At 41.2% G+C, this 288,358-nt stretch overlaps 1 protein-coding gene across 1 annotated transcript; it reads left to right on the forward strand.

Annotated features, from left to right (window-relative positions):
* Positions 1-29,530: 29,530 nt before the first annotated feature.
* GLRA3 (glycine receptor alpha 3) lies at positions 29,531-210,390 on the forward strand. Its single transcript, XM_075849654.1, has 9 exons — positions 29,531-29,854; positions 66,486-66,613; positions 92,815-92,882; positions 168,709-168,932; positions 179,088-179,170; positions 180,351-180,488; positions 187,587-187,801; positions 195,175-195,321; positions 209,834-210,390. The coding sequence occupies exons 1-9, from the start codon at positions 29,784-29,786 to the stop codon at positions 210,107-210,109; spliced, it is 1,350 nt and encodes a 449-aa protein (XP_075705769.1). The 5' UTR covers positions 29,531-29,783; the 3' UTR covers positions 210,110-210,390.
* The last annotated feature ends 77,968 nt before the right edge of the window (positions 210,391-288,358 follow it).

Here is a 288,358-nt window from a genome sequence, read left to right on the forward strand (position 1 = left end):
TCCAAAACCACTCAGATGCGGTGCTCGCTATTGAGCACCGCATCTGAGGGGTTAAACGTGTAAGATCGATACTAATATCGATCTCACACGGCAGAGCAGGGACGCTCCCAGCCCTCAGCTGCCTCTAGCAGCTGAGAACAGGGAGATCTGACAGTTCCCTGCTCTGTTTACTTATTCCGATGCCGCGACGTAAAAAGTCTATGGCATCGAAATAAGGCCCGTTAGTGACCGACGTAGAAACACGATGGGCCGGTCACTAACGGGTTAATATATGTTTTGCAAGCAGATACATTCAAATTTAGAAAAACTCAATTTTTTGCACATTTTCTCTAAATATTGATGTGTTTTCCACAAATAAATACTGAATTTATCGACCAAGTTTTTTCACAGACGTAAAGTACAATATGTCACGAGAAAACAATCTCAGAATCGCTTGGATAGGTAAAAGCATTCCCAAGCTATTACCACATAAAGTGACACATGTCAGATTTGAAAAAATCGCCTGCGTCCACAAGGCCAAAACAGGCTGTGTCCTGAAGGGGTTAAAAAAGATATTCTATCGCCGCCTCGTCATGGTTTAGTGATATGATCTATTATTCTAAACCGTAAATCCTTTTCTGTATGGTTTGCTTCCACAAAATGTTTTGATACTGGTAAATCCAGTCTTTTGGAGCGTATGGAAAACCTATGATTGTTTATGCGCGTTTTACAGTCCAATGTTGTCTGTCCTATATATAGGAGATTACATGGGCATAGCAACATATAGATAACATATTCTGATGTACAGGTAAGAAATTGTTTTATTTTAAACTCAGTACCGGTTATAGGGTGAATAAAAGATTCACCTTTGATCATATATCTACAGTTCACGCAGCTGAGACAAGGGAAACATCCCAATTTTTGTCTGCCCAAAAAAGTCTGTCATTTTCTTATTAGAGCCTACATCCGCTCTTACCAATCTATCCTTCAGATTTTCTTGGCGTTTATAAGACATCAGAGGGGGTGCTGTAAATTCAGGGACATATCTTAGGTTACTACCAAGTATCGACCAATATTTGTATATTATCTTAGCTACATCCTTACTGGTTTCATTATATGTAGACACGAATGGTATCCGCTTATTAATGTTCTTTTTAATTGATTGTGAGGGCGTTTGTGTGGACAGAAGTACCTCTCTGTCAGATTTTGATACTTGGTCCCTATGCTGTTGAACTAGTTTTTTCGGGTACCCACGTGAGATAAATTTTTCACCCATTTCATCCAACCTCTTGTTGCTTCTCTCTTCCGTATCCACAATTCGTTTCACCCTCAGTAGCTGGCTGTATGGAAGCGCCCTAATCAAGCCCCTAGGATGATAACTTTCGAATCTTAAAAGATTATTCCTATCAGTGGTTTTAGTAAAAATATCAGATGTTAATTTTAGTTCTAATTTAGTTATCGTGATGTCCAAAAATGTTATAGAATTACTTGACCGTACCAGCGTAAATTTTATGTCCGCATCAATATGATTGATGTACTCATGGAACAGATCCAACTCTTCAACTGTCCCTAGCCAGATAAAAAAGATATCATCTATGTATGTCCACCACTTCAGTACATGTCTGAAGTGGTGGGACACATAGATAGACTCCCTCTCCAATGTTGCCATGAATATGTTGGCATAGGTGGGTGCCACATTGGCACCCATAGCTGTCCCCCATAGTTGTATGAAAAACAGAACCAGGAAGAAAAAATAATTATATCTCAGGATAATATCCAGTAGGGCAAGTATGAACTCTATACATGCAGGTGTATATTCGCTATCTCGCAGAGCTTTGTAAACTGAGGAAGTGCCCCTACCATGATCAATCGACGTGTACAAGCTCACTACGTCGCATGAACATAGCAGGGCTGTGGTGGGAACCTGGACATCCCTGATTTTAGTTAAAAAAACAGAGGTGTCACGTATATATGAAGGTACCTCGATTGCATATTTTCGTAATACTTTGTCCAAGAAAATGTAGATATTTCCAAGGATAGATCCCATGCTAGATACAATGGGTCTACCAGGGGGTTTTTCAAGAGATTTATGTATTTTTGGGATGTTTAATACCATGCATATGTTATGAAAAATTGATTCCTTTTTGACATCCCAAAAATGTCAAGAATAAATGGAATGTGTTTTTATTGCAATCTGTACAATGTGATTATACCCTAACTTAAAAATAAAGCTTAACCCCTTTATTATCCCTATTTATCTCTACTGTTCCCCTAAATGTGGTTATAATGGTTCATAGGGATGAAATGTGCATGATCTGTGGATAACGGATCCAGCATTATTGTATACCCTACTAAGGGTTAGGTGCACCCATATGTATGGGACCTCCCTTAAACAATGGGACTTGTATCAATCCTGGGGACAGAGTTTTTCTATATTTTCTCAGAGGAAAAATAAAAAAAGATAACTTACGATTTCCAATTATAGCTCCCGTGCGGGACACATAGAGTTAATTCTTCAGTACAACCAAAGCGAGATTAAGTTAATGGAGCATGCGCGAGATGCGTGTCGCTGAATTAAATGCGTTCCATGACTCACTTTCAAGTTAGGGGCACGAATAGCCCTATGTGTGACGTTTTGTCCAACGCATGCGCATTCATTCCCGGAAGACGCCGAGGAATCTAACCAGCATGGAGGATATGAGGGGATCCATGGAACGGTGAGCCGAATTTAAAAATGATTAAAAGCTTTTAATGTTTATAATGTTTTACACCTGCACCTTATCTATTGGCACTTAGCCAATTAGATTGTATTTTAAATTTTATATAGTATGGGCGATATGCCCTCATAATCATTTGCACGTAATACACATAAAAAGAGTACACTCAACACGGTGGTGTTTTCACTACACTGTTCATATTTGAAATTACAGAATTATGCAATATCGAAGTTTTATTGCCTCATTATGGAGTTTTTGTAAACCATGTATTTATATGTGTACTGTTCACTGAAATGTATTGCTTGAGAAAGGCCCCATGGAGTAGGGCTGAAACGTCACAAGTGGTGATTAAAGTGATCCGATTCTTGACTGAATTTGGAGTGCTGTCTTGTGTATTGGATTTTGTTATATATATATATATATATATATATATATATATATATATATATACATATATATATATATATATATATATATATATATACATATATATATACTACTGTGCAAAAGTTTGGGGTCACCCAGACAATTTTGTGTTTTCCATGAAAACTCACACTTATATTTATTAACTGAGTTGCAAAATGACTAGAAAATATAGTCAAGACATTGACAAGGTTAGAAATAATGATTTTTATTTGAAATAATAATTTTCTCCTTCAAACTTTGCTTTCGTCAAAGAATGCTCCATTTGCAGCAATTACAGCATTGCAGACCTTTGGCATTCTAGCTGTTAATTTGCTGAGGTAATCGAGAAAAATTTCACCCCATGCTTCCAGAAGCCCCTCCCACAAGTTGGATTGGCTTGATGGGCACTTCTTGCGTACCATACGGTCAAGCTGCTCCCACAACAGCTCTATGGGGTTGAGATCTGGTGACTGCGCTTGCCACTCCATTACAAATAGAATACCAGCTGCCTGCTTCTTCCCTAAATAGTTCTTGCATAATTTGGAGGTGTGCTTTGGGTCATTGTCCTGTTGTAGGATGAAATTGGCTCCAATCATGCGCTGTCCACAGGGTATGGCATGGCGTTGCAAAATGGAGTGATAGCCTTCCTTATTCAAAATCCATTTTACCTTGTACAAATCTCCCACTTTACCAGCACCAAAGCAACCCCAGACTATCACATTACCTCTACCATGCTTGACAGATGGCGTCAGGACCTCTTCCAGCATCTTTTCAGTTGTTCTGCGTCTCACAAATGTTCTTCTGTGTGATCCAAACACCTCAAACTTCGATTCGTCTGTCCAGAACACTTTTTTACAATCTTCCTCTGTCCAATGTCTGTGTGCTTTTGCCCATATTAATCTTTTCCTTTCATTAGCCAGTCTCAGATATGGCTTTTTCTTTGCCACTCTGCCCTGAAGGCCAGCATCCAGGGGTCGCCTCTTCACTGTAGACGTTGACACTGGTGTTTTGCGGGTACTATTTAATGAAGCTGCCAGTTGAGGACCTGTGAGGCGTCTATTTCTCAAACTATAGACTCTAATGTACTTGTCTTGTTGCTCAGTTGTGCAGCGGGGCCTCCCACTTCTCTTTCTACTCTGGTTAGAGCCTGTTTGTGCTGTCATTTGAAGGGAGTAGTACACACCGTCGTAGGAAATCTTCAGTTTCTTGGCAATTTCTCGCATGGAATAGCCTTCATTTCTAAGAACAAGAATAGACTGTCGAGTTTCACATGAAAGCTCTCTTTTTCTAGCCATTTTGAGAGTTTAATCAAACCCACAAATGTAATGCTCCAGATTCTCAACTAGCTCAAAGGAAGGTCAGTTTTATAGCTCCTCTAAACAGCAAAACTGTTTACAGCGGTGCTAACATAATTGCACAAGGGTTTTCAAGTGTTTTCTAATCATCCATTAGCCTTCTAACACAGTTAGCAAACACAATGTACCATTAGTTCTGGAGTGATGGTTGCTGGAAATGGGCCTCTATACACGTATGTAGATATTGCATTAAAAACCAGACGTTTGCAGCTAGAATAGTTATTTAGCACATTAACAATGTATAGAGTGTATTTCTGATTCATTTAATGTTATCTTCATTGAAAAAAACTGTGCTTTTCTTCCAAAAATAAGGAAATTTCTAAGTGACCCTAAACTTTTGAACGGTAGTGTGTGTATATATATATATATATATATATATATAGACCCCCCTATAGCTCCACCACTAAGATTAAATACAGCAGCTCAGCAGACAGTATCAGACATGGTAGGCTTAGATATAGAGCCTAGCAGAAAGTATCATATATGATAGGATTAGATACGGGGCCCAGCAGACAGTATTATATATAATAGGATTAAATACAGGGGCTCAGGAGACAGTATCACATATGATAAGATTAGATACAGTGCCCAGCAGACAGTATTCTTATACTTACCTTTCTCACTCCTGAATCGGGTCCTCTTCATCTCCAGGTGCAGCACTGGTCCTGAGATCATTCAGCATCACAACATTGTGTGTGGCACACATAACGTTGTAATGCTGAAAGGCATTAGTACTCAGCGCTGCGCACGGACCCGACTCAGGAGCGTTGTGTCTACGAAAGTGTATCTGTGGCTACTTTATACAGATTATGATATTTTATTACAGAATAACTGTGTTTTCTATTGAACCGAGATCTTGACTTAAACTTCTCACATGTAAATCTGTAAATACTTGATTTATTTGGTCCATGTTAAATTTGTGCTGCCGCCGCTGGATCAGCCGTGTGTTCCTTCTGTTTCTTGGCTTTAATGTCGTTGCATTCCCTGTTTCTTGGCTGTTTTCTCCCTCTCTGCCTCATGTTCAGTGACACTCACCAACACAGTTCCTGATCTTTCTTTTGCTCTGTACCTTCTCCAACAATTGCAAACCCCAATTTCTTGTGGTTTCCTTCAGCCACTAGGAAATAATGTAATGCAATAAAAAACTATATTTAGTCAATAATATATTACTCATCTAGACAGCATAATGCTACACTTTTCTACATCTGCTCTCCCATACCTATCTACTATTCTTCCCATTTTTTCTCTTTAGTAAATGATCTACAAATCATCCTTCCTCTTTAAAACCTTTCCCTCCTATATAACAGGCTTTATTTAGGCTGCATCAATACGTTGGAAGTCTTTACCTCAGACCAGTGGATTATTTCATAAAATTCCCAGATTTAAGTATGCATGGACAATTCATCTTTCCAGGGACATTTCTGTTACATTATTGTATTGCGGCTACAATCAGTTAATGGCCCTTATACAGACTGACCTATTTAATCATACTTCTTCCCTGCTGTCCTTTTTCCTCTGCTATAATATATTCATCACAGTGTACTTTATATTTGTGTTGGTACAGATACTAGCTGCGTGTCTGGTTCATGCAGAATTATTTACAATGCTATGTAGTGAGTAGAATGGATTGTCCGCTGAATAAAATCACTACGTGGCACTGCTTGTGTCTTTCTCTTCATCCCAGACATGGCAACCATTTGTTTATTCACACTGAATAACTTTTTCGGGGACAATTTATTGATACATTTTAGAACTGTGGATTTCCTATCAAATGACGCTCCAGGGTTTTTGTTACTATAGAACAAACTGCAGCAGAATAATAGAATTTTAACTTCTTCTTGGTTTATAATTTACAAATATTAGTATACAATGGCCCATATACTGAAATCACTTAGACAACCAAATGGAAAAGCCATTGTACTTCATTATAGAGGTAGGGGATCCTATACACCCAGGACCGGTCTTAGGGGTGTGCAACATGTGCGAGTGCACAGGGCGCTGCAGCCTCCCACCATGTAGGGGGCGCCACTGTGCAGGCCATTTGAACTCAATATTCTCTGCTCCTCGTTACACACACTGAGGAAGCAGAGGCAGAGAAGAGGAGGAAGCTCCGCCCACAGCCCATCCTGCAAGAAACCTGTGCAGCAAGGAGAGATGGTAAGTTAATTTTTGTGTAAATAGATGTCTGTGTGTGTAATGTTCCAGCATGTGTGTGCCTATATATGTCTTTGCATAATGTGTATATTTCACATTATCTGTACTCAGAGAGTTATCTCTGTGTTATCTGTAGTATTACATAGGACTGCAGGTAACATCTACTACCATATCTGTACTCAGAGAGTTATCACTGTGTTATCTGTGATGTTACATAGGACTGAAGGTAACGCTATAACATTATATCTACTCAGAGAGTTATCACTGTGTTATCTGTGGTGTGACATAGGACTGCAGGTAACAATACTACATTATCTGTACTCAGAGATATCACTGTGTTATCTGTGGTTTTACATAGCACTGCAGGTAACATCTACTACATTATCTGTACTCAGATTTATCACTGTTATATGTGGTGTTACATAGGACTGCAGGTAACATCTACTACATTTTCTAATACTGTGTGTGTGTGTGTGTGTGTGTGTGTGTGTGTGTGTGTGTGCGCGTGCGTGTGTCTGTATGTCTATATACTTACCTATATGTGTGTGTGTGTGTGTGTGTGTGTGTGTGTGTGTGTGTATGTTTCAGTATGTGTGTGTGTGTCTATATATGTCTGTGTATGTGTATATTTCTCATTATCTGTACTCAGATTGTTATCACTGTGTTATCTGTGGTATCACATAGGACTGCAGGTAACACTATTTTATTATCTGTACTCAGAGAGTTATCACTGTGTGTTATCTGTGGTGTTACATATGACTGCAGGTAACATCTACTACATTATCTGTACTCAGAGAGTTATCACTTTGTTATCTGTGGTATTACACAGGACTGCAGGTAACATCTACTACATTATCTGTACTCAGAGAGTTAGCACTGTATGCTATGTGGTGTTACATAGGACTGCAGGTAACACTACTACATTATATGTACTCAGAGATTTATCAATGTGTGTTATCTGTGGTGTTACATAGGACTGCAGGTAAGATCCACTACATTATCTGTACTCAGAGATGTATCACTGTGTTATCTGTGGTGTTACATAGGACTGCAGGTAACATCCACTACATTATCTGTACTGAGAGAGTTATCACTGTGTGTTATCTGTAGTGTTACATAGGACTGCAGGTAACATCCACTACATTATCTGTACTCAGAGAGTTATCAAGGTCTGTTATCTGTAGTGTTACATAGGACTGTGGGTAACATCTACTACATTATCTGTAATCAGAGAGTTATCACTGTGTTATCTGTAGTTTTACATGGGACTGCAGGTAACATCTACTACATTATCTGTACTCAGAGAGATATCACTATTTGTTATCTGTGGTGTTACATAGGACTGCAGGTAACATCTACTACATTATCTGTACTCAGAGATGTATCACTGTGTTATCTGTGGTGTTACAAAGGACTGCAGGTAACATCTACTACATTATATGTACTCAGAGATTTATCAATGTGTGTTATCTGTGGTGTTACATAGGACTGCAGGTAACATCCACTACATTATCTGTACTCAGAGAGTTATCAAGGTCTGTTATCTGTAGTGCTACATAGGACTGTGGGTAACATCTACTACATTATCTGTAATCAGAGAGTTATCACTGTGTTATCTGTAGTTTTACATGGGACTGCAGGTAACATCTACTACATTATCTGTACTCAGAGAGATATCACTATGTGTTATATGTGGTGTTACATAGGACTGCAGGTAACATGTACTACATTATGTGTACTCAGAGATGTATCACTGTGTTATCTGTGGTGTTACATAGGACTGCAGATAACATCTACTACATTACCTGCACTGTGTGTATATGTGTGTGTGTGTGTGTGTGTGTGTGTGTGTGTGTCTATATATTTACCGATATGTGTGTGTATATATATTTGCCTGTATGTCTAGATATGTCTTTATGTACAGTAAATTTATGGTTAATTTTTTATTTGTGGAGGCCAGCAATAAAGAGTCTAGCACAGGGCACCTTCCAACCAAAGGCCAGCCCTGCATACACCGCTGATACATAGATCACAGAATGGATCACCATTTTCTCTACAGAAAGTCTAGTGTAGTATATTTCATTTGCATGAGAAGTTATTCTATCCTCCAAAATTTGTGAATATCAATTTGTTATGCTAAATTATTTTGAGTCTACAGTTTGTTAACATTTTATGTGAATAACACAGAATAAATCATTATTAATCGGGATTGTTAAAGCACACTTATTAATATATATATTTTTTTTGCACAAATCTGTAGAAACCTTTGTAACATATCTTACTAAGGGAACTTGGCATCTACGTCCCTTTGAAGCAGCCTGTAGTATAACCTCTCTGCCTGCCGTCTGCCTATAAATGTTCAGAAGTCTCTTCCATACTGAAAAAGTCTACCAGCAGTAACATAGTAAATTGAAAACAGGGAGGAGGGGAAGGAGGTAGATGCAGCTGCAACATTGCTCCATCAGCCAGTGTGTGAGACTGTTTGCAGTGAGAATGGAGGGGAAGTAGCAGAGAGAGACACATTTGATTGGCTCCGAGCAACAGCACAGCTCTGACATCACAACAGGAAGACCCCGCCCACTTGGCAGTTATGGAGAGAGAAATTGTGTCATTACAGAAAATGACACAATAGCAGGGAAAATTAACACACATTCATGTTCTCACCACATCTAATGTACTGTACATCTACAGCTGCCTAAGGAGAGATTAAGAATTTTTTTTGTACAATACATACTCTTTAAATAAAAAAAAACTTAATAAATATCTTAGTAAATACACTTTCAATCCTAATGAGGCAGACTAAAAGAAATAACTTTGTATTAAAAATGTATAGAAAAGGGTATGCAACAGAAAAGTGATTAAAAAAACAAAAGTGAATCAAAAAGGAAGGAAAGTACAGACAGATGCACTCCTGTGTTTGGCTAAAAACTGCATCAAAACTGCGTGTGATCTTGGCTTAACCCCTTAAGGACACGGCCAATTTTGGCCTTGAGGACAGAGCAATTTTTTTTACATTGCCCTCTTTGCATCCCGACGCTCATAACTCTTTTATTTTTTGTACGACGTAGTTGTATGAGACTTTGTTTTTTGCGGGACGAGTTGTACTTTATGTAGGTACCATTTTTTGGTACAAATACATTATCGTTTAATCGTTAATATTTTTTTTTACACCATACACTGATCATCATAAATAATGTTATACATTTGTTGTACAGGTTGATATGGTAGTGGCGATACTAAATATGTCTATATTATTTCATGTTTCATGACTTATATTTTAAAAAGTTTATTTATTATAAAAAATGTGTGTTTCTGTGTATTTTTTTTTACTTTTTATTTATTTATTTATCATGATTTTTTTTTTACATTCATTTGACTTTTTTTTTAAATCCCATAAAGGGATTTATCATTTTGATTTTGTAACTGTAATGTACTGGCATAGATCTATATGCCAGTACATTAGTCTGTGTACTGATTGTACACAGGCAGTTGTTAGGGCATATCTCAGTATGCCCTAACAACAGGAAATATGTTCAATGGACCCTGGGCTGTCTGCCCATACGAGTTGTGGGCAGTTATTTTCTGTGACGCGATCAATGTGCAGTCCCCCCTCTTTGAACGCCGCGATCAGCATTCATCACGGCGTTCAAAGGGTTAATGGCGGAGAGAAGATGTTTCTCTCCTCTCCGCTGTCAGAGCGGGGCCGTGGCTGTGTATTACAGCCGTTTCCCCGCTCTCGATCGCGCGCACAGACGGCTGTCATACAGGACGAGTATGCTCGTCCTAATGCGTGAAGTGCTCGCCGCTCAGGACGAGCATACTCGTCCTGTGTCGGCAACCAGTTAAGGAGGGCTTTTGCTTGTGTATTTGGGCGTTTAATAGAGTTGCTGTGCTTTGTCTATTTCTTCATTTTACTTTGAAGATTTTCATGTTAGTTATTTGCTATAAAAGAGCTCTTCTGTATATCCATAATGTTGATCTGACTGTATGTAATGAAAATAATTATTCACTGAGGAAGATAGTTCCTGAAAAAATGTTGGTAATCTTAAACTTTCTAATGAGAAGATCCTTCAGCATAGAAGCTGCAGTATTATTCCAATGTTCCATCCCAAATATTGCATTTTTCAGAATATTCACAGTCTCCTAACAAAATGTATATAATTGTACCATTGTGAAACATCTGCACAAACTAAACATAAATGCTGTCTCTGGAAGGTCTCCTATGCTGCACTATTTGAACCTGAGCTTTGGGATATATCGTTTTCTAGTATTTACTATTTTACATTATTGTTATGTAAAAAGCTCTTGGACTCTGCTTCTCCCCGCCCACCCAGAGTGATTGACAGCTTTTCCTGTATGAGTTTGCATACAATGAGAGCTATCAATCACTTTTTTGTGGGCGGGGATAGCAGGACTCACAGGTTCACTTTATTAGTCCTGGCAGAATTTAGACAGCTTTTTACACAAACATACGGAATCAGATCATAGAGAGCTACATATACATATATATCTGACAACTGCTTTAATCAGAAGCATGTTTGATTTTTTAATATTTGGGCACCAGAAGGTGTTGTGCCAATATAAAGTGGGACAATCTGGTTGTACATTGCCTACTCAGTGTACATTTACCTAAAATACTACGGCACACGGGTTTGATTTAAACACTTAAAGAGTTACTTCACTTTCAGCACTTCACTTTGAAAAATGTCATAGAGAAATATCAAAAGATTGGATCGGCGGGGGTTTGAGTGTAGAGACCCTCACCGTCGGTGAAAAGGAGGTGCAGTGCTGTGCACCTTCGGCCATGATCGGTGCTGAGACATTCTATGATAAACCATCGAAGGTGAAGGTTGTTCAGCTGAGTGCGACTGCATCTTAGTTTCAGCAATGGTGGGGGTCTCAGCCCCTAGACCACCACCGATCCAACAACCACAAAAAACACACCGTCTTAATTCTTGATAAAGGTGGCCAATGTGTCCCCTTTCATTCTGGAGGAGATTAATGGGGTGCTCCCAATACCTCAGTCGCCTTTCATGCTCCTGTGAAACATCAAGTGTGACCAAATGTCCATTATAATGTTAATTTAAAAAAAATTAAAAAAACATTGGCAACATAATCCACAAATTTAGAAACATACCTCATGAATTCTTCTCCGTCTTATAACATTCAGGACTATTTGATCAATGCCAATGTGGCGGCGGCGAACTTTAATGCGCCTTTCCGCCACATGTTCTCCCTGCTGGTCCTGTTGGGATGGCCCTGCTAAGCTCTGGGAACTCATTTTGCAAACAAAATTCCCTCACTAACCACTGCTAAGCCAAACAAGAGAAGTTAATGATTTTGGGCTGAGTTTTTGTATGCCTGGGCCAGAAGTACAGCCCCTAGTGTGCTGGTTTTTTAAACGCCTGGAATGCGCCTCAAAAAACATCTAAAAAAACGTCTCGAAAAAGTCTTGGAAAACGGCTTCTTTACGTGTGCAAAAACGCCCCAAAATACGCCTCGACAAGAAAAACGCTCGCAAATACGCTTCCAAAATGCCTCAAATTCAGATGCTGTTTTTCTCAAAACAGCTCGGTAATTTACGGACGTTTTTTTGCTAAGCGTGTGAACATACCCTTAGGCCCTGTTCACACGGAGTTTTTTGAAGAGTTTTTTGACGGGGAAACCGCGCCAAAAAACTCCTCAAAAACAGCCCGAAAATGCCTCCCATTGATTTCAATGGGAGTTGGACGAATTTTTTACCGCGAGTAAAAAAAAACGTGTCGCGGTAAAAAGAAGCGTCATGACCCATCTTGAGGCGGTTTCCGCCTGCAAAACCCCATTTAAATCAGTCAGAAAGAGGAAAAAAAAACCTCGACGAGTGTTTTCACGAGTTTTTGTCAAAACACTCTGCAAAGACCTACTGGAGCAGTTTTTGCAGGAGGAATTTTCCTCCTGCAAAAAACTCAGTGTAAACACAGCCTTAGGGGGGATTCACACGAGCGTGTATTGGGTCCGTGCGGGCCGCGTGGTTTTCACGCGCCACGCACAGACCAATACAAGTCTATGGGGCAGTACAGACAGTCCGTGCTTTTTGCGCAGCGTTTGTCAGCTGCGCAAAAAGCGCGACATGCTCAATATCTCCGCGTATTTCGCGCATCACGCACCCATTGAAGTCAATGGGTGCGTGAAAACCACGCAGGTCGCACGGAAGCACTTCTGTGCGAACCGACTGAAACAGCGCACCAGCTGTCAAAAGGATGAATGTAAACAGAAAAGCACCACGTGCTTTTCTGTTTCAAAACATCCAAACAAAGTGTCTTTGAGATAAGTTAACCCGGACAACCGAACCGAACTTCACCGGGTTCGGCCGAACTCGTTTTGGCCGAACCCGGCAAAAAAATTTACGCTACGTGACGTCAGGAGATAGTCACTGTCCAGGGTGCTGAAAGAGTTAAACTGTTTCAGCACCATGGACAGTGACTTCCGATCCCAATATACATGAACCTGTAAAAAAATAACGAAGTTCTGACTTACCGATAACTCCCGGCTTCTTCCTCCAGTCTGACCTCCCGGGATGACAATTCAGTCCAAGTGACAGCTCCAGCCAATCACAGGCCAAGCACAGGCTGCAGCGGTCACATGGACTGCCGCGTCATCCAGGGAGGTGGGGCCCGATGTCAAGAGAGGCGCGTCACCAAGGACGCGTCACCAAGGCAACGGCTGGGAGGGAAGTTCTCGGTAAGTACGAACTTTGTCTTTTTTTTTAACAGGTTTCTCGATATTGTGTTCGGCATTCACTGTCGAGGGTGCTGAAAGAGTTACTGCCGATCAGTTAGCTCTTTCAGCACCTTGGACAGTGACGGGCGTCGACTAGCCTCATCTCTATGATGGCGGCTGCGCGAAAATCACGCAGCCGCGCATCATACACGGATGACACATGCAGCTGTCAAGTGGTTTTTGCGCGCGCAAAACGCCGCGTTTTTTGCGCGCGCAAAAAGGCAACGTTTGTCTGAATCTGCCCTTAGGGTTAGATAATCTGTCAGAGTCACGCAGGAGCTGCTCTCAGCTGAGCCGTCAGTCCAGCAGACTGACAGAATCGTCTTGAAGCTGTTATATGCAGCTTCTATGTAAAATGGATACATAGAAGCTGCATCTCTAAAACTAAGCAACATTTTTTTAATAAAAAAAATATATAGAAATATGATTAATATGCCAGAATGCATACATTAAATAAAGAAAAATGACATCAAAGGTTTACATAGACTTTAAGAACATGGCCTAATTTGGACCGGAGGATTAGCATTTTTTTTCGTTTATTTAACTCCGCGTTTTGAAAGCCATAACACCTTAATTTTTCCGGCAAAGTGTCATATAAGAGCTTGTTTTTTGCAGGACAAGATGTATTTTTAATAGCAGCATTTTGGGGTGCATATATTGTATTGTATAAGGCCTCATGCCCACTTCAGTTATTTTTGTCATGGTGCTATCCATTCATTTCAATGGACACTTCTGTTGTTTTAACGGAACCGTGTGGCCGTTCTGTCAAAAATAGGACAGGTACTACTCCTGTCCATTTTTGATGGAACAGTCTCGGCCTTTTCATTGGTTTGGTCCGTGAAACAACGTACTGCACACGGTAGCCATCCATGTGCGGTCCGTGTTTCACGGATCCATCATTAACGGCCATACGACGGCCAACGTAAGTGTGCATGAGTCCTAACTTTTATAAACCTTTTTCTGTCATTGTTTTTTCAGTTTTGCTTTAACCGGTTAAGGACTAGGCTGTTTTACAGCTAAATGACCAGAGCAAATTTCAAAATTTTGCTATGCGCTTCTTTATATGACTATAACTCAGCAGGTGAATAAAGTTCATCTTTGAATTTTACACTCTTTTTAAAGGACAGATAGGGCTTTGTTTTAGTGGCATTTGTCAGTATATATTATTTTTATTTTTTTCTCTAAAGTGGGCAAAATTGGAAAAAAATGCAAGAATTTAGCAATTGCGCCAGTTTATGCTAGCATTTTTCACACACGGTATGGACCACGAACAAAATTAATCTCCTTTCACATTCTTCCACTTCTCCCGTGCATGGGGATACCAAATATGTGTGCCTTATTCACTGTGCGGGCATGTGCCAGGGCTTGGCATAAAAGGAGGCTTTTTGGCCTTTTCGGTCCAGGAATTCTGCATTTGATTTTATAGCAGCGTACTGTTTTCTTGGGGGTGTAATGCTGCTGAAACATTAGAAACACCCCATAAATGACTTCATTCACACAAGTAGACCCCACAAGGTTTCCTTCAAGGGGTTTATCATATTTTTAGCAAGTCCAGTTTTCTTCTGAAAGTTTCTTGAATAAGATGGAACAAAAAAAAATCAGCTATTTTTTAGCAAATGCGTCAGTTTAGGCTAGTATTTTTCACACACGTATAGACCACGGCCAAAATTCATCTCCTTTCACATTCTTCCACTTCTCCCGTGCATGGGGATACCAAATATGTGTGCCTTATTCACTGTGCGGGCATGTGCCAGGGCTTGGCATAAAAGGAGGCTTTTCGGCCTTTTCGGTCCATGAATTTTGCATTTGATTTTATAGCCGCATACTGTTTTCTGGGGGGCGTAATGCTGCTGAAACATTAGAATCACCCCATAAATGACTTCATTCACACAAGTAGACCCCACAAGGTTTCCTTCAAGGGGTTTATCATATTTTTAGCAAGTCCAGTTTTCTTCTGAAAGTTTCTTGAATAAGATAGCAGCGTACTGTTTTCTGGGGGCGTAATGCTGCTGAAACATTAGAATCACCCCATAAATGACTTCATTCACACAAGTAGACCCCACAAGGTTTCCTTCAAGGGGTTTATCATATTTTTAGCAAGTCCAGTTTTCTTCTGAAAGTTTCTTGAATAAGATAGCAGCGTACTGTTTTCTGGGGGCGTAATGCTGCTGAAACATTAGAATCACCCCATAAATGACTTCATTCACACAAGTAGACCCCACAAGGTTTCCTTCAAGGGGTTTATCATATTTTTAGACAGTCCAGTTTTCTTCTGAAAGTTTCTTGAATAAGATGGAACAAAATAAAATTACCTTTTTTTTTAACAAATGCGTCAGTTTATGATAGCTTTTTCACACACAAAATGGACCACAAACAAAATTCATTGCATTTCACATTCTTCCACTTCTCCTGTGCATGGGGATACCAAATATGTGTGCTTTATTCACGGGCATGTGCCAGGGCTTGGCATAAAAGGAGGCTTTTTGGCCTTTTCGGTCCAGGAATTCTGCACTTGATTTTATAGCCGCATACTGTTTTCTGGGGGGCGTAATGCTGCTGAAACATTAGAATCACCCCATAAATTACTTCATTCACGCAAGTAGACCCCACAAGGTTTTCTTCAAGGGGTTTATCATATTTTTAGACAGTCCAGTTTTCTTCTGAAAGTTTCTTGAATAAGATGGATCAAAATAAAATTAGCAATTTTTTAGCAAATGCGTCAGTTTATACCAGCATTTTTCACACACGGCATAGACCACGGCCAAAATTAATCTCCTTTCACATTCTGCCACTTCTCCTGTGCATGGGGATACCAAATATGTGTGCCTTATTTATCACATAGAGATGTAGGAGGGCGGACGATAGAAGAAGCTTATTTCACAAATCGCTTTTTTTCAAAGCTGGTTTTACAAAACTCAACAGAGTTTCTATAACACTTCCAAAATATCTGCTCTTGAAGCAGAAATCCCAAAATATTCATCTAGGGGTATAATGGGAATTTATTTTTTTGGGTTTTCTAAAATAAGAAATTGCAGGTTTATGCAAATGGAGCCCTCCAGCAGATGAACTTTAGAGAATATGCAAACATGACATCCACCCCCCACCCATTCCCTCCCTCACCCTTGGAGTAAAATCAGGGGAAAAATAAAAACGTAATCTAGGGCAAATATATTTTCAACGAATTAACTAAAATCTAATAATTCAGAACAGTGTGGTATTTTTTAAAACATGGCTCAATGCACAGGCCTGGTTGCGAGGGACATGAGGGACAGAAATATCGGGAATCTTTGCGGTGCCCGTCTTTTCTGCAGACGCGGCACTTTTTCTGAGGGTTGCTTCTGGTTGGTGTTGGGGGAATCCGACTGATGAAGTGTCTTTCAGTCAGTCGCGTGACATCCTCAGACTGGGGGCATTCTCGGGTGTCCTGAACATCAAAAATGAGGCCTTCAATAATTTTTTTCCTGGAAATCCAGGTATGTGTCTCTGCCTCTGTTTTTTTTGTAGAGCACGAATGAATTGTGGATTGCCACCTGTAACAAATAAATGGCCACTTTTTTGTACCAGGTTTTAGTTTTGCGTTTTACTAAATAGGGCTGTAAAACCTGGTCGCTTAAATCCACCCCCCCCCATGTACTTGTTATATTCGGACACGCTCACTGGTTTGTGCTTGTCCGATGTTGCCCCTCTTTCCCTCACTGCCACTGTTCCTGCGGTATGAATCGTGTTTAGCACATACACATCTTTGCGATCCCTGAACTTGACCGCCAGCAATTCTTCAGATGCATAAGCACAGGAGTCCCCCTTTACCATGCGCTTCCCCACTAATTGCTGTGAAAACCAATTCTGTTTTTGCGCATGGTACCACATGCCCCAGTCCTTGCAGCAAGCAAATGCCTAAACAGGGGCACACTCGAATAAAAATTATCACAGTACAGGTGGTACCCCTTGTGAAGCAGAGGCTGCATTATCTCCCACACAATCTTACTGCTGGTGGAAAGATCAGGGGGGCATCCAGGAACATTTATTGAGCGGTCCCGCCCTTCATAAATCCTGAAGGCGGTGGTATATCCTGACCCGCTTTCACACAATTTGTAGAGCTTAACGCCATATCTTGCCCTTTTTGAAGGTAGATATTGGCGAAAGCTAAGTCTGCCATGAAAGTTGAGGAGGGATTCGTCCACACTTACATTCTGCTCAGGGGTGTAGAGTTGCAGAAATAAATTATTCAGGGAATTTATTAGCGGTCTTATTTTGAACAACCGATCCCGGTTTGCATCGGTACTTGGGGGGGCCTGTGCGTTGTCATTGAAGTGGAGGCACCTCATTATTGTCTCATAACGAGACCTGGGCATTACTGCAGAATATACTGGGGTGGCTTGGGCGGGTCTTGTTGACCAGTAAGAATTAATGGAGGGCTTTTTGACAATACCCATATTTAGGGTGAGCCCCAAATTTTTTTTTAATTCCAGCAAATTGGTGGGCGTCCAATCTCTGGCATGGGTGGATGAAGGTTTCTGCCTTATATATTGAGTGGCATATAAATTTGTTTCGTGGACAATCTGATTTAGGATGTCGTCCGTTATAAATAAATGGAAGTAATCCATTTGGACAAAATTTGTATTGTCCACGGTTATGCCAGGAGTGGCAGTAAATCCATGGATTCTAGGCCCATAAGGTGGGGCAGGTGCCCATACAAGAGCCTGGACTGAAGGGACCAGGCTGTCCCGTGCTGCAGCGCTACTTGGCCCTGCGCTTTCAAGTTCTGCAGTTTCAACTGCATCAGGGACAACGTCCCCTGAAGATGAACCTGAAGTGACGCTGTCATCGTCACTACCTAAAACAGGTTCCATCTCGGACGCCATCTCTGATGCGGTCTCCGACTCAGACCACAGCATGGCGTATGCCTCCTCGGCGCTAAACAACTTTCTCGCCATAACGTAACTAACACTAACACTAACTAAACAAATTTTATTTTTATTTTTTATAAAACACACAAACTAACTGCTATATATATCTACACTACCGCTAACAAAAAAATAAACCGCTATTGCTATATATATTATATATATGTGGATATATATATAATTATATACTCCCTACCTGCCTATTCTAATAGAATAAAAGATAGAAAGGTAGATATATAGAAAAAAAGATAGATGGATAGATAGATTGTATAGATAGATAGAAATCTATCTATACAGAGAATGTTTTAGAGTGTAACTGTATTCTTTGTGTAACTGTAACTGTAATCTTCTGGCAGCAATTCTCCCGAGTCTCTTCTTCTCCTCAAACTGAAACAATGTTTGAGGAGAAGAAAAGAGGCAGGAGATTTACTGCCAGAAAAGTCAAAATAAAACAAATGTGGTCGCTGTGATAGGTTTTCACAGCGACCACATGTTCAGGGACCATCAGATTGGTCCCTGATACTCTGCCCAATGCCAAGAACTGTTGGTAACAGCGTGGGCACAGGGCTGTGTGCACGCGATCGCGTGCACACTGTTTTCTATGCAGAAATGCATGTGATCGCTGTGATTGGTTGTCACAGCGATCACATGTTCAGGTGCCAAAAGATTGACCCCTGACATTCTGCCCAGTGCCCATGGCTGTTAGCAACAGCCAGGGCACAGAGCTGTGTGCACGCGATATCGCGTGCACAGTCTCTGAAGTGCCGCCGTAAATAGTCTATACGGCGGACTTCAGAGACCCTGACCGCTGGCCGTATGAATACGGCCAGCGGTCGGGAACCTGTTAATGGAGTTCACTATGTGGTATAAATGACATGATTACTTTATTCTTTAGGTAGCTATGATTACGGCGATACCAAATGTGATTTTTTTTTTTAATGTTCTTCTACTTTTGTCCCCAAAAAGACTCTTTTTTTTACAAAACTTTTTTATTCTGCATTTAACCCCTTCCCTCTTTAGCCACTTTTGACCTTCAATTCTGACATGTTTCACTTTATGTGGTAATAACTTCGGAATGCTTTAACCTAACCAAGCAATTCTGAGATTGTTTACTCGTGACACATTGGACTTTATGTTACTGGCAAAATTTGCTCAATACATTCAGTATTTAAATGTGAAAAACAGAAAATGTAGCGAAAAATTGCAAAAATTTGCATTTTCTAAATTTAAATGTATCTGCTTGTAAGACAGGCACTTATACCACACACAAAATAGTTGCTAATTAACATCCCCCATATGTCTACATTAGATTGACATTGTTTTTGAACATCCTTTTATTTTTCTATGACGTTTACAAGGCTTAGAACTTTAGCAGCAATTTCTCACTTTTTCAAGAAAATTTCAAAAGGCTATTTTTGCATGGGCTAGTTCAGTTGTGAAGTGGCTTTGAGGGCCTTATATATTAGAAACCTCCAAATGGTCACCCCATTTTAAAAACTTCACCCCTCAAAGTATTCAAAACAGCATTTAGAGAGTTTCTTAACTCTTTAGACGTTTCACAGGAATTAAACCAACGTAGAGGTGAAACTTACAAATAAATTTTTTTGTTGTTGCAGAAATTCATTTTTAATCCATTTTTTTTGTAACACAAAGTTTTACCAGAGAAACACAACTCAATATTTATTGCACGGGTTCTGCAGTTTTAGGAAATATCCCACATGTGGCTCTAGTGTGCTACTGGACTTAAGCACAGAAGCAAAGGAGCACGTAGTGGATTTTGGACACTCCTTTCTATTAGAATATATTTTAGGCACCATGTCAGCTTTGAAGAGCTCTTGTGGTACCAAAACAGTGGAAACCCCCCAAAAAGTGACCCCATTTGGGAATCTGCACCCCTAAAGGAATTTAATTAGGGGTATAGTAAGCATTTTGACCAGACAGTTTTTTTGCAGAAATTTTTGGAAGTAGGCCATGAAAATGAAAATCGACATTATTTTAAATAAAATGTAGGTTTAGCTAATTTTTTTTAATTTCCAAAAGGACTAAAGGAGAAAAAGCACCACAACAGATTTACAGATTTGGCTGGATTGGTTTCTGGTCGCTATGTAGCATTTGTAAAACCCCTGTGGGACCAAAACAGTGGAAACCCCCCAAAAGTGACCCCCATTTTGGAAACTACACCCCTCAAGGTATTCACCTAGGGGTGTAGTGAGCATGTTAACCCTACAGGTGGTTTGCATAAATTAGTGTGCACTTGATATTGCAGAGTGAAAATGGGATTTTTCAATAGATATGCCAATATGTGGTGCCCAGCTTGTGCCACCATAACAAGACAGCTCTCTAATTATTATGCTGTGTTTCCTGGTTTTAGAATCACCCTACATGGGGCACTAATCTTTTGGCTAGACATTTGATAGGGCTCAGGAGTGAGTGAGTACCATTCGAAATTGAGGCCTAATTTGGCGATTTACAAAAAATTGGTTCACAATTGCAGAGGCTCAGATGGGAAATAATAAAAGAAACCCCCCAGAAGTGACCCCATTTTAGAAACTACACCCCTCAAGGCATTTATTAAGGGGTGTAGTGAGCATTCTCACCCCACAGGTCTTTTCCATAAATAAATGCACTGCGTATGGTGCAAAGTAAAAATTTTAAATTTTCCCCAGATATGCCAATTCAGTGGCAATTATGTCGTTCCCAGCTTATGTCACTGTAGACACACACCCCAAAAATTGTAAAAAGGGTTCTCCCGGGTATGGCAGTGCCATATATGTGGAAGTAAACTGCTGTTTGGGCACGCTGTAGGGCTCAGATGGGTGGGAGCACCATTTGGCTTTTGAAGCGTAGATTTTGCTTGGTAGTAGTTTTGTTTGAGTATTCCTGGTGTTTCAGTTTATAATGTGGGGGTACATGTAAGCTGGGAAGAGTACATCAGGGGCATAGTCAGGGGGTATAATAATAGGGTAAACAATGAAATAATCCATAGATGTGTGTTACGCTGTGAAGCAATCATTTCTGCACAGGCAGGTGTCGCACTGATAAACGGTGTCTTTACTTATTCCCTATTTGGTCCACACTCTGCACCTTTGCAGTTTGGGGATTTTTGCTAGGAAGTGTTGTCCTGGTATAATACGGGCACCCTCACTTCTAGCAGATATGTTTGCCCCCCACCCTTCCTGGTTCCCTAATTTTAGGGCCCCGGTAAATCGCCTCTTGAAGCAGACAAAATGTTCCCTTCTGATCAGCACAACCGCATATTTTTTATTTCCTGACTTATGGAAACCTTAACTAATTTTATTTTTTCATAGACGTAGTGGTATGAGGGCAGTTTTTTTTGCGGTACGAGCTGTAGCTATTATTGGTACCATTTTGGGGTACATGCAACTTTTTGATCACTTTTTATACTATATTTTGAGAGGCAAGGTGACCAAAAAACTGCAATTCTGCCATAGTTTTTAGGGATTTTTTATACAGCGTTTACCATGCGTTATAAATTACATGTTCACTTTATTCTGCGTTTCAGTACGATTCCGGCGATACCTAATTTATAGCACTTTTTTATGTTTTACAACTTTTTGCACAATAAAATTACATTTGTAAAAAGAATGTATTTTTTCTGTCACCATGTTGTGAGAACCAGAACTTTTTAAACTTTTCGTCGACGGAGCTGTATGAGGGCATTTTTTATGCGAAACGAGCTATAGTTTTTATAGGCACCATTTTTGGATATATGCGACTTTTTGATCACTTTTTATTTAAATTTTTGTAGTGCAAAGTGACCAAAAAACAGAAATTCTGGCATTATTTTTTACTGTTTTTTTTTTACGCCGTTCACCGTGTGGAATAAATAACATACTATTTTTATAGTTTAGGCCGTTATGGTTGCGGCGATACCAAATATGTATGGTTTATTTATTTTTTTCAATAATAAAGGACTTGATAAGGGAAAAAGGGCGATTGTGTTTTATTTTATTACTTAAAACTTTTATTATATTTACAACTTTTTTTTCACATTTTCTTTCACTTTTTTTTTACACTTTACTTTAGTCCCAATAGATGACTTGAAGGTCCAATTGTCAGATTTTTTTTTTCTAATACATTGCACTACCTACGTAGTGCAATGTATAGATCTGTCAGTCATTCACTGACAGCAAGCCGATTAGGCTTCGCCACCAGGCGAGGCCTAATTGGCTTCCGTAATGGCAAACAGAAGGCCATTGTTAGGTCTCCTGTTGTCATAATTGCAGTCGGCAGCCGTGCGATTGCAGGGCACAGCTGGCGATCTGCTAGCAACCACAAAGATACAGCGATCGCATCTGATTGATGCATCTGAGGGGTTAATGAAAGGGATAGGAGCTTGCCATTACAGGTGAATGTCAGCTGTGACATCCACCGCTGATGACGACGGCTCATCTCCTGAGCCGGCGCCATCTTGTCGGCGGCTACGGAAGCTAAGCACACCGGGAGGCCACTATTAGGCCTCCGGTTGCCATTGCAGCCACCAACAACCCGGCGATTTCATTGCTGGGGTGTCGATGAGCTGCAAACACCTTAAATGTAGTGATCGCATTTGACAGCTGCATTTAAGGGGTTAATGGCGGGGATCGAAGCTAACTTCGGTCCCCGCCGTTACAGCAGGATGTCAGCTGTCAGATACAGTTGACATGCGAGGATGATGGCACCGACTCAGCTTCTGAGCCGGTGCCAAGCATTTGGCGTAAGTATACGACATTTTGCGGGAAGCATTGGCTTTCCATATCGTATACTTACGACAAATGTCGGGAAGGGGTTAAGGAACCCTAACATTTATTTACGTCAAAGGAGCTCTATAAGTTGTAGTTTTCCTTTGTACCATTTTGGTGTACATACTTTTTTAATCACCATTCATTCCATTTTTTAGGAGGCAGGATGTTCAAAAAACTGCAATTTTGGCATAGTCTTTTAATTTTTACAGTGTTCACTGTGTGAGATACATATTTTGTTCATTTTATCGTATAGGTCTCTATGAATTTGGCTATACCAAATATGTCCGGTTTTTTTACACTATTTTTACACAATAACGGGCTTTGTACGGGAAAAAAATAGCCATTTTTGGTGTAATCTCTTTTTTTACACTTTTTCAGACAGAGCCCCATCCCACTGTCTAACCACTTAGATGTTAAGTCAAAATTGATCACAACATCTAAAGGATTAAATAGCTGTGAGCCACGACGTGCTATTACGGAATAGGGCATAAAGGGATTAAAAATTCTCAACAATGAGCCGATCATACAAATTTCTAAAAATGATTGTGTCTCTGGCATTATTTTCCCTTTTTATTATCCAATTTTAACTAATATAGAGCACAGTGTAAACATTGATAAATATGCTGGGAAAAAAAAATGCTACTGCCAGGACAAAAAAACATGACAGGAATAGAAAATCTGAATATACTGTAGTATCTAATCTATCTGATCTAATCTCTGATAAATTTGGAAAAAAGAACAATACACAATTTGCAAAAAAAAGTGACGATCTTTTTAGTACAAAGCAAATTAACTAGCATAGTAGATGGTCTCCATAGATATTTGAACTGGATGCTCTGCACATGGTTTACTTGACATGGCTATGTGCGCAGTTCACTATCCTGGCGCATCTGTATCCTTAGAAAATGGAAATGATGCTTTATATGGTGCTGCAGCTCGAGGACATAATAACCTCAAATATTAATTGCACATCATCTGATTCTTGCTAGGAAAAACAAGGAAACATTGAGTACTTAAAATACAGTGTTGTGAAAAAGTATTTGCCCCTCTCCCTCTTATTGTGCATTCGTGACACTGATTCCGATTGTTAAAGGGAACCCGTCACTACATTTTAGAGCACTAAACTACCAGCATGTCTTTATACTTTGTGGTGTAGCATCGCAAACATGACCCTCTCAATGTCTATTTTAGCATTTTGTCTAAAAAAAAAAGTTATAGCACAGCGGTAAATTACCAGAGGTGAGTCCAGTGGCATCCTGCACGCAATCTCTATTCAGATAAAAGCCGAGGCTGATACACTTGGACTCATCTCAGGACTTTTCTCTGGTAAGGCAATTGTCAATTTATTCATAAGACTCTAGGAGGAATCACAAGGGGCGCAGAATGCAGAGTTCTAAGAAAAGATGTTCCAGAATTTTTATTTTATGGGGAACATAAGTGTTTACTAAAACACACATGTCAGGAGTGCTGATGGATCCTCTTTAACGATGGTATTATTTATTAAATATTTTCTGGCATAGTTCAAATGCTTTTAAAATGCCCTTCAAGGGGCAAAAGTTTAAGTTTAGCAACTGAAGGCCCGTCAAGTGGGGGGTCCCATGAGGTGGGTTTATCCCTAGTTAGATGATTTTGCATTTGTGTTTTTAGGAGGCCTGGACAGCTGGTGAAAAGGGGTGACACCGCAGGGGAGAGGAGGATGAAGCACATCACTTTGCTGTTTAGAGTCTGTTTGCTTTCCCTCATGTGGCTTTGTGTTTGTTGGTCACACCAATTCTTATTCGAGGGTTTATGCATACAGCCGTATTATGGCTCGAAGAAAGAAGATATCCCCATTAGCCATAGAATAGTTTCTTACCTGAACAATGAGACTGTAAAACTCTAGGCCACATAATTTTTTTAAATGTATTTCTAGATATCATTATCATATCACACATGGCAATATACTGTATACTCTGTGCTGTAGATCCCTTTCTTGAAATAAATAATAGTATATATAAGTTTTAATCACAGTGCGGGCAACAAGTAATTCATTTTCTCTGTTTGGGTGACCATGTGGGAGTGGCCAGGGTAAACATTTTTCACAGTTTTTTGAACATTCCCAAAAGATAGTTCATCCTCCAGCTATTCTTGTACCAGGGCCTTTCTCATACTGATTGATAAATCTGTATAAAATAGATATTTGAAACATATTACACAACGTTTTAAGCGTTTGCTCATCTTTAATAATATCTTTCCATAAGTGTTCTAAAGGTCATCTCCAGCCCTTTCAAATAATTCCTATTCTTTTTCTTAGATCCACTACGTTTTACTTCCAATTTTTATAGTCATTCACAACACAGTAGGACATTTCTTTGTATACATTTAATGTACTATGATGGGTGGTTCAAACTGAGGCCAATGAGCTTCATCTTCTTAATGCCATTTATGAAATATTACAACCTCCAGTAGATCAACATTTCAATTTTATTTGTGCTAGTTGCTGACAGCCAAACTATCAAATAAAATGTTTTTCTTTTATTATATTGTACTTTTGCTGTAGCTTGACAGAAGGTTTACAAAGCAGGATTAATCCACGAATGATGGGGGGGAAATTCTCTAGAACTCCATCTATTGTGGCTTAGGCATCTGAAATAATTGTCTCTGCTTTTAGCAATCAGCAGAAGAATGTCACTGTAGGAGTCTGTGAGAATATGTTTTATTTATCCTCAGACAAAAAGTTCCATGGATTAAAATTAACTTATGTAATTGACAAAACAACAAAATCCTGTAATGGTCTATAAAATGAAACATACATAAAAACAGTAACAAATATGCAAGTTTGTGGGGATACAATGTATTTCTATGGTATTATTGACAGCTTATTCATGTTGTCCTGGCCAGATTTTAACATTCCTGCAAGCAGCAGTAATAAGGTGCGTTAGCACCTCTTTTTTCTTCTTTTTGAGGCTGGGGCTACAAAGCAAGCCTCAGTCGCATGGGTATCACAATTGACCTTACAACTATTGACAAGTTTCTGATGTGGCTGGAAATTTTGCTATAGTTAGATGGTCGCATTAAACATTTTTCTCATAGTAACCAAATAGAGTTGCGATAACTATTTTACTATAAATTTCTAGGTAACCTTAAAATGTAAAAAAAAATTCAAGTATACTCTCCTTTAAATTTGTGCCATATTTGTGTTGCCCATCATCGTAATCACACTTATTTTGCTATTGCAGCGCAATGACAATTTGTACATGACTTCAGCCAATAGCGGGACAAAATGATGTAATTGATATCATTATGTTCACTATGGTCATATAGTGCTACATGACATATTGCACTGCAATGACAAGGTAAGTGTATTAGATTTTTTTTAAATCAATTTAAGTCCCCTGAAACTACCTATTGTTAAGATTTGAAAAATCCTTTAACAACACAGGCAGTTTACAGCAAAGGACCATTTTAAACCTGCAACTAAAGAATAGTTTGATGCTGGTAACAGTTACACTATAAAGTGATAAAAGATATACAGTTAGTTTTAGGACAAGTAAAGAAGACTGCAAAATCTATTCATATCATATTACAAATGCGTGATGGAAATTATACATGGTAAGGCCTCATGCACACAAACTTATTTTTTTCCTCCCGTAAATACTGGGGTAAATACGGGTCCTTTGTCACACGTATTCGACCCGCATTTCACTGGTATTTACGGACCCGTGCCCGTAAATACGGGTTCGGTGTCACCAGAATTCCACCTGTATTTACTGACCCGTTTTCTCTGCACTAATCGGCAGCCCCTTCTCTCTATCAGTGCTGGACGGAGAGAAGGGGCAGCCCTTTTGGGCAGTGTTTACGATTGAAAGTAAAAGAAGTTCATACATACCGTTGTCTTGGTGACGCGTCCCTCTTTTGACATCCAGTCCGACCTCCTTGGATAACGCGGCAGTCCATGTGACCGCTGCAGCCTGTGATTGGCCAGTGATTGGCTGCAGCGGTCACATGGGATGAAACATCATCCCGGGAGGCCGGACTGGAGGAAGAAGCAGGTAAGTTATCTTTTAATACTATTAACTCCAGCGGTAGTGACTGTCCCGGGTGCTGAAAGAGTTACTGCCGATCAGTTAACTCTTTGAGCACCCTGGACAGTGACTATCCGCTGACGTCTATCCCCTAGCAACGCTCCTGTAATTACGGGTGCACACACGTAGCCACCCGTAATTACAGGAGCCCCATAAACTTCTATAAGCCTGCCCGAGCCATATTTTTCAACGGCACGGGCACCTTCCCATAAGCATACGGTAAGGTACCCGTGGCCAATAGAAGTCTATGGGCCCGTAATTACGGGCGTTTATACATTCGTGTGCATGAGGCCTAACTGGAAATTCCTCTGCTTTAACGGCTATGTATACCTTGGCAACCATTTTTTTTTATTATTGCTCAAATGCATCTAAGATGAAAAATTAAACAACTTTGTAAATAGTTTTGATAAAAAAATGTCCTCTCATTTGTGTCTACAGCTCCTATGCAAATCTCCCTGTATGTAGCATTGTGGCTTGTCTGCATCATGCTGGGAACTGGAATTTGTACCTGCCCTTGTATCGGTAAGTATGGCCTTTTTCAGTGATTTTAAAATAAATATAGTTCTTTTTTATGTGATTTATAGCTCCTATGCAGATCTATAGATTTGCATGGTAACAGACTACAAACGCTGTTTAGAATGATCCTGCAGCCAAAAACTGTACATTTTGTTATCCAGCCATGTGTTAGCAATAAGTAGAGGACGGATTAAAAGGATCATGACACACGGTTTGTTTGTAGCCTGTTACCACGGAGACTCAAAGGTCTGCATAAAAGCTGTATGCACTAAATGGAAGGACATTTTACATTAAAGGGGTTTTCCAGCTTCTGACAACTGATGACCTATCCGCCGGATAGGTCATCAGTACATGATCTGTCGGGGTCCGACACCTGGGCCCCGCACAGATCAGCTGGTCTGGTTAGCTCCGGCCACGGAATAGCGGCCGAGCTGCAGTACTGCAGCTCTGCTCCTATTCAAGTGAATAGGAGTAGAACTGCAGTATTGCAGCACGGCTACTATGCTATGTATTGAGCCAACACTTCTGGGTTCCGTACATAGCATTATGTGCCACAACATCCGATGCCCGCAGGCCACCGGAGCGGCTTATATGTGCATGGTCCGGGTGTCGGACATGCGCCGATTACATACTGATGACCTATCCGGTGGATAGGTCATCAGTTGTCAGAAGGTGGAGAACCCCTTTAAGGCCATTTGCAAAGTTTTTTCATTTATCATTTAAGATGTAATAAAAAATGCTGTATTCATGACCTTATTCCTGGAGATGTATCACATGTTTCTTGTGGCATAGACACTCTTTTCCTAAGGGCCCACTGGCGTATCGATGAATTGCTATAATTAATGTGTTACAAATACAGTAAAGGAACCTTTTTAAATAGACGGCTGCAGAATATGCTCATGTTATATAAAGATGATGATGATAATTATTCCTATTGATAATACTAATTTGCTTCTAATAACTCTCCATTTACTTAGTCTTCAGTTGCTAGGGAGGTCATTTCTTCTGCCTATGCAAAGCCGGAATTTTATTCTATCATTTTTTTGTTTTAAATGAATGATTTACTGACATTTGCTTTTTGAAATTGCTCTAGAATATCTTCTAAAATAAAGAAATGACACCTATACTACAGTCTGAAGAGGGATTATTGTAGCAGAGCATTGCAAGCATACAACATACAGTCCTCTTATTGCAATCAAGCTGGGTGGGCGAGCAGATTATGTGGCTGCATGCTAATCAGATGGAGCCTGTGTAAGGAGTAAGCTTTGTGTTTCAGTCCTGCGGCCACTGCTAAACCTGTCATTGTGACAGACTACAGTGTACAAAAACAAAATCACCATGTTGTCAGATGACATTCCCTTCCCTACATTGTATCCTTATTCTCCTTTGTGACGTCTGTGAGAATTAGAGAGGGCAAACCTGTTTCACATAGTACTTTGAAAATGCAAGAATAAACTATATTGATATAAAAGCCGTTAAATCTTTACCAGGCCTAGACGCACAGGTAAACAGAAAAATCTCCTTGGTAAAATGTGTAGAAATTTATTAATACATTCCTTTTCTTGTATAGTAGTATCTGTGGGAGAATACCCAGAGAAAGGAATGATCATTCAATATATATATCATCTATTATTTGCATTCAGTCTCCAGACAGAAAAGATCTCAGGCATCTTTACGGTATTATGTCAGTGTGCAAAGGATGATCTGTGTAAGAGAACTTTAACGATTACATTGCATTTGATGAATCCACGTGTACCATCAGCATACAAGGGGTTACTCCTGCTCCTTATTTCTCCATCAGAAGAGCTCTCCTGTTCATTGGCTGCTAACAAGCACGCCTGTATCCAACCCCCATACCATCCAGCCTTCTAGCAGGGTTTGAGCACATTTCAGTGTATAGGAATGCAGCAGCCTGGAGTGGAGTCCGCACTTCTACCTGCTCTAAATATCAATCTTCCTGCACCGGATCTGATATTTGTTATCATGCACACAATACATGATCATCGTTCTCATTATCTTGTCTAGCAGGACAACTAGGGGGAAGCTTGGCTTTTCATCTGGGATTATAGAAGCCTCATTGTGGAGCTGTTCTTGGTGCTGAATTAAGTGACCTGCTGTTTCTACTGCCAGCTACAGTCATCTATCACTTTGATGATTTTAATTTCACAGCCCAGCATAAGAAAAAATGGCCCGGATCAGGTGCATATTAACGGTTGTGTCTGGGTTTTACTTCTGGGAGGCTGCCCTCTTATTAAGGTATGGTAGGTTCAACTTATTGGCATATAAGTAATGCTGCTGACAACCTGTGCATTGTGCAGCAATGATCCAATGCCGTGTAACCACAGTAACAGATAACATATATACGTTCTATTCAAATGTATATAGTTGTGTTGAGAAATATATATCTGTTAAGAATTTGATGTAATTGTCCTATCAATGCACTATAAATGAACTATTGTTAATTATGATTACCAACTATTATAATCATACCTGTTACTATAATTAATTTTACAATGCATGATAACTGTTTTTTTTTGTTGTTTTTTTTAAACAATGTAAAAGTTAGTTGCAGCTACTGTGAACTGTAAAATACCCTCAATAAAATTGTAATAATTCTATGATGTAAAAATCGGAGTCACTATAACAAAATATTAAAATTAATAATTAATTTAGCAACAGAGGGAAAGCGTAACAATATATAGGGCGATATATACATATGTATGTATGTATATATATATATATATATATATATATATATATATACATATATATAAATTTATATAAGAAATATTACATTTGAATTAATGTAATATATATATGTATATATATGTATATATATATATATATATATATATATAATATATATATACACAGATTTTGCATGTACTGTATATGGTAATTGTTGGAAAAAAAAATAATATATATAATATATATAAAACCATGATGTTTATGTAAAATTGTTAGTGATATTGATATTTCCTCGCTTTACGTGTGGCAGAGTATGGTCCATTCTCTATGGTATTAAATGAATATTCTGACCTTGATTAAAGGAGCACTCAGCTGAATATTTTTTAAACATAGCTATTCACTTCATTTTAATTAGATAAGATCACTTACCCATGATTGACGAGCTGTAAACCTCCTGTATACTCAGAGGTTACAAATCCCAGTGTACATGAACAAAATTCTGTTTCATCTAGTTACATGTCTACACTATATTGTCGCTTTGTCTACATAGTAAAATCTTTTTAAATGAACATTGTGGGTAAACTATTGCAACTTCTTACAAGTTTGCACGTGTTTTGCTTTGAATCACTGTCCTATCTCACAATATGTTTTGTGTATAGAATTTATATTACAAATAATTACATTTCAAATAATGTAATTTATTTTTACATTTCATAATGTTATCTAACAGCGCTCATGAATAATGAATGTACAATGAATAAATGCCCTAATGGCTTTATAATCTAATTTGTGCCAAAGAGCTCTCAGTCTAAATCCAGACTTTTAAATCCATAATTCCAAAATATAACTGCAATGTGCATTACAGTTGGTTTTTATTATTATTTGTGTCAATGACTAAAATTAATTGAATTAATATTTCTATAATTTTCAATTTTGAATTGCTAATAATTGTACTAAGCATACTGATGAGTTGATATAATAATTATAAAGTTTACTGTCGTGAAGGCTTCACATTGTTCGAGCCTGCTGTGCCTTTTGGGAGCATAGTATAGCACAGTCTTTGTATGATATACAGATATAGTGTAAAGTAATATTATAATGAGTAAAATGTTCTGTTCAAATGTCTACAGTCTTAAACTACCATGAACCTAAGAACTAGTGATGAAATGGACATTCTGAGGGACCACTGTCTGCTAATCTACAGGCCTATATACATAGGTGTATTTTATGTTAAAAGCATATGGACCTGTAGTGCGAGAGTTTGATGATCAAGTGAAGAGTTTCTTATCACTACTGTGGATGTGCTGAGAAATTCCTTGCACATAGCAATAAAAAATGGCTGACTTATTATTGTATGATAAATCAATACCCTAAGGGTATGTGCACACACACTAATTACGTCCGTAATTGACGGACGTATTTCGGCCGCAAGTACCGGACCGAACACAGTGCAGGGAGCGGGGCTCCTAGCATCATAGTTATGTACGACGCTAGGAGTCCCTGCCTCGCTGCAGGACAACTGTCACGTACTGAAAACATGATTACAGTATGGGACAGTTGTCCTGCAGCGAGGCAGGGACTTCTAGCATTGTACATAAGTATGATGCTAGGAGCCCGGCTCCCTGCACTGAGTTCGGTCCGGAACTTGCGGCCGAAATACGTCCGTAAATTACGGACGTAATTAGTGTGTGTGCACATACCCTAACAGTTAATTTCCCAGAACTCTTGGAATCCCCTGTGGGACTTTTTAGTAAAAAGGATAGTGGGTTAAATCTGCACATTGATTGTATCCTAATGATTTGGTGTGACATGTCACATGCCAACATTATTATACTGCAATCTATACCTTGGAATACTAATGTTAAAAGATACCTATATGTACACAAAATATTATCTAGATCGCAAAAAGATTATGAGTTTACAGAGGATTTAGCATAATGGAAACAGTAAATGCATCAACCACTTTGCGACTCTACTTTTTTAAATTTGAACCTTTTAGGTAACATTTACATTATTAAAGAGATAATTGTGTATAAGAACTATATTTATTTTGATATTTTACTCAGTTGCATAACTAAATGCAGAGTAAATCAAATCTGGTATTGCTAAAGTATGCCATATACATTAGACTAAAGTCTGACAATTTTGGTAAAATTGGCCAAGATTCTGAAGTGTATGAGGGCATCTCAATTGTCCTCTGTTGCCTTCCATAAGAAGAAAGTAGAATTAGACATGTTGGATTTCAATATGGCCAATCATGTGTTCCCACTTTAGATAATCTGCCTCCAGAGGTGTCTGGTAGTGACCTATTCCAACTCTTCAGAGTTATTCAGAAGAAGAACTAAATTGGACTTTTTTTCATCTAAAAATCCCCTTTTCCCATGACTTTGTTTAGAGTCTTCACACTCTGGTGTCCTTAGGACTGGTTGTCCAGTAGTTAAGGAGCAGGTAGTCTTGTAGACTACAAGCAGGGCCACAAACCACGCAGATAATAAATACAGCACTAATGGAAGAAACAGACTTACATGTAGGCATGAAAACTTGCCAAGGCTGAGTAAAGTAGTAGGGTTCAGTCCAGAGAGGTTAGGAAGAAAGAATAGTAAAACAAATCTGGGTCACAGAAACATCTAGGGAATCAAGCTACATAGATGGTATACACCCTTATAACTGACAGGAAAACGTCACTGGAACACTGCAAGGAAAGTTTATAACACTAGTCGTGTTTGAATTATAATCTGATAATTCATCTCTTGTTTACAGCGTAGAAATACATAATAACGAACAGAAGACTGAGCAGACATCGCCAATTACAAGACTTCTTTGATTAAAAAGCAAAATTATGATAGCAGATTTTATGCAAGAGAGAGTTGTAAGATTAGAAAAAGGGTCATCTTTTTTTTGTCTATCAATAATACCATTACTCTCGTGGATTAATGGGGTTGAGCTAGAATAGTAGATATAGTCCATAGACAAGAGTGGTTCTTTTTTTGGAAGAAAAAAAACTGACCTTTTTCTTATCTCAGACAACCCCTTTAGTCATCTCCTGAATATCTAATAATCTGGCATGTGTCAGATCCTATTGATGTCTAAAAAGAGGAATTTTCCTGTACATATTAACATAGTACACTTTTACCCATCTGATGCAATTTAATTTCATGAACAAGTGCTTATACCTAATTTGTACTAGAATCAAATTAGATATATTAAGTGAATATCATTGCAGTATTTTATATATGGTTGATTTATGTCATTTAGATTAACAAATGAATTTGTGGCTATGAGCTAAATGTCTGTAATATATGTAATGAGGGGGCTGTGCTGGCTGCCACTACATGTCCAGAAATATAAAATGTTTGCAGGTGTATAGATGAGTGGTATTATGTACTATCCATTATCACATAATCACTCCCAGCCAGTCAGCAGCTCTATAAAGGATCATGTGACAAACTGTACACTTCATCACTCCTCACAGCAGCCACAGACTACCCTAAATAATCCTTTTTATGGCTGAAAAAATCAACTGATCCAGTAAGAAAACGTTCACCATAATTGTATTCTTTTATTAAGATGTAAAACCATTATTTTATGAAAGACAGAATAGTAGTTATGCAATGTATTATTAAGTATGTAAGGATCGTGGTTACTTTGTGTTAAATATAAAAAATTTTGTTTGGATTGGAAAAATAGTTAGTATAATTTGAAGAACTGTGATATCAGTTGTTTTAATGTAATCTTTGTCTAGTAATTTACAGACTGGACAAATGCTAACATCTTAAACAATATATAACTGTAAACCTATATTGATGGATTATAAAGTTATATCTTATCTGATTTTGTTTTATAACAACCCAATGAACATAGCTAGAGATGAGTGAACCGGGACAACCGAACCCGGTTTCGGTCCGAACATCGGGAAAAGTTCGGTTCACAGCGAATCCGAACTTCACCGGGTTCGGCCGAACCCATTTTGACCGAACCCGACTACATTTTGGCGCCTGCCACATGTTAGATCTAAAATGGAGGATTTCAAAATATCACCTGACATCAGGCTACCCCATAATTCCTTGCAAACGGCTCTCCCAGCCAATCGGGAGGCAGCATAGGGGCGGGCTCAAGCCTGCAATAAAAGTCTATGCACGGAGCTCAGCGGCCATTTTAGAGACAGGAGCTGTAGGGATAGCACCTCTGTGCAGTAAGGGAAAGCTTTAGGAATCTAAAAGCCAGGAATCCAGCAATCGAAGGGGCTCATCCACTACAGCGGGAGTCTACTCTACTCTCAACAATCAACATCCAAATTGCAATACAAATTCTCCATTTGCCAAGCCAGTGTGTGAATAAGCTTTTATAAGGGGCTCATCCCCGTTGCATGGGTTAACATCCAACTTGGAATCCAGGCAGGCAGCTGTAGTACTACAACGCCCAGCATTCCCTGAGTGCACAGTGGCTGATAGAATTTCTCATTCATTGCCATTTGCCAAGCCAGTGTGTGAATAAGCTTTTAGAAGAGCTCATCCCCGTTGCATGGGTTAACATCCAACTTGCAATCCAGGCAGGCAGCTGTAGTACTATAACACCCAGCATTCCCTCAGTGCACAGTGGCTGATAGAAATTCTCATTCATTGCCATTTGCCAAGCCAGTGTGTGAATAAGCTTTTAGAAAGGGCTCATCCCCGTTGCATAGGTTAACATCCAACTTGCAATCCAGGCAGGCAGCTGTAATACTACAACGCCCAGCATTCCCTGAGTGCACAGTGGCTGATAGAAATTCTCATTCATTGCCATTTGCCAAGCCAGTGTGTGAATAAGCTTTTAGAAGGGGCTTATCCCTGTTGCATGGGTTAACATCCAACTTGCAATCCAGGCAGGCAGCTGTAGTACTACAACGCCCAGCATTCCCTGAGTGCACAGTGGCTGATAGAAATTCTCATTAATTGCCATTTGCCAAGCCAGTGTGTGAATAAGCTTTTAGAAAGGGCTCATCCCCGTTGCATGGGTTAACATCCAACTTGCAATCCAGGCAGGCAGCTGTAGTACTACAACGCCCAGCATTCCCAGAGTGCACAGTGGCTGATAGAAATTCTCATTCATTGCCATTTGCCAAGCCAGTGTGTGAATAAGCTTTTAGAAGGGGCTCATCCCCGTTGCATGGGTTAACATCCAACCTGCCATCCAGGCAGGCAGCTGTAGTACTACAACGCCCAGCATTCCCTGAGTGCACAGTGGCTGATAGAAATTCTCATTCATTGCCATTTGCCAAGCCAGTGTGTGAATAAGCTTTTAGAAGGGGCTCATCCCCGTTGCATGGATTAACATCCAACTTGCCATCCAGGCAGGCAGTTGTAGTACTACAACCGCCAGCATTCCCTGAGTGCACAGTGGCTGATAGAAATTATCTTTCATTGCCTTTGCCAAGCCAGTGTGTGAATAAGCTTTTAGAAGGGGCTCATCCCCGTTGCATGGGTTAACATCCAACTTGCAATACAGGCAGCCTTTGTAGTACTATAACGCCCAGCATTCCCCGACTGACTGGCGCCTTATGAGTCACTGATTTTCCGCCAGTCCGAATAACAATTTAAATGGGCCTCATTTCTGTCTAAGGGTTTAATTCAACGTGCTAATTAAGTACAGCCGGTGCCTTTGGTGCTATTATACAAGTCACAGCATACACTGACTGCCACCTATTCACAGTCACTCATTTTAAGCCAGTCCAAATAATATTTTATAAGGGCGTCATTCCTCTAGTAGGGAAAGGGGTTTTGATTCAACTTGCTGCACTCCAGCAGTGAAATGTCTGGTAAAGAAAAGGTTGTGAAAGAACGGGGTAGAGGAAAAAACACCCATGCCATGTCCTCTTCTAGTCCAAATGTTGGAACTGTTGGTGCCAGATCCAGTACCAGCATTTGTGGCACAAGACATGTGCCCAGTTCTACTAGTAGCAGCAGCCATGTGCCTGCTGGTAGTAGTAGCAGTATCAGCAAGCCAGACTTGTCCATCTCCTCCGGTGGGCAGGTTACTTTAGACAATACGGCCATTGTGGACTGGTTGGCTGGCTCGCGGTCATCTCAGCAGGAAGACTCTGACGACCTGGCTTCAAGACAGGTTTTGTTGGATTCCAGATCCTCTACAGTTCCTTGGCACAGTGACAGTAGTAATATGGGTATTTCTAGCGTTTCCATTCCATCATCTATGTCTTCACTCCCCTTCCTAGTGGGAAGCCATCTTTCCTGAGAGTCCTAAGAGACATCTCCTCGGGTGCGAAGGAAGATACTGAACAACATAGTGATGATGATTTGTTTTCCGCGAGTCAGCCAACGGAGTGTGTTGCGGCGGTGGTGGAGGTGGAAGCGGTGTCCGAGACGCATAGCTGTGGTAGTGGGGGTGGCAGACACAGTAATGAGGGGCATGGAGCCCGCCATGATGTCACATCACATTCACAACACAGTGACAGAAGTGGCGGGGATGATGAGGTGGGCTATGATGATGTTGTGTTAGATTGGACATGGGAACCAAGTGACGAGGTGATGACGGCGTCAGAGGAGGAGGGTAGTAGTGGTGGCACTGGCAGTGATAAACATCCAAGCCGAGGAAGGGGCAGAAGTCAATCTGCAAAACGTTGCAGCGGTAGGGTCAGCTCAGGAGCCGGTGACGGCGACACTGCTGCTTCTGGTGTAGGCTCCCAAAAAAAGCCTGCCAGACAAGGGGCAAGCTCGGGTGGTGGTGGGCAGGACAAGAAAGTAAGGCGTGGGCAGGACAGCAATGTAGGAACTACCGCTCTACGTAAACACATGGAGCGGCATCACAAGGCCATGTGGGACAATCGACATGCCCCACCATCATGTACATCTAATGAAGACCCCTCTGTTGCTGCTGCTGCTGCTGCTCCGAGTCCCTGTCATCTAAGTAGTAGCCAGGCCTTATCCACCATCTCGTTGTCATCATCATTACTGTCATCTAGTGCTCCTCCTACGTCCCGTCAGTTATCCATTACGGAATCATTGTCCAATAAGCAACAATATATACCCAGTCATCCACTTGTCGTGCGGCTTAATTCACACCTGGCTAAGTTGTTGGTGGTGCAGTCGCTGCCGTACCACCTGGTCGACTCCGCCGGCTTCAAGCAATTGATGGCGTGCGCTCAGCCTAGGTGGCGAATACCTAGCCGCCATTACTTCTCCAAGACTGCTGTCCCTGCCTTGCACAAGCACGTGGAGGAAAAGGTGTGCCAGTCCTTGCAATTATCTGTGTGCAGCAGGGTACATGCCACCGTCGACACGTGGAGCAGCAACTATGGGCAGGGACAGTACATGTATTTCAAGACTCACTGGGTCAATATTTTGCAGTCCGATGCACCACCGCAGCAATGCGAGGCATTACCACCTCCACGCTTGTATCTTTCTGGTTCAACTCCGGACACCAGGCGCCTACCATCCTCCTCCTCCTACTCCTCCTCCTTGCCCTCCTCAATGGAGGTCTTCCCGTCCCCGACAGGACACAGCATATCTTCCACTCCTCCTCCCTCCTCTTTTCATAGGTGCAAGGTGAAGCGCCACAACGCTGTCTTACACCTGCTAAGCCTGGGCGAGAAAAGCCACACAGGGCAGGAGCTGCTGCTGTGCATCAAGGAGGAAATCGCACGCTGGCTGTCTCCTCTGAAACTCACACTGGGCAACGTTGTCTCTGATAATGGGAAGAACGTTGTGGCTGCACTGCGTCTAGGTCACCTGACACACGCTCCTTGCATGGCACATGTGATTAATCTGGTCATAACACGCTTCTTAAAGTCATATGTTGGTTTGAAGGGTGTGCTGGCCATGTCCAGGAGGGTTTGCGTTCGCTTTAGACGTTCGTATGCATTTAAGCACACCCTCCTGGACTTGCAGCATCAAAACAATCTCCCAGAACACAGCCTGATTTGCACATGTTGGACCGTCTGTACGAACAGCGGAAAGCCGTGAAAGATTTCCTGATGCAGCAGACGGGCAGCGTTTGGAGCCAGTGTAATTTCGAGCTCAGGCACTGGCAGCTGGTTAGAGACGCATGTCGCATTTTGAGGCCCTTTGAAGAGGCCACACAATTTGTGAGCCGTGACGCTAGCGGAATGAACGATGTTATGCCGCTGATATTCATTATGGAGCAAACGCTCACAGCGATGATTCAGCAAAGGATGGAAGAAGGATCACATCTGGCTATGGATGTTGAGGAGGAGGATGAGGAAACAGGACCTGAAGAGGAGCTGGATTTGGAGATGGAATCACAGGAAGGGATAGGGGACGAGGCAGCCGCACAACATAACAGTGATGATGATGACGAGTCTGACGACGACCTTGATGATGGACAACCATGGCAGTATGGGGCGGAGATGGAACCAACCGGGCCCTCTGAAACGCTGGCCACTATGGCGAGCTGTATGCTTCGCTACTTGCGCGCTGACTGACGTATTATTAGCATGAAGCAAAGAGATGAGTACTGGATAGCCAAACTTTTAGACCCTCGGTATAAAGCCAGAATGGGGGAGTTTTTTGCGCCTTCCGAGAGGGAGGCAAAATTGGCTTATTATCGAGAGAAGCTATGCAGCCAGCTTGTCACGGCTTTCAAACGGCAAACACCTGCTGCAAGCATGTCTGACCGGGGGGCCACTCTCCGCTCCCCACTGTCTCATCGTTCCACCGCCTCTGGCAGAGCTACCTCTGCAACAGGCGGCAGCAGCGGCAGCAGCAGCAGCAGCCAATTCAGTTTGGAAAATATGATGACAACATTTTTACATCCAATACCCCGACCTGACACACATCGTAGTCACCAAAGGGATGTTCACCATCACCAGCACCTAAACAACCAGGTTCACTCGTACCTGGACTGTGCCCTTTCTCCGTTAGAAATCCTGATCCCAGACCCCATGGACTTCTGGGTCAGCAGATTGGATCATTGGCAAGAACTGGCCCAGTTTGCCATGGGTGTACTGTCTTGTCCACCCTCCAGTGTAGCGTTAGAGAGGGTATTCAGCGCGGTAGGGGGCTTCGTCACCCCTAAGCGAACAAGATTGTCCGCCAACAGCTTGGAAAATCTCACGTTTCTGAAAATGAATCAAGCGTGGATCGGTGAGGATTTTAAAACCCCTGTGCCTGATGCCACTGATTAGATATGACATTGCTGCTGCTGCTGCCGCCTGCTACTGCTGCCTGCTACTACGGGATTCTGTCCTGTCCACTCTTTTTTTAATGTGCCGCTGTTGGTGCTGCTACTACTTCTACCACCAATCCACCCCCAGTGCCGTCTGCTACAAGCAGGCCTGCCCCACCACAGGGCTTTGTCCTGTGACTGTTCAGTCTCTTTTAATGTGCTGCTACTACTACTACCTCCACCCTTGCTGTCCGTTGGCTACCTCTACTACCACCAATACACCTCCACTGCCGTCTGCTACAAGCAGGCCTGCCCCACCACAGGGCTTTGTCCTGTGACTGTCCAGTCTCTTTTAATGTGCTGCTACTACTACTACTACCACCACCCTTGCTGTCCGTTGGCTACCTCTACTACCACCAATACACCTCCACTGCCGTCTGCTACAAGCAGGCTTGCCCCACCACAGGGCTTTGTCCTGTGACTGTCCAGTCTCTTTTAATGTGCTGCTACTACTACTACTACCACCACCCTTGCTGTCCGTTGGCTACCTCTACTACCACCAATACACCTCCACTGCCGTCTGCTACAAGCAGGCTTGCCCCACCACAGGGCTTTGTCCTGTGACTGTCCAGTCTCTTTTAATGTGCTGCTACTACTACTACTACCACCACCCGTGCTGCCCGTTGGCTACCTCTACTACCACCAATACACCTCCACTGCCGTCTGCTACAAGCAGGCCTGGAGGGCTTGTGAAAAGCCATTGCTTGTTGCTTTTACATCCATGTATGGATGAACCCCGGCAGGCATATGCCAATAAAAAGGGTACATTTTTGGAGGGCTTGTGAAAAGCCATTGCTTGTTGCTTTTACATCCATGTATGGATGAACCCCGGCAGGCATCTGCCAATAAAAAGAGTAAATTTTTGGAGGGCTTTTGAAAAGTCATTGCTTGTTGCTTTTACATCAAATATGGATTAACCCCGGCAGACATCTGCCAATAAAAAGGGTACATTTTTGGAGGGCTTGTGAAAAGCCATTGCTTGTTGCTTTTACATCCATGTATGGATGAACCCCGGCAGGCATCTGCCAATAAAAAGGGTAACTTTTTGGAGGGCTTGTGAAAAGCCATTGCTTGTTGCTTTTACATCCATGTATGGATGAACCCCGGCAGGCATCTGCCAATAAAAAGGGTACATTTTTGGAGGGCTTGTGAAAAGCCATTGCTTGTTGTTTTTACATCTATGTATGGATGAACCCCGGCAGGCATCTGCCAATAAAAAGAGTACATTTTTGGAGGGCTTGTCAAAAGCCATTGCTTCTTCTTTTACCACCTTATATGTATGAACCCTGGCAGGCATCTGCCGCCAAAAATGGTTAATTTTTGTACCTTTTTTAAAAATGCATTAAGCATACAACATATACAAGTGCAGTGGTTTCTGTTAGTTATCGCCGTGTCCCATCCGCATGTTGGCGTAACTTTGACACTAACTTTGCCTTAAAGACAGCTCAAAAGTACTTGGATACACTCATGGGTGTCCTAAGAGTGTTATACAGGGCTTCTAGGGCTTTTAAACAGTGTTATACACGATTTTTATGGGCTTTCTTGAATTACAGGTTCGGTCCGAATCGAACTTTTTCATGAAATTCGGCGAACCAGCCAAACCAAACTTTTCATAAGTTCGCTCATCTCTAAACCTAGCTAACAATAATTAACATTAATGTATTTATAACTTTTTTCGAATTCAAGACTCGTTTCCTAAACCCCAAAAATTCATACACAGCCCAACTAATGTATGCATTTGCATCCACTAAGTTCCCTCACCTACATCCAAAGTCTTAATCAGGACACCAGATAAAGTGAGAAGAAATGAGCATTGATATATTTATATGATTTTTTTTTTTGTGTCTTCTAGAAGTGTGGGATGGGTATATAGAACAATTTTGGTTTTATGGATTTTAAATGTTTTTTATTGAGACAGTTGTCCGTATTTTCTATTTTGATTCAATAAAGATACATTGCATTAATTGCGTTGCTATTGGGATTGCTGTAATCATTGATTTGTGTATATAAAATGTTCTCTATCCAAATAGTAAAAAAAAAACGAAACATCTTTGAGGTTGTTAGAATTGAGATTTGCCGTAAATAAGGCTTATTTGCATTTTGGAGAATAAATGGAGAAATTATTTTAAATAAACAAGATAACCAGAATGGATGTAAATTGCCATTATTTCGTTTAAATAAGTGACTCCCAATCTTATGACCATGGTGGAAGAGTGTCCACCACCCCTAGGTACTCCTACTCCCATTCTCCCGTTAAAGTAGTATGGTGTAGGGGTTAGTAAAGCATTGCATAATTGCCCAGCCCTATATTGAGATGTATTCCTTGCTTTGCCTGCCATTCCGTATATCTTTGAGTAGGCTTAAATTAGTTAGCCATCTTTTCTGTTAAAGTTACAGATTTTGCTGCTGCTGACTTCTGGTGAACCCCCAACCAAACCTCCAACCAAATTTCAAGTTTCCCGGGGGTATCAGGGGACCCTCATTGGCAAATACTTGTCTAAATGGTGACTTGATTGCTATACCTTTCTAATGATTCAGAAAGACTTAACAAATGTTATTTGGGGTAAGATTTCTTTGTCTGTTTGGTCAACTTGGTGTGAGATTAAATTTATATAATACTGCAGACTGTTACGTTTAAAAATACAGAATGGATTGGGTAGAAATCCCTTTATCTTGACAATTTTGGAATTTTTAAAGTAAATTATGTTGAACCAGGAAAAGTCATACATTTTGGAAATTGGAATCACATCTTAAAAGTCAATGACTTTTTATTGTCATCCTGTGGATGACAAAGTTCTACTTTTTGAATTATGTGAGGTATCAATGTGAAGGCTTTGAAATAAGTTTTAGTGTATACATATATACTTTGACCAAAATAACGTGTGATAAATAGCTAATAACCCTTCCTTCCAAGCACTTGTAACATATCAGAAACACTACACCATCTATATATATATATATATATATATATATATATATATTATTTTTTTTATTCACCGTGGGCATAACATAGAGGCAGCTAGGTGGCCAATAAGATGGTTGGCAGCTCAGGTCAGCCCTGTCTTGCTTTCTACATGAGGTGGGAAATGGCCAGAAGGTAATGCTCCCAATATTTCCTACAGTAATAGGGAAGGGTGTGGTGTCAGCAAGGGCCAGGCTGTCTTGAGATGGTTAGGTGTGATGTTATGAATCAGCAACAGTGGAGAGCCCCACTTTGATTTTTGTTATTGGGCTCCTCTGCCATATACACATCATTGGTTGCATTATGCACATATATCTTTAAAGATAAAAAAAATGTAAACTTCTGTGATGAATCCTAATGCAGGACACTTTAATTCAAATGGAATGGAAAGACACTATTACCCAATAAACAGCATTTATAGGCTACTATATTACAGCATATTACAACTCTGTACAAAGGTTTCTTTTGGGAACACAGATGTTTCTATATCAATGCCATTATTAATTGTCTCACATTTATGAACATACCAATGCATAGCCCTTTTATTGTAAAAAAGATAAACAAAAACAATTGGATTTCTCAAAGCAGTGGTAAAACGACCCTGATTAACATTTCTACTTTGCAAACAAGGCCATGAAAGACCAGGCGTGTGGAGTCACTGAAGTGTAATAACAATTATCCTTTATGACTATCCAAGTGAATGATAATGATTATTGATCCATAGAGTGTACATCTGTCCTTAGCGCTACACAATGTGAAATTAGATCAGTATGTGACCAAGATATTTGTTCAGTTTGAAGAGTTAAAAGGTGTTAAACATAGAAAAAAATCCCTAGGTTACCTGTCCTTATATAACTATTGCTTTAAATTGTGGTGTTATCTTGCACAAAATTGCAAAGTACATTATAAATATATTTTACCATCTGAAAATGTAAACACAATGTACGCTACATAACATTATACGTTAGGAGAGAGAGGTTTGCCCATGAAGCTTGCAATCTATAAGGAATCAGAAATGGATACCAGAGGTAGGGCGTAACATAACATTATATGCAAACTTTAAAATAGTGTTTAAATTTGACCCTGTGCACAATATCAAACTATTAGAAATAGAAGAATAATGCTGAGAAGAAATGTATAAAATAAAGTTGTAGAAATCAGTTATATGATCTCTGTGTTCATTGTTTGCAAGTCATAGGCAGGCACATGGACAGGTAAAATAGCTTTGATTTCATACAATTTTAGAATTACTTCCTTGGACCGAATGAATTCAAGCCTTCTTAAATGATTTTTTTTATTAGCCCTCATTCATTAAGAATAAGAGGTATTTTACATTTAATGTGTTTAAACTGAGTGCCACTACTGTGTTCCTAAATAAGTGGGCTACCAAAAAAACATATCTATATAATAGAAAATAATAATATAATATAAAAAAGTGCAAATTGATCTAGTGAAACTATTTAAATCAGCTGTGCAGTAATAATTCAATCCTTAATGCATGACCTGTTGTAATTTTTTGAGGACTGAATTGTGGAACATTGGGGCAGATTTACTACTGTGCTTCGGTCTCGAATGTGTAGAAAAATAAGCCAAACGTTAGTACAAATTGGTGCAATTTTGATGTCACTAAAAATGTTTCAAAAGAAGGGCATGGCAGTGTGGTTTTCCTGGAAAGAGGCTTACACAAAGTGTGTCAAAATGCAAAAAAAAAAAACGGCCACAAAATACATAAGGAAGAAAAGTGTCTAGCTGGTAATGCGAGACGCACCAAAATTATCATGCAGCATGCACCACTGTGATAAATTTGGCGCATTTCGTGACTGCCTGGTCTGTTTGCACTGTCTAACGATTAGACAGCATTAGTAAATATTGGCCATTGTACTAACCTCCCTGCCCTAAGGACTAAGCTGCCTACATAGCAATGAATTAAAATAGCTCCGGACTGGGAGTTTTAGCAGTAACTGTATCAGAAGTTGTGTCGACCGAGCTAAAGACAATCAACATTGTGCAAATCCCTTTTAGTATATCCATCAGACCAATTTATAGAGCAATATATTCAATGCAATGAAAATGAGGCCAAGCTAGCTGGAAGTACAGTACAAATATGTCTTTAAGCCAGTTTGGGAAAAATCAGCTAATCTACTCTAACAGTATTTACCCAAAAATAAATATTTATATAAATTTTTATAAGTCAGGGCTTCTTTTTTACGAAGAACCAATTTACAATCCAATTATTAGGATGATTGTGAACAATGGTACGAAGGGCATTTTTGCAATTCCTTTATAACATTGATTTCAGTATGACAGTGGGAGGATATTATGATGAATGACTTGCTGCTTACATGCAACAATCACCACAATTTAAAGAGACTCTGGCACCACATTATAAGTGCCCTATCTCCTACATAAGGAGATGGGCGCTATAATGTATGTGACAGCAGTGCTGTTTTTATTTAGAAAAACAATCTATTTTTACCAGGCTATGAGCGATTTTAGGATTATGCTAATTACTTTCTTAATGCCCAACTGGGCGTGTTTTTACTTTAGACCAAGTGGGCGTTGTACAGAGGAGTGTACGACGCTGACCAATCAGTGACCAATCAGTGTCATACACTTCTCTCCATTAATTTAGTCCGCACATAGTGACACTCAGTTGTTCACTATGTGCTGTCTTATACTGACACATTAACGTTACTGAAGTGTTTAGACAGTGAATAGACATTCCTTCCAGCCAGGTCAGGATGTCTATTCACAATCCCGACACTTCGTTAACGTTTCTGTGGTACTTACAGCAGAGCAAGCGTAATCTCGCGAGATCACGCTGTAAATGACAGGTTACAACGAGATTACGCTTTGCTTTGCTGTAAGTCCCACACAAATGTTAGCAAAGTGTCGGGATTGTGAATAGACATCCCGTCCTGTCTGGAAGAAATGTCTATTCACTGTCTAAACACTTCAGTAACGTTAATGTGTCAGTATAAGACAGCACATAGTGAACAATGATTGGTCACTGATTGGTCAGTGTCATACACTCCTCTGTACAACGCCCACTTGGTCTAAAGTAAAACACGCCCAGTTGGGCATTAAGAAAGTCATTAGCATAAAGCTAAAATTGCTAACAACGTGATAAAAATAGATTTCTAAATAAAAATCATTACTGTCACCTACATTATAGCGCCCATCTCCTTATGTAGGAGATAGGGCACTTATAATGTGGTGACAGAGCCTCTTTAACTTGTCTGGTAACAAAAATAAACAGCAGTAATTGTCACTAATTCTAAATGATCACTTCAGGTCACTTCCAAGTATCAAATCGTTAAATGCAACCAGAATTTTTATCATATGATAAGCAAACCTGTGGTAGGTAAGCCAAGACTTTTTGAATCTAACATACATAGTCTGGGTATTATCCTTCCCTCTGCTGGTTCCTGTAAATGCACATTTTCTCTCAATATTCTTGCTGAATGGGCATGCTCTTTCTTATGTAAGACTCGAGCTGAGTTGCCCTTGCCAAATAGATCTCTCTCCACCACTGCTACCCCTCCCCTCTCATAGTAGGCAGTTTTAGACACACTGAGTGATAGGTATTGCAGATGCATCTCCCTCCTCCTCCCTGAATACTATTAACTATTGGATTTTTAGAGAGTTATCATTAAGGGAAACAATATATATATATATATATATATATATATATATATATATACAGTGAAGGAAATAAGTATTTGATCCCTTGCTGATTTTGTAAGTTTGCCCACTGTCAAAGATATGAACAGCCTAGAATTTTTAGGCTAGGTTAATTTTACCAGTGAGAGATAGATTATATAAAAATAAAAAAAAAAACAGAAAATCACATAGTCAAAATTATATATATTTATTTGCATTGTGCACAGAGAAATAAGTATTTGATCCCTTTGGCAAACAAGACTTAATACTTGGTGGCAAAACCCTTGTTGGCAAGCACAGCAGTCAGACGTTTTTTGTAGTTGATGATGAGGTTTGCACACATGTTAGATGGAATTTTGGCCCACTCCTCTTTGCAGATCATCTGTAAATCATTAAGATTTCGAGGCTGTCGCATGGCAACTCGGATCTTCAGCTCCCTCCATAAGTTTTCGATGGGATTAAGGTCTGGAGACTGGCTAGGCCACTCCATGACCTTAATGTGCTTCTTTTTGAGCCACTCATTTGTTCCCTTGGCTGTATGTTTCGTGTCATTGTCGTGCTGGAAGACCCAGCCACGAGCCATTTTTAATGTCCTGGTGGAGGGAAGGAGGTTGTCACTCAGGATTTGACGGTACATGGCTCCATCCATTCTCTCATTGATGCGGTGAAGTAGTCCTGTGCCCTTAGCAGAGAAACACCCCCAAAACATAATGTTTCCACCTCCATGCTTGACAGTGGGGACGGTGTTCTTTTGGTCATAGGCAGCATTTCTCTTCCTCCAAACACGGCGAGTTGGGTTAATGCGAAAGAGCTCAATTTTAGTCTCATCTGACCACAGCACCTTCTCCTAATCACTCTCAGAATCATCCAGATGTTCATTTGCAAACTTCAGACGGGCCTGTACATGTGCCTTCTTGAGCAGGGGGACCTTGCGGGCACTGCAGGATTTTAATCCATTACGGAGTAATGTGTTACCAATGGTTTTCTTGGTGACTGTGGTCCCAGCTGCCTTGAGATCATTAACAAGTTCCCCCCGTGTAGTTTTCGGCTGAGCTCTCACCTTCCTCAGGATCAAGAATACCCCACGAGGTGAGATTTTGCATGGAGCCCCAGATCGATGTCGATTGACAGTCATTTTGTATGTCTTCCATTTTCTTACTATTGCACCAACAGTTGTCTCCTTCTCACCCAGCGTCTTACTTATGGTTTTGTAGCCCATTCCAGCCATGTGCAGGTCTATGATCTTGTCCCTGACATCCTTAGAAAGCTCTTTGGTCTTGCCCATGTTGTAGAGGTTAGAGTCAGACTGATTAATTGAGTCTGTGGACAGGAGTCTTTTATACAGGTGACCATTTAAGACAGCTGTCTTTAATGCAGGCACCAAGTTGATTTGGAGCGTGTAACTGGTATGGAGGAGGCTGAACTCTTAATGGTTGGTAGGGGATCAAATACTTATTTCTGTGTGCACAATGCAAATAAATATATATAATTTTGACTATGTGATTTTCAGGTTTTTTTTTTTAAATATAATCTATCTCTCACTGGTAAAATTAACCTAGCCTAAAAATTCTAGACTGTTCATGTCTTTGACAGTGGGCAAACTTACAAAATCAGCAAGGGATCAAATACTTATTTCCTTCACTGTGTATATATATATATATATATATACAGTATACAGTATGTAATCCCAGACAATCCTTTTAATGTGCCTTTAACATCTGAAACTATGTTTTTAAAAGCCTAAAAATGAGGATTTAAAACCCCATCCTTACTTTGACGAATGGTTTGTTGTTGTCGTTTTCTTTGGGGGGGGGGCGGCGGGGAAATCCTTTGTTCTTCTCATTTGTACATCAATGCAGTCTTTGACAGTAAATTTATTTTTAGACTTTGGGAAAGACAACACAACTTTCCTAGTCTATATCACTAGTTCTACACTCTAGCTAGGTTTAAATTAGATATAGTTAAGTATAGCCATACAATGCATTTGGAAAGTCTTCAGACCCTTTACATTTTTTCACATTTTGTTATGTTGAGGACTTGTGCTGAAATAAAAAAAATTCTAGTTTTTCTCCATCATTCTGCCCGTAATACTCCATAATGACAAAGTGAAACACAATGTTTAAAGAGGCTCTGTCACCAGATTTTGCAACCCCTATCTGCTATTGCAGCAGATAGGCGCTGCAATGTAGATTACAGTAACGTTTTTATTTTTAAAAAACGAGCATTTTTGGCCAAGTTATGACCATTTTCGTATTTATGCAAATGAGGCTTGCAAAAGTACAACTGGGCGTGTTGAAAAGTAAAAGTACAACTGGGCGTGTATTATGTGCGTACATCGGGGCGTGTTTACTACTTTTACTAGCTGGGCGTTGTGTATAGAAGTGTCATCCACTTCTCTTCACAACGCCCAGCTTCTGGCAGTGCAGCACTGTGACGTCACTCACAGGTCCTGCATCGTGTCGGCACCAGAGGCTACAGATGATTCTGCAGCAGCATCGGCGTTTGCAGGTAAGTCGATGTAGCTACTTACCTGCAAATGCTGATGCTGCTGCAGAATCAAGTGTAGCCTCTGGTGCCGACACGATGCAGGACCTGTGAGTGACGTCACAGTGCTGCACTGCCAGAAGCTGGGCGTTGTGAAGAGAAGTGGATGACACTTCTATACACAACGCCCAGCTAGTAATAGTAGTAAACACGCCCCGATGTACGCACATAATACACGCCCAGTTGTACTTTTACTTTTCAACACGCCCAGTTGTACTTTTGCAAGCCTCATTTGCATAAATACGAAAATGGTCATAACTTGGCCAAAAATGCTCGTTTTTTAAAAATAAAAACGTTACTGTAATCTACATTGCAGCGCCTATCTGCTGCAATAGCAGATAGGGGCTGCAAAATCTGGTGACAGAGCCTCTTTAATAATCTTTGCTAATTTATTTAAAAAAATAAAATGAAATATTGCATTGATCTAAGTATTCAGACCCTTTACTCAGTACTTAGTTACTTTGGCAGCGATAACAGCCTCCTGTCTTCTTGGGTATGATGCCACAAGTTTTGCACACCTGGATTTGGGGATTTTCTGGCATTCTTCTCTGCAGATCATCTCAAGCTCTGTCATGTTGGATCGAGACTGTCAGTGGAGAGATATGTTCAGGTCTCTCCAGAGATGTTCAATAGGGTTCAAGCCAGGGCTCTGGCTGGGCCGCTCAAGGACTTCACAGAGTTGTCCCTAAGCTACTCCTGTTTTGTCTTGGCTGTGTGCTTAGGGTCGTTGTCTTGTTGGAAGGTGAGCCCAGTCTGAGGTCCAGAGCACTCTTGATAAGGTTTTTGTAATGCTGGGAGTAGGGAAACAGACAAGTGAGCTCTAATCTACCCGCCACTCAGTCCCTGCCTACTTGCAACGACCCGCCCTAGGCGACGGGGTACAACTTGGCGACGGTCCCTACGCTCAATAAGTGCACGACAGACAAACAGACAAGGGTACACAGAAGCAAGGGAAAAGGGGCAGTTGCCCACGGCAACACCGTGAGCAACAAGAGTGGTGAACGAGCCCAGTCAAACCAGGAGTGTACGAGGTACCAAACGCAGAGCAGGAGAGTAGTGAACCAGCCGAGTCAAACCAGGAGTGTACGAGGTACCAAACGCAGAGCAGGAGAGTAGTCAGCAAGCCCGGGTCAATATGAAGCAAGGTCAAATAGTTCAAGAAGCTGCAGCAGGGCCAGGAAACCAAACGAGAAGAATCACAAGCAAGGAGGAACAGGAAAGGCAGGTATAAATAGACAGAGGGCGGGAGCTAGCTCCGTCTGGCCAGGCTGTGATAGGCTCTCCCACTCCTAAGCCTGCCATCCTGAGTGGTGGAAGATGGAGTCAGTCTCACAGACATAGAAGCAGGTGCAGACTGATTACCTATGGGTGTTGACACAGAAGCTGTGTCTGGCAGATCCTTTACAGTTTTCATTAAGAATATCTCTGTACTTTGCTCCATTCATCTTCCCCTCAACCCTGACCAGTCTCCCTGTCCAAGCCACTGAAAAACACCCCCACAGTATGATGCTGCCCCCACCATGCTTTACTTTAGGTATGGTATTGGGCAGGTGATGAGCAGTGATGGTTGACCTTCTGGAAATTTCTCCCATCTGCACACAGGATCTTTGGAGCTCAGTTCTTGGGTTCTTGGTCACCTCTTACTCCAAGGCCCTTCTCCCCCAATTACTTAGTTTGGTGGGGCGACCAGCTCAAGGAAGAGTCCTGTTTTTTCCAAACGTCTTTAATTTAAGAATTATGGAGGCCACTGTGCCCTTGGGAACTTTCAGTGGAGCAGATATTTTTTTGTAGCCTTCTCCAGATCTGTGCCTCCACACAATCCTATCTCTGAACTCTACATGCAGTTCTTGCTACGTTATGGCGTGGTTTTTGCCCTGCTATGAATTTTCATCTGTGAGACCTTATATAGACAGGGCTGTGTCTTTCCAAATCATGTCCAATCAAATTAATTTACCACAGGTGGACTCCAATCAAGGTGTAGAAACATTTCAAAGATGATCTAGAGAAATGGGAGCCCCCAGACCTAAATTTCAAGTATCTTAGCAAAGAGTCTGAATAATTATGTCCATGAAAAAATGTAAGTTTTTCATTTTTAATAAATTTGCAAAAATTTCTAAAATTCTGTTATCACTTTGTCATTATGGTGTATTGAGCGCAGAATAATGAAGAAAAACTTGATTTTTTTAATTTTAGCACAAGGCCTCAACATAACAAAATGTAACAAACAGTGAAAGGGTCTGAAAACTTTGTGAATGCACTGTATAATAGAACTATGAGATAGAAACTTTTTCTAGAAAGAGTGGGCAGCTAGAAAAGTATTTGCTAAATTAGCCAAGTGTGTCCTTTGGATGAACGTACGAAATATAACCTTTATGGCTATAGGTGTTAATCTGTAGGTAACCTTAACATTTGATATGTGCAACAGTTTAATACATTTATCAACAGTTGAATCAAATGGAATAGTTACTATACTTTTACATTTTTCCAAAGGAGCTTTCCAGCAACATTCACATTTATTTTCCTATCGCTATATCTAGTGAAACTGGGAATCCCATTTCATACACTTTTAAGTGACAACATTCAATTTTTTTTTCCTATTGCCATATCTACTGTAACCGGGAATCTAGTTTTATACTCTTCTCAGTGACAACGTTCACATTTGTGCAGCATAGTATGAGCATAGCATCTGTATGAGCTAATCATATACATCTAAAAACAGGCATGATTGTTGGAGAATTTCTCATTGTAGTCACTGTACTCACTATTAATCACTGAGGGATGACACCGATGAGCCTGATACAAATACTGTCATTTCATATGTATGTTTATGTATTACTAATTGATTTTCAAGCATGCTCACTACTGTCAGCAATGTGTTTTAGCAAGCTGTACTAAAATTAAAATGATACAGTATAGTTACCTATATTAAGTCTGTTCATTGCCTATAGAAATATCGATTATGTCATTTCTATGGGCTCCATATAGTTAATCAATACATTCCTTGGATCTCCTTTCACCCCAGAAAACACATTTTTGTGAAGTCGCATGCTTATAATAACCATATGTCAATCTTTTAGGCATTATTGTTGCGGTTGATCAAACAAGTCACTTGAAAAAAATATACTTTCATCTTTAGAACATAAGGGTCTAATGTCTTCCAAGGTCATGAAAATGCAAGATTCAATTACTTGCTCTAACCAAGCGCAAAGTCTCCATGATGCAATGCTTACAACAGCTGTAGATGTAGTAGTAAAATATATATAAAAAAAGAGGAATGCAGAGATGTAGAGTTCAAAAGATGGTGAGATCCATGATACCTGGGTTCTATCATTTACAAATAGAGCATTTGGTGCACAATAGCCAAAATTGATTAATAATGGCGTATTTTGCCTCAATGAAATTGGAGACTTTAGTTGGCAAGAATTGTGCCTAATTTAGTAAAAGGTGCACACCTCCTAATAAGTCTGTTGCATTTGGAATTGCTTGATTGCTGTTATTAGCAGCTGTACACTTGATGTTGCCTATGAAAAATATGGATAAATTAGTCTAAAAATTCATATACAGCTTCATCACGCCCCCTTATATCATCTGACTGTTTTTGGTGTGAAAAGACAGATGTACCAATTTGTTGCGCAGATATGGCACAATTTTAGATGTAACTTTTTGACCTGGGCATTTTTTGCAAAAATCAGGCGTAAACTGAATAATACATGTGGGTGAATATATGCAATAGGAGAATAGGTCCATAGGTTTATTGAAAATCCATAAATGGGAATTTCACCTGTAATAATGTGTCAAAAGATGATTTTAGGGGGTTCACGATCTCTGGAAATCTGTGACACAATATTAGAGATTGCTTTTGAAATTAATGTACTGTTTTGTGAGCATTGTATTAGAAAAGGTGAAGCATTGTGTAGAAAAGGTGATCTCAATGTTAAAGTTATTAAGTTAACTTTAGGACAGCTATTTATAAATTTTTTTCTTCACTGTCTTTCGAGAGCCATTGTTTTTCATCGACTTAGCCGTAAAAGGGGTTGTTTTTGTTGGGCAAGTTGTATTTTTAAAGGCACCATTTTGTGGTATGTATTATGTATTGAAATATTGTAATAAAGTTTTTTGGGTGGGCCAAGGAAAAAAAAAAAGCAATTTTGCCACAGTCTTTTGGGGTTTTGTTTAAATTTACCAAATTCATAGCGTTTTTTTTTATGTTTTACTACTTTTGCTCAATAAAAGCAATTTGAAGAAAAATATTTGTTTTTGTGTCACCGCATCCTGAGAGCCATAACTTTTTTCCATATTTAAGATTTTTTTTTCCATAATGAAACATTGTTATATATACTGCAAAGTGAACTTTTTTCTACCCCCCCCAGGATATGCATAAAAGTTACACAATACATTATATATATACCCCAAAATTGTAACATTAAAATAGACATCTTGTCCAGCAAAAAAACAAACTATATATGGTAACTCTGAAATAGACAAAATAAATAAAAAAATCTCTGCGTCCTTTGGTCCAAAATAGGCTAACCTGCCTTTTTACGCTTTACATGCCGTGATGCAGCAAACTTTAACTTGACATTTTAAATGGTACGTGATGTGTTACATCCCTACCCAGAGTGGACATTTTTTATAAAATAAGCTAAGAAAATTAAATCATTACAATTGACAAGCCTGCAATACTATTGGTGTCCTAAAAGAATTCCCTTAATCTAAAATTATGTTTATTGAGTAAAAAAAAGTTGTTATATACTTGAGAAACTAAATTTAATTATGAATATAAATCCTAAAGACTGTAAGACTATTAAAAAAATATGTAAATAACCAATCTGATAGTGGTACGGCATGTACTATGGGTATAGGGATATTATAGAGGGAGGGTCCCCCGCTTGGGACCCCCTTCTGTGGATCACATCACAATGCTAAGTAAGAGCAGCTCCCGCTATAGCGGACCCGGCCACTGCAAGTGTTACCTGATCACCCATTTATTTCAATGAATGGCAAGCAGCTGAGTACCATGGAGGCTGTCTTTAGACAAGGGATTGTCTTAATGAGTAAACTCCTTTAATATTTTATTTGCCATTATATCATAATGACTTAATTTTTGTAAATACAGGGCACTCCATTATTAATATTGTGTTCTTCTTCCTATGATATTTTTGCCTCATTTCAATGCAGTTTAGCAATGCATATGTATTTTATACATACAGTAACCCCCAGTGTTACAGTCCGTCTATTGATATGAAATGTCTGTATGTGGCAGGTACAGACAGGGTTTTGATTAACCGTCAGCTCTTAAATGTGTTCTTCTTTTATATTTTGTGATCTCTGTCTGTTCTGCAGCCAGTATTACTACCAGTGATAGCCGATAACCTTCACTTTTTAAAGTTTACAGAATTAAAACTTTGTTGGCTTTACTTTTTGTCTTATAGTTAATAAAAGCAAATAAGTACAAAAAAATTACTATTATCCAAATTAAATTACACGACTTTGTAGAGTTTATTAATTAAACTTGGAGTGGAGTTAATTAATGTGATCATTCATTCATTGAAAACTATGTAATTGTACAACAGACTGATTTCAGTGATATGCTAAATATAAATGTGATAAGAATATACAGTTTACGTGAATCTGTCTAAAATTAATTCTTGTATTAGTTTTCAAGAATTAATTTTTTATATCATTAATGTTTTATGTAATGTATCTTAAATGCATTGTGTGTATTTTAAATAACGATGTTCTACAACTTGGGTGCAAATGATTGGAAGACATTCAAGAATTAATGTTGCAATGATAATCACTTTGCAGTGTTACACAGATTTAGACACAATTTTTCTTAATTAATTGTATCTCTTTAATATACATTAGATAAGTGATCCATTCTGTGCATCATTAAGCCAGTACACTGAATTATGCCTTTTATTCCTGGTCTTATAAAAAATATATGAATCTCTGAGTCCTAAAATGTCCAAACCGGTCAAGTAATTTAACTTCTATTGCTACTCTATTTATTCCAGCCCTAACCCATATTTTCAACCTATCACTAATTATCAACGTATTCTCTTTTTCATTTTAACATGTTATCATCACTCCCATCCTTAAGAAGCCTTACCTCAACTCGTCCTCTTTGTCAATCTATGAAAGATAATGTGCCTAGGCACAAAAGGTCCCAATTTCCCAACCACCATCGAATATAATGTCAGTTAAAATATAACTTTTATTAATGTATCAAAATAGAAACAAACAACAAGTAAGGGTTAGAATTGTTTTCAAAGGACGGCTAGTGTGTGTCATAGAGGATTTTGCAAGTGTATCCAGCACGTCGCTGAACACAGTGAGAGAGGCTGACTCGGCAGCTGCAGACTGCCGTAGGCTAGTACAGTCCCACACGAGTGAAGAGAGATACCAGGCCGTCGATGAATATTAAAATGGCGATAGCCCCCCCGACATGTTTCGCTGCACAAGCAGCGTCCTCAGGGGATAATTCGGCGCTAATAAGCGCGCGTTTGGTTTCCTGCTCCTTATATAGACTTGTGTTTGTCACGTGTGGTAGCGTCATCTCTCCTTCCTGCCAATCAACTGGTCCCATTTGACAAGCCTCCACGCCAATTGAATGACATAGCCGGCGGCCAATGAGACACTTTGACCAGGTATCCAATCATCGCGTGCGTCATGCGCACGCGTGTATCAGTCAAAGTGAGTGATAGTCATATAGCGGGCATCTTTAACGCCAGATGAACGACACTGTCGGCGGCCAATAAGATGCCAGAAGTAAGTGTCCAATTGCCACATGCATGCGTATAATAGTCCGAGCGGGTAGCTATGATAATGACGGGGTCCTCCATTCACGTCATAAATATACATGATGGAACAAGTAAGAGTGAAAGTAATGGACTATGCATGACATAGCGAGGTAACCAATAGGATTGGACATCAATGGGGGTATTTTTTGAGGACGGCATAAAATAAATGAGAGGAGAGCACAAGTACAAAAATTTGCTACTATATAGGATAGTTATCCATAGATATAAATAGGATATATGTATTCATAAGTTTAATGGACAAATACTGAGTGGTAGGGGAGAGCAGGAATCAAAATTGAGTTGTCTGTCATGACAGTGACATCAAATCAGTGATACTATAAGTGCTTGATAAGCAATGTATAATATGGATAGATATACATCAGGACTTTATATGAAGTTCGTAGTTGGTGTGTCTTATAGACTGTCAGTCTGACAGTAATATCGTGCAGCAAAAGTATATGTCTGCAATAAAGGTATATATTTCTACAAAAAGGCCATGAAGGTAAAGCCTTCATTAAGGCCATTAGGGCTGAGGGAATTCATCCTGTGTATCCACCTGGCTTCTTCCTGTAACAGCCTCTTGTCCAGATTGCCGGCCCTAGGGCCCAGTTTTAACTGGGTGATGCCCCAAAATTGTAGGACCTTGGAGGACCTCATTGCTTATCAAGCACTTATAGTATCACTGATTTGATGTCACTGTCATGACAGACAACTCAATTTTGATTCCTGCTCTCCCCTACCACTCAGTATTTGTCCATTAAACTTATGAATACATATATCCTATTTATATCTATGGATAACTATCTTATATAGTAGCAAATTTTTGTACTTGTGCTCTCCTCTCATTGATTTTATGCCGTCCTCAAAAAATACCCCCATTGATGTCCAATCCTATTGGTTACCTCGCTATGTCATGCATAGTCCATTACTTTCACTCTTACTTGTTCCATCATGTATATTTATGACGTGAATGGAGGACCCCGTCATTATCATAGCTACCCGCTCGGACTATTATACGCATGCATGTGGCGATTGGACACTTACTTCTGGCATCTTATTGGCCGCCGACAGTGTCGTTCATCTGGCGTTAAAGATGCCCGCTATATGACTATCACTCACTTTGACTGATACACGCGTGCGCATGACGCACGCGATGATTGGATACCTGGTCACAGTGTCTCATTGGCCGCCGGCTATGTCATTCAATTGGCGTGGAGGCTTGTCAAATGGGACCAGTTGATTGGCAGGAAGGAAAGATGACGCTACCACACGTGACAAACACAAGTCTATATAAGGAGCAGGAAACCAAACGCGCGCTTATTAGCCCCGAATTATCCCCTGAGGACGCTGCTTGTGCAGCGAAACATGTCGGGGGGGCTATCGCCATTTTAATATTGATCGACGGCCTGGTATCTCTCTTCACTCGTGTGGGACTGTACTAGCCTACGGCAGTCTGCAGCTGCCGAGTCAGCCTCTCTCACTGTGTTCAGCGACGTGCTGGATACACTTGCAAAATCCTCTATGACACACACTAGCCGTCCTTTGAAAACAATTTTAACCCTTACTTGTTGTTTGTCTCTATTTTGATACATTAATAAAAGTTATATTTTAACTGACATTATATTCGATGGTGGTTGGGAAATTGGGACCTTTTGTGCCTAGGCACATTATCTTTCATTGTTAATATATCCCTGCCAACCACTAGGGGTCTCCTCTTTATCTTTCTCTTTGTCAATCTATCACCCCATCTTGCTACTCCCATTTGCCTCAAAACTTCCTGAATAACATGTCCATCTTGGATTGTTCTCCCACCACTTATCCAACTCTCTATTCGACCATCTAAAATCTGGCTTCCGACCCCACCACTCTACTGAAAGGCCCTAACCAAGATACTAATGATCTGTTAACTGTCAAAGCTTATGACATTACTCTATGCTCCCCTTTTTAGACCTGTCCTCTGCCTTTGACATTATTTATCACTCCCTCCTACTGCAAATTCTCTCATACCTTGATATGACAGAGTTGGTCTTCTCTTAGATATCCTCATACCTCACCAACCGAAAATTTAGTGTCTCATATTTACACGCCACCCCCCTCCACATCTCACCCTCTCTCTGTTAGTTTCCCTCAAGGCTCTGTCCTGGCACCCCTACACTTCTCCCTCTATACCTTTGACCTGGGACAGCTCATCGAATCTATGGCTTTCAGTACCACTTTTATGCTAATTACACTCAAAATTTTTCTTCTCTGGCCCAGATGTTGACTCTCTTCTATACAGAGTCTCAGAGCACCTCTCAGCCATCTACTCCTTCTTCTCTTCCCAGCTTCTTAAACTCAAGACTGTACTGAATCCATCATCTTTCCTCCATTTGACTCAAATGCTTTATCAGAGCTATCAATCACAGTTAATGGCTCTCACAAGTCCGCTGCCTCAGGATAACCTTTGATCATGCCGTGTATTTCAAAGCACGCATCCAAGCCCTTACCATCCCCTGATACATCCACCTCAAAAACATTTCTCAAATCCGCTCTTTCCTCAACCTGGAACCAACAAAATTGCTAATACATGCCCTCATCATCTCCCACCTAGGCTACTGCAACATCTTTCTCTGTAGCCTCCCATCTAACACTCTTGCACCTCTCTAATCCACCATCAACTCTGAAGCCTGGTTAATCTACCTCGTTCTACTTCCTTCTCTCCCATATGCCAGTTCTTTCACTGGCTACTCATAGCCAAGCAAATTAATTAAAAAATATTAACAATTAAATAAAGAGATGTCCACAACCTGTGCCCTGCATTTATCTCTAACCAAATATTTAGATAACTACCCCACAAGTAATCTCCGCTCCTCAAAAGACCTTCTTCTTTGCACTTATTTTTTGCCTTCTCCTTAATTATTGTCTCCAAAATTTCTCCCGTGCATCCCCCATGCTATGGAGCATCCTACCCCAACACATTAGACTCTCTCAAACCATCGAAACCTTAAAAACTACAGCTTCTATCCTCACCTACTGTCTTCTTCCCCCTTCCCTTGCAGATTCGAAATACTTGCGAGCAGAGTCCTCTCTCCTGTCACAATTTGTAATTCACTAAGCTCATTTTTTTTGTACTTTTTTTTATTGTCATGTTATGTACTTAAACCTTTTTTAATATGTACATTACACTGAAATTAATGGCTCTTTAAAATAAATAATAAGAATAATAGCATCTATGATGCAACATCTTTCTCCAATGTTCAGAGCATTTTTATTGCTCTTTTCATATTAAAGAGCAACTCTAGTCTTAAAGCGGTAATGTAGACTGTGTAGTTCCTTAAGAGCAGTGCAGATCCACCTGATAAATAATGACGGGAAAAGACTTAAAGGTAATATGAATGAAAATGAATAGAGATATCCGAGCCTAGGAAGAAGATCTTCTAAGATTAGGAGATATTTAAACCGGACTGCTCATTCAGGTCACACATTTATTGTGAGATTACTCTTTAAATGTGGAAAATACCTTAAATCTTAGTTAAAGTCTACGGTATTACACATTTTTCTATGTCATAGCCTTATTTTAAAATTGATAAAATCAGTTTTTTTTAAAAGCTTTTACATAGTTGTTAAAAAAAACCTCTCAAATATCTAATTGACATAATTATTCACTGCTTTTTCTTAGTTCTTTTGTTGAGGCACCTTTAGCACGAATTACAGTCTTATATCTTGGGTATGATGCTACATGCTTGGCACACTTGCATTTGGGGATTTTCAACTCTTCTTTTCTGCAAAACCTTTAACCCCTTCCCTCTTTGGCCGCTTTTGACCTTCCTGACAGAGCCTCATTTTTCAAATCTGACATGTTTCACTTTATATGGTAATAACTCCGGAATGCTTTTACCTATCCAAGTGATTCTGAGATTGTTTTCTCGTGACACATTGGACTTTATGTTACTGGCAAAATTTGCCCGATATATTCAGTATTTAATTGTGAAAAACACCAAAATTTAGCGAAAAATTGCAAAAATTTGCATTTTTCTCAATTTAAATGTATCTGCTTGTAAGACAGGCAGTTATACCACACAAAAATGTTGCTAACTAACATCCCCCATATGTCTACTTTAGATTGGCATCGTTTTTTGAACATCATTTTATTTTTCTAGGACGTTACAAGGCTTAGAACTTTAGCAGCAATTTCTCACATTTTCAAGAAAATGTCAAAATGCTATTTTTACAGGGGCCAGTTCAGTTGTGAAGTGGCTTTGAGGTCCTTAGATATTAGAAACCCCCAATAAGTCACCCCATTTTAAAAACTGCACCCCTCAAAGTATTCAAAACAGCATTTAGAAAGTTTCTTAACCCTTTAGACATTGCACAGGAATTAAGGCAATGTAGAGGTGAAATTTACAAAGTTCATTATTTTTTTCCAGAAATTCATTTTGAATCCATTTTTTTTGTACCACAGAAGGTTTTACCCAAGAAATGCAACTCAATATTTATTGCCCAGGTTCTGCAGTTTTAGGAAATATCCCACATATGGCCCTAGTGTGCTACTGGACTGAAGCACCGGCCTCAGAAGCAAAGGAGCACCTGGTGGATTTTGGGTCTCCTTTTTATTAGAATATATTTTAGGCACCATGTCAGCTTTGAACAGGTCTTGTGGAACTAAAACAGTGGAAACCCCCCAAAAGTGACCCCATTTGGGAAACTACACCCCTCGAGGAATTTATCTAGGGGTGTAGCAAGCATTTTGACAGGCCAGTTTTTTTGCAAAAATTTTTGGAACTAGGCCATGAAAATGAAAATCTAAATTTTTTCAAATAAAATGTAGGTTTAGCTAATTTTTTTTCATTTCCACAAGGACTGAAGGAGAAAAAGCACTATAAAATTTGTAAAGAAATTTCTCCCGAGTAAAACAATACCCCACATGTAGTAATAAACGGCTGTTTGGAGACACGGCGAGGCTGAGAAGGGAAAGAGCGCCATTTGGCTTTTGGAACTCAAATTTAGCAGGAATGGTTTGCGGAGGCCATGTCGCATTTGCAAAGCTCCTGAGGGGATAAAACAGTGGAAACCCCCAACAAGTGACCCCATTTTGGAAACTACACCCATTGAGGAAATTATCTAGGAGTATAGTGAGCAGTTTGACCGCACAGGTGTTTTACAGAACTTATTGGAAGTAGGCCGTAAAAATGAAAATCTACATTTTTTTCAAATAAAATGTAGGTTTAGGTATTTTTTTTTCATTTCCACAAGGACTGAAGGAGAAAAATCACCGTAAAATTAGTAAAGCAACTTCTCCCGAGTAAAACAATACCCCACATGTGGTCATAAACGGCTGTTTGGACACACGGTAGGGCTCAGAATGGAACTAGCACCATTTGGATTTTGGATAGTGTCTGGGCGCCATGTCACATTTGCTGAGCCCCTGTAGTACTAGTACAGTGGAAACACCCCAAAAGTGACTCCATTTGGGAAACTGCACCCCCTGAGGAATCATCTAGGGATATAGTCAAAATTTTGATCCCAAAGGTTTTTTGCTGAATTAATTAGAATTAAGCTATGAAAATGAAAAATATTTTTTTTTTCCAACAAGATGTAGTTTTAGATCAACATTTTTCATTTTTACAAGGAATAGAGAAGAAAAAGCACCCCAACATTTGTAAAGTAATTTCTCCCGAGTACGGTAACACCCCATATGTGGTTATAATAGGCTGTTTACGTATATGGGAGCATTCAGAAGAAAAGGAGCGGTATTTATCTTTTGGAGCGTAGATTTTGCTGGAATGGTTTGCGGACGCCATGTTGCATTTGCAAAACCCCTGATGTACCAAACAAAAGTGACCCCGTTTTAGAAACTACACCCCTAAAGGCATTTATCAAGGGGTGTAGTGAGAATTTAGACATCACAGGTGTTTTTCAGAAATGAATACGCAGTGGATGGTGCAAAGTGAAAATTGCAATTTTTCCACTGATCTGCCCATTCACCGCACAAGATGTTGTGCCCCTAGAGAATCTTACCCCATAAATTGTTAAGCGGGTTCTCCCGGGTATGGTAATGCCTTACTTGTGAACATAAATTGCCGTTTGGGCACACTGTAGGGCTAAGAAGGAATAGACCGCCATTTTGAGCATGGATTTTGCTTGGTAATAGTTCTGTTTGGGGTTTTGCTGGTATTTCAGTTTATAATGTGGTGGCATATGTAATCTGTGCGGAGTACATCAGGGTATATGTAATCTGTGCGGGGTACATCAGGGCATATGTAATGGGGGCGGAGTACATCAGGGTATATGTAAGCTGGGCGGAGTACATCAGGGTATATGTAAGCTGGGCGGAGTTCATCAGGGTATATGTTTGCTGGGCGGAGTGTATCAGGGTATATGTAAACTGTGAGGAGTACATCAGGGTATATGTAATCTGTGCGGGGTACATCAGGGTATATGTAATCTGTGCGGAGTACATCAGGGTATATGTAAGCTGTGCGGAGTACATCAGGGCATATGTAATCTGTGCGGAGTACATCAGGGTATATGTAAGCTGTGAGGAGTACATCAGGGTATATGTAAACTGGGCAGAGTACATCAGGGTATATGTAAGCTGGGCAGAGTACATCAGGGTATATGTAAGCTGTGCGGAGTACATCAGGGTATATGTAATCTGTGCGGAGTACATCAGGGTATATGTAAGCTGTGCGGAGTAGATCAGGGTATATGTAATCTGTGCGGAGTACATCAGGGTATATGTAATCTGTGCGGAGTACATCAGGGTATATGTAATCTGTGCGGAGTACATCAGGGCATAATAAGAGGGTATAATAATGGGGTAAATAATACAATTATCCATAGATGTGGGTTACGATGTGAAGCGATCCGTTATGCACAGGCCGGTGTCACACTGATAAACGGTTTTCTTTCTTATCCCCCTTTTGTAACGCTCTGCACCTTTTGGGGACTTTTTCTCCTTCGTAGTTTGGGAAATAATGCTGGGAAAGTTTTGCGCTGGTATAATACGGGCGCCCTCGCTTCCAGCGGATGTGCTATGTCCCTTCCCTTTCCTAGTTCCTCAATACTCGGGCCCTGAAACTGAAGGAATGTTCCCCTCCGGCCTGCGCATTGAGTTGTTTTTTCATCACCGCATTACTAGTGCCGTAACTTTTTTGTTTTTCAGTTGATTGAGCGGTGTGCGGGCTTGCTTTTTGCGAGACGGGCTGTAGATTTTATTGGTATCATTTTAGAACACATACGACTTTTTGATCACTTTTTATTTCATTTTTTGGTAAAGGAAATTACCAAAAACAATCAATTCTGGAATAGTTTTTTATTGTTTTTTTTATCGGCATCCACAGTGTGCCCTAAATTACATGTTAGCTTTATTCTGCGGGTCGATACGATTACGGCGATACCAAATTTATATAGTTTTTTTAATGTATTGCGGCTTTTGCACAATAAAATCACTTTTTATAAAATCATTTGTTTTCTGTGTCGCCATGTTCTAAAACCCATAACTTTTTTTATTTTTGCGTGCACTAAACGGTGTCAGGGATTATTTTTTGCGGGACGGATTGCCGTTTTTATTAGTACTATTTTGGAGTAAATGTGACTTTTTGATCACTTTTTATAGCATTTTTTGGAAGGAGATGTGACCTAAAAACAAAGATTCTGGCGTTGTTTTTCATGTTTTTTTTTTACGCCGTTCACCGTGCGGGATAAATTACATAATAGTTTTGTAGTTTGGGTCGTTACGGACGCGGCGATACCAATTATGTATAGTTTTTTTAATTTTTACGGTTTTTCCCATAATAAAAGACTAACTATGGGAAAAAAGTCAGTTTAGCTTTATTTTTATTTGAAATGTGTGTGTTTTTATTGTTTTACCACATTTTTATTAACTTTTTTTTACTTTTCTTACTTGTCCCACTAGGGGACATGAGGGCCTGATGCCCCGATCGCTACTCTAATACACTGCACTACATACGTAGTGCAGTGTATTAGCGCTGTCAGTTATTCACTGACAGCAAGCCTATGAGGACACGCCGAAGGCGGGTCCTCATGGGCTCCCGTACAAGGCAGACTCGGACGCCATTTTCTGGCGTCCGATTGCCAGAGCAACCCAGCGATTGCATCACTGGGTTGCCGATCGGGTGAAAACCTATCAGATGCTGCGCTCTATTGAGCGCAGCATCTGAGGGGTTAATCTGCCGGATCGGAGAATAGCTCCGGTCCTGGCAGTTACAGGAGGGTGCCAGCTGTATAATACAGCTGTCACCCCGCGGTGATGGTGCCGGCTCTGCTTCTGAGCCCGCACAATCACTGCGCCGTACATGTACGGCGCTTTGCGGGAAGCACCTCCCGACAGCGCCGTACATGTACGGCGCATGTCGGGAAGGGGTTAAAGCTCTGTCAAGTTGGATGGGTTGATGCAAAGCTACTTTCAAGGACATTCACAGAATTGTCCTAAATTCACTGTAGCCACTTCTGTGTAGTCTTGGCTTAGGGTCTTTGTTCTGTTTTAAGGTAAACCTTTACACCAGTCTGGGTTCAATAGAGCTCTAGAGCACGTTTTCATTAACCCCTTCCCCCCGCAGCCATTTTTCGGATTTTCATTTTCGTTTTTGCCTCCCCTCCTTCCAAAAGCTGTAACATTTTAATTTTTTTATCAATATTGCCGTATGAGGGCTTGTTTTTTGCAGGACGAGTTGTGTATTTTCACAGCACCATTTATTGTACCATATAATGTAGTGGGAAACTAGAAATAAATTATTTGTGGGGGGGACAAAAGCAATTCCTCAATCTTTTGGGTGGTTTTGTTTTTACGGCGTTCACCATGTGGTAAAAACGTCAGGTTAACTTTATTCTGCGAGTCAACACGATTACAGCGATACCAAATGTATATAGTTTTTTTTTAACTGATTGTTAAAAATACAATTTAGGTTTTGTGGCCACATTCTGAGAGCCATAACTTATTTTATTTTTCTGTTGATTTAGCAGTATGAGGGCTTATTTTTTGCAGGTCGAGCTGTAGTTTCTATTGGTACCGTTTTGAGGTACATGAGGCTTTTTGATCATTTTTTATTTAATTTTTTGTGGGAAATGATGTGACCAAAAAACAGAAATTGTGACATTTTTTATGTCTTATTTTTTACGGCATTCAACATGCAGACTAAATAATGATATAGTGTAATAGTTCAGACTTTTACAGATACATCGATACCAGTTATGTTACTTATTATTATTTTTTACATTGTGTTTGAGGGAATATGGGAAAAGTTGTTTTTTTAAACTTTTAATTATTATTTTTTTTAATTATTTATTTTACTGATTTTTACTTCTTTTACTTGTACCCCTAGGGGACTTGAACCAGCGATTGTTGGATCACTTGCACGATATACTGCAATACTAATGTATTGCAGTATATCGTTATTCCGACAGTCTCCTATGAAGCCCTGCCGGAGGTAGTTACAAAGATGACGAAACTGGGGCCTTCATCAGGTCCCCAGGCTGCCATGCTAACCCATGGCAACCCCGTGTCGTGCCGCGGGGGGCCGTTGGAACATTACAGGGTGTTGCCCCTATGTTTTTAGTCATTTAAATGCCGTGGTCGCTATTGACTGCTTCATTTAACGGGTTAAACTAGCAGGAACACGCTCGAGTGGGATCCCGCTCATTACCCAGAAGTGTAACACACAGCCGACACACTCGCTCTATGGACCCGGCTCTGCCCGTGAGCCTGCTCCATATTCCCCCACCTGACGTGTGCCATATATATACGTCGGATGTCGTGAAGGGGTTAAGTATCTCACTACATCTATCTCATAAGCCTGAAGATTAGCTTAGTACCTGCCGTTAAAAAACATTCCCACAACATGATGCTTCCATCACCATGCTTCACCATAGGGATGGTGTTTGGCTAGATTATCAGTTGTGTTTTCCTCCAGACTTTGGGCATTCAGACCACAGAGTTCAATCTTGGATTCAACAGTCCAAAGAATCTTATTTCTCATGGTCTGAGAGTCTCCTTTTGGCAAACTCGTGCCTTTTACTGAGAAGTGGCTTTCTTCTTGCCATTCCACCATAAAGGTCTGACTGGTGGAGTGCTGCTGAGATCCTATATAAATATGATATTTAAGTTTTTTATTTTTAAAAATTAGCACATGGTTTCAAGCCTGATTTTGCATTCTTAGGGTATGTGCGCACACACTAATTACGTCCGTAATTGACGGACGTATTTCGGCCGCAAGTACCGGACCGAACACAGTGCAGGGAGCCGGGCTCCTAGCGTCATAGTTATGTACGATGCTAGGAGTCCCTGCCTCTCTGCAGGACAACTGTCCCATACTGTAATCATGTTTTCAGTATGGGACAGTAGTTCCACGGAGAGGCAGGGACTCCTAGCATCGTACATAAGTATGATGCTAGGAGCCCGGCTCCCTGCACTGTGTTCGGTCCACTACTTGCGGCCGAAATACGTCCGTCAATTACGGACGTAATTAGTGTGTGTGCACATACCCTTAAAGGGGTATTCCCATCTCAGACAGGATCTGTGAAGAAGTGGCCGGCCTTACGAAAACAGTGTAGCTTAATGTGCCACGCTGTTTCCGTAAATCCCATAGAAGTGAATGGGCGGTATGGAAATATCATAGCACGGCAAGCTACGCTGTTTCCGGAACTGCTATGCTGTTTCCTTAACACTGCTTTAACAAGTTTTCTCCAGATGCCCTTTTTTCCCCTAAAAACATCTCTTTCAAAAATATTCTGATACATTAATTTCCTTCCCGTGATTTTGAGCCTAGTTTTTATGCGTCTGTAGGCATAACAGACTGTGATCAGCATTGGGGTCTGACCCTGATAGGAGTAAATTATTTCTGTGTACAGCACTGCAGAATATGCTGGTGTTACATAAAAAACGTGCATTAATCATCTCTTTCCTAACTAGTTTATAGAATGGTCAGTTATTATCCTATGTGATTTTAATTCATTTCAGGTTCAATTGTATAGAGACTATATATAAAGAGACTATGGATTGAGGGTATATTTACAATGCAATAGTTAATACATTTTCTGTTTTATCTTCTAGTTTGGTTGCCACCAAAGAAACAGACAGTGCCCGATCCCGTAGTTCACCAATGTCACCATCTGATTTTCTGGATAAACTGATGGGTAGAACTTCTGGTTATGATGCAAGAATAAGACCTAACTTTAAAGGTAACATGACTTTTTATTTATTTCCATTTTGTAGGATGTTTAAAAGCAATCAAACCCAACAATGAGCAGATACATCAAAACTGAAAGTTCAGTTTTACACTCAAAAATGTTATTCTTGGATAAGTTATAGATAGAAACGAGCGAATTTTCCCAAATGTGTTTTGGGTCGAATCAGTCCTCCGATTCAATCCGGTCTGAGTAAATTCGCCAGAATTCGTAGGATAGCCTGAAAACTCATGTCTGACTCTCTGATGTCTAATAGGACTGTATCCAAACCCTTTAAAGCCCTTTAAAGGGGTTGGCCACTTAATGTTTATTTTCACTAATGTTTGGGAAACCGCATTATATGCCATTTACTAATACATAGTTACAGGGGCGTAACTAGGAAAGACTGGGCCCCATAGCAAACTTTTAACTGGGGCCCCCCATCCCCTGGGTGTCACACAACCCCCCCCCCTTGTAGATAGTGCCTTTTTTACAAACCCCCCCTTTTGATAACGCCATACAGCCCCCTGTAGATAACGCCATACAGCCCCCTTTGTAGATATCTACAGAGGGGGCTGTATGGCGTTATCTACAGAGGGGGCTGTATGGCGTTATCTACGGGGCGGCTGTATGGCGTTATCTATGGGGGGGCTGTATGGCGTTATCTACGGGGGGACTGTATGGCGTTATCTACGGGGGGACTGTATGGCGTTCCCTACAGGGGGGGACTGTATGGTTTTCCCTACAGGGGGGACTGTATGGTTTTCCCTACAGGGGGGGCTGTATGGCGCTATCTACAGGGAGGGCTGTATGGCGCTATTTACAGAGGGGGGACTGTATGGCGTTATCTACGGGGGGGCTGTATGGCGTTATCTATGGGGGGGCTGTATGGCGTTATCTACGGGGGGGCTGTATGGCGTTACCTACAGGGAGTCTGTATGGCGTTCCCTACAGGGGGGGTCTGTAGGGAACGCCATACAGCCCCCCCCCTGTAGGGAACCCCCATACAGCCCCCCCCCTGTAGGGAACGCCATACAGCGTCGTCCCCCCTGTAGGGAACGCCATACAGCATCGTCCCCCCTGTGGGGAACGCCATACAGCCCCCCCCTGTAGGGAACGCCATACAGCGTCCCCCCTCCCAAAAAAATGCGACCTACAGTGTGTCCTAATAAAAGACATGTATCCCCTGTCCACAGGATAGGGGATACATGTGTGATCGCTGGCAGCGATAGGGAGAACGGGGGAGTTCTCCATGACTAACCTCTGACTTCCGGCGTCTGTGCAGCTCACTAAAAATGAAAGGAGCGCTGGTCACGCATGCGCACAAGCGGGACCGGCGCTCCATTCATTTCTCCGGAGCTGCCGAAACACACCACGGAAGTCCGAGGTTTGTGATGGAGAACTTCAGGGGACTTTCAGTCCCCCGTTCTCCCTATCGCTGCCGGCGATCACACATGTAACCCCTATCCTGTGGATATCCTGTGGATAGGGGATACATGTCTTTTGTTTAATGGCAGAGCGGGGAGATACCTCCCTGCTCTGCCGTACTGTTCAGTGGCGTCCCGCTGTAGCAGCCATAGCGGCTGCTAGCGGAGCCTCCGGCCATGGTGGGGGCCCGTGCCAGCGGGCGACACGGGCCCCCTCATGCCGCGGGCCCCGTAGCAGCCGCTACTGCTGCTACGGTGGTAGTTACGCCACTGCATAGTTATTAGAAGATCAGCACCAATGTCTTCCTCTGTGAAGCACCACCCCCTTGTAAGTACAGCCTTCTCCACGGACTGTAGGCGCTCCCATTCCGAACATGGCTGCTGATGGAGGGGCAAGTGACCAGGCACGTCTATTAGCGGCCTCCATTGAATAACAGTGCGCACGGCAGGGTAACTAGCTCATGCACAGTTCTGGCAGCTGACATTTTGCCATGATTTATGCGCCGAATGCGAAACCTTTGGGAAATTTAGACCAAATTTGATTAGTGTAAAATTGATTCTCTCATCTCTAGTTATAGAGTACCTGGAGCATTAAAAGACACATTTGTTTTGCTATGAATTTCACTTTTCCATGATCACTCCTCCCACCCGCTATGTGGTCACTGTCTCATGAAAACTAACTGCAAACTGCACATACACGCTCCCCACTCCCTTCCTGCTGTGTGAAATCATTGTCTACACTGGGGAAGCCCCCGTCCTCCTACCCCCTCTCACTTCTCACCCACCCAGCCTCTCATACTGTAATGTATTCTCAGTCCTCCCATTTTTCCTTTTACTGCTGCTGCTGCTGGGATGGATCTTTACAGTTACTGCAGTTTGCTGTGTGACATCTGAGAGATGATGCAGCTGCAGGATCAATTATTAAATAGAATACTATGTATACTGAAGAACATTACAAAAGCTTTTACTCATAGAAACTGACTACAGAGGAGAATGTTTGTTTTCAGAATCCACTAGTTAACCACAGAATCCTGAACAGCAATAGCTGCACAGCAATAGCAATAACAAAGGCTCCTTGTTCCTCCGGCTGTTCTCTGGGCAGCCCAGCCTCCTGGGATGACGTTTCATCCCATGTTACTGCTGCAGCCAATCACAGGCTGTATTGGTCACATGGGCTGCAGTGTCATCACAGGAGGCCGGGCTGCACGAAGACCTGAGGGATGCATCGCTGTGGCAATGCCAGCTTCTTTCCGCAGCGGCGACTCTGGATGTAACTCTGCACCACAATTTAATGTGGTCTTTTGAACGGAATTCCCTGTGGATTCTAGATTGGATACGCTGTGTACCCAGAGTATCTGACCTGTGTGAACAAACCCTTAGACTCGGGGCGGAGAGAGAAAGCAAGGGGCCCTGTGCAAGAGCATTATGCAGGCCCCTTACTCTTTAAAAGCTCATGAAACCTACCCTTATCATTAGCTCAGTCCCTTACATGGAATCCAATAGAAATTACGAAGCTGCTTTTAAAGTGGCAGTCTGCCCTTCTGCATTCTGGGCCCCTGTAGTTGCACCATTGGTATGTCCGCCCCTGCTTAGACTCATTTTATCAAAGGAAAAGATTAAAAAAGGAGCAAATTAGTGGTGCAACTGTACGACTGCTCATAGCAGGTATAAAAGGGAATACATACAGCCAGATAATTCCAAATGCAGCAGCTTTATTATTAGGCGTGCACCTGTTATTAAATAAGGCACAATTCTTGCCAACTACCCTCTTCAATTTCATTGGGGCAAAATTGTGTCTGAGTTAAACAGCAATAACATGTTGCTTCTATGCAGACACAGACAAAATGCAACTATTAATGGAGGACTACACGTTTCGTGGATTGCTTGTTCCATTCAATATTTGTTAGCAAACATTCCTAGCATAAAATAATAAAAACTGCCTTGTACGAAGCTAGAATCCTTTCCTCTAGTTAATTGTTGTCTAGCCTGCAAGGTTCTAGATGGCTAATATGAGATGCTTAATGAAATATAGCAGCCTCATTTCCTTTATAGCCTTTTATGAGGTCAGTTAAGTAAGCTGTCCTATCCTCAACCACAGAGGAATATTATGCACCTGGGCAAATGACCACGGAAGAAAGCCAATTGACTTTGAGTTTTCATAATGAAGCTCTGAAAATAATGTTGCTATCGTCACCGCTGCTAATATCTTCTATAATCTCTGAGCACCACATTATTACAGCAGTCACTTCTATTATTACTTTGTCCTCATGCATATTAAATAGCTCAGCAATGGAATTCATTTTCCTCAATTGCTTGAAACAGGGCAAGCGGAAAGACTAGAATATATGGCATTTCATTGTAATAGGGCTTTGTCATTTTTTGACACCCACTGCCAAACAAATGTAATCTATTTAATAGTAAGTAAACCAGTTTTATCTGGACCATAAAAAAATATTTACTAGATTTGAAAGAATATGTTGTATTTGCTTAAATCCTCCAGTTTAATCTCCTGTCTAATACATTGATGGTCAGATCAAGTCCACATAAATGGGGTTTTTCTACCAAAAACATTTATGGCATATCCATAGGATATGTCATCAATGTTTTCTGTGGGAAGCCCCCTTAAAGGGGTTTTCCCATGAGGGACATTAATGACATATTCACAGGATATGTCATAAATGTCAGAAAGATGCGGGCCCCACCTCTCACCTATCCCTAGAACGGGGCCCCCTAAACCCTCGTTCTAGCTTTTTGTGCTCATGCAGACTCCCGGCCACTTCCAGATTACATGGTCGGACGTGGTCGGGAGCTACAGAAACAGCATAACTCGCTGAGCCTCGCTGTTTTCGTAACTCCCATAGTAGTGAATGACAGTTATGGAAGCAATGTAACATGCGAGCTACGCTGTTTCCATAACTACTATTCAGTTCTATGGGAGTTACAGAAACAGCATAGCTTAGCGAGTTACATTATTTCCGTAACTCCCGACCATGTTATCAGTAAGTAACCACAAAAAGCTAGAACAGGGTTTAAGGGACCCCGTTCTAGAGATAGGTGCAGATCCCAGAGCTGGAACCCGTATCTATGTGACATTTATGATATATCCTGTGGATATGTCATAAATATCCCTGATGGGACAAACCCTTTAAGGCTGGATTTGCACACAGCATTTTGCTATGTACTCCGTGGTGCTTTTAAAGGCATTTTTTCTGATTTTTAGTGCGGTCAGATGTTACATTCAAGTCTACAGTAAAATATTAAATACACTACACACAACTTGCTTTTTGGTTTGTGCCAATTTTGAGGCAATTTTGTGGTTAGTGGTGTTTTTTTCCCAAATGCAGTATGATCTGGTTATGCAAACAGAAAAAATGGGACATAAAGATCATCAAAACCACAAAAAAGGCCATACTCACTAGGTAGGTGGGTGGGTGAAAACCCGTTCCCATCAGGACGCAGACGGGTCAAAGAATGCTGCAGAAGGAGTGTGCATTAAGTAGTGATAGCCCCTCCCACTAGTCTTGAGGGGAGTGGCGGACTAAGTGCTCAAAGGTGTGCGATAAATGAGTGTCAGTGTAGTGCTAGGGTGTGAATGGATGGTAAAAAATAAATATGTATGTATGAAAGTGTGTAATAATGTAATAAAAATAAATAAATAAATAAATGTGATAAATAGGGGTCAGTGCTGTGAATAGTACATGGGGTGTCAGTACTATGTGTAATACGTGGAGGGATAATGTGCTGGTCGTCAGGCATGGCGTATCTTGCCGAATAACAGCCTATTTGTAACGCCGCTAGTGTTAGCTAAAGCGGGCTGCTCTGCATTCCAAACCAAACGCCAGCACATCATGCCCTCCCAGCATATAAGACCCGATGATCTGGTTATGGCGTTTTTCTCATAGACTTCTCTATTGGACTTAATAAATGCCAGAAAAAAAACAACATGTACAAAATAATACCAAATGAAAACTCCACCAAAGACACAAGTTAAAATGCCTTAAAAAACGCATGTATGCAAGCGATCGCTGCATCTTTGTGGTCAGCAGATTCGCAGCTCTGCCCTATGCTACTATGGCAACAGCAGACCTAACAATGGCCTCCTGCTCTGCCAGTACAGAAGCCGATTAGGCTTAATCGGCTTGCTGTCAGTGAATGGCTGACAGATCTAATACATTGCACTACGTAGGTAGTGCAATGTATTAGAAAAAAAATCTGACAGTTGGTCCTTCAAGTCCCGTAGTAGTACTAAAGAAAAGTATAAAAAAAAGTGTAAAAAAGTGAAAAAAATTTATAATAAGAGTTTCAAGTAATAAAATAAAACACAATCGCCATTTTTCCCTTATCAAGTCCGTAACGGCCTAAACCATAAAAATATTATGTTATTTATTCCATGCAGTGAACGGCGTAAAAAAAAACGTAAAAAACAATGCCAGAATTTCTGTTTTTTGGTCACTTTGCCCCACAAAAATTGAAATAAAAAGTGATCAAAAAGTCGCATGTATCCAAAAATGGTACCTATAAAAACTATAGCTCGTCTCGCAAAAAACAAGCCCTCATACAGCTCCGTCAACGAAAAAACGTAAAAAGTTATGATTCTAACAACATGGCGACAATTACAAAAGTAATTTTATTGTGCAAAATGTTGTAAAACATAAAAAAGTGCTATAAATTAGGTATCGCCGGAATCGGCATCGGGAAAAAAAATTAACATGTAATTTATAACGCTTGGTGAACACTGTATAAAAAACAACTAAAAACACTATGCCAGAATTGCTGGTTTTTGGTCACCTTGCCTCTCAAAAAATAGGATAAAAGTGATCAAAAAGTCGCATGTACCCCAAAATGGTACCAATAATAACTACAGCTCGTCCCCAAAAAAACAGCCCTCATGCCACTACGTATATGAAAAAATAAAATTAGTTATGGCTCCAATAAGTCAGGAAATGCTGTTGTGCAGGCCCGAAAATTATGGAACCAGGAAGAGTAGGGCCCAAACATATCTACTGGATGCGAGGCTGCCCGTATTATACCAGGACAACACTTCCCAGCAATATTCCCAAAACTGCAAAGGTGCTGAGAAAGGACATTTATCAGTGCGACACTGGCCTGTTCATAAAAGATTGCTTCACAGTGTAACACACATTTTTTGCCCCTGATGTAATCTGCCCAGCTTATATGTACTCCCACATTATTAAACTGAAATACCAGTAAAACTCCAAACAAAACTACTACTAAGCAAAATCTATGCTTCAAAAGCAAAATGGTGCTCCCTCCCTTCTGAGCCCTACAGCGTGCCCAAAACAGCAGTTTACTTCACATATATGGCACCGCCATACCCGGGAGAACCCTTTTAACAATTTTTGGGGTGTGTATCTCCAGTGGCATAAGCTGGGCTAACATATTTGCCAGTGAAATGGCATATCTCGGGAAAAATGTACATTTTTACTTTGAACCATCCGCAGCGCAATCATTTATGGAAAAGACCTGTGGGGTGAAAATGCTCTACACCCCTTAATAAATGTATTAAGGGGTGTAGTTTCCAAAAAGGAGTTCACTTCTCAGGGTTTTCTTTTATTATTTTACATCAGAGCCCTGCAATTGTGAGCCATTACTTTGTAAGTCGACAAATTAGGCCTCAATTTTGCGTGGTACTCTTTCAATCTTGAGCCCTGTCGAATGTCCAGGCAAAAGATTAGGGCCCCATGTTGGGGGATTCTAAAACACAGAATAATAATTAGGGAGCTTTCTTGTTATGGTGGCACAAGCTGGGCACCACATATTGGCATATCTATGGAAAAAAATCCCATTTTCACTCTGCAACATCGAGTGCACACTAATTTCTGCAAAACACCTGCGGGGTTAACATGCTCACTACACCCCTAGGTGAATACATCGAGGGCTGTAGTTTGCACAATGGGGTCACTTCTGGGGGGTTTCCACTATTTTGGTCCCACAAGGGCTTTGAAAATGCTACATAGCGACCAGAAACGAATCCAGCAATATCTGCACTCCAAAAGCGAAATGACGCTCTTTTCCTTCTGAGCCCTGGCATGTGACCAAAAAGCCGTTTATGACCACATATGGGTAATTGCCGTACTCGGGAGAAATTGCTTTACAAATGTTGGGGTGCTTTTTTTCCTTTATTTTTTGAGAAAATTAACAATTTGAAGCTAAATTTACGTCTTATTGGAAAAAAAAAAATTTTTTATTTTCACTGCCCAATTCAAATAAAATCTATGAAACACCTGTGGGGTCAAAATGCTCACTACATCCCTAGATTAATTCCTCAAGGGGTGTAGTATCCCAAATGGAGTCACTTTTGGGTAGTTTCCACTGTACTGGTACCTTAGGGGAATTGAAAATGTAACATGGTGTCAAGAAACCAATCCAGCAAAATCTGTGCTCCAAAAGCCAAATGGCGCTCCTTCTATTCTGATCCTTGCCGTGTGCCCAAACAGCAGTTTATGACCACATATGGGGTATTTCAGTACTCTAGAGAAGTTGCTTTACAAAAGTTGCAGTTCTTTTTTTCCATTATTTGTTGAGAAAATGAAATTTTTTGAGCTAAAGCTACGTCTTATTGAAGAAAAAGGGCTGTTTTTATTTTCACTGCCAAATTCTAATAAAATCTATGAAACACCTGTGGGGTCAAAATGCTCACTACACACCTAGATGAATTCCTCAAGGGGTGTAGTTTACAAAATTTAGCCTTTTGTGGGGGGTTTCCACTGATTTTGTCCCTCTGGGGCTTTGCAAATCCAACATGGCCTCCGCAAACCATTCCCACTAAATTTGAGCTCCAAAAGCCAAATGGTGCTCTTTAATTTCTAAGCCCTGCCGTGTGTTCAAATAGTCGTTTATGACCACATGGGGGGTACTGTTTTACTCGGGAGAAATTCCTTTACAAATGTTGCAGTGCATTTCTCCTTTAGTCCTTGTGGAAATGAGAAAAAATGAGCTAAACCTACATTTTCTTTGAAAGAATGTAGATTTTAATTTTCATGGCCTATTTCCAATAATTTCTGCAATAAACCTGTAGGGTCAAAATGCTCACTATACCCCTAGATAATTTCCTTAAAGGGTTTAGTTTCCAAAATGGGGTCACTTATGGGGGATTTCTACTGTTCTGGCACCGCAAGAGCCCCTCAAACCTGACATGGTGCCTAAAATATATTCTAATAAAAAGGAGGCCCAAAATCCACTAGGTGCTCCTTTGCTTCTGAGGCCTGTGCTTCAGTCCAGTAGCACACTAGAGCCACATGTGGGATATTTCCTAAAACTGCAGAACCTGGGCAAAAAATATTGAGTTGCATTTCACTGGTAAAACTTTGTGTAACAAAAAAAATTGATTAAAAATGAATTTTTGCAAAAAAAAAAAGAATGAAATTTGTAAATTTCACCTCTACTTTGCTTTAATTCCTGTGAAACGTCTAAAGGGTTAAGAAACTTTCTAAATTCTGTTTTGTATACTTTGAGGGGTGACGTTTTTAAAATGGGGTTTCTAATACATAAGGCCCTAAAAGTTACTTCACAACTGAACTGGTCCCTGAAAAAATAGCCTTTTGAAATTGTCTTGAAAATATGAGAAATTGCTGCTAAAGTTCTAAGCCTTGTAACGTCCTAGAAAAGTAAAATGATGTACAATGGCAATCTAAAGTAGACATATGGGGGATGTTAATTAGCAACAATTGTGTGTGTAATAACTGCCTAATTTACAAGCAGATACATAGAAAAATGCTAATTAATTGCAATTTTTCAAAAAAATTGGTGTTTTTCACAATTAAATACTAAATGTACCAAGCAAATTGTAACAGTAACATAAAGTCCAATGAGTCACGAGAAAACAATCTCAGAATCGCTTGGATAGGTAAAATCATTCCAAAGTTATCACCACATAAATTGAAACATGTCAGATTTGAAAAATGAGGCTCTGTCAGGAAGGTCAAAAGTGGTCAAAGCGGGAAGGGGTTAAATGCAGTTTTTGGCGCAGTTTTAGCTTAGTTGTTTTTTTGTCCAAAGCTAAAAGTGGATCCAAAATGAAGGAAAGGCGTAATGAAAAGATTGTGTTCACTCCTGTGTTTGGCAAAAAAAAAAAAACTGAGCAAAAAACTGTCACAATTATGGGATCCTGGCATAAAGGAAACTCTGGAGTTTTCCTTTGGGACTATTATATCAATATTCATTGTGTGACTATTTCGTATGCAACAACCTTTCTATATATGAGCTGTTGCTTAGCAACAGATGATGCTTTCAGTGAAGACAATACTATCTTCATATTTATGTGGAGACTGGTGGTGGCACTTAAGGCCCTATGACACGGGCCAATGATCGGGCAAACGAGCATTCATATGAGCGCTTGTTCCCGATCATTGCCCTATGTAAACAACACACTTGACAACTGTCCCGAGTTTGCCGGGTCTGTCCCGAATTTACAGAGACAGTCCCGGCAAATTATTGTCCCGGGACTTTTCCAGGCAACTGCTATATTCAATTGTATCTGCGGCCTCAAGACACAGATACAATTGAATACTATGTCAGAGCAGAAAACGTTCCGCTTCCTGCTCTGCCATGAACTCCTTCTGGAGTAAAATCCCCGGCCAATGCATTGCCAATGTCCTGGCCGGGATTCCAGGAGGTGCCACTGACGTCACTGACCTAATTTGGACAGTGAATTCAGGGCTATCTCTATGAGCAGAATTCCTGCCCATGGCATCAGCAACGCTTTGGACTGGGATGCCGGGGCTCCAGGAGTAGTCCATGACCTCACTGTCCATATAATGGCAGTGACGTCAGAGGCACTTCCTGCAGCGGCATCACCGGCCAGAGCATTACCGACGCCTGACCGGGGATTCCGCTGCAGGAGGTGCCACTGACGTCACTGACCTTATATGGACAGTGAAGTCAGGGCTTTCTCTGGGAGCGGAATTGCTGGCCAGGGTGTCAGCAATGCTTTGGCCGGGGATTCCGGCGCTCCAAGAGTAGCCCATGACTTCACTGTGCATATAAGGACAGTGATGTCAGGGGCACCTCCTGCAGCCAAATCCCCGGCCAGAGCATTGCCGATGCCTGGCCGGGGATTCCGCTCATAGAGCGAGCCACAATGACTCTATCTATGCGGGGGTGAGTATATACAGGGGGTGTATGTGGCACTATCTACAGGGGAAGTATGTGGCTCTATCTACAGGGGGAGTAAGTGGCACTATCTACAGGTGCAGTATGTGGCACTATCTACAGGGGGAGTATGTGGCACTATCTACAGGGGGAGTATGTGGCACTATCTACAGGGGGAGTATGTGGCACTATCTACAGGGAGGTGTGTGGCACTATCTACAGGGGGGCTGTGTGTGGTGTCATCTACAGGGGGCTGTGTGTGGCGTCATCTATAGGGGGCTCTGTTTGGCACTATCTACAGGGGGGCTGTGTGGGATTATCTAAGGGGGGCTGTGTGGCATCATTTACAGGGATATGTGGCATCATCTACCCGGGGTCTGTGTGGCATCATCTACAGGGGGTCTGTGTTACATCATCTACAGGGGGTCTGTGTGGCATCATCTTCCTTTAGTTTTAGTTTTTATTCATATCAATTTCTTGTATTGGATGCGGATATCTAATTTGACCCCCAGTCAAGAGACCGAACGAAATACAATCCGTGAGTTTCGGAGATCAGAGCTTCGTCATTATAGTCCAGCCTATATATGTGCATATATTTGCATATATGTACCTATTTTACTTATATCATTCTAATTATATATTGAGTTTTTGACAGAATATGATATATATGTCTAAGTAATAAATGAGTGATATTTTGTCTTTTTTTCACTTACATGTCCCTAAATGTATACTGGATTATGATAAAGTATGGTATATATGTTTCAATATAATATGATAGCACTTAAGCACTTTATTCTAAGGTTTAAAAATAGATCGGTCGATCTGTGATATAGTTCTTCTTCACATTAATAATAATTTTTTGTAGTAAAAAGAGAAAGGTTCTTGTACAATATACTATCTGCTGCACTAATGTTCCTTAGAAGACTCCACTTCCTGATGCATATGCAAATTCTTTTCAGCATCAGCCTAATTTGTGTTTATCACTATTTTTAAATTCTTTTGTAATTATTTTTTTCACTATGTTTGACTTATATTTGTCTAATTTTATATTGTTTCATATTTCTTTTCACATATATATTTTATAAATATAATTTTTCTACACTTTTTATCTAATCCATATTCACTTATAAAATTCTATATACATTGTTCGTTTCACTTATTACTTACCCTCTGCTAGTGCGCTCGTCTCCTTGGTGGGTTCCGGATCCCGGGATGCTCCCGCAGCTTTGTGGGTGTGTGTGTGTGTGTGTGTGTGTGTGTGTAAGAAGCTCCCTTCATCACAGACTGGTCCGGACAGGTCTGTGGGTGGCTATTCTTACAAATAAACACTGAATATATAGACCAAATTTTACCATTAGCATAAAGCCCAATGTCTCGAGAAAACAATCTCAGAATCGCTTGGATAGGTTTAAGCATTCCAAAGTTATTACCACATAAAGTGAAATATGTCAGATTTAAAAAATGGGCTCTGAGCCTTAAGGCCAAAACAAGACTGCGTCCTTAAGGGGTTAATGACATTGGCTGTATGCTTGGAGTCATTGTCCTGTTGAAGAATACATTTGGAGCTAATAAGACCCCTCCCTGATGGTATTGCATGATGGATAAGTATCTGCCTGTATTTCTCAACAGTGAGGACACCATTAATCCTGACCAAATCCCCAAATCCATTTGCTGAAATGCAGCCCTGAACTTGCAATGAACCTCCACCATGCTTCACTGTTGCCTGCAGACACTCATTATTGTACTGCTCTCCAGCCTTTCGGCGAACAAACTGCCTTCTGTTACAGCCAAATATAAAAAATTTTCACTCAGCCCCTGCTGCAATTTCTCTGCACCTCGGTTCCTATGTTTTAGTGCAAAGTTAAGTCGCTTGATAAAGTTATGTTTTTTTGGCCGCAATTCTTTCATGAAGACCACTCCTGGTCAGACTTCTCTTAACAGTATATAAGTGTACCGGTGTCCCACTGGTTTTTGCCAGTTCTAAGCAGTTGGCACTGCTGAACATCTTCTGATTTTCAAAGGGAAGTAAGCATTATGTGTCTCTGCCCTGCTAAACTAAGTGTACCTGGCCGACCACTGCATCTACGGTCCTTAACGTTGCCTGCTTGTTTGTGCTTTTTCAAAAGAGCTTGAACAGCCCATCTTGAAACCCCAGTATACTTTGTAATCTTTGCCTGGGAGAGACGTTGCTGATGCAGTATAACTCCCTTGTGTCTTGTTGCAGTGCTCAGTCTTGCCATGGCGGACCTGTAACTGTCTTTCAGAACCTCGCCTTTCTAGCAGAGTTTAACTGTTTCTCACCCAGTTTTAAGCCTCCTACACAACTGTTTATGTTACCGTTAATGACTGTGTTTCAACCTACATATGAAAATGATCATCATTACCTGTTTGATATAATTGGTTAATCATACACCTATATATAATCCTCCAATATCCATGATGTGTGCAGGTGTACCTAGAATATTTGATGCTGTTTTTAGGGCAAAAGGTGGTCACACTAAATATTGATTTAATTTATATTTCTCCTCTGTTTATTAACTATGTATTTTGGTAATTGATAGAAAACAAAACTTTTAACACTTCTATTTTTGTAGGAAGGCTTTCTTTGAAGCATTTTTCTAAAACTGCCTAAAACTTTTGCCCAGTACTGTATATGTATACATTTTTTCTTTTAATGTTGATGATTATGGCTAGCAGTTAATGAAAACCAAAAATGTTGTGTCTCAGAAAATTTGCATATTATATAAGCCCAATTTCAAAAATGATTATAATACCGAAATGTTGGCCTACTGAAAAGTATGTACAGTATATGCCCTCAATACTTGGTCGAGGCTCCTTTTTCATGAATTACCGCATCAATGCGGCATGGCATAGAGGCGATCAGCCTGTGGCACTGCTGAGGTTTTATGGAAGCCCAGGTCACTTTGATAGTGGCCTTCAGCTCATCTGCATTGTTGGGTCTGGTGTCTCTCATCTTCCTCTTGACAATACCCCATACAGTGGTGTAACTACCGCCGTAGCGGCTGCTACGGGGCCCGCGGCATGAGGGGGTCCGTGTCGCCCGCCGGCACGGGCCCCCACCATGGCCGGAGGCTCCGCTAGCAGCCGCTACGGCTGCTACAGCGCGACGCTACTGGACACTACGGCAGAGCAGGGAGGTATCTCCCCGCTCTGCCATTAAACAAAAGACATGTATCCCCTCTCCACAGGATAGGGGATACATGTGTGATTGCTGGCATTGATAGGGAGAACGGGGAACTGAAAGTCCCCTGAGGTTCTCCATCACAAACCTCAGACTTCCGGGGTCTGTGTCGGCAGCTCCGTAGAAATGAATGGAGCGCATGCACATTTTTATTGAGCTGCGCAGACGCCGGAAGTCAAAGGTTAGTCATGGAGAACTTGGGGGACTTTCAGTCCCCCGTTCTCCCTATCGCTGCCAGCGATTACACATGTATCCCCTATCCTGTGGATAGGGGATGCATGGCGTTACCTACAGGGGGGGGACTCTGTATGGCGTTACCTACAGGGAGGGGACACTCTGCATGCCGTTACCTACGGGGGGGGGGGACTCTGCATGGCGTTACCTACAGGTAGGGGGGACTCTGCATGCCGTTACCTACAGGAGGGGAATCTGCATGGCCTTGCCTACAGGAAGGGGACTCTGCATGGCCTTGTATACAGGGGCGGGACTCTGCATGGCCTTACCTACAGGGGGGGGACTCTGCATGGCCTTACCTACAGGGGGGGACTCTGCATGACCTTACCTACAGGGGGGGACTCTGTATGGCGTTACCTACAGGGGGGGACTCTGTATGGCATTACCTACAGGGGGGGACTCTGCATGGCGTTACCTACAGGGGGGGACTCTGTATGGTGTTACCTACAGGGGGACTCTGTATGGCGTTACCTACAGGGGGGTACTCTGCATGGCGTTACCTACGGGGGGACTCTGCATGGCGTTACCTACAGGGGGGGACTCTACATGGCGTTACCTACAGGGGGGGACTCTGTATAGCGTTACCTACAGGGGGGACTCTGTATGGCGTTACCTACAGGGGGGACTCTGTATGGCGTTACCTACAGGGGGGACTCTGTATGGCGTTATCTTCAGGGGGGGCTGTAAAAAAGGCACTATCTACAAGGAGGGGGGGTTGTGTGACACCCAGGGGAGGGGGGGCCCAGTCAAAAGTTTGCTATGGGGCCCAGTCTTTCCTGACCCCATAGATTCTTTATGGGGTTTAGGTCAGGCGAGTTTGCTGGCCAATCAAGCACAGTGATACGGTGGTTATTAAACCAGGTATTGGTACTTTTGGCAGTGAGGGCAGGTGCCAAGTCCTGCTGGAAAATTAAATCAACATTTCCATAAAACTTGTCAGCAGAGGGAAGCATGAAGTGCTCTAAAATTTACTGGTAGATGGCTGCATTAACTCTGGACTTGATATAACACAGTGGACCAACACTGTTGCTAAGTGGTCCAAAGTCCTGTTTTCAGATGAAAGTAAATTTTGCATTTCATTTGGAAAACAAGGTCCCAGAGTCTGGAGGAAGAGTGGAGAGGCATCAATCCAAGTTGCTTGCGGTCCAGTGTGAAGTTTCCACAGTGAGTGATGGTTTGGGGAGCCATGTCATCTGCTGGTGTTGGTCCACTGTGTTATATCAAATCCAGAGTCAATATGGAGCAAGGGGCACATTATTTCATCTATGGTGGACATGTAAATCAGTCTACCCATTCTGGAAGCGAATCTTCCGCTACATATCAGAATTAATGGGAGCAGAACTTTTACCTTCCCCTGCATTGGCTTTATTGGATATGCAGATGGATGAGATCCCTTTAGAATATAGGTGGCCAATAAGCCATATTCTTATCGCTTCCAGATTCCATATAGCCAAGAGATGGAAAACAGCTGAGGCTCTGAATCTCTCGGAGGTGCTAAACAGGGATTATCTTCACTTCTATTACGAATTGCACTTTGCTACATCTAAAGGTTATAGGCAGAAGTGTTTGTCTCAATAGGCCCCTTGGACGGAGTTACCCCATGTTCAACTTCTGCTCCGTAAGAACTCTGTCACTCTGTAAATGTATCTGTGCTAACTTATACATGGTTTTCGTAACCTGTATCATCCTGTTCCTTTTTGACATCTCATATGTATAATTGCTTGTATTTATCAGCACCACTCTTTGTGTGTCTGTTTTTATGTTTGTTCGTCTGTTAATATGTCAGTATGTCAACGTCCGAGGCACGTTTCTGATATCTAAAGGTGCAAGCTTTTTCTGTGTTCTGTATACAATACTGTGAGACTGTATCATTGGGATGTTGTATACTTTTGTATTGTACTTTGGAAAAATAAAAACCTAGTGAATTTCAAGTCCAGAGTCAACGCAGCCTCCCCCAAGGCCTGTGTTAAAAAAAATCCTTTACTTCACAGATCATGACACCATTTTACAGAAGGCACGTACACGTGAGGATCTCACCATTGATGGCGGCCATATATCTACTTTCTTGGACTTTTCCGTAAAGGTTAAAAAACGACGGGCGCAATTCATGTATTTGAAGAAGAGACTACGAGCCTTACAAACTCCCTACTCGATGCTTTATCCTGCTAAACTCCAAGTTGTAGCATTGGGGGAGACACACGTTTGAGACCCTGGTGGCTGTTGTGCAGTGACTGGATAGTAATGATCATCAATTGTGCAATCAAGGCTTAAAACAGGGGGTAAGATCACAATTATCAGAACCTTCACCAATGATCCATACAGTTGCTATTTTGGACATACCAGGTTATTGCTCTAATCATTATGCTGCACAGTTTTTAGCATGCTTCTGCTGCACAAGTTGATATTTTCTCTTAGCAGGTGTGGAATCGTGACCAGCTATAATTTCCACTTCGTTTTGGTTTCAGGAACTATGTTTTCCCTTTGTCTTCTCTTTCAGGGAGAAAAGTGATGTATGTGTTAATGTGTATGTTTCAGGTTGGGAGTTTTTGGGGAACCTGGTAGAGACTTTTCATGCTATGTTTTTGTGGTCATACATTATGGGCCCTTGGGATGGCTGATACAGCTTCAATTTTGATGTCTTGCATAGTACTATGGCTAGGAACATTAATGTCATTCCCACCACTCTACTTATTCCATCCACGCTCGTGGGGTTAGAGTAAAATAGTAAAATAATGGCCAGCTCTATTCACATGGCAGGTAGATATATATTTCTGGATATTATAATTAACCCCTTAAGGATGCAGCCTAGTTTGGGCCTTAAGGCTCAGAGCACATTTTTCAAATCTGACATATTTCAATTTATGTGGTAATAACTTCGGAATGCTTAAACCTATCCAAGCGATTCTGAGATTGTTTTCTCGTGACACATTGGGCTTTATGTCAGTGGTAAAATTTGGTCGATATAATCAGTGTTTATTTGTGAAAAATAGAAAAATTTTGAGAAAATGTGAAAAAATTGCATTTTTCTGAATTTAAATGCATCTGCTTGTAAGACAGAGGGTTATACCACCAAAAAATGTCTACTTTATGTTGGCATCATTTTTTGAACATTCTTTTTTTTCCTACGACGTTACAAGGCTTAGAACATCAGCAGCAATTTCTCATATTTTGAATAAAATTTCAAAAGCCTCTTTTTTTTAGGTACCAGTTCAGTTCTGAAGTGGCTTTGAGGGGCCTATATATTAGAAACCCCTATTAAACACCCCATTTTAAAAACTAGACCCCTCAAAGTATTCAATACAGTATTTAGACATTTTATTAACCTTTTAGGTGTTTCACAGGAATTTAAAGCAAAGTAGAGGGGAAATTTACAAATATAATTTTTTTGTCAGAAAATCCTTTTTATTCCATTTTCTTCTGTAAAACAGAAGGTTTTACTAGAGAAACGCAACTCAATACTTATTGCCCAGATTCTTACGTTTTGAGAAATATCCCACATGTGGCCCTAGTGCGCTAATAGACTGAAGCACCCTGTATCAAAGGAGCAGGTAGTGGATTATGGGGCCTCCTTTTTATTAGGCACCATGTCCGGTTTGAAGAGGTCTTGTGGTGCCAAAACAGTAGAAACCCCCCAAAAGTGACCCTATTTGGCAAACTACACCCCTCAAGAAACTTACCGAGGGGTATAGTGGGCATTTAGATCCCACAGGTTTTTTGCTGCATTTTGTAGAATTAGGCTGTGCAATTGAAAATCAAATTTTTCCAATAAAAGGTACAAATTTTTAATTTTGACAAGGAACAAAGGAGAAAACGCCCCCAACATTTGTAAAGCAATTTCTCACAATTACGGCAATACCCCACATCTGGTCATAAACTGCTGGTTGGACCCACGGCAGTGCTCGGAACGGCAAGAGTGGTATTTGACATGTAGATGTTGCTGGATTGGTTTCTGAGCACCATGTCGCATTTGCAGAGCTTCTGAGGTAACAGTACAGTGGAAACCCCTTAAGTGACCCTATTTTGGAAACTAGACCCCTTGAGGAATTTATTGTAGTTTTCATGGTGTGCATGCAACATTTTTATCAGTTTTTATTCTATGTTTAAGAGGCGTAGTGACTAAAAAACAGCAATTCTTATAGTTTTTTTATTAAATTTTTTTTACAGCGTTCACCGTGTGCTATAAATGACATATTCACTTTATTTTACAGGGTGATATGATTATGGCGATACCATATGTTTATAGTTTTTTTTTAATGTCTTATGGCATTTGCACAATAAAATACTTTTTATAAAAAAATCATTTACTTTTTGTATTACCTTATTCTAACAGCCATAAGTTTTTTATTTTTCCATAAATAAAGCAGTGTGAGGACTTGTTTTTTGCGTAACGAACTGTAGTTTCGATCAGGACTATTTTTAGGTACAAGCGACTTTTTGATCTCTTTTTATTCTATTTTTTTAGGAGGTGAAATGACCAAAAAATTTTGATTTTTGTATGGTTTATTATTTTCTTTTGTGGCGTTCACCGCGCGGGATAGATAATGAAAAACTTTTGTAGAGCAGGCCGTTACAGATACGGCAATACCAATTATGTATAGTTTATTTGTTTATTTATTTATTTTTATTAATAATAAAGGACTAATTAGGGAAAAGGGGTGATTTTTACTTCTATTAATTTTAAAAATTTTATTTTTTTATTTTTACACAACTTTTTTTACTTTTTTTTACTTTATTATTTTGTCCCACTAGGGGACTTGAGGGCAGGAGGCCCTGATCGCTATTCTAATACACTGCACTACATGCGTAGTGCAGTATATTAGACCTGTCAGCTACTCGCTGACAGCAAGCACAGTGGGTCCTGACTTTGTGCCCACTAGGCTTCCATAGATGGCATAGCCGGAAGCCATTATTAGGCCTGCGGTTGCCATAGCAACCATCACCGCCCGCTATCATGTAGCGGGCCGTCGGACGTTGTTTCAACCCCTAAGAAGCCACGATCGCTATTGAACGTAGTATCTAATTCTGTGTCTCATTTAGCTAGACTAATGGAGGATTTGGGTTGAGCAGATCTATGGAGAATGAAATATCCTAATAAAGTGGCTTTTTCAAGTTTCTCAAAGTCTCATGGTACGTTATCCAGAAGCGATTTGGCTTTGGGTAACGATTTATTTAGATGAATATAATATACGTGTAAGATCAAATATGAAGTTAGAGGAATCTCTGACCACTACCCCTTATCGGTTCTTATAAGATCAGAAGAGACAAAAATACCAAGAAATAGAATAAATGTAGATTTATTGGACCTATGTAATAAGGATGACCTAATAGAGACTGAATTGAAATCCTTTCTCCAGATTAATGTAAATAGCACAAGTAACCTTTGTGTATGGGATACAATTAAAGCTTTCTTGAGGGGGTTAGTGATAAAATAAATTAATACCTACAGGAAATGAACACCTACAAAAAACTTCAGAATAAGGAGGAAAACCAGTTAAAAGAGTTAGTGTTGGAGATGGAAAAACCATGGCTTGACAACCCCAGTGACGTTTTTAAAACTGCTTGGGAAAATGCGACAACCAAATATAGGAGTCACGTAGAAAAAAAAGCTCTGCATTTTCTCTCCAGTAGAAAAAATAAATACTTCCAAGGGGGTAAACCTAAGTCTACTCTCTAGAATTATTGATAATAAAAACTTGAAATCTAGTATTGATATTATCATGCAGCACATCAGCACAAGTATAGGTTTGTCCGGGACCAAAAATCCATAAGAGATGTTTTCAAAAATTACTTTGCACAACTGTATAGTAGCAAGGGAGGTGTAGATATTGAGGCTGCATGATTATACTTAGAAAATGTATCCCCACCAAAAATTACTGGAAGCAAGGGATGTACTAGATGCCCCACTAACTTTGGATGAAATAAAACTGGAAATTCAGCTACTGTCGAGCCATAAAGCACCTGGAGCTGAAGGTATTCCACCCAGAGATCTATCTAAGGTACCAAGAAACCCTACTTCCATTTATGCTACAGGTTTTTAATGATTCACAGAAATGGGGTATTCTACCTAAATCCCAGAATTAAGATATTATTAGTTTAATCTCAAAACAAGAAAGGAATCCATCGTTAGTTGATAGTCCTATTTCCTTACTAAATGCTGATTGTAAAATTCTGGCAAAAATTCTTGCTATAAGACTTGAGAGATTTCTAAGACAAATAGGGTTTGACTATGTATAACCTAAAGAATGCCTTTACTTCTATCCAGATTCGCCTAATGGATAAGAAGGGAAAAGCCCTTGTGGCCTTAGATGCTACAAAGGCTTTTGACTGCATGAACTGGTCATTCCTTTGGTTGGAGATGAAGGCCTTTGGTTTTGGGGATACTTTTATAGACTGGGTTAAACTATTATACTCCAAGCCAAACGCCCAAGTCCTGGTGAATAACCACACTACAGTTTTGGTGTTGAGCAGGGTAAGAGACGGGGTGCCGTCTATCGCCGCTACTTTTTGCTATTTTTATCGAGCGTCTGGCTATTGCAGTCAGAGGTGATGATAGAATTACTGGATTTGGTCTGGGTGGTAGAATAATAAAATATCTTTTGTATGTGGACGATATTATGCTTTTTCTGGATAACATACAGTACCTTATTCATACCCAGTTATCATGGAGATAATAAACAAATTTGGTGGGTTCTCTGGTTTGACAATAAATTGGGGCAAGTCTTATCTGCTATCACTGAATAACACAATCAATGAGGTTGGCAGTGGTGCTGGAAGTATTACCCACTCTAATTCTTTTAAATATCTCGGTATTGTTATTTCTGGTAGGGTAGAAGAATTTTTGGAACTTAACCTCTCCCAAACATTGGCTATGTTGAGGAACTGGAGGAGATTCCATTTTTCCCTGTTGGATCGGATTGCGTTAAGTAAAATTATTATTTTACCTCAAATCCTTTATAGTCTTATTAACCGTCCTGTAATGATCCCAAAAGCATGGTTTGGGTTACTTGATTCCATGATATCAAATTTCTTTTGGGATGGTAAAAGACCCAGAATTAACTGCTCGACTTTACAGCTACCTCGGTAACAGGGAGGAATGGAATCACCTCATTTTTTTTTTCATATTTTCTCTCCTCTCAAACCCATTATTTGGTTGACTGGAGAAATATCACTTTCAATGTATATTTGATTGATGTATGGTCGAAAGGGAGATATGCCAATATTTATGAACTGCTTGACTCTGGATCACTGCATTGTGAGTTCTCAAGTGGTAGAATGTTGCACAAATTTTGGGTAACACTTATGAAGAAGTATAAGGTGAAATTAACAAAATTTTCTCCACAGTGGCACAATAAGTATCTTAAAGACGTCAGGAAACTGACGACACCTGCCTTTTGGGTTAAAACAGTCATTACTAAATTATCACTATTATTGGATAACGGTAAAATCATCAGTTTTAATCACTTAAAGAACTTTTATGCACTACATGATAATATGGATACATTTAAATATCTCCAACTTCATCATGCATTACGTGCAGAGGCGTTGGAGTCACTCAATGTGGATAATTGGACATTTTCTTTTTTTTGGAAACACGAAAACTAGAAAGGGGTGTTTAGAGAAAATTTATAAAAACGTAGGACTGTCACCTTAAACAGTGACTTCCTAAGGATAAAAGATTAAAATGGTCTAGGGATTTTGGCACTATCTCTAAAACACAACGGAATGAAATTTGGACTACTTTAGCTAGTTCTAGGCTAAGCTCTTCATATAATTTCGTACAATAAAAAATATTACACAGGATATATTATATGCCTAACTTTCTGTATAAAATCGGTAAACGTGATTCCTCAAACTATCCTAAATGTGGAGAACAAGATGCAGGTCTAGTTCACCTCTTGTGGCGCTGTCCAAAACTGTTCAGTTTTTGACAAAAAGTTATAGAACATATTGATTCGATTTACGATCTTCCTGTGCAATTGTCCGTTAACAATTGTGCGTTGGGCCTGTGGGAATTTTTCCCAGGTACATGGAAAACCACTGTGTTTATCAACTCTTTATCATATATCACAAAAAACTGCACTGCCAAGAATTGGTTTGCCAAAAATTCTCCAAAAGTGGCAATATGGAAGAAATTAGTTGATGGGATGATCTCTTTTGAAACATGTGGCTTCAGGAAGAATCTTAGTTGGGAAATGATGTATCTCTATCAGTGTTGGTTAAACTAAAATGTTAACCTTCTCATTTTCTTTTTCTTTTTTCCTCTTTCGTCTCTCGATATTTTCCGTCTCATCACCCTCTTATGGGGGTGGGTTTGGGGGTTAAAGGATATATAACTAGAATTTTATATTTTATTGTTTGCTCAAATACCAAAATTAGTTTGGTATTAGCAATTTTTCACATATATTAGATATTATGTATCTTTTCGATCTTTCTGCGCTTATAGCAGACATTGTTTGAAACATATTGTAAGATGCGGTTTTGTATCTATGAAAAAAATAAATAAAAATGGAGGGTTAGGCACTACACAGCTAGGCAGTACTTTTGCTATTCTAGGTCTAACCACTCCTTATCTAGAATAGACCTCCCAATCTGCTTGAGGTCTATGCTATCTTACTTACCTTCTGTGGAGTATTTGACTAGAGGTATATCCAATTATTCCTTGATACATGTCGTATTAAAGGTAGGAGAGTGAGGTCGTCCTTGTGATGGGGTTTAAAGGATAAATTCATTCTGGATGCAATTAGTGGATATTAGTGGCAGTGTTTGCTGCATCTCTGCCGGAATTTTTTGAGTTTTAGGGTATGTGCACACGCTAGCTGTCATTTACGGCTGAAATGACAGCCTGTTTTCAGAAGAAAACAGCTGCGTCGTTTCAGCCGTAAATGCTCCTCCTCGTAATATACGAGGCGTCTGTGGCACTCGTATATCTTGAGCAGCTCTTCATTGAGTTCAATGAAGAACGGCTCAAATTACGTGGCAAAGAAGTGCCCTGCACTTCTTTGCCGAGGCAGTCAATTTACGCGTCGTCGTTTGACAGCTGTCAAACGACGACGCGTAAATTACAGGTCGTCTGCACAATACGTCAGCAAACCCATTCAAATGAATGGGCAGATGTTTGCCGACGTATTGTAGCCCTATTTTCAGACGTAAAACGAGGCATAATACGCCTCGTTTACGTCTGAAAATAGGTCGTGTGAACCCAGCCTCAAAGTAGGATCCATGCAAATAGATGATTGTCTGATAATTTTGAACTGAATTTTGGAAGTGGTTTAATTACAGAGCTGTATTATATCAGATATACTGTACTATTGGATCGGTGTGATTTGTTTGAGAGGAAGACAAAAGAGCCTTTGTATTTTTCCTGAACAGCGTCACAAAGAGTCTCAGAGTAACTACTAATTTTTAAACCTTTTTATTCCCATTTTGAGTTGGGGAGAGGCACCAGGCAGGTGTGTCCCCTGTCACCCCTTCTCCTTGCTATAGCCATTGAGCCATTGGCCTGCTTGCTTAGGGCCTCTTCTGAAGTAGTTGGCCTACCTGGGTTACAGGCAGGAAATGGTTTACCTCTACGCTGAGGACATGTTGTATATTGGGGATCTTTAGCTTTCCAATGACCCAATTATGTCTATTATAACTAATTTTGGTGAAAGATCTTGATTAACCATCAAGTGCAGTAAGTCAGTCCTCCTCCCTCTGGACCCTTTGCCTCCTCATCTATGGCTTGACTACACACACCTGCAAATTGTTGAGAGCTTTATATCTGGGCATTATGGTCTCACCCAGTCCGCAAGACAGATAACTTGTTCCCTTTGCTAGGCAAATTTATCACTAAAGTTCATGCGTAATGCAAATTTCTGTTGTCACTAATAGATTGTGGCAATCTTATTTAAATGTTATTAATCCCCCAGTTGTTCTATGTTCTGCATATTTCCCCAGTTTGGGTACTGCTGCCTTCTATAAGATACAGGGCACTACTGTAGAAAAAAAATGCTAGAATTCGGTTAGACTCTGCATAAAGATGAGGAATCGGGAGGGTTTGCTATACCCATTTTTTTGGGTCTATTTTATGGCTGCTCAACTTTAGCAGATCAAGGGGTGGGGTTAGAGGGATGGGCTGGGAGCGTCTGGGAGGTATATAGCCCATGTGGCTGGACATTCTGCGGGTGAACGGGGGGGCTCTCTTCCTACTCTAGCCTTGATGATAAAAGTATAGCACAACTTCAAGGATTTGATGCAAATATGGGGCCACACATCATTTACACCATTATACCAAATTTGTATGGATTTTTGTTATGTTTTCCTACTTTTACACAGTAAAAACGAATTTTTTTCAAAATTATTTGCTTTTGTGTCGCCGTATTTAAGAGCGATAACTTTTTTATTTTTGACCGATGCAGCTGTGTGAAGGCTTTTTTTTTGCGAAACGACTTGTAGTTTTTATTGGTACCATTTTGGAGTAGATGCGACGGTTTGATCACTTTTTATCAAATTCTTTTGAAGGCAGGATAAACAGAAAACAGCAATTCTGGCGTTGTTTTTTTATTATATTTTTTACGGCATTCACCATGCGGGTTAAATAATGTAATCGTTTTATAGTTGGGTTTGTTACGGACGCGGCAATACCAAATATGAGTAACTTTTTTTCATAATAAAGTATTTTGTAAGGGGAAAAAGTGTTTTTTTTTAATTTATTTTTTACTTGGGACACTTATTTATTTCAAACTTTATTTTACTATAGTTTTAGTCCCACTGGGGGACTTTATTGTGCAAACTTTTGATCGCTATTATAATACACTTCAATGCTTCTGTATTGCAGTGTATTATTGCCTATCAGTGTAAAGCTGGCCTCTGGCATGACCTAACAGGCAATTACTAAAGGCAGACCTGGGGGCCTTTGTTAGGCCGCCAGGCTGCCATAGAACCCATCGGCACCCCGCGATGCACGCGGGGATGCCAGTGGGATGAGAGAGGGAGCCTCCTCCCTCTAAAATCACTCAGATGCAGCGCTAGCTATTGAGCGCCGCATCTGAACGTTTAAATATGATCGGAGACCACAGCTAGTGGTCTCCGATCGTTGCCCTGAAGCCCGAGGCTGTTATTAACAGCCCGGACTTCAGAAGCACCCCGCACGATGCTGGAAATGTCCTTCTGAAGTGCCGACGTGAAAAGGCGGCGCTTCAGAAGAACTACCCTGGAAGGCCGATGTAAAAACCGTATACGCCGGTCGTTAAGGGGTTAAATTTGCATATCTTCTGATTGAGTGAACCGATTGCGATTAAATAAAAACTAAATGTTACTTCAAGTTGACCCCTATGTTTTTCTAAATACTCCATCCGAATTGGGTCAGTAGTTTCTACGTGATGCGTGCACAAACAGACAAAAATTATAAAAATGATCTTCATGAATTCTATCACTTATCCTTCACCCCCCCAATTATTTTTCTTCGCAAATATTTTCAATGTACGGACACGCAAAGTTTACAGTTTTATTATATGTAGAGATTCTCTTGTATGAGACCTTGTTCTTTGCGGGACGAGTTGTAGGTGTTATTTTTTGGAACAAATACCATTATCATTTTATTCTTTTACATTTTTATTTTGGCAAAAATGCAGAAATTAAAGCAGTTTTGCTGCAGTTTCCATAAATAATTTTTTACAGCATACACCGATCATCATAAATGACACTATAATTTATTGTGCAGGTTGTTTTGGTCGTGACAATACCAAATGTGTATATATTATTTTAGGTTTTGGGACTTATATCTAATAACGTTTATTTATTGTAAAAAAAAATATTTGCATTTGTGTGCATTTTCTTTTTTTCTTTTGTTAACTTTTTTCCATAGGGTGAATTTTAATTTACATTTTTATTATTTCATTTTAATGTACTGGTATATATCTATATGCCAGTACATTAGCCTTAGTACTGATAGTACACAGGCAATTCTTAGGGCATGAATCACATGATTTGCAACGTGAAAAACACTACCGAAAAAAACGCAAGTAGTAAAACACACTATTAGCAAAAAAAAAGCCACCAAAACGCCACCAAAAACACATGTACAAATTTACAAAACTTTTAGATTAAAGCCGACATAGCTACCTAAATTAACAAACAATATGGTGTATGATATATTTGATACACAAGGTTAGTTGTCACATACTTGGTAAAAGGCTTTGCGCCTTACATAAAATTTGGCAAGAAAAATAAATGGTTAATGGTTAATTTTTGTTGTTTTGCAGGGCCTCCAGTAAATGTCACCTGCAACATATTTGTTAACAGCTTTGGATCAATTGCTGAAACCACAATGGTATGTACATTACAATAATATTAAAGCATTCATTCTTAGGGCACGGCCAGACATCGCATAGTTTTTACGCAACAAATCTGCACCAACGTTTACATATTTGAAAGGTAAGGGCAAAGCCCCACGTGGCGCAATTGCCCTTGAATTCCGCTGCGGATACTCCGCAGCGTTAATCCGCAGCGGACCCGTTTCTCCATTGCCTTCCACTTCTTTTTAGTAGGCTTCGTTTAGACGAGGCTGAAAATTCCGCAGCGGAGCATAGGCTGCAGTGCAGAATTTGTTGTCCGCAGCATACAATGGATGTTGCGGACTGGTTGCGGACTCATTGCGGAAGTTCTCCATTGACTTCAATGGAGATTCTAAATTCCGCAATGTAGTCCGCAGATGTCATGCACATGTTATGTGCTGCGGATGCGTATTGCTTTTTTAACATGACATTTCTTCATTCTGGCTGGACCTATGTATTTCGAGGTCTACAGCCAGACTGAGGAAGTCAATGGGGCTCCCGTAATTATGGGTGACTATGTGTGTGCACCCGTAATTACGGGAGCGTTGCTAGGCGACGTCAGTAAATAGTCACTGTCCAGGGTGCTGAAAGAGTTAAGCGATCGGCAGTAACTGTTTCAGCACCCTGGACAGTGACTACCGATCCCAATATACAGCAACCTGTAAAAAAAATAGAAGTTCATACTTACCGAGAACTCCCTGCTTCTTTCTCCAGTCCGGCTTCCCAGGATGACGTTTCAGTCTAAGTGACGGCTGCAGCGGTCACATGGACTGCCGCGTCATCCAGGGAGGTCGGGCTGGATGCCGAAGGAGGGACGCGTCACCAAGACAACGGCCGGTAAGTATGAAATTCTTTTACTTTCACTAGGGAAAGTGCTGTCCCTTCTCTCTATCCTGCACTGATAAAGAGAAGGGAAGCACTTTTACCGCAGAACGCACAAGCAGCTAGTCCGCATCAATTTACTGCACATTTTGGGCAGATCCGCCACAGAACCTGCAACACAGATTCTGTGCGGCATTGATGCGGACAGTTGCGGAGGAAAACCGCCACGTGGGGGCATGCCCTAATTCAGACGTTGCAGATATCACAGCGGACTTGCCACAGATTTCAGTTTTTGCATTGCAAAGGCTGAAATCCGCAGTGAAATTCCGCTTCTTCTCCGCAATGTAATGAGCATGCTGCGGAGTGAAAAATCTGCACCGCAGCCTAATTTCAGCACAGTGATTTTCTGCAACGTCTGAACTAACTTTCCTAAAAATGTATAGAAAGAAATGTAAAAAACGGCTGCTGCAGAATTACACTGCGGACTGTCCGCAGCGGAATTCAACAGCAATTCCACCACGTCTGGCCGTGCCCTTACAGTACTCCGACCATTACTGCCTGCTTTCTAACATCAGTCTTCTACATCTGCGTGTTGAAATCAAAATAATCAGGACTGATTTAAAAATGTTAAGGCCAGGATCACAAACACACAGTTTTAATGCAGTTTTTATTTAAGTTTCTTTATACAAAGCCAGAAGTGAATCCAAAAGAAAAGAAAAGTATAAAGAAAATACTGATGCATCTCCTTTCTTTTGTGTCCACTCCTGTGTTTCGCTCAGAAAACTGAGTCAAAAACTACACTAAAAACTGCATCAAAACTGTGTGTGTGATCCTGGCCTAAAAAAAATAATTGCTCTGCATACAACTTAATAGATGAAGAACTATTATAATACATCTTATTGTTGCCTGCAAACGTCATCTATTCTTTTTATAGTGATAGTAAATCTTTTGTCATTTGGTAATTTATTTAAATATATAAATAATATTCTGAATAATTTCATAATCCTTCTATATAGGGGACTTCTGTGCTTTTTGACAAGGTATAATTCTGTCTGCATTCAGTCAACAAGTTGAGAAGCTAATTGTATATGGATTTATAATGCTTGTATTGAACTCATCGGGAGCTGTATAAATCTGTATAGAGTGAGCTCTCCCCAATGGGTCTGCGACTGTGACAGTGTCATGGTAAGAAGGGACGCTGTTCATTGCCACGGTCCCTATCACTCAAGGGCCCATAGCAGTTTTGTGCCCCTATTGCAGGCACATTGCTAAGACTATAAGGCCATGTTCAGACGTGGCAGAATTTTTCTGCTGCAAATGTTGGTGCAGATTTGGGGCAATTACGCAACGAATCTGCAGCAACATTTGCATATTTGACAGGTAATTCAGACGTTGCAGAAATCACAGCGGATTTGCCACAGATTTCAGTTTTTGCATTGCAAAGGCTGAAATCCACAGTGAAATTCTGCTTCTTCTCCGCAATGTCATGAGCATGCTGAGGAGGGAAAATTCTGCACTGCAGCCTAATTTCCGCACAGTTAGGGCATGGCCCCACGTGGCGTATTTCTTCCACAACTGTCCGCATCAATGCCGCACAGAATCTGCGTTGCAGATTCTGTTGCGGATCTGCCCAAAATGTGCAGTAAATTGATGCGGACTAGCCGCTGCATATTGAGGTGAAAGTACTTCCCTTCTCTCTATCAGTGCAGGATAGAGAGAAGGGACAGCACTTTCCCTAGTGAAAGTAAAAGAATTTCATACTTACCGGCCGTTGTCTTGGTGACGCGTCCCTCTTTCGGCATCCAGCCCGACCTCCCTGGATGACGCGGTAGTCCATGTGACCGCTGCAGCCTGTGATTGGCCTGTGATTGGCTGCAGCCGTCACTTAGACTGAAACGTCATCCCGGGAGGCCGGACTGGAGAAAGAAGCAGGGAGTTCTCGGTAAGTAGGAACTTCTATTTTTTTTACAGGTTGATGTATATTGTGATCGGTAGTCACTGTCCAGGGTGCTGAAACAGTTACTGCCGATCGCTTAACTCTTTCAGCACCCTGGACAGTGACTATTTACTGTCGTCGCCTAGCAACGCTCCCGTAATTACGAGTGCACACACGTAGTCACCCGCAATTATGGGTGCACACACGTAGTCACCCGTAATTACGGGAGCCCCATTGACTTCCTCAGTCTGGCTGTAGACCTCGAAATACATAGGTCCAGCCAGAATGAAGAAATGTCATGTTAAAAAACCAATACGCTCCGCAGCACACATAACATGTACATGACATCTGCGGACTTCATTGCGGAATTTAGAATCTCCATTGAAGTCAATGGAGAACTTCCGCAATGAGTCCGCAACCAGTCCACCACACGTCCGCAACATCCATTGTATGCTGCGGACACCAAATTCCGCACCGCAGCCTATGCTCCGCAGCGGAATTTTCTGCATCGTCTAAACGAACCCTACTAAAAAGCAGTGGAAGGCAATGGAGAAACGGGTCCGCTGCGGATTAACGCTGCGGAGTGTCCGCAGCGGAATTCCAGAGCAATTCCACCACGTGGGGCTTTGCCCTTATTTTCTGCAACGTATGAACTAAGTTTCCCAAAATTGTATAGAAACAAATGTGAAAAACGGCTGCTGTGGAATTCCGCTGCGGGCGTTTTTTACAGTTGTATTAATACATTTTTAGGCAAATTAGTTCAGACGTTGCGGAAAACTCCGCTGCGGACCATAGGCTGCGGTGCAAAATTTTCCCTCCGCAGCATGCACTGTCTGTTGCAGAGAAGAAGCGGAATTTCACTGCGGATTTCAGCCTTTGCAATGCAAAAACTGAAATCTGTGGCAAGTTCGCTGTCTTTTCTGCAACGTCTGAATTACCTGTCAAATATGCAAATGTTGGTGCAGATTTGTTGCGTAATTGCCCCAAATCTGCACCAACATTTGCAATGGAAAACCTCTGCCACGTCTGGCCGTGCCCTAAGTCTTCAATAGTTCTTGCATTTATTTAGCGACAAAGTATCAAAAAGCTACAGTTTTGGTACAGAGCTTCTGTATGTATTTTATGTAGGTATTTTATGAGGTAGGCCCATCTAAAATCTCAGCTGAAAAAAATAAGAACTGCACACGTCTTTTTTTCTAATTCATAAATTGCTTATGCTAGAAAAGGAGGATTATGTAATTCTAAACAGCATGAATAAACCAAATATTTTACAATTTTAAATGAAAGCTGTACTAGGAATAAAGAGTTCTGTAAATTTTTATCAGAAAAATAAAACATACCTACTGCAGATTATACAGAGACACACATCATTTTTTTTCCTTTTCATCAAATTAAATGGAAAATATTTATCCAGCCATTTTATTAACATGTGGGCCTCATGCAAATGACCTTATTTGGATCCTTATTACACGAATCCCGAATACAGTTGTAATGCATTTTGATTAGAGCATGCACAGTGTTTTATATAAATAGGGTGGTATACAGAGATTTCTTTTTAAATCAACATCTGCATAAGAACATTGCAGCATGCTCCATCAGACGCTGGACTGTTTTCAGTTCTTCTAAGAGAAAACTCAGTCTGAGATACAGCAACCCACATGGAACAATGATGAAAACAATACAGATTCTTATAATAAGCTGGAATGTAGACACTCATCTGCATGAGGCCTTAGGGTATGTGCACACGAGAAGTGGCCTTTACGTCTGAAAAGACAGACTGTTTTCAGGAGAAAACAGCTGCCTCGTTTCAGACGTAAAAGCTCCTCCTCGCATTATGCGAGGCGTCTTTGACGCCCGTAAATCTTGAGCTGCTCTTCATTGACTTCAATGAAGAACGGCTCAAATTACGTTGCAAAGAAGTGTCCTGCACTTCTTTGCTGAGGCAGTCATTTTACGCGTCGTCGTTTGACAGCTGTCAAACAATGACGCGTAAATGACAGATTGTCTGCACTGTACGTCGGCAAACCCATTCAAATGAATGGGCAGATGTTTGCCGACGTATTGTAGCCCTATTTTCAGACGTAAAATGAGGCAAAATACGCCTCGTTTACGTCTGAAAATAGGTTGTGTGAACCCAGCCTTAGGGTCAGTTCATACATTGCGTAAATACTGCGGATTTTCCACAACAGAATTTGTTGCGGAAAATCTGCAGCAAATATAGTAGCAGCAAAGTGGACGAGATAGAACAAATCTCATCCACACGCTGCATAAATACTGAGCGAAATAGACGTGCGGCGCAGAATTTTATTCCGCAGCATGTCAATTGTATTTGCGTAAACGCTGCTTATTTGTTGCAGGTTTTCCCCTTTGAATTCAATGGGGAGGTAAAACTGCAACAAATAGCAGTTGTTACATTTTTTGCAGAGAAATTGCATTGATTCTGACGCAAAAAAAACGCAACTCCGATAAAAAATATATATACTTACCCAGAAGTCTGTGTTTCTTCCTCCAGGCCAGCCTCGTGGTATGCCTTTTCATTCCATGTGACCGCTGCAGCCAATCACAGGCTGTAGTGGTGGTCACATGGTTGAAACATCATCCCAACAGGCTGGCCTGGATGACGTCGGAGGGACGATCTCCTGGGATGACATTGCATCCCATGTGACCTCTGCTGCACCCAATCACAGGGTGCCGCGGTCTCCTGGGATGAAACATCATCCCAGGACACCGGCCTGCTAGCAGTCTAGCTAAATGCACCAATTTTTCGCAGCGGACATTCCGGGCGAAAAACTGCACCACTGCGGCCACCGCGGCGGATATGTAGTGTAACTATGCAGCGTATCCGCCCCGTTTGAACTCAGCCTTAAAGTGAAGTTCTCCTGTTGTGAATTTTCAGAAGAATATCCTGTTAAAATAGCTGAACCATCTGTACCATGGGGCCCAATGGTACATTCACATATAGCAATAATGGTCTGGCAGAGAATCACATCATTATCATACTGTGGCTAAAATTCCATGAATGTACATGTAGTTTTGCTCCAGTAGATAATGGTGTGGTTCTCTGCTGCACCATTACCACCAAGTGTGAATGCACCCTTAGGCCTCATGCACACCAAGTGTACGGCCGTGATTTTGGGGTCGGACAACTGCGGAGTGTCACCCGCGGGCCGTGCACATGGCCGCGTGCATTAATCTCTATGAGCCTGGACCGCAGAACACGGCCGTAATAAGACATGCCCATTCTTTCTGCGTCCAGGCTCCTGGGCCATGCACGGACCGCAGAAACCACGGTCGTGTGCATGGGCCCATAGAAATGAATGGGGCTGCAAATCTCCTGTGGATTTTCGGGGGAATTGCGGTCGCAAAAGCACGTTCATGTGCATGGGGCCTAACAGTGCTGTACTGCAGATATTTTCACCCCACTCTGATATGAAAAGGTGACTGCTGTAGCTCTGGCGTTACAGGAAACACAATTTACCTTTTCAATTATACATTATGCAAATCTCATTAAGAAAATGTGTTTATTTTCATACAAAACAGAGAAAGAGTCAAATAGGACACAGCTGTTGCTTTTCCTGGTCATTGCAATTTTGTAAGCATCAAATGTTAATGTAAAACAATTCAGGCAACCAAATAACTGCTATTTTATACTCAGATTTAATGTTAGAAGAAAAATATGTTGATTATGCAAACACTAAATATCCTATTTAGCTTTGAAAATGTCTACATAAAATACATTGGATATGCCCTAGCGCTATAGCATCTTTACTTAATATGCATCAACAGAAAGAAGTGATGATAATTATAATTTCATCATTAAAAAGAATTTATCACATCAAACTTGGTGTTGATTGTAGTTTCTTCTATACTGCTAGCAGTCAGTGGTGTAACTACCACTGCAGCTGTCATAGTGGCTGCTACGGGGTATGCGGCATGAGTCGGCCCTTGCCACCCGGCCACCATATGTGGTGGGCCAGGTGGCACAGGCCTCCTCATTCACGGTTGCGTCGCTAGCACCGGGCATCCGAAGCCACGGGCGACTACCACGTTTAATTTTATCTGCGTCCTTAGTATGCAGATACAATTTACCACTATTGCAGAGCAGGGAGCTAGCTCCCTGCTGTGCCATTTACTAGGCTACAGGTCACGTTAAAGAGGCTCTGTCACCAGATTTTGCAACCCCTATCTGCTATTGCAGCAGATAGGCGCTGCAATGTAGATTACAGTAACGTTTTTATTTTTAAAAAACGAGCATTTTTCCCAAGTTATGACCATTTTCGTATTTATGCAAATGAGGCTTGCAAAAGTACAACTGGGCGTGTTGAAAAGTAAAAGTACAACTGGGCGTGTATTATGTGCGTACATCGGGGCGTGTTTACTACTTTTACTAGCTGGGCGTTGTGTATAGAAGTATCATCCACTTCTCTTCACAATGCCCAGCTTCTGGCAGTGCAGACACAGCCGTGTTCTCCAGAGATCACGCTGTGACGTCACTCACAGGTCCTGCATCGTGTCAGGACACATCGGCACCAGAGGCTACAGATGATTCTGCAGCAGCATCGGCGTTTGCAGGTAAGTCGATGTAGCTACTTACCTGCAAATGCTGATGCTGCTGCAGAATCAACTGTAGCCTCTGGTGCCGACACGATGCAGGACCTGTGAGTGACGTCACAGATCTGCACTGCCAGAAGCTGGGCGTTCTGAAGAGAAGTGGATGATACTTCTATACACAACGCCCAGCTAGTAAAAGTAGTAAACACGCCCCGATGTACGCACATAATACACGCCCAGTTGTACTTTTACTTTTCAACACGCCCACTTGTACTTTTGCAAGCCTCATTTGCATAAATACGAAAATGGTCATAACTTGGCCAAAAATGCTCGTTTTTTAAAAATAAAAACGTTACTGTAATCTACATTGCAGCGCCTATCTGCTGCAATAGCAGATAGGGGTTGCAAAATCTGGTGACAGAGCCTCTTTAAGCCTGCAGCCTATAAGGCGCTTAGACAGGGCCCGTGCGCAAGCCGGCGTGATGACGTGATCATCACGCTCGCCTACGCAAGGGTTCCATTTCGGGCTGCTGTAGAGCAGCTCCGTTCGCCGCAGTAACTGGGCTAGGTGAGTATAAGTTTTTTTTATTTGTTTGGGATGGCACTATGTAGAAGGGGGGCTCCCGGGGCTGTGTGGATCTATGTACAAGGGGGGGGGGCTGTGTGGCACTATCTACAAGGGGGGTATGTACAAGGGTACTATGTATAAGGGGGTATGTGGTACTATGTACAAGGGGGGCTACGTGGCACTATGTACAAGGGAACTTATGTGGCACTAGATACAAGGGGACTATGTGGCACTATGCACAAGGGGGGCTATGTGACACTATGTAAAAGGGGGGTTATGTGTGGCACTTTTTACAAAGGGGATTGTGTGTGGCATTATGTGCAAGGGGGGTGTGGCACTATGTACAAGGGGTTTGTGTGTGTTTATGTACAAGGGGGATTATGTGTACAATGGGGTTGTTTGTGGCACTATCTACAAGGGGGTTTGTGTGTGGCACTATGTACAAGGGGGTTTGTGTGTGGCACTATGTACAAGTGGGTTTTTTGTGGCACTATCTACAAAGGGGGTTGTGTGTGGCACTATCTACAAGGGGTTGTGTGTGGCATTATCTAAAGGGATGTGTCTCTGTGCTTTAAGTTTTGGGTCATTTTTTTTTTATAACTATTATGACTAGGAAATAACATAATTAAGTGATAACAAACGTTATAATATCAGAACTTAACTGTTTCTTACAATTTTCGTAACCCTGTAACTAAAGGTTAATAAGAGTACACTTGGTGGCCTAACTGTATTTTTACATTGAACACAGAACTGATAAATGTTTGTTGTCGTAAGGGCGAGAGATCTGGGGATGGGTGTGGTGTTGGTTGTGGGGAAGGGGGGCCCAGTCAAAAGTTTGCTATGTGGTCCAGTCTTTCCTAGTTGCGCCCCTGCTTGCAGTACACTTTTCATGAGAACCAGTGGATCACATTGTCATAGAAAAGAGTGTACAAACTCAAAAGTAGCTGTAATTTTAAAGGCATTGAAAAAACTTTGCAAATAATCTTGATCAAGAATGTTTTTCCATTTTATGTCTACAGCTTCTGTTCAGAACTACATGTCTCCAGGGTTATTGACCCTGTGCAGTTTCATCTCGCAGTTATAATCACTTTTTTATTTGCCCCCTACTTCGTATAACCTATTGAATGTATGTTAGCAAGAAGAAGGGAACAGATAGAAGGGAGTATGGCTGCAGGATCAGAGTACCCAGGGTTTGTTTGTAGTCTGTAAACATGAAGATGCATAGGTCTGTATAGGAGCAGTCAACACAAAATATCAGGATATTTTTAATTATTTGCAGAGTTGTTTCATTTTTTACTTTAAATTAATTGGACCTAGCAAAACTGTTAAGATAGTGCACATACCCTTAGAAGCATTGAATTTATATAGCCAAAATGTTTATTTTCTGGCAACCAAAAGTTTAGGCATTGCTCTTACTGGATCTCTAATTTTTGCCCCGATGAGGGTAAACCTCCCACCTCACATAATGTTACCAGAAGTCTTGCAATACAGTGGTTTTCCATTTTACAGTATCAATGCCTGGTTGTTTCTTCCAATTTTCTATATAAATACTTCATCTTCTGGATCCTGTTTTATTTAGAGGATCTCCTATGCTCTACGTGTTTGGGGGTGAACACTAACCCAGACACAAGCCAGGTTATAATTTTGCCAGATACTTTTTAATGTTTAAAACATACAGTTTTCTATCCCATTCTTTTCTAAATTATTCCTGAGGCTGTATTTGTGTAGCTCTTTGTTTGAAGACAGTGATGAATAATGAAAAGTTGCTTTGCAACACTCAATTACAGCCCAGTACCACTGCTCCTTTGGGGCTAACTTGCCAAGATTAAGTTGTTTAAAGGTTAAAATAAGCTAGAATCCTCTGGTGGAGCCCTAAATTCCTGAATAAAATGCAGTTTAATTGGATGACTCAACTTTTTCATGTGCATAAACCAAAATAAGGAAAGAAAAGCTTTTCTCTCATTGCTTTGGACTAAAGAGACTAAGTTGTTCATCAAAGAGCGCCCACATTCTTAGAGTAAAACTTAATAGAAGATATATTCCATTTAGTGCCCTGCAATTTGTGGTTTGGGTAGGAATACCGCAAGGGTACCACATGCTTCATGCTCTCAGTTTGAGCAACTTAGAGATGTGTGTACTTAAGGCTGTGTTCACATCTGCATTGCCCTTCCGTTGAGGGGTTCCGTCTGAGGTTTGCATCAGGTTAACCCCTCAACGGAAAGGCAAGCTGAAACCTTAGCTTCCGTTTCCCTCACCATTGATCACAATGGTGACAGAAACATTGCTAAAGGTTTCCGTTTGTCACCGTTGTGACAGGGTTCCGTTATTTTGACGGAATCATCATGAACAATGGAACCCTGTCACAACGGTGACAAATGGAAACCATTAGCACTGTATTCGTCACCATTTTATTTGTGTTTGTATGAAACAGAGGTGTACAAATACTATTGTGCAATAAATATATTAAAGCATTTTGGAAATGTAAGATGCATGGTCATGTGCCAAGGTGGACATGACTAAAACCTGATAATAAAATAATCATAAGAGAAGTATCAAAGGTGAATCATGGCAACCTAGGTGATTGTAGCTGAGAACCTCTGTGCACAGTGAGACAATGTAACAATGCTACAGCAACCTATAGCCATGGTATTAAAATGTTAACAAGGGCTTAGTATATATATTCAGCAAATTAACTGGGTAGAAACTTTTAAAAATAATAGAAATTTGCTATGTAACATGAAATTCTAATGTTCTGTTCGTGAAATTAAAGTATTATTATCTGCAAATGATACACAAATAATTGCTTTGTCTGGCCAAATATACAATATATTATTTTTTATATATAACCCTACTGTTAAGAAAAACTTATCCTGCACAGTTACAGGCTTTTAATGGTAATACTTTAAAATAGTACAAATCCATATGGCAATGCAAAAAGCAACAAAGTCATCTAGTTAGACTTGGACTACAACTGATGGCTCTTATATGGTTTCATACATTGCTTATGATTAGAGCGTTAAAAACTGAATTCCTTTTGCCACCTCAGGTATACTTTTATACGACCTGATACTGACTGGAAAAACGTGCCAATAGACAATGTAGCACTTCAGTCAGGGCACTTTAGCACCTTTCACCAGGAGCAGCAATCATTAATGTTTGGGAATGTAAGGTCGTTAATAGGATTGTTTTTACCCATTCATTTGCATCATGTCAGCAGCACATCTCCATGTTTACACACGGAGATGTGCTGCCGACTAGAGCCCATTTTTATGGCTAAATAAAAGATCTGATCAGCCGATGAACGTTCATCGGCTTATCGTTGACTTGTTTACACAGGACAATTGTCAGGAATGAGCGTACTATTAGACGCTCATTTTCCCGATCATTAGCTCGTGTAAAAGGGCCTTAAGGCATACCTCCTTATGAACAGGCTAGTGCAGGGGCGGTAAGTGTAAGGAGGCATTTTTTTTTCCTTTGGTCTGGGGTCTGATTAATTTTCAGGTTTCTGGTCTGGAGTCTGATTAATATTGGTGTCTGGTCCTCAGACCAGACCCACTAAATTAATCAGACCTGCTAAATTATTCTGACCCCTGACTAGGGGTTGATCTGCAGAAGTGAGGGGCTAAAGATGTATTGGCTGCAAAGTCTGCAGTCATCATGAAAATGAATCATGGCAGTCGGGGCCGAATGGTGAAGATGGGGAAACTGAGCAACTACAATCAGAGAAGACGTCACCTGTGAGTCACTGAATGTTATTGTTTTTCTACCTGACTGCATCTGATCAGTACTGGGTTCACTTTTATGGTCTGCAAATATGTATTGTTTTTTGACCGCTGTATGGTCACTGTATCATAAAACTAGTTACCGTGTGGTAGTAATATTAATTTACATTATTGTGGTATTATTGGTCTCCGTTTAGTGTTTTTTTAAGTCATGGTATGGTTGTATTATTAAGTCACTAAATTGTAAAATTATGTCCTGATACGGTGCAATCAGTCACTGTATCATTACTAATATTATTGGTCATGAAATGGGGGTATTCTGTAGTCACTATATGGTGGTATTATTTTGGTTGTTACTGTATGAAGTTATTAATAATTTACTAATTGGTGGTAATCTTTGGTCATGAAATGGTGGTATTATTCAGTCCCTGTGTGGCAGTATTATTTAGTCACTGTTTGGTAGTATTATTGATCATTTATTTCAGTCCCCTTGCCTTGTTAACAGCCATTCTTCTAGTATGAAAGTGGGGAAGAATGTTTAGTAACTCTGCATGTGATGGGAAGGTGATTCACCGTTTTTAAGACACATTCTAGAAAAATTTAGTTTGTGTCAGCAAAAGTGGTATTTTATTTTTTTAATGTGGTTACAAAAGCCAGAGTAACTGCATTGATAAATTAACTCTATTGTCTCAATTGAAGGGTATTTTGCGTCAGTACAGCCCTGCATAGCTTGAGTGTGGTTTAAAGACTGGGAGCTGAATAAAACAGTGGACGAGGGTGTTCATAATAGGTATAGCCATTCGCAACCATATAAATACAACAAAATAAATAACACAAATTGGTGGATGGAAAACTAAAGAAATATGGGATTAATAACATGAAATTGAAAAAAGTTTGTGTATATATGTAAATATGATTATTGATTGTCGGAACACCGCAAATATGGCTACACGGTGTCACAGTGTGGGATGTGGACCCACTGGGCCGTACCGCGTCGCGGGACAGCAGCTGGCCAACTAGGTATAAAACAATGTCTATAGTCCAGAACCGGTATCTGAGGCAATGTAGACAGTAGCGGAGACACAACTTGACTTTCACTGTAGATGGCTCAGTAGATGCAGCGGAAGACACAACTTGACTCTCACGGTAGATGGCACAGTAGATGCAGCGGAAGACACAACTTGACTCTCACGGTAAATGGCACAGTAGATGCAGCGGAAGACACAACTTGACTCTCACTGTAGATACGATAGCACGGGATACAGGGTAAAGGCAGCAGGAACGGGTAACACTGTGAATTGGAAAACACTGGGAGACCATTTGCAAGACAAACTTTAGGTACACAACAACGCTCAGGCAAGGATCAAATGGGCAGAGCCCTTTTTATAGTCCAGCAGCATTCTGGGCTAATTATTGAATAATGACAGCTGGACGCGTACTGGCCCTTTAAGGCCATGCACGTGCGGGCGCGCGCGCCCTGCGGGAAACAGTCCCAGAACCCGGAAGTGAGTGCTGGAGTCTCCCTGGAGGGAGATGTTGCCGAGAACACAGATGTCCATGGCCTTACGTCCCCTCTTCTTTGGACCAGAGCGGGAGAGAAATCTCTTCATGAGGACAGGGGCATCGATGTTCTCCTCTTGCTCCCAAGACCTTTCCTCTGGACCAAATACCCTCCAATCCACCAAATAAAACATCCTTCCTCCAACTTTCTTGGTGGCCAGGATCTCCCTCACTTCAAAAGTCCCAGTCGAACCACCAGGAGCCACTGCGGAACTAGGAGTCCTGGAGTAGCGTCTTCAGCAAGGAGACATGGGAGGAGTTAGGGATCTTGAGGGTAGGAGGTAGCCGAAGCTTGTACGACACAGGATTGATCTGTAGCAGAATCTCGATGGGTCCGAGGAAACTGGGAGCAAACTTGCAAGACGGCACCCTCAGCCGGATATTCCTGGAAGACAGCCAGACCTTCGTACCTGGAAGAAACTGGGGCGGTTCTCATCTTCTAGTGTCTGCCTTTCTCTTCATGCGGTCCACCGCCAGCAGAATAGAATATCGTGTCTGTTGCCATATCTGCAAAAAGTCCCTGAAGTCAGCTGCAGGCACCTGGGACATAGTAGAGACACGAAGAGGTATACGAGGATGTTGGCCATAGACGATGAAGAATGGACTGGAGGTGGTGGACTCACTAGTATGGTTATTATAGGAGAACTCAGCCCACGGGAGCAGCTGTACCCAGTCATCATGCCGTCTGGAGACAAAGTGGCGCAGATAGTTCTCCATAATTTGGTTAACCAGGATGATAAGCCGAGGAGAAGTCCAAATTTACACCGAGGTGGCCGCAGAGTGCTCTCCAGAACTTTGAGGTGAACTGGACCCCTCGATCCGAGACAATATGCAGAGGCAAGCCGTGCAGATGGAAGATGTGTTGAACGAAGAGGTCGGCCTGTTGAGCAGCAGAAGGCAGACCAGTCAGGGGAACAAAATTAGCCATTTTAGAAAATCGATCCACCACCACCCAGATCACACTGCATACCGCAGAGAGAGGCAGATCTGTGACAAAGTCCATAGCAACATGCTGCCAGGGGGCATCGGGCACAGGCAGTGGTTGGAGCAGACCGGCTAGTCTGGAGTGGCCAACTTTGTTTGCTGCGCACACCGTACAGGAGGAGACAAAGTCCATGATGTCTTTGGGCAGCGTGGGCCACCAGAACTGACGGGCAATTAGGTATTGGGTCTTACGGCCTGCCAGCTTGGAACTGTGACCCCAGCGAAGAATTCTTCCTCTGTCTGCCAGACGTACAAAAGTCCTTCCCGGAGGAATGTCTCTAACTTGCAGAGAGTTAACAGAATAGATGCAGGAAGGGTCGATAATATTCTGTGGGGACTCCACACTCCACAGTGTCCTCTGTTTCAAATGACCTAGACAAGGCATCGGCCCTCACATTCTTGTCGGCAGGTCGGTAATGGAGTTCGTACCGGAACCGAGCAAAGAACAACGACCACCTGGCTTGACGAGGATTCAGCCGTTGAGCTCTCTGTAGATAGGTCAGGTTCTTGTGGTACGTGAAGACCAGGATAAGATGAGCTGCGCCTTCTAGTAGGTGTCTCCACTCCTGGAGGGCCAGCTTGATGGCCAGTAACTCCCGATCCCCAATTGAGTAGTTGCGCTCTGCGGGAGAAAACAGCTTAGAATAGTAGCCACATACCACAGTCTTGCCTTTCGAACCTCTCTGGAACAAAAGTGCACCGGCACCAACAGAGGAAGCGCCCACCTCTAATGAAAACTGTAGGGATACATCAGGGTGATGAAGAATAGAGGCTGACGTGAAGGCCTTTATTAAGGTTTTAAATGCAACTTCAGCCTCTGAAGTCCATACCTTAGGCATTCATACCCTTTTTAGTGAGGGTGGAGATGGGAGCTGTCAAAGAAGAGAAGTTGGGAATGAACAGCCGGTAGAAGTTGGCGAATCCCAGGAAGTGTTGTATGGCCCTTAAGCCTTGGGGGTGTGGCCACTCCAGTACAGCCTTTACCTTCTCATGGTCCATTTTGAGACACTGATCAGAGATTATATAGCCAATGAGGGGTAGAGACTTCTCTTCGAACACGCACTTCTTCAGCTTGGCATAAAGATGATTCTCCCTTAATCGAAGCAACACCTGGCGGACATGACCCTGATGAATCACAAGATCTGGGGAAAAAAATCAAAATGTAATCGAGATACACCACAACACAGACATAGAGGAGATCACAAAAAAGTGTCATTGACAAATTCTTGAAACACCGCGGGGGCGTTACACAGGCCAAAGGGCATAACCAGATATGCGTAGTGTCCATCACGTGTATTAAATGCATTCTTCCACTTCTCAACCTGATGAATCCGGATTAGATTGTAAGCCCCCCACAGGTCTAGCTTGGAAAAAATTCCCCCCCCCCATATGCGATCAAAGGGTTCTGAAATCAAAGGCAATGAGTACCTGTTGTTCACCATGATCTGGTTGAGGCCTCGGTAGTCAATGCAGGGTCGGAGGGATCCATCTTTCTTTTGACAAAGAAAAACCCGGCTCCAGCCGGGGATGAGGATTTTTGCATGAAACCCCTCTACAGATTCTCCTTAATGTAGGCTGACATAGACTGGGTCTCAGGCAAGCAGATATGGTATACTCTACCGCAAGGAGGGGACGAATCAGGAACCAAGTCGATAGGGCAATCATATGCTCGATGTGGTGGCAATGTCTCTGCTTCCTTCTTGTTGAAGACATCTGTGAACTGAGATTAACAAGGAGGGAACTCTGCCAGTGACTGATGTAGAGGAGACTGAGGCGGATGGACATGCACCAGACAGCGGTCGAGACGCTTGGGACCCCACTGGAGAACCTCTCCAGAGTTCCAATCCAGGACTGGGGCGTGTAAACGGAGCCAATGTAAACCCAGCAGCTCAGGGTTGACGGCCTTGGGCAGGACAAACAGGGAGATGAGTTTAGAGGGAAGAACTCCCACTTGGAGTCTTAACGGCTTGCTCACAGACAAAACTGGGTCAGGCAAAGGCAGTCCATCTACCGAGGCAACGATCAATGGCCTTTCCAGCATAACAGTGGGCAACTGAAGAAGATCCACAAGGTCTTGGCAGATGAAATTGGCTGCAGAGCCAGAGTTCAGGTAGGCAGAGACTGGATGAGGTCTCTCGCCAGCGATGATGGTCACAGGAATGAACAGGTTTGAAGAGACTTCTCTATTAAATGCAGTATCGCCCAGGGTTGTCTCTCAAACTAATCCTAGGCGTTGGGGTTTTTTGGTTTCTGAGGACACAGACGCACGACATGGCCAGCGAGGCCGCAATATAAACAGAGTCCAGAGGTGTGCCTGCACTGTTTCTCTTGAACGGACAGTTTAAGTCGATCCACCTGTATCGGAACCTTGGGCGGGGCAGTAGAAGAAGGCAAGAGGGGTTGCTGGAAGTTGGGCGCCAGTCTAGGAAGCCATCTCTCCTGTCGAACCTCTTGAGATCTCTCTCTGAGCCTTATGTCCACTCGAGTAGCAAGTAGAATCAGGTTATCCAAGGCAGCTGGTAGATCTCGAGCAGCAAGTTCGTCCTTGATCTCGGGCGATATGCCATGCCAGAAGGATGCTACCAAGGCTTCATTGTTCCAGGACAATTCTCCTGCCAGGGTCTGGAACTGGATGGTGTATTCGCCCACGGAGGAGTCCTCCTGGCAAAGGTTAAAGATAGCAGTGGCTGCTGACGAGACTCGTCCAGGCTCCTCGAATACAGTACGGAACAACCGCATGAACCCCTGGAAGTCTCGGGTCCCTGTCGTCCCTGTCGTCCCCAGATTGGATTCGCCCACGCCAGGGCCTTGCCGGCAAGTAGAGATATAATGAAGGCGATCCTGGCACCGTCCGAATGAAATGCTCGGGAGTGCAGAGTGAAGTGGATATGGCATTGGTTCAGAAACCCCCTGCACGAACTTGCGTCTCCATGGAACCGAGGTGGCAATGGCAGTGAGAACCGAGGATCCGAACCGGAGCTGCCAGGAGGTGTAGCAGGAGGATCGATCGGAGGAGCTGGAATAGGAGCAGTGAAGTAAGTAGCTAGCGCCTCTAGCTGCTGTGCCATGGAGTCTACTGCCACAAGGAGTTGACCCTGTCATGCTCGCAGATCCTGCAGGTCCTCCTGCATGGCTTGGGAGGGTGACATGCCCTGGAATTGACCAGCAGGGTCCATGGCCTGAGCGTACTGTCATGGCGCAGGGTGTGGACCCACTAGGCCATACCCCGAATTGGGATAATAGCTGGCCAACTAGGTACAAAACAGTGTCTATAGTCCAGAACGGGTATCTGATACAATGTAGACAGTAGCGGAGACACAGCTTGACTTTCACTGTAGATGGCTTAGTAGATGCAGCGGAAGACACGACTTGACTCTCACGGTAGATGCCACAGTAGATGCAGCGGAAGACACGACTTGACTCTCACGGTAGATGGCACAGTAGATGCAGCGGAAGACACGACTTGACTCTCACTGTAAATACGATAGCACGGGATACAGGGTAAAGGCAGCAGGAACGGGTAACACTGGGAACTGGAAAACACTGGGAGACAATTTGCAAGACAAACTTTAGGTATACAACAATGCTCAGGCAAGGATCAAGTGGGCAGAGCCCTTTTTATAGTCCAGCAGCATTCTGGGCTAAATATTGAATAATGACAGCTGGACGTATACTGGCCCTTTAAGGCTGTGCACGCGCGGGCGCGCGCGCCGTGCGGGAAACAGTCCCAGAACCCAGAAGTGAGTGCCGGCGTTTCCCTGGAGGGAAATGTCGCCGAGATCACAGATGTCCATGGCCGGGGCCGTCAGAGGGTAAGTCTGAATGACGGCCCTCGGCCATAGACGTTTCACACGATATGTTTTCAGGACAAATAATGTCTGTAATGTTATCACTTTAGGATTTAGTATTTAGTATATTTATATACTCTTTATATTAACATCCACTTCTAATCCATTTGCATCTACTGGCTGGGTCTGTGGCCTCTGTACATGACTAAACCGGTTGATTTTTCCATCCATCACTCAGTACTTATTTGTCTTTGAATTCTTACAACTGGGAAAGCTAAACATACATAAGTCAATAAATAATGCATTGAATCTAACATTGTGCGGTCCAAGGCATATATTTGTCAATACTTATACTCCTAAAGGTTATTTGAAAGTCAACCAAGCATAAACGTTTGAGGGATCTTGTATGCATAAATCATTGCTGGTGCATAACACGTACTTCATAACCCTGGTAACGATATTAGATGTTAACATACATTATAAAACAAATGCCTTGGCCTTTTATCAATTAAATGTTAATAAATTAATTCTCTTTAATCTCGGAATCTATTAGCGTAAACGTCGAAAGTGCTAACATGCCACTGTATGACAAATTATCTCGTACTATTTACTGAATACGCTCTATGTCGTTTGTCGCACATGCATCATATTGTAGCTAGACCATAGCCTTGAATCATTGAATAAATTCTGAAGACAAATCTTTGAGATTCTACTGAACAGCTGCTTAGTTGCTGCATGGGCAAATTAATCTGTTCAAATCCCACAGCTGAATCTCCCCTTCTGCATTTTAAACTGACTACACCATAATACAGGCATGCAAGCATACTAACCCTCTCAGTGCTGAGATTTACAGATAAATCATTATTTCACATGTAATATTATAATATTCTCGTCATGCAAAAGGAGCACGAAAAAAGCAGTTATCTGTTTTGAGCAAGGCTGTGAAGAAAATTACATTGAAGAAAATCAATGCATTGTTTATGCATTCAACTAAAGGCAAATCATAGCGAGAAGACAAATTGCTTCTATGGGTCAGAGTACGTTCCAATATTCACAAGTAGATGGCTTTCTATTCAATGACAGCCCATAATAGATTTACAAATGATTGACTACCAGGGGACACATTTGTTCTGTATGTTCTACCCTTGCAGTATAGAGGTTGTATTGTTATTCTATGAGATGGAAAAAGGGTTCATACATATGCTTACAGAGTATTTCCTCCTGGATATGTAGGGCCCTAGAGAATCTTTTAATATTCTGTTCAGTATTTCTTGTTATTTTGTCCTCCTACATTGGAAGTCCATGCTGGTGGACAACCTTTAATGACAGCCATTACGGTGTCAAAATGGGGAGACTTACTAAGTAAAAGGTGCCAGAATCCTATTGCAAATTGCCGCCATAATGGCGCGTGCCACATTTATTATTTGTTTTAGACACTTTTTATACCTACCTCCACAACTGTCAAAAGTGTTTTTAAAAAGGGATGTACCTAAAAAGAGTCGTGTAATGCGGCAAATTTATTCAAGTTTAAATATACGGCAGCCATGAGGTGGCACATGGAAGAGAAATGGGCCTAACATGCGTTCTGCCACTTTGATAAATTGGGCTCAATCTGGGCCTTTTTCTCTGTCTCATAAACGTCATAAATCTCCCCCATGTGATGTCACATCAATGCCAGCACATTTTTTTTTTAAATAAAAAACATTACCTTCAACAGTGGGGGAAATTTATTAAGATTGGCATTTCATATTAAACAATTCATTGGAGTAAGATGCGACACATTTATTAAGAAGCAAACACCTCTTAATAAGTGTTGCATCTTTCAGGTGGCCGTATTCCACAATTGTAGAGAAACGACTGCGGCCGTGCGCAATTCATTCCTCTCCCATCGGACATAAAATAAAACATAAGTGTACTCACCTCACCACGCCTCTTTGCTTCTCCCCAACCATCCCCTCATGCTCCCTCAGAATGGCAAATTGTACAAGGTCCTGACGCTGAACAGCATCGGGGCCTTATATGTGACACAGCCCTTATCAGCACTTAGGGAAGAAGAAGAGCAGTGAGGTGAATATACTTTTTTTTAAATGTCCAATGAGGATGGGAAAGGGGGGAGGTCATCTGATCGGGAGGGGGTGTTAATGGCCCGGCATGGGACTCTAACTTGTTATGCATAACAGAGTGAAATTTAGATTTCTGCTGTAATTTATGCCAGTTTTCTGGCGTATATTATAGGAAAATGTGTTCCACCTGCTTTTGGTAAGCCACACCCCTTTTAAAAGTTGATGAATTTCCCCCAGTATGTCTTAGTATTCTTCTCCTTTTTCTTTTTCCTTTTATGTTACAATTACAGAAGACTCTTGCACTCCCTTCGTCAGGGTTTATGCACACAGTGGTATTATGGCTCTGTACAACCCCACATTTGTATGGAGCCATAATATAAAGCTCTACAGTACCACTGTATGCCTCCGATTTCATACGGAACTCAAAATGCGAAAATTTGTGTCATGTTTATTCTGATACTGTATTACAGAGAAATTCCTGCCTAATACAGCACTGTATGGAGGCAATGTATAGTGTCATTGTATTTGTAACATAACAACAAAACCCTTACAATGTTGACATAGCAGGCTTGCTGTTTATTACTGGCGTGCTGTAGATAGTAATCTGCGGAGGCGAGACTTATTCAATAAATATAGTATCATCTGCTTGCACAAGGTTGTCATCATCTCAGTATGTGTGCGGAATTAAATAAGAACATGGGGGCACAACCTTGCAAGAGATGAATGATAGAACAAACTTTGTGATGAGGAGGCCAGAACCTCCTGTATGTTAAACAGCTTCTGTTTTTGAGATAATCAAGGCAGCTCACGGTTTATACATAATGTATTGTAGGATGTCAGAGAATGCACTAAAATTTCACGGCGCTTACCAGAGAACTGTTTATATATTGTGTTAGGGCAATTTACAATAAGACACTAACAGTCAACATTAAATAGTGGTTCAATTGCAGTAAGATTAGTCACTTACTAATGTACTGTCTGTAGCTGAAAAGCCTCTGTAAGCCAGGCTCACATGCAGTCACATGACATTGCTCCTGGTGTTTATCTCCTGCTTATGTAATGTACGGTACACTGAACACTTGTTTATCTTATTTCCAATAACCCTGGTTTCCTCCATTCCTGTCTATGGAGTGATCAAGTTTCACATGCTGGGCATGAGATAGACAGTGAATAATTACAGCACTACCTTATACCTTCTATTAGGGATGCATGTAGACTGCTGTATATTTAAGCATTATCTGTGAGAGATGAGAGGAATCATGGGAACTGTAGTCCTTTAAATGTTAATCTCACAGCAAGCCCTGGAAGAATCAAAACAAAAGTAATGTACAGAGCTTGGCAAAATAATGATTATGAAAAATAATTGCTTCTGAGTTATGGTGACATCATCTGGTGAGCATTCAGACACATATAGGTATTTTCAGTTTGCAAAACCCTGTTTACCAGTAAACAGTATAATAATCATAATTACATAATAGATTCCTTGACATGGGCAAACCTTCCTATTATTATTATCATCATACTAAAACTTGAAGAGATTGTTTTGTTTTTTTGAGTGGCTAATTTCAATAATCCATGATTATTTCCAAACACACTTACAGATGTAGCCGTCTTTACCTTGACTTTTAACGCATTAAATAAACAATGGCTAGATCTCTTATCTTGACTTTTTCAATTACTTTTCAATGGCTTTTGTTGTGTGATATCACGCTGCAGTAAGTTATCAGAATCAAGTTAAAGGGATTCGCTAGAAATATATATATATATTTTTTTTAGTTAAACAATTATTATTTAAGTGATTACGCGTTGTTTTAATTTTTTTTTCATTTTTTCACAAGTCAGTAAATATTTTAAATTAGGTTCTAATTTATAACATTTCCATGGGGAGCAGTTCCCAAAATTGCAGCAGGGTCAATGTGGTAAAGCAACCTCATTGCTTTATGCTGCAAATTTGGGATAGACACACTCTCTCTAGTGTCCTCACACAATCCCCAGTCCCTTCTTCTGGCTAGTGCCAGGAGAAGGAGGGGTTTGAATCTTCAAACCTCCTACACTGTGTGCTGCCATTTTCTGAGCTACTGCACAGTGTAGGAGGATTAGATACAGTGCTCAGACGACAGTATAACACGAACATGCACAAACATAATACACACATCACATACATGAACATAAATTACCTTCTCCTGCCGCCGCCACCGCCTCCACTCCTATTCCTTGCGCCTTCGCTTCCTTGAACATATGGCCGGAAGCCGTGGCCGGAAGTCGTCATCTTACTGTCCGGCAGCGGCTTCCAGTCCACATGAACACTTCTCAATCTAATCAGAACTTACTTTGTGTCAGACTTTTTAAACATAAAATAAAGCCTCCATATACAGTACTTTGCAAAAGTTTTAGGCAGTTGTGTAAAAATTCAGCAAAGTAAGAATGCTTTAAAAAATATAGAAGTGTTAATAGTTTTATTTTTATCAATTAACAAAATACAAAGTGATTGAACAAAAGATAAATGTAAATCAAATCAATATTTGGCGTGACCACCCTTTGCCTTCAAAACAGCATCAATCATTCTAAGCACACTTGCACAAAGTCATGGATTTTGTAAGATTATAGTCAGGTGTATGATTAACCAATTATACCAAACAGGTGATAGTGATCATCATTTCCATATGTAGGCTGAAGCACACTCATTAACTGTAACAGAAACCGCTGTATAGGAGGCTTAAAACTGGGTGAGGGACACCCAAACTCTGCTACAAAGGTGAGGTTGTGAAAGACAGTTACAGGTCCACTATGGCAAGACTGAGCACAGCAACAAGACACGAGGTAGTTATACTTCATTAGCAAGATCTTTCCCAGGCAAAGATTTCAAAGCAAACTGTGGTTTTAAGATGTGCTGTTCAAGCTCTTTTGAAGAAGCACAAAGAAGCGGGCAATATTGAGGACCGTAGACGCAGTGGTCGGCCAAGGAAACTTAGTGCAGCAGATCAAAGACAAATCATGCTTACTTTCCTTCCAGCAGTGCCATCAGCTCAGAACTGGCAGAAACCAGTGGGACCCAGGTACACCCATGTACGGTTCAGAAAAGTCTGGCAAGAAGTGGTCTTCATGGAAGTATTGCAGCCAAAAAGCCATACTTTTGACATGGAAACAAGGACAAACGACTCAACTATGCACGAAAACATAGAAACTGGGGTGAAGAAAAATGGCAGCCGGTGCTCTGGACTGATGAGTCAAAATGTTAAATATTTGGCTGTAACAGAAGGCAGTTTGTTCACTGAAGGGCTGGAGAGCAGTACAATAATGAGTGTCTGCAGGCAACAGTGAAGATTCGTAGAAATTACTTGCAAGTTTGGGGCTGCATTTTAGCAAATGGAGTTGGGAATTCGGTCAGGAATATTGGTGTTCTCAATGCTGAGAAATACAGTCAGATACTTATCCATCATGAAATACCATCAGGGAGGCATCTGATTAGCTTCAAATTTAATCTGCATCAGGGCAATGACCCCAAACATACAGCCAATGTCATTAAGAACTATCTTCTGCGTAAAGAAGAACAAGGAGCCCTGGAAGTGATGATATGTATTGCTCCCACAGAGCCATGATCTCAACATCATCAAGTCTGTCTGGGATTACATGAAGAGATAGAAGGATTTGAGGAAGCCTACATCCATAGAAGATATGCGGTTAGTTATCCAAGATGTTTGCAACAACCTCCCTGTTGAGTTCCTTCAAAAACTGCGTGCAAGTGTACCTAAAAGAATTGATGCTGTTTTGAAGGAAAAGGGTGGTCACACCAAATATTAATTTAATTTAGATTTCTCTTCTGTTCATTCACTTTGCATTTCTCTAGTTGATAAAAAAGGAAAACAACTATTAACACTTCTGTTTTTGAAAGTACTCTTATTCCGCAGCATTTTTGGTGCACACCTCTCTAAAACTTCTGCACAGTACTATATGTGTATATATATATATATATATATATATATATATATATACTAGTCCTTCTCAATGAATTAGAATATCATCAAAAGTTAATTTATTTCAGTAATTCAATTCAAAAACTGAAACATATAATATATAGCTTCATTACACACAGAGTGATCTATTTCCAGCGTTTTTTTATTTTAATGTTGAAGTTTATGGCTAACAGTTAATGAAAACCCAAAATTTTGTGTCTCAGAAAATGTTTTTATTATACAAGCACAATTTCAAAAATGATTTTTTTAATACCGAAATTTAGGCCTACTGAAATGTATGTACAGTATATGCACTCAATACTTGATCTGGGCTCCTTTTGCATGAATTACTGCATCAATGCATCGTGGCATGGAGTCTATCAGCCTGTGGCACTGCTGAGGTGTTATGGAAGCCCAGGTTGCTTTGATAGTGGCCTTCAGCTCGTCTGCATTGTTGAGTCTGGTGTCTCTCATCTTCATCTTGACAATACCCCACAGATTCTCTATGGGGTTTAGGTCAGACGAGTTTGCTGGGCAATCAAGCACAATTCAGATAAGCTGAAGGCCGGGGCTTCCATAACACCTCAGCAGTGCCACAGGCTGATCGCCTCCATGCCACGCTGCATTGATGCAGTAATTCATGTAAAAATAGCCCCGACCAAGTATTGAGGGCATATACTGGATATACTTTTAGTAGGACTTACATTTCGGTATTAAAATCATTTTTTAAATTGAGCTTATATAATATTCACATTTTTTGAGACACAAAATTGCGGGTTTTCATTAACTTTTAGCCATAATCCTCAACATTAAAAGAAACAGGCAGCACTCCAGAGATGCAGCAAAAATAGAAAAATGTACTTATTCCATGAGTCAAAACAGCAAAGTTTCAGCTCTACCATAGAGCTTTTCTCAAGCTTGAGAAAGGCTCTATGGTAGAGCTGAAACGTTGCTGTTTTGACTGATGGAATAAAGCACATTTTTCTATTTTTAAATATATATATATACACACACACAGTGGTGTAGCTATAGGGGTCGCACTTTACTACCTCTGTAAAACAAGTAAAATGAGGCTGCTGCAGAAGCAGCAGAAAGACCGGAGGCCCGCGGAACATGAAAGAAAGCAGCTGCTTCGACCAAGCAGAACAGAGATCCCGCCCAGCAATCAGGACCTAGTACTGAGACATTGCAGGTAGGATCAGCAGGCATCAGCGATTCCCCCATTCTATAGAGACTGCAGAGGGCTGTGACCATCGCTATAGGGCTCCTACAGTAAGGGTCAGTTCACACGTTGCGTAAATACTGCGATTTTTCAGCAACGGAATTTTTTGTGTAAAATCCGCAGCAAAAACAGTAGCAGCAAAGTGGATGAGATAAAACAAATCTCATCCACGCGCTGCGTAAATACTGAGCAGAAAAAAAGCTTAGGCTGGGTTCAAACAGAGTTTTTGGACAAGTTTTTTGACGCGGAAACCGCGCCGCAAAACTCGTCAAAAAACGGTCGAAAATGCCTCCCATTGATTTCAGAGGAACAGATGAGTGGAAAGACAAACGGAAAGTATCATTTCCGTTTGCAATACCGTTGATTTCAATGGTATTTTTTTCTTTCAGTTGGTTTCAGTTTGCCTCCATTCCACTAGGTTTCCATTTTTCTGCCGGAAAGAATAGCGTAGATTGCTGTGCTCTTCTTTTCGTTAAAAAAAATAAAAATGCAAACCTAGCGGAACGGACACAAACTGAAACAAAAAAAAATACCATTGGAATCAATGGTATTGCACCCCCTTCAAAACAGCTGATTGGCGGGGATCCCGGTAGTTGGACCCCGACTTATCAGCTATTGATGGCCTATCCTGAAGATAGGCCATTGTAACGGAACCGTTGCTTTCCATTTAATGTATCAATCCTCTCTTCTTCTGACCTTCCAGAGGTAAACTAATAGTAACGGTAGTGTAAAGGATCTGCCAGACACAGCTTCTGTGTCGATGCCCGTGGTTAATCAGTCTGCATCTGCTCCTAGGTCTGATAGAGTGACTCGATCTTCTACCACTCAGGCTGGTAGGCTCAGGAGTGGGAGAACCTATCACAGCCTGGCCAGACGGTGCTAGCTCCCGCCCTCCGTCTATTTATACCTTCATTTCCTGCTTATCTTTGCCTGTGATTCTATCCTGTTTCCTGGCTCTGCTGCTCCTGCTATTATTGTTGACCTTGCTTCATTTTGACCCTGGCTTTACTGACTATGCTCCTGCTCTGCGTTTGGTACCTCGTTCACTCCTGTTTTGACTCGGCTCGTTCTCTATGCCTGTTGCTTACGGTGTTGCCTTGGGCAACTGCCCCATTTCCCTTAGCTTCTGTGTACCCTTGTCTGTCGTGCACATATTGAGCATAGGGACCGTCGCCCAGTTGTACGCCGTCGCCTAGGACGGGCCGTGCAAGTAGGCAGGGACTGAGTGGCGGGTAGATTAGGGCTCACCTGTCTGTCTCCCTACCCCGTCATTACAGGTAGTGTGGACTTAGCCTTAGTGCAATAAATTATTTGCAGTTTGCTAATATACTTTTTACCAAAAGAAACGTGTAGAGGAACTGATTGAGAGAATTAATTTATATTAGCCCTGAAGCCTATATAAAAATTGCCAGTTGTCATTTACAGCAGTCTATAGTCTGCCTATGGGGCACAGATTGTCTTAATATTGAAGGAAAGTTTCTACCAATGTGTGTAGAGGAAACAAACTCTTCCACAAATAAGGTTATCTCTAAAAATTCTGTAATAACTAAAGTAACATGGATTGTACTTTGACATTTGAAGGTCATGTATGCCTATACTAATGACTAACAAAGTACTCCTGTTCACAGGCAGAAATTGCCTAAATTTAAACGTTTTTAAAAGATTCATTTCCAAAACAATAATATTTGATTAAAAACAATTTTAAAAAGTAGCGTGTAAACCCAGCCCAATCTTTAACTAAATCTCTGATCGAGGTGCTTCTGCACTCGCTGATTGATGTCACGGGTAGCGGCCATGTGCAGTCTGCAAAGTAAAGGCCCCTCTCAGATTGAAGTGTGGGAGCAGACCATATGGCCGATCATGACTTATGTTGTGAAGGGAACATTTCTTTTGCTTGCTCTAAGTTTTAGATGTATATATCTGTAGCATTATTTTGACTGCACCTCTTTCACTTTATTTCTATGGGGAAAGTATTTCATTACATTGCTTTTATTGAGACGAATCCCATGAATTATTTATGATGTTTTTGTAGGTATAAAGCAACACAGTCTTGTTCTTATTGAGTTAGTGGATTTCAGAAAATGCTGACATGTGTCAAAAATCTCAAGAAAAATAAGGAAACAATTGATTTCCAGACATTCTGTCTATTATTTGTTTGTGATCATTCAAAGGAGACATCTTCCTAAAAATGAAATAACAACCAACATTATATTTTCAATATAAGATACATTACGGTGCATCTTTTATATAAATCTTTTATATTTCCATTGCCAGATTTTTCTTTTCTGGAATTAACAGAGCAGAACTTTTTTTTTTTTCATTCATTATGTCATTATTTTGTGTGTGGTGATTCTGAGGTTTTGTGGTAATCTAAAATTTTCAGTCGGATTCTAATGTAAATTGCCAAACCCAAGATTAGGCCTCATGCACATGGCATGAAGCCTTTAGGCTGGGTTCACACGACCTATTTTCAGACGTAAACGAGGCGTATTATGCCTCGTTTTACGTCTGAAAATAGGGCTACAATACGTCGGCAAACATCTGCCCATTCATTTGAATGGGTTTGCCGACGTACTGTGCAGACAACCTGTCATTTACGCGTCGTCGTTTGACAGCTGTCAAACGACGACGCGTAAAAATACAGCCTCGTCAAAAGAAGTGCAGGACACTTCTTTCAGACGTAATTTGAGCCGTTCTTTATTGAACTCAATGAAGAGCAGCTCAAAATTTACGGCTGTCAGAGAAGCCTCGCAAAATGCGAGGAGCTGCTTTTACGTCTAAAACGAGGCAGCTGTTTTCTCCTGAAAACAGTCTGTCATTTCAGACGTAAAAGCCTGCTACCGTGTGCACATACCCTTACGGTGGCACGCAATGTCTTGTACAATCAAGTACTATGGAGCCATAAGAGACTCTGTGTGCTGCTGTACAATGTTCTGTCAGGTGCGGTTAGTATGGACCTATTCTCCCCTACAAATAATGCCTCTAGGGTAGTATCAAAAAGCAAAAAGGTCCACAGAGCCCACCATAGGGGGAAATCTGATGAGCAGGTAGTATACAGGGTAGGGGATGTATATAATCCACTCACGCAAGTCAGGCATAAGGCTAAATTACACTTTTGAAACCTATATTCTGCAGCTTTCTCAGTGAGGATCGGTAGACTCAGAATAGAATAGAAACTGTATTGTAAAGATCCCATTCGTTGTTTTAATGAAACACTGTTGAGGCCACAAGTGAAATCCCTCACACCATAAGGGCGGATTTACACGAGCGTGATATACGTCCGTGCAACGCGCGTGATTTTCACGCGCCTCGCAGGGACCTATGTTAGTCTATGGGGCCGTGCAGACGGTCCATGATTTTTGCGCAGTGTGAGTCCGCTGCGTAAAACTCACGACAGGTCCTATATTTCTGCGTTTTTCACGCATCAAAATCACGCGCACCACACGGAAGCACTTCCGTGGGACGCGCGTGATTCGTGCAACAGCAGTAAAAAGTATGTTTGCAAACAGAAAAGCACCACGTGCTTTTCTGTTTACAAACATCCAAACGGAGTGTCATAATGATGGCGGCTGCGCGAAAATCAGCCGCACATCCTATCTGATGACACACGGAGCTGTTAAGTGCCTTTTGCGCACGCAAAACGCCGCGTTTTTTGCTGCGCAAAACGCACACGCTCATGTAAATCCCCCCTAAGGGGGACAAAGATTGTTTGTCAGTCTGCAGTATTTTATTGCATGTCCTGGAACAGGAGAATAACTTCATGATACGGTATCTGATGGAGAACACAGTCGGATTCTTATGGAAACTGATACAACAAAAACCTCTGTATAGCTTTGTATGGAATTGGAGCCATACAGAGGTACAGCAAAGGCCCCATATACTTCTATGACTGTCCTATTAAAGCTACGTATAAAATGGAGCAGTAATGTGGAAATGTGAATGAGGTCTCAAGCTGGTCATAGATGTAACAATCATAATTAAAGATCGAACTACTAATGACAATCATTACCATTTATCATTATGTCTATGTTATAACTGATCTGCTCCAACTGATAGAAATCTATTGCATCAATATGAGTATTTATGAGATCTACTTTATAAAATATTTAGGCTACTGATACAGTTATAGAGCTGAGTAATAGAACTATGGTTTATAAAAAAAAATAGAAGATGTGCGAACAGATACTTGGCAGCAGCTCATGGATTTTATTTAAAAATATTCCCAACCTACAATACAACCTCACGCTTTGATTCATAGGTGACTACCTCCCCTTCCATATGGATATACTTGGTTTCACTCCTTTCCCAAGCTAGTGTGGTTACACTTTTTTTTTCAGACTCAGGTGTGCAGCTTTCTTCTACTGATAGAATACACTATTGTAAAGCCAAGTTACGTTGCAAACAATCTAACAATCACATGCTATTTAATTTCAGCAGATTTAATTATTGCATCCTTGAGGCCTGCTGATGACTTTAATGTTTTCCCAATAGAAGGAAAGTTGCAAAATACCTTTTAAAAATCGAATGCAATACTTCTTTTCCCTATAGAAGAATATTGAAGTGACACACAAGTCACGATCTTACAGCAAATCGCGGTCAACTCTGTGTTGCTGTGAAACCCTAGCCTTCTTGTTTCAACATTGTAATTCATTGTGCATCCTCTGTATGATGTTTTGATTCTGCTCGGCTATTTACATTGATCTGTTGAATATCATTTAAAAAATACCTTTGGGACTAATTCTTTTCTAGAATATTATTGGTAATTGTAGCCTTTAAATGCACGTAAACAACATTTGCCAAGATGCAATTTCCATTTTCCATTTAAAAATGTGCTCTAGGGGGGGTGTGGCCGGATGACCAAACACATGGATACCTGAGACCTCAGCTCTTCACCTTGACCTCTCTACACTTGGGCATAGCCGTCCTCCTACGGTTCCCATGGGGGAATAAAGTGGGCAGAAACCTCCCTCGCAACCCGCTGCATCTCGTGGTGGGTTTCCTTCTACGGAGACATGTACTGCCGCAACGAGCGTTCCGCACTCCGGCACCAATGTCTTCCCGCTCGGAAGTGCCCATCCGCCATTTCTCCCTGCCACGTGACTTACTTTCCACACCAGCAGCGCGGACAGCGATTGAGTCCATGTCTCACTTGTCTCCAACAGCAGCCACCTCCTCTCTCTCTGGGGATGAATCCTCCCGACGCACTGCTACAAGAGCCAGGGCTCACGCAACTGCTCTCTCTGCGGGAGCAGCAACCATCTGTCCGCCGGGAGATGACATAGGAGAGCAGGTACACTCCGCTACTTCGCCCCCTCTTCTGTCAGCCCATCCTCTCTTGCCTGGCTCGCAGCCGTCATTACAACTGCCATTACGGCCGCGCCCGAATGATCCTGAGGGGGACATATCACTATGCCCTGGTTCTCCTTCCCATGAACTGCCTCCTCCATTACTGGCCCCACTGCAATGGTCGGATTCACAGGCCGAACTCAGGACTACAGCTGTATCCTGATTTGTCCTGGATTGCATTGAACAGACGCAGACATCTGTGTGCACTCCTCACTTTGTTGCGGAACTCCCAAATTTTATATCGCTGGGACTTCCCATTTGCTCTAACTGCTAGGAGAAATGGTTAATGCCTTTTGTGCTGATCTTGATATTCCAGTCCCGGATATCTCTGATTGTGAGATTGCTTCTCCATCACCACCTACTCCACCTGAATGGGTATCAGGCCAGAGCAAACGACGACGTCCCCCCTCTGTGGGGTCATCTGGAACATCACCTAGAATGTCTCCCAAACGCTGACCCTCCTGCCTTGAAGAATGAATCGGCTGTTCTACCACCTTCTACTACACATGGGGCTGCATACTGGCTACCACTCTTACTTTCCTTCAAGAGGACTTATTGAATAAACTTCATTGCATTTTATGCCCTGTAAAGTTTATATATCTTCTTTTACAGGTTGAGGTCTTTGTTGCTAAGGTTTACTTTTTCCTTTTCACTTTGCAATTGTTTGACTGTGATCTTATATTTTGGCACCCCCCTCAACAGAGGAATTTTCTTCTATTTTTCCCTCCACAACTGGAGGAGTACTGAATCTTTTGATCTCTGGTGCTCCTGCGCCTATATTATAAGATCTTTATTTTCTTTCCTTTTTTCTCATCCAGGTAGAGTCACCTGGTCTACGTGATGAGTGCATTTATCGTCTTCTTTGTGTGTGTAACTGTATTGTGTTGTCTTGTGTTGGTCCTGTCTCTACCCTATCCCTCTTCACCATCCCTTGAACATTGGTTCTCCCGTCATACTTCTTGACCACACACCGAAGATCTACTTCATCCCTCGCTGAAACTGGTTTTCCTTGCTGCTTGTGGAGTGTTTCTGGGATGAGTACATTCTTTCCATTCCTTCCTTGCACACATTTTCACCATGTTAAACTGTGTTACATTGAATGCCAGAGACCTTAACTCCAACGTGAAGAGGCGTCTGGCACTGAATGAACTCAAGGCTCTGAAGGCTGATGTGGCTTTCTTTCAGGAGACCCACTTTGACTCTGCAGGGTTGTTTAATTTTGCCAGAAGATACTACTCGACAGCATTGCTACCAATGCCCGCAAAAAGGCAGGCACTGACATTTTATTGTCCGCTACGTGCCCTCTACAAATTACCTCCTCCAAGAAACACTTCGGGGCTCCCCGATCATCCTATGCAATTTATACGCACCTAACAAATTCCAAATCCGCTTCATTTCTAGAATACTCAATAAGTTAGCTAACCTTCCCTCTGCAGGTCTTCTACTTGGGGGTGACTTCAATGTAATATTCTCTGACCATGTAGACTGATTTTCCCTGGCAGGTAAGTCCCCCCACCCTAATCAATCCTGACTTTCTTCAGACTTTCGAAAACGTATACGTAGGTTCTCTTTATATGACCTTTGGCGAATCAATTATTCCCACTGATAAGTGCTATTCCTTTTTCTCTCCGGTGCATGAAACCCATACGTGCATAGATAATTTGTTTGGAAACACCCCGCTTTTGTGTATGATGATAGATGTCCGTATGGGTTCTGTGACATGGTCGGATCATTCCTCAGTCACTGTATCCCTCAGGACCTCGCAAGTCCACACTAGAGTGTGCCATTGGAGACTTAACTAGACTCTCCTTAAGAGGCTGCAGACTAGGGACGAACCCTGCTCACATCTATGGCAATTCTTTGACCTAAATGTAGGATCTGTCTCGGTGGAATCAACCCTTTGGGAGGCACATAAGGCAGTCATGAGGGGACACTGTATTGCTTTGTCCTCTCGTCTTAAAAAAGATTCCACCCTTAACCTGACTGTACCATCAAAGACCTACCCAATGGGAAATCTCCAGGCCCTGACGGACTGACTTATCTTTACTATAAAGTATTTAGCCCTGAATTGTTGCTTCGCTTACTACCTCTTTTTAACTTCTTCATGTCTGGAGACCCTATCCCCTCTACTATTGTCACGGGGCGGGGTGTGGACCCACTGGGCCATGCCGCGTAGCGGGATGGCAGCTGGCCAAACAGGTATGGTACAGAGTCTATAGTCCAGAAAAGGGTAGATAAGGCAGTGTAGACAGTAGCCAGGCAGGCTCGGCTGGGACCAGGCGGCAGGTCGACGTCAGGCGTGGAGTAGTAGAACAGACGTGGAGATACAGCACAACACGACAAGAGCTCAGCACGGCAGTAGACCAGGATGGTACAGATAGCACGGGAAACAGGATACAGGAACGGGAAACACTGTGAAGCTGGAAGACACTTAGGAGACCATTCGCAAGACAGACTAAGGGAAACAACAACAACGCTCAGGCGAGGATAAGAAGGTCGGTGACCCTCTTATAGTCCAGGAGTTCATGAATTGATGATGATGATTTTCATACGGGAGACAGGCTCGATACCCGGAAGTGAGTGCCGGCGCCTCACAGGGGGACGATGCAGCACAGCAGCAGGACGTCCATGGCTGCGGTCATCAAGGGGTAAGTTAGAACGACAGACCACGGCCATAGACGTTACAACTATGCTACATTCCTACATTACTTTAATCCCTAAATCGGGAAGGGACAAGACGGACTGCAAAAATTATAGACCGTCACGTTATTGAACGCTGACCTCAAACTCTTCACCAAAATTCTAGCTGCACACCTCAACGTTTGGCTACCATCCATTATCCACAAAGATCAAGTGGGATTTGTCCCATTCCAGCACGGAGGGGACAATACCCGAAGAACCATTGACCTTATTGAAGTCGCTAATAGACTTGCGGAGCCCACCTTACTATTGAACTGTGACGCCGAAAAGGCATTTGATCGCCTGGGATGGCCTTCCATGTTCTCTTGCCTGGAGACTTTTTGTCTGTCTGGTCCCTTCCTGTCTGCCCTAACTGAACTGTATTCTAACCCAACAGCCACGATTAAGGTCAATTTTTTCTTGTTTCAATGCCTCCTGATATGCTGCCGCTATCCACATATTGAATACAACTCACTTACGCTGTAATGGGATGCTGGCTATCCTATGCTTATGCGATGATTCTGTATGTCCTGCTGGTTTTAATTACTGTTCTGTATTTGCTGCTATATATTGTCCGTACTCTTGTTAATCACATGTTTCTATTTTTGTATGGGAAAAATCAAAAATCTTCTTTCAATAAAAACACAGTTGAAGAAACAGCGGCGAAAAAGATTCTCCAAAAGAGACAGTAGCTTTAACACTAAGTACATAGCAATATATTAACGCCTCATGGACGGTGCGGCCCTGGCTACTACCTAGCGTTAATATATTGCTATCTACTTAGTTTTAAAGGTACTGTCTCTTCTGGTGATCAGCTGGTATCGTCAGGGGAAGTTGCAGGTAGCAGCATATTTTGTCCTGCAGGATAATTGTAGTATTGCATGATACTCATTCAAATCAATGGGTTTCCATGTATTATTTTTGGTCATGCTGACTCCTCCAGAATGTGAGTTGTTCCTTGAAGAGTCTCTCCATTATGACTAATAAAAGGGGGTTCAGAGCGTGGAAACGCCTCTCTATGATGTCCATATTCTCAAATCAGACAACCAATTTAATGCATTTACATATGCTTCTAGTTTTTATTAATTTATTTCATTATATTAAACTATTTTTTGACCTTTCATGATCCCACTATGTTGGGCTAAAAACATGTCAGTGGCTATATGCCATGCATTAGAGCAGCCATTATATTTTATATGAGTATCTATCACTTCACTTTCATTAACCAATGTTTGAAATGTTTGCAAAGTAAAAAAAAAATCCATTCCAGTCTGTGCAGCCTGTACTAGATACAAGGTATTGCCCAACTGTCTATTCAAGTAACTTGGCAGTCCACAAGGCCAACACACATACAATTGCAATAAGTATGTGCAAAAAGAAAAATATTGCAGCAAGACAACAATTGATATTAGGGCACATTCAGACGTGGCGGAATTGCTGTTGAATTCCGCTGCGGACAGTCCTCAGTGGAATTCTGCAGCAGCCGTTTTTTACATTTGTTTCTATACATTTTTAGGAAACTTAGTTCAGACGTTGCGGAAAATAACTGCGGAAATTAGGCAGAATTTTCTCTTTGCAGGATGCTCATGATGTTGCGGAGAAGAAGCGGAATTTCACTGCGGATTTGAGCCTTTGCAATGCAAAAACTGAAATCTGTGGCAAGTCCGCTGTGATATCTGCAATGCTTAAGGCCATGTTCAGACGTGGCAGAATTTTTCCGCTGCAAATGTTGGTGCAGATTCGGGGCAATTACGCAACGAATCTGCAGCAACATTTGCATATTTGACAGGTAATTTAGACGTTGCAGAAATCGCAGCGGACTTGCCACAGATTTAAGTTTTTGCATTGCAAAGGCTGAAATCCGCAGTGAAATTCCGCTTCTTCTCCACAATGTAATGAGCATGCTGCGGAGGGGAAATTCTGCACCACAGCCTAAATTCAGTTATTTTCTGCAACGTCTGAACTAAGTTTCCTAAAAATGTATAGAAAGAAATGTAAAAAACGGCTGCTGCAGAATTCCACTGTGGACTGTCCGCAGCGGAATTCAACAGCATTCCGCCACGTCTGAATGTGCCCTAACGGCAGGTTCAGATGTGGCGGAATTGCTGTGGAATTCCGCTGTGGACAGTCCGCAGTGGAATTCTCCAGCGTCCGGTTTTTACATTTGTTTCTATACATTTTTAGGAAACTTAGTTCGGACGTTGCGGAAAACTTTGCTGCAGACCATAGGCTGTGTTGTGGAATTTTCAGTCCGCAGCATGCACTGAAGAAGCGGAATTTCACTGCGTATTTCAGCCTTTGCAATGCAAAAACTGAAATCTGTGGCAAGTCCGCTGTGATATCTGCAACATCTGAATTACCTGTCAAATATGCAAATGTTGGTGCAGATTCATTGCGTAATTGCGGCGAATCTGTACCAATATTTGCAGCGGAAAAACTCAGCCACGTCTGAACGTGCCCTTAATGTTCCTGTTTGCAAACGACCCACGGATCAACTTATTTCTTTTACATATTTTTTTGTTTCATTTCTTTTATTTTTTCCAACATTTTGTAATTATTTGTAATATATTGTAATTAAGGTGCATATAAACTACATATTTTATGTTGCTATTTTATTTATTTTTCATAATTATTTTCTTTTCCAGTTTTATTATTTTGGAAAATATCTCTGGGTTAATGCTTTTATTTCTTTTGTGAAACAGCTTCTTGAGAATATGACCTATACTGCTATTCACAACACATACAATATTGTGAGACCTTGTTTCCCTTAGTAACAGAGAATGGTAATGACAAATAGCGTGACTGGGGCTATTAAATATGATTCTTTTGGTCTTCAATTGGACCACTGGGTTTATTCAGATGATCTCTAAGGACTCATAAAATGAAAAATAAATTTTCTTCTACAGTTCACAACACAATATCAAGTACATTGCAGTACAGAACCGCATCATAAAGAGTAGGAGAGTAATATTTATTTAGAAGTGCATCATAGTCCATCAATACTGTGTCTTTAATCATTCCTTTTTGTTGTTTAATGAATACAGTGCTAGGATAAATCTATATATATATATATTCTGCCTCTGGTAATAAAGCACACAGCTAAGCAACAAGCTACGCATCTTTTAGGAAACAGGGACACTAGAACATTCATACAGATGCAGTATTCGATACTGAGTGTAGATAGATTCAGTATTATATAGAGCTCTAAAACTGTAACTATTAGGCCATGTTCACACATCTTGATTTGCTGCAGATATTTGTGCAGATCTTGATGCAGATTTTTGAGCCAAAGCAAAAAGTGGATATAGGAGGAAGGAGAATATCAGTTTTTCCATTATTTTTCCCATTCCTTTTGAAACTACTTCTGGTATTAGATCAGAAAATAGGCATCAAAAGCTGCGCCAAAATGTGCAACAAATCGTAATGTGTGAACATAGCCTGTGGCTGAGTTCACAGATCGCCGATTTGTAGCAGATTTTGTAGCATATTTGATGCGGATCTCAACCTTTGCATTGCAAAGTGTAAAATCCACGTTTAAAATCCATGACAAATCTGTGAGGTGAAAACTTAGCCTTAAAAGGTTAACATAAAAAAATAAATAAATAGCCTTGTGGACACCCTTTCGCGCACCGCAACGTTTCATTACGTCCTGGTGCAGGGGTTGATGTTTGGAGCGCGCTGACCGCACTCCATTTGCAGCTGACACACGGGATTAACGGCCACGAACAGTGATCGCGCTGTTCCTGGCCGTTTAACCACTCAAATGCTGCGGTCAATCGTGACATCTGAGACATTAGAAAGTGGGGGACAGCCCACTCTGACAGCTCATCGGCGCCCCCCAGGGGTTTCCGATGGTTGTCATGGCAGCCCAGGGGTCTGATGAGGGCCCCAAGGACTGCCTTCACTCTGCCTCTGTTAAGCCCTGCCTAACTTAGGCAGAGTGAACGTTCTCTGGTTCAAGTCCCCTAGGGGGAGTAATGAAATGTGTGAAATAAAGTTTTTAATAGTGTAAAAAAAAAAAATATTAAAAGTTAAAAAAATAGTTTTTCCCCATTTTAGTAATGTAAAACAGTGAACGTCGTAAAAAATAAAAAATGTAAAACAGTTAAAAATCGCAGTTTTTTGGGTCAACTTAGCTTAATAAAAAGTGATAAAAATTTGTATGTATCAAAAAATGGTACCGATAAAAACATCTCGTTCCGCAAAAAACAAGTCCTCACACCGCTCAATCGACCAAAAAATAAAAAAAGTTATGGCTCTCGGAATGTGGTGAAGCAAAACATTGACAGAGAAATAACAAAGTTATGGCTTTTGGAAAGCGGGGAGTGAAAAAACTAAAATGAAAAATAAAAAAAATGGCACAGTCCCAAAGGGGTTAATACACAGTGTTTTATCTAGTAGGACATATTCATGGAATACTTATTAGGGCTCATGCACACATCAGTTATTTTCTTCAGTGTGCTATCCGTTTTTTTAATTGATAGCAAAATGACCCATTCATATGAATGGGGCCATGCACATATCCGTTTTTCTTTGCTGATCCGTGTGCCCGAACCACAAAACTCAGAGCAGGTCCTATTCCTGTCTGTTTTTACAGATCAGTCTATTCTATTCAACGGTCTGTTAAAAAAAACGGATTGACACTTGGAAGCCATCCGTGTGCGGTCCATGTTTTGCGGATCCGTTTTGCGGCCGTATAAAAGAACAAGGATGTGTGCATGATGCCTTAAGAAAATTTTCCTCCTGCATATATAGGAGCTCAGACATCCTGTGGTCTATGCTGAATGCTATTCATAAATGATAGAATTGGAGACACAAGTTCCTGTGTTCAGTATGCCTGCCCTGTACTGCAGCTCCTATGAATAGTAATAACAGTTTTATGAGACACAGGGCGCTTTTTTATTATTTGGAATAGCATACCATATATATACATATATATATATATATATATATATATATATATTTTATTTACTATTATTTTTTTCATACCATACAACTTTGTTTTTGTCTGTGCTATCCAGAATTCCATGATTCCATGCATTTTTAGTTTCTGAGAGGAGAGGGTCCTATAGCAATGGATATTCTACATTTTCTTTTCCATGTATATAATCACAGACCCGCAGAACTGTCAGAAGATGAGACTGAATAAAAATGCAGGTTTAGGGGGGGCGGAGCTTGCTGCGCTGAGTGATGGTAGTGTGATCCCGGAGCTCTACCTCACACTCGTCGAAACTAGTGGATAACACCGACAACTTGCCTTCAAACATGGGGAAAACAGGGAAGGATAAGACCAAGGACACTCTGGGGACCCCGAGACACCCTAAATCTCTGCTAGAGATGGAGAAATTCTTTAAGAGAAGAGGGGCTTCTCCGGCGAGGAGATCCAAGATGGCGCCGGATCTGGCACACGAGGATCAGAGAGCAGAGGACTCAGACAGCTCGTATGCTCCTTCGGAGTGTGCAGGAGAGGTGGATGCCGATCCTATCTCAAAGGCTTACCTGAGGGAGACCCTGATGCAGGCACTCACACCAGTGATGAGTGAACTCAAAGAAATAAAAACCGATCTGCACCACATAGGTCACAGGGTCCTGGCGTTGGAGGAGACACAGGCTGCAGTTATGGATCAACAGGCTACCCTGCATACGACCGCAAAAGAACATACCAACCACCTAAATGCCTTATACTTACATCTGGAGGACCAGGAGAATAGTAGTAGGAAGAAGAATATCAGGCTACGGGGTCTTCCGGAATCTGTTGCTTTCGATTCCTTGGCAGGTACTGTGATGCAGATTTTCACCTCCTTGATAGGGGCTGACCAGATGGCTTCATTGATGATAGAGAGGGTTCACAGGGCGTTGAGGCCTAAACCTGCTGCCATGGAGCCTCCGCGAGATGTCATTTGTGGTATTCTCAGCTATGTACATATAGCAGCCATTTTAAATGCCGCAAGGGACGCTCCGGAGATAAATTTTGAAGGAACTAAACTAGCGGTGTACCAGGATCTTGCAGCTAGCACACTGGCGAAGCGTCGCATCTTGAAGCCTGTTACAGATGCTCTGAGGGCTAACAAGCTACCAATTAGATGGCTTTTTCCGTTTGGCCTGGCGACAATGAGAGCGGGGAGACAGATAACTATCCGTACGCCGGAAGATCTGGAGCGAGCGTGGAAGCCGTTGGAATTGGATCCTATTGCTGTCCCCTCTTGGATGCCTGTGGCAATGGATCTTTCAATGCCCCGAATACGCCGCCCATGGCAACCTGTGGGGTATTCCAAGTCGCCACAGAAGAAGACCCGACTACCCGCTGTGGATAAGCCCTGAAGTGTTTCGATGGAACTGTATGTTGGCTAATGTCCATGGCAAGTTTGGAGCGGCAGTCGGTATCTAGTTTTTTATTTTATTTGGGCTGCTGTCACACGATGGACTGTCTGCTGGATCAGAGGGTCATGACTGTTTGTATGTGAGGTTGCCACACTGGAAATGCCTAGTTTCTCTTTTTGTTTTCTTCTCCTTTTCCTCTCCTCTCTTTCTTCTTTCTTTCCCCTTTCCATCTTTATCCTTTTCTCATTTTCTTTGCCTTCTTTATTCCCCCCCTCCCCTCCCCTTTTTTCTCCCCCCTCTTCCACCCCCCTCTCTCCCCACCCTCCTCCCCTCCTTTGTTTCCCCCCCCCTTACCCTCCCCTCTCCCTCTCCTTCTCCCCCTCCCTTTCCCAGATTCTCCCCCCCTCTTCCTCCTCCCCTTCCCCCCTCCCTTTCTATCCCCCCCTCCTTTTTCTTTTCTTCTCTATCCCTTCCCCCCCCTTCAGATATGATTTCCTACGACCCATGTGTGTTTTGTCCTCACTACACTAATGCCTTGTATATCTTGCACGACCTGACAGTCCTATTTTCAAAATGGTGTTTAATTGTACTAACTAATCTCAAGCACCTTTAGTTTCGATGAAGTGTTTACTGTCTCATGGTGGGCTTTGTTTCCCCCCCCCCCCTTGGGCAGGTGTCAGTTTTGGGGCCTTTGTCTAGGGTCTTTATTTCTCATTATTCCAGGACAATAGGGAGGATCTTACGTAATTTCTCATGGAGTTGTGTGTTTTCTTTTTTCTTTTTATTTTCTTTTTTTTACATGTGTTCATATTTGGATGGTATCTCCTTTTCCCTTTTTGGGTGGCTGGGGCTGGATGTCTCTCGGATGATGGTCTACTGCATAGTGTCTATTGCGCTGTTGTGCTTGGGAGTCTCACAGTCTCGGATCACGCGCCGGTTAGTATTATTCTGGAGTTGGGATGTGTCCCTCAAAGGGAGTGGCTCTGGAGACTAAATGACAAGATCATAGCACAGGACGACAATAGTACGTCTCTGCCCTCTAAGTTGGAGGAATTTTTCCAATTTAATGACTCTCCACAGGTCTCCAGACCCATTTTATGGGAGACACATAAAGCATATATGAGGGGGGAGCTTATTGCGTTGGCCTCTCACCTTAACCCTTTCAAGACCGAGCTCATTTTGACCTTCATGACCAGCCCCATTTTCTCAAATCTGACATGTGTCAATTTATATGTTAATAACTCTGGAATGCTTTTGCCTATCCAAGCGATTCTGAGATTGTTTTCTCGTGACATATTGTACTTTATGTTAGTGGAAAAATTTGGTCAATAAATGCATTGCTTATTTGTGAAAAACACCAAAATTTAGAGAAAATTTGCAAAAATTATGATTTTTCTCATTTTAAATGTATCTGCTTGTAAAACAGATAGTAATACCACACAAAATAGTTACTATTTTATATATTCCATATGTCTACTTTATATTTGCATAGTTTTTTGAACATTATTTTATTTTTCTAGGACGTTACAACGTTTAGAATTTTAGCAGCAATTTCTCACATTTTCAAGAAAATTTAAAAAGGCTATTTTTACAGGGACCAGTTCAGTTCTGAAGTGGCTTTGAGGGCCTTATGTACTAGATAGACCCCATAAATCACCCCATATTAAAAACTGCACCCCTCAAAGTATTAAAAATAGCAATCAGAAAGTTTCTTAACCCATTAGGCGCTTCACAGGAATAAAAGCAAAGTAGAGGTGAAATGTACAAATTTTATTTTTTTTGCTGAAATTCATTTGTAATAAAAAAAAATCTGTAACACAGAAGGTTTTACCCGAGAAATGCAACTCAATATTTATTGCCCAGATTCTGCAGTTTTTAGAAATATCCCACACGTGGCTCTAGTGTGATAATGGACTGAAACACAAGCCTCCGAAGCAAAGGAGCACCTAGTGGATTTTGGGGCCTCCTTTTTTTAGAATATATTTTAGGCACCATGTCAGGTTTGAAGAGGTCTTGTGGTACCAAAACAGTGGAAATCCCCCAAAAGTGAGATGGTTTTGGAAACTACACACCTCAAGGAATTTATCTAAATAAATTAGAAAAAGGAACACGGCGCCACACAGGACAATTCAGGATCTGATATAGTATTGAAAAAAGGGGGGCGGTGCGACAATTACGCTCACCTCGGGTGGTGGACACCAAAAGGTGTCAACAGAGCTTGGGAAGCTGCAGCCAGGTCCACATCACAGCCAAACGGAGTTTGCTGTCGGTTTGTAGTACGATTAAGGGTAGGAAAATCGGGACCACCGGCGCTGCTTGATCAGAGATAATACACAACCATCGTGATGGATAAGGTGTATAGGGTTTTATTGTTAACAGGCTACGCGTTTCGACGTCGAACTGACGTCTTCCTCAGGCCAATACAGACTGTGCGGTTCCTGCCTTATTTATACATCAGGGCAAGGAAAAAAGACCGCCAGACACAATGGGTCAAAGGTCACATAAAGAACAAAATAAAGAAACAGTATTATGAATTTAAAAGACACATACGCATATGGTGATTCACTATAAAAGAACAGAATTAGCAAAATGTTTATAGATATTTTACGTTTTAGAGATATATACACTGCTTGTGTTAAAATGACAGGTCGATACGGGGTTTCACAAGAGATTTTTTATGAACAAAGTGTTAACTTCTGTATGGGTGTAGGATTGTAGATAAATAAACAATCATATAATTAGTTATGTATACGTTTTTTTGTGTTTTTGACTATTGTTAATGAACTGCTGAGTCAAAGCGTCCTTGGTTACCGAAAGTCAAAAGTTACGGAGGCCGTGGGGGACCAAAAAACTTTCAATGGACCGCATGTTGAACCGCATGGGGACGCGGATCTCGGCGGTGAGAAGTCAGAAGGGAACCACGGCAACGGAACGGGTGAGTGGCAAAGAACCGTAATAAAGGAACATTTGGTTATTACAAATTAATAAAGACCTCATTCTAAATGAGGATGTGAATAAAAACTGATCTATAGGATACATATCACAATAGATAGATGACCTTTTAAGAAATGCTTAAAAGGAACTGACATCATAAAAGTTATAAAAAACTGGATTTATATCAGTAAGAGTTGGATTATATATATCAGTAATACATACAATTATAAAAGGACCGAAAATGTGAATATAGTACAAGACCTTATGTTAAAGGGAACCTTATATATGGGGAAGGGAACATTGGTTACAGCCCGTAAATCTTGATGGATAAGGATATCCTGATTAATAATACCATCAAGAACGTCAAGGGGTAAAAAAGTTGAGGATACTTATATTTATCATTTTATTTTCTATATTTTATTTTCTATTTTATTGTTTTTACTATTATTCTAAAGATGATTCCGTAAGGTCATTCAGACCATTTGGATGTAGGGTTTCCAATTTAAAAATCAAAAAATTCTCCCTCTGCTTAAGTCTAATGAATCTATCGGGTAAGTCCGCTGGTATCTGTTCGATTGGGGTAACCTTAATGTCAGAAAAATTACAATTGTGTTTATACATACAATGGCGGGATGCACTTTGTTTTAAAAATCGCTTCGTGACATTAAACCTGTGGTTATTGATTCGGTTCCTTAAGGTTTGTGTGGTCCGACCCACATATTGGAGGTTACAAGTACACTGGAGTAAATAAATAACATAGGAGCTCCCGCAATTTAAAAAATCTTTTATCATGATTTTTTCTCCTGTTTTTATGGAGTGATATTCCCTGCATTTGTTTGAAATATTGTTACAGCATAGGCACCTGTTTTGGCCACATCTAAAGGAACCTTTCAAATCTGAAAGTAGGCTATGGTTTATTGTTTTGATATTGCGCAATTTGCTAGGGGCTATTAAATTCTTTATTGTTTTCGCCCGTCTGTATGTAATATTCGGTTTGGCTGGTATCAGGGGTTTTTCGAAAGGGTCGTTTGTCAAAATGTGCCAGTGTTTTTTGAGAATGGTGGCTATGGAATTACTCCCTTTATTGAATGAAGTTATAAAATTGGTTTTAACCCGCTCACAGCTTGATTTTTCCTTGGTGTTTATAGGTTTCACTTTGATACATTCTTTTTGTGTCAGACTTCTGGCTTTTGACTCTGCACCTTTGATAAGACTTTTTGGAAAACCTTTTTCTTGGAATCTCTGGTTTAAAATCCCACATTCATGGTCAAAGGCTAAATCATCTGAGCAATTCTTCCTAATTCTTCGGTATTGTCCGAACGGAATATTTCTAAGCCATGGGGGATAGTGAGCGCTTTTAAAATCGAGATAGCTATTTACGTCAACCATTTTGAAGTGAGTCTTAGTTGTAAAAAGGCCGTTTTTCTTTCCAATCGTTAGATCTAGAAAATCAATGTTTGTGTCTGAAAAGTTATGAGTAAAAGAGAGGCCAAAAGTGTTATTATTTAAAACCTCTATAAAATCACTAGCAGTGTCAGCGTCACCCTTCCATATAAAAAACAGGTCATCAATAAAACGTCTATAAAACAGGATTCTATTTCTAAAAGCATGCTCACTGAGTATGAGGGCTTCCTCAAAGGCCCCCATATATAAGTTTGCATATGAGGGTGCAAATCGTGTCCCCATAGCACATCCTTTTATTTGTTTGTAAAATTTTCCATCTGAATTAAAAACATTGTGAGTTAGAATAAAATCTACACATTCCATAATAAAATTTATTTGTGTGTTTGGATACCGTAGGTCTGTTGCAAGGTAATCTAAGGTGACTTGTGCACCCTGTGTGTGTGGAATATTAGTGTATAATGAGGATACGTCCGCCGTGAGAAAATTTATATTGGATATGTCACAGGTTGACCGTAGTTGGAAAAGATCTCTTATGAGGTGTGTCGAATCCTTGAGAAAGGAAGGTAATTTGGAAACTAGAGGTTGAAGATGAATGTCTACGAAATGTGATAGGTTACTTGTCAAAGAGCCTATTCCTGAGATTATTGGTCGGCCCGGCGGGTTAAGAAGGGCTTTTTGACAAGTAACCTATCACATTTCGTAGACATTCATCTTCAACCTCCAACTACAGTCAACCTGTGACATATCCAATATCAATTTTCTCACGGCGGACGTATCCTCATTATACACTAATATTCCACACACACAGGGTGCACAAGTCACCTTAGATTACCTTGCAACAGACCTACGGTATCCAAACACACAAATTAATTTTATTATGGAATGTGTAGATTTTATTCTAACTCACAATGTTTTTAATTCAGATGGAAAATTTTACAAACAAATAAAAGGATGTGCTATGGGGACACGATTTGCACCCTCATATGCAAACTTATATATGGGGGCCTTTGAGGAAGCCCTCATACTCAGTGAGCATGCTTTTAGAAATAGAATCCTGTTTTATAGACGTTTTATTGATGACCTGTTTTTTATATGGAAGGGTGACGCTGAAACTGCTAGTGATTTTATAGAGGTTTTAAATAATAACACTTTTGGCCTCTCTTTTACTCATAACTTTTCAGACACAAACATTGATTTTCTAGATCTAACGATTGGAAAGAAAAACGGCCTTTTTACAACTAAGACTCACTTCAAAATGGTTGACGTAAATAGCTATCTCGATTTTAAAAGCGCTCACTATCCCCCATGGCTTAGAAATATTCCGTTCGGACAATACCGAAGAATTAGGAAGAATTGCTCAGATGAATTAGCCTTTGACCATGAATGTGGGATTTTAAACCAGAGATTCCAAGAAAAAGGTTTTCCAAAAAGTCTTATCAAAGGTGCAGAGTCAAAAGCCAGAAGTCTGACACAAAAAGAATGTATCAAAGTGAAACCTATAAACACCAAGGAAAAATCAAGCTGTGAGCGGGTTAAAACCAATTTTATAACTTCATTCAATAAAGGGAGTAATTCCATAGCCACCATTCTCAAAAAACACTGGCACATTTTGACAAACGACCCTTTCTTAAAACCCCTGATACCAGCCAAACCGAATATTACATACAGACGGGCGAAAACAATAAAGAATTTAATAGCCCCTAGCAAATTGCGCAATATCAAAACAATAAACCATAGCCTACTTTCAGATTTGAAAGGTTCCTTTAGATGTGGCCAAAACAGGTGCCTATGCTGTAACAATATTTCAAACAAATGCAGGGAATATCACTCCATAAAAACAGGAGAAAAATTCATGATAAAAGATTTTTTAAATTGCGGGAGCTCCTATGTTATTTATTTACTCCAGTGTACTTGTAACCTCCAATATGTGGGTCGGACCACACAAACCTTAAGGAACCGAATCAATAACCACAGGTTTAATGTCACGAAGGGATTTTTAAAACAAAGTGTATGTATTACTGATATATATAATCCAACTCTTACTGATATAAATCCAGTTTTTTATAACTTTTATGATGTCAGTTCCTTTTAAGCATTTCTTAAAAGGTCATCTATCTATTGTGATATGTATCCTATAGATCAGTTTTTATTCACATCCTCATTTAGAATGAGGTCTTTATTAATTTGTAATAACCAAATGTTCCTTTATTACGGTTCTTTGCCACTCACCCCTTCCGGTGCCGTGGTTCCCTTCTGACTTCTCACCGCCGAGATCCGCATCCCCATGCGGTTCAACATGCGGTCCATTGAAAGTTTTTTGGTCCCCCACAGCCTCCGTAACTTTTGACTTTCGGTAACCAAGGACGCTTTGACTCAGCAGTTCATTAACAATAGTCAAAAACACAAAAAAACGTATACATAACTAATTATATGATTGTTTATTTATCTACAATCCTACACGCATACAGAAGTTAACACTTTATTCATAAAAAATCTCTTGTGAAACCCCGTATCGACCTGTCATTTTAACACAAGCAGTGTATATATCTCTAAAACGTAAAATATCTTTTAAACATTTTGCTAATTCTGTTCTTTTATAGTGAATCACCATATGCGTATGTGTCTTTTAAATTCATAATACTGTTTCTTTATTTTGTTCTTTATGTGACCTTTGACCCATTGTGTCTGGCGGTCTTTTTTCCTTGCCCTGATGTATAAATAAGGCAGGAACCGCACAGTCTGTATTGGCCTGAGGAAGACGTCAGTTCGACGTCGAAACGCGTAGCCTGTTAACAATAAAACCCTATACACCTTATCCATCACGATGGTTGTGTATTATCTCTGATCAAGCAGCGCCGATTTTCCTACCCTTAATCGTACTACAAGGAATTTATCTAGGGGTACAGTTAGCATCTTGACCCCACAGGTCTTCTGCTATATTTATTGGAGTTTGTCTGTGAAAGTGAAAATCTACTTTTTTTCTGAAAAAATATTTAAAAAAAATAATATTTGCAAGGAATAAAGATTAAAAAGCACCCCAGAACTTGTAAAGCTACTTCTCCCGATTACGGCAATACCCCATATGTGGTACTAAACTGCTGATTGGACCCACAGCAGAGCTCAGAAGGGAAGGAGCGCCATTTGGATTTTGAAGCGCAGATTTTGCTGGATTGGTTTTCAGTGCCATGTCGCGTTTGCAACGCCCTGGATTAAGCAAAACAGTGGAATCCCCCCAAAACTGACCCCATTTTGAAGACTACACCCCTCAAGGAATTGTTCTACGGGTATAGTTAGCATTTTGACCCCACAGTTTTTTTGCTGAATTTAGTGGAATTAGGCCGTGAAAATGAAAATCTACTTTTTTCTGAAAAAACATAGAAATGTTTAATTTTTACAATGAATAAAGGAGAAAAATTACCCCAAAATTTGTAAAGCAATTTGTCCTGATTACAGCAATACGCCATATGTGGTAATAAACTGCTGTTTGGACCCACGGCAGGACTCAGGAGGGAAGGAACAATATTTGGTTTTGGAGCTCAAATTTAGCTGGACTGGTTTTCGGGTGTCATGTCGCATATGCAAAGCCCCTGAGGTACCAAAACAGTGGAAACCTCCCAAAAGTCCCTTTAGGGGACTGGAACGAGCGATCATTAGGTCGCTGGTGCAATACACTGCAGTACTAATGTATTGCAGTATAATATCATTTTACAGGCTCCTGTAACAGCGCGATCGCTGTTCCTGTCCGTTAGTCCCGGGTGTCAGCTGTAATACACAGCTGACAGCTGCAGAATATGGAGCGTGAGCCCGCTCCATATATAACCCCTCGCACCACGACATTCTATTAAGTCGTGGTGCGCCAAGGCGTTAATGCGCAGCGGATGGTGCAAAGTGAAAATTAAAATTTTCCACTGATATGCCATTTTAATGCACAATATATTGTGCCCAGTTTGTGCCACTGAAGACAAATACCTCATACAATGTTGAGCGGGTTCTCCCGGATATAAAATGTCATATATGTGGACGTAAGCTGGTGTTTGGGCACGCTGTGGGGCTCAGAAGGGAGGGAACACCATTTGGCTTTTGGAGCGCAGATTTTGCTTGGTAACTGTTCTGTTTGGGGTTTTGCTGGTATTTCAGTTTATGATGTGGGGGTATATGTAAGCTGTGTGGGGTACATCAGAGCATAATAAGAGAGTATAATAATGGGGTACATAAATAATAATCCGCAGATATGTGGCCGGTGTCGCACTGATAAATGGCGCCTGATCCTATCCGCTTTTGGAACACTCTGCACATTTTGCATCGCCATATTCTGAGAGCCAGAACTTTTTTCTTTTTTCTCCAACGGAGCCGTGTGGGGGCTTATTTGTTGCGGGACAATCTGTACTTTTCATTGGTACCATTTTAGGGTACATGTGATTTTTTTTAATCACTTTTTATTAGATTTTTTTGGAAGCAAAGTGACAAAGAAACATAAATTCTGACAATGTTTTTTGTATTTTTTTTTTTTACAGTATTCACCGTGCGGTATAAATGACATTTTACTTTATTCTGCGGGTCGATACGATTACGGCGATACCATATGTATATAGTTTTTTTATGTTTTGTGGCGATTGCGCAATAAAATCACTTTGATAAAATTATTTATTTCCTGTGTCACCATATTCTGAGAGCCATAATTTTATATTTTTCCGTCAAAAAAGCGGTGTAAGGGCTTTTTTTTTTTGCGGGACGGGTTGTAGTTTTTATTGGTACTATTTTGGGGTACATGCAACTTTTTGATCACTCTTTATTCTATATTTTGGGAGGGTTGATGATCAAAAAAAAGTGATTCTGACATTGTTTTTTAATTATTTTTTTTGCGGTGTTCACCGTGCGGGAAAAATAATATTATAGTTTTATAGTTTGGGTCGTTACGAACGCGGTAATACCAAATATGTGTACTTTTTTTTAACATTTTCATTTTTTTCCTATAATAAAAGATTTATTATAGGAAAAAAAGCATTATTTTTTTTTTGTAACTTTTATAACTTGTTTTTACACTTTTATAAAACTTTTTTATGACTTTATTTTTTACTTTTTACTTGTTTTACTTGAAGCCTGGCAGCACTGATCGCTGCTATAATACATTACACTACCTAGGTAGTGTAACGTATTATATACTGTCAGTGTGACGCTGAGAGTCACACTGACAGGAAGCTTATGAGAACCAGCATCCGGCTGGTTCTCATAGGCTGCTGTGCATGGCAGACCCGGGGGCCGTTATATGGCCCCCGGTTCTGCCTTGTAACCGACTGAAGCACCAGCAATCGGTCCCCGGGAAAGTTTGTTGTAGCAACAAACTTTCCAGTTTTTTATAGCAACAAACTTTCCAGTTCGTTGCTACAACACACTTTCCCTGCGATCACATGACCGGGACCTGAACTAATCAGGTCCCGATCATATCTCCGGGAACAGAGGTAGGTGATAACAGCGCGATCCGGGTTTCAGCGCTACTCTGAGACACCCGGATCGCGCTTTTAACACCCACCGTGAATTCACGTCGGCACTGCACAGAGCCCAGCAAGTGCCGACGTGAATTTACTGTGGGCGGTCGGGAAGCGGTTAAGAAACAAAGGGCTAAACATATTCTTCGCTTAGTGTCACAGATTTCTGATACTGAGACTGCATAAACAAGGAGGTCTCCTTGTAGATTACAAAGTGCTGTGTTCATTACGCCAAGAACTTAGAGACCTACTAAATTATAAGGCCGCTAAGGCATATAGAATGGCCTGTAGTCAGACATATATGCACGGGGATAGGGGGTCTAAGTTGATGACTAGGTTAATCAAACAAAGGCAAGCTAAAGTGTTTATAGAAGCTGTCAAAACTGAGCGAGGGGAGAGAGTAACCTCAACGCCGCATATTGCTAAGGCCTTTCAGACATTTTATTCCAAATTATATAATTTAACTGCTTCCACCGAGGGGGCCCTTCATCCTATCTTAGATAAACAAGAACGCATTACCGCCTTCCTGTCAGACATAGTGGCTCCTCATCTCACTCAAATTCAGTGTGAGACATTGTTGGCGCCTACTACGGAGGAGGAGGTGGGGAAGACCTTAGATTCTATCCCTTCGGGGAAGAGCCCGGGCCCGGATGGGTTGCCTATCTCCTTTTATAAGAAATTTCGGAGTCAAGTAATACCAAAATTTACGGAAGTCTGTAATTCCTTGCTGGGGGGATCCTCTCTCCCTACACAATCTTTGGAAGCTTTTGTTACTATTCTCCCCAAGGAGGGGAAGGATCCTGAGCAGTGCGGAAGCTATAGACCCATTTCGCTATTAAATTGTGACGTTAAATGGTGGGCAAAAATTTTAGCGACACGCATGCAGCCGCTTTTACCCTTAATTATAGGAGAAGAGCAGGTAGGGTTTGTGAAGGGGCGAGAGGGCAAACATAATGTGAGCAGAGTCTTGCATGCTATTCTACAGGTACGTAAATCTGGGGGATCTATGGTATTGCTAGGCACTGACGCCGAAAAGGCTTTCGACAGGGTCTGCTGGGAGTACATGAGGAGGGCGCTATTGAAATTTAATTTTCCAATCACATTTATAGATGCTATATTCTCATTATATAAAGGGCCTTCAGCTAGGATACAGGTTAATGGATCCCTGTCTACCCCCTTTTCCATCTCGAATGGAGCTAGGCAGGGATGTCCCTTGTCTCCGTCCCTGTTTGTCATAATGATGGAGCCCCTGCTATTAAAATTTCGTCAGAATGATGGAATCCAGGGTCTTAGGCTTGGGGGACGCGTACATAAGACAGCGGCCTTTGCAGATGACCTGTTGCTCTTGGTTACGAACCCACTTACGGCAATCCCGCGGGTCTTAGATGTCTTCACTCAATTTGGAGATATCTCTAATTTTAAAATCAATTATGGGAAATCTGAGGCCATGGGCATATCACTGCCACATAACCAGTTAGAACACTTAAAATCCATTTCCATGTTTAAATGGCAAGACTCGGCCATCCAATATCTAGGCATTAAAATTCCTGCGGATCCCAAACATATCTTCTCCCTGAATTTCGCGCCTCTTGTCCCGAAAATCAAATTTTTTTTATCTAAAATTGATATTCCCTTTCTCTCTTGGATGGAAAGGAAAAATTTATTGGCCACTTATGTGCTCCCACAGATCCTGTATCCATTGCAGAATATTCCCATAGACCTTCCGGCTAGCTATTTTAATAGATTCAAGAGACTATTTACTAATTTTTTATGGAGAGGCAAGCGTCCCAGATTGGCTCATAGGTTACTTATCTTAAAAAAGAGACAGGGGGGATTATCATTACCGGATATAGGGTTGTATTATACAGCGATTCAACTACTCCACTGGTCACAACTTGCTAATGATTCTCTCAACCATGGTTATCTGGATCTGGAGAGACGGGTCCTCTCGGAGGAGTACTTGCACTTACTCTGGATTAAAACACTGTTACCTCCAAAAACTATTTTAGTTAGTGACATGACGAGGGGTATGCTCAAAGTTTGTCAAAGGTCTATGGTATTGAATATGGCTAAGGGGTACCTCTCTCCAATACCTCCATTAGGGACTCTACCTTACTTCAGGGAAAAGGATACATCTTTGCGGTTGATATTATGGCCTTTACTGGGCTCACTTCGGGTCAGGGAGGTTACTGCTGGGAGGGTTGCACCGGATTTACAAGTGCTAATAAGTGGGTTAAGGGACTCCGGAGGGGCTTCTAGTGCTTCATCCGTGACATTCCTTCATCAGGGGGGCTTTGAATCGGCGTGTTGCAGGTTCTTGACGAGGGCCCCTGCTCCATATCCGGATCCTACTTGGATGGAGAATTATACTCTTATGCCTCAGTCCCCGAACAGGGCCCTGTCAAAAATTTACACCAACCTTTTGTTGGACTCAACCCCAACCAAACCCTGTTTCTTATTGGCGTTGGAGAAGGAGTTAGACATTGTTCTTACACAAAGGGAAGTGTCCTTTATTCTAACTAGATCTCATGGGTTCTCGTGTTGTGTGAGGCACCAGGAGAATTCCTACAAATTGCTGACTCGCTGGTATAGAACTCCTGCTTATCTATATCAGATTAGGCTTATTGCATCAGATGTTTGCTGGAGATGTGGCATGTCTCCTGGGTCCTTGTCACACATATGGTGGTTTTGCCCCAAAATTAAATCCTTCTTGGCTCAAGTGGAGAGAGCTATTAATGATGTAGTGGGGGGCTCTTTGGTATTGACGCCTCCGCTGATACTTTTATGGCTTCCATCCGGAGACTTCACCCCTGTACGCAGAGACTTAGCCACCCTAATGGTATCAGCTGCTAAACTGCTGATACCGCAGAAATGGAGAAGCGAGGACCCTCCTTACATAGATATGTGGTGGTCCAAAGTTCATCAACTACATTCGCTGGAAGAGCTTGTGGGCTGGCATACTTTCTCAAGGGCATTGTTTTTGAAGGTATGGAAGCCATGGAGGGATTATCATAAGATACATGGAGTGGGAGGGTGATGGGATAGGGGAGAAGGAGTGTTTGCGGTGCGTAATAATGAAGGGGGGGATCTGGAGTAAGCGTTCTTTAGAGTTCTACATGAGAAAGGAGGTGTGGCCTACTGACCTTTTTACCTAGCGTCTGTGAACTAGATGGGTGTCGGAACATGCAGAAACTGCTATTTTGTCGGGGACGTCGTCCGGGAGGCAGCCAGCCCTAGGGACTTGAGGGTATTAGCGAGCTCTCGGATTCGCTGGATCATGTAATGTATGCTGAAGACCTAATTAGCTGGAGATACGGGTTATTATCTTATGATGAGCAATTTCTGTTTTGATGGTATTTTTTTTTTTTTTTTTTAGTTCTTATTTTATTTTCTTTCATTTTCTTTTATTTCTTTTCTTTATGTCTGTCTTGATATGTTTCACTATCGGTGGTATAGGCCGATAGGACGGGTTTTTTCAGGAGGGAATGGCTTTTATGCGAACCTTATCTTAAGGATCTTAGATACGCGGGAATTGCCTACTTGCAATTTGGCTTATGAAAGTCATTGTTCCTATTGCACTGCCTTTATATTGTTAAATGTCATATGTTGTTTTTTGTCTATTGAAAAATGTTGACTATATAAAATTCAAAATATAGAATTTATAAAAAAAAATGCAGGTTTATTAGCCATTTATGGCCTTTGGGAATTTTGGTGACAACTAGAGATGAGCAAATCGATTTTACACAAAACTTTCAGATTAAGCGAATTACAAAACTTTTGGGTTTTGTGGTACACGAATCTCAGCAAAATGGCGGCCAATGGTAAGTGCCACCATTTTACAGATTATAAATAGGATCACATGACCTATGGCGAGCTTCCCTATTAAAATTTTCAGGCAGCCTCCCAAAATGCACTGTGGTTATCCCTCCTTCTACCTGGATTTGGAGCGCTTTTGCAAGGAAGAGTGGGCAACAATTGCCAAGTCAAGATGTGCCATGCTGATAGACTTCTACCCAAAAAGACTGAATGGTGTCATAAAGTCAAAGGGTAATTCAACAAAGTATTAGTTTAAGGCCTTATTCAGACGAACGGGAAATACGTCCGTGCAACGCGCGTGATTTTCACGCGCGTTGCACGGACCTATATTATTCTATGGGGCCGTGCAGACATGTGCGTGATTTTTACTCAGCGTCCGTCCGCTGAAAAAAAGTCCGTTCTTTGGGCATTTTTCGTGCATCACGCACCCGTTGAAGTCAATGGGTGCGTGAAAACCACGCATGCCACACGGAAGCACTTCCGTGCGAACTGCGTGATTCGCGCAACAGCTGTCAAAAGTATGAATGAAAACAGAAAAGCACCACGTGCTTTTCTGTTTACAAACATCCAAATGGAGTGTCATAATGATGGTGGCTGCGCGAAAATCACGCAGCCGCACATCATACGGGGATGACACACGGAGCTGTTAAGTGCCTTTTGCGCATGCAAAACGCAGCGTTTTTTGCCTGCGCAAAAACGGCACGCTCGTGTGAATCCAGCCTAAGGGTGTGCGGATTTATGCAACCACATTATTGTAGTTTTGTTGTTTTTATTTTTCCCCTCTAAATGATTTCAGTTTGTTTTTCAATGGAATTGTACACATTAAGGCCTAATTCACACGTGCATATTTCACGTCCGTGTTACGCGCATGAAAACAACGCACGTCACACGGACCTATGCAAGTCAATGGGGCCATTCAGACATTCCGTGTTTTTCACGCAGTGTGTGTCCGCTGCATGAAACTCACTGCATGTCCTATACTTGCACGTTTTTTGCGCATCTCGCACCCATTGAAGTCAATGGGTGCGTGAAAATCACGGACAGCACACGGACAGCACACGGACAGCACACGGATGCACGTGTAAAAAATGCTGACAAGCACATACACTGATGTCACACGGAACTGCAATGCAGGAAAAATGCTGCATTTTTTACACACGCAAAACGGACACGTTCGTGTGAATAAGGCCTAAAGGTGGAAAAAGTTCTGAAATGATTCATCTTGTACTGATTTTGTAACATGACAAAAACCTGCCATTTTAACAGGGGTGTGTAGACTTCTTATATCCACTGTATGTTGTTGTCACTTTGACATTACTTAAGCTGGCTTGGCGTTAAAGATCATGAAAGGGTTTGGATACAGTCCTGGAAGACATCAGAAGTCAGACACAAGTTTTCAGGACAATTGGCACATTTGCAATTCGCTGCAAATTTATTTACAATCTCTCTAATGCCAAGCCAGCGTTCATAATGTGAAAGTGGCAGCAACATATAAGGGTAGAGGTAGGCATAACCACAGTGCATTTTGGGAAGGCTGCCTGCAAGGCATTATGGGGAAGCCCGCCTTAGGTCATATGATCCTTTTTCTAATCTGTAAAATGTTATTGCCGACGGCCGCCATTATGCCGCGATTTGTGTGCCGTGAACCTTGGAGAATTCAAACCGAATTCGAATTCATGTAGAATAGAATTGCTCATCTCTAGACCTAATACAAATAATGACTTCCAACATTCTTGTAGATTTGCTAAGCAGGACCCTTAATGCTCAGGTGATTGGGAAATACACTCAGAAAATATCTTGTGCCTTTACTATATAAACCACAGCATACTGTAAGGGTATGTTCACACGCACTAATTACGGACGTAATTCGGGCGTTTTTGCCCCGAATTACGTCCGAAAATAGCACCTCAATAGCGCTGACAAACATCTGCCCATTGAAAGCAATGGGCAGACGTTTGTCTGTTCACACGAGGCGTAATTTACGTGCCGCTGTCAAATGACGGCGCGTAAATAGACGCCCGCGTCAAAGAAGTGACCTGTCACTTCTTTGGCCGTAATTGGAGCCGTTATTCATTGACTCCAATGAATAGCAGCGCCAGTTACGTCCGTAATGGATGCGGCGTTCAAGGGCCTGCACATGCCGTTACGGCTGAAATTACGAGGATGTTTTCAGGCTGAAACATCCCCGTAATTTCAGCCGTTACGGACGCCCTCGTGTGAACATACCCTTAGATTATGTTCACACGGCCTGTTTTCAGACGTAATTCGGGTGTTTTACGCCTCAAATAACGCCTGAAAAGTCGGCTCCATTACGTCTGCAAACATCTGCCCATTGCTTGCAATGGCTTTTACGATGTTCTGTGCAGACGAGGTGTAATTTTACGCGTCGCTGTCAAAAGATGACGCGTAAAAAGACGCCCGCGTCAAAGCAGTGCATGTCACTTCTTAGGACGTTTTTGGAGCTGTTTTTCATTGACTCCATTGAAAAACAGCTCCAATAACGTCCGTAAAAGACACCGCGAAAAACGTGAGTACTTGCAAGAACGTCTGAAATTCAGGAGCTGTTTTCGCCTGAAAAAAGCTCCGTAATTTCAGACGTAATTTGTTAAGACGTGTGAACATACCCTCAGGGTATGTTAACACGACCTATTTTCGGCCATTTTTCGGGCCGTAAACGCCCAAAAAATGGGAAGCAGAACGCCTCTAAACATCTGCCCATTGATTTCAGTGGGAAAACGGCAATCTGTTCCGATAGAGCGTTTCTTTACACATAAAAAACGGCCACAAAAAAGAAGTGCAGGTCACTATTGAAAAAAGCTCCAAAAATGGCTGTAAAAAACGCTGCAAAAATCGCGAGTGGCACAAAAATCGTCTGAAAATCAGGAGCTGTTTTCTCTTGAAAACAGCTCCGTATTTTGAGACGTTTTTGACTCTGCGTGTGAACATACCCTTACAAAGAAGACAAGATCTATATCATGAGCCTATGCAGCAGCACTTGGCATGTGAACCACTAGAGCTGGTGTTGAGCTCTGGTTATACCAACTATAGAGCGTGGATCCTAGTAGATCATCAGTGTTGGATCAACACCTCACATGGCCGAAGTGATCACCCTGCAATCTATATGTATGCCCCATTATATAGAAATTCTTGGAACAGACATACTGTAAGTTGGTGCGTGACATCATAAAAAAGCTTCTTCATTGGCAGACTGTTTAATGCATATGTAGCACAGTAAATGTAATGAATTGTATTGCAATGTAATTACATATATAAATTGCTTGGAATACAACTTCAGTTTAAAAAAATTAACTGTGAATATTATTTGATGTAGTACCTACCGTGAATTGTGTGTATTTCCATTTGATAATGATTATCTATTCTTGCTTTCACAGGGAATGCCGGCCCTTTTTATCCTTAATTGTGTGGCTGTCGCATCTCGCTGCTTGCTAGGATTAGTGTTTTGATTGGAATTTAATTGAGAATTAAAAGCAGTTGAGTCCATTAGCATTGCCTTTTTATCACCTCATCCTACATTCAAGGCACTGAATGTTATGCCTTACAAGAAAAATACAAAGCTGTGTATTTCAAGTGAATTTAAATGCAGTGTGAATTTAAATATAGGGATGTATGTTCAGGCGTTGCGGGCTTGCCCCTGATTTGCGGTCTGGTTTCCGCACCGCAAATCCACTGCAATTTACAGTACAATATATGTGACTGGGGCTATTAAAACCCCTTTCAATAATTGCAGAATAATTCTGCGTGGAAATGAGTATGCTGTGAATTTGCAAATCCACAGCATGTTCTTCTTTATGTTGTTGTGGATCTCCCTTTTTCAATGCATATGGTAAAATCAGCACAGTCCGAGGCAAAATTCCCATGAAAGGGCTTGTCCACAGGAAGCGGAATTGCTGCGTATTTTCCATCTGGAATTGCGGACGGAAAATACGCAGCAGAATGCAGTAGCAGCAAAGTGGGTGAGATTTAACAAATCTCATCCACATACTGCATAAAATTTCCTTGCAGGAATTCAGCTGCGGTTCGTATTTTTCATACCGCAGCATGTCAATTCTTGCTGCGGAAAGTGGTCTGAATTGCTGCGTTTTTCAGAGGAGATATCACCATCTCCTAGTATTGAAAAAAATGCAGCAAATTCCACACCATTTCCTACAGTAAAAAACCGCAGGAAATGGTGCATTTTTTCCGAGGCGGAATTACTGCTAGTTTCCGACGGAATTGCTGCAGAAATTTTCTGCAGCAATTCCATTATGTATGGACAAGCCCTGATGGCACATTCAGACGTGGCGGAATTACTGTTGAATATCTCTGCGGATAGTCCGCAGTGGAAATCTTCAACAGACGTTTCTTTGCATTGTTTTTTTTTATACCTTTTTAGATAACTTAGTTCAGATGTTGCGGAAAATAACTGTGCTTCATTTAGGCTGTGGTGTAGAATTTTCACTCCGCAGCATGCACATTTTGTTGCGAAAAGCAGCAGAATTTTACTGCGGATTTCAGCCTTTGCAATGCAAAAACTGAAATCTGCGGCAAGTCCGCTGTGATATCCGCAACGTCTGAATTATCTGTCAAATATGCAAATGTTGATGCAGATTCGTTGCGTAATTGCCTCGAATCTGCAGCAACATTTGCAGAAGAAAAACTGCCACGTCTGAACGTGCCCTAAGGCTGGGTTGACACGACCATGTTACGTCCGTAATGTACGGAACGTATTTCGGCCGGAAGACCCGGACCGAACACAGTGCAGGGAGCCGGGCTGCTAGGATCATAGTGATGTACGATGCTAGGAGTCCCTGCCTCTGCGTGGAACTACTGTCCCGTACTGTAATCATGAATACAGTACGGGACAGTTGTCCTGCAGCGAGGCAGGGACTCCTAGCGTCGTACATCATATATGATCCTAGCAGCCCGGCTCCCTGCACTGTGTTCGGTCCGGGTCTTCCGGCCGAAATACATTCCGTACATTACGGACGTAACATGGTCGTGTGAACCCAGCCTAACACTTGCAGGTTGTGCTGCAGATTTGTCTCAAAATCCGTTGCAAATTACTTGCGCTATGTCTGAACTCAGCCTTAGGGCTTATTTAGACGAACGTGTAATAAGTCCGTGCAACGCGCGTGATTTTCACGCGCCTCGCACGGACCTATGTTAGTCAATGGGGCCGTTCAAACAGTCTGTGATTTTTACGCAGCGTGTGTCCGCTGCGTAAAACTCACGACATGTCATATATTTGTGCGTTTTTCGCGCATCACGCACCCATTGAAGTCAATGGGTGCGTGAAAATCACAGACAGCACACGGAAGCACTTCCGTCTGACGCGCGTGATTCGCGCAACAGCAGTAAAAACTATGAATGAAAACAGAAAAGCACCACGTGCTTTTCTGTTTACAAACATACAGAGTGTCATAATGATCACGCAGCCACGCATCATACGCAGCTGACACACAGAGCTGTTAAGTACCTTTTGCACGTGCAAAATGCCACGTTTTTTGCGTGCGCCAAACGCACACGCTCGTGTAAATCTGGCCTTAAGGTTTGCTATATTTTGTGCAGGGACATATAATAACTAGGGCTCTCATAGCAAAAATGAAAGTGGTCTCCTCTACTGGTGTTGGTTAATGCTGTGTAAAACTAGAGTTGTAGCTAGACTTTCATTCACCTAGGGTAAAGATTCAATTCATTGTCCTAGCCCTGTATCTGTATAGCCTAAACTAGATAGAGTGGCTTAGTGATGCCCTCGCCCCCTTGTTACTAGCAACTGTGGTACAATCTCCATCAACTCCCCCTAGCTACACCCCCGTTAATCCCTTTGCTGGACAGGAAAGATTGTGCAAACTTCAGTCCAGTTCCCACGGCCTGACCTGCTTACATTATGGTTCTTGTTGATAGAGGAAGCCCTGTGCGTCATTATACTACCTATATAGGGGGATGGGACTAGCCAGAGCTGGGTCACCCATTCTTAGTGGGGCCCATAACAGCCACAGGGTTTCTGTAATATGTGCATCATTAACAGTGGCAATAATGTATTGGCACGACTGCAAATGATTTGTAATCTCCAGTAACATCCGACATTATCTTTGATTACTCTGGTCCATGCCTCACATACATCACAACTAAAGCGACATGTTCTAGAACTGCAGTAGTTAATTCCTATTCATTAACATTGCACATTTGCCATTGTTATTACCGATACCATAGCAGCAAAATTGCACCAAAAGGAAAAAAAAAAAATCATACCCTGATCAACTTGAATTCAACAACATTTTATTTTCCTGATTAGTAAATACTAAATATTGGAATTAATTAATTGCTCATATTTTCCACTGACAAAAAAGTGGATAAATGGATAAGGTATATGAATAATATATTCTTGTTTTAAAAACTGCAGAATCTAAATGAAAAAATAATCAAATTCATAGTACAGGTCTATTAAGAATGAATTCTGGATACCATGCAGCAGTAAATTATGCATTTCACATTGATGCATGAAAGTGATGTATTTTAGCAGTACAAAGTAAAGTAAGCATAAGTCTGAGCAGCGAGTACAATGCTATATGTAATGGAGATTGACACATGCTGGACAGATTGATGGAAAGGTCAGATTATGGCTGCTTTCACATCTGCATCAGGGCTCCGTTCTGACGTTCCGTCTGAGCTTTCCGTCGGAACGGAGCCCTGACTGACACAAACGGAAACCATAGGTTTCTGTTTCCATCACCATTGATATTAATGTTGACGGATCTGGTGCAAATGGTTTCCGCCGTTTTGAAGGAATCAATACTGTAGTCGACTATGGTATTGATTCCGTCAAAATGACGGAACCCTTGCCCAGCGGAGACAAACGGAAACCATTTGCACCGAATCCGTCACCATTGAAACCTATGGTTTCCATTTGTGTCAGTCAGGGCTCCGTTCCGAAGGAAAGATCCGACGGAACGTCAGAACGGAGTCCTGACGCAGATGTGAACGCAGCCTAAGCTACATGAATGAAACATGGGACTGGCATTTCCTATAATAGCTTTATGGCAATCAAAACAGCTGTTTGGTCCATCACCCCAAATTCTACATTCCCTGTACACAGTATTGTTTTATTTCTGGATACTTTTCTTGCATTGGAAAATGAAGAGTTTGAAATTATTTCTGAAATATACTTTCAGGAATAAAAGATAATAAGCTGAAAACAGTCTGTAATTTCAGACGTAAAAGGCAGCTATCGTGTGCACATACCATTATAGTTGAAACTCAGTTTTTTTCTGATATAGAGTTCTATATCCCCTGTATAGCCGTAAAAAAAAAACATAATCATACAATTTTGGCTGCACCCTCCACTAGGGGGAGCTTCGGAGTATACTGCCAAGGATTCATACATTGAACTCAATAATAAAACAGTATGCCGTAAGCTCCCCTAGTGGTGACTGGAGGCGACTAAAAAAGTATCAAGGCCACTAGAAAAGTATAATTGAATTCTATAGTTGTGTAAATGGAAGCAAAACTGAACGCCAACTCCTGATATTATAAAATTAATCAGCAAAATATGTTAGACTTGAAAACTACATGGAATTAAAAGGTGGACATTCACTTTAAAGGAACTGAAACCATTTGTGTCTCTTCCTCACTAAATAATAAATCACTTCTGGTAATCTGTGTAGGTGGAGAACCTCTCTAATGACAACATGGCATTGTTGCCCCAGTTATTTTTTTGTAATCTGAGTTAGAGGGACAATTATAATAAAGCTCTTATGGTTGATATTAGGAACAGAAGATTCAATTTTTTTTGTTGCAGTACTGTACATGTCCCAAATAAGGTTTATAATAAAACATAAAATACTGGACCTGAATAACTGTGAATGGAGACTTTTGGATACTTTATAATATAGAACACGTTATAAAACAAAGTGTATGATGTATGTAGAAATATGCAGCTGTGTGACTCACAGTCTAATTTGAATTTGAAAAGATCGCCCTCAGCCACAACTCCATTATACAAATATTTGTCATACAGAACGTCAGTATAATCTCAGCACATCATAAAAAAGGATTCCAGCAACTACAGTGCAAGAAATAATTGCAAAGTGTATCTTTGCCTATAATGAGGCAACCTAAGGCAACTATCTGAAACAGCAAGTTTAAGGCAAAGCCGAATTAATATGTTTACAAATAACAATTTTATTGATGAAAGACCCTAAAAACAGAAATAATTACCTTGAAATTTTTATAACAGTTTAAAAAAAAATTGTAATTGTTAAACTGCTGTGTTTATCTGTGGTATGTTGTTGTTATGCATGCTTGCTCTTCTGATGTTTTAAAAAAAAATACTTTTTAATTATGTACTGTAGAGATATCAACCAACAAATGTTAGACCTTCCTAGTATACACAGGTTAGGGTCTTTTGTAGAGATGAGCGAATTTCAGGAAATTAGTTTCAGGTCTAATTCTATCAAACCAGCCGTCAGATTCGATTCAGTCTGAATAAATTTGGGCAAAACAGTGCCCTGATTGCATTGAAAAGTTGTGTATGACACTTTGAGGTCTTCAGGATTAATATTATTAAAGAAGATTTGTGAATGATGTGATAAAGATTGGTGATTCACAAATTCATGTAAGAAATTTATAGCTGCAGCAGCACACACTCACAGCAATAGCTGCTTCTGCCTGCCCAACTAGCACACTGATACTGACTGTCTCCTATCTCTCCTAAATCTATCTATCAAATTCTTGTAAATTGAATCATCTATTCCCTTCTCCATACTATGAAACACACTCACTGACACTAATCCATTATCCATCTGTATTCTGTGTTTTACTATCCCTCACTCTCTGTCTGACATCTTCTCTCTCCTCTCTGTATTTCCACAAAGCAACAGCATTTCCTGGTTGGGTTGTTTACAGTGGATGTGACTCTATGATTATCATCCAGCTATGCATTTCTCCTGCAGAGACACTGCCATTCATATTAATGACTATCCATGTATCACATTGAATTGCCAGGTCTGCCAGAGCAGGAGGCACTGGTACAGAGTGCATCATCCATTCTAGCTCAAAGAGTCTCAAGTAGGGGACCACCTCTTTAAAGAGGCTCTGTCACCAGATTTTGCAACCCCTATCTGCTATTGCAGCAGATAGGTGCTGCAATGTAGATTACAGTAGCGTTTTTATTTTTAAAAAACGAGCATTTTTGGCCAAGTTATGACCATTTTCGTATTTATGCAAATGAGGCTTGCAAAAGTACAACTGGGCGTGTTGAAAAGTAAAAGTACAACTGGGCGTGTATTATGTGCGTACATCGGGGCGTGTTTACTACTTTTACTAGCTGGGCGTTGTGTATAGAAGTATCATCCACTTCTCTTCACAACGCCCAGCTTCTGGCAGTGCAGACACAGCCGTGTTCTCCAGAGATCACGCTGTGTTGTCACTCACAGGTCCTGCATCGTGTCAGACGAGCGAGGACACATCGGCACCAGAGGCTACAGATGATTCTGCAGCAGCATCGGCGTTTGCAGGTAAGTCGATGTAGCTACTTACCTGCAAATGCTGATGCTGCTGCAGAATCAACTGTAGCCTCTGGTGCCTACACGATGCAGGACCTGTGAGTGACGTCACAGATCTGCACTGCCAGAAGCTGGGCGTTCTGAAGAGAAGTGGATGATACTTCTCATCAGAACGCCCAGCTAGTAAAAGTAGTAAACACGCCCCGATGTACGCACATAATACACGCCCAGTTGTACTTTTACTTTTCAACACGCCCAGTTGTACTTTTGCAAGTCTCATTTGCATAAATACGAAAATGGTCATAATTTGGCCAAAAATGCTCGTTTTTTAAAAATAAAAACGTTACTGTAATCTACATTGCAGCGCCTATCTGCTGCAATAGCAGATAGGGGTTGCAAAATCTGGTGACAGAGCCTCTTTAAGATTAATATGCCCTAACAGAGCATGAGGACAGGGGTTGTCTTATGAGACAACCCTTTAAAGGATATATCTGCTTAAACAAATCTGTTAGGCACATCCCTGACAGCTTTGCTAAACTCCTTTAATGAAAAAGGATAGTTAGTTTTTCCTAGTTCAGATTACCCCACAGGGCCTTGAGTTAAGACTACACTTTTTAGAAAGCAATTCACCAGAACAAGCTCTGTGTACCCATTGATCCAGAATGGAATGCTTGAATATTTCAGCTCTGAAGCATGCAGAATTGAGAATGCAGCTCTGTAATACACTTTGTTAATCAGGATCAGTAGAAGATAAGTAATGGCACATTATTCAACAATTCATGCAGACTAATTCTGCATGTAAATGGTGGACATATGTTTTCATTTTACATATGTAGTCCTTTAACCCCTTAATGACCGGGCCTGAAAAGACCTTAATGATCAAGCCAGATTTGTTAAATCTGGTATGTCTGACTTTATCAGAGAATAACTCAGCGAAAGTTTTGAATATCCAAGTAATTCTGACATTGTTATTTCGTCACATGTTGTACTTTATTTTAGTGGTAAAAGTAGACTGATACGATTTGCGGAAATTAATTAAAAAATAGAAAAATGGAAGAAATTTTGTAAAAATTATCATTTTTCCCTATTTTTAACTGCAATATGTGACATATGTACATACATACTGTACAATTTTTTTATTAAATATATATTTCCATCGCTTTACTCTATTTTGGCAGCACTTTTGAAAAAAAAAATATTTTTTTGAGCAATTTAGAAGACTTACAAGTTTAGTAATAATTTTATACATTTTGAAGTACATTTTGTTTTCCTGCACCAAGCCAAGTTTTCAGAGGCTCATAGGTGTCAGAATGGTGGAAACCCCCACAAGTGACACCATTTTGAAAACTACACCCCTTAAGGTATTTATTAAGGGGTGTTGTAAGTATTTTGACCCCACAGTTTTTTGCTAAATTTAATGCATAGCAGGTGAAATAAAAAAAAAACAAACACTTTTTATATAAAAGTATCACTTTGAAGACCGATTTCTTTGTAAAGCGACCATGAGAATGAAGAATCACACCCCAAAATCTATCACCCTGTTTCTCCTGTTTTAAAAAATGCCCCCATTGTGACCCTAATGCGTTGCCTGGACACATGGCAGGGCCCGAAAGGAAGGGAGCAACCGAAGGCATTCAGGTCTCATATTTTGCTTGAAAATGTTTTAGGCCCCACTGTACATTTGGAGAGGTTTTGAACTACCAGAACGAAAGAAACTCCCCATAAACGACGCCATTTAGAAAACTAGACCCCTTAAGGTATTTACCTAGGGGTGTACTGAGTATTTTGACCCCACAGTTTTTTGCTAAATTTAATGCATAGCAGGTGAAATAAAATAAAAAAACACTTTTTATATAAAAGTATCATTTTGAAGACCGATTTCTTTGTAAAGTGACCATGAGAATGAAGAAACACACCCCAAAATCTATCACCCTGTTTCTACTGTTTTTAAAAATGCCCCCATTGTGGCCCTAATGCGTTGACTGGACACACGGCAGGGCCCGAAAGAGAGGGAGCACCCGAAGACTTTCAGGACACACGTTTTGCTTGAAAATGTTTCAGGTCCCATTACACATTTATAGAGGCACTGAGCTGCCAAAAAGATAGAAACTCCCAATAAAAGACCCCATTTTGAAAACTAAGGTATTCATCTAGGTGTGTACTAAGTATTTTGACCCCACAGTTTTCGCAGGAAGTAATGCAAAGCAGGTGGAAAGAAAATTTTATTTCACTTTTTTTTACAAATGTGTCATTTTAAGGTCAGATTTCTTGTACAGAGGACATGAGAATAAGGAAATGCACCAGAAAATGTATCACCCTGTTTCTCCTGTGTTCAAAAATATCCCCCTTGTGGCCCTAATGCGTTTCCTGGACACACGGCAGGACCCAAAAGGAAGGGAGCACCCGGAGGCTTTCAGGACACACATTTTGCTTGAAAATGGGAGGATTCTACTTTTCTAGATTGAGAAATATATGTCCCTAACAGTTTCTACACCCTATGACTATGTCGTGCTAAGAAAGCAGCTGTCCTGAAATCATGTCAGTCCATAGACATTATGTATATCAACCCGCTCTGATATATAGTAAGTTAGTGTGGGAAAATTTATTAAACTGTTGGCGGAAAAAGGCAATATATCCAAAAAAAAGAAGGAAGAATGTATCCAGCTATGTGGAAAACTAGAGCATGTTCACAGGATGAAAGAAAATTTGTATGGCTGTAATGACTTTATTATTCAAAGTGACTGGTCATACAACGTCTCTTTAGCTCTATCAATCCCTATATAAGGGACGAATGTGCTAAGTGACGCGGTACACGATAACAAGCCCCTGCCCGGCAAGGTAGGAACCGCCATGTGCACAAAACAACCAATCACCTGTAGAATATATAAAGGGGCAGTGTCCCACACCGTATGTATAGATACAGTAAAGGACCACTACTCCCCAAATTAATGTCGCTATTTCTAGAAGTATTGTCGGGTGTAAGAGGTCCACCAAAAACCCGAACAAAACTGTAATAAAGCCCATAGTGTATTGATAAGGAACAGCTCGCTTATTAGAAATCCTCAGAATAAAAAGAAAAAATTATGCCGTATCCCCAGTCAGTAACAGCTATTTATGGCAGGACATAGTCATAACGGAAAAGGAAATAAAAAGCTTTCAGGGCACAATTTTATCTTGAATGAATTTCAGGGCCTTATTCCACATTATATAACTGGGTTATATCCCAAAATGACTCAGTCTAGAAAAGTATATTTCCCTCCCTCCCAAAAAAAGTGATTAAAAAAAAGAAATCTCTAAAAGAACCCTAAATTTTGGCATCTCCTAAATATAAAGCGAAGCTGCTTCCCTAAAAAAAAAAAAAAGAGGTGTACAGAAAAATAAAATCCGAAATAAATCCTGCATTTTAACTTTTATAGCTCACAAAAGAAAATTAGTAATGTGCGACGGTATGATAGATTTCAAAACAGGGACTTATGCATAGACCAGGGTTGGAAGGACAAGCGGAACAATAATATCTTGACTCACTTCGCTGTCCTCGTTTGCTGCAGACCCGACACCGTTTTTTGGGGTATTTTTGGTTAGGTGTTGAAGGGATGGGGTGTAAAAAATGTTTTTCAACAAGTCGGTGTACATCCTCTGACTCATGGACTACTCTCTGGTCTGCAGATTGAAATAGGAGATCTTCAATCACTTTCTCCTGAAATTCAAAGAATGTCGCCCTGCCCGCTGATTTTTTGTACAGGACAAATGCATTGTGCATTGCAACCTGGATGAGGTATATTGCCACTTTCTTATACCACGTTCTGGTTTTCCTTTTAACCAGATAAGGTTGTAACATCTGGTCGCACAAATCTACCCCACCCATGAATTTATTATAGTTGATGACACACACAGGCTTTCGTCTCTCTGCAGAGGCCCCACATTCTCTAACAGTTGCTGTTGCACTTGTATGGATAGTGCTGATCATATAGACGTCCTTACGGTCACGAAATTTTAAAGCCAGCAGCTTCTCAATTTGAAAAGTGCATGACTCCCCCTTTGGTAGTTTTTTATCCGCAAGTTGACGTGGGAAACCTTTGCGATTCTGCGTATTGTGCCACAGGCTCCGGTGTTGGCACAATGAAGGGCGCTAAACAATGGCACACTGGTATAAAAACTGTCCGTGTATACATGATACCCCTTGTGTAGGAAAGGGCCAATTAAATCCCACACAATCTTACCAGTGGTACCAATATTTGGAGGGCACCCTGGTGGATTGAATTCACTGTCTTTACCCTCGTAGATCTTAAATGCACATGTGTAGCCAGTAGTGCTTTCACATAATTTGTAGATCTTTACCTCGTATTTTGCACTTTTTGAGGGTATGAATTGGCGGAAAGAGAGACGCCCTTTGAAATTCATTAGCGATTCATCCACTGCTAAATTTTGTTCAGGGGTATATGCTCCTAAAAAGGAGGAATTAAGAAAATTTAGCAAAGGCCTTAATTTATACAGCCGGTCACGGCTTGTGTCGCTGGAAGGGGGTGCCTGTAGGTTGTCACTAAAGTGGAGAAATCGCATAAGTATTTCATACCTGCTGCGTGACATAATGCCAGAAAAAATGGGGGTGGCATGTATAGGGCTTGATGCCCAATATGACCTAATAGAGGTTTTTTTTATAATTCCCATGTTAAGGGTGAGGCCCAGAATTTTTTTTATTTCCATTGCATTTGTGGGATTCCACAACCTGGCATAAGGTGACGAAGGCTTATTGGCAATGTACTGCCTGGCATACAAATTTGTTTCCTGCACAAAATGTTCCAAAACTTGGTCCGTAATAAAAATATTAAAATAATTTAGTGGTGAAAAATTACTGACATTGGGATTTATGCCAGGAGTAGCAATAAAGTCATATATGGTGGGAGAAAATAGACTTGTGGTTTCCCACACTAAATCAGTTTGGTGGGGTTGCGCAATTTCAGGGGCTGCACTTTGAACGGACGTTGTGGTTACTGCGCCATCTCCCATATCACTGGTGCTGGGTCTCATATCCGTAGAATCCCTTGAAGCGACACTTTCGCTGTCGCTTTCAAGAAAAAGCTCAACTTCAGATGCAGAATCCGTATCGGAGCATAGCATCTGATAGGCTTCCTCAACGCTGTATCTTCTGGCAGCCATAATGATAATACAGTCTAAACCGCAAATAATAAACGTAACTAGTGGTTTAAATTTTTTTATCAACTAATCACACTAAAGGAATTAATTAATTAATTTATTTTTATTTTTTTTCAAACCTAAACCTAAAACCTACGCCTAACACGAACTGTAAACCTAAGCCCAGAACAGAACCCTACGCCGTCTAACAGCGTACCCTAAAAAGAAAGTCGTTTATAGTACGATTCTTAGTATATACAGTAAATATATTTATATGTATATACTATATACTATAAAATACTGAAAAAATGTTTGTTTTTTTTAAACTATGTGAGGAACAAGTGATTTTGTGTAGGGGACACTGACACACTTGTATCTGTTTCTCTCCACAGCTAGAACAGAGTGAGGAGAAACAGATACATGTTTTACTTTTATTTTACAGTAGTGATCACTATGATTGGATATCATAGTGAACACAAAAAAGATCAGGAACCAATACTATTGGCTCCTGATCACTGCTCTAAGAACAGAGCTGCTAGCAACAGCTCGTTGTTAGAGCAGGAGCTGTCATTTAGACACTCCCAGCGGCTCTGTACACAGTAACAGCGTGTGACTGCTGTGATTGGCTGTCACAGCGGTCACATGCTGTTACGACGAAATCGGCAGGTCCTGATGGCTGCACTAAGAACCGGACCTGTTACATACAGCCGGTTTTTAGTGCAGACTTGACCAGGCTGCCGTTAAACCCACTCTACTACAGCGACGCCAAAAGGCGTCGCTGTAGACTGAGTACCTGCACCGCCCGACGTCAAAAGACGGTGGGCGGTCGTTAAGGGGTTAAAAAAAACTGTAATCTGAGTAGTAATCAAAAGCAATATTAAGATACTGCATACTGCCAGGAGTCAAATCAGCAAAGAAGTGGCATATTAAAATTGTTGGGATATTTATTTTATATACAGTATATTTTTTTTCTAGTAGTTCTTTAAAGGCAGAGAGGCTTAGTACATGAGCTTTTGTTTTATATGTGATGGCTTACTAATTTTCCAAATGTCTAGGGGGCAGACTGAGGGTAGTCTTGACCCTTGGGCAACAACGGTCATGAGCCCCTTAACAACCACCATAGTTTTATTACCCCTGATCTGGGTTAACACAATGCCGTTAAGCAGCTGTTCTTGGGGAGAGAGGGGGGGGGGGGGGTGTTGCAACTTTAATGCATTTGACTCAGGGGTTTTGTAGCCCTTCTGCTTGAAAGGTCAGTCCACTTCTTGATATGTTCCTCTAATATCTATCCTAATCCTTCATTACTCAGAAATAGATGGTGTTTGTCGATTCAATCTCATAAAGATATAAATATTCATTGTCTCAGACATTTAACTGAGTGTATAACGTATCTATATTTCCACTTGTCTCAAATATTTCCGTTCTGTTTAATTAGTATGTGCTGTGTCTTTTTATAAAATGACATTATTTAATGTGGTATCATTTAATGAGGGATAAAATTAGCATAAAACATCAGATTTGAGATTAATTTTATAGACTGTATTAAAAATACAGGCGAACAGAAGAATGTTTCATCAAGACAAAATGTGAATGCTAATTGTTCTAGTTTAATATAACACTCCTCACTGTCATCTTAAGATATTAGGTTTGCTACATTCAATGGCATATAAAGTAATCTTTTTACAGAATATGAGCAGATTTCAATTACTGCTGAAAAGCAAAATGGTTGTGACACACATAATCAAAATCCTCTCCTTAAGCCCAGTAATGCAGATTTCCCTAAGCAAATACTGAAATGTGTAAATAAAAGGCATAGAAAAAGTCACAGCACAGAGGATGTATTCTATTATTTACATGGAAGTACTTTAAAATGGACACACAGAAAACAGTAGATTAATCTTTAAAGTGGACAACGGGCTGGAATCAGGGCTTGTCTTAGGTTGGATGGCCCCCCGGGGCAAGACTCTCTATTGCTGCCCTCCACAAACCAAAAATTAACCACATATACAGACGCACACATACTGGAACGTATATACTGTACATACATGAAGGCACATATGTAGACAAACAGGCAAATATATATACACACACATTCTGGAATATATACACATAAAGGTAAATATATAGACATGCAGACACATATATACAAACACACACACACACACACACACACACACACACACACACACACGTACACACACATACACACACACACACACACACACACACACACACAGGCACATAAATACACACAGGAACATATACAAATACATAAAAGGCACATATATAAAAGCACAAAGACACATTCACATACAGACCTATATATACCTACAGGCACATATATACACACAGTGCAGTTAATGCAGTAGATGTTATCTGCAATACTATCCAACACCACAGATAACACAGTGATAACTCTCTGAGCACAGATAATGTAGTCAATGTTACTTGCAGTCCTATGTAACACCACAGATAACACATAGTGATAACTCTGACTACAGATTATGTAGTAGACGTTACCTGCAGTCCTATGTAACACCACAGATAACACAGTGATAACACTCTGAGTACAGATAATGTAGTAGATGTTAACTGCATTCCTATATAAGACAAAATATAACACACTCTGATAACTTTGAGTACAGATAATGTAGTGGATGTTATCTGCAGTTCTATGGAATATATGCAGTTCTATGGAAGTTCTATGGAACACCACAGATAACACACTCTGATAACTATAACTATACTCACACAGGCACATATAAACACGCAAAGATATGTGTGTGTGTGTGTGTGTGTCTGTGTGTATGTATATATATATATATATATATATATATATATATATATATATATATACACTACCGTTCAAAAGTTTAGGGTCACTTAGAAATTTCCTTTTTTTTTTAAAGAAAAGCACAGTTTTTTTCAATGAAGATAACATTAAATTAATCAGAAATACACTCTATACATTGTTAATGTGCTAAATGACTATTCTAGCTGCAAATGTCTGGTTTTTAATGAAATATCTACATAGGTGTATAGAGGCCCATTTCCAGCAACCATCACTCCAGTGTTCTAATGGTATATTGTGTTTGCTAACTGTGTTAGAAGGCTAATGGATGATTAGAAAACACTTGAAAACCCTTGTGCATTTATGTTAGCACCGCTGTAAACAGTTTTGCTGTTTAGAGGAGCTATAAAACTGACCTTCCTTTGAGCTAGTTGAGAATCTGGAGCATTACATTTGTGGGTTCGATTAAACTCTCAAAATGGCTAGAAAAAGAGAGCTTTCATGTGAAACTCGACAGTCTATTCTTGTTCTTAGAAATTAAGGCTATTCCATGCGAGAAATTGCCAAGAAACTGAAGATTTCCTACAACGGTGTGTACTACTCCCTTCAGAGGACAGCACAAACAGGCTCTAACCAGAGTAGAAAGAGAAGTGGGAGGCCCCGCTGCACAACTGAGCAACAAGACAAGTACATTAGAGACTCTAGTTTGAGAAATAGACGCCTCACAGGTCCTCAACTGGCAGCTTCATTAAATAGTACCCGCAAAATGCCAGTGTCAACGTCTACAGTGAAGAGGCGACTCCGGGATGCTGGCCTTCAGGGCAGAGTGGCAAAGAAAAAGCCATATCTGAGACTGGCTAATAAAAGGAAAAGATTAATATGGGCAAAAGCACACAGACATTGGACAGCGGAAGATTGGAAAAAAGTGTTATGGACAGACGAATTGAAGTTTGAGGTGTTTGGATAACACAGAAGAACATTTGTGAGACGCAGAACAACTGAAAAGATGCTGGAAGAGTGCCTGACGCCATCTGTCAAGCATGGTGGAGGTAATGTGATGGTCTGGGCTTGCTTTGGTGCTGTTAAAGTGGGATATTTGTACAAGGTAAAAGGGATTTTGAATAAGGAAGGCTATCACTCCATTTTGCAACGCCATGCCATACCCTGTGGACAGCGCTTGATTGGAGCCAATTTTATCCTACAACAGGACAATGACCCAAAGCACACCTCCAAATTATGCAAGAACTATTTAGGGAAGAAGCAGGCAGCTGGTATTCTATCTGTAATGGAGTGGCCAGCACAGTCACCAGATCTCAACCCTATAGAGCTGTTGTGGGAGCAGCTTGAGCGTATGGTACGCAAGAAGTGCCCATCAAGCCAATCCAACTTGTGGGAGGGCCTCCTGGAAGCATGGGGTGAAATTTCTCCCGATTACCTCAGCAAATTAACAGCTAGAATGCCAAAGGTCTGCAATGCTGTAATTGCTGCAAATGGAGCATTCTTTGATGAAAGGATAAAATTATTATTTCAAATAAAAATCATTATTTCTAACCTTGTCAATGTCTTGACTATATTTTCTAGTCATTTTACAACTCATTTGATAAATATAAGTGTGAGTTTTCATGGAAAACACAAAATTGTCTGGGTGACCCCAAACTTTTGAACGGTAGTGTATATATATATATATATATATATATATATATATATATATATATATACACACACACAGGCACATATACACACTAACACAGAGACATATATACACATGCAGACAGATATATAGACACACAGGCACACATATACACACATACTGGAACATATACACATACAAACACAGACATATATACACACACATAGACACTTACCAACTCTCCCTGCTGACAGGCTCACAGGTTTCATGCAGGGATGGGCTGTGGACGAAGCTTCCTCCTCTTCTCTTGTTGCCTCTGCTCTTGTTTCCTCTGTTTGTGTAACCAAGAGCAGAGGACAGAGCAGAGACAGAGCCCAGTGGCACCCCCTACATGCTGGGAGGGTGCAGCGCTCTGTGCACTCGCACAGGTCACACACCTCTAAGGCCAGCCCTGGCCTGGATATATATACAATAAAACATCTATTTTTTAGCAACTTTTTAGGTAGCATTTTTATTTTAGTTTCCAAATAAACAGAACACTGAGCTTGTTTAGAGCTTCTAACATGGGACACTTCATAGACCTTGGGCTGCAGATTGGTGTTTCATTTAGTGAGGTGTAGACCTCATAGACACGGCAGATGTATGTGCACATAGTTTGCATGATGGCACACAAAGTCCTACTGTCCTGTGCTATGGAGCTGTAGGCATTCAGCTTAGAAGTAATCTGGTGAAATACCACAATTTTTGTTCTATCATATTCTGTACTAATCAGTAAATTAAAAAAACCCTCTGTATGGTTTTGTATGTAACTGGAGGAATACAGAGGTACAGTAGATTCAAAATGTGTACAAAGCTGTAATACAGTCGTGGTGTGTGAGGCCGAAGTGAAACCCACTTATAATTTATTATTTGTCCTTTATATAAGTGCATTATGTTCTGTAACGCTTTACAGCAGGGAAATAAAAAGAAAAATCCATACAAAATAACAGTCATTGGAAACAATTAGCAAAAATATTTCAGACAATGAGACACAAGGAGAGAGAATCCAGTACGTAAGAGCTGACTATCCAATAGGAACTAGTGTCATAATACAATGGGAAAAAATGTTTCTTTACTTATGAGGGAAGTTTTAAAGAGAGATGTATGAGCCTGCTTGTCATCTGAGGCAGCCACCCGCCGACGCGGTCCCCCCCATGCCCAGTGGCACTGCTAGCAACCACTATGGCTGCTACAGCGGCATCAACACCGCTACAGGGCCTGTGCCGCCCGTCGCTTATGGGCCGGACAGCACGGGCCTGCTCATGCCCGGTGGCGTCACTAGCACCTGAGGCAGCTCCGATGCTAGTGACCGCCACATTCACTTGTATTTGCGTTCTCAGGACGCAGATACGAATGAATACCGTAGGCTGTAGGCCACATTAGGCCTGCAGCCTATAAGGCACTGTGATGACTCCCTGCGCAGGCCGGCGTGATGACGTCGGCAAGGTAAGTACAAATTTATTTTTTTGGGCTGGGGTTTGTGGCACTATATACAAGGGGGGATCAGGGTGGCACTATATATAAGTGGGGAGCAGGGTGGCACTATATACAAGGTGGGGGTGTAGGGTGGCACAATATATAAAGGGTAGGGAGCAGGGTGGCACTATATACAAGGGGGAGCAAGGTGGCACTATATACAAGGGGGGAGCAGGGTGGCACTATGTACAAGGGGGAGCAGGGTGGCACTATATACAAGGGGGGAGCTGTGTGGCATTATATACAAGGGGTGGAGCTGTGTGGCACTATCTACTAGCGGGGCTGTATGGCACTATTTACAAGGGGGATGTCTCTGGTGCAGTCTACAGGGGCTGTGTGTGGCACTATCTACAGGGGGCTGTGTGTGACAAAATCTACAGGGGGCTGTCACTATCTACAGTGGGCTGTGTGGCACTATCTACAAGAGAGGGCTGTGTGGCACTATTTACAAGGGAGTGGGGCTGTGTCGCACTATCCACAAGAGGGGGCTGTGTGGCACTATATACAAGAGGGGGCTGTGTGGCACTATATAGAAGAGGGGGTTGTGTGGCACTATATACAAGAGGGGGTTGTGTGGCACTATATACAAGAGGGGGCTGTGTGGCACTATATACAAGTGGGGGTTGTGTGGCACTATACACAAGGAGGAGCTGTGTGGAACTATCTACTAGTGGGGCTGTGTGGCACTGTCTACTAGGGGGGCTATGTGTTGCAGAGTTTACAGGGGTCTGTGTGTGGAGCTATCTACAGGGGTCTGTGTGGCACTACCTACTAAGGGAGGCTGTGTGGCACTATATACAAGGGAGGGGGCTGTGTGGCACTTTATACAAGGGAGGGGAATGTGTGGCACTATATACAGGGGGAACCCGGTGGCACTATATACAGGGGGGGCTTTATGGCGATATCTACAAGGGGAGGTGGGGGTCGCTATCTACAAGTGGGTGTGACACTGTCTACAGGGGGGCTGTATAGCACAGTCTAAAGGGGGGGCTGAATGGCACAATCTATAGGGGGGCAGTATCTACAAGGGGTGCTATCTATAAGGGGGGCTGTGTGTGGAACCTGTTGGGGGGGGCCAGTCAAAAGTTTGCTATGGGGCCCAGTCTTTCCTAGTTACGCCCCTGTATCAATGATTACAATATTGGTTTACTAACTTTACCTTACTTTGACATCATATAGTAAACAGATTTGTTATGGTTAATATATGATGATTGATATATTACTTTCATTTGGATACATGGCTTTGGCCCAGTATACAGTATGTCCATCCTGTAATATACATTAGTTGTGTTGATCTCATTTTACAGTCTTTGGTGTTTTGATTCGGATGAACAACAGATCATCAATAAAGTCTGTGCCCATGTCTGCTATGGCTTTAGTTTATAACGGAACATAAAGCACTATTCTTGCTATCAAAGTGACGGAAACCTTGAAGGAACCACGGATGGAGGCTTATGGCACTAAATGGAAAGATGATATTATTGTTTTTTATTTTTACATAGTTCAAGTGCTACATAGTCATCAAAAGGAGTCTAAAATAAAATTAAAACAGTTGTTCTGGAGGAACCTAAGATATATTTGAGGCTTGAGATATATTTAAGCTGGCCATACACATTAGTTAATTGTCGACGATACTCAACGGGGTATGCCAACAACCTAATGTGTATGGGACAACCTGATTGAGCATGTTTCATTTTAACATTGCCCCATTCTCTGTTTTTATGGAGATAAGCACTACTAGATTTGTCTGACAGCCACTTATCCCTCTAGCTCCACTTTGATACCTGAACTTTCGTAGGGAATTCCATGACAAAGCCTTACAAGACTGTGCAAATTATCCAACATTATCTACTAGCAATGTATTCTTACCCAAAAAGCTCTAGCTATGTTTCAGGTCACTGTATATGGACCAAAGAGAGATCTACATCCACTTTCAAATATGACATCTTATAAAAACGGTGTGGTTATAAGTGATTGACTGTGGTTGATCTTATGAAACTTGTTTTATGTTCTTGTACTTGTTATTTGATGTATAGATATCGATCGTCTTAATTATGCATCAACAACATTAATGATATGTTCATTTTTTCCACAGGATTACCGGTTAAATATTTTTCTGCGGCAGAAGTGGAATGACCCCCGTCTTGCATATAGTGAATATCCGGATGACTCCTTAGATCTAGATCCTTCTATGTTGGATTCTATATGGAAACCCGATTTGTTTTTTGCTAATGAAAAGGGTGCCAACTTTCATGAAGTGACGACGGACAACAAGCTTCTGAGAATCTTCAAAGATGGAAATGTTCTTTATTCTATCCGGTGCGTTGCATATTTGAAGTAAAGGTTATATATGTGAGAAGCTAAAGTGTTTATGTTAAAGAACGTCTGTCATGGAAGGACGCTTATCTGTATAGGAATTACTGTCCTTCCATGGTGGGTGCCAGCTTTGCTCCAGAGTAAAATTAATAGTGAAAGAAAGAAATTTAAGTCAGTGGTATTTAATCCATTATCTGTGTGAGCAGGACTAGATAAGTTCTGCTTTTAGCCTATAAATGTAGATAATGAATTTTATCCTTTACCTACAGCAAGCAGAGATCTTAAAAATAATAAGGTATTTAAACAAAGAATATATTAAATAGTATGTAACGTCTAATTGTTCAATACTTTACAAACCCTACAACTACACAAGTAAGTAGATGAAATAGTGTATTAACAACTTGGTGACATGCCACATACATGTATGTGATAGTCGCCATAGGGAAGAATAGAATGCGCTCACAGACTTAGTATGCTCCATAATGCATGGATGTTGGCTGTATGTTACAATTGACACCTCACTGCCACGGGCAGAATCATAGATAACTCAGATTCCGCTTGTTTAAGCACTTAGATACAGCAGTCAATAGCAACCATGGCATCTAAGCTGTTAGAAAGAGGGGGCGACCCCCTCCAAGAGCGCATTGGTACCATCTAAACTGTTAGAAAGTGGGGATGACCACCTCCAAGAGCCCGTTGGCACTATCGTGTCGATGGTTCTCATGGCAGCCTGGAACTCTAATGAAGGAGCCCAGGTCTGCCGTCTTTGTACTTCTATTAAGCACTGCAGTATATTGTGCAAGTCCCTAGGAGACTAATAAAAACTAGTAAATTACAGTTAAATCTAGTTTTTTTCCTTAATGTAAAAATAAATAAATCAACATAACTGGTATCGCCATGTCCGTGAAAGTCTAAGCTATTCTAATATAACCTTGTTTAACTGGCACGGTAAAAGCTGTAAAAAAAAAAAAAAAACGCCAGAATTCCTTAGCCCCCCCAAAAAAATTTGAATAAAAAGTGATCAGAAAGTTATATGGCCCCAAAATGGTACAAATAAAAACTCCAGCTCGTCCCACAAGAACAAAAAGTCCTCACACCACCCAATCGATAAATAAAAAAAAAAGTTGTGGCTCTCAGAATATGACGACTGAAAATAAATTTGTTTAAATAAATAAATTAAATAAATAGTTTATGTAAAAGTGGTAAAACGTATAAATGTGGTATCGCTGTAATCGTATCGATCTGTCGAATAAAGTTAACTTGTTGTTTTCAGTGCATGGTGAATGAAACGAAAACCAAAAAACAATGGCGGAATCGCTGTTTGTTTGCTCATTTTACCCCGCAAAGTGTTTTTTCCACATTCCCAGTACATTATATGGTACAATAAATGGCACCATTAAAAAATACAACTTGTCCTGCAACAAACAAGCCCTCATACAGCAATATTGACAGAAAAATAAAAAGTTTTGACTTTAGAAAGCGAGGAGGAGAAAAAAAAATAAAAAAGGGTTAATAATATGTTCATTAATAAACAACAGTCATTTTATGTAGATTACACTCAAAAAAAGCAATCAAGAAGACTGAACAGACAAATACTGAAAAAATCCTAGTCCAGTTTAGATGTCAGCTGTTTGTAAAGAAGAGTAGGGATTGGAATATATGCTATATCTTACAGGAAGTCACAAGAGATGGTCATAAATAGCGGATACGTGGTAGGAATATGTTATCATACCACACTGTGGACTAATGAGGGTTTAGTGAGAGCGTTTTACCTTTCAGGATATTGGGTGATATAAATATATTTCACCTCTAGTAAAAAAAAGGCACAATGTCATTAGAAGGACATCATTACAACAGTCTGCCTGATATAGGAAATGTCAGGAGTAGCCCATGGCTTTACAGAAGCAGAGCAAAAGCGACGTGCCATTCAATGTGTCCTTTAGTATCACTGGCAAAAGAGAAAATCTACTGGAAGTCAAATAAAAATGAAAACACTGATGGGAATAAGTCTAAATAAAGCGATAAAATACCGTAAATTGAAAAACTTTTATAATTTTCTATTACACCAGTCTAGATTTATTTACTTCCAAATTAGGTAACATTCCTGCAGGTTGGTCAAAATTTAGGGACTGTCCCTATTATATTTTTCCGGGTTTCAAATAAAAATCTCAGTATAAACAAGAAAGAAAATAGCAAACATGACATCCAATAGGTAAAAATGGTAGATCATAAAGGTACAAAAGACCAAGTGTGGGGTAGGGGGGGACGGGGACAAAAGATCAAATTTCCTTGCGGTCCAATGGACATGTCTACAAATGCAAATAGGGAAGCAACACTGGAGAGTCCTCAGAATTGGAGAGGATTGCTAAGCGTACAACTTGACAGATGTGTGTTCCACTGCACAACTACTAAATACCACTGTAAAGTGTTTCTATGTATAAATGGGCTTCTAATGAAGACTAAAGTATACAGAAAAGCTGATGTCTCAGAGAGGGGATTTACTGTTTATATTGAGCTTGTGAAATAGCTGATAATAATGTTGAATATGCACACTGATAAAGTATTCCGTTCCGTAAATTAACAATTTTACTGCCTGAAAATAGAACGATTAAAATTAATTTTATTGAGTTGTTTCATTAAAATGAGCCATCTTAGCCCCAAGTAACAATGTAAACAGGCTCAGATAAGGTGGTCAGTAATGAGGAGAGGTGTGCTGATGTGATAGTATAGTTGCAAACACCAGACACCACCTCACCCCTCACGATATATTCTACTGGCACACCTCACTGACTGACAGACAATCCAACGCGTTTCAGTGCCACATAGATAAGTGACACATCATCAGGGATTATCGATTCAATTTAGTATTGTGTTTGATTTCACTGTTAATTCAGCCGGCTAGCACGATTGTGTGCTTGTTCAAAACCTCCCGGCGCGTGTACGACACTAATGCCTTGGCCGCAAGGCATTAGTGTCGTACACGCGCCGATGGGTGACAGAGGGTGCTCACTCCCTTTGTAAACAACTCAAATGCAGCGGTCGCTAATGAAGGCTTAAACGACCGCGATCAAAGTAAACTTCGATCGCTACCGTTGAAGCAGGAGCCTGGCTGACATCCGACAGCCGATCCCCGGCTCCAGCCTGCATGGGAGACCCATGCAGGACGTTGAGTAGGCCGTCGTGAAAAGTCGGCGGCCTAGAATAAAGTCCATTAATGACCGCCGGGAAAAGGCGTATCGGCAGTCATTAAGAGGTTAAATGGGTTGTTCACGTTTCATTTTTTTTTACATTTATTTTTAGAATAGGAAATCATACAGATTTCTAATATAGATAACGAATAAAATGTCTCTGAAGAAAATCCAAATCACAATTATTAAAAATAATTTCTACTATTTCTAAGATTTCTAATATATACTTATCTAAAATTCGGATCACATACCTTTCTTAGACCAGTGTAGTTGCCTTTGTCTGATGGCATAAAAAAATGGTATAGATTAGTCCATAGTAATGCATTTATAGGATAAAGATTTTGCCAGTCATGTGACCCACATCATGTGACCCCTGGCATTCAGGTAACACTGTCCTGGTATATAACAGGTGAATAATAGGTTATGGAGGAGCAGAAATTATAAATTACAGCAACATCTCATACTTTTATACTTACAAAGTATATGGCCTCGTTCACATCAGCGTCTGGTTCTGTTTGGGGTTTCCGTTCATCCATTCCGTCAGAGGAACAGATAAACGGAAAGCCAAACGGAAACTATAGCTTCCGTGTGCATTACTATTTATTTCAATGGTAATGCTTCCATTTCAATTGGTTTCTGTTTGTTTCCGTTCAGTAAGGCTTCTGGTTTTTTTTAATGGAAACAATAGCGTACCGTAGTCGACTACACTATTGTTTCTGTGAAAAAAATCCAGGGTTTTGCACTTTTGGCTTTTTCTAGGGCAAACTGGACGTGTATACAGGTCAAGTTTAAATAGTCACATGTGTTGCAAATAACAAGCTCCAACATATAGTGGGATGTAAAGAAATATTAGGAATAATGGCATGATGAGTGAAAAAGGAAATGTAGATAATGTTGCTGTGTATGTAAATTTTTTGTCTTGTACATGTTCTTGGTTGGAATATTATTATCAGTAGGTATATGGCAAGTTAGCTTTTATTATTAATAACCTTTTGTTCACACTGAGTTTTTTTACAAGTTTTTTGACATGTAAACCACGTCGGAAAACACGCCAAAAAACGGCCGAAAATGCCTCCCATTAATTTCAATGGGAGGTGGAGACGGTTTTTTCCCGCGAGCGGAAAAATCGGCTTACGGGAAGAAGAAGCGACATGCCCTATCTCTGGGCGTTTACATCTCTGACCTCACTTTGACATAAATGGGAGGCAGAGAAAACTTATTTCGCAGCGTTTTTTCCTGCAGCGCACAATGGTGCTCCCTCTCTCTCACCCGATGCGATCGTGGGTGCCGATGGTTTCTATGGCAGCCGGAAGCCTAACAAAGGCCCCCAGGTCTGCCTCTAGTTAATGACTGTTAGACCAGAGGCACTGATAGGCAATAATACACTGCAATACAGAAGTATTGCGGTGTATTATAAAAGCGATCAAATGATCGCATAGTAAAGTCCCCTAGTGGGACTAAATCCCAAGAAAAAAAATCTAAAAACCCACTTTTCCCCTTACAAAGTGCTTTATTTATAAAAGAAAAAAAAATGAAAAAATGACATGTTTGATATTGCCGCATTTGTAATGACCCCAACTATAAAGCTATTAGATTATTCAACCCGCACGGCGAACGCTGTAAAAAATAAAATAAAAAAACAATGCAAGAATTGCTGTTTTCTGTTCATCCGGTCTTCAAAAAAATGTGATAAAAAGTGATCAAAAAGTCGCATGTACTCCAAAATGGTACCAATAAAAACTACAATCATCCCACATAAAAAGCCCTCATACAGCTGCATAGGCGGAGAAATAAAAAAGTATGGCTTTTAAAATATGGAGACACAAAAATAAATAATTTTGAAAAAAAAATTGTTTTTACTGTGTAAAAGTAGTAAAAACATAAGAAAACTATATAAATTTGGTATGGTCGCAATCGTAACAACTCGCTGAATAAAGTTATTATGTTCTTTATACCACACGGCAAACGGCTCAAATTTAGGACACAAAAAAGTGGCGAAATGTATGTTTTTTTTTCCTATTCCCCCCTCAAAAAAAGTTAATCAATAAATTATATGTATCCCAAAGTGGTGCTGTAAAAAAATGCAACTTGTTCCGCAAAAAAGAAGTCCTTATACAGCTATGTCGACACAAAAATAAAAAAGTTATAGCTCTTTGAATGCAACGATGGAAAAACTTAAAAAATAGCTTGGTCATTAAGGCCTAAAATAGGCTGGTGACTAAGGAGTTAAACTCGATCTTAATGCATGCCCAGTATCCCCCGGAAGAAGCCAAAAGGGTGAACTTGGCTTGCCACATGCTTGCTGTTTTAACTTTTAGGGCATGACCAGACGTGGCATATTTCTTCCGCCAATGTCCGCATCAATGCCGCAACATAATCTGCGTTGCAGATTCTGTTGCGGCTCTGCCTAAAATGGGCATTAAATTGATTCGGATTAGCCGTTGCGTATTCAGGTGAAAGTACTTCCCTTCTCTCTATCAGTGCAGGATAGAGAGAAGGAACAGCCCTTTCCAAAGTAAAAGTAAAATAAATTCATACTTACCCGGCCGTTGCCTTGGTGACGCGTCCCTCTCTTGACATCCAGCCCGACCTCCCTGGATGACGCGGCAGTCCATGTGACCGTTGCAGCCTGTGATTGGCCTGTGATTGGCTGCAGCCGTCACTTGGACTGAAACGTCATCCCGGGAGGCCGGACTGGAGAAAGAAGCAGGGAGTTCTCGGTAAGTATGAACTTCTATTTTTTTCACAGGTTGATGTATATTGTGATCGGAAGTCACTGTCCAGGGTGCTGAAACAGTTACTGCCGATCGTTTAACTCTTTCAGCACCCTGGACAGTAATTATTTACTGACGTCGCCTAGCAACGCTCCCGTAATTACGGGTGCACACACGTAGTCACCCGTAATTACGGGAGCCCCATTGGCTTCTATGAGCCTGCCCGTGCCGTAATAATGGGCGTTTTTACGCTAGTGTGCATGGGGCTTCAGTCTGGCTGTAGACCTAGAAATACATAGGTCCAGCCAGAATGAAGAAATATCATGTTCGTAAAACAAATACGCTACGCAGCACACATAACATCTGTGGACTTCGTTGCGGAATTTTGACTCTCCATTGAAGTCAATGGAGAAATTCCGCTATGAGTCCGCAACAAGTCCGCTACACGTCCGCAACAACCAGTGTATGCTGCGGACAACAAATTCCGCACCGCAGCCTATGGTCCGCAGCGGAGTTTTCCGCAATGTGTGAACGAACCTCACTAAAAAGCTCTGGAAAGCAATGGAGAAACGTGTACGCTGCGGATTTCTGCAGCGGACTGTCCGCAGCGGAATTCCAGAGCAATTCCGCCACGTCTGGTCATGCCCTTAGGGCACATTCAGACGTGGTGGAATTGCTGTTGAATTCCGCTGAGGACAGTCCGCAGTGGAATTCTGCAGCAGCCGTTTTTTACATTTGTTTCTATTCATTTTTAGGAAACTTAGTTCAGATGTTGCAGAAAATAACTGTGCGGAAATTAGGCTGCGGTGCAGAATTTTCCCTCCGCAGCATGCTCATGACGTTGCGGAGAAGAAGCGGAATTTCACTGCGGTTTTCAGCCTTTGCAATGCAAAAACTGAAATCTTTGGCAAGTCCGCTGTGATATCTGCAACGTCTGAATTACCTGTCAAATATGCAAATGTTGGTGCAGATTCTTTGTGTAATTGCACCAACATTTGCAGCGGAAAAATTCTGCCACGTCTGAACGTGCCCTAAATGTGCTTTCATCTGCCTTATACTTTGAAAGTATAAAATAAATTGTGCGCTGTGGAGCCTACTTGCCGTGTTGCACTATCTTTCAATCTTATTTTGAAGGGTAATCTGTTTGGATACCTGGAAATAACTGAGAGCCAGCGTCTGAATATCGATGCACTGTGGAACTACAGGGCCCAGGAGAACAAAGTGCAGCATTGTGACTTAGGTCCCATTCACACAAGCGTGAATCATGACCGTGTGCTGTGCGTTGAAACAACGCACAGCACACGGACCCATTGTTTTCAATGGAGCCATTCACACATGCGTGATTTTTCACGCAGCATGAGTGCGTTGCGTGAAACTCACTGCATGTCCTATATTGGTGCGTAATTATGCACCTACGCGCCCATCGAAGTCAATGGGTGCGTGGAAACCACGAATCACACATGGAGGCACATCCATTTACGCATCAATTCAATTGAAAATAATAATTAAAAAGAAAGATGTGCTTTGCGAGTGCGTGAATATCACATGCCACTCGCAAAGCACTCTGATGCATAACGCAACACACACGGACCAGATTCACGCACATTTTTCATGCGCGTGTATCTGATACGCTCGTGTGAATGAGGCCTAAATGTCTAACGCTTATGTGCTGGGGGAAGTGGTATCTTCTGAAGAAACTGGGACTGTAGCTAAGTACTGTTTGAGCGGTATTTCTGTGTATTTACTGTATTATATTGGGTGGTTTGGATCTTAGGGTATGTGCACACGTAAACTGCATTTACGTCTGAAATTACGGAGCTGTTTTCAGGAGAAAACAGCTCCGTAATTTCAGACGTAATTGCTCCTCCTCGCATTTTGCGAGGCGTCATTGACGGACGTAATTTAGAGCTGTTCTTCATTGAATTCAATGAAAAACGGCTCAAATTACGTCCAAAGAAGTGTCCTGCACTTCTTTGACGAGGTAGTCATTTTACGCGTCGTCGTTTGACAGCTGTCAAACCACGACGCGTAAATGACAGGTCGTCGGCACAGTACATCGGCAAACCCATTCAAATGAATGGGCAGATGTTTGCCGACGTATTGGAGCCGTATTTTCAGGCGTAAATCGAGGCATAATACGCCTCGTTTACGTCTGAAAATAGGTTGTGTGAACCCAGCCTTAATATGTTGCCTGCTCCGGTTTAGCTTATTTTGAGAAGAGTGAGGAGGAGTCATTTTTCTTTTAGTTGTTCTTTTTAATATCTAACTTTATTAACAACATGACAACATCCATAATATCCAAAATGTTTCTGCTCCTTCGATTCTTAAAATGTAATAAAACTTATATGGACTAACAGGAACCAAAGGAAATGTTGTCCCCTGTAGAAAATCTGTGATAATTTTCTTAAGACAGTAAATCCAATCCAACCTTTCTTTGTTCTAAAAAAAAGTATTAGCACATAAAGTATGTAAGCGGTGTAAAGCAGTGGACTGCACCATGTGGCTCTCCATCTGGATCTCCTTCAGCTGTCAGTGCATGCTAGGAGTTGTAGTTTTACATCTGGAGAGTCACAGGTTGCAGATCACTAAGAGACAGTATAAATTAATACAGTGCACTTGATTTGGGAAAAAAATTATTTGCCTTCATGAACATACTTATTTATTAAACTTGAATGACCATGGAATATTTGATTTTTCATTCTATAGTCTATAGTATGAATAACCGTCACACTGGCTAAACATAACATTTTTCCGTTTTATGTCTTATTTACTGTATAATGAAAAGCTAGAAAAAGTTTTCATTAACTTTGTATGTCAATACCTCATGGTTTTTCAAGATCTTCGTATTTTTTTTATCAGTTAGTTAATAAGCCTGTCCTGGTCATGTGATGAGCACACAGGTGCACAGCTCGTTACAAGACACAGCTCTCATAACTGTACTGTGTTGTTAACGAGCCGTGCACCTGTGTGTCCATAACATGACCGAGACAGATTTTCAGCCTCTAAATGTAAACAATGAAGATTCCTATTTCTTGATGACAAGCTCAAATCATGAAAACCGTGAGGAATCAACACGTAAAATATATTACAAAATTGTCTCTAACTTTTTAAAATACAATAAATAAGCTTTTTTTGATGAAAGTGAAATATCCCTTTAACTATGCATGTAAATTCAAACAATGGCAATGTACCATTACTTATATCAGTGCAACAGCCTGCATGATATCAGTTACGAAATATGTGATTTTGAGACATATTTTATTGTAATATGTTTATTTTTGTATGTTTTTTGTATATTTATATTGCAGTAAATAGGAAATATTTATTCAAATGGTTAATTTCTTCACTAGGACCGATTCACACTTGCGTTGGAGGCTCGGCTAGGGGCCTCCATCGCACATTCGGCAGAAAAATACCGGAAACAATAGACACCCTATCGGAACCCATTAAAGTCAATGGGTTCCGTCAGCTACTGGTTATTTCCTTGATCTGCTTCTCTGACGGAGCAGAACAACAGAATGCCAAGGGTAGGAGGGAACCGGCCCTTATAGTTTGAGGGTCAGTTCACACGTTGCGTAAATACTGCAGATTTTTCGCAATGGTATTAATTACGGAAAATCCGCAGCATAATACAGTAACAGCAAAGTGGATGAGACAGAACAAATCTCATCCTCACGCTATGTAAATACTGAGCGCAACAAATGCTCAGAAATTGACATGCGGTGCAGAATTTTGAAAACATGATTACAGTACGGGACAGTTGTCCGGCAGCGAGGCAGGGACTCCTAGCATCTTACATAACTATGATGCTAGGAGCCCGGCTCCCTGCACTGTGTTCGGTCCAGGACTTGCGGCCGAAATACGTCCGTCAATTACGGAACGTGTGAATCCAGCCTAAGAGACAGGGTTGGACTGGACTAAACTCCTCTGGTGGGCCTAAGGAACCTCAGTCTGACACTGTTTAGAGATCTAAACAGGTTTCTGTTTTAAAGATCGTTATTGAAAAAGTCATAAGGAGAAAAGATCAGTTTCTTTGACGTTACAGTTGGACTTAAATCTTACCAGAAAAAAAAAATGAAACATTTTACATTAACAGAAAGCAATAATAGACCATGCAGGAAAAGGTATCCACAGAAGAGAGAATTATTCTAACTGTTCTCTGATTGGGATTGTAAGAGAAATAAGGCAGCATCAATGTCTATTGCTCTTCAAAAGAAACCATTTCATTCATTAACATTGTTTTTCTGTGATTTCAGGCTGACACTTACCCTGTCCTGTCCTATGGATCTAAAAAACTTTCCTATGGATGTGCAAACTTGTATAATGCAACTGGAAAGCTGTAAGTAAAAAGCGAGAAAACAAAATATTTACATTTGCATAAGTATTTGACACTTTCTCATTTATCTACTTATCACATTCACAGACACAAATTAAACCATAAGTTCATGTTTGAATATTGTTTCACGATTTAACCCTCATTTATAGGTAATATCCACTTTTCAACATTACATTGGGGCAGTGTTTGGGTTTAGAATGTGTTGAAAAATGTGCAAAACTTTGGTGAAAATTGGAGCATTTTAGCCCAATTTGGTGCAATTTTGACGTTTGATGTCATTAGAGATGTCTCAAAATGGAGAGTGGCTTAGTGGTAAAGGTCATGACTTACTGGAAAGGGCGGATCCACCAAAGTGCTCCAAGAAACTGGCACAAAATAAACCAAAAACAAGGTGATATAAGAACCCCCAACAATCTCCTATCATCAGTAAGGGAATCTCTGGCGCAGCTACTGCAAAAATAATGTAATGTTACATGCCTGACCATTCAAATGAATGGGCAAATACGCAATACCTGGGCAAGCCTGGTGCGTCAGAACAGAAAGCACTTTTACTGGGCTGACAGAGGGGGGTCCCAAGTCAGGGACTTTACTCTATGTCCAAATAATCAAATAGGGAATATGGACGTGCTTGTCTTTAGAATAAAATGATCTTTCTGTAATGTAATGTAACCTTTACTAATACTTTTGATAGATACAATGGAAACCTGTATCATTTACTTTTCATGTTAGATGAACACATTCAGTTTGGCGGAACAGATTTTAACATAGCAGTTGTTTCGTGTCAGATTAATATCTTTGAGTTTGGGATGTTTCTTCTGGCAACTGTTGACATGCTTCACATGATAATCAGTATTACCCACAGCTGTTTTTCAATTGACTACACACCATACTATTGAGTATCAAAGTATTTTATGTGGAGTCAAGGATATAATTCCAAGACAGTGTTCAGGGAACCAGAAAATGCATCCTAGACTCTATAAGAGAGGCCTTTATAGAGCAATTAAATATAGGAATTGATATAGTTTACATTTCTGTAAAGAACACTTTCATTAATATCTACAGATGAAGACTATCTATATTTTTGTTTAAAAAAGATTCTGAACAGATTATTAATTGATGTTGTTGCATGATAGAACCGTCATACGACATATTTATCTTTAGGTTATGCTTATGTTTCTTCCAGTTGGATACACAATGAATGATCTCATTTTTGAATGGCAAGATAATGCACCGGTACAGTTAGCAGACGGCCTGACTCTTCCACAGTTTGTTCTAAAAGAAGAAAAAGATTTACGTTATTGTACCAAGCACTATAATACAGGTAATTGTCTCCTGTTCACCTTTCTTAATCTTATTATTGCATTTTTCCCATACTTCTTATTCAATGACGAGGTAATTAAATGTCTTCAAATATTGCGAGTATTTTATTGTAATCTTAAGAACAGAATCAAAACCAAATCTCATCTAAAATAATAAAGAGAATCATTGCTTTGCACAAATCTATATTATTACACTATATTGTAATGCAAAATTTCTATCTGGCCCATTAAATACTAACAAAATGTTATAAATCATTAACATGTGACCCAAACAATCTGTCCATCTAGTTATTAAAAAGAGCAACCAACAAAAATCAAATACAAAGGGATATTTATATTGATTAGATTTTCCACATGTCCTTTCTTATTCTTTCTGTTGCTCCTTAGCGACCAACTACGCATTACATATTTACAAAACTGTAAATGCGAAGTAAAACTACAGTTTCTAGCCTGATGTAGACAAACAAAAGAATCAAAGAATTAAATGGAATGCAGCAATTCTGGTATTGAACCTACCTTAAAGGCTCCATGTACATGGCAGAGTTATTTGCAAGGAGCCTATATATCGGTGCATGGCGTCCCCATGGCACTGTAATACAGAGTTCCTAAGGCTTCTGTAACATAGAGACCTATGTATGCTTCCATATGAAATTGGAGGCATACAGATGGAAAGTGTGATCTATAAACTGCTACTGGTGCCATATTAGTGTATGTGCACACGATGAGAGGCTTTTACGGCTGAAATGACAGACTGTTTTCAGGAGAAAACAGCTGCCTCGTTTCAGCCGTAATTCCTCCTCCTCGCATTTTGCGAGGCTTCTCTGACAGCCGTAAATTTTGAGCTGTGCTTCATTGAGTTCAATGAAGAACGGCTCAAATTACGTCTGAAAGACGTGTCCTGCACTTCTTTGACGAGGCTGTATTTTTACGCATCGTCGTTTGACAGCTGTCAAACGACGACGCGTAAATGACAGGTTGTCTGCAAAGTACGTTGGCAAACCCATTCAGATGAATGGGCAGATGTTTGCCGACGTATTGTAGCCTTATTTTCAGACGTAAAACGAGGCATTATACGCCTCGTTTACGTCTGAAAATAGGTCGTGTGAACCCAGCCTTATGGCTCCATAGAATTCTGAGACTACCACGGAGGATAATATGCCTGTGTACATGAGCCCTTATGTACTTAAAATATTATTGCACATAGAATTCACATTCCAACTTCCATACGAACCATGTTAAACGCTATTTGCTCACCATTTCAATATAAAGATTTATGATCTATTGTAGAGCATCATGTTTTCACTGAGATATTATGTAGTTCCTAAAATACCTGAAGTATTCCTCAAGTTAACATGCTCTCTACGTTACAAATGAGGGATACGGATGTGGCATGTGCCATTTTTCCAGATGGAACATATTTCTAGCTGGAACAGATGATATTGAGGTGCTGCTTCGCAGGACATACATCGTGATGGTACATGACAGGCAATGGAAATTAAAAACTAAGTTGATGTATATGAGGTGATGCTTACAAGTTACAATGCCTATAAAAGTATTCTCTATCCCCTCCTTAGAATCTCAACACTAAATTACATTGGCATTCATTTTACACTGATTAACAGGAAAAAATACTTTAATGTCAAAATGAAAACAAATCTCTACAAAGTCGTCTACATTAGTTATAAATACTAAACACAAATTGAGTGCATAACTATTCACCCCCAGTAATAGGACAGATCTAAAATCCTTACTAGATCTCTCAAAAAAAATTATGACAGGATTACTGAAAATGATCATCCGAGGGATGGATTCGAGAAAATTTCTAAGTTACTGAATCTCCCTCATAGTCCATTTACTCAATCATTATAAATGTGGAGAATGTCACATCTGTTAATGGTGAGGGACCGTGCAAGGAGGTTACTTCTGGGAGATGTTACCAAGTTATCCATGAAAACTCTGAGGAAGCTGTGCCTGTATACATCACCAGTCACAGATTTCTTCATGCAGAAGAACATGGAGTCCTTCAAGACCATATTACAGAAGCGTAAAGACTGTGCGCCACCACACAAGATTCAGGCCTCATGCCTTGCTATGTGCATGAGGCCTAACCCCATCATAAAGCACAGCACTGTTAAGGTACCTCCATGCATATGAGACAACCCAACTAAAGCAGGAGATAAAATACAGAACATGAGGCAGGATCGAAAAGATTGCCTGTCAGTTTTACATTGAGACTTAATAATACTTTGTTATACCAAAGTATTATATCAGAGTTTAAAGAATTGCAATGAGAAGTCCCGCTAGTGGGACTAAAGAAAAATAATAATAATTAATTAAATGAAAAAGTTTTTTGTTTTTTAAAAAAAATGCACAGTACAAAAAATTGTATTTTGTAAAAAGTGTAAACTAAAAACATATATATGACATCTCCGCGTCGTAAAGACCCAAGCAATAGTTATCAGCATTTTTAAACCACAGCGTAAATGGCGTACAAAAAAACCCCAAAAAAACGTTGTAATTGCTTTTTTTTCATCCACCCTCTTAAAAAAAAACTTCAACCGATAAGTCCCATGTACCCCAAAATGTTACCAATGAAAACCACTTTGTGTCCTGCAAAAAAACAAACTGACATATGACTGCATCGATGGAAAAATAAAAAAGCTGTGGCTTTTATTGTAAAAAAAAAAAAAAAAAAAAAAAAAGCTGTAAGACATGAAGAAAGATACATATTTGCTATTGCTGTGATGGTACTAACCCATAGAATAAAAGGTAACACATTATTTACAACGCACAGTAAACAGCATCAAGTTAAAACTCAAAAAACATTTGGGAATTGCGGTTATTTTTACATTTCACTCCCAAAAACATTAATAAAAGTAAGTTAATGAATGAATTATTCATATGTGAAATGGGAAAATACAACTCATCTTGCAAAAAAACATACAGCTATGTCAATGAAAAAATAATTGGAATGCGATGATAAAAAAAGAAAAAAAAAAGAATGCTTGGTCATAAAGGGGTTGTCCGCTTTTTACTTATTTTTATTAATTTATTTATAGCGTAGGAAATAATACAAATTTATAATATACATACACTACCGTTCAAAAGTTTGGGGTCACCCAGACAATTTTGTGTTTTCCATGAAAACTCACACTTATATTTATCAAATGAGTTGCAAAATGACTAGAAAATGTAGTCAAGACATTGACAAGGTTAGAAATAATGATTTTTATTTGAAATAATAATTTTCTCCTTCAAACTTTGCTTTCGGCAAAGAATGCTCCATTTGCAGCAATTACAGCATTGCTGACCTTTGGCATTCTAGCTGTTAATTTGCTGAGGTAATCGGGAGAAATTTTACCCCATGCTTCCAGAAGGCCCTCCCACAAGTTGGATTGGCTTGATGGGCACTTCTTGCGTACCATACGGTCAAGCTGCTCCCACAACAGCTCTATGGGGTTGAGATCTGGTGACTGCACTGGCCACTCCATTACAGATAGAATACCAGCTGCCTGCTTCTTCCCTAAATAGTTCTTGCATAATTTGAAGGTGTGCTTTGGGTCATTGTCCTGTTGTAGGATGAAATTGGCTCCAATCAAGCGCTGTCCACAGGGTATGGCATGGCGTTGCAAAATGGAGTGATGGCCTTCCTTATTCAAAATCCCTTTTACCTTGTACAAATCTCCCACTTTACCAGCACCAAAGCAACCCCAGACCATCACATTACCTCCACCATGCTTGGCAGATGGCATTAGGCACTCTTCCAGCATCTTTTCAGTTGTTCTGCGTCTCACAAATGTTCTTCTGTGTGATCGAAACACCTCAAACTTCGATTCGTCTGTCCATAACACTTTTTTCCAATCTTCCTCTGTCCAATGTCTGTGTGCTTTTGCCCATATTAATCTTTTCCTTTTATTAGCCAGTCTCAGATATGGCCTTTTCTTTGCCACTCTGCCCTGAAGGCCAGCATCCCGGAGTCGCCTCTTCACTGTAGACGTTGACACTGGTGTTTTGCGGGTACTATTTAATGAAGCTGCCAGTTGAGGACCTGTGAGGCGTCTATTTCTCAAACTAGAGACTCAAATGTACTTGTCTTGTTGCTCAGTTGTGCAGCGGGGCCTCCCACTTCTCTTTCTACTCTGGTTAGAGCCTGTTTGTGCTGTCCTCTGAAGGGAGTAGTACACACCGTTGTAGGAAATCTTCAGTTTCTTGACAATTTCTCGCATGGAATAGCCTTCATTTCTAAGAACAAGAATAGACTGTCGAGTTTCACATGAAAACTCTCTTTTTCTAGCCATTTTGAGAGTTTAATCGAACCCACAAATGTAATGCTCCAGATTCTCAACTAGCTCAAAGGAAGGTCAAAACTGTTTACAGCGGTGCTAACATAATTGCACAAGGGGTTTCAAGTGTTTTCTAATCATCCATTAGCCTTCTAACACAGTTAGCAAACACAATGTACCATTAGAACACTGGAGTGATGGTTGCTGGAAATGGTCCTCTATACACCTATGTAGATATTGCATTAAAAACCAGACGTTTGCAGCTAGAATAGTCATTTAGCACATTAACAATGTTTAGAGTGTATTTCTAATTAATTTAAAGAGGCTATGTCACCAGATTTTGCAACCCCTATCTGCTATTGCAGCAGATAGGCGCTGCAATGTAGATTACAGTAACGTTTTTATTTTTAAAAAACGAGCATTTTTGGCCAAGTTATGACCATTTTTGTAGTTATGCAAATGAGGCTTGCAAAAGTCCAAGTGGGTGTGTTTAAAAGTAAAAGTCCAAGTGGGCGTGTATTATGTGCGTACATCGGGGCGTTTTTAATACTTTTACTAGCTGGGCGTTCTGATGAGAAGTATCATCCACTTCTCTTCAGAACGCCCAGCTTCTGCCTGATCACTGCTGTGACGTCACTCACAGGTCCTGCATCGTGTCAGACGAGCGAGGACACATCGGCACGAGAGGCTACAGTTGATTCTGCAGCAGCATCAGCGTTTGCAGGTAAGTAGCTACATTGACTTACCTGCTAACGCCGATGCTGCTGCAGAATCAACTGAAGCCTCTGGTGCCGATGTGTCCGACACGATGCAGGACCTGTGAGTGACGTCACAGATCTGCACTGCCAGAAGCTGGGCGTTCTGAAGAGAAGTGGATGATACTTCTCGTCAGAGCGCCCAGCTAGTAAAAGTATTAAAAACGCCCCGATGTACGCACATAATACACGCCCACTTGGACTTTTACTTTTAAACACACCCACTTGTACTTTTGCAAGCCTCATTTGCATAACTGCAAAAATGGTCATAACTTGGCCAAAAATGCTCGTTTTTTTTAAAATAAAAACGTTACTGTAATCTACATTGCAGCGCCTATCTGCTGCAATAGCAGATAGGGGTTGCAAAATCTGGTGACAGAGCCTCTTTACTGTCATCTTCATTGAAAAAAACTGTGCTTTTCTTGCAAAAATAAGGAAATTTCTAAGTGACCCTAAACTTTTGAACGGTAGTGTATATTTAACATTCTGCTCACATGCATTATAATATTAGTGTAATTGTTTCTGTCTAAACATAAAAAAATTGTATAGCCCACAGATTGGTTCATTAAAAAGCACCCATAGGATACCTGAATGGACAGTCATGTGACCCACATCATGTGACCACTGACACTCAGGTATATAATAGGTAAATAGTAGATTATTATAGGAGGAGAAATTATAAAGTATTTCTACCTACAGAAGGATCTCATCATTATGTCTGTCAGTGTCGGTGAGGAGCAGCTCTTGCGTTCTTCTACCGGTCTCCTCTGGGCGTTGTGTGTTGTATTTTTTATTTAACTTTATTAACAACATCACCTAGAGACAGGCTGTCATTTTATAAATTATCTAGAGACAGTGAATACAGGCAGTGAATCAATTGTTTATCATTATTTCACCATTAGTCCTATTCACATAGCCCATGTTGCCTCAACACATTGCGTGTGTGTGTGTGTGTGTGCGCTGTGTGTGTGTGGTGTGTGTGTGTTGTGTGTGTGTGTGTGTTGTGCGTTGTGTGTGTGTGTGTGTGTGTGTGTGTGTGTGTGTGTGTGTGTGCGTGCGTGTGTTGGGTCGCATGACTGACGCCATGTTTAGTCATATTCATATTCAGGGCCATCATGCACTATAAAAAAAAGTATGTGAGCAGAATTTCTAATACATGTGTAAAGGATCTGCCAGGCACAGCTTCTGTTTCAACGCCCATAGGTAATCAGTCTGCACCTGCTTCTATGTCTGTGAGACTGACTCCATCTTCCACCACTCAGGATGGCAGGCTTAGGAGTGGGAGAGCCTATCGCAGCCTGGCCAGACGGAGCTAGCTCCCGCCCTCTGTCTATTTATACCTGCCTTTCCTGTTCCTACTTGCTTGTGATTCTTCTTGGTTGGTTTCCTGGCCCTGCTGCAGCTTCTTGAACTATTTGTCCCTGCTTCATACTGACCCTGGCTTACTGACTACTCCCCTGCTCTGCGTTTGGTACCTCGTACACTCCTGGTTTGACTCGGCTTGTTCACTACTCTCCTGCTCTGCATTTGGTACCTCGTACACTCCTGGTTTGACTCGGCTTGTTCACCACTCTTGTTGCTCACGGTGTTGCCGTGGGCAACTGCCCCATTTCCTTTAGCTTCTGTGTACCCTTGTCTGTTTGTCCGTCGTGCACTTATTGAGCGTAGGGACTGTCGCCCAATTGTACCCCGTCGCCTAGGGCGGGTCGTTGCAAGTAGGCAGGGACTGAGTGGCGGGTAGATTAGTGCTCACTTGTCTGTTTCCCTACCCCCATCATTACAACATGTATATTAGTATGATTTCCTATTCTACAAATAACTAATAAAAACAAACAAACTGGACAACCCTTTTAAGGCCAAAATAGGTCTGGTCGTTAGAGTTCAAACACAGTAAAACTGCTGAAATATCTCATCAATGTATTCTAAAAAAAAATAATCTACATTCTAAAAAATATACAAATCTAGACAAGGACATTTTACTGAAAATATTTTTCTTCTAGATTATTATTACATTGCAGATGTATTCACAGTTGCATTCTCTCTAATTTTTATTTTCCTCTAGGAAAGTTTACATGCATTGAGGTTCGATTCCACCTAGAGAGGCAGATGGGATACTACCTGATTCAGATGTACATTCCCAGTCTTTTAATTGTTATCTTATCATGGGTTTCCTTTTGGATCAACATGGATGCAGCTCCAGCCAGAGTTGCCTTAGGTATAACTACTGTCCTAACTATGACAACGCAGAGTTCCGGTTCCAGAACTTCACTGCCTAAGGTAAGCAACTTAAAAAACATATTACGGATGTAGCCATCTTTATCTTGACTGATAACTTGCTGCAGCGTGATATCACCCAACAAAAACCATTGACAAATCATTGAAAAGGTCAAGATAAAGGATCTTGCCACTGTGTATTAAATGCGTTAAAAGTCAAGATAAAGATGGCTACATCTGTATTTCACTAGCATAAAACTCTATATTAATGTACTGAAATGAAACAAATAAGTTATACAGCTATGTAGACTAAACAAGAAAATAGAATCATTATGACAATATACAATATGATTCAATTGCTATGCTGGGAAACAACTAGTGCATAAGCGAAAACATGTCAGCTACCATTATTAGCAAACTGGTCAACAAAATCGAAATGTTCTAACAAGCTTTTTATGTGCTACAAAAATGAATACCAACTACAGTATGTTGTTGTTTTTTAAGTAATAGTAGCATTTGCTTTATAATACTATTAATATTTTTTTTTTTTAGAAGAGTCTCCTCTATAGAGTCGCCTCTATCCTGGTAATAGGTTGATCTTAATGTGTTCCATTACCGGGACCCCCCCAGTGAACAGCTGTAATCTGTGGGGAATTCTCAATTTTTCTGCAGGGCCACTACTGGGGATTTGGAGCATTACACCGTTTTCTTGAAGATCTAAGGGCTGTCCATGTAATGCATAAATATGGTGGTACCTCCAGAGTGACGGACGCTCTTTGTAGCCTCTCTCTACTCTGGCTAATAGATGAGGGTCCTGAATGATGGCCCCTTCCTATTAACTCCAAATTTTTAATAGGGTATTTGAAAATGGATTTCTTAAAACAGAGAACTTCTTTAAGTTACATAAAGCAAGGAAATTAGCTTGAAGAAAGAGATTAATTGTGAGTCCCTGAAATTTAACTTTTGCAAATGAGTACATCTTGTACTTGTCTAGAACATGACAGTGTTGATAATGCTAAATGAGAGATATGTATCAATGGTAAACAAGAGCAAAGCAATTCTGTTAGGCGGGATTCACACGACCGGGTCGTTCCCGAGCCCGAGTGTCGGCCGGTAAAATCGGCCATTTTGCCCGGCCGGTTTGCATTAAGTTTTGCATCCGTGCCGGGCCGGGCAGATCTGGACAGTGACATCAGTGGCAACTCCTGAAGGGGAATCCCCATGTGTTCGGGGATTCCGCTTCAGGAGTTTCCGCTGATGTCACTGCTCAGATATGGACAGAGACATCAAGCGCTCTGTCCAGGAGCGGAATCCCAGAAAACACGGGGATTCCGCTCCTTCAAGGAGCTAAAGTGCGGCTAGCACATAGCAGAGCGGGGAGATACCTCCCCGCTCTGGTATAGTGGCGTCGCTACAGTATTAGCAGCCACAGCACCAGCAGCTGCTAGCGGCGCCATCGAAGGTGTCGCCGGGCCAGGGCGCTTTTAAAACAAGCAGGGGAAGGGAGCCAGCGCAGCGCTCCCTTCCACCTGCTGTACACCCCGGCCCTGCCACACAGTGTACAGCGATGCCATTCGTCCGAATGGCATCAACTCCTCCTCCTCACATGCACTCTGCGCTGTGAGGAGGAGGAGATAGAGCGCAAGCGCCGGAAAACCCGGCCATCACTCGGGACACATCCCGGTGATGGCCGTGTATTACCCGGCCCCATAGACTTCTATGGGAGCCGGGCACCCGGCCGAAGATAGAGCATGTCCTATTTTTTGACGGCCGGTTTTCCCGGCCGTCAAAAAATCGGTCGTGTGAATAGCCCCATTAGGGGTCTTTTATTCCTAATGCAGCCGGGTGCCGGACGATTTATGAACGGCCGGCACCCGGCCGGGAAAACCTGCCGTGTGAATGAGGCCTTAATGATGATTTAGCAGATATTAAATAAAATGTTGATATGGTTACAAACTAAATATGAAAAAAAGAAGAAAATATTACTAATGGAAAAGAGAAGAAGGAATGAAAATTCATACATAGATGGAAATCTCAGACGGAATCTATGAAAGGAGTCCCGACGCAGATGTGAACAAAGCCTAGCATGAGCTTCAAAGACTGCTCCGAATTGCACTAAGCAGAGCGGATTGTATATAGTAGGCCTAAGGCTGGGTTCACACAACCTATTTTCAGACGTAAACGAGGCGTATTATGCCTCCTTTTACGTCTGAAAATAAGGCTACAATACGTCGGCAAACATCTGCCCATTCATTTAAATGGGTTTGCCGACGTACTGTGCAGACGACCAGTCATTTACGCGTCGTCGTTTGACAGCTGTCAAACGACGACGCGTAAAAATACAGCCTCGTCAAAAGAAGTGCAGGGCACTTCTTTCAGACGTAAGTTGAGCCGTTCTTCATTGAACTCAATGAAGCACAACTCAAAATTTATGGCTGTCAGAGAAGCCTCGCAAAATGCGAGGAGGAGCATTTACGTCTGAAACGAGGCAGCTGTTTTCTCCTGAAAACAGTCTGTCTTTTCAGACGTAAAAGCCTGCTACCGTGTGCACATACCCTTAGAGTTTTCTTTGGTGCTTTGGCTGTTTTTTAAGCTCGTATAGTCAAGGCAAGCATACTGTGCATTTTGTCTATCCCTATAACCCAATACTGTACTAACTCACCAAGTTGAGAGGAGGGTATTGGTGCACTGTAGTTTTTGCAATTGAAGGTCAGGGCCGATGGATTTCAATGATGTAGTCTTCTAGCATGTTACTGACATTCCAAAAAAAAATCACTATTGTGTAGATTTGGTAAATGGGGCCACACAAAATGTGTGCTACAACACTGCAAAACTGCAAAACTACAGTAAGTGGCCTAATTATGACAAGATCTGATGGCAGAGTTGATCTTTTTAGGAGCATACTGTGCATATCATAGCTTACTTGGTACTGAAGTTAAACATCTTTTAGGGGGTGAGGGTACAATGACAGCAGCCAATGTCTACTTGTCATTTTGCTATGCATTATTGAGTAGTCATTGCCATTGTAAAATTTTGTAGCATCAAAATAAATAAAGAAGTAAATAAATAGTACTGCAAGTGGAATGACAGTTTAAAAGGGATCCCTATTTAATACATTTGGGGCATACAGACAGAATACAATTGAAATCTACGGAGAGGTGGCCTTCACTTGGAAGCAGCTATCTCTATTGAACTCTATTGGATTGCTGCTTACTCGGCTCTTTTAACAACTCCCATAGACTTCAAAGGAGAGAGCCTCATCCAAGCACGGCCACCCTTCTTTTGATTTTAGTGCTTTGAATCATTGAACAGGAATCATAAGACGCCCGTTCTTCCAATAAGTGAGGTTCTCACAGGTGGTATTTGCACCTATCAGTCATTTATAGCATGTCCTGTGCATATATCATAAATATGTAAAATGGAAATACCGCTTTAAGATGTGATCACTATGCATCATCAAGTAGGAAAAGGAAAAACAATAGGTATTTAGTTTGAGTATTTATGCTCATAAACTATAAACACCCATACGTATATAATCATGACAATACTGAATATATGCTATATAAAACAGCAATATTGCAGAAATCCTGTTGTGTGCATCTCAATGCCCGTCTCTAGGAAACTATCCTTATAAAATCCATGCCAAATGACCTAATGATGGTAACAACCAGGCATCGCATTTAAGACATAGTTTGCCTTGAGGACATTTAAGTTTGGAATAGTCATTTTGTTTTCACTGCGGGAACCATGACAGGAAGCCTACAGTATCTGTCCCCAAGGAAGCTATCTCATCTACTCTCCCTTGACCCTCATTACATAATGGCTTGTCGTCTTCTTTTTCTGTTTTCTGTTAATTTTGCTTTGTGTGCTGGAACGGGAAGTTTTACATATGCTTGCTGAACTGGCAATCTTTAGGCTAGATATATGATCTATGAATAATAGATGGGGTATTTATGCTACAAGAGCTGAAATTGCTTTGATTTACAGATGTAGCTTGGCTGCATAGATGGAGGATAGTTTTATCTCTATTCCCTAGATTGTAATTGTATATTACTACTGATTTTTATTTGTACAGTTTACAAAAATAGATTACTGTAAAAGCAATGTCTTATTTTTTGCTGTCTAAATATCTTATGTGTTTGGGAACTGCATATACAGCAATTCCATATACATTTATTATTCATACCACGTCCTTCTTAAGTGGGGAGATCCAATAATAACTTTACAAGATGGGAAATTAAATCTCCATCACTGCTTGCCAAAACCACTGGCAGAACATGGGCAGCCTGTGTTTATTGACATTTTAACCAAGAAGAAGCAGAGAACTGGAGTTATTTGCAGGCCCCTTACTTGTAAAACGAGTAATTTCAATAGGAATATATAAGGAGATTGATATTTCTGAAATATCCTCATGAACAGATCTAGCAACCGCCAAATTGACGTTACTAGCATTGCGCACAACTGCACTCAACTCTATTTGTGTAGTGCGCCCGTTCTCATTCAAAGCGCATGAACGGCTTGATATGCAGATACCGATCTAGCGCACCATGGGAGTCAAGTTGGCGACTGCTATATCTGTATTAGTGTATATTCACTAGTTACTGAAATAATGTCAAGATTTATATTCATTGTATACTTAAGTGATGTTGTCCCTACCATCTTTACTTCAAACCCCATTGTAGCAGATCTAGTTAAACAAATACTTATACCATTTCTCAGTTCGGGGCTGGGTAAGAAATGGGTGGGGTAGATGTAATCCAATCTCTGCTTAACTCCTTTATTTTAAAAGATCGAGTACATGATTTATGTGAGAAAGCCACACAAAAAAAAGTGCACAAGGATGTGGTCTATTGCAAGCTCTCTCTCGAAAAGGAGAAGGACCTCCATCAACAATTCCCAACCCTCTGAGCCAGAAGGCCCTGCAAGGGTCGGTGATCATTGGCCTTTCTTCACCGAAGCTTAGCAAAAGCCCTTCTTACTCCTAGCTGCTACCTGGCCTGCTATCCCAGTGACCACCAGAAGCCAAAGTTGAGGATTAGCTCTCCCAGTTGAGGGAGCCGAGGTTGCTTTGGTTAACTCCCTCTCCACCAAATAAAGTCCTCACCTACAGTGTCTAATGCATCGACATGCTTATCTAATTACTGAGATCTTGAAAGGTACTGATTCTCCCTGCGGAGATGCAGCTGGTAAGGAGTCTTAAGGGCAGTGCTCGCTGGGGAAAAAAATATTCAAACTATCTTTACTCCATAAGAAAGAAAACTGTCTCTACAGTACCACCTATAGCTGAGCCTAGGAACATGACTCTGGTTAATAACCAGACACACCCATCTCTAAACAGCATTGTTTAACGGCAATGTACACCTTTGAGGGCATTTTAAAAAAAAATAATAGATTAGTCAGTGTGTTTAGTATAACTTTGTAATTAGTCTTTATTAAAAAATTACTTTTGGAGATACAGCTGTATCGTTCGTTTTACACTGAACCCTCCAGTCCTGTGGACCTGACAGGTTTAGTGTCGTCGGGTCCTGCGTCAACGGGTCTGTGACACGCAGGATCCACCTGTAAACTATCACATCAAAGTTCATAACTTAGATGTGATCGATTACAGGTGAATACTCCTGAAGACACTCAACCCGTCAGGTCCGCGGGACTGACAGATTCAGTGGAAACGAGCGATACAGCTGCTCTGTAGAGAATACAGAACAGCTGTATCTCCAAAAGTAAAACAAATTTTTAATAAAGACTAATTACAAAGTTACACCAATCACACTGACTAATCTATTCATAAAAAAAACAAAATCCCCTCAACAGTGTACATAGCCTTTAAAGTGTAGCTAAACATTTGACAAACTTCCGACATATCATAGTGGCATGTCAGAAGTTTGGATTGGTGGCGGTACGAGCACTGAGGCCCCCACCAATCGCTAGAACGAAGCAGCTGAGGTGCTTGTAGGAGCACTTAGCCACTTCGTGTCTGTTCGGCTGTTTCCGGAAATAAATGTAAAGAAAGTCTATGAGCCCGTACTCTGATACATCGGCTTTCCGGAAAAAGCCGAGCAGACACGAAGCGGTTGAGCGCTCACATGAGCCCTCCAGCTGCTTCATTCTAGCGATTGGTGGGGGTCCCAGTGCTCAGACCCCAACCAATCCAAACTGCTGACATGTCACTATGACACGTCAGAAGTTTGTCAAACGTTTAGCTACACTTTAAGAGTTGTTGCTCCTCATCAGTACAGGTTCTGGTTGGCTGAATCAGATGACTTTAACGGAACCAGATACACCTATCTGTAAACAGCACTGTTTAAAAATTGTTGCTCCTCGTCAGTACAGGTTCTTGTTGGCTGAATGAGATGACTTTGATTCAGCTGTTGGAAGAGATCCAGCTGGTAGGGAGTCTAAAGAGCAATGCTCCCTGGGGAAAAAAGTATGAAAATCCAATTATTGAGAAAAGATACAGGGAGAAGTTGCAACTTTCCAAGTTATTGTAAAAAGCACCACATGGATTATAGCAAAGCATATAGTATGAGTATATCCAATGGAAATTGCTTTGTATATAGCCTAAAGCATTAATAAAGCAAATGCATTACTGAATATAAAAAAAAAAATGCAATAATATAAGTAGCCTGAAAAGGATAATATCAGACAGTATAACATACTAAGCAGACAGATGTTAATGTGTTAACAGATGTCTATTTCTAAACACAAACTAATGTTGGACTGTATGGGTTAAAACTGAATCCCATTATTCCACATTATTATATGGCTTGTAGTATATCCTTATTTTTTCTTGCTAAAATCGAGATTAGCAAATCACAGAAATTGCTTCATATCACTGAAAAAGGCCATACATATTAATAAAAGGGCAGGTTAAAAATCAGTTCCCAGCAGGATGCAGACAAGCCACAATGTTATGTGAGAAAGTTCGCACAGGTGCAAAATACTAATGAACATCCACTCTTACACCTACCATCTATGAGGGGGTAGCTGCTTACTATTCTAAATGCACATATATCCAACTTCCATAAGGTACGAGTCACACGGTTATGTTTAGTGCACCATGCTGGCTAGCAGCCTATTGGTCATGCTGTATTGTCCAATCAGACAGGCTGCCCATGAAATCAGCTTATATGCAGCAGCCAACTTAAAGAAGCAGTATAAAGCGTGGAGCTGTGTAGAAACAGTAACAGTCAGAGCACCAGCTTGAACCTCTAATATCACATTTCATTTATTATACTGGTCTCATAAAAGGCAGAGGGTCCTTTTTGGCCCTCTTAGGCTCCAGGGCCCTTGTGTCCCTGCTGTTTAATGTCCCAGAGAAAACTTAGAATGTGTGTAGGTAATTTTACTCCTGCTTCTGCTTGCCCCTATTGAGTTTTATATTACTCATTTACAATTTATTCATATATTACATATTACTCTTTAATTCCTTACATCAGGTGTCCTATGTTAAAGCTATTGACATTTGGATGGCCGTCTGTCTTCTGTTTGTGTTTTCCGCCTTATTGGAGTATGCAGCAGTCAATTTTGTATCCAGACAGCACAAAGAACTTCTAAGATTTCGACGCAAGAGGAAGAAGGATAAGGTATTTTATTAGCATTATTTCCTTTAGCTTACTTCATTGATACTAACATGTTGTTGTAATATTGAACATTATTTGATGTTAATCAAAGCAAATAGTTTAAGAGAAAAAGTTTTGAGTTTTGCGACTAAAAAAAACTCAACTACAACCCTATAATGATGGTCATACTGGTTGCCGCAGTTTACAAAGAAAAAAATGAAAGGATTTTTCACAAGATTTATGGAAGTCTAGATCTATTTGCTGGCTATTTGTTGTTTTATATTACATTTTTAAGGGAAACTTCAGACAAAAATGAAAAAATCTTGCCACCCTATAGCCTCCCAACATATTTGACTTATTTTCTATTTACCATTGCTTATTTAGCACCAACATTTTCTGCAGAGCTGAACAGAGATTGTCATCATTTCCAGAACGATGAGCATAAAGATAAAGGTTACAATGTGCATGCAACAACTAGGATGTGGCGCATGTGCAGTACAACCTTTAAGTCACCGTTCTAATCGGCACTACTACTCATGGTTACGTCACTTCACAAAAAATGGAATACAGAGAGATCAAAAAGTCGCTTGTACCTAAAAATGGTCCTGATGAAAACTGCAGTTCGTTATCAAAAAACACGTTCTCGCATGGCTTTCTTGATGGAAAAAAAAATGTTCTGGCTCCTAGAATAAGGCAACACAAAAAGAAAATTATTTAAAAAAAAAGTATTTTAATTGTGCAAACGCCATAAGACATAAAAAAAACTATAAACATATGGTATCACCGTAATCGTATCGCCCCGCAGAATAAAGTGAATATGTCATTTATAGTGCACGGTGAAAGCTGTAAAAAAAATAGAATAAAAAACAATAGTAGAATTGCTGTTTTTTAGTCACCCTGTCTCTTAAAAATAGAACAAAAACTGATCAAAAAGTGGCATGCACCCCATGAAAACTACAATGAATTCCTCAAGGGGTCTAGTTTCCAAAATGGGGTCACTTTTGGGGGGTTTCCACTGTTTTGGCACCACAAGACCTCTTCAAACCTGACATGGTGCCTAATAAAAAGGAGGCCTCATAATCCTCTAGGTGCTCCTTTGCTTCGGAGGCCGGTGCTTCAGTCCATTAGCACACCAGGGCCACATGTGGGATATTTCTCAAAACTGCAGAATCTGGGCAATAAGTATTGAGTTGCATTTCTCCGGTAAATCCTTCTGTTTTACAGAAAAAAAATTAATAAAAAGGATTTTCTGACAAAAATATGAAATATGTAAATTTCACCTCTACTTTGCTTTAAATTCCGGAAAACGGAGACCCCTATTAAACCATTTCAGTGCCCGGATTTCCAAAGCATACACCCCCGAGAATTGTATTTCTAACGATGAGTCCTGGGTACATTTTAAAGGGAGGCTTCAATTCCGACAGTACCTCCCGGGTAAGAGGGCAAGCTATGGCATGAAGATGTATAAGCTGTGTGAGAGTGCATCAGGGTATACCTACAAATTTAGGATATATGAAGGGGAAACCAGTATTCAGCCCCCAGAATGCCCCCCCCCCCTTACTGGGAATTAACACAAAAATTGTGTGAGATTTGGTGCACCCACTGCTGGACCAGGTTTACCACCACTACCTGGATAATTTTTATACCAGCGTCCCACTCCAAGTGCCTCGCTTCCAGAAGTACTGCATAGGCACTGCTAGAAGAAAAGAGACTCTGCTTGGGCAAACACTCAGAAGGGGTGAGAGCAGGGCACAATCTAGCAGCAACATATTGTGTGTCATGTACAAGGACAAGAGAGATGTCCTTGTATTGACAACAATACATGGCCACACCAGTACCCATGTACCTGTACGAGGTACCAGTACAGAGACCCCCAAACCAGGCTGCAGCCTGGACTACAATAGGTACATGGGAGGAGTGGACTTGTCAGATCAAGTCCTGAAGCCCTACAGTGACATGCGGAAATCGAGGGTGTGGTATAGGTATAAGAAGCTGGCCGTGCACATCATACAGATGGCATTGTACAATGCGTACGTGCTACGTCGATGTACAGGCCAGACGGGAACTTTCCTGGAATTTCAAGAGGTGGTTATCAAGAAACTCATATTTAGGGACCAGGAAGGGGGGGGCACCCAGTACTTCTGAAAGCGAGGCCACACGCATCATACCAGGGCAACACTTTCCAGGAGAAGTTCCCCAAACTGGCAAGAAGGGAAAAAGTCAAAAGAGTTGCAAAGTCTGCTTTAAGAGGGGGATAAGGCAAGACACAATATATCAATATGACACGTGTCCCAAAAAACCATGGCTCTGTATGAAAGTGTTTTAAAATGTATCCCTTGATTTTCAATCTACCCCAGTTTTACTTACCCTTGATGCACTCCACTCAGCTTATCCCCCTCATCTTTCCCCTCTGGGCCCTGCTGTGTGCCCAGGCAGCTGTTAACAACCACATGTAGGGTATTGCCGTACCCGGGAGAACCCACATTACTGTTTATGGGGTGTATGTCTCCGTTGGCACATGCTGGGCACAATATATTGGATACTGAAATGGCATATATGTATAGAAAATTGCGAATCTCACTCTGCACCATCTGCTGCGCATTATCTTTTACACGATACCTGTTGGGTCAAAATGCTCACTACACCTCTAGATGAATGCCTTAAGGGGTGTCGTTTTTGAAACGGGGTCACTTCTTGGGGGTTTCAACTGTACTGGTACCTCAGGGGCTTCTGCATACATAACTTAGCACCAGACGATCACCAGTAGGCCAAATGGTGGTCCTATCCTTCTGAGCCCTCACATGGGCTCAAACGGCAGTTTATCACCACAAATGGGGTATTGCCGCACTCAGGACAAATTGGGCAACAAAATTGAGTATTTTATTCCTTGTGAAAATAAGAAATTTTGAGCCAAAACTACATCTTATTGGAAAAAAAACAAACATTTTTTTAATTCACAGCCCAATTTAACTGAATTCTGTGAAAAAAGTGTGGGGTCTAAATGGTCACCACACCCATAAATGAATTCCTTGAGGGGTGTAGTTTCCAAAATGGGGTCACTTCTGGTGGGTTTCCATTGCTTTGATACCTCTGGGGCTCTCCAAATGCGACATGGCACCCGAAAACCAATCCAGCAAAATCTGGACTTCAAAGAACACCTAGCGCTCCTTTCCTTCTGAGCCCTCCCATGGGCCTAGCTCAGGGGCTTCTGCATACATGACTTAGCACTAGAAAATCTCCAGTAGGCCAAATGGTGGTCCTTTCCTTCAGAGTCCTCCCATGGGAGGCAGTTTATCATCACAAATGGGGTATTGCCGCACTCAGGACAAATTGGGAAACAAAATGGGGCATTTTGTTCCCTGTGAAAATAAGAAATTTTTATCAAAAATGACATTTTATTGAAAAAAATGTCATTTTTTTTATTTCACAGCCCAATTTAGATACGCGCCGTGAAAAAAACTGTGGGTCGCAACACCCATAAATGAATTCAATGAGGGGTGTAGTTTCCAAAATGGGGTCACTTTTGGGGGATTCCTACTGTTTTGGCACCTCAACGCCTCTTCAAACCTGGCATGCTGCCTAAAATATATTCTAATAAAAAAGAGGCCCCAAAATGCACTAGGTGCTTCTTTGCTTCTGGGGCTTGTGTTTTAGTCCACGAGCGCACTAGAGACACATGTGGGACATTTCTAAAAACTGCAGAATCTGGACAATGCATATTTAGTAGTGTTTCTCTGGTAAAACCTTCTGTGTTACAGAAAAAAATATATAGGCCCCTTAATAGTTTTTTTAATTTTACATGTGATTCTGTTAAAAAATAATCCTAAAAATGTTGCAGTTTTCACTCAGGCCACTGAGCCTCACATTAGACTTACATTTTCTGTTCTGTAGAGATCAATTCTCATCGGTCATCTCATTATCATTACAGGCAGGATTGCAATGGAAGGTATAACCTCTATTATAAAGCTGTAGGCAGATAACACAGGATCACACCACTGACCATAGAAGTCATTTCCTATGGTCCATGTGGCTGCTGTAAAGTATATCCCTAAATGCTGATAACAGCTCAGGCAAGATGGCTGCCCCATAATCATGTACAGAAAATAGTAGAAAGAAATACAATCAGAAAATAAAAATTGATTTAAAAAAAAAGAATATGTTTCACTATCTGGTTTTAATCAGAAAAATCTATATAAGTGATACATTCCCTTTAATAGACAACTGTACCAGTGTAATAATGGTTTATCCTATTAATAACATTGATGTAAGTTCGATTAAATAGGCCATCAATGTCCGATGAGTGGGAGATCACCACTGATTCTGAAAGTAAGACTTTCCAGCCCATTTGGTTTACTCTCAAAAGAGCACCACTTCTGACCAGTGGCTGTGGTGTGAATTGCTACAGAGCTCCATTTAAGTGAATATGGTTATGTTGCAATTCCTACACAGTGCCTGGTTGTGATTGGAAATGTTTTGGGGATAAAAGAATTTACAGAACACTGCAGTCCCTTTGTTCTTGCCATAGGTTCAGGTCTTAGCCATTGGATCCCCACACATCAAACATTTATTGCAAATTGAATGACTATGTCATCAATGATAATGGGGATTCTCCAAATCCAAAACTGGTTTGACTTTTCATGAAATTAGTGATAAGTTTTGTGGTTTGGAAGTTAAAAGCTAATGTCTAATGTTTCAGGCCTGATGTGAATGAATAAAATTGTTATGTATTTGTCTGAGAATTCATCCAAAGCAGAGTAACCTTACATCCATATATAACACATCACTCTCTTCACATACATGTCTGCTTGGTGTATAATTGCGTTTTCTCCATGCAAGAATAAAGGATTCTGATTTTAGAAGACTATCGGAAAGCCATGCTGTATTCTTCTTTCTAAATAAAACTGTCAAGCAATTGATTTGTAGTTAAAAGACTGACACTCCGTCCTTGAGAATAATCACCAAGGAAATCTTTATAGTGGCTGTTTTTATAGAAGCAAGATGTTATCAAGTGTTTCGCCAAAGGTTTATGAGACAATGCTCAAGAAATGAAAATAGCTTTCTCTAAATTGCTTTTTATCAAAATGTCACCACTGAACAAAATATTGATTTGTTTAATAACACGCAGAGGGTGCAAACAACACGGAATTGTATATATCTTATCATATTATCATATGAAAGTGTTATAGCATACAATGCAAATATTGTCATTTTCAAGAATGAAATAAGCATACCATACCACTTAAAGAATAGCTCCATTTGCTACAATTTAAATAAGAAAATAGTTATTTTGCCTGGAGGTACGGCCTCCTACTTCTTCCCAGAAATGTACATATTAGAAGTGTTATGTAGGAAATTCCCTGTCTTCCTCTTCTATGACATGGCTGAAGCCTGTACTGCGGCATTGCTCATAAATGGTCCTGAGCCACCCATGAAACGCTCCTTTTTCTGGTTAGTGTCGAGAGGTATTTCATATGCAGACATCAACCCCCTCTTGACAAAAATCAATCCACATGGAACGGTGGTTTTTTTTTTATCCATGTGCTAGAAGAGAGCTTTGGAAGGGCAACTCTCATTTTATAACTTAGATGCCATCTAGGAAGAAATATTTCTGATGAAAAGCTATTTTTCTGTTTTTGTCCAAGTTACATTTAGCTGGCTATGTACAGAATTGACATAGTTGTATTTTTTTTTTTCTTTGTTTTTTTTTTTAATTAAAATTGTGCATCAATGTGATTGGTGCAACTTCCTAAATACATTTTATTAAAAAATATTTTAACTTTTTGAGATACAGCTGCTTTGTATTCTGTATACAGAGCAGCTGTATCGTGCACTGAATCCTGTATCTGTCAGGTCGGCGGGACTGATGGGTTCAGTGACAGCGAGTCCTGCGTGTCTCTGAACCGCAGGATAGAGCTGCTATTGATCACATATAAGTTCATAACTGTCTCTAAACCCATCAGTCCCACAGACCTGACGGATTTAGGTCTTAGCAAACGATACAGCTGCTCTGTATACAGAATACAAAGCAGCTGTATCTAAAAAAGTAACTATTTTCCAATAAAATGTCTTTAGGAAGTTGCACCCATCACACTGATGCACAATTTTAGAAAAAAAAAAAGCAAAAAAAAAAAAAACATGTCAAAGGTGTACATAGCCTTTGAAGTAGTTGTCTAATATTTAGAGAAGTGTAGGACCAACGTACCAGATGTGCTTTACGTGCTGCTTACAGGTAATGTAAAGGAAAAGCCGCTTATACAATGGATATCCACACATGTTAGAATTCATATAAAGTGTTTTTATATCCTTGGCCGAGTACTTATGTTGCAGGTTAATAAATATGTACAGCATCCTTTTAATGAACACATGCATTTTGCTTAGACTAAGGGTATGTTCACACGGCAAACAAAAAACGTTTATAACATACGGAGCTGTTTTCAAGGGAAAACAGCCTCTGATTTTCAGCCCTTTTTAAGCATTAAGTGTTTTTTGATACGTTTTTTACGGCCGTTTTTTGAGCTGTTTTTCTATTGACCCAATGAAAAATAACTCCAAAAACGGCTCAAAAAGTGACATGCACATCTTTTTTACAGGGAGTTTTTTTACGCACCGTTTTTAAAAATGGCCGCGTAAAAAGCGCCCCGTGGGAATGGAACGCCGATTTTTCCAATGAAATGAATGGGCAGATGTTTGGAGGCATTCAGCCGACGTATTTTCAGCCATACGGCCCGAAAAATGGCTGAAAATAGGCCGTGTGAACATACCCTAAATCTAGTAATTATCTGTGACTTTAAATGAGCACGTATTAAGAATAATTCATTACAAGCACTTGTGCAATGAACTATTGACATCTACACAGTCATTTATGGTTACTCCAGTTACAGATGTTTACCAAATTGCTAGATTAATTTCTTTAAAAGCATAGGGTCACAATTGAGCTATATGCGGAAAATTATTTGTATATGTCATGAGAAGCAGACAGATCTATTTGACTACTATATTTCAATGCATATTGTGACAACAGGTTGTAGAGCTGGTTTAGTAGCATTTGTATTTATGATTTTTTTTCTTTTGCCTTAATTCTTTGTTATAATGCTAGAATGTTAAGCCAGTACTTGGTGAACATGAGAACCTAGGCAATTTGCGTTGTAGCAATGGCATGAGAAGTGCTGGACCAACATATGGGACATTGGCTCAAGTCAACAGTACAAATTTCAGGGTAAATTATGTGTGTAAAATCCAAGAATAATAGATGGAGGTTTTAGCTGGTCATAGCCTTCATTGTTTTCCATATGTGCCTGCTTTTAGTTCCAAGGTACCTGTCCTGTTAAGTTCCCAATTCAAAGCAAAAATACTATCAATGCGTTTCCAAAGTATATATTTAGTAAGTGCTAACCATTTCACACATTTCTAGAAGTGGAGAAAGCTGTCATCAACATTCACTACAAATAGAACAATGTCAGCAGGCACCACAAATATCTATCTAGAGTGCCAGTCAACGTGTACAAAAACATAGGAAATTTTCAAGCAAGACAACACATATATCAGATTGCACCTCTACATTCACTAAAAAACATTCTCAGGTATATAATAGATGTTACACAGAATGCTTGGGATTCCTTCTGAGCTTACTTGGACTTGTTCACCTTCACAAATAGCTGAAAGGGATTATTTCATCAAGATATGCTTTTTTATAATAAAGCCAGCCCTATGATCAGCTTATCGCTGTGGGTTCTGCCTCTGAAACCCCTGGCAATCAGCTGATATTGCCAGGAGAAGCTGTGGCTGGCCATAGATTTCCCCTGCATGTAGTGCTACTGTATATAAACATGTAAAAGGTGGCCAGACCGAATCTGCTTTGAAAGAGTGATCATGTGGATTCAACCTCTGAGACTCGACCGATCCCGAAACCAAGGGGCTCCTAGTCCATTTCTACTGACTCTTCTACCCGAAGTTATACATATAACACAATTCCTGCATTGATTCAACACTGCCGTAAAAAAGGAACTACCCCCTTAGGGCATGACCACACGTGGCGGATTTCCTCCGCAACTGTCCGCATCAATGCCGCACAGAATCTGCGTTGCAGATTCTGCTGCGGATCTGCACAAAATGTGCAGTAAATTGATGCGGACTAGCTGCTGCGGACTGCGGTAAAAGTACTTCCCTTCTCCCTATCAGTGCAGGATAGAGAGAAGGGACAGCACTTTCCCTTGTGAAAGTCAAAGAAATTCATACTTACCGCCCGTTGTCTTGGTGACGCGTCCCTCCTTCGGCATCCAGCCCGATCTCCCTGGATGACGCGGCAGTCCATGTGACCGCTGCAGCCTGTTATTAGCCTGTGATTGGCTGCAGCCGTCACTTAGACTGAAACGTCATCCTGGGAGGCCGGACTGGAGACAGAAGCAGGGAGTTCTCGGTAAGTATGAACTTCATTTTTTTTACAGATACATGTATATTGGGATCGGTAGTCACTGTCCCGGGTGCAGAAACAGTTACTGCCGATCGCTTAACTCTTTCAGCACCCTGGACAGTGACTATTTACAGACGTCTCCTAGCAACGCTCCCGTCATTACGTGAGCCCCATTGACTTCCTCAGACCTAGAAATACATAGGTCCAGCCAGAATGAAGAAATGTCATGGTAGTAAAACCAATACGCTCCGCAGCACACATAAGATCTGCGGACTTCATTGCGGAATTTTGACTCTCCATTGAAGTCAATGGAGAAATTCCACCATGAGTCCGCCACTGCTCCGCAACAGACAGAGCATGCTGCGGACACCAAATTCCGCTCCGCAGCCTATGCTCCGCAGCGGAATTTTACGCATCGTCTAAACAAACACTTCTAAATAGAAGTGGAAGTCAATGCAGAAACGGCTCCGCTGCGGATTAACGCTGCGGAGTGCCCGCAGCGGAATTCTAGTGGAATTCCGCCACGTGTGAACCCAGCCTTAGACCCATGGTTTTGTCAGGACTTGTAACTTGCTGTAATACGGACTCTAAAATAAATAAATAATTGCACCCTCTTTAATAAAAAAAAAAAAAGTGCAACCAAATGATTCCGATAATTTGTTATAAATCCACCACATCACTGTGGTACAATTTTACCCCTTCTTATTTGCAGATCTGCATGGGCAGCTTGTTTCAGGCCCTGCCACAGCAACTCTGAGTTTCTTTTTTAATTTTCTTTCTTCTCTTTTGTCTTGGTGCATGACCCGGTTATGCGTGAGAATTTTCCAGCACTGTGCAGAATTAATGTTTGCTTAAATATGTTGCCCATGTCCCAAGGCAACCAAGCATCCCCACACAATCCCAATACTAGCACCATATTTGACTGTTGGTATGATATTCTTGGTATAAATTGTAGAATACCTTCCGAAATATTACAAATTACTAATAACAATAAAAAGAGAATATCTACTACATATAGGGCATATTACAAGTATTACAAAAATGGGTTTTCCTTGCAAAGCAGCAGAGGGCACAAGAGTCTAATATATAAACCTGAAATGTCTTTATTTGCAAGTTATCTGGCTGCTTCTATAGCTCTCACAGATTTCATATGACATTCATTCCACTTATGACTTTTACAGGAGAGGTACCTTACGGCTCCTTAGAAAAGATATATGCATTTGTCTTCAGGCATCCCTGTAACTGCTTTAGCTGTGTCTTTGCTTTAATACCCTAATAAATGTATGTTTTCTTTCTGTAAGCTACAGCAGGTTTTGCAAACATTTATTGTCTCAGCAGGAAAATCATAGTCCAGCATTGCACGAAGATGTCACAGACATGAATTCTGAAGTATATCATGTTATTTTTGTTGTTGCCTCTTTTTTTTAGCTTTAAAAAGAAACTTCATAAATACAACCGGCATTTGCTTTTACTGAGAACATTATTTTTATTTATTTATTTATGTGGGATTTGGTATTTTTTTTTGTCTTATACATAAACTTTTTTTACAATTTCCAAAAATGTTAAAAAATGTATTATTGAATGCAACACTTAGGGTATGTGCACACGATGAGAGGCTTTTACGGCTGAAATGACAGACTGTTTTCAGGAGAAAACAGCTGCCTCGTTTCAGCCGTAATTCCTCCTCCTCGCATTTTGCGAGGCTTCTCTGACAGCCGTAAATTTTGAGCTGTGCTTCATTGAGTTCAATGAAGAACGGCTCAAATTACGTCTGAAAGAAGTGTCCTGCACTTCTTTTGACGAGGCTGTATTTTTACGCGTCGTCGTTTGACAGCTGTCAAACGACGACGCGTAAATGACAGGTCGTCTGCACAGTACGTCGGCAAACCCATTCAAATGAATGGGCAGATGTTTGCCGACGTATTGTAGCCCTATTTTCAGACGTAAAACGAGGCATAATACGCCTCGTTTACGTCTGAAAATAGGTCGTGTGAACCCAGCCTTAGAATTAAATGCTCATTCACACTTCCAAATTATAGATCCAATTAGTAGTACAGCGCCCACAGACTGCTCTGGGCCCATACTGTACTTCCACACGCCTCCGATTCTATACACAGTCATACAGAGGTTTGTTCTCACAGATTCATGCCTAGAGGTCCATAATATAAACCATATGGACACTGTATTCTACTTGAATAGGAGAGCTAGTTAAACCAAAAAAGAAAAGTCCCACACAAACCCTTTAAGGGTTTGTATAATTTTTTGCTACGTCCAACCTTGGAGCTGGCCACCTTTATCTACATCAGAAACTCTATAGGGTTCCATATCACTACTATATTTCCAAGAATGGTATAGCAATATCTCTGTAGAATACATTCTGGAGAGAATCAGTTCTGTACTTTATTTGGAAAGGCCGGCAAAGACCATGCGAGTTAAATGACCCCACTCCCTGTCACTACTTTGCTAAAGTGCTAGAGCACCCAATTTTTTTTTTTACAGATTTCAGAGACCTCATCTTACAACCACGCTACACTGAACCTCCTTGTACTTTATGTTGTCAGATAATCATACTGAGTTAAACATTCAATGATAGGTTAAAATACATACAGATTATTCTACTATTAGGCTGGGTTCACACAACCTATTTTCAGACGTAAACGAGGCGTATAATGCCTCGTTTTATGTCTGAAAATAGGGCTACAATACGTCGGCAAACATCTGCCCATTCATTTGAATGGGTTTTACGACGTACTGTGCAGACGACCTGTAATTTACGCGTCGTCGTTTGACAGCTGTCAAACGACGACACGTAAATTGACTGCCTTGGCAAAGAAGTGCAGGACACTTCTTTGCTACGTAATTTGAGCCGTTCTTCATTGAAGTCAATGAAGAGCAGCTCAAGATTACGGGCGTCACAGACGCCTCGCATAATACGAGGAGGAGCTTTTACGTCTGAAACGACGCAGCTGTTTTCTCCTGAAAACAGTCTGTCTTTTCAGACGTAAAAGCAAGCTAGCGTGTGCACATACCCTTAGATGTCACCACCTCTCAATGTAAACAAACAATATTCAAATCCTCTTAAATATCAATATGGAAATACTACAGAAAACGTATTGTTTGTGGTTGTAGTTGGCATTATTAACTGTAGAAGGAAAATTAGTATCGGTCATTAGACTTGACACCTGACTGAATATATCCTTGGTTCCCAATCACTGTCAGTTTATACTTTTTTGTGGAGACAGAGTGTGTATCAAGAGTTTACAATAAAAAATGGTTAGCATTCACTTTAAGGGGTAGATTTACTAAGACTGACGTTTCATACGCCAGTTTTAGCTTCCTGATCTGCTGGAGTAAGATGCAACAGATTTATTAACCATTGTGATTGCACGACCGTGCCCCATCCCTCCTCCTAGGCCTCGATTGGACATAAAAATAAAGTGTACTCACCTCACTGTTCCCCTTCTCCTTCCCAGATATTTTCAGGCTCTCATATCAGGCCGGGGTTTTGATGCCAAGCAGCGTCAGGAGGTTATATGCAACGCAGGCGCGCAGCACACAACGTCCAGTGACAGGATGTTTTGTGCTGCATCACATATAAGGCCCTGGGGTTGCCTAGCGTCAGGACCTTGAATGTGCATCGGCCTAATGTGGGAGACTGAAAAGATCCGAGGGGGATAAAGCGGAGCGGTGAGGTGAGTAATTTTATTTATTTTTTTCATTTATTTTCCTTCATTTATTTTATTTAATATGCAATCATGTGGAGCAGTACAAGGCTTGGCAAGGGGCCTGCCTGTACCCTGTTACACCCCTGGTCACAGAGTGAAATTTATGCCATCTAGGAGGTAGCGTAGATTTACTCTATCATTTACGCCAGTTTCTGGTGTAAATTGTAATACATTTGTCGAGCTGAAAAAGCTCTCCCCACTATTTTAAAGTCGTGATAGCGGCATAAACGGCCCAAAAGTCACAATTTTTTCTGCAAATTGTGACTTTTCTATGTTAATAAATTCCCCCCTAAATGTTATTCTTAATCAAATCTTTGAGGGAATTATGAAATCTGTTTAACACAAAATCCGGCCTTGTTGCCCATAGTAAGCAATTACAATGTACCTTTCATTTCTTAAACTACTTTGGAAAAATGAAAGCTTCACTTTGATTGACTTCTATGGGCAATACAGATAAATGAGACTCACTTGCTTTTTATTTATGGTTAACCCCTTCACTCACCACGATGTGCTATTATGTCCTGGTGCGGGGATGTATGGATGTATGGAGCATGCTCATGAGCTGAGCACACTCCATATGCTGCAGGTGTTGGCTGTGTTTTACAGCTGACACCTGGGACTAACGGCCAGGAACAGCGTTCGTGCTGTTCCTGACCGTTAAACCTTTCAAATGGTGCAGTCAATCTCGAACACATCATCTGAGGCATTAAAAAGAGGGGGGCGGACTCCTCTGACAGCTCATCGGCCCCCCCACAATGCGATCGTGGGGAGCCGATGGTTGTCATGGCAGCCCCTAATGAAGGCCCCCAGGACTGCCTTGACTCTGCCTCTGTTAAGCCCTACCTGTAAAAATGACTGTAGTCTGTAAAAATAATACATTAGTATTGCAGTGTATTGTACCAGCGATCTAACGATCAATAGTTCAGGTCCCCTAAAGGTACTAAGAAAAGGTGTTCAAAAAGTTAAATAAAGTTACTAGTAGTGAAAATATTAAAGTTAAAAAAAATTCTATAAGGTAATGCAAAAAATAAAAAAATAAACAAAATTGGTATCGCTGCATCCATAAAAGTCAGAACTATTACAATATACCATTATTTAACTCGCGAGGTGAAAGCCATAAAAAAATGTTCTAAAAAGTGATCAAACAATTGTATGGATCCAAAAAATGGATCCAATAAAAAATACAGCTCGACCCACAAAAAATAGGCCCTCACACCGCTCAATCCATGGAAAAATAAAAAAAGTTGCCATTCTGAGAATGTGGTGAAACAAAAATTCTTTTTTTTTTAACAAAGATTTTTTTTAAAGCAGTAAAATATTCAAAAAAAACTATATAAATTTGACATTGCCGTAAACGTATAGAGTCGCAGAATAAAGTAAAGTTGTAATTTTTACCACACAGTGAAAGCCGTAAAAACTAAATACAAAAAACAATGGAGGAATCACAGTTTTTTCCAATTTCAACCTGCAAAGATTTGATTTCCAGTTCCCTAGTACATTATATGCTACCTTAAATGCTACCAATAGAAACTACAACTCCTCCTGCAAAAACCATAGGCTCTCACACCACTCTATTGATGGAAAAATTTGGATGGAAAAGTTATGGCTTTTGGAAGGCGGAAAGTGAAAAACGAAAATGAAAAAGCAAAAAATTGTTTCTGTCCTGAAGGGGTTCATATTTTATCAGAATGCAAATGTATGTCGGCAAGAAGTAGGGGACAGATGAAAGGGACTATGACTGCAGGATCAGACTGCACAGGGTTTGTTTGTAGTCTGTAACCTCGGAGACACATAGGTCTGCATACAAGCTGTATAGACAAAACAATAAGGGTATTTATTAATAGGGTATTTGTAATCAGTTTGCATGACAATTTACAAACTTGGTTAATGTTTTAAATGCATTAGACTAATAAAAAAGGGTTTCATTCCCTTTAAGTGGATTTACCAAAATGCGCAGTACATGTCATGTTGAAGGGACCATGCTATTATCACATTGGAGATATCATATAACTACTTTGGAGCTTAGCATGTCAACCACAGCTATTCTAGGCATAGGTGGAAGCCACAGGTCAGAATTCCCAAGATAGTATCTTCTGACCTTACTAGTGATCAGAAGATTGAGTATATGACCGAAAGACGTTAAGGAATGCCCTGGCCCCGTCATAGAATATAAGGTCTGTGGATGGGTGATTTAGTGACACTTATGTTATTAATGGGAACATTTGTAGGCATCATGTGGTTCGTTTATGATCTACGTTTAGACAGCTTTGCTAACAAAACAGAAAGTTATAGCAAATTGTGTTGTTGTGTGCCAAAAGTGTTTTTCCTCCCATGACATACACCTAACTCAAGAAACTAAGCAAATTACCTGACTCAAAGATGCCTAACTCTTATATTGCAGGAGGATGATGTGAGAGAAAGTCGTTTCAGCTTTACAGCTTATGGTATGGGACCATGTCTACAAGCAAAAGATGGAGTGACTCCAAAAGGACCCAACCCAGCACCCACAGCACCAAAAACCCATGAAGAGATGAGAAAAGTGTTTATTGACAGAGCAAAAAAGATAGACACAATTTCTCGAGCTTGCTTCCCTCTGGCCTTTTTAATATTCAACATCTTCTACTGGGTAATCTACAAAATTCTACGACATGAGGACATTCACCAGCAGCAAGACTAAAAGACTAAATGCTGGTATGTAGGGTTGTACACAATAGTATGGACAGCAACGTCCTAATTCTATTTTCCCTAATAAATATCAAGCATTTTACATCAAACAGAAAATATCTACACAATCTGATGGTACAAACACAGCTACAATATACTGCCAACTGTTTTTACATGTTATTACTCAGAGGTGTCAGTACTCAAATCTTACTGGTTTTTTAAGTGAATTTATTTTATTATATACTATAATACACAACAGGACCAAATAGCTTAAATAGGTTATAGAATTTACAGTGACCACAAATGTATTTACATATTTATTTAAAATTTGTGAAAACATTTAACTTCTATTTTCGTGTAGTAAACTCTATTTTTAAGTATGATTAATGTCACATTTTGTACAAGAACATCAATGCTAAAATTGGGGCACAGTAATAATCAATCTGCCCTCAATACATAAAAAAAACATTAAAAAGTAAAAGCTAATAAACATTTAAGCCCACAGAACACATCGATTCAGATCACATCTGCTTAGACTTTAAGAAATTGTGAGATTCTCTGCAACATTATAGGAAGCCCAGTTACCTCAATTGTGGTATTGGAATAAGTTTGTTTGTGAGCAATGAAGAAGTACCATTAAAAAAACAGCAAACACAGAATATAAGGAGATATGTATTGTCAGGTATGAGACATTTATACCAGATGTCACTTAAAAAAATCATATGCTATAAAAAATAATTAATTGCCAAAAGTGATAGAAGCTGTCTAGGAAATGTGGATAACTTGGAAATGAACCTTAAAATATTTTAGAAACTATGGGAGAAATTTATTATAACTGGTAGAAAGGAAAAGTTGATGAGTTGCCCATAGCAACCAATCAGATGGTCACTGTGGACAATTTCAACAGTTTTGAAAAATCTCCACCCTAAGGCCAAGTTCAGACGTGGCAGATTTGTCTGGATTTATCATGTGGATTCTGAACTGAAAATCCGCAGCAATTTAAAGTACAAAACATGTGGATGGGCTTTAAAAAACCTATTCACATGTAGTGGAAAAATCAGCATGCAAATGACTGCATACTGCTATCATGGATTTGTTGCAGATTTTAACAGCAGATTTCCCCCTTTGGAATGCATACAGTGAAATCTGCTACAAAATCCACACCAAAATGCAGCAGATTTGCTGTGAAATTCACATCAGAAAATATCTACCATGTCTGGCCTTACCGGAAGTGTTCCAGAGTATAGTTAAAAAAAATGAAAGGGGAAGGCTGAAGTTCTTATGATTACAGAAGGAAAATAAATATTAAAGAGGCTCTGTTACCAGATTTTGCAACCCCTATCTGCTATTGCAGCAGATCGGCGCTGCAATGTAGATTACAGTAACGTTTTTATTTTTAAAAAACGAGCATTTTTGGCCAAGTTATGACCATTTTCGTATTTATGCAAATGAGGCTTGCAAAAGTACAACTGGGCGTGTTTAAAGTAAAAGTCCAACTGGGCGTGTATTATGTGCGTACATCGGGGCGTGTTTACTACTTTTACTAGCTGGGCTTTCTGATGAGAAGTATCATCCACTTCTCTTCACAACGCCCAGCTTCTGGCAGTGCAGATCTGTGACGTCACTCACAGGTCCTGCATCGTGTCGGCACCAGAGGCTACAGTTGATTCTGCAGCAGCATCAGCATTTGCAGGTAAGTAGCTACATCGACTTACCTGCAAACGCCGATGCTGCTGCAGAATCATCTGTAGCCTCTGGTGCCGATGTGTCCTCGCTCGTCTGACACGATGCAGGACCTGTGAGTGACGACACAGCGTGATCTCTGGAGAACACTGCTGTGTCTGCACTGCCAGAAGCTGGGCGTTGTGAAGAGAAGTGGATGATACTTCTATACACAACGCCCAGCTAGTAAAAGTAGTAAACACGCCCCGATGTACGCACATAATACACGCCCAGTTGTACTTTTACTTTTCAACACGCCCAGTTGTACTTTTGCAAGCCTCATTTGCATAAATACGAAAATGGTCATAACTTGGCCAAAAATGCTCGTTTTTTAAAAATAAAAACGTTACTGTAATCTACATTGCAGAGCCGATCTGCTGCAATAGCAGATAGGGGTTGCAAAATCTGGTGACAGAGCCTCTTTAAAGGATCTACTATTTACTGTATACTTGATTTATATACTGTGTATGTATGTATGTATGTATATATATGTATGTAGATTTTTGGTAATTTAAGATCCACATTTTACTGTACGTTCTTGTCATAAAGATTTTATGATTCATGTGTAAAAAAAAAAAAGGGTGACAGTAAAGTATCATAAACGGACCCACTATTATATGTATGCTGCTTATCATTACAAGTAATCAGGGAAATCATTAACAAATACAAAAATGTATGAGGGTAATCTTTGAAAACCAGTGACCTTACTAACACAAATAGGGACGTAACTAATCCATAGTATTATTAGTTGTATTATACTTATTACTAGCACTCAAAAGAGTATAAGTAAACTCTAAGGGCACGTTCAGACATGGCGGAATTGCTGTGGAATTCCGCTGCGGACAGTCCGCAATGGAATTTTCCAGCGCCCGTTTTTTACATTTGTTTCTACACATTTTTAGGGAAGTTAGTTCAGACATTGCGGAAAACTCTGCTGCGGACCATAGGCTGCGGTGCAGAATTTTCCCTCCGCAGCATGCACTGTCTGTTGCAGAGAAGCAGCGGAATTTCACTGCGGATTTCAGCCTTTGTAATGCAAAAACTGAAATCTGTGGCAAGTCCGCTGTGTTTTCTGCAACGTCTGAATTACCTGTCAAATATGCAAATGTTGGTGGGAAAAAAACAGCAATTCCGCCATTGTTTTTTGGATTTTGTTTTTACGGCGATACCAAATTTGTATCGTTTTTTATGTTTTACCACTTTAACAAAATAAAAATTATTTGTTAAAAAACAACAACTTGTTTTGTGCTGCCATATTCTGAGGCCCATAACTTTTTTTTTTCCATCGATTGAGCTGTGTGAGGGTTTGTTTTTGTGTGGCAAGTTGTAGTTTTTACTAGTACTATATGGGGTTTAAGGGTACATATGACTTTTTGATCACTTTTTATTAAACTTTTGGGGGAAGCGAGGTGAGCAAAAAAACAGCAATTCTGGCATTGTGATTTTGTTTACGACAGCGTTCACCGTGCGGCTTAAATTATGTGATATTTTAATACTTCAGACATTTTTCTTATTTTTTATTGCTTACATTTTTTAAGTGAAAAATGAGAAAGCAAATTTTTCTTACTTTTACTTATTTTTTTTAATTTAAACATTTTCTAAGTTTTTATTTTTAAGATTGCTCATGCAATAAACTGCAATACTTATGTATTGCCTTTTTCTGAGCTCTACTATCAAGCCGTACCTCTGGCAAGACTTAATAGTAGACCACAGCAGGCATACCTGGAGGCCTTCAACAGGTCTCTGGCAACTATGGCAACCAATTTTGTTGCATGGTGGCCATTCGGGAACAGAGTGAGATCCCTCTCACTGTCAAACTGCTCAGAGGCCGCTATCGCTATTGACCACGGCATCTGAAGCGTTAAATGATCAAAATCAAAATAATCTTTGATCTTGGCTGTTGCAGGCAGTGTCTGCTGTATAAAACAGTCAGAACCTGCCGGGTATAGTGCAGGCTCAGCTCCTGAGCCCGAGCCATATTGTGACACAGCACATCTGCCGTACATGTACGGCGAATGTCGCTAGGGGGTTAAAATGATATGCTGTAACTGAAAGGACCACAATAAATAGTCATGGAGAAAACAGTTTTCTTTTAGTGGATGACCACTAGTCAACAGTACAAGCCTGGATGTGAGACATTGAGATCATTATTTTCTGTCCCCGTCTCTCTGTTTTCTATTCCCTATTTCTCTGGATGTGGCTTACTAAGAATTCATGTTTTCTTAATTACGTCCATCTCTCTTTAATTTCAGATTATTTTTTTTACACCAACTTTCTGTTCATTCTCCCCAAAATCATCCTCAAATATTCATAGTTGTATGAAAGAGGAAATAATATTCTCAGATCAGTGGAAATCTCTCAAGACCAGGCATTATAATGTCATGAGTTCAATTTAAACTTATGGCATTCTTCAATTTAAGTTTTGTTCATTCTTAGGGTATTGCATTATGACATAATATCACAGTCATTGCAACAATAACACAGGGGGACCATTTAACAAAACAAATGCAAAGGAAAAGTGGAGGATCTGTCCATAGCAAACAGTGAGGTCCCTGCTGTCATTTCTCAAAGGACCTCTGAAAAAATTGAATCTTTCCTATGGGCCAATTCTCCACTTTTGATATTCAGTCCAAAATGTCACTGGATTATGAAGCATTAGGGCATAGCAAGCGGAGACATCTTCCTACAGCACACTTGTACAGTACATATCTTCACTTTTGGTTTTTTATTTATTTATACATCTTTATTTGTAATACTTTATAAATTGTTCATTTAAATCATTATGGGTTTTTTTTTATAGATAAAGATTGCTCCCTATTAATGCCGCCCCCTCCCATATTAAATAAACATGCACACTTGACCAAGCCAAGTTTGCATGTTTCTGGGGACGTCGAGGGAGATAGCTGTTGCCAAACAAGCATTTACAGACCGCTAATGTTTGTGTTTGCATGTATGTATGTGCATGACTGACTAGATGTAATAGTTACTACAGTGGTACTGGACAGAAATATGAAGCAGCACAAGAAACACTGTTGTTTTCCTTAGAATAATGGGATACTCATTCTATTCAATATTTACCATCACACAATGTAAAGTATTTTCCCCCAAAAAAAGTAGAGCTAATATAACACAGTACAATATATATCAAAATATACTTCTGCATTAAGATTTTGCTAGAGAATCTGCTTATACTAAAATTACTACTACTAAGGGCATGACCACACATGGCGGAATTCCTCCGCAACTGTCCGCATCAATGCCGCACCTAATCCGGGTTGCGGATTACGGCTGCGGATCTGCACAAAATGTGCAGAAAATTGATGCGGACTAGCTGCTGCGGACTGCGGGAAAAGTGCTTCCCTTCTCCCTATCAGTGCAGGATAGAGAGAAGGGACAGCACTTTCCCTAGTGAAAGTAAAAGAAATTCATACTTACCGCCCGTTGTCTTGGTGACGCGTCCCTCTTTCGGCATCCAGCCCGACCTCCCTGGATGACGCGCCAGTCCATGTGACCGCTGCAGCCTGTGCTTGGCCTGTGATTGGCTGCAGCCGTCACTTACACTGAAACGTCATCCTGGGAGGCCGGACTGGAGACAGAAACAGGGAGTTCTCGGTAAGTACGAACTTCATTTTTTTTTACAGATACATGTATATTGGGATCGGTAGTCACTGTCCCGGGTGCAGAAACAGTTACTGCCGATCGCTTAACTCTTTCAGCACCCTGGACAGTGACTATTTACTGACGTCTCCTAGCAACGCTCCCGTCATTACGGGAGCCCCATTGACTTCCTCAGTCTGGCTGTAGACCTAGAAATACATAGGTCCAGCCAGAATGAAGAAATGTCATGGTAGTAAAAACAATACGCTCCGCAGCACACATAAGATCTGCGGACTTCATTGCGGAATTTTGACTCTCCATTGAAGTCAATGGAGAAATTCCGCCATGAGTCCGCAACCAGTCCGCCACTGCTCCGCAACAGACAGAGCATGCTGCGGACACCAAATTCCGCTCCGCAGCCTATGCTCCGCAGCGGAATTGTACGCATCGTGTAAACGAACACTGCTAAATTATAGTGAAAGTCAATGGAGAAACGGCTCCGCTGCGGATTAACGCTGCGGAGTGTCCGCAGCGGAATTTAAGTGAAATTCCGCCATGTGTGAACCCGCCCTAATACTACTACTAGTACTAATCGTACTACTAGTATTACTACACAATTTATGTTGGAAACTCATTTTTCTACCATATTTTCATTAAGATTTAATTTAGTCATTTTATAGGCAGTGATGTCACACGTCTTTTCACTTTGACTAACAAGGCTATTAAGATTTTTTTTTTAACTATTCTGTCATTAACATCTGTTGTAATATCTGAATTTTGCAGCAATGTTATCATCTTCCTTAGTTTATTTCTGTAGTGTTCTTCTGCCAGTCTACAACAAGTTATCTATATCTTCATGCTGTAATAACACACCAATATTATAATCCCATTTATATGATGTAATCATTACTGTGTCCAGTTTCATCATGTAGTTATAATTGTTGGCTACTCACATGCAATTGTTTCATCCCTAACGGAATTATCATGTTAATCATTATCCCATAAAACAAGTTAAAAAGTTTTCTTTAAAATTCTGATATGCCATAGAGACATATCAAAAGTTTCGATCAGTGGTGGTCTGGGTACTGAGACCCCCCACTGTCGCTGAAACACAGGTGCAGAAGTAGGGCATGTTCAGACGTGGCGGAATTATTCCGCTGCAAATGTTGCTGCAAATTTTTCCCACCAACATTTGCATATTTGACTGGTAATTCAGATGTTGCGAATATCACAGCGGACTTGCCACAGATTTCAGCCTTTGCATTGCAACGGCTGAACTCCGCACTGAAATTCCGCTTTTTCTCCGCAACATAATGAGCATGCTGTGTAGTGAAAATTCTGCACTACAGCCTAAGTTCCGCACTGTTATTTTCCGCAACTTCTGAACTAAGTTACCTAAAAATGTATAGAAACCAGTTAAAAAACGGCTGCTGCAGAATTCCACTGCGGACTGTCCGCAGCAAAATTCGACAGCAATTCCGCCATGTCTGAATTTGCCTGTAATCAGCAGAGCGCCCTGCACCTTCGGCTGTTATCAGCGCTGGTCGTCAGGCTGAAGATGGCTCACGTAGACATTCTATGTAAGATGTTTTTCGTCTAAGGGCTTGTCCACATGTAACAGAATTGCTGCAGAAAATGTCTTCAGCATTTCTGTTAAAACTAGCAGACATTCCGCTGTGGAAAAAACACACTATTTCCTGCATTTTTTACTGCAGCAGTTCAGTCCACATTCCGCAGCCCGAATTGACCTGATGCGGTACAAAAAAAAAGGCGAATTTCTGGTCGGAAATTTTACGCAGTGTGTGGTTGAGATTTGTTAAATCTCACCCACTACACTGCTACTGTATTCTGCTACGTATTTTCCGTTCGCAAATCTGGAGGGAACATACGCAGCAATTCCGTTTCTTGTAGACAAGCTCTAACAAGGAGTGCAGATCACAGCCAAAGGTGCAGGGCACTCCGCTGAGTACTTCTGCATCTTTGTTTCAGCTATAGTCAGGGTCTCAGCACTCAACCACCACTGATCCAAACTTTTGATATGTCTCTATGACATATGTCAAGTTTGCAGAAAATGCAGCAACTCTTTAAATCATTAAAAAGTCTGAATTAAGTTTGATAATTAAATATGCAGCACCTCCAGAGCTCTATCGATCAACATGACCTGGACAAATTACATATATAAAGTTAGACAATCATTCTGTGGGTGACTTCAGTAGGAATGGTTATGACTCATGAAACCTTATTGGCCTTAAAATCCACAGTAAATCTGTGCAAGAACATATATATGTGTTAAAGGGGCCCTATCTCCTATATAATCTGATCGGCGCTGTAATGTAAATGACAACAGTGTTTTTTTTATTTTGAAAAACGATCATTTTTTAGCAAGTTATGAACATTTTTGGATTTATGCTAATTAGTTTCTTAACTTTTGACCAAGTGGGCGTTGTAAAGAGAAGTGTATGACGCTGACCAATCAGCATCATACACTTCTCTCCATTCATGTCCATTTGTATCACACTGTGCTGTCACATACACCCACATTAACTTTACTGAAGTGTCTTGAGCGTGAATAAAAAGTAGAGAGTTACCACAGCACCGAACCGCCAGGAGGGTGCACGCCTCTTTAGAACCTGGTCCAAGGTTCTCAATATCAGGCAGAAAAATGGACAAGGAGGCAGCACTTCCAAAATGTAGAAAAACCTTTATTCACCCATGCAACGTTTCAATTCCTCAGGATCTTTCTCAAGCATGAGAAAGATCCTGAGGGATTGAAACGTTGCATGGGTGAATAAAGGTTTTTCTACATTGTGGAAGTGCTGCCTCCTTGTCCATTTTTCTGCTTGAGCGTGAATAGACATTGCCTACAGACAGGATGCGATGTCTATTCACATTCCCGACATTTCAGTAAAGTTACTGTGGGACTTACTCACGGCACAGCGTGATCTCACTAGATCATGCTGTGCTGTGAATACAAATGGACATGAATGGAGAGAAGTGTATGACGCTGATTGGTCACTGATTGGTCAGCGTCATACACTTCTCTTTACAACGCCCACTTGATCAAAAGTTAAAAAACGCCCAGTTGGGCATTAAGAAACGAATTAGCATAAATCTAAAATTGTTCATAACTTGCTAAAAAATGATCGTTTTTCAAAACAAAAAACCACTGTTGTTATCTACATTACAGCGCCGATCACATTATGTAGGAGATAGGGCACTTATAATCTGGTGACAGAGCCTCTTTAAATACAATGTGTGTAATTCGAGGCAAAAATCTAGAAGAAACCTGCGACAAATAGGAGATGACAGGGATTTGAAAATTCACAACATGACACAACATATCCTAAAGTCGTCACAGATTTATTTTACATTCATTTGCCTTTTCACACTAAAAATCTGAAACAAGTAGGTAACGTGTAAACACGGACTACGGAAACATATACAGTAGGAGACAATGCTACAAATTGTGATACATATTCGAGAACAATATTGGGGCTAATATTGTACAAATCTCAAAATTAAATATAAAAACTGTTTTAGAATATATTGGTGTAAATCTGATTTTGGAAAAAGTGCATTTTTTTACGCATATGAAACATTTTCAACACCCAAAAATGTTTGCATCGTGTATCCCTGGTAAGACAAAGAATATGCAACATTTCATTTATTTTGTGGCATATGTGGGACATTGTCGCTTATATCCTGTTAATTTCTTTTGCATTATTTTTAAGCTAGAATTACGAGCAATTTTTATGGCAGTTTTTGAGCCAAAGACAGGAGTAGATCCAAGTAGGAGAATTCCAGCCTTAAATGATAAAAAAAAAAAAAAATCTCTTTTTTTTCTTGCATGGCAAAAAAATAATAATAATACAAATAATAAGGAATATACATATTGTTTACATTGCAGTGTGGCAATAACATTTTATGAGATCCATATATTTTTCAAATAACTACTATAAGGTTAGTCCCTGAAATAAAATGATCTAATAAACTGTATAAATAATGTACAGATCACTCATTAGCGTAAACATTATTAGAAGTAGTTATTCTAACAGTAGAAAAAAATACATGGAAATGTGATGCTGCTAAAAATATATATAAAGTGTAAAATTAAAAGATAAGATAAAACATTCAAATTAAATGTTAATTTTGAATTAATTCAGAAAGAAATCTTGACAAAATATGAAACAGTACTATTGATTTGTGAATTTACGATTTTTTTTTGTAATAAGCTAAATTTTATGTCTTCCTAAAATTAATTTGCATGCATAAAAAATATATGTATATAGATATAATATATTTTCTGTCTCAGCAATAACAGCATATTTGACATAAAATTCAACTGGATTACTAAATTAAAGGGGTATTCCCATTTCAGACATTTATGGTATAGCCAAAGAATATTCCATATATGTCCAATAGATGGGGGTACCACCCCTGGGACCCATACCTATCTCTAGAACAGGCCTAATTGACTCTCATCCTACCTACTGCCACTGGTTTCCCAGCGACACCAGCCAAAGGTAGAACGGGGTTTAGGGGAACCCATTCTAGAGATAGTTGCAGGTCCCGGAAGTGTAACCCACATCTGTCGACATTTATGGCATATCCTGTGGATATGTCATAAATGTCTCTGATGGGATGACCCCTTTAATGTTACCATTGAATGTAACACTGAAAATGTTGTAAAGGGATACACTTGCTGCATCTATCAATCTCACCCCTACAGTAATATTATCTATCAATTTCCACCTATAGTGATATAATCTATCAATCTCCACCTATAGTAATATAAATTACTTTGGTAAGATCCCTAACAAAAAATAGCGCAATAAACATAAATATTTTTTATTATAGTCATAGTATCATTTTGCAGTCTGCATTAGTTCGGTTTAGATTAAATTGTAAGAATATGTGATTTACTCATTTATTTAAAAAGCAATGGTATTCCATTATGCTGCAGAAAAACAATACCGAATAAACAAAATCTTTTTATTGTTGTTGTTTTCAATTTATACTTCCTTAAAATTATAAAAAGGAACGTAAATTTTTTTTTCCTATTCATGTTCTATGAAAACTTATCATCAAATGCAGAGACACAGGGGGAGATTTATTAAGCAAAATGTGCCAGAATTCTGGCGGAAACTGTACCAGGTAGAGTATAGTACATGCTGTAAACCAAATTTGTTATTTGTTTTAGCCACATTTTTATACCTTCCTCCATTGAAAAGTGTCTAAAAGAGTCGCTAAAAGGCTGAAATGCGCCAAATTCATTAACGTTGTGTGCCAGGTACATATGTAAATTATGCAAGCCATGAGGTGGTGTAAAGAAAGTCAAAGTGTCTAAAATCCTTCAGTTTCACAAAAATTTTCATACCGCATGTGCCATTCTGATACATTTGGCGCAATTTATGCAATTTTTGCCATCATGCGTTTTAAGACACTGTTGATAAATCTCCCCCATTGTTTAAAAAATCTAATAGAAAATGTTAAATCCAATGAATGTGATATGGAGCATTTGCTTCAATTATAGAAAAAAATATATATATATTTATATTATGTACCATATGCTTGCAACGCTTGAATTTTATTGCACTTCTCTGTTATGTTGGTGAAATATGCAAGGAAAAAACAATACGTTTTTATCTTCATATATGCATAGAAATATATATATATATATATATATATATATATATATATATATATATGTATATATATATATATATATATATATATATTTATATATATATATATATATATAAATATAGATAGATATAGATGTTGTCTGTTTGGCAATATTACTGCAAATGTAATTAAAAAAAAAAAAGGCAAAATATGTATTTGTTGTATAAACATGTGCCATAGAAATTCAGATTAGACCAAAAAAATAAGGGGTGGCTTGATGGTTAAGAGAATTGTATTTCAAATATATATATATATATATATATATATATATATATATATATATATATATATATATATATATATATACACATATATATATATATATATATATATATATATATATATATATATATATATATATATGCTGAAAGACTTTCCGAACACCCATTTTTGGAAGGACTTTATTTTTCATGTTTGCTAATTTTTCTGTGCTGGAAACACTGCATGCTTTATATGATGTTATTTTTCCATTTACTGCTAGCAGACCGAGCAACAAGCCTAAAGTCTAAACAAATACTCTAGCTTATTTACTGATGACTGTAAATATTTTAATGTAAAAATAAATTCTTTTTATTACCAAATGTATTGTTATGATGTGATTCGATTACGTCACTAAGCATAAAAAGTAGTAAGTTAAGCAAGAGCAGATTGAGTTTGCAAATAGCATAGATTATTCTCTAGATCGGTGGTCTCCAGCTGTGACGCTACAGCTGTTGCAAAACTACAACTAGTAACATGCACTAATTTTGGAGGCCACTATTGTGAATGGTATATCACAAAGACTCAAATTATATGAGTTTACAAGGGTCTATATGTATACTAATGTCGATATAACTAGCAAAAGGAAAACACATGTTCTAGGCAATGCCTCTCAATATGCCGACATCAGGAATTTCCGGGCCCCATAAAGCCAAGGATTCTGGGCCCCCCCCCCCTCAATATTGGTGCGGGCGCAAGGTAAAGGGGCGGGAGGTGGATATGAGAATTGGATAACATAACATTTATTGGTAGGGGTTTTCTGCCAAGGGCTCTGTGGGGGAGATGCCGAATTTACTAGGGGTGCCTCTAAATAACTACATGGGAATATGTCTTTATGGTAAGTGGGGAGTGACAGAAGGTGGCTATGTGGTGGAGGCAGGGAGGAGGAGCGAGGTAAGGGGGACAAGACTGTAGCAAGGGGGAGATGCCAAGTGGCAGGGAGTAGATACTAGGTGACATGAGAAGGGGAACACAGATAATGGGGCTCTGTAGGAGAGAGGGCATTGGGGAGACACATCTTGGTAGGGGCTTTGTGTGGGGCCAGTGGCACAGTATGTGATAGGGGCTTTGTTAAGTGGGAGGGGGAAATAACTTGCCTGGGCTGTGTGGGGAGGAGGGGGCAAGAAAAGAGAAGTCTAAAATACAGAAATAAGATGGATCCTATCTTCTCCACCTCCCCCACCACCAATATTATCTCCCTCCCCACCTCAGGCATAAGCTTTCTCCCCCTCCTACAGGTATCCTCAATCCTTTCTTTACCCCTCCCCAGGTATAATTTCTCACTCTCCCCAGGTATTTCTCCCCCTTCCTTCAAGTATCATCTCTTTTCCCCAGTTGGCATCCTCCTAGTATAATGCCCTCCTCCAGTGTCCTACCCCTCCAACATAATTTCCCTCCCCACCTAATACCATCTCCCTGCCCCATTATCATCTAACTTTCCCCAGTACCACCCCCCAAGAGAAAGCAAATGTCTTACCCATGTCTGTATTACACCCTCTTAACACACCACTTTTTTATTAGCAGTTCTTACTAGTGGCATAGCTAGGGGGGGCAGGGTGTGGTGGCCCCAGGCCCAGAGTTGCTGGGCCCTGACGGCCCCTGCTGCTTCCCCCATAACAGCTGCCACCCCCGCCATGACTGCCACTCCCGCCACCCCCGTCATGACCATCGCCGCAGCCACATTACAATACTCTTCAATCTAGCAGACATACCAAATGCTAGGCAGGTCTGCTAGAGCCCACCTCTGTCGCTGCCCGCCAGAAAGGAGCAGAAGAAGCCTGCGTGTGAGGAGAGGGTAATCAAGCACTCCTCCCCGATAGTTAAATGGATGGATGGATACAGGGATAATGGGGTTTATATACAGGGATAATGGCTGGAATATACAGGGATAATAGGGTTAAGGCCTCTGCAGCGTCCATGGCTGTGGGCCGTCGGGTTTACTCACCTCCCTACACCCGCAGCCATGGACCCGTGAGCGCTGGTCCCCATTTCCTTCCTAGGAGATGCCAGCGCTCACTTCCACTCCGGTCTGCTTTGTCCCATAGGAAATCGTCATCATCAACCCGCCACGATTTCCTGGTCTATAAGAAGGCTCCAGGCCTTCTGATCCTTGCCTGAGCATTGTTAGTTTTCCCAGTCTGTCTTGCAAATGGTCCCTTAGTGTTTCCCGTTCCAGTTGTTACCCGTGCCTTGTTCCTGTTCCTGTTTCCCGTGTTGTGCCTTTAGTATTGAGTCTGCCACGTCCAGAGGAATCCGCCACGTCCTGTGTCACCTGCCACGTCCGGAGGAATCCGCCACGTCCTGTGTCATCTGCCACGTCCGGAGGAATCCACCACATCTGGCGCAACCTGCGGCACCTGTGTCATCCGCCACATTTGGCGTTACCTGCTGCACCATCTCCATCAGTGCCAGAGCTGCTGCCACTGCCCGGACTATCCAGGTACCCTTGTGCGGAACATTGTATTGCTGGGGTTTCCTGTTTGGCCAGCTGCCTCCCCGCTACGGCGGTACGGCCTAGTGGGTCCACTAACCCGCTTCGTGACAGCATCTTTCACATCAGCGTCGGGTTCCGCTCATGGGTTCTGTTGGAACTTTCCGTCAGAGAAACCCATGAACGGAAAGACAAACGGAAACTGTAGCTTCCGTTTGCATCATTGATTTCAATGGTAATGCTTCCATTGCAAATGGTTTTCGCTTGTCTCCGTTCCATAAGGTTTCAATTCTTTTAGTGGAAACAATAGAATAGTCTACTACGCTATTGTTTCCACTAAAAAAACTGAAACCTTACAGAACAAAAACAAACGGAAACCAATTGCAATGGCCCTGCCTCTTAAGCAGAATAAATATAAAAATATAAAATATTACAAAAGCAAAGACAATGGTTAAAAACAATTAATAGTGCACAAACATGGGCAGGACCCAAGTCCTAATCCATGGTTGGACTAAAGGGCAAAACCCACATGGGGAATGATTAATAACAAACCAAAGGACGCAAAAAAAATTTGGTTTGTGTCTTATGGTTTGTTATATATTATTTGTATCTTATGGTTTATTATTTAACCTTCTCCATGTGGACCTTCCGAGAGCAGAGTTCACCTTGGCACAACATATTGAGCACTGAAATGAGATATCTGTGGAAAAAAATGCAATTTTTAATTTGCTCTGCATGCATTTCTTGAAACCGCCTGTGGGGTCACAATGCTCACTAAACCCCTTGAAAAAAAATATCTTGAGGGGTGTAGGTACCAAAATGAAGCCACTACTCGGGGGTTATTTTTATTATTTCACCTCAGAGTCTCTGCAATTTTGGGTCACAGCTATAACCAAATTAGGCCTTAAATTCGCATGGTACTCTTTCACTCCTGAACCCTGTTATATATCCAGGCAAAAGATTAGGGCCACATGTAGGGTGTTTATAAAACCAGGAAACACAGCATAATATTCAGAGAGCTGTCTCTTCACAGTGGCACAAGTTGGGCGCAACATATTGGCTATTATAATGGCATATCTATGGAAACATTGTTATTTTCACTCTGCAACATCCGATGCGAATACATTTTTAGAAAACACCCGAGGGGTTAAATGCTCACTACACCATTATTTAAATGCCTTGAGGGGTGCAGTTTCAAGATGGTATCACTTCTTAGGGGTTTATTTGATTATTTTACCTCTGCAAAATCTGCGCTCTAAAAGCCAAATTGTGCTATTTCCCTTCTGAGCCCTGCCGTGTTCCCAAACAGAAATTTACGACCACATATGGGGTATTGGTGTACCCGGGAGTAATTATGAACCCACAGGAGTTTTTCAGAATTGAGTGCGCATTGGATTGTGCAGTGTGAAATGGCAATTTTTCCATAGACATGCTATTTCAGCAGCCAATATGTTGTGCCACTGTAATGCTCTCTAATTATTAAGCAATGTTTCCTGTTCTTAGATACCCTACATGTGGTGCTAATCTTTTGCCTGGACATATGGAGAAGAAAAGACATACGAAGGAGAGAAGATGTAAGCCAGGATTTACCTCCCTTGTTTCTCTGCTGCTTCTAATGAGGGAGAATTCAGATTACACAGCAGCCTCTACCTCCTCTAGCTGCTCCATAATACATAGGAGAATAATCATACATTTCTGCATTGCTGCTGATAAAACATCCAGCATGAAGTAAGATAGCAGCAGAGATCTTCAAAGTGTACACAGCTGTAATCTAAGGCCCCATGCACACGACCGTAGATTTCATCAGTAATTACGGACCCATTAATAATATTTACGGGATAGTGTCTGGGCTGTAGAAAGCTTCCATAAAAAAAAAGGACATGTCCTATTTTATTTATATTTATGGACCGTGCTCCAATACTTTATAATGGGAGCACGGCCCTCAAATGCGGGTGACTGTCTACAGCCATCCGTGATTATGGGCATGGTCGTGTGCAAGGGGACTAAGAGTATGTGCACACAAAGTATTTGCCAAAGAATACGCAGCAGAATTACGAGGGTGGTCCTCAGATTTCATAGTTACATAGTTAGTACGGTTGAAAAAAGACACATGTCCATCAAGTTCAACCAAGAGATGGGAGAAAGGTAAGGTATGAAACAAGAATTCTACACATTGACATAGGAGCTGCTATTTTTTCGTTCTATGAAATTATCTAAGCCTTTTTTTAAAGCCATCTACTGTTGCTGCTAAGACCAGTTCCTGCGGTGACTATTCCACAGATTCACAGTTCTCACAGTAAAGAATGCTTGTCGCCTCTGCAGATTGAACCTGTTGTTCTTCAGATGGAGGCAGTGCCCCCCTTGTCTTTTGAGGGGGGTTTTACATGGTGTAAAATTAAAAGATTTTTCCAGCTCACCGGTGTCCAGCGTCTTCAGTAATTCAGTGCACGGACCTGGCCCTGGCCCAGGGGTCTTCCACAACAGCAAAAAAAAGGTATGATCCAGCACTTCATGAAGAAATCTCAGGACTTTATTGTATAAACATAAAAAATCCACCCAGCACATAAAGACAAAGGACCTGTATGCTTACTCGTTTCAAACGCCAACTTTGTTCTTAGTCATAGCACCTGGTAATAGAAAGAACATAACATTTCAAGTGGATCAGCACCAATCACAGTGTAAAATACAAGATCACATGTAAGATAAGTTGGAGCAAGGTGTGTGGGGAGAGTGTATATGTGAACATTCCACTATTAAGCCCTTACTTCCCCGCCAACAGCTATAATATGAGCTTAGTGTTAAAGTAATTTAAAAAAATCAAACAGGTTTTCCCTATATTTCTTGTAAGGGCCATTTATATATTTATACAAGTTAGTCATGTCCCCCCTTAGTCGTCTCATTTCAAGGCTAAATAGGTTTTATTCTTTTAATCTTTCCTTATAACTTAGATTATCCATGCCCCTTATCAGTTTAGTTGCTCTTCTTTGTATTTTTTACAACTCCAGGGCATCCTTTCTATGAACTGGAGCCCAGAATTGAACTGCATATTCTAGATGAGGCCTCACTAATGCTTTGTAAAGTGGTAATATTATATTCCTGTCCCCGCCTCTTTTAGTACACGACAATATCTTGCTGACCTTAGAAGCAGCAGATTGACATTGCATGCTGTTATTTAGTTTATGATCTACAAGCAGTGGCTAACTACCACTATAGCAGCCGTAGCGGCTGCTACGGGGCCCGCAGCAAGAGGGGGCCTGTGCCACCCACCGGCATGGCCCCCCCCCCATGGCCGGAGGCTCCGCTAGCAGCCTCTACGGCTGCTACAGCGCAACGCCACTGAAGGGGTTGTTCCTACAAAAGACATGCATCTCCTATCCACAGGATAGGGGATACATGTGGGATCGCTGAGACGCCCAGCGATAAGGAGAACGGGGGAACGAAAGTCCCCCAAAGTTCTCCATGACAAACCTCGGACTTCCGGGGTCTGTCTGCAGCTCCATAGAAATGACTTGCGCACCGGTCGCGCTTGTGCGCATGCGTGACCAGCGCTCCTTTCATTTTTATTGAACTGTGCAGACGTCGGAAGTCCGAGGTCTGTCATGGAAGAACTTGGAGGGACTTTCGGTCCCCCGGTCTCCTTATCTCTGCCAGCGATCACACATGTATGCCCTATCCTGTGGATAGGGGATGCATGTCTTTTGTAGGACAAACTATAAGCCGTTTTTTTTGGGGGGGGGCTATATGGCGTTATCTACAGGGGGGTCTGTATGGCGTTATCTACAGGGGGTCTGTATGGCGTTATCTACAGAGGGGTCTGTATGGCGTTATCTACAGGGAGGGGTCTGTATGGCGTTATCTACAGGAGGGTCTGTATAGCGTTATCTACAGGGGGGTCTGTATGCCGTTATCTACAGGGGGTGTCTGTATGACGTTATCTACTGTGGGGGACTCTGCATGGCGTTATCTACAGGGGTGGTCTGTATGGCGTTATCTACAGGGGGTCTGTATGGCGTTATCTACAGGGGGGTCTGTATGGCGTTATCTACAGGGGTGGTCTGTATGGTGTTATCTACAGGGGGATTTTGGGCTGTAAAACGTTATCTACAGGGGAGAGCTGTATGGCGTTATCTACAGGGGGGCTGTATGGCGTTATCTACAGGGGGATTTGGGGCTGTAAGACGTTATCTACAGGGGGGGCTGTAAGGCATTATCTACAGGGGTTGTCTGTATGGCGTTATCTACAGGGGAGCTGTATGACGTTATATACAGGGGGACTCTGTATGGAGTTATCTACAGGGGGGTCTGTATGACGTTATCTACAGGGGGGTCTGTATGGCATTATCTACAGGGGGTGTCTGTATGGCGTTATCTACAGGGGGGACTCTGTATGACGTTATCTACAGGGGGACTCTGTATGGCGTTATCTACAGGGGGGTCTGTATGGCGTTATCTACAGGGGGCTGTATGGCGTTATCTACAGGGGGCTGTATGGCATTATCTACAGGGGGGCTGTATGGCGATATCTGCAGGGGGGCTGTATGGCGTTATCTACAGGTGGTATTTGGGGCTGTAAGACGTTATCTACAGGGGGCTGTATGGCATTATCTACAGGGGGGCTGTATGGCGATATCTGCAGGGGGGCTGTATGGCGTTATCTACAGGTGGTATTTGGGGCTGTAAGACGTTATCTACAGGGGGGCTGTAAGGTATTATCTACAGGGGGCTGTGTATGGTGCTATCTATAGGGGGTGCTGTGTGGTGGAATCTATAGGGAGGCACTATCTACAATGGGGGGTTGTGTGATACCCAGCGGAGGGGGGCCCCAGTCAAAAGTTTGCTATGGAGCCCAGTCTTTCCTAGTTACGCCCCTGTCTACAAGTACACCAAGATCCTTCTCAACAAGTGACTCCCCCAGTATAGCTCCCCTTGGGACATATGATGCATGCAGGTTGTTGGTACCCAGATGCATAACTTTACATTTATCTACATTAAACTTAATGCCCAAATACTTAGTGTGTCCAAATCCGCTTGCAATTTACGAACATCTTCCATAGAGTGAACAATACTACATAGCTTGGTGCCATCTGCAAAAATAGAAACAGTGTTATTATTCCCATTCTCTACATCATTAATAAATAAGTTAAATTATAGTGGTCCCAGCACCGAACCCTGGGGTACACTACTTATAACCGGGGACCATTCAGAGTAGGAATCATTGACCACAACTCTCTGGATACGGTCCTTGAGTCAATTTTAAATCCAATTACAAACTATACTTTCTAAACCTACAGTCCTTAATTTATCCAGTAGACGTCTATGAGGGACAGTGTCAAATGCCTTTGCAAATTCCAAAAACACTATATCCACAGCGGCCCCTCTGTCTAGGCTTCTGTTCACCTCTTCATAAAAACAATTCAGGTTGGTTTGACAACTTCTGTCCTTAGTAAAACCGTGCTGGCTGTCGCTTATAATACTATGTTTTGTCACATACTCCTGTATATAGTCCTTCAATAGCCCCTCAAAATTTTTTTCCACATTGGATATTAAGTTTACTGGTCTATAATGACCCGGGGAAGACCTAGTGCCCTTTTTGAAAATAGGCACCACATTTGCCCTGCACCAGTCCCTTGGCACTATACCAGTCACTAGAGAATATCTGAATATTATAAAGAGATGGACCGAAATAACTGAAATAAGCTCTTTAACCCCTTAGTGACCACCAATATGCCTTTTCACGGCGGTCACTAAGGGGCCTTAGGCTAGTTTGCCGTCTTTTCACGGTTGCCCAGTCTAAGTCCTGCACGGGTGTGCTGTGCAGGCTGGAGCCGGGGCTCTGCTGTCTGATGACAACCTGGCTCCTGCTCAACGCCCGCGATTGAAGTTTACTTCGATCACGGCTGTTTAACCCGTTAAATGCCGCCGTAAATAGCGACAACCGCATTTAACTTGTTTACAGAGGGCGTGATCTCCCTCTCTCACCCATCGGCGGCCCGCAAATGCAATCGCGGGTCTCCGATGATGTGTCATGGCAGCAGGGGGCCTGATAAAGGCCCCCAGGTCTGCCCTGGGCATATGCCTATTAGCGCATGCCGGAGGCACGTCCTAATAGATTGCCCTTCAGAGTTACACTGACAGGCAATAATGCTCTGGTATACTAAGTATACCAAAGCATTATAGCAGCGATCTGAAGATCACATAGTAAAGTCCCCTAGCGGGACTAAAAAAATAAGTAATTAATGTGAAATAAAGATGATTAACCCCTTCCCGCTCCTTGACGTACTATTACGTCATGGCAGCTGTATCGTTCGCGCTCCATGCCGTAATAGTACGTCTCGGGAGTAACGGCCGTTTCGGCCGTCCTCCCGACACATACAGGAGCTGTGACGCTGCTGTCTTGTTCAGCAGCTGTCACAGCTCCTACAGCGGGGACCGATCGCTGTGTCCCCGCTGATTAACCCCTTAAAAGCCGCGTTCTATAGAGTTCGCGGCTTTTTAGGGGTTAAGCTGCCATCGCCGGCCTGCTACGCGATAGCGGCCGGCGATGGTGACTATGGCAACCGGACACCAAACAATGGCGTCCGGCTATGCCATAGACGGAAGCCTAGTGGGTCCTGACAACGTCAGGACCCACTATGCTTGCTGTCAGTGAGTAGCTGACAGTTCTAATACACTGCACTACGCATGTAGTGCAGTGTATTAGAATAGCGATCAGGGCCTCCTGCCCTCATGTCCCCTAGTGGGACAAAGTAATAAAGTAAAAAAAAAGTTAAAAAAAGATGTGTAAAAATAAGAAAATAAAAGTTTTAAAAGTAATAAAAGTAAAAGTCCCACTTTTTCCCTTATCAGGCCTTTATTATTAATAAAAATATATAAACAAACAAATAAACTATACATAATTGGTATTGCCGCGTCCGTAACGGCCTGAACTACAAAATTATTTTGTTATTTATCCCGCACGGTGAACGCCGTAAAAAAAAATATTAATAAACCGTACCACAATCACAATTGTTTGGTCACTTCACCTCCCAAAAAAATGGAATAAAAAGAGATCAAAAAGTCGCATGTACCTAAAAATGGTACTGATGGAAAATACAGTTCGTTACGCAAAAAATAAGTCCTCGCACGGCTTTATTGATTGAAAAATAAAAACGTTATGGCTCTTAGAATAAGGTAACACAAAAAGTGAATGATTGTTTACAAAACGTATTTTATTGTGCAAACGCCATAAGACATAAAAAAAAACTATAAACATCTGGTATCGCCGTGATCGTATCGCCCCGCAGAATAAAGTTAATATATCATTTATAGCGCACGGTGAACGCTGTAAAAAAAAAAGTATACAAAAACAATAGTAGAATTGCTGTTTATTAGTCACCACGCCACCTAAAAATGGAATAAAAACTGATCAAAAAGCCGCATGCACCCCATGAAAACTACAATGGATTCCTCAAGGGGTCTAGTTTCCAAATTGGGGTCACTTTTGGGGGGTTTCCAATGTTTTGGCACCACAAGACCTCTTCAAACCGGACATGGTGCCTAATAAAAAAGAGGGCTCAAAATCCGCTAGGTGCTCCTTTGCTTCGGAGGCCGGTGCTTCAGTCCATTACCGCCCGAGGGCAACATGTGGGATATTTCTCTAAACTGCAGAATCTGGGCAATAAGTATTGAGTTGCGTTTCTCTGATAAATCCTTTTGTGTTATAAAAAAAATGGTATAAAAAGAGTAAATTTCACCTCTACTTTGCTCTAAATTTCTGTGAAAAACCTAAAGGGTTCATAAACTTTCTAAATGCTGTTGTGAATACTTTGAGGGGTCTAGTTTCTAAAATGGGGTGTTTGATAGGGGTTTCTAATATATGGGCCCCTCAAAGCAACTTCAGAAATGAACTGGAACCTAAAAAAATAAATAAATGAGGCAATACTTCGCTTCTTACATTATACTGATAATGAGCCGTGCCCACTCCGAGATGACCCCAGTTTTGACCGTTTGTATAAACGGAGACCCCTATTAGACCGTTCCAGTGCCCGGTTTTCCCAAGCATACACCCCCGAGAAGTGTTTTTCTATTGATGAGTCCCTGGTACATTTTAAAGGGAGGGTTCAATTCCGCCAGTACCTGCCAGGTAAGAGGGCAAGGTATGGCGTGAAGATGTATAAGCTGTGCGAGAGTGCATCAGGGTATACCTACAGGTTTAGGATATATGAAGGAAAGGCCACCCCCAAACCAGACTGCATCCTGGACTACAATAGGTACATGGGAGGGATGGACTTGTCAAATCAAGTCCTGAAGCCCTACAGCGCCATGCGGTGTAGTATAAGAAGCTGGCCGGGCACATCATACAGAAGGCTTTGTACAATGCGTATGTGCTACGTCGATGTGCAGGCCAGAGGGGAACTTTCCTGGAATTTCAAGATCTAATCTTTAGGGACCAGGAAGGGGGGGCGCATCGTACCAGAGCAACACTTTCCAGGAGAAGGTCCCCAAACCGGTGGAAAGGGAAAGAGTCAAAAGAGGTGCAGAGTCTGCTATAAGAGGGGGATAAGGAAGAACACAATATACCAATGTGACACGTGTCCCGAAAAACCAGGGCTCTGTATAAAAGATTGTTTTAAAATGTATCATACATCCCTTGATTTTCAATTTACCCTGATGCACTCCGCACAGCTTACCCCCCTCATCTTTCCCTTCTGAGCCCTGCCGTATGCCCAGGCAGCTGATAACAGCCACATGTAGGGTATTGTCGTACCCAGGAGAACCCACATTACAATTTAAGGGGTGTATATCTCCGGTGGCGCATGCTGGGCACACTATATTGGACACTGAAATGGCATATACATATATAAAATTGCAAATCTCACACTGCACCATCTGCTGCGCATTATCTTTTACACAGTACCTGTGGGGTCAAAATGCTCACTACACCTCTAGATGAATGTCTTAAGGGGTGTAGTTTTTAAAATGGGGTCACTTCTCGGGGGTTTCAACTGTACTGGTACCTCAGGGGCTTCTGCACACATGACTTAGCACCAGAAAAGCTCCAGTAGGCCAAATGGTGGTCCTTTCCTTCTGAGCCCTCCCATGGGCCCAAAGGGCAGTTTATCACCACAAATGGGGTATTGCCGCACTAAGGACAAATTGGGCAACAAAATGGGGTATGTTGTTCCTTGTGCAAATAAGAAATTTTGATCAAAAATGACATCTTATTGGAAAAAATATCATTTTTTTCATTTCACAGCCCAATTCAAATAGGTGCTGTGAAAAAACTGTGCGGTCAAAATGATTACAAAAACCATAAATGAATTCCTTGAGGGGTGTAGTTTCCAAAATGGGGTCACTTCTGGTGGGTTTCCATTGCTTTGATACCTCTGGGGCTCTGCAAATGCAACATGGCACCCGAAAACCAATCCAGCAAAATCTGGACTCCAACAAACACATAGCGCTCCTTTCCGTCTGAGCCCTCCCATGGGCCCAAACGGCAGTTTATCACCACAAATGGGGTATTGCCGCACTAAGGACAAATTGGGCAACAAAATGGGGTATGTTGTTCCCTGTGAAAATAAGAAATTTTGATCAAAAATGACATCTTATTGGAAAAAATATAATTTTTTTCATTTCACAGCCCAATTCAAATAGGTGCTGTGAAAAACCTGTGCGGTCAAAATGATAACAAAAACCATAAATGAATTCCTTGAGGGGTGTAGTTTCCAAAATGGGGTCACTTCTGGTGGGTTTCCATTGCTTTGATACCTCTGGGGCTCTGCAAATGCAACATGGCACCCGAAAACCAATCCAGCAAAATCTGGACTCCAACAAACACATAGCGCTCCTTTCCGTCTGAGCCCTCCCATGGGCCCAAACGGCAGTTTATCACCACAAATGGGGTATTGCCGCACTAAGGACAAATTGGGCAACAAAATGGGGTATGTTGTTCCCTGTGAAAATAAGAAATTTTGATCAAAAATGACATCTTATTGGAAAAAATATAATTTTTTTCATTTCACAGCCCAATTCAAATAGGTGCTGTGAAAAACCTGTGCGGTCAAAATGATAACAAAAACCATAAATGAATTCCTTGAGGGGTGTAGTTTCCAAAATGGGGTCACTTCTGGTGGGTTTCCATTGCTTTGATACCTCTGGGGCTCTGCAAATGCGACATGGCACCCGAAAACCAATCCAGCAAAATCTGGACTCCAACAAACACATAGCGCTCCTTTCCTTCTGAGCCCTCCCATGGGCCCAAACGGCAGTTTATCACCACAAATGGGGTATTGCCGCACTAAGGACAAATTGGGCAACAAAATGGGGTATGTTGTTCCCTGTGAAAATAAGAAAATTTGATCAAAAATGACATTTTATTGGAAAAAATATCATTTTTTTCATTTCACAGCCCAATTCAAATAGGTGCTGTGAAAAAACTGTGCGGTCAAAATGATAACAAAAACCATAAATTAATTCCTTGAGGGGTGTAATTTCCAAAATGGGGTCACTTCTGGTGGGTTTCCATTGTTTTGATACCTCAACGCCTCTTCAAACCTGGCATGCTGCCTAAAATATATTCTAATAAAAAAGAGGCCTCAAAATGCACTAGGTGCTTCTTTGCTTCTAGGGCTTGTGTTTTAGTCCACGAGCGCAGTAGGGCCACATGTGGGACATTTCTAAAAACTGCAGAATCTGGACAATACATATTTAGTAGTGTTTCTCTGGTAAAACCTTCTCTGTTACTAAAAAAAAATTGAATAAAATTGAAATTCAGCAGAAAAAATGAAATTTGCAAATTTAATTTCCACTTTGCTTTAATTCCTGTGAAATGCCTGAAGGGTTAAAAAACTTTCTATATGCTGTTTTGAATACTTTGAGGGGTCTAGTTTTTAAAATGGGGTGTTTTATGGGGGTTTCTAATACATAGGCCCCTCAAATCCACTTCAGAACTGAACTGGCACCTTCAAAAAAAGGCTTTTGAAATTTTCTTAAGAATATGAGAAATTGCTGTTTATGTTCTAAGCCTTGTAACGTCCAAGAAAAATAAAAGAATGTTCAAAAAACGATGCCAATCTAAAGTAGACATATGGGAAATGTGAACTAGTAACTATTTTGGGTGGTATAACCGTCTGTTTTTCAAGCAGATGCATTTAAATTCTGAAAAATGCTATTTTTTGTAAATTTTCTCTAAATTTTGCAATTTTTCACAAATAAAGACTGAATATATCGACCAAATTTTACCACGAACATGAAGCCCAAAGTGTCACGAGAAAACAATCTCAGAATCGCTTGGATAGGTTTAAGCATTCCGACGTTATTACCACATAAAGTGAAATATGTCAGATTTGAAAAATGGGCTCTGAGCCTTAAGGCCCAAACTGGGCTGCGTCCTTAAGGGGTTAATAAAAATGACAGTAAAAAAAAACAAAAAACATTGGTGTAAAAAGTGTAACAAATAAATAAAAGTACACATATATGATATCACCACGACTGTAATGACTCAATTAATAAAGTTAAGATGTAATTTAAACTGCAAGGTGAACAGCGTAAAAAAAAATCAAAAATGTTTTTTTCCATTGCCCCGCAAAAAAATCATAATAAAGTCCCATGTACCCCAAAACAGTACCAATCAAAAATATGTCTCGTCCCGCAAAAAACAAGCCCAAAACATCACTACATTGATGGAAAAATAAAAAAATTACGGCTCTTGGAAAGCGACGATGCAAAAACAAATAATTTTAATTCAAAAGTGTTTTTATTGTGCAAAAGTCGTAAAACATAAAAAAAACTCTACATATGTGGTATCGTCGTGATCGTACCGACCCATAGAATAAAGGTAATGTGTTATTTATGCCGCACAGTGAACGACGTCAATTTAAAACGCATAGAACAATGGTGGAATTTCAGGGGTTTTTTCCCCCCCAAAAAGTTCATAAAAGTTAATCAAAAAATTATATGTACCCTAAAATGGTGCCATTAAAAAGTACAACTAATCCCGCAAAAAACAAGTCCTCATACAGCTATGTCGACGGAAAAAAAAAAAAAGTTAGAGCTCTTTGAATAAGACTATAGAAAAACTAATAAAGTAGCTTGGTCATTAGGGCCTAAAATAGGCTGATCACTAAGGGGTTAAGAACTCTTTGGTGTAACCCATCTTGTGCACATCTATTTTATTTAACTTTGCTTGGACCATATCTACATTCAACCAGTTCAGTATATTAATTGATGTATTAACAGCACAGGCACCAGCTACATCAGCCGCTCTATCTTCTATTGTATATACTGAGCTAAAAAAAACATTTAGCAACTCTGCCTTCTCTTGATATCCTGTGATCAACTCCCCATTACCACTATTTAGGGGTCCTACATGTTCAGACCTTGGCTTTTTTTTGGCCACCTGCCTTTCATTTTATTTTTTTGCTGATTTTATTAAGCTCTTAATAATTTACAAAGGCTAGGGCTGTACCCTCAGATTTGTATTTTTCCAATGCCAATTTTTGTTATATATGGCCCTTTTTACAGAAGGTGTAAGCCATGTGGGGTTTAATTGTAGTCGTTTATACTTGTTACCTAGGGATACGTTTTGCAGTATAATTATACAAAATCGATTTTATGATCTCCCATTTATCATTTGTACCATTATTTGACATTAGTTCTTCCCAGTCTATATCCTGAATTGCAGCCCTCATCCTGGGAAAATTGACCTTCTTAAAATTAATTGTTTTTGCCCTGCCAGCCTGTGTTTGTTTTTTGGAGTATAGGTAAAATGCAACTATATTGTGGTCACTGATACCAAGGTTTTCATGAACAATGACATTTCCAACAAGCTTTGCATTGTTTGAAATGACCAGATCAAACAGAGCTTCACCTCTAGTCGGGTCTTCAACAAAATGGGCCATATAATTTTCCTGCAACAGGTTGAGGAAATATCTCCCCTTGGCAGTTGTAGCCGAACCATGACACCAATTAATATTGGGGTAATTAAAATCTCCCATTATCACTACAGTACCAGCCTGTGCTGCCCGCTTCAACTGTTTATATAGATGACCTTCCATCTCCTCAGATATTTTGAGGGGTATATAGATTACACCAAAAGTAATTTTTTCAGTGTTTACCTCCCTTTGTAATTCCACCCACAAGGTTTCAATCTCCTCACAATCTTCACCCACTATTGCCTCTTTCACACTCACCTTCATATCACTACTCACATAAAAACATACACCGCCGCCTTTCCTATTTGCCCTGTCTTTCCAAACCAGTGTAGAACCTTGTAAATTTACAGCCCAGTCATGTGAAGAGTCCAGCCATGTTTCAGCAACACCAACTATATCAATATGTTCCTCCAGTACCAAGTGTAGCGTCCATGGCCGCGGGCTGTCGGGTTCACTCAACTCCCGACGCCCGCAGCCATGGATCTGTGAGCGCTGGTCCCCATCTCCTTCCTGGCGACCTTCTGGCAGGGACCTTCTCACATCAAGGCCGAACTGACGGCCGCGACCTTCCTTCTACCTTGGATGCCCTCATCCTGTTAGCCACTCGGGTGAACATGAGCATCCGATAGCGCACTCAAGAGGTTCGACAGGAGAGCCGGGTCCACAGACCATCAGCCTCGGTCCAGAGACCATTATTGCCTTCCCCTAGTGCGCTACCTGAAGAACCCATGCAAGTAGAAAGAGTCCGGTTGTCTGAGCACTAGAAGCAGCGCAGAGGCAACTCTAGGTGGGATGTCTCCAAACGTTCAAACCTCTTCCAAATTATCGATTCCTGTGGCCATCGTCTCCGGAGAGACGTCACGTCCCTTCTCGGCCTATCTTGACTCCGGAGCAGCTGCTAATTTCATCCAGCAGGATCTAGTGGATCGTTTACACCTACCCACAGTTCTTCTGGAGAGACCGCTGGCTGTTGCCTCTGTGAATGGTCTACCATTGCCCGATCCGATTGTGTTCATCACGGAGCCGTTGACACTACGGGTCGGAGCTCTTCACTCAGAGCAGAATGCCTTCCTTGTACTACCTAAGGCTATCAATCCTATACTGCTGGCTCTACCATGGCTTCGCCTACACACCCTGGTTCTTAACTGGAGTTCCGCAGAGATTCTTCAATGGGGTTCCAGATGCCATAGTCATTGCCTGTCACAAGTTCATCCTGTTATGCCCCCTCTGCCTCAGTCAGTCTCCGATCTACCATCTCAGTATGCCACTTTTGCAGATGTCTTCTGCAAGCGGGAGGCTGAGACGTTGCCTCCACATCGGAATTATGACTGTCCCATTGAACTGGTTCCAAATGCTTCTCTTCCCCGTGGATGGGTATTACCTCTCTCCTTGCCAGAGACTTTATCCATGTCAGCCTATATCAAGGAGAATTTTGGAGAGGGGTTTTATACGAAAATCTTCCTCCCTGGCTGGGGCCGGCTTCTTCTTCTATAAGAAGAGAGATGAATCTCTCCGACCCTGCATTGACTACTGTGGTCTCAACCAGATCACGGTCAAGAACAAATACCCATTGCCACTTATATCCGAGCTGTTTGATCGCATACGAGGAGCCAACATTTTTTCTAAGCTAGAACTGACGAATGGAAGACGGCATTTAACACCCGTGATGGGCACTACGAATACCTAGTGATGCCTTTCGGACTGTGTAATGCTCCCGCAGTCTTTCAGGAATTCTTAATGTCCCCTATATGTGTGTTGTAGTTTATCTCGATGATATTTTCATTTTCTCCCCAGATCTGATGACCCATCAGAGGCATGTCCGTCAGGTTCTTCTGCGACTATTGAAGAATCGCTTATATGCCAAGTTGGAGAAGTGTATCTTTGAAAAGAGGTCTTTGCCCTTTCTGGGCTACATCATCTCGGATCAAGTTATTAAGATGGATCCTGAGAAAATAAAGTGTGTCCTGGAATGGCCATGTCCTCAAGGCCTAAGGGCCATACAGCGGTTCCTGGGATTCACCAAATTTCTACCGGCAGTTTATTCCAAACTTCTCATCTCTGACGGATCCCATCTCTACCCTTACCAAGAAGGGTGTGAACGCCAAGGTGTGGACTCCAGAGGCAGAGTCTGCGTTTATTAGCCTCAAGAAAGCCTTCACTTCAGCCTCGATCCTCCATCATCCTGACGTGTCTCGGCAGTTCTCATTGGAGGTGGACGCTTCCTCTGTTGGTGCAGGTGCACTTCTGTTCCAGAGGAGCTCTAAAGGAAAGGCAGTAGTATGTGGCTATTACTCGAGACTTTTTTCTTCTGCAGGGCGCAATTACTCTATTGGGGATCGGGAGCTACTGGCCATCAAATTTGCTCTGGAGGAGTGGAGACATCTTCTAGAGGACACAGCTCACCCCATCTTGGTCTACATCGACAACAAGAAACTTACCTATCTTCGGTCCGCTCAACGACTAAATCACCGTCAAGCCAGGTGGTCACTGTTCTTCACCCGTTTCCAATTTGTGCTCCACTACCGTCCCGCTGACAAGAATGTGAGGGCCGATGCCCTGTCCAGTAATTTGAGACAGATGACACGGTGGAGGCCCTTCAAACAATCATAGACCCATCATGCATTGTCATTGCTAATCCTTTGCAAGTTAGAAACATCCCTCCGGGGAGGACCTTTGTTCGGTTGGCAGACAGGAGATGAATTCTCAGCTGGGGACACAGTTCTTAACTAGCTGGGCACGCTGGTGTTCGTAAAACCCGAGATCTGATTGCTCGTCACTTCTGGTGGCCCACGCTACCTAAAGATGTTCTGGACTTTGTCTCTTCTTGCACGTGTGTGCTTCTAACAAAGTTACTCACTCCAAGCCTGCCGGCCTGCTTCAACCTCTGCCTGTACCCAATGCCCCATGGGAGCACATTGCGATGGAATTTGTCACAGACCTTCCTTCCTCAGCAGGATGTCTGGGTGGTGGACCAGTTCTCTAAGATGGCACATTTTATCCCGCTGACCGGCCTACCTTCTGCTCCGCGACTGGTGAGTCTCTTCATTCAGCACATTTTTCGCTTGCATGGCTTGCCCCTACACATTGTATCCGACCGGGGGTTTCAATTTACCGCAAAGTTCTGGAGAGCCCTCTGTAAACTCTTGGATGTGAGATTGGACTTTTCCTCAGCTTATCACCCCCAGTCCAATGGGCAAGTCGAGAGGATCAACCAGATCATGGAGAATCATCTCCGCCACTTCATCTCTTTACAGCACTTTAACTGGGTACAGCTTCTTCCATGGGCCGAGTTCTCGTACAACAACCACTCAAGTGAGTCCACCACTTCCACTCCGTTTTACATTGTGTACAGTCAACATCGTAGAGTCCCTCTTTCTGTGTCGACTACATCTGAGGTACCCGCTGCTGGCTCTGCATTTGGGGACTTTCTGCAAATCTGGCAACAGACCCGGTCCTCTATTTTGCTGGCAGTCGATCGCATGAAGCGAAAAGCGGATACAAAGAGAAGTCCTCTCGGAACATTCGTTTGAAGGTGCCTTCATACATTTTTGCTCCCAGGTTCCTTGGTCCTATTGAAATTCTGCAACAGATAAACCCTGTCTCCTATAAGCTGCGGCTGCCTCCTACCCTCAGAATCCCCAACTCCTTTCATGTGTCCCTCCTGAAACCAGTGGTCCTGAACCACTACAGCAAGACTTCTAGTTCCTCAGTTGCTCCCAGCGGTTCTTCTGATGTGTTTGAGGTGAGGGAGATTCCAGACTGCAAAAGGGTAGGAGGAAGGACTTTCTATTTGGTGGACTGGAGAGGGTTTGGTCCCGAGGAGAGGTCCTGGGAGCCGGAGGAGAACCTCAGTGCTCCTGCTCTCATTAAGAAATTAGTCTCTCGGCAAAAGGCAAGGGGTTGAATCCAGCACCGTAGAGGTTAAAACGGAATGTCGTTCCAAGTTTACTGGTATAAGATAAAAAGGTCCAAAGGTATGGATACCTAATGTGCAGGAAGGAATGTCAGTCCAGTCGTGAAGCCTACGCGTTTCAGACGTGTTAGACGTCCTTAATCATGGCTGTTTTAGTTAATTAGTCTCTCGCTCTGGCCCCAAGAAGAGGGGGCGTAAGAGGGGGGATACTGCAATGTCCATGGCCGCGGGCCGTCGGGTTCACTCACCTCCCAGCAGCCATGGATCTGTCCGCTGTGTCCCGTAGTGAATGCGCGCTTGTGCCCGCTCTTAAAGGGCCAGCGCGTGCACATGAAAATCATCATAATCATCAACCCACATGATTTCCTGGCCTATAAGAAGGCCCCAGCCCTTCTGATCCTTGCCTGAGCATTGTTAGTTTATCCCAAATCTGTCTTGCAAATGGTCCCTTAGTGTTTCCCGTTCCAGTTGTTACCCGTGCCCTGTTACCTGTTCCTGTATCCCGTGCTGTGTCCTTATTCCTGTGCCTACTAGTGTTGGAGTCGTGTCCTACTCCACCTTCTGTCGTTTGCCACGTCCAATGTCTTCTGCCGTGTCCAGTGTCTTCTGTCACGTCTTGTACTGCTGCACCGACCTCCATCTGTGCTGAAGCCAGAGCCACAGCCACAGCCTCCTTATCCTGTTGTCTAGTCCTCTTCCCACAGTATATTTCTCCCCCCACTAATTTAGTCTGACCCCTCTCTAACCTAGCTACCCCTTTATTTTCTACATTAACCTTCCTCCTCAGCCCTAGTTTAAATACTCCGCCACCCCAGCAAGAATTCTTTCCTCTAGCACAGCGGACCCCCTTCCATTTAGGTGCAAGTCTTCTGCAGAATACAGTTTGTACCCCAATGAAAAGTCAACCCAGTTCTCTAGGAACCCAAAGCCTTCTACTCTACACCAAGACTTAAGCCATGCATGTAACTCCCTGTGCTCCCGCTGTCTTTCCTGTGATGCACATGGCACAGGCAGTACTCCAGAGAATACTACCTTGGAGGTCCTTCCATTCAGCTTGTAGCCTAGTTCTTTAAAATGATTCTTAAGGCTCCTCCACCTACCATGTATTCTGTTGTTGGTTCCCACATGGACCACGACAGCTGGATTATCACCAGCCCCTCCCAGTAATTTATCCACCCGTTCCACCACATGCCGAACCCTGGCACCAGGAAGACAGCAAACCACTCTGTTGAGGTAGTTGCCAGATAAGTATTTGCCCGCGAATCTACAGCAGAAATATGAGTTTGACCCTCGGATTTCAGCCGCCAACTTGCAGTTTCATCTGCCGCGGATCCGCAGCGGCAAAATCTGCGCTGTATGAACTTACAGTCTCCCTTCTCACAGTAGATCTCATGAGATATTTGACTGCTCACTGCTTCTTTTCAGCTGAAATCATCTCCGTTTCTTAAAGGGACAGAACTTTTATCAGTAAATTAGAGAGGACTTTTATATTTTCTAATTATATATTTTGATAAAGGCTTTATATTTTTGTCGCCTGTTTCTTCATGAGATATCCCAGGAAGTTATAGGTCCTCTTTAAGAAACATGAGGTCTTTTGAAGAAATGCCTTGACTATTATGCATCCCAAGGGTCTCATTAAGGAATTTAAATAGTTTTTTTGTTTAAAAGGGTTGAACAAGGTTAGTCCTGATAGGATAATGTCTTTTAAACTTAAAGAGGCTCTGTCACCAGATTTTGCAACCCCTATCTGCTATTGCAGCAGATAGGCGCTGGAATGTAGATTACAGTAACGTTTTTATTTTTAAAAAACGAGCATTTTTGGCCAAGTTATGACCATTTTTGTAGTTATGCAAATGAGGCTTGCAAAAGTCCAAGTGGGTGTGTTTAAAAGTAAAAGTCCAAGTGGGCGTGTATTAGGTGCGTACATCGGGGCGTTTTTAATACTTTCACTAGCTGGGCGCTCTGAAGAGAAGTAACATCCTCTTCTCTTCAGAACGCCCAGCTTCTGACAGTGCAGATCTGTGACGTCACTCACAGGTCCTGCATCGTGATGGCCACATCGGCACCAGAGGCTACAGTTGATTCTGCAGCAGCATCAGCGTTTGCAGGTAAGTAGCTACATCGACTTACCTGCAAGCGCTGATGCTGCTGCAGAATCAACTGTAGCCTCTGGTGCCGATGTGGCCGTCATGATGCAGGACCTGTGAGTGACGTCACAGATCTGCACTGTCAGAAGCTGGGCGTTCTGAAGAGAAGAGGATGTTACTTCTCTTCAGAGCGCCCAGCTAGTGAAAGTATTAAAAACGCCCCGATGTACGCACATAATACACGCCCACTTGGACTTTTACTTTTAAACACACCCACTTGGACTTTTGCAAGCCTCATTTGCATAACTACAAAAATGGTCATAACTTGGCCAAAAATGCTCGTTTTTTAAAAATAAAAACGTTACTGTAATCTACATTGCAGCGCCTATCTGCTGCAATAGCAGATAGGGGTTGCAAAATCTGGTGACAGAGCCTCTTTAAGATGAAAAGCATGTATAAGTGGGGTTCCCAAGTGGTCGTGAGACCACTTTAGAAGGGCCAATGATCGGGCAAATGAAAACAGGGCAAAGATCAGCCAATGAACAAGCAAACACTCTTTCATCGGCTGATCGTTTCATTTATGCAGCAAAAAATATCGCTGTTAGCAGCACATCAACCCGAGTAAACAGGGAGATGTGCAGCTGACATGATGGAAATGTATGGGGATGACGATCTTAGTAACGATTGCTCGCCCCCATACATAAATAATCATTGGTTACTTGTGAAAGGAGCAGACGAGCGCCGATCAACGAGCTGTCTCGTTGATCGGCGCTCGTTGTTATGGCCAATATGGGCTGGTGTAAAAGGATTCTTATTCAGTTATATGGCACATGTTGCAGAGTTTACCAATTATAATATAAGTACATATGCCTTAATTGTTTTCTTTTGTTTAAGAATTATTTATCTGTATGGTCTGGAACTTTAGTGGTACATCTTTCTTTTATGCTTTGCAAACTCAAACTGGAAGTGGTATTTAGAACTTAATAGGTTAGAGTCGGTGTTTAACGTCATTTGCTCAGTGATTTATTAAAGTACCATAACAGATGCGAGAACTTGTCTCTGTACTGAGAATGGATTAATAATGGAAGGATTTTGTATCAGTCTATATGATAAAACAAATATAGCAATAACACAAATAACTTGCTACATGGTAATCATGTATAATAAACAATAACGCAACATATAATCATTTCACTGAGTCACAATGCAAATAATTGTCACATACATACACTACGTCCCCATGTTTACAAGTTGTCATATAAGAAGAGAATGTCACTCAGTCACCTCTTTAATAGAGCTAATTAAACAGGCACATACAAATACACACAAGTGTCATCTAAACCAGACACTGTTGTGATCATTTATTTTTCTATAGCGGGAAAACATATGATTCACCTAAGATATTCGACAGAAATGATTTCTAAAGTGTACATATAGTTATAATGACTAAATGTAAAGAACATCTGTAACCAAATAAATACAGTGTTGATGGAAACCACTTGAGCATTGTGTAAGTTTTAAAATTACTTCCCTATACTATTCATAAGTAATTATACGTAAACAGTGACGATGATGCTTGTACGTTTTATGGTTATCCTTTGCATCTCTTGAGTTGCATAATTAAAAATGGGTCAGCATGACTTTTCATCACTTTTTATGTTAGTAAATACATGATCTCTGCAATCAGATGATTAATTATTTATTACTCAATCTAAAATAGTGTGCGTTTAAAAAACTCCCAAAAGACCCAAGGAGTTTTAGTCCAGTCTATGTATTAGAATTTTACAGTAATAAAATTATACTGAGGAATCACTAGTAATTTAACCTGCTAATATAATATTGAATGTATATACTAGTTATACTATTATTTTACTCCATCAAAGACAGACACTTAGCAAAAGACAGTAAACTAGACAGCTTGTCTTCTGCTTGAATACAGAAAACATATGTGTGATCTCACCCAAAGTCCCAAAAAGCATAGCCACAAACTTGCCCCTTCTTAAAACACCAAGCAATCCAAATCTCAAGCTAGAAATCGTGAATGTGTAAACCACGATGCATTCGCTGTTCCAGAAAATTCTCTACTAGAGCATGGAAGTGAGTTATCAATCCAAAAATATCAGGCAGACTCTCAGTCAATTACTTAAAAATACCTGAACAATTATTGTAACCCCCAACCTCTCTGGTGGCTCAAGTGCTTTAGAGTATTTAACAGGAACAAGTGCAAGTGGATTTAGTATACCAACTTTGGCTGTAAACACTGGTACCACTTTCTTCACTGAATAATCACAGGAAGACTATACCACTGAGAGCATTGACTTCAGAAAGCTTCTATAGACCCAGAAAGCTCCATTAACAGCTTCCATATTTAATAAACTCCTTTGTGTAGTCTGTGTTCTTGGGCCACCACTGATTTAAAGGAATTCTCTGCTTGGATAATCTGCGCTTCTTTGACGGGTGCCTTGGTAATAAGCTGATCACAATGTGTCCCCCTGCTGGGACCATGAGCAAGCAGCTCTAATCTGTGCGGAAACCTGCCAAGTGTGCCATTTTCCTGAGCACCACCACTGGGGGCATGTTGCATTACACAGTGCCTATTCCAATTCATTGGTCATCTATGTAATTGCGTGAGACGCTCTTTGTAACCACTCTCCACTCAAGAAATGAGAAATGAGGATCCTGAAAAAAGGACACCCCACCTCTATTAACTAAGAATTCCCTAATAGGTTATATGAAAATGTTTTCTTTTAAACTCGGCAACTCCTTAAAAAAAAAAAAAAAAGAAATGGCCCTAGCACAAGACAGCCCTCAAGCCCCTTTTTGGCCTGGCTCAGAAATGATTGGAAATCAGACACTATCTTGTAAGAAAAAGTCCAATAAAATCTATGATTGTTTGTGTAGAATATTGTATCAGATTTCCAGTAATAAAAATGTAAAAGTTCCCAAGGGTTTTGTGTTGTCTATAGAGCGGTTTATTTCTGAAAATCATTGCTGGCCCAAAAAAGCAGACTTGACCAATGTGATCTTCTTACCTGTATATTTGATATGTCAGAAAGAGGGAAGAAACCGCTTAACTCGTTTAATTTGCAAAAAAAGAATGTGTATCTTTATTAACCAAATCTTGCAACATTTCATCCCAACATAAGTTAATTTCAAGTAAGGTATGATTGGGGTGGGGGACATGTTGAGTTGAAACGTTGCATGACTTGGTGAATAAAGCTACACTGGGTTTTTTTTGCTAATTGGACGAGAGCTGCTGTTTCTTCTCCCTTTCTATGGTCGTACGAGGGGTACCTAGACTACAACCTGATAGTCTTGATTTGAAAATATGGTGGTGATTTGACTATTTGCTTGAGTGCTGCTGACTCCAATTTGTATGATATATCAGAGATCAGTTTGACTGGGTTTCCCCTTTTAGGTAATATGATACAGTTATATATAACTTCTAAGATTATTAGAGGATTAATATTTTGTGCTATGCAATGCATAAGGATCGATAACTCCATGTTTAATGTCAATCTTATAAGAGTTTACATGTCTTATTTTAAATTATTCAATGTTTTTTCGGCTAATTTTCTTAAAAACAGGAACATTATTGTACAATTTATTCAAACATTTATTGTACAGGTGGTTATAATGTACAATAAAGCAACTGTCCTTCTGGGATGTATAGATTTATGTATGCTCATTTAATTTTTTTCATCTTCCTGACTTACTGTCAGATCGTTTGCTTCTTTCACAAGGAGCAATGCTTGGTTATGTAGGGGGACGAGCGATCATTACCACGATCGCATGTCCCCAAACATTTCCATCATGTCGGCAGCACAACTCCCTGTTTACACAGGGAGATGTGCTGCCAACAACGATAATGTAAAGGATCTGCCAGGCACTGCTTCGGGGTTAACTCCCAGAATTAATCAGTCAACACCTGAGTGTACATCCCTGAGACAGACACCAGCTTCCTCCACTCAGGCTGGCAGGCTTAGGAGTGGGAGAGCCTATCGCAACCTGGCCAGACTCAGCTAGCTCCCGCCCTCGGTCTATTTAAGCCTGCTCTTCCTGTCCATCTGTGCTTGTGAATTCTTTCCTTGAGGTTTCCTGGCCCAGCTACAGCTCCTGCTACTTTTTGATCCTGCTCCATACAGACCCCGGCTTACCGACTACTCTTCTGCTTTTCGCTTTGTACCTCGCACTCTCCTGGCTTGACTCGGCTCGTTCACTACTCTGTTGCTCACGGTGTTTCCGCGAGCAACTGCCCATTTCCCTTGCTTGTATTCCCTTGTTTGTTTGTCGTGTTTGTCATGCACTTACTGAGCGCAGGGACCGCCGCCCAGTTGTACCCCGTCGTCTAGGGCGGGTCGTTGCAAGTAGGCAGGGACAGAGTGGCGGGTAGATTAGGGCTCACTTGTCCGTTTCCCTACCCCCCCCCCACCATTACAAATTCACAAGCCCTATACCTAGTCTACCCTGGTCCCTGACACCATTATGGAACCCCGTGAAACCCTGGCTCAGCAAATGCAGGGTCTCTCCCTACAGGTCCAGGCCCTGGCTCAGAGGGTCAACCAGCCTGATGCTACCTTGGTAGTTCCCCTCACCGCACCCCTTGAACCCCACCTCAAGTTGCCCGACCGGTTCTCAGGTGACCGGAGGGCTTTTCTCTCCTTTCGGGAGAGTTGTAGGCTTTACTTTCGCTTAAAGCCTCACTCCTCAGGTTCTGAGAGCCAGCGGGTGGGTATAATTATGTCCCGGCTCCAGGAAGGGCCCCAAGAGTGGGCCTTCTCCTTGGCTCCTGGCGCCCCTGAACTTTCCTCCGTTGATTGTTTCTTTTCTGCCCTCGGACTTATTTATGACGAGACTGACAGAACTGCCTTTGCCGAGAGTCAGCTGGTGACCTTACGTCAGGGTAAGAGACCTGTTGAGGAGTATTGCTCTGACTTTCGGAAGTGGTGCGTAGCTTCTCGGTGGAATGACCCTGCCTTAAGGTGCCAGTTTAGGTTGGGTCTGTCGAACGCCCTGAAAGACCTGCTAGTTAGTTATCCCTCTTCTGACTCCTTAGACCAGGTTATGGCTTTAGTGGTACGACTTGACCGACGTCTCAGGGAACGACAACGTGAACGTTTATGTGTTTTTTCCTCCGACTCCCCCATGATGCCTCCCGAAGTCCCGTTGCTTCGTTTCTCCCCTAAAGACTCAGAAATACCTATGCAACTCGGGGCCTCCGTGTCCCCTCAACAACGTAGAGAATTCCGCAGGAAGAATGGTCTCTGCTTCTACTGTGGGGATGTCAAGCATCAAGTAAACAACTGTCCCAAGCGTAAGAATGCTGCCAGAGAGCTCCCGCGTCTAAGTGATCATCGGGGAGGTCACTTGGGCGCACAGGTATTTCCCGTAAATATGAAACGTACTAAGATATTGCTTCCCTTTCAGGTCTCTTTTGGTGGTAGGTCTGCTACCGGCAGTGCCTTCGTGGATTCAGGGTCCTCTACTAATATCATGTCTGTGGAATTTGCTATGTCTCTCGCTATGCCTCTGATTGATTTGCCTAAACCTGTTCCGGTAGTGGGTATCGACTCCACTCCTCTTGCTAATGGTTATTTTACACAGCATACCCCTGTTTTTGAACTCCTTGTTGGCTCCATGCATTTGGAGCAATGCTCTGTACTATTGATGCAGGGATTATCGTACGATTTGGTTCTAGGTCTTCCCTGGTTGCAGTTGCATAATCCTACGTTTGACTGGAATACTGGGGAGCTAACCAAATGGGGTAATGAATGTTGTACGTCATGTTTTTCTGTTAATTCTATTTCTCCCCCTAAGGAGGTGAATACGCTACCCGAGTTTGTTCAGGACTTCGCTGATGTTTTCTCTAAAGAGGCCTCCGAAGTATTACCGCCTCATAGAGAATACGATTGCGCTATCGAATTGGTACCAGGAGCTAAGCTTCCTAAGGGTAGGATATTTAACCTTTCTTGTCCCGAACGTGAAGCCATGAGGGAGTATATCCAGGAATCCCTGGCCAAGGGTTACATTCGTCCCTCTTCTTCTCCGGTAGGTGCTGGCTTCTTCTTCGTAGGGAAGAAGGATGGGGGTCTTAGGCCATGCATTGACTACCGTGGCCTGAATAAGGTCACGGTAAGGAACCAGTATCCCCTTCCTTTGATTCCTGATCTCTTTAATCAGGTTCAGGGGGCCCAATGGTTCTCTAAATTGGATCTACGGGGGGCGTATAACCTTATTCGCATCAAAGAGGGGGATGAGTGGAAGACTGCGTTTAACACGCCCGAAGGCCATTTCGAATACCTCGTCATGCCCTTTGGGTTGTGCAATGCCCCTGCGGTCTTCCAGAACTTCATAAATGAGATTTTGAGAAATTACCTGGGGATATTTCTTGTAGTGTACCTTGATGACATATTGGTGTTTTCCAGGGACTGGTCCTCCCACATAGAGCATGTCAGGAAAGTGCTCCAGGTCCTTCGAGAAAACAAACTGTTTGCCAAAATCGAAAAATGTGTATTTGGGGTACAGGAGATACCATTTTTAGGTCAAATCCTCACTCCTCATGAATTCCGCATGGACCCTGCCAAGGTTCAGGCTGTGGCTGAATGGGTCCAACCTGCCTCCCTGAAAGCGCTACAGTGTTTTTTGGGGTTCGCTAACTATTACAGGAGATTTATTGCTAACTTCTCGGTCGTCGCTAAGCCTCTTACGGACCTCACTCGCAAGGGTGCTGATGTCCTCCAGTGGCCCCCTGAGGCCGTCCAGGCTTTTGAGACCCTCAAGAAGTGCTTTATCTCGGCCCCCGTGCTGGTTCAGCCCAACCAAAGGGAGCCATTTATTGTGGAGGTTGACGCATCCGAGGTGGGAGTGGGGGCCGTCTTGTCCCAGGGTACCAGCTCCCTCACCCATCTCCGCCCCTGTGCTTACTTTTCTAGGAAGTTTTCGCCCACGGAGTGTAACTATGATATTGGCAACCGCGAACTTTTAGCCATTAAATGGGCATTTGAAGAGTGGCGCCACTTCCTGGAGGGGGCTAGGCACCAGGTAACGGTCCTTACCGACCACAAGAATCTGGTTTTCCTAGAATCTGCCCGGAGGCTAAACCCGAGACAAGCTCGATGGGCGTTGTTTTTTACCAGATTCAATTTTTTGGTTACCTATAGGGCCGGGTCTAAAAATATTAAGGCGGATGCACTGTCGCGTAGCTTCATGGCCAGCCCTCCTTCGGAGGAAGATCCTGTTTGTATTTTGCCTCCAGGTATAGTCATTTCCTCTATCGAGTCCGATTTAGTCTCTGAAATTGCTGCTGATCAAGGTTCAGCTCCTGGGAACCTTCCTGAGAACAAGCTGTTTGTTCCCCTGCAATTCCGGCTAAGGGTACTTAGGGAAAATCACGACTCCGCACTATCTGGCCATCCAGGCATCCTGGGTACCAAACACCTCATTACCAGAAATTATTGGTGGCCTGGTTTGCCTAAAGACGTTAAGGCCTACGTCGCCGCCTGTGAGGTTTGTGCCAGGTCCAAGACTCCCAGGTCCCGACCAGCGGGCTTACTGCGTTCGTTGCCCATTCCCCAGAGACCTTGGACACATATCTCCATGGATTTTATCACCGATTTGCCTCCATCCCAAGGCAAGTCGGTGGTGTGGGTGGTGGTAGACCGCTTCAGTAAAATGTGCCACTTTGTGCCCCTCAAGAAACTACCCAACGCCAAGACGTTGGCTACCTTGTTTATCAAACACATCCTGCGTCTCCATGGGGTCCCCGTCAATATTGTTTCTGACAGAGGGGTACAATTTGTTTCATTGTTTTGGAGAGCCTTCTGTAATAAGTTGGGGATTGATCTGTCCTTCTCCTCTGCCTTCCATCCTGAAACCAATGGACAAACGGAGAGGACTAATCAGTCTCTAGAACAATACTTAAGATGTTTTGTCTCTGACTGTCAATTTGATTGGGTTTCTTTCATTCCCCTCGCCGAATTTTCCCTTAATAACCGGGTCAGTAACTCGTCAGGGGTCTCTCCCTTTTTCTGTAATTTTGGGTTTAATCCACGGTTCTCCTCCGTTTCACCTGGTTGTTCCAACAATCCCGAGGTGGAGGTCGTTCATCGGGATCTGTGCACAGTCTGGGCCCAGGTTCAGAAGAACCTAGAGGCGTCCCAGAGCATACAGAAGGCTCAGGCCGATAGAAGACGTTCTGCTAACCCCCTGTTTGTGGTCGGGGATCTGGTGTGGTTGTCATCCAGGAACTTGCGTCTCAAGGTTCCGTCCAAAAAGTTTGCTCCCCGGTTTATTGGGCCGTATAAGGTCATTGAGGTCCTCAGTCCTGTCTCTTTCCGGCTGGAGTTACCCCCGTCTTTTCGTATGCACAACGTGTTTCATGCCTCCCTCCTGAAACGCTGCTCCCCGTCCTTGGCCCCCTCGAGGAAACCTCCTGTTCCCGTCCTCACCCCTGAGGGGGTGGAATTTGAGGTGGCCAGGATCGTGGACAGCAAGATGGTCCAAGGCTCCCTCCAGTACCTGGTCCATTGGAGAGGATACGGGCCCGAGGAGAGGACTTGGGTACCCGCCCGGGATGTTCACGCTGGGGTATTGGTCAGGAGGTTCCACCTGCGTTTCCCCAGTAAGCCAGGTCCACTTAGAAAGGGTCCGGTGGCCCCTCATAAAAGGGGGGGTACTGTAAAGGATCTGCCAGGCACTGCTTCGGGGTTAACTCCCAGAATTAATCAGTCAACACCTGAGTGTACATCCCTGAGACAGACACCAGCTTCCTCCACTCAGGCTGGCAGGCTTAGGAGTGGGAGAGCCTATCGCAACCTGGCCAGACTCAGCTAGCTCCCGCCCTCGGTCTATTTAAGCCTGCTCTTCCTGTCCATCTGTGCTTGTGAATTCTTTCCTTGAGGTTTCCTGGCCCAGCTACAGCTCCTGCTACTTTTTGATCCTGCTCCATACAGACCCCGGCTTACCGACTACTCTTCTGCTTTTCGCTTTGTACCTCGCACTCTCCTGGCTTGACTCGGCTCGTTCACTACTCTGTTGCTCACGGTGTTTCCGCGAGCAACTGCCCACTTCCCTTGCTTGTATTCCCTTGTTTGTTTGTCGTGTTTGTCATGCACTTACTGAGCGCAGGGACCGCCGCCCAGTTGTACCCCGTCGTCTAGGGCGGGTCGTTGCAAGTAGGCAGGGACAGAGTGGCGGGTAGATTAGGGCTCACTTGTCCGTTTCCCTACCCCCCCCCACCATTACAGATAATATTTAATGTTGCCTAAACAATACGATCAGTCGATGAACGAGCTTTTGCTTGTTCATCCGCTGATCGTTGCCTTGGTTGCAGAGGCAATGATCGGAAGGAGCGTTCATATGAACGCTCGTTTGCTTAACCCCTTAATGACCAGCCTATTTTAGACCTTAATGACCAAGCTACTTTTTATGTTTTTCCATCGTCTGATTCAAAGAGCTATAACTTTTTTATTTTTGCGTTGACATAGCTGTATAAGGTCTTGTTTTTTGCAGGACAAGCTGTAATTTTTAATAGCAACATTTTGGGATACATAGAATTTATTGATTAACTTTTATTAACTATTTGGGGGGGAATATAAAAAAAACTGCAATTTCGCCAGTCTTTTTTTGCGTCCTAAATTTACGCCGTTTACCGTGTGGTAGAAATAACACAATAACTTTATTCAGGGGGTTGTTGCAATTGCAACAATACCAAATTTATATAGTTTGTTTTATGTTTTACTAAGTTTATACAGTAAAAACACTTTTTTTTCAAAATTATTTGTTTTTGTGTCTCCATATTTGAAGAGCCATAACTTTTTTATTTTTTCGCCGATGCAGTTGTATGATGGCTTTTTTTTTTGTGGGACGACTTGAAGTTTTTATTGGTACCATTTTGGAGTAGATGCGACTTTTTGATCACTTTTTATCAAATTTTTTTTAAGGCAGGATTCAAAGCAAATAGCAATTTTTGCATTTTTTATTTTTTTATCTTTGCGACGTTCACCGTGTGGGTTAAATGATGAAACAACTTTATAGTTGGGGTCGTTATGGACGCGGCGATGCCAAATATGTGTAACTTTTTTACTTTATTTTGTTTTTTAATAATAAAGCAGTTTGTAAGGGGAAAAAGTGGGTTTTTCTTTCTTACTTTTTTCACTTTTTTTTTTTACATTTTTTTTATTAAACTTGTTTTTTTTACTTTTTTACTAGTCCCACTAGGGGACTTCACTATGCAATCGTCCGATCGCATTTATAATACACTGCAATACTTCTGTATTGCAGTGTATAATGCCTGTCCGTGTAAAACGGACAGGCATCTGCTAGGCCATGCCTCTGGTATGACATAGCAGGCATACACTACAGGCAGACCTGGGGGCCTTTATTAGGCCCCCGGCTGCCATCGGAGACACAGACACTCGGCGATCTTATCGCCGGTGTTGTGGATAATTCAAAGTCAAACAGTTGCTCCAGATTCATTCATATTTATTTCCTCATGAGAAGGTTTCACAGCAGTGTCATAATGATGTCACTCAGCAAGTGATGGCAGACGGCATTTTACATACATTATGAGTGGGCTTATATACAGTTTTTTAGACTGAACTTTTACTACATCAGCTGTAATATTTTCTCTTGAGTTTGCACAAAACAAATTACATTCACAATATTTTCTTAGCATTGCAATATTTTCCTATCAAGTCATTGAATGGTAAGTCCTTATCATCTTCTGTATTCTGTAAGGAGGGCGTAGAGGGTGGGGTCTTGAGTCATCAATTTTCCCTCAGCCTTTATTCTTGCTGATTCAATTCCTTAACACAGCAAAAACAGAAATACATTCTCTCAAAATATCACTCTTATATTGAAGTTAAAATGGAGGTATAGAATAGAAGACAAAATGGTGGAATTAAATAATTTCTTTCACATTTCACCCTTTTGATAATATCACTATCACACATATATATTATTATTATTATTATTATTATTATTATTATTATTATTACTAACTAACTGTCATCCTTCCTATCCTGGAAACCACCCCCGAGACGGTCCGTACTTCACAGAGTATACAGATAAGCTGCATAGACCATGAGATGTCAGACATCTATTCTTGACTGTTTCTTGGTAGCAATTTCCACTAAATCGTCCATACGTTGTATTGATAGCAAAACACACACCAACTCCTTTCTAACTATTGTAGATGACAACAGCCAGCCAGAGATGCATCACATCACAAGGACCACCCCGGAGAAATCCCCGGTGAAATCATTCTCAGAGCATTAACTCTTCTTTAAAGTGGTGCTCAAACTGCTGGGGTGCATCTGTGGGACCCTCTTCTCAGAGATGATGTCCTCCCCCTACTCTCAAACAACTGAGGGGTCTTCAGGAGAGGCGGGTAGTCGAGCTGGGCTGTCAGACGATCAACTCTGTAGCTGTTTTGTCATCATGTTTAGAGAATAGATGTATCTGTAAAGGATCTGCCAGGCACAGCTTCGGGGTTAACTTCCATAGGTAATCAGTCTTCACCTGAGTCTATGTCTCTGAGACTGACTCCAGCTTCCACCACTCACCACTCAGGCTGGCAGGCTTAGGAGTGGGAGAGCCTATCGCAGCCTGGCCAGACTCAGCTAGCTCCCGCCCTCTGTCTATTTATACCTGCCTTTCCTGTTCCTCCTTGCTTGTGATTCTTCCCTTGTGGTTTCCTGGCCCAGCTACAGCTTCTGACTATTTGATCCTGCTCCATACTGACCCTGGCTTACTGTCTACTCTCCTGCTCTGCGTTTGGTACCTCGTGCACTCCTGGTTTGACTCGGCTCGTTCACCACTCTTGTTGCTCACGGTGTTGCCGTGGGCAACTGCCCCATTTCCCTTAGCTTTGTGTACCCTTGTCTGTTTGTCTTGTGCACTTACTGAGCGTAGGGACCGCCGCCCAGTTGTACCCCGTCGCCTAGGGCGGGTCGTTGCAAGTAGGCAGGGACAGAGTGGCGGGTAGATTAGGGCTCACTTGTCCGTTTCCCTACCCCTATCATTACAGTATCCACATCTTTACTGCAACAAGAAATACAACACATTAATAATTTCCAGGCAATTAATAGCATTAAAATCAGTCCTATCACCACCACTATGGGTTTCAGTAATCCAGAAAGCATATTATTAAACCAAACACCAATAGATCCCATCCAAGAAAAGGGATTCCATCCCTCCTTAGATATATCTCTAGCTTTTTTCTGCAATTCCTTTACCTTATTCATGTGTCTCTATGGGGTCATGTGATTCTTCAATCCAGGTGCAACATTCTTCACCTATAACAGTACAAGTTCCACCTTCTATTGCTAACAGATAATCAAGAGCCATTCTATTTTGGAGGGCGACTTTCCTAACTTGGGCCAACTCTTCATTGATAGCATGGATAGAACTGGAGGTCTCATTAATTATCCCATCCATAATACTAGCATATTTGTTTAACTTATTCGCTAGTTCGATTCCCCAGCCTGTCCAAGAGGGGAACCACATCCAAGCTTTATCTGCTTCGGTAAACAACTCTCGTTTATATCTAGTCTCCTTAGAATACATTTCATAAATGTCAGCAATTGAGATATTTGGACGTTGTCTGATGACTGGAATAACTCTTCTTATAGTACAATTTCCCCACGCTCCCATAGGAAGCCAAGAATAGGCTCTGTTACCACAAATATAATATAGCCCTGGTGTTATTACCCTAGGAACTATTTTACCATGATTCCCCAACCAACTTTGAAACCATCTCATATTGTCATGCACTTTAGTCTTACAGTCCCATTCGTCATCATCTCCTTTGTCAGGACAGGAACACCTGGGGGCACAAGACGCTGTCATAGTTGCACACCAACATTGATTATTACAATTACCATGTACCTCATCACAGTTTACTTCATACTTCATATTGAATAGTAATGTGCCATTTTTACAATCTGTTTCTCCAACGTGTACCTTAGGTAAATTGACTTTGCGCCCATTAATTCTGGCTATGTGATCAGCATACATAGGCCCTATGCACATAGTGGGTGTATTTAGTAGGCCAGCAATTTCTAAATATGTTCCTTGGTCTGAGAGAGCATTGTGAGCAGTGTGATTTACATCTATTTCAACATCATAGCTATAGTCTGTGAGATTGGGATCATTCATAGATATTGGCACACCAATTAAAGGGAATCCTTTATGATTTGCAGGAACATGAGAACAGATCCAACAGTCAGTTATGTTCAGCTGCTTGGCTGTTTGTTGATGTAGAAGCCAAATAGAGTTCTTCCGCCGTTCTCTATTCACCTGTGTACAATAGCATAAAATACAAAGGAACAGGCAAGACAGCAAATGCATTTTTTACATTTCACTATAGTCAATCCTTCTTTCTCCGAGTGGCCTCACCCTTTTTACACAGATCTGCGTCACCTGACCTGAAAGTTCACCTTTTTACAGTGAGAAGTGTGAATCCAGTTGGGATTCCCCTCTACTTTCACTGAGGTAGAAGTGGTCAGTAGTACTTGGTATGGACCATCAAATCTGGGTTCCAGATGTTTCCTCACGTATCTTCTTAATACGACCCAATCTCCAGGTTGTAGGTGGTGAGTTCCAGTTTTGTCTTCTGGGTCTGGTAAAGAAGAAAAGACTAAGCCCTGCAAATTAATCAGCTGCTTATGGAGATAGACAACATAGTCAGTTAGGGAAGCATACTGTCCATGTAATTCTTGTGGAAAGAAAAGCCCTGTCAGCGGTGGCCTGCCAAACAGCACTTCGAACGGTGAAAGTCCATGCATTCCCTTTGGTGTATGCCTCATTGCAAATAGAGCTAACGGTAGGGCTTGTACCCAAGTAAGTTTTGTTTGCTCACAGATTTTAGCTATCTTATTTTTTAAGATGCCATTTGCTCTCTCACCCTTCTCTGATGACTGTGGGTGATATGGAGTATGTAGCTGTTGATTTGATTAATTTGCAACCCTTTCAACATTTCTGCAAATACCTGCCCCGTGAAATGTGTCCCACGGTCAGACTCTACCGTCTCAGGTAGGCCGTATCTGCACACAACCTCAGATATTATTTTCTTAGCTGTCACTACAGCTGTTGCCTTAGCAACAGGCCATGCTTCTACCCAAGAGGAGAACATATCCACACATACTAAGACATATTCATAGACACCACATTTAGGTAGTTGAATGTAGTCTATCTGCAGTCTCTGGAATGGGTAGTCAGGTTTTACAAGGTGTTTCATCTGTACCCTAGTCATTTTGCCTGGATTGTGCTTGGCACAAATCATGCATTTCTTGCACCATTGTGTTGAAAATTGTGAGAAGCCTGCTGCAACCCAAAATTTATATGAGATAGAAGATGAGATAAGTTTGTTAAAAACTGATATATAGCTGGAGGGGCACACAATCGACCATCCTCATGTTTCCAAACACCATTATCTGGCTTACAACCTGTCTTCCTCCATTTACTGTGTGTCTGGGGACCTGCCTGTTTTTGCAAGGCTATGAGAGTGTCTAGTGTCAGATTTTGGTCATCTTTTGGGGACTCTTGGATGATCAGAATAGCAGCCTTTTTAGCCACTTCATCTGCCCTGTTATTACCCATAGTGATAGGATCTTTCGCTCGCTGATGTGCCTGGCATTTGATAACAGCTATAGCTCGAGGTAGCTTTACCTTTTCCAGCAGCTCCTGTATGAGGTCTGCATGCTTCACAACCTTCCCACAAGAAGTTAAGAAACCTCTGTGATTCCACAGAAAACCAAGATCATGTACAACTCAATAAGCATAACGGGAGTCCGTATATATATTTACAGGCTTTTCCTATGCCAGCTTACATGCCTTGATCAGGGCAAGCAACTCTGCACTCTGGGCAGAATGTATGACAGGATCAATGGTCTCAGAGTATAAGACAGAGGTGACTAGAAAAAATGGGGTTGAATCCAGCACGGACAGTTGTTTTAAAATGGAAGAACTATTTCCAAGTTTAATTGGCCAGTATGTTTGGCAAGTTAAAATCAGGAGTAAAGAGCACGGTGTGACATCCTGATATAGTGGAGAAAAAATTGTGGTAGTGGTAGATAGAGAGCCTACGCGTTTCAGACGCTCCAAGCGTCCTTAGCCATGACTAAGGACGCTTGGAGCGTCTGAAACGCGTAGGCTCTCTATCTACCACTACCACAATTTTTTCTCCACTATATCAGGATGTCACACCGTGCTCTTTACTCCTGATTTTAACTTGCCAAACATACTGGCCAATTAAACTTGGAAATAGTTCTTCCATTTTAAAACAACTGTCCGTGCTGGATTCAACCCCATTTTTTCTAGTCTCGTCTATATGTGTGCCGACACAAGGATCCGTGCATGAACCTTCCTAGAAACACATCTGCATATCAAGGTGAGCTGGAGGTGCTTCTCTTATTTATCTGTGTATATAAGACAGAGGTGTCTGGTGGTTTGGCTGTGAAGGACTGCTTATACATTATTACATTTATCACTTTTCCTGATTCAATCTACAAATGACACAAAGTTGTTCTGCAATGTTATACAAAATATCTATATCAGCATTTAATGTTGTGTCCATTCATTTCAAGAACAAGATTACATTTCTTATCTCACTAGCAGCTGTTCTTCACCTCCCCCTTCTCTTATCACACTAGTTGATTCTAAATTATACCATATGGGAATTTACTATAAGGTCATTTGCAACATTAAAATAACTACCACTTCTATAACTTCCTTTGCTTTAAACTTTATTTTATAAAGTATGAATTTCCTCTGACAACCTCCTGCACTTTACTTCAGTGTATTAACGTTACATACATTTGTCACTAAATTATGCTAAAAAGATCTATGAAGATAATGAATATACACAATAACTGAAATTATTAAAGTATATATTCTATACTGACTACTATAAAGATACCTTGGGCTCTTTGTTGCTTTCTAAAAGATGCTACAATCCATCTACTCCAATCTGCTTTGTCATTTGACATTCTGGATTTACAATCCCCTAGTAAGCTTACACCATTTTAACAGGTGCTTGCTCACCCATATGCCATACCTCAAAATTCATCTTCTCTGGTGGGATCAGAGAAGCCTGCGGACGCCCTACTCTGTAATCTGGTGATCGGCCAGACCCTCGTTTGCCGTGACTGTTGCCCATAGCCCTGCTATGATGGAGGGGACTCATACCCTTCTCTCTCAGTTTTTATCTTCACTAACAAACATTATGGCTATTGGCTGTTAGGGAAAGTTCCACACTACGTATCTCCTACGTACCCATATACACTCTGTATACACTATCCAACTGTGCCAAATTACAACCAACTAAGCAATAATCCCACAAAGGATCTGCTCATTATATCATCTATATCAAACAATCTAAGAAAGGTATCTTCTAAGCACTATGATTTTTCATGAGGGAGACAAGCCATGTGCAGCTTCAGGACACGCGCACTTTTTGTCCTTCTGCTGCTCAGGCAGTGGTTAATAACAATTTACTTGACAAACACAGAAAAATAGAAAAACACTCGTGTCTGAGGATGATAGGGTCCTCTTACTTATCACTGCACTGCCCCCACCATGCCTTCTCCGTAGAGGTGCGTCTTGAGGCAGTTTCAAGCACTCCGCCGTAAAGGCCTCTTTCACGCTGATGTGGCGTGCACCAACATCCTCATTCATTCACATACATATCAAAAAGAGGTTAGTACATTTAACAACTGTTTGAGGTTCTTGGCAACCGTACTCACGACAGAGAACAGATGGACTGTGGACCAAAGGAAGAGAGCGAATGAGAAAAAAGTTTCTCACCTGTTTGATGGTGCCATTTCGGTCTCCTGTCCTTGGTTCCCATCCTGGTTCCGTTGCAGCCGCTTTCGGTTCCCGGGACTTTTCGGCACCAAAATTGTTGTGGATAATTCAAAGTCAAACAGTTGCTCCAGATTCATTCATATTTATTTCCTCATGAGAAGGTTTCACAGCAGTGTCATAATGATGTCACTCAGCAAGTGATGGCAGACGGCATTTTACATACATTATGAGTGGGCTTATATACTGTTTTTTAGACTGAACTTTTACTACATCAGCTGTAATATTTTCTCTTGAGTTTGCACAAAACAAATTACATTCACAATATTTTCTTAGCATTGCAATATTTTCCTATCAAGTCATTGAATGGTAAGTCCTTATCATCTTCTGTATTCTGTAAGGAGGGCGTAGAGGGTGGGGTCTTGAGTCATCAATTTTCCCTCAGCCTTTATTCTTGCTGATTCAATTCCTTAACACAGCAAAAACAGAAATACTTTCTCTCAAAATATCACTCTTATATTGAAGTTAAAATGGAGGTATAGAATAGAAGACAAAATGGTGGAATTAAATAATTTCTTTCACACCGGGTGTCGGTGGGATGAGAGGGAGCTCCCTCCATCTCTCCAAAACAACTCAGATGCGGCACTCGCAATTGAGCGCCGCATCTGAGGGGTTAAACGGGTGAGAGCGATACTGATATCGATCTCACCCGTTCTAACAGGGATGCCCCCAGCCCTTAGCTATGTCTGTCAGCTGAGAGCAGGGAGATTTAAATGCTCCCTGCTCTGTTTATTTATTCTTATGCAGCCCCGTAAAAAGGCTATTGCATCGGATTAAAGCCCGTAGTAGTGGCCACCGTAAAAACACTGTGGGACGGTCACTAACGGGTTAATAATTGGCTCATGTAAACAGACCTTTAGTTTCTGCAATGGCAATAAGGAGCAAGCATATTAAGCTTACAACTTGCTTTTAGTCAGCTATTCATTTCCATACAGCAAAAAGGGTCGGACTGGCCCACCAGAGTACCAGGGAATACCTGGGTATTGTCAGAGGAAGATGAGAGACACCAGATCCAACAATGCAGACGAGCTGAAGGCCACTATCAAAGCAACCTAGGCTTCCATAACACCTCAACAGTGCCACAGGCTGATCGCCTCCATGCCATGCCACAACATTGATGCAGTAATTCATGCTAAAGGAACCCCCGACCAAGTATTGAGTGCATATACTGTACATACTTTTCAGTAGGCCAACATTTCGGTATTAAAAATCATTTTTGAAATATATTATATTCTAATTTTATGAGACACTAAATTTTGGGGTTTTATTAACTGTTACCATAATCACCAACATTAAAATAAAAAAATGCTGGAAATAGATCACTCTGTGTGTAATGAATCTATATAATATATGAGTTTCACTTTTTGAATTGAATTACTGAAACAGATTAACTTTTTGATGATAGTCTAATTCATTGAGAAGGACTAGTATATACACTACCGTTCAAAAGTTTGGGGTCACCCAGACAATTTTCTGTTTTCCATGAAAACTCACACTTATATTTATCAAATGAGTTGCAAAATGACTAGAAAATATACTCAAGACATTGACAAGGTTAGAAATAATGATTTTTATGTGAAATAATAATTTTCTCCTTCAAACTTTGCTTTCGTCAAAGAATGCTCCATTTGCAGCAATTACAGCATTGCAGACCTTTGGCATTCTAGCTGTTAATTTGCTGAGGTAATCAGGAGAAATTTCACCCCATGTTTCCAGAAGGCCCTCCCACAAGTTGGATTGGCTTGATGGGCACTTCTTGCGTACCATACGGTCAAGCTGCTCCCACAACAGCTCTATGGGGTTGAGATCTGGTGACTGCGCTGGCCACTCCATTACAGATAGAATACCAGCTGCCTGCTTCTTCCCTAACTAGTTCTTGCATAATTTGAAGGTGTGCTTTGGGTCATTGTCCTGTTGTAGGATGAAATTGGCTCCAATCATGCGCTGTCCACAGGGTATGGCATGGCGTTGCAAAATGGAGTGATAGCCTTCCTTATTCAAAATCCCTTTTACCTTGTACAAATCTCCCACATTACCAGCACCTAAGCAACCACAGACCATCACATTATTTCCATCATGCTTGGCAGATGGCGTCAGGCACTCTTCCAGCATCTTTTCAGTTGTTCTGCGTCTCACAAATGTTCTTCTGTGTGATCCAAACACCTCAAACTTCGATTCGTCTGTCCATAACACTTTTTTCCAATCTTCCTCTGTCCAATGTCTGTGTGCTTTTGCCCATATTAATCTTTTCCTTTTATTAGCCAGTCTCAGATATGGCTTTTTCTTTGCCACTCTGTCCTGAAGGCCAGCATCCCGGAGTCACCTCTTCACTGTAGACGTTGACACTGGCGTTTTGCGGGTACTATTTAATGAAGCTGCCAGTTGAGGACCTGTAAGGCGTCTATTTCTCAAACTAGAGACTCTAATGTACTTGTCTTGTTGCTCAGTTGTGCAGCGGGGCCTCCCACTTCTCTTTCTACTCTGGTTAGAGCCTGTGTGTGCTGTCCTCTGAAGGGAGCAGTACACACCGTTGTAGGAAATCTTCAGTTTCTTGGCAATTTCTCAGATGGAATAGCCTTCATTTCTAAGAACAAGAATAGACTGTCGAGTTTCACATGAAAACTCTCTTTTTCTAGCCATTTTGAGAGTTTAATCAAACCCACAAATGTAATGCTCCAGATTCTCAACTAGCTCAAAGGAAGGTCAGTTTTATAGCTTCTCTAAACAGCAAAACTGTTTACAGCGGTGCTAACATAATTGCACAAGGGTTTTCAAGTGTTTTCTAATCATCCATAAGCCTTCTAACACAGTTAGCAAACACAATGTACCATTAGAACACTGGAGTGATGGTTTCTGGAAATGGGCCTCTATACACCTATGTAGATATTGCATTAAAAACCAGATGTTTGCAGCTAGAATAGTCATTTAGCACATTAACAATGTATAGAGTGTATTTCTGATTAATTTAATGTTATCTTCATTGAAAAAAACTGTGCTTTTCTTTAAAAAATAAGGAAATTTCTAAGTGACCCTAAACTTTTGAACGGTAGTGTATATATATATATATATATATATATATATATATATATATAGAAATGCAAAAATAGGCAGCACACCATAGATAAAGTGAAAAAAAGAGGGTACTTTATTGGCCCCAAGTGCGACGTTTCAGCTCTATCCACTAGAGCCTTTCTCAAGCAAATGACAAGTGAAACAACCGTGGTATAAATCAGCACACTGATTAACAAATTAATAACAGCAATCAAGTACAAATATAGGTATAGTCGAAAATGTATACACACAATGTGCAAAATATCTCCATTAGTGATATATCAGTATACATGTGTACAAAATATAGCAATACAAGCGTGTTACAGAATACACAGACAGCAAAATACATCCAGTACGTGTATATTATAATATAAGCACATATGTGAACAATCGTGTAATCAAGGTAATATAAAATCTAAAAAGGATATCACCTGGGGATGTCAGATCATAAAACCGCAATGGCGGCGTCCACGAGGCGCAACTGCGCATGCGTGAACGTATGGCTGAGGATAAAGGTCACACACAAGTGTGTCGTAATCGGCGCATGCGCACTACATGTCTGAGTGCGCCGACGCCATATTGGATCCTGGATCAATCGGAAAGTGTAGGCGTTCTGCCCATATCTAATTAAATGTAAGTTATATGAAATTAGACCAAGATGACAGGCAAAATAGTGTCACAGACCCTGATATTACCGGGCTCTATACCAGCAAGGAGAGAACACCACGTTTAAACATTGCAGCAGAGACGGCAGGGGGTCACAGATCCGCGGCAAGCAGATCCATGTCACTCACAAACAGGAAAAGCGCCCTATCATGTAAACGTAACGTACACATGACAAAGTACAGTCCCAAGCCTCCCCACTAGCGTCGTAAGACGTGTGTAATTAGCGTAACTGGAGAGCCTCATACCAGCAATGGGTCATAGTAGCATAGAACACATATCTGCCTAGCGTCACCACAGATCAATATTAAACATAGAATACATGGGAAGACAGTGCCATAAAACATAAAACCAGGATTATCAGCCATACATAAAATCAATGAAAATGATCCAATCGATCCACAGAAGTGATATCCCGTAAGATGCATCTTCATCTAGAATAGAAAAAGTAAAATTAGTGTATGTTCAAAAGTAGAAATTCAATTCACAGGTCAAATATACAGAACGGAAAGTCTGAGTGTACCATTGCTGAGACCCAATGGGAACAGGATCTACGTAAGCCCACCCAACGCAAAATCTACATTTAGACCCATAGGTTTTAAGGTGTTCAGTCTTCCTATCCATTGCAATTCTCTAAGTTTAAGAAGCTTTGTCCTATCTCCACCCCTTCTGGGTAACGGGATACGATCTAAAATAGAGAAACGTAATTGCTGTTCGGTATGCCCTAAATCAGTAAAATGTTTGGATACCGGAAGATCCAACCTCCTCTTCCTGATGGTATACCTGTGTTGGTTGAGTCTGGTCTTCAGGTCCAAGGTGGTCTCACCTACATATAAAAGTTTACATGGACACTGAAGTACATAAATTACAAAATCGCTGTTACACGTCAAATAATGTCTAATGTGGAATTGTTTGCCCGTACCAGGGTGTACGAAAATTGGTCCCTTATGTATAAGGGGACAATTCACACAACATAAAAACGGATAACATCCCAACTTGGGTGTAGACAGAAACGTCTGTTTCTTGGTGCTAATGGGACCAATATCCGCTTTCACGAGCCTATTCTTTAGACTCGGAGGTCTCCGATATGAAAAAAGTGGGGGTTTGGTAAATTCCTTAACACGAGGAAGGCAGTTACCTAATATGGACCAATGTCGTCTAATGACATCAGCAATTTCATTGCTCCTTTCCGTGTAAGTCGAGACAAAGGGAATGCGTCCTTGGTCAGTTGGTACGTCCTTGGATTCTAATAACGTCACCCTGTCCATTTTGTCTACTTTAGCTCTGTGTTTATCAAGGAGTCTCGTCGGGTACCCACGTCTCTTAAAGCGATCCATCATTAGGTCCAGTGTTTTATCGGAACTACCTGTATCACTAACCACTCTCTTAACACGCATAAGCTGGCTGACAGGTAGGCTTTCCACCATCCTGCGTGGATGACTACTAGAGAAAAGGAGCAAATTATTGCAGTCGGTAGGTTTTACAAAGAGCTCAGTGCTAAAATGATTACCGCTAATCCTGACCAGTACATCTAGAAATTGTATTTCTGACTCGGAATGTACCAGCGTGAACTTGACACCCTCATCAATTCTGTTTAGAAAATTATGGAAATCAGTTAACATGGTGAGGTCTCCGGTCCAAATCAAGAAAATGTCATCGATGTATCGCTACCACTTAACAACATGGTCAAAGTGGTGGGACACATAGACGAACACCTCCTCCAAAGTACGCATATATATATTGGCGTATGTAGGGGCAATGTTCGACCCCATAGCAGTACCACGCAGTTGTAAAAAGAAATCATCCCCAAACAGGAAATAGTTACATCGCAGTATCATGTTAAGCAACTGTATAAGGAACAAACAACACTCAGGAGAGAAGTCAGATAGTTGTAAAAAATCTTCTACAGCCTTCAGGCCTCTAGCATGGTCAATAACGGTGTACAAACTTGTAACATCAAATGAGGCAAGGATGATGTTTTTATCGCTCGGTATAGAAACTTCCTGTAATTTTTTCAAAAAGTCGGACGTATCCCTAATGTAGGAGCTGGCACCTATAGCATAGGGTCTTAGAATTTTGTCAAGAAATATGGCAACATGACAAAAAATAGAGTCCGTACTGGACACAATGGGACGACCCGGGGGATTAATTAAGGTTTTGTGAATTTTAGGAAGTATATATAAGACCGGAGTTCTAGGGTGTTCAATGGTCAAATACTCACTCAAGCCCTCATCAATAATCCCTCCCAGTTTAGCCTTATCCAGTATTCCCTTGATTTCCCTACTAAATTCAAACTTGGGATCTTGTGGGATCCGTCTATAGACAGCCGAATCATTTAACTGTCTCCGTATCTCTTTTAAATACAGGGTAGTATCCATGATCACAACCGCACCACCCTTATCAGCTGGTTTGATTGTGATACCAGTGTCTCTAGTTAACTCATTGAGTGCCTTAAACTCTGCTGTGGTCAAATTGGGATGTGTATGTCTATTGCTAGGGTTGGGACCTGTTTTGATAATTTCAATGTCATTCTTAACTGCAGTAATAAATGCCTCAATGGCCGGCATACTCAATGAAGGTGTAAAATTACTCCCTTTAGAAAGACCAACATGTTTGAGGTTTAATTCAGAGCTCCTAATAGGCATATCAAAGAGTTTCTCAGAGAACCACCACTTTAACTTAATGGATCTAAAAAAACGAAACAGATCTTTTTCAATAGAGAACCAATCAGTGCATGCAGCAGGACAAAATGACAGACCCTTATTAAGAAGAGAAGATTGAGCATCGGTCAATACCTTGGAGGATATATTTACAATTATCGTTTCCTCAACTCCATTGGACCCCTCCTCATCTGTTGTCTGGGCCTGTTCACTCTCTGGTTTAGACCGCCAACCGTGCCTTCTGCCCCCTCTCCTGGTACGCTTCCTGCCGGTATGGAAGAGTCCGGGGTCTCCCCTAAAAAAGGAAAGGAATTCTCCGTCGCCCCCTTGCTGGGTACCCATGATCTCCTACGTCTCCGATTATCCTTGGACACAGTTGCATCTCTGTAGTCATCTCTCTGCCAGTTATACACCTTCCCCTTCTGGTAATCATCTGCATCTCTGTTCCATTTTCTTCTCTTTATATCTTCTTGTTCGGATTTCAATCTTTGGACTTGTGCAACTAAATTCTCAGAGAATCTTTCATATTCTTGATTATCCAGAACCGCCTTCAGCGCAACATCAACCTCTTGCATATTATCCTGAACCACTCGTATTTCTTGTTGCAAAAATTCCAAATTTGGTTCAGGATAATATGCAAGAGGTTGATGTTGCGCTGAAGGCGGTTCTGGATAATCAAGAATATGAAAGATTCTCTGAGAATTTAGTTGCACAAGTCCAAAGATTGAAATCCGAACAAGAAGATATAAAGAGAAGAAAATGGAACAGAGATGCAGATGATTACCAGAAGGGGAAGGTGTATAACTGGCAGAGAGATGACTACAGAGATGCAACCGTGTCCAAGGATAATCGGAGACGTAGAAGATCATGGGTACCCAGCAAGGGGGCGACGGAGAATTCCTTTCCTTTTTTAGGGGAGACCCCGGACTCTTCCATACCGGCAGGAAGCGTACCAGGAGAGGGGGCAGAAGGCACGGTTGGCGGTCTAAACCAGAGAGTGAACAGGCCCAGACAACAGATGAGGAGGGGTCCAATGGAGTTGAGGAAACGATAATTGTAAATATATCCTCCAAGGTATTGACCGATGCTCAATCTTCTCTTCTTAATAAGGGTCTGTCATTTTGTCCTGCTGCATGCACTGATTGGTTCTCTATTGAAAAAGATCTGTTTCGTTTTTTTAGATCCATTAAGTTAAAGTGGTGGTTCTCTGAGAAACTCTTTGATATGCCTATTAGGAGCTCTGAATTAAACCTCAAACATGTTGGTCTTTCTAAAGGGAGTAATTTTACACCTTCATTGAGAATGCCGGCCATTGAGGCATTTATTACTGCAGTTAAGAATGACATTGAAATTATCAAAACAGGTCCCAACCCTAGCAATAGACATACACATGCCAATTTGACCACAGCAGAGTTTAAGGCACTCAATGAGTTAACTAGAGACACTGGTATCACAATCAAACCAGCTGATAAGGGTGGTGCGGTTGTGATCATGGATACTACCCTGTATTTAAAAGAGATACGGAGACAGTTAAATGATTCGGCTGTCTATAGACGGATCCCACAAGATCCCAAGTTTGAATTTAGTAGGGAAATCAAGGGAATACTGGATAAGGTTAAACTGGGAGGGATTATTGATGAGGGCTTGAGTGAGTATTTGACCATTGAACACCCTAGAACTCCGGTCTTATATATACTTCCTAAAATTCACAAAACCTTAATTAATCCCCCGGGTCATCCCATTGTGTCCAGTACGGACTCTATTTTTTGTCATGTTGCCATATTTCTTGACAAAATTCTAAGACCCTATGCTATAGGTGCCAGCTCCTACATTAGGGAAACGTCCGACTTTTTGAAAAAATTACAGGAAGTTTCTATACCGAGCGATAAAAACATCATCCTTGCCTCATTTGATGTTACAAGTTTGTACACCGTTATTGACCATGCTAGAGGCCTGAAGGCTGTAGAAGATTTTTTACAACTATCTGACTTCTCTCCTGAGTGTTGTTTGTTCCTTATACAGTTGCTTAACATGATACTGCGATGTAACTATTTCCTGTTTGGGGATGATTTCTTTTTACAACTGCGTGGTACTGCTATGGGGTCGAACATTGCCCCTACATACGCCAATATATATATGCGTACTTTGGAGGAGGTGATCGTCTATGTGTCCCACCACTTTGACCATGTTGTTAAGTGGTGGCGATACATCGATGACATTTTCTTGATTTGGACCGGAGACCTCACCATGTTAACTGATTTCCATAATTTTCTAAACAGAATTGATGAGGGTGTCAAGTTCACGCTGGTACATTCCGAGTCAGAAATACAATTTCTAGATGTACTGGTCAGGATTAGCGGTAATCATTTTAGCACTGAGCTCTTTGTAAAACCTACCGACTGCAATAATTTGCTCCTTTTCTCTAGTAGTCATCCACGCAGGATGGTGGAAAGCCTACCTGTCAGCCAGCTTATGCGTGTTAAGAGAGTGGTTAGTGATACAGGTAGTTCCGATAAAACACTGGACCTAATGATGGATCGCTTTAAGAGACGTGGGTACCCGACGAGACTCCTTGATAAACACAGAGCTAAAGTAGACAAAATGGACAGGGTGACGTTATTAGAATCCAAGGACGTACCAACTGACCAAGGACGCATTCCCTTTGTCTCGACTTACACGGAAAGGAGCAATGAAATTGCTGATGTCATTAGACGACATTGGTCCATATTAGGTAACTGCCTTCCTCGTGTTAAGGAATTTACCAAACCCCCACTTTTTTCATATCGGAGACCTCCGAGTCTAAAGAATAGGCTCGTGAAAGCGGATATTGGTCCCATTAGCACCAAGAAACAGACGTTTCTGTCTACACCCAAGTTGGGATGTTATCCATGTTTATGTTGTGTGAATTGTCCCCTTATACATAAGGGACCAATTTTCGTACACCCTGGTACGGGCAAACAATTCCACATTAGACATTATTTGACGTGTAACAGCGATTTTGGAATTTATGTACTTCAGTGTCCATGTAAACTTTTATATGTAGGTGAGACCACCTTGGACCTGAAGACCAGACTCAACCAACACAGGTATACCATCAGGAAGAGGAGGTTGGATCTTCCGGTATCCAAACATTTTACTGATTTAGGGCATACCGAACAGCAATTACGTTTCTCTATTTTAGATCGTATCCCGTTACCCAGAAGGGGTGGAGATAGGACAAAGCTTCTTAAACTTAGAGAATTGCAATGGATAGGAAGACTGAACACCTTAAAACCTATGGGTCTAAATGTAGATTTTGCGTTGGGTGGGCTTACGTAGATCCTGTTCCCATTGGGTCTCAGCAATGGTACACTCAGACTTTCCGTTCTGTATATTTGACCTGTGAATTGAATTTCTACTTTTGAATATACACTAATTTTACTTTTTCTATTCTAGATGAAGATGCATCTTACGGGATATCACTTCTGTGGATCGATTGGATCATTTTCATTGATTTTATGTATGGCTGATAATCCTGGTTTTATGTTTTATGGCACTGTCTTCCCATGTATTCTATGTTTAATATTGATCTGTGGTGACGCTAGGCAGATATGTGTTCTATGCTACTATGACCCATTGCTGGTATGAGGCTCTCCAGTTACGCTAATTACACACGTCTTACGACGCTAGTGGGGAGGCTTGGGACTGTACTTTGTCATGTGTACGTTACGTTTACATGATAGGGCGCTTTTCCTGTTTGTGAGTGACATGGATCTGCTTGCCGCGGATCTGTGACCTCCTGCCGTCTCTGCTGCAATGTTTAAACGTGGTGTTCTCTCCTTGCTGGTATAGAGCCCGGTAATATCAGGGTCTGTGACACTATCTTGCCTGTCATCTTGGTCTAATTTCATATAACTTACATTTAATTAGATATGGGCAGAACGCCTACACTTTCCGATTGATCCAGGATCCAATATGGCGTCGGCGCACTCAGACATGTAGTGCGCGTGCGCCGATTACGACACACTTGTGTGTGACCTTTACCCTCAGCCATACGTTCACGCATGCGCAGTTGCGCCTCGTGGACGCCGCCATTGCGGTTTTTTGATCTGACATCCCCAGGTGATATCCTTTTTAGATTTTATATTACCTTGATTACACGATTGTTCACATATGTGCTTATATTATAATATACACGTACTGGATGTATTTTGCTGTCTGCGTATTCTGTAACACGCTTGTATTGCTATATTTTGTACACATGTATACTGATATATCACTAATGGAGATATTTTGCACATTGTGTGTATACATTTTCGACTATACCTATATTTGTACTTGATTGCTGTTATTAATTTGTTAATCAGTGTGCTGATTTATACCACGGTTGTTTCACTTGTCATTTGCTTGAGAAAGGCTCTAGTGGATAGAGCTGAAACGTCGCACTTGGGGCCAATAAAGTACCCTCTTTTTTTCACTTTATCTATGGTGTGCTGCCTATTTTTGTATTTCTGTTGATATTGAGAGCTTGGTCGGTTCCCTGGGATTTGCACCCACATCTTCTTATTCACCGGTGCTGCTGGATTTAGTTTTTTTGTCTATATATATATATATATATATATATATATATATATATATATATATATATATATATATATATATATATATATATATATGAATGCCACATTAAGGACAAACACATTATTTATTGTCTATATGCTTAAATCTAATTATGAAACTGAAATAAAATACATTTGACATTCTTGACCAGCATATGCTTGATATATTTTTGAAAAAGGTTAAAAAAGGATTTCAACTGAAATTAAAGAGTGTTTGCAGGTAAGTAGCTACATCGACTTACCTGCAAACGCTGATGCTGCTGCAGAATCATCTGTAGCCTCTGGTGCCGATGTGTCCTCGCTCGTCTGATACGATGCAGGACCTGGGGAAGTGACGTCACAGCGTGATCTGCCAGAAGCTGGGCGTTCTGAAGAGAAGTGGATGATACTTCTCGTAAGAACGCCCAGCTAGTAAAAGAAGTAAAAACGCCCCGATGTACGCACATAATACACGCCCAGTTGTACTTTTACTTTTCAACACGCCCAGTTGTACTTTTGCAAGCCTCATTTGCATAAATACAAAAATGGTCATAACTTGGCCAAAAATGCTCGTTTTTTAAAAATAAAAACGTTACTGTAATTTACATTGCAGCGCCTATCTGCTGCAATAGCAGATAGGGGTTGCAAAATCTGGTGACAGAGCCTTTTTAAAGGGAACCTGTCCCATTTCAAGTGCAGTCCAATCTGCAGGCAGCATGTTATAGAGCAGGATGAGATGTGCAGATTGATACATTTATTTGTAACATCAGTAGACCTTTCAATTTATTTGTTTAAACCTTTGCTCATTCTGGATTAAGGGGTCGAGTATGAAGTCCCAGTTATTGACAGCCTTCCCTGTATGAGTGTGAATGAGCCAACATTTAAATGAATAAATTACGTTAAGTTCTACTGAATCTTTTGATACAAAAATATATATCAACCTGCTGAACTCCTCCTGCTCTATAGCATGATGCTTGCAGATTGGACACCATGTTCAATGTGACAGGTTCCCGCAAAAAATTCTGATAATATGGTCATAGACTACCACTGCTGCTGCATTAGCCTTGCTTCTGAAGCAATAGAGCCTTGTTCTTTTTTTTTCCTTCCAGCTCCCAATTAATAATATGTCCCCCCTGGATAGTGAGAAGGGCGCTGCTGACAGAGACATTCCCCTGATCGCCAGGAGCGCTGTGTGAGGTCTCTCTCTAGAGTGGAAATTTGGTTTATTTCAATAAGCAAGAGAGACCCTCGTGCCCTAGACAACTGCTTCTCTCACCTATCCCTTGTCCCAGCCCTGGGCCTATATTTAAAAATTTCACTAACACGTTAAGCAATACTATTGAAATGTCACATGTTTTTGTGTTACATAATGCAATGTGTGTATTACTTTACTATATTTCTATTAGTTTAGATAATGTTAGGAAATTATCCTGGTATGTCTTGTCTAGATCCTGGTATGTTCTGTGACATCACTGCGATCAATGTAAATCAATGTCCTGTACTTCTAGTAATGTCGTTCTTCAGTGGACACAACAATGAGGTTGTTTGTATAATTAAGTTATAACAGTACACAACATATTAATAGCTAACTTAATATCCGCTTTAACCCCTTAAGGACACAGCCTGTTTTGGCCTTCAGGACACAGCCAATTTTTTCAAATCTGACATGTTTCACTTTATGTGGTAATAACTTCGGAATGCTTTTACCTATCCAAGCGATTCTGAGATTGTTTTCTCGTGACACATTGGAATTTATGTTACTGGCAAAATTTGCTCGATATGTTCAGTATTTAAATGTGAAAAACACCAAAATTTAGCAAAAAATTGCAAACATTTTTCTAAATTTATATGTATCTGCTTGTAAGTCAGATAGTAATACCACACAAAATTTTTGCTAATTAACATCACCCATATGTCTACTTTAGATTGGCATTGTTTTTTGAACATTCTTTTATTTTTCTATGACATCACAAGGCTTAGAACTTTAGCAGCAATTTCTCACATTTTCAAGAAAATTTAAAAAGGCTATTTTTACAGGGACCAGTTCAGTTGTGAAGTGGATTTTAGGGCCTTATATATTAGAAACCCTCGATAAGTTACCCCATTTTAAAAACTTCCCCCCACAAAGTATTCAAAACAGCATTTAGAAAGTTTCTTAACCCTTTAGATGTTTCACAGGAATTAAGGCAAAGTAAATGTGAAGTTTTCAAATTATTTTTATTTTTTTGCAGAAATTAATTTTTAATCTATTTTTTTTGTAACACAGAAAGTTTTACCAGAGAAACGCAACTCAACATCTATTGCCCAGATTCTGCAGTTTCTAGAAATATCCCACATGTGGCCCTAGTGCACTTATTGACTGAAGCACCGGCCTCAGAAACAAAGGAGCACCTAGAGGATTTTGGGGCCTCCTTTTTATTAGAAAATGTTTTAGGCACCATGTCTGATCTGAAAGGCTCTTGCGGCGCCAAAACAGTGGAAATCCCCCAAAAGTAACCCCATTTTGGAAACTATACCCCTTGAGGAAATTATCTAGGGGTATAGTGAGCATTTTGACCCTGCAGGTTTTTTGCAGAAATTATTGGAAGTAGGCCGCGAAAATGAAAATCTACATTCTTTCAAAGAAAATGTAGGTTTAGCTAATTTTTTCTAATTTCCACAAGGACTAAAACGAGAAAATGCACCACTACTTTTGTAAAGAAATTTCTCCCGAGTAAAACAATACCCCACATGTGGTCATAAACGGCTGTTTGGACACACGGCAGGGCTTAGAAGGGAAAGAGCGCCATTTGGCTTTTGGAGCTCAAATTTAGCAGGAATGGTTTGCAAAGCCCCTAAGGGACCAAAACAGTGAAAACACCAAAAAAGTTACTCCAGTTAGGAAACTATACCCCTTGAAGAATCCATCTAGGGGTGTAGTGAGCATTTTGAACCCACAGGTGTTTCATAGATTTTATTAGAATTGGGAAGTGAAGATAAAAAAAATCCTTTTATTCCAATAAAACGTAGCTTTAGCTCAAAATTTTTCATTTTCTCAACAAATAAAGGAATAAAAGAACCCCAACATTTGTAAAGCAACTTTTCTTGAGTACGAAAATACCCCTTTTGTGGTCATAAACTGCTGTTTGGGCACACGGCAAGGATCAGAACAGAAGGAGCGCCATTTGGCTTTTGGAGCACAGATTTTGCTGGATTGGTTTCTTGACACCATGTCACTTTTGCAAAGCTCCTAAGGTACCAGTACAGTGGAAACTCTCCAAAAGTGACTTGATTCACGAAACTACACCCCTTGAGGAATTCATCTAGGGGTGTAGTGAGCATTCTGACCCCACAGGTCTTGCATAGATTTTATTAGAATTGGGCAGTGAAAATAAAAAAAATCCTTTTTCTTCAATAAGACGTACATTTAGCTGAAAATGTTTCATTTTCTCAACAAATAAATGAAAACAAGCACCCAAACACTTGTAAAACAACTTCTCCTGTGTACGGCAATACCACATATGTGGTCATAAACTGCTTTTTGGGCACAGAGTAGGGCTCAGAAGGGAAGGAGCACCATTTGGCTTTTGGAGTACAGATTTTGCTGGATTGGTTTCTGGGCGCTATGTCGCATTTGCAAAGTCCCTGTGGGACCAAAACAGTGGATCCCCCCCAGAAGTGACCCCATTTTGGAAACTACACCCCTCAAGGTATTCACCTAGGGGTGTAGTGAGCATATTAACCCCACAGGTGATTGACAGAAATTGGTGTGCACTCGATGTTGCAGAGTGAAAATGGGATTTTTCCCATCGATATGCCAATATGTGGCGCCCAGCTTGTGCCACTGGAGACACACACCTCAAAAATTGTTAAAAGGCTTCTCCCATTGTCTGATTAAAAAAAAAAAAAGGCTTCTCCCAGGATTGGCGATGCCATATATGTGGAAGTAAACTGCTGTTTGGGCACACTGTGGGGTTCAGAAGGGAGGTAGCGCCATTTGGCTTTTGGAGCGTGGATTTTGCTTGTAGTAGTTTTGTTTGGAGTCTTACTGGTGTTTCCGTTTATAATGTGGGGGTACATGTAAGCCGGGCGGAGTATATGAGGGGCATAGTCATGTGGTATAATAATGGGGTAAAAAAAAAATAAAATATAATCCATAGATGTGTGTTACGCTGTGACACAATCCTTTCTGCACAGGCCGGTGTCGCACTAATAAATGGTCTTTACTTATTCCCCTTTTGGTCCACACTCGGGGTCTTTGCAGTTTGAGGAATTTTGCTGGGAAGTGTTGTCCTGGTATAATACGGGCACCCTTCCAGCAGATATGTTTGGGCCCTCCCCTTCCTGGTTCCCTAATTTTAGGGGCCTTGATAATTCGCCACTTGAAACAGAAGAAACGTTCCCCTCGGGCCGGCACAACTGCATATTTTTATTTACTGGCTTATTGGAGCCTTAACTAATTTTATTTTTTCATAGACGTAGTGGTATGACGGTTGTTTTTTTTTGCGGGATGAGCTGTAGTTTTTATTGGTACCATTTTGGGGTACATGCGACTTTTGATCACTTGTTATCCTTTTTTTTTTGGGAGGCAAGGTGACCAAAAAACAGCAATTCTGGCATTTTTTTTAAAATTATTTTTATACAGCGTTCACCATGCGTTTTTCGCGCACCACGCACAGCACTATAGAAGTCAATGGGGCAGTTCAAACAGTGCGTGATTTGTGTGCAGCGTTTGTTCGCTGCGTACAAAATGCGACAGGTTCAATATCTCTGCGTATTTCGCGCATAACGCACCCATTGAAGTCAATGGGTGCGTGAAAACCACGCAGGTCGCACGGAAGCACTTCCGTGCGAACCGACTGAAACAGCGCACAAGCTGTCAAAAGGATGAATGTAACCAGAAAAGCACCACGTGCTTTTCTGTTTCCAAACATCCAAATGGAGTGTCTTTGAGATGAGCGAACACGGACAATCGAACCGAACTTCACCGGGTTCGGCCGAACTCGTTTTGGCCGAACCCGGCAAAAAAATTTCCGGTACGCGACGTCAGGAGATAGTCACTGTCCAGGGTGCTGAAAGAGTTAAACTGTTTCAGCACCATGGACAGTGACTACCAATCCCAATAAACATGAACCTGTAAAAAAAAAAGAAGTTCTGACTTACCGATAACTCCCGGCTTCTTCCTCCAGTCTGACCTCCCGGGATGACAATTCAGTCCAAGTGACAGCTCCAGCCAATCACAGGCCAAGCACAGGCTGCAGCAGTCACATGGACTGCCGCGTCATCCAGGGAGGTGGGGCCCGATGTCAAGAGAGGCGCGTCACCAAGGACGCGTCACCAAGGCAACGGCCGGGAAGTTCTCGGTAAGTACGAACTTTTTCTTTTTTTTTAACAGGTTGCTGTATATTGTGTTCGGCATTCACTGTCGAGGGTGCTGAAAGAGTTACTGCCGATCAGTTAGCTCTTTCAGCACCTTGGACAGTGACGGGTGTCGACTAGCCTCATCTCTATGATGGCGGCTGCGCAAAAATCACGCAGCCGCGCATCATACACGGATGACACACGCAGCTGTCAAATGGTTTTTGCGCGCGCAAAACGCCGCGTTGTTTGCGCGCGCAAAAACGCAATGTTCGTCTGAATCTGCCCTTATTCTGCAGGTCAGTCCGATTCCGGTGATACCTCATTTATAGCACTTTTTAAGTTTTACTACTTTTTGCACAATAAAATAACTTTTGTAAAGAGAATGGATTTTTTCTGTCGCCAAGTTGTGAGAGCCATAACGGTTTTAATTTTTTCGTCGACGGAGCCATATGAGGGCTTGTTTTTAGCGAGAGGAGTTATAGTTTTTATAGGTACCATTTTTGGGTACATGCGACTTTTTGATCACTTTTTATTTCAATTTTTGGAAGACAAATTGACCAAAAAATATTTTTTAGGTTTTTTTTTCACGGCGTTCACTGTGCGGAATAAATAACATAATATTTTTATAGTTAAGGTCGTTACGGTCGCAGCGATACCAAATATGTATGGCTTTATTATTTTTTTCAATAATAAATTACTTGATACTGGAAAAAGGGCAATTGTGTTTTGTGTTATTATTTGAAACTTTTATTGTATTTTTTACAACTTTTATTTTTAATTTTTTTACACTTTTTTTTTAACATTTTTTTTTGGTCCCACTAGGGGACTTGAAAGTTCAACTGTTTGTTTGATGTTCTAATACATTGCACTACCTATGTAGTGCAATGTATTAGAACTGTCAGTTGTTCACTGACAGCAAGCCGATCAGGCTCCGCCTCTGGGCGGGGCCTAATCAGCTTCCATAATGGCAGATAGGAAGCCATTGTTAGGCATCCTGTTGCCATAGTAACAGTCGCCAGCCTTGCCATCGCAGGCAGGGCTGCCGATTTCATACAAACCACTTTGATGCAGCGATTGCATTGAATCTCTGCATTGAAGGGGTTAATGGCAGGAATCGGAGCTAGCTCCGGTTCCTGCCAATAGATCGGGGTGTCCGCTGTAACATACAGCGGACACCCACTGCTGATGACGCCGACTCAGCTTCTGAGCCGGAAGCTGAGCCGGCGCCATCTTGCCAATGGTACCGGAAGCCTCCTGGGCACCGCCGACGACGGGGCATAGGAGGATTCTGTTACTGGCAGACCGGGAGGTATTAGCCCTCGCCTTTGCAGCCACCGGCAACCCAGCGATCACGTTGCTGGGGTGCCGGTGGCTGTAAACTCCTCACATGCTGCGATCTCTATTGAACGCAGCATGTGAGGAGTTAACTGGTCAGATCGGAGGCTAGCTCCGGTCCTGGCCGATACCTATGGGTGCCAGCTGTAACACACAGCTGTCACCCGGCGGTGATGTCCGTGGCTCAGCTCCTGAGCCAGTTCCATCTGTTTCACGTACAGTTACGTGGAGTTGCAGGAAAACACCATCTCCCATCACGGAACTGTACATGAAATTGCAGGAAGGGGTTAAAGGGGTTTCCCTATCTGGATATCCCCTGTCCATATTACCTATTAGAGTATATGAATGCCATAAAGACAGGAACATTTTCTTCTTGCAAAATCAGCTGTGGGGGTCTTTTGTGGGAGCCAGCGGTTCTTATATTAACCCCTTAAAGACCAGGCCAATTTGAGTTTTTCATTTTCATTTTTTCCTCCCCGCCTTCCAAAAGCCATAACTTTTCTATTCCTTCGTCGACATAGCCATATGACATCTTGTTTTTTGCGGGACAAGTTGAAGTTTTACATGGTACCATTTATTGTACCACATAATGTACTGGGAATCTGAATAAAATTATTTGTGGGGTTAAATGGGCAAAAAACAGCGATTACGCCATTTATATGGGGGTTTTGTTTTTACGGCGTCCATTATTCTACAGGTTGATACGATTACGGCAATACCAAATTTATATGGTTTGTTTTATGTTTTACCACTTTAAAAAAAAAATATGTATTTGCTAGAAAAAAAAAGTTCTGTGTCGCCATATTGTGAGAGCCATAACTTTATTATTTTTCCATCGGTTTAAAAGTGCGAGGGCTTATATTTTGCGGCGCGAGCTGTCGTTTTCAACTATACCATTTTGCGGTGCATGCGACTTTTTGATCACTTTCTATTCCTTTTTTTTTTCGAGAGCTAAGGTGACCAAAAAACAGCAATTTGCATGTTTTATATATTTATTTATTTTTTACGTCGGTCACCGAGCGGGTTAAATAACACTATATTGTGATAGTTCGGACTTTTACGGACGCGGCGATACCAATGTTAACTTCTTTTTTTTTTAACATTGCTTTAGGGAAAAAATGGGAAAAGGGATTTTATTTTAACTTTTAATATTTATTTTTTTTGGAACATTATAAAAATCTTTATTTTTGAGACAATTTTTTTATTGAAGGTTTTCAAAATTATACAAAAATAAACAAATTCTTGAATTTTGCAAAGATAGGAGATCACGAAAGCAAGAAACAAAAATTGCAAAATCAATATACAAATATGTACATTCCAAGCACCCTGGATACAAAAGGAAATAAGTATAGTACCAGTAATTAGTAATGTAACCAGAGTATTAACCCCTTAATGACCAGCCTATTTTGGACCTTAATGACCAAGCTATTTTTTACGTTTTTCAATCGTCGCATTCCAAGAGCTATAACCTTCTTATATTTGCGTCGACATAGCTGTATAAGGTCTTGTTTTTTGCGGGACAAGTTGTATTTTTTAATAGCACCATTTTTAGGTACATATTATTTATTGATTAACTTTTATTAACTTTTTTTTGGGGGGGAATAGAAAAAAATCTGACATTTTGCCACTCTTTTTTGCGTCCTAAATCTACGCCGTTTACCGTGTGGTATAAATAACACAATAACTTTATTCAGCGGGTTGTTATGATTGCAATGATACCAAATTTGTATAGTTTTTGTATGTTTTACTACTTTTACACAGTAAAAACGCTTTTTTTTCAAAATTATTTGTTTTTGTGTCTCCATATTTGAAGGTTTGAGGGCTTTTTTTTGCGGGACGACTTGTAGATTTTATTGGTACCATTTTGGAGTAGATGCGACTTTTTTATCACTTTTTATTACATTTTTTTAAAGACAGTATTCACAGAAAACAGCAATTTTTCCATAGTTTTTTATTATTTTTTTTACGGCGTTCACCATGCAGGTTAAATAATGTAATAGATTTATAGTCGGGGTCGTTACGGACGCGGCGATACCAAATATGTGTAACTTTTTAACTTTATTTTGTTTTTTTAATAGTAAAGCATTTTGTAAGGGGAAAAGCTGGGTTTTTCATTTTTTTTCACATTTTTTTTTAAATTAACTTTATTAAACTTTTTTTTCACTTTTTTACTAGTCCCATTAGGGGACTATAATATGCGATTCTGCGATCGCATTTATAATACACTGCAATACTTTTGTATTGCAGTGTATTACTGCCTGTCCGTTTAACACGGACAGGCATCTGCTAGGTCATGCCTGCGGCATGATCTAGCAGGCATTCACTCCAGGCAGCCTGGGGGCCTTTATTAGACCCCCGGCTGCCATTAGAGACACAGACACTCGGCGATCGTATCGCCGGGTGTCGGTGGGAGAGAGAGGGAGCTCCCTCGCTCTCTCCAAAACCACTCAGATGCGGTGCTCGCTATTGAGCACCGCATCTGAGGGGTTAAACGTGTGAGATCGATACTAATATCGATCTCACCCGGCAGAGCAGGGTCGTTCCCAGCCCTCAGCTGCCTCTGGCAGCTGAGAGCAGGGAGATCTGCCAGTTCCCGCTCTGTTTACTTATTCCGATGCCGCAACGTAAAAAGTCTATGGCATCGGAATAACTGACTGACGTAGAAACACGATGGGTCGGTCACTAACGGGTTAAGATCATTTACGACATAAGGCATAATCTCCAGCATTACAATTTCGCCCGATTACAGATATCCAATATTCAAAAAAAATATTTTGACAAACAGAACAGAACAAACATGATATCCCTCCTTCATGATTTTAAAAATATACAAATGAACCCTAATACGCTTCTAGATAATTACATTCTATAAAGATAGCTGCAGCCCACTAAAAGCAAACCATTTAGACCATTTATAGGCGAATACCTGTGACATATGTAATCTTGTAGAAATTAAATGTTCCATGACACAGTTATACTGAACCATACGCAGGATTTCTTCGGGATAGAAACACACTTCCATCTCTGAGCTATACTCGTTCTAGCTACAGTCAACACATGGGTCATAATCGTATTGTTTTCAGTGCCTATATCCTCTAAGGTCAGAGAAAGCAACGCTACCTCCGGTAAAAATCTTTATTTAACTGTTTTTTACTTTTTTTTATTAGTCCCTAGACTTGAAGCAGCGATCGTTGGATCGCTTGCACGATATACTGCAATACTAATGTATTGCAGTATATAGTGATACTGACAGTCTCCTTTGAAGCCCTGCCTGAGGCCTGGCTTCAAAGGAGTACAAAGATGGCAGACCTGGGGGCCTTTATTAAATTGTTATTCTAAGGGTATTTTCACACGCAGTGACTAAAAACGTCTGAAAATACAGAGCTGTTTTCAGGCGAAAACAGCTCCTGATTTTCAGACGTTTTTGTAGCAATTCGCGTTTTTCGCAGCGTATTTTACGGCCGTTTTTGGAGCTGTTTTTCAATGCAGTTAATGAAAAACGCCTCCAAAAACGTCCCAAGAAGTGTCCTGCACTTCTTTTGACGAGCCGTCATTTTACGCGCCGTATTTTGACAGAACACCGTAAAACCCATTGCAAGCAATGGGCAGATGTTTGTAGGCGTAATGGAGCCGTTTTTTTCAGGCGTAATGCGAGGCGTTAAACGTCGGAAAACACTGCATGTGAACATATCCTCACAATTTAAATGCCGAGGTCGCGATTGATCTTTGATTCCACCCATTGCAGTGAGGTGTCAACTGTATAACACAGCCATCACCTGCTGTGTATGGAGCAAGCTCAGACCGTGAGCCCGCTCCATACTTCCCCTTAACGGCTGCCGCGTACCAGTACGTGACATGTCGTTAAGGGGTTAAAGGACCTGTCTGCGATAAAGGCTCGTGCACACTGAATACCTTGGCAGATCTGCTATTAAGGTAAGGGCCACATAGCAACTTTGAGTAGTGGGTAAACCATAGTAAAATCACAATTGTGACACAACTTCATTTGTTTCCTATGCTTTTAACGCAATTCACATATGATTGAAAGTTTCGATCTAGCTTCTATCTAAAAGGGGTATTCCTAACTCAGACATTTATGTCATATTCACAGGACTAGGACCTGCAACTATTTTGAGAACGGTGGTCAACAAACCCACGTTTTGCCGGGTGAAGCGGCCGCGTACTGCCGATTTCAGGCTGGGACTAGTGAAGAGGGGGTCACACATGCATGTGGCTTTCTCTATTCTGTTGTATGGGATTTACAGAAACAGCCAAACAGCGCTAACTCGGCTGTTTCTGGAACTCTCATAGAACAGAATGAAGATAGCGGCCCACTCTCCACTTGTCTATGTCTGGAATCGGCAGCCAGCGGCCGCCTCATGAGGCAAAACGGGGGTGGTGTGACCCCATTTTCAATTTAGGGGTGGGTCTCAGACCTGACTCACACTGATCCCGAGAACGGGCTTACCTTGTCATCCCTGTAAGCCCCATATGAATGGAGCGGTACTGCGCATGCTCGTCCACCGATTCATTCATTTCTATGGGGCAGCCAAGCACTAACTTTAGCAGCCCCATAGAAATGAATGAAGCGGTTTCCGAGCATGGACAGTACCACTCCATTCATATGAGGCTCACAGGGATGGCAAGGTAAGCCTGTTCTCGTGATTCGTGGGGGTCCGAGCAGTCGGACCCCCATCGATCAGATATTTATCACCTATACTCTGGAAAACCCCTTTAATAACAGATGTAGTTTGTCAGTGTGCATGACCTACTTTCCTGCAGTCACACGTATTTGCCTTGTATTTCCATAGCGTAAAAGTGTAAAAACTGTTCAACGTCCAATAGAAAAAATATTCCGCAACTCATATTTGTCAATTTCTTGCCTTGAAAAATATTTTTCTTATAGGCTTACATTGTTGTGTCTTTTACACTGCAGAAATAAAAAGCAAATACACAACATGTGACTGCACCCTTTCTGCTGCACAGCTAGGCAGATTTATCATTTAGAAGTCTGAGAAAGTTAAATTACAACTTAAATGGAAGCAGAAAGAGCAGCAATATTTTTCTTCAAAGGGAGCAATAGAAAATATACCATGCCTGCTGTTTCATCGCAATTTAAAGTCAGTATGTAGCCCAACCTAAGGATTTTGGGAAAGCTGTGTGAAAATCCCTGTGAGAACAATAATATTAGCCATCACCTAGAAATAGATATATCTTCAACGTGGCTTAATAGAGTTCTTACGAACTTAGTAGAATAGGAAAAATGTATTAAATATTTATTGGGTTTGTTTTGCTTGTTTTTTGCTTTTTTTTACTTTAGTCAATTGTATTTGGGATATTATTGTGAATATTTCTCATTTATATAACAGTTGTGTAATGCTTGGATGAGATATATATCTTGAAACACAGGTAATACATGCTGCTATAAAGGTACAGTACTACCTGGAAGAATTGACTTCATTTGAAACCATGGATTTGGTAGCAATTAAAGCTATTATAATCAATGAGTCACAAAGATCAGGCATTTTTAACTATAAAAAAGTAGTGCCCTGAGGATTAGAAAATGAAGAGCAGTCATCAAATACAGGTGGAGCGACTGGTTACACTAATAAAATGATCAAAATGGTTTAGAAAGATCTATTTATGTTCTGCCAAACTTGTTATCAAGCGAGAGCAATAGCTAATGTTTACAGTTTCAGGACCGAAAACGCCCATTTCATAACACACAAAGGGAGTCTACCTGTAATTACTCACACGCCACATTTAATGCTGAATTCACTACTACTCACCCAGCTGTTTCTCATATCATAATATGTCACCGATGTAACAATCAGCAATAATCTAGACCTAAGAATTGTATTCATTTTTGCCGCAATATGAGTATATCCTGTGAATATAACAACAAAAATTTGGTTAGCCGAAGTTTTCTTTTCCGCGAGTCCAAGGCAGCACCCATGGGTTATGTATTCAGAAATAAAGGACAGAACCTACTAAAAACAGCAACCAAGAGTTAATTGCCAAGCCCCTGCCTTAGTCTATGTAACATCCAATGGGATTGTGGATCCACTGGGCTACTACGCCGGACCAGAGTAGCTGCTTGCCAGACAGGTGTTAAACACTCACAGGTAGATAGTACCTTTGTGGCAGCTGAATACAGGCATATAGTGGATACAAGCTGGTGCCGGATTACTGGAAGATCCCGGAATATGTCGGATTCCTGCAACACAGCTGGAGCATTACATAATCCAAAGGGCATCACGAGATACTCGTAGTGACAGTCTCTTATGTTGAATGCTGTTTTCCACTCGTCACCGTTACGGATACGGATCAAGTTATAAGCCCCACTTATATCCAGCTTTGAAAAAATCTTGGCGCCAGTGTTTCTATCGAAGAGCTCTGAGATCAGTGGTAAGGGGTACTTGTTTTTGACAGTGATCTTATTCACACCACGATAGCCTGTACAATGCTGGAGGGATCCATCTTTTTTCTCTACAAAGAAAAATCCAGCTCGGCTGGAGAAGTTGATTTCCTAATAAACCCTCTCTCGGGGTTCTCCTTGACATATGCCGACATGGCTTGGGTCTCAGGCAGAGAAAGAGGGAGGATATACCCGTCCACAAGGAGGTGAAATCCCAGGAAGCAACTCGATTGCACAGTCATATGGATGATGCAGAGACAAGGTCTCAGCCTCCTTCTTGCTGAACAGGTCTGTATAGCAGGCATACTGCAGTGGTAGACCAGGGAGCGACTGAGACTCTGGAGGTCAGGCAGGACGAACCAGAGGCAGACAGCTGTGTTGACAACTGGGTCCCCACTGAAGAATTTCTTCAGAATTCCAGTCAAGGATGGGAGCGTGCTTGTGAAGCCAGGGTAGTGCCAGCAGGGCTGGGTTAATAGCCTTAGTTAGCAAATAGAAGACTATCTGTTTTATGTGTAGCGCTCCCACTTGAAATCTCAATGGTTCAGTGATTGAAAGAAATGGATTTGGCAACTGATGTCCGTTCGCCGAAGCCACCACCACAGGTTTCTTTAGAAGGGTTGTGGGTAAATGGAGATGGTCTACTAAGGCCTGGTGTATGAAGTTCTCTGTCTCTACAGAATCCAAATAGGCTGATACATAATGGGGTACTTCACCCATGAAGATAGAGACTGTAACTGAGAGTCTAGGAGGGAATTTGGCAGAGAGCTTTGGTTCACCTAGGGTAGTATCTCCTATCAACCCTAGGTGCTGGAGTTTCCTGACTTCTGGGGACGCTGACGCACAAAATGACCCTTTCTCCCACAGTACATACAAAGGTTAGCAAAATGTCTGTGCTGTCGCTCTTGGTCTGATAGTCTGACCTCATCAACCTACATAGGCTCTTCGAAGGTAGTAGAGGAAGAAGGTAGCAGGGGTCTTTGAAAATTAGGTGTCCATCTAGAATTTTTCTCTCAGAGGACTTCTTGAGAGCCTACCCGGAACCTTAGGTCTATGCGGGTAGCCAAGGTGAGATCATGACCTGCCAGCTCATATTTAATCCTACTGGCTAATCCTTGCCAGAAGGTTGCCACCAGGGCCTCATTATTCCAGGCAAGCCTTGCTGTGAAAGTACGGAATTGGATGGCATGTTCTCCAACAGTTGAACTTGCTTGATGGAGAGACAGAAGAGAAGCAGCGGCTGAAGATGTACGGCCTGGTACCTCAAAGATGGTATGAAAGATCTCCATGAAGAGTTGAAAGTTCTAAGACTCCGGTCCCCATGTTTCCTGGAGGGGATTTGCCCATGCCAAGGCCTTTCCAGATAACAGAGAGACAATGAATGCTATCTTCTTCAGGTCAAAAGGGGACTCGTGGGCATGCAATTTGAAGTGGATCTTGCACTGATTAAGAAAGCCACGGGAGGCTTTGGAATCTTCATCTGGCTCCGGAGCTGATTAGAGCTACGGCTGGCAGAGGAATGGAGGGAGCTACAGCTTGTGGAGCTGCCGGAGTAGGAACAGGAGAGATGGCCAGGCGATTGGCTATGGTGTTAATTGCTTGCAATAGCTGATCCTGGTGTAATCGGAGGTCTCGCATATCATCTTGCATGACTTGAACAGCAGTCTTGGGTTTGCTAGTGGTGTCCATGGCCTGAGCAAACTGTAACGTCCAATGGGGTTCAGAATCCACTGGGCTACTCAGCCGGAACGGAGTAGTTGCTGGCCAGACAGGTCTTAAACACTCGCAGGTAGATGGTACCTTGGTGGGAGCTGGATACAGGCAGATAGTGGATACAAGCTGGCAGGGCTGCCATCAGGAATTCCTGGGCCCAATACAGCCAAGAAGTCTGGGCCCCCCCCCCCCCTCCATTGCCGGGGGTGGGCAACGGAAAGTGTGGCACTCACGTTTGTACGTTATACGCATTAACTGATTTTGGTGCTGATGTCAATTACAGTGAACAAAACCATGGAGCAGGCAGTGACAGGTTAATGCTCTGGATTTTGATCTATTTTGCCAGAACGTATCCGACTGTATGGCACACAGTGGGATAAATCACCAATTTGTACACATGCAGCACTAATATGCTATTTCAATAAATGGAAGTAGATATATCTATACCAGTACATAATATCTGATACGTAGATTTAAATGACAATTGTATACCATTAAGAAATAGCCATATATATATAAACCAAGTATAGCTTGGTACTTTGACCAAAAAACATACGAAGAAACCTATGGGTATGTGCACACGCTAGCTTCCTTTTACGTCTGAAAAGACAGACTGTTTTCAGGAGAAAACAGCTGCGTCGTTTCAGACGTAAAAGCTTCTCCTCGCATTATGCGAGGCGTCTTTGACGCCCGTAATCTTGAGCTGTTCTTCATTGACTTCAATGAAAAACGGCTCAAATTACGTTTCAAAGAAGTGCCCTGGACTTCTTTGATGAGGCAGTCATTTTACGCGTCGTCGTTTGACAGCTGTCAAACGACGACGCGTAAATTGCTGGTCCTCGGCACAGTACGTCGGCAAACCCATTCAAATGAATGGGCAGATGTTTGCCGACGTATTGTAGCCGTATTTTCAGGCGTAAATCGGAGGCATAATTTGCCTAGTTTACGCCTGAAAATAGGTCATGTGAACCCAGCCTATAGAGGAAGTGGTCAAATATTAACCCAGACATAATAAATAATAGAAATTCATTTTTATTAACAGACAGATACAAATACAATTAAAAGTTTAGTCATGCAATGTATAAAAAGGCGTCAGCCTATGCAGGATATATTTGTAGTACTAACAAGGTATGAAAAGATGTATTAAAGACATGAGATAGATACATATATATAAATTGTATGCTCACTGCACCTAGCATGCAATAATAAATCAGTGCATATATAAAGTGCTTATGTGCAATATAAGGTGCTTCCTATGTATGGAACACCATTATTTAGTGTAAGGCTGGGTTCACACACACTATTAACGGACGTAATTCGGGCTTTTGGCGTAATTCATTTTTTTTACGCGCCGCTGTCAAAAGGCGGCGCGTAAAAAAGACGCCCGCGTCAAAGAAGTGCCTGTCACTTCTTCAGATGTAAATGGAGCCGTTTTCCATGGACTCCATGGAAAAACAGCTCCAATTACGTCCGTAATGGACGCAGCAAAAAGCGCCTGCACTTGCCATTACGTCTGAAATTGCGGAGCTGTTTTCTCCTGAAAACAGCTCCGTGATTTCAGCCGTTACGGACGTGTATTTGTGAACATACCCTAAGAGTGTAGCATGTATGAAGGGCATGAGCAGTAGGTAATCCGGGCTCTGAAGCAAAAAAGATGCAACCTAGATCCAAGGAAATAACAACCAAATGTCTAAATAGATAGGTAGAGGTACATACCCAGGTTCATGATCACCACATAGGGGAGACGCCAGACCACACAGTGGGATAAGTCACCCGGTGAATGACCCAGGAGATTCCGGTCCTGGAGAAGCTTTCCCAGGGAAAAAGTCCAAGCTGGCAGGGCTGCCATCAGGAATTTCTGTGCCCCATACAGCCAAGATGTCTGGGCCTGCCTCCATTACCGGGGGTGGGCAACGGAAAGTGTGGCACTCACGTTTGTACGTTATACGCATTAACTGATTTTGGTGCTGATGTTAATTACAGTGAACGAAGCCATGGAGCAGGCAGTGACAGGTTAATGCTCTGGATTTTGATCTATTTTGCCAAAACATATCCGACTGTATGACATACAGTGGGATAAGTCACCCGGGGAATGACCCAGGGGATTCCGGCCCTGGAGAAGCTTTCCCAGGGAAAAAGTCCACGGGTAGAGCACTTGTGATGCTCTGCCTGGGGACTTCGCCATTGGGAAGCTCCTGACATCACTGTCCACATACTAATGTCTGGAGTGGTATACGTTTTTTTGTGGAATCTCTCAGGATGGAATAGCAAAGTCTACTACGTTATTCCATCCTTCAAAAATAAGGTATACCAACGTCTACCAGCCCAACGTAGGCTAAAAGGACATAATGGAGCCCTATGAATTATCGTTTACGTTGTTTATAGTGTACGTCAGGAGATTTCCTGACGTACACGATAAACTTAGGGCAACAACACGATTTGAAGGGTAGCCTTAAGGGAAGGGGAGCACTTGTGAGGATGTAAGGAGCACTAATGCTCCGTTCTTGCGTTGCCATTAAAGTTCGATGTGTTTTTCAACAGCAAAAATTGGAGACTTTCCCTTTGATTTCTGTCGCAGATGTGCCACAAGCGTGTAGCAGATCCGCACGAGAATAAGGCCCTGTTCACACAGAGGTTTTTTTGCCACGGAAACCGCATTGGAAACTACAGCAAAAAACACACTAAATCTCCTCCTATTAATATCAAAGGAAGTGAAGGCGTTTTTTTCCGCGAGCAGAAAAAAACGCTGGTGGGAAAAAATAGAGACATGCCCTTTCTTCGGGCATTTCCTTCTCTGACCTCCCATTGACATCAATGGGAGGCAGAGAAAGCCTGAAGGAATTTCGAGGGAGATTTTTCTGCTTGCAAAAAACTTTGTGAACAAGGCCTAAGTCCCATTGTCATTCAAAGTTGCGTATCCTCGACTTTTCCATGCAAAATAATTAGCATGCTACTTATTGCTGTGGTGGATTTCTTTTCATGGTGCGGACAAAAATACACGTGGAAAATATTTCGTAGCATTTGAACTGGGTTGCGGAAAC

Source organism: Rhinoderma darwinii, chromosome 1 (genome assembly GCF_050947455.1).
Source record: "Rhinoderma darwinii isolate aRhiDar2 chromosome 1, aRhiDar2.hap1, whole genome shotgun sequence".
NCBI classification, from domain to species: domain Eukaryota; kingdom Metazoa; phylum Chordata; class Amphibia; order Anura; family Rhinodermatidae; genus Rhinoderma; species Rhinoderma darwinii.

Coding starts and splice junctions, on each gene's coding strand:
- GLRA3 (XM_075849654.1), top strand. CDS start 29,784: ATGGCCCGGATCAGGTGCATATTAACGGTTGTGTCTGGGTTTTACTTC. Junction 92,883..168,708: donor CAATTGCTGAAACCACAATG/GTATGTACATTA, acceptor TTTTTTCCACAG/GATTACCGGTTAAATATTTT. Junction 179,171..180,350: donor TATAATGCAACTGGAAAGCT/GTAAGTAAAAAG, acceptor TGTTTCTTCCAG/TTGGATACACAATGAATGAT.